This window comes from Sorex fumeus, unplaced genomic scaffold, assembly GCF_029834395.1.
Source record: "Sorex fumeus unplaced genomic scaffold, SorFum_2.1 ptg000072l, whole genome shotgun sequence".
Lineage (NCBI taxonomy): Eukaryota > Metazoa > Chordata > Mammalia > Eulipotyphla > Soricidae > Sorex > Sorex fumeus.
The window spans coordinates 39,914,170-40,202,527 of record NW_026606129.1 but is presented as its reverse complement, the minus strand read 5'-3'; the positions used below and the strand labels follow the sequence as shown (position 1 = coordinate 40,202,527).

At 45.2% G+C, this 288,358-nt stretch overlaps 3 protein-coding genes across 6 annotated transcripts in view; 1 reads left to right on the top strand and 2 right to left on the bottom strand.

Annotated features, from left to right (window-relative positions):
- Nucleotides 1–123,120, bottom strand: part of ITGA9 (integrin subunit alpha 9) — a 329,418-nt gene extending 206,298 nt beyond the window's left edge. Inside the window, exons 1-15 of the mRNA XM_056129639.1 lie at nt 122,839–123,120; nt 103,814–103,941; nt 100,918–101,024; nt 92,267–92,390; nt 76,080–76,147; nt 70,356–70,485; nt 67,163–67,248; nt 64,590–64,658; nt 58,967–59,104; nt 57,735–57,840; nt 56,010–56,104; nt 52,059–52,149; nt 49,218–49,263; nt 44,746–44,900; nt 36,349–36,509 (exon numbers count right to left, since the gene is read on the bottom strand). Coding sequence (XP_055985614.1) covers nt 36,349–36,509; nt 44,746–44,900; nt 49,218–49,263; nt 52,059–52,149; nt 56,010–56,104; nt 57,735–57,840; nt 58,967–59,104; nt 64,590–64,658; nt 67,163–67,248; nt 70,356–70,485; nt 76,080–76,147; nt 92,267–92,390; nt 100,918–101,024; nt 103,814–103,941; nt 122,839–123,023 — 1,689 coding nt within the window. The 5' untranslated portion in view covers nt 123,024–123,120. The remainder of the gene's footprint in view (nt 1–36,348; nt 36,510–44,745; nt 44,901–49,217; nt 49,264–52,058; nt 52,150–56,009; nt 56,105–57,734; nt 57,841–58,966; nt 59,105–64,589; nt 64,659–67,162; nt 67,249–70,355; nt 70,486–76,079; nt 76,148–92,266; nt 92,391–100,917; nt 101,025–103,813; nt 103,942–122,838) is intronic.
- A 21,509-nt stretch (nt 123,121–144,629) lies between these two features.
- GOLGA4 (golgin A4) lies at nt 144,630–263,966 on the bottom strand. 4 transcript variants are annotated; one of them, XM_056129093.1, is made up of 26 exons: nt 263,572–263,966; nt 249,153–249,242; nt 238,976–239,074; nt 232,501–232,557; nt 229,589–229,906; nt 225,521–225,568; nt 221,326–221,382; nt 216,225–216,323; nt 215,793–215,925; nt 213,384–213,571; nt 213,023–213,106; nt 209,558–209,705; nt 196,397–196,575; nt 195,715–195,843; nt 193,624–193,779; nt 188,060–192,291; nt 186,859–186,980; nt 186,362–186,492; nt 181,226–181,342; nt 180,375–180,395; nt 180,142–180,210; nt 168,493–168,565; nt 160,103–160,206; nt 154,619–154,705; nt 148,785–148,847; nt 144,630–145,318 (listed from the first exon to the last, which is right to left on the bottom strand). In XM_056129093.1, the coding sequence occupies exons 1-25, from the start codon at nt 263,641–263,643 to the stop codon at nt 148,818–148,820; spliced, it is 6,843 nt and encodes a 2,280-aa protein (XP_055985068.1). In that variant the 5' UTR covers nt 263,644–263,966; the 3' UTR covers nt 144,630–145,318; nt 148,785–148,817. The 4 variants fall into 4 exon arrangements, with proteins under 4 accessions (XP_055985068.1, XP_055985072.1, XP_055985070.1 ...); XM_056129097.1 differs by lacking the exon at nt 238,976–239,074; XM_056129095.1 differs by lacking the exon at nt 148,785–148,847 and having other exon boundaries at nt 263,572–263,960.
- LOC130037400 (U11/U12 small nuclear ribonucleoprotein 25 kDa protein-like) lies at nt 243,271–243,862 on the top strand. Its single transcript, XM_056129248.1, is given in 2 exon segments — nt 243,271–243,665; nt 243,667–243,862. Coding segments are annotated over 2 exon segments (591 nt in total).
- Nucleotides 263,967–288,358: the final 24,392 nt, after the last annotated feature.

Sequence of the window (288,358 nt, the reverse complement as noted above, 5' to 3'; positions counted from 1 at the left end):
ACTCCACAAAAAGAAAACATTCAACCCCATCAAAAAATGGGGAGATGAAATGAATAGAAACTTTCACAAAGAAGAAATACAAATGGCTAAAAGGCACATGAGAAAATGCTCCACATCATTAATCAACAGGGAGATGCAGATCAAAACCACAATGAGATATCACTTTACACCACAGAGACTGGCCCATATCCACAAGAACAAAAGCAACCGGTGCTGGCGCAGATGTGGTGAGAAAGGGACACTGGGACACTCCTTCACTGTTGGTGGAAATGCCAACTGGTTCAGCCCTTTTGGAAAACAATATGGACGATTCTCAAAAAACTAGAAATTGAGCTCCCATTTGATCCAGCAATACCACTCCTGGGAATATATCCCAGAGAGGCAAAAAAGTATAGTCGAAGTGACATCTACAATTGTCTGTTTATTGCAGCACTCTTTACAATAGCCAGAATCTGGAAAAAACCTGAGTGCCCGAGAACAGATGACTGGTTAAAGAAACTTTGGCATATTTACACAATGGAGTACTATGTAGCTGTTAGAAAAGACAAAGTCACGAAATTTACATACAAGTGGTACTACATGGAAAGTATCATGTTAAGCGAAATGACTCAGAAAGAAAGGGATAGATATAGAAAGATTGCATTCATCTGGGGAACATAAAGTTAACAAAATAGGAGACAAACACCCAAGAATGGCTGATATTAGTACCAGGAATTTTACTCCATGGCTTGGAGGCCAACCACACATACTAGGGGAAAAGGGAGCTCAGATAAAGAGTGGAACACCAAATAAAGGTGTTGGGAGGATCCTCCCAGGATGGGAGACTATATGCAGAAAGTAGACTATAGACTAAACATGATTGTCACCCATTCCCTCTTTTGCAAACCACAACACCCAATAAGAGAGAGAGATAACAAAAGGGAATGCCCTGCCACAGAGGCAGGGTGGGATGGGGGGGATGGGGGGTGGGAGGGATACTGGGATCCATGGTGGCGGGAAATGGGCACTGGTGGAGGGATGGGTATTTGATCATTGTATAATTGAAACCCAAGCACAAAAATGTGTAAGCCTGCAACTGTACCTCATGATGTCTCACTATTAAAATTTTTTTAATAAAAAAATACTTTATCCCATAAAAAAAAAAAGAATTCCTAATTGTCACAAGGGACATGCTAGAAACCTCAGAGCAGAGGCAGTAACAGTGTATATACCCGATTCCACTCTGGTGAAAGAAACCTGCCGCGTTCCAGGGCAGAGTGGAGATGGTGGACGTCTAAGAAAGAGGGGGCAAGGGCCTGGCTTGCTGGGGGTTTCAGGTACAAGAGACAGGATGCTGGTGGAGAAGACAGAGGGGAAGGTGAGCATCTCTATTACCACGAAGATCACTGTCCCGTGCATTCAGTGAGGCCCCAAGTTACCTTGAGGCCCTGGTCAGGATAGACAGCTCACAAGAACAGAAAGAATGACACATTCTCTGACTGAACTGTTTGTAAGGTAGGAGTGGATGCAGGAACCTTGTCTTCCAGGTTTGGCAAAGCCCCAAATTCCCAGGTCATCGGAACTTGTGCATGCTGGGGCTCTGGCCTTCTGTAGGTTTGGGTCACCACAATCTGTAGTAGGCGTCCCTTCTTTGGTGCTCCCCTCTGAGTGAACTTAGATGAGAATCGGGGTGGAGAATCAGCTTCCTTGGTCCTGGGGCATGGCACAGGGGGAGCATGGTGGAGAAGTGTCCAGAGGGGAGGGGGGGGAGGAATGGAAACTGCCCACCAAGAGCCAGACTCTATGCCCTCGTTCCTGTTGACCTCCGCCACCCCCCGCCCCCCTGCGACCTCCCGTCAGGTTCGAGCTCCTTACTCGGAGCTTGCTAATCACAGATCGTTGAGGATACCACCTGGCTGCTGAGACAATAAATGTCCAGGGGAGGTGGGGGGATATCCAAGGCCAGAGAGAGGGAACAAAGAGCTCTGCATATGGGGGACTCCGTTCAATCACAGACATCATACCGGTCCCCGACCACAGAGTCAGGAGTAGTCACTGGGCACCACTGGGTTTGCATCCCCATTCCCAACCCCTGCCAAAAAAATAAAAAGATCAGTCATGTCCAGCAGGAAAAGAACCCATGTGAATTCTTCAAGGCCTTTCCGCCAGAAGCAACCATTTAGAATGATGCTATAAACTATCTCACAGAGGAACCGAGACTTCATTGTTTCCTAAGCTGTGCACAGAGCCTTGTTCTAAACAGGATCTGCAGAGGAGCACCAAGACGCCAAACAGAAAGTCAGTGAGTAGAGTTGCAGGGGTGCGCGATGCCAAGTCCCCTGGTCCACGCCCCATGAAGCCTGTCCCCCCCTGCTGGGCAGGAGTGGCCAAGTCTCTCTGAGCTTCCCAGCTGCCTGAGCAGAGGCAAAAAGGATAGTCATAGCAGGAGCATGGTGTAGACAGCCAGTAACAGGAGGAGAGATTGGCTACCCCACAGACCCCAGGGCCAACAACCCCAGGGCCCAACAACTGTGCCCTCAGGCAAACTCTGCAGACCACACCAATGCTGGTACCAACAGCTGCTCCTGCTTCCAGAGCGACTCCCCTAGGCACCCTCCAGGCATGCAGGATATGAAGGATTTAGCCCCTCTATGCCCCAAGATACAGCCCCACATGGTGCCTCTCCCCAGGACCTGGCTCCTGCCACAAAAGCTATCTTTGGGGACATGGGAATCTATGAACTCAGAGGAAGACATCAAAACCCAGGAGAGATACAAGTGCCTTCCACAAAGTCCAGAATTCAGCCTCTCCAAGCACAAGGTGCCACTCGGAGGGGACAGCCAGTGTGAAGGTCCATACCAGGCAGAGCCAGCAAGGCCAGTCTGCAAGCAAGCAGCTTCTGACCTCAGTACAGAAAGCTTGGTTGGCCATACAGCCTGTCCTTTGATGGCAGCCCAGGACAACTCCATGTGGAAGTGCGTGGAGGACTGGGGAGAAACCTTCTCCAGCATGACTAGGGTTCAGCACTAGAGCCCAAGGATCACCTCTGGGGATGGGGATGGGACAGGCACCTCTTTCTCTGCAGTACAGGGCATGAGGAAGATACCCTCCCTGCCAGAGAAGGGCTGAGGGTGACATGGCAAGCCAGCCTCCTATCCTGAAGCAGGACCACCCACAGGGTTCTTCTCTGCCTCTCAGAGGACTGGAATGGAGCCATGACACAGACCACTGGCCCCATGCCGCAGACTGACTGCTGCCAAGTGTGTCAGCATCAGTCAGTGCCATGCACATGTACACACACACGGAGCACCATATAAATGCATATACACATACATACCTATGCATATACATATACACACATTCATACACATTCATACACACACACCTATGCATATACATATACACACATAAATACACATTCACGCACAAATGCATACACATAGGTACATATACCACATGCATACAGACACATGCATATACACATACACATGTAAATACACATGCATACACACAGAAACATACACCACAGGCATATAGACACATGCATATATACATACACACATAAATACACATACATACACACATGCATACACATAGATACATGCATACACATAGCACATGCATACATACACATGCATACACACAGACACACATATGCGTATAAATACATATGTGTATACACATACACACACACACAGGACCAGGGTTCTGCCACTCAGGATGAGGCAGCTCACCCTACAGGCTCCCTCGGGTGCCTGTCCACCCTGTGCCTTCTCACCACGAGGTGGGGACAGGGAACAAGTCAGGGGGAAAAAAATAACCCTTATAGATTCAGCTGTCTCCCTCCCCTTCAGAATCACTCCCTATATGGAAATGTTTGCTGCCCCTTCTTAAACAAGACAAGGGACTTCGGGGCCAGAGAAATAAAATCCTCTGCCTGCCTGCACTGAACAGGTTTCCTGACAGGCTAAACACAGCTGGACTGCAGATGCTATTTTTAGAGTGTGTCCCCTCCCCTGCCAACATTCCCCCCCCCCCCATAAATTCTCTTCTCTCTTTCTCCTTCCAGAATATTCTTCCCTCCGTGGCCAAAGTCTTCTCCCTCTCGGTTCCAAGTCTCTGACGTTAGTTCCCTGAGTTCAGAGACCTTGCAGGGTGTTGGCCTCCAGCGAGTGTCACTGTTTTACGGAGAACACAGCTGAATCATGGTGCAGGGGAGGGCCTGTCTGCCCCGTGAGGACCCCGAGTCTGGATTATAAGAAGGAGGCGGAAATGCTGTCACCAAACCAATTTCCTTTTCCCCAGGCTCAGCCATGGACACTCCCCGCAGGGCGGGGCCACCGTGTCTACAGGGGTTCAGAATCCAGATCTGTGGGTGAGCGCTCCTGACACATGTACCCTTTAACGGTCTGTCTGGGGGTCCTGCCCTGCCTGTATGGGCCGTGTCCACTGCAGTACCCAGGTGTGGCTCAAGTTTCAAAGCCAGGGTCCAACCCAAGGCCGGGCTGTGTTTCACACCTTGTTCTGACATCAGGGCAGACAGGCAGCAGGGACCAGTGTCCCCCAAAGTGGAATCAAGGTAAATAGCGGGTTGCAAGGGTTCTCAGAAGAGGGAACTGCTTTTACCAGCCTTGCTCAGTGTGGCCTTGCTAGATTTAGAAACCGCCATCTCAATGGGTGGGTGGTGAGACCACAACAATTTCAAAGTGGAGCGGGGGCACAGTCTGTCCCACTGCTTTTAGCACCCAGAGGGCCATGGCAATGAGCTCCTGACTTCCTAGAGGACTCAGAGCACATCCCATCTAGCCTACACCATATGCATGCTGTCAGGGGCACAACATCCCAGGCCGGTACTGCTGGTTCTCCTCACCTCCCTTTCCCCATCCAAGACTTCAGCCATTCCTACTGTTAGGACTCAAAAGGTCTCGGGCCACCTGCTCCGCTCAGACCCGGCCGGGTGATGAGATCCAAGATGCCTCACCAGCGCTCCCCATACAGGGTAGCGCCTCCAGAAAAGCCTCCCCTGGGCCTGGCTGTCACAGCCCCACCCCAGAGGGTCAGTCTTCCTGTCAGCCTCCTGACTCTCTTCTATGTAGCCCTCAACCTCAACTTCCAGAGGAGATGTGGGGGTGGGGAGAATTCAGGGACATGAAACCCCAAGTCATAACTGGTGAGGAACCTGGGTCTTCCAGACCTGGAGTCTCTAGTCCCAGTTGACCCCGAGAGGGCAGGAACCAGAGTCCCAACTGTGATGCAGGTGGTGCTCACGTTCCCAGAGAGCAGGTTCAAGCAAGAGCACTTTTATTCTGGAAGGAGGAGGAAAGGGGGTAAGAAAGTACGAGAAGGACCAGGTAAAGAGAGGAGAAGGTGATGGGGCCAGAGAGATAGCACAACATGTAGGGCATTTGCAGACCCAGGTTCGATCCCCAGAATCCCTTATGGTCCCCCAAGCACTGCCAGGAGTAATTTCTGAGTGCAGAGCTATGAGCAACCCCTGAATATAGCTTGGTGTGACAGCAAAAGCAAAAGAGAGAGACCGATAGAGGGGAGAAAGGGGAGAGGAGGAGGAGGAGGAGGAGAAGGAGGAGGAGGAGGAGGAGGAGGAAGAGGAGGAGGAGGAGGAGGAGGAGGAGGAGGAGGAAGAAGAAGAAGAAGAAGAAGAAGAAGAAGAAGAAGAAGAAGAAGAAGAAGAAGAAGAAGAAGAAGAAGAAGAAGAAGAAGAAGAAGAAGAAGAAGCAGCAGCAGCAGCAGCAAAGGAAACAGGAGATGTGACCAGAAGTATTTACAACCAGGTGAGGAAACTCCATCTGCCGGGGGACACCAGCTCTGAAGCCCCAGCCAGGGCTGAGGAGGGCCCGGCTAGCACAAATTCTCCCCCTCTCCCTGGAAATGGTGGTGGTGTTACCTCACTTCTCCTGGGGCTTTGTGTGCAGAGTGAATCAGCCAGTCTCATGGTTGGGCTCCCCAAAGACTCTCTGCCCCGGAGTCCCACACTCAGCGTCTCCCCTAGTCCAGCTGCAGAGAAACCTTCTCAGGGCTTTTCAGCCACGTGAGAGCAACACACAAGAGATGCTGAGATGGAATCCAGGGTCCTGATGGCCATCCTGAGCTTCTCCTTCCACCCTTCCACCTGCTTAATGCTGCCTATGTGGTAGGTGATAACTTCCTATAACAGGATTTTCTAGAAGGATACCCAGCCCTTTGACAAACTTGACATATCCAGACCAGTTTCCACAGACTTGTCCTATATTCCAACACTCCAACAAAACAAACAAACAAACAAAAAAACAGTCAACGAAAGCTGCCTACTGGTGAAATCCTTATCTCTCGCTCCCCTGACATCTGGAATCAGATTATGTCAATGGTTATCATGGTTGTTTTATTTTCCCAACACACTGCCATAGATTTTTCTCCCCACCCCCTATTTTTATCTGCCTGTCTTAATTAGCATCTTTTGTCATCATAACGTGTAAAACTAGTAATAACAAAAATCAGCCTGGAAGTAAGTTATTTTTTAAATGCTTAATTTAAAAAAATTAACTAGATACTTGGGGATGGGGGACAGGGTGGGGGATGCTCAGTGTAGGGGCAGGGGGAGGAATATGATTCACTGACACAGACGACTCAACAACGATGATGGGCCTTGAACCTGGCCACAGAGCATGTGGTTATGAAGCTCAGAGTTCCAGACATCAGGGGGTCTGCTAGGAGGGTCCTCTGCAATGTGAGTGGATAGAAAGATTGTCAGAGTCCACAAAGCCTCCATAGTTGCAAGACGAGGGCAGCAACAGCCAAATGACTATTTGGCAAATGATTATTTGCCCAGCCAATAGTCATTCTCCTCTGCTCCCTTTTAGCTACATTTCAGTTTCACTCCAGCCTGCCACGTGCCTAGCTAATGGGCAACATTTCCCAGTCATTCCTGGGCAACAAGGCAGTCGCCAGGAGGTAAGCAGGGTTTCTGAAAAAGTTCCATAAGGGAAGATGCAGAGAGATGTGCTGTTCTCTACTCTTCTCCCTTCCTCCCGCTCCTCTCTGGAGCTTGGAGTAGGTAAGAAGTGGGAGAGGTGGGTAAGAGGTCAGAGCCATGTTCTGGGATGTGAGTCAGAGAGCAGGAGATTGGGGGTGGGGGGGCGCGATCTTGGATCTCGACTGACCATGCAGTGACCATGAACTTCTGCCACGTGAGAGCAATACACCTGAACCTTAGCATCTTACTGGAATTTTCTGCTGCATGCAGTCTGTCTTGGCTTAAAAAGGTGGGTGACACTGAGAAGACATCAAAAGGGGAACTGGGAGGTTAATGAGTCCTTCTCTGGTGCCTTGGGGGCTGCTGGGAAGACCACTGCCCAGACACTATGAGAATAGACTCTCAGACCTTCTCTTGGGAAGGATAGGGTACTGAAGGAGGTGGAAGAGGACCACTGATGGGGACGGGCCCCCACCTTTAGCAGGATCTGACATCTCTCCATCAGTCACAACTAATGGAGTGGGCCTTCCTCCTCTACTCTCTGTCTGCTCCTTCCCCTTTTTCAGCCAGGTAACTCTACATGCTGCATGTGGTTTAACCTCAGAAACAATGAGCAAGAAACAATATTCCTTCTTACCCTCCGTCGTTTCTCAGACCAGAAGGAGGCTTTTTCTCCCCACTCTCCTACGGACCCAGACATAAAGTGGGGAGACTGAGCACATGTTTTGCATGCAGGAGCCCTGGATTCCATCTCAGCACCTCTGAGCACTGCCAGGATCACCCCCCACACACGCACAAACTGAAAGAATGAAATAAGTGGGAACGTGCCATGAAGTTTGAGAGCACAGCTTGAGGTTTGCTGGGGCTACATATAATAGACTTGTTGGAATTACAGATTATGGACTGAGTTTGTTGAGCTGTAAATTACCGGAAGCTGGTTCCCCTGACTCCTTTTTATGAAAATTAAATATAAAAGCATGCCAACCAGCATTCCTGATGCCATAATAACCAGAGTGGTGAGCAGAAGAATATGGGGATATGGGTCTCTGTGGTTTGAATGGCAGACTCAGATGAAGAGGCCTGAGGCTGAGGGACCAGTCTAGCTGCAGACAGGAGTGAAAGAGGCTCTCTCTGGCGGAGTGTGCCAAGTTGGGGTTGAAAACGTGCTTTTGTATCTTCCCTGAACATCTCTCCCAAAGAAGACTGGCTATCGGTGACGGAGCAATAGTATGGAAAGTAGGGTGCTTGCCTTGCACGTGGCTGACCCAGGTTTCATCACTGGCATCCCAGATGGTCTCCCAAGTCTGCCAGGATCCCTGAGCCCAGAGCCAAGAGTAAGCCCTCAGCACTGCTGGGTGTGGCCCACATACAGACAAACAAACAAACAAACAAACAAAAAAACCCACCAAAGTAGACAGGCTTCAAGGGTCTTCACCAAATTGCAGCAGTACCCCATGTCCTTGGAAGCAGGAATCTCTCCAAGATTTCCCCACCCCGACCCCCCACTGGCTCCGAAGACCCATAAATCCTTACAGAATGAGCTCATCTAAAACTTCCCAGTGAGGAATCAAAATTTAGCAACACCAGGCAGCCCACATCAGCAGTTCCAACATCAAACTTTTCTCTCTTTTTTTTTTTCCATGGGAAACACAAGTTTTTAAAGGGCAAATAGCACAGGAGTTGGAGCATCTGCTCCCACTGAACACTTCTCCCATCTTCAAGACGCACCCCATCCCCAACTACCCCCATTCTTTCTGAAACTAAAAATACCACCCTGTATTAAACAGCTTTTCCTCACCAGAAACCATGTTTGGACTTGAGATTAAACAGCAAGAATGCTTTAAAAACGACATTATTTTGAAAAAGTAAATAATGAGCAAGGGGAAAAGAATCCAGATTTTTTCCAATACAACATAAAGATGACAGCGCAAGATAATTTGGGGGCGCTCTGGGAGGGGAGGCCAGACCACGCGCCAGGCCGGGCCGTATTTCTGTGCCAAGTGACACTCACGACTAAATAAAAATGTGTTTGTGTCTCCATGCGTCTACTTAGATTTCATGGGCTCTACTCGCTTCACCACTGCCACACAGGAAGAAGTGACAAAAAGCTGTGGCACCGGTGGAGACATGGGAGGCTTCATAATTGTTCTCCTTGCTCTATGACCGAATTCAAAGCAGAAACTGCAGAGGAAAATTCAGGAGAAGCTTGGAAGGAACACGTCGGAAGTTCTGAGTGGAGAACAGCTGGTTATTTCAAAATTAAAAAAAAAAAACAAAACCTCAAAACAGCAAAAGGGACATCCCCATGTGGCCATGGTCCCAGCCCATGTCTTTCTACCTGAGAAGGAACAGCAGGAAGGAGAGAAAAGGACGGCAGGATAGCCACATCTGGATGAGGAACTTGAGGCAGAAAGTGTTGGTCCCATTGTGCCATGTGGAGTTACATTTTATGGGTCTCTAGGACCCTACTTCACCCTTGGCCTCTGATAGGTCCAGGAGGGTCTTTCTGCTCTCCAGGTGAGCATTGCCCTTGGCTCAAGGAAGACCACTGTAGGGTCACTCTCAAGGTCTGAGTCACTCCATGTCCAGCCAGGATTCTTGGGTTCGCTCGTGTATCCTGAAACAACCCAAAGTGATGCCACGCAATCCTGCCAAAGGAAGACACGGGAGCAAAGGCAGTGACGTTGAGGGGGCTGAGCCATGGGCAGCTACTAGACTCAGAAGGTTCATCTTAGTTGGGAGGCAGAGTAAGGGATTAGAGAACAGAAGGGGGTAACCTCTGAGGAGACAGAGCCTCACCTCTCTGCTCTTCCTACCTACCCATCCCAGTGGCCATTGTGTCAGAGGAACATAGTCCAGGGGCCCCACAGACAGGGTTCCAAGGGTTAGGCATGAGCCTATGGGCACGTTCCTGTCCTACATGTGGCCCCAAGGTGAGCTACCAGCACCACAAGGTCTACTGAGCACCAGTGATAGTAGCCCTGGAGGTCTCCCACACCACAGGGCCTAGAAAATATATCCGGAGCCTGAGTATACTGAACCACCCCACTCCATTGGCCAAGTACCATCAAGAGTGGGCCCTGGACTTCCTGAGCTGTGCTTGGTGGCCCCCATGAGAACCGTGGCATGCATGGCCTTCCTGCATCCCCCTTTACTCTCTGCCCATCTGAGAGTCTCCAACAAGACTGTTGTGGATAGACAATAGTCCTGGGTGAGGGGGTGGGGGGACTGACTGCACCACACCGCTCTTGTGGCTGAAATCGCAGCCCCTAAATGGCAACCTCAACACTCGGGTGTAACTTCCTCATCCAAGACTTGGCTTTCTCCCAGGAGAGGAAAAATATCATCAGGCAACTCCACTCACAGGAAGTGCATCCGTGGCAGGTCAGGAGTATTTCCATAAAGAACATAAATTGGTGCCTGGGCCAAGGTCACACTCTGTCTTTTCTCCTGCTTCCTCAGTCACGAGTGCACTCTAGAGAAGGGCTCTGTTACATCACGTCCTCCCTGGATGATGAAGTTCTTAAGGACAAGGTCAGATGCACCTTGTTTACCTCTGTGTCTCCGGAGACCACACTTAAGGAAAGCACCCACAGGAAGCAGCAGAATTACAGTGACTGAATGCCCTGGACCCTCAGCTGGCTGGTAGGAGCCTCCACAGGGCAACTGCCAGCCCTTTCATTGTTTCATCTGAGAAATGCAGATTCTAAGAGTCTTTTTAATGGGTTTGGGAGGTGGGACACTGGTAGAGCACTTGCCCTGCATAAGTGAAGCCCTGGGTTCTGTCTGAGCACATACACACACACATACACACACACACACACACACACACACACAAACACACGAGTCTTCTCAGTACTTCTAGTTGGGGTCAGAGTGGGGAGAGGTGTTGGGTCACACTCAGTTGTGCTTAGGACTTACTCTTTCATTCCTGACCATAATCAGGGGACCATTTGTGGCATCAGAAATAGAACCAGGGTCTGCCATATTGGAATCCAAGCACTTTAAGCCTTGTATTAGCTCTCCATTCCCTCTATTCAGGGGGCCAGTCTTATCCATACATGACCCCTTTTCTTTCTATAGTTCAGTGTTTGTGGGCCACCAAGGACACAGCATCTGGTGCTGGGGAGTTATCTTAGGGTGGCACAATTGCTAGGTACATGCTCTTACCACTTGAACTATCTCCCAAGCACCCAGGTTTTATTTATTTGTTTACTTAATTATGTTTTGGGGCCCATACCTAGCAGTGCTCAGGGATTACTTCCGGTGGGGCTTGGGGACATGGTATGCTGGGGATCAAACTCAGGTCAGCTACCTGGAAGGTGAATGTCCAACTTGCTGTACTATCACTCTAGCCCCAGGTTTTAATTTCTTGAGACACATTTCCCAACAGTCTAAGATCACCACCTACACCACCACCCCTCCACCCCAGGTACGTAGGATGTCATATAACCTGATGTTTCCCCAGGGTGAGAAATCCTTTGAGATTTTGAGACTTTCTTGTGTCTTGTTTGGGGCACCCTACACTTTGCCAAGTAACCCAGAGCCTATCCCTGGCCCAGGACTCACTTTCCTAACTGCAATGAAGCAAAACATGAGCTGGGCCACTGCGGTCTTGGGATCATTCTGTTAAGCACCTGCTCAAAGCCTCCCTTAGAGAGGAGGGAGTGACCTCAGTGTCAGCCATTAGGGCAGGGTAGACTTTGTGTCTGCAATACTTAATGCAGCAGGGAGGCTAAGTGGTTACAGAGGCAGGGATTATGAGCATCTTGGGGCAACACCAGGGTAGGGTTGCACCAACTCCTTCCCAGTGAGCACCACTTTATTGCCAAACATCCAGATGCCATGGTGTCCACTTACTCCCACCCACTCTCTGAGCTTGGACTCAGGGGTCCTTTCTGGGGAGCTGTAGAACAGGAAGTATCTTCCATGCACAGATCAGAAATAGAATTCCAAGGTGAGCACCAAGGAAAGATTGGAACCCTTCAGTGCTCCAGTTCCAGAAGGATCTTTACCAGTGTAGACCAAGTGCTTGGATCCTGCGACAGCCTCAAAGGGACTAATAGGGTCCCTCAGAGTGCCCACAGGCAGGGATTAATGGGATGAGTTCCCCCTCTCTTCAGTGAGAGCCATTGGGGTGGGGTCCCAGAGTTATCAGAGGGCTGGGAAACGGAGGGAGCTTTCCATGGCTCAATGAGAACTCAGCTCTGGGGCTGAGAAGAGAGGAAAGCACGTCCCAAGAGAGTTCAGCGGCTTTAGAACTGACTGGCTACAACCCTGAGCATTCATTTCATATTGAATCTTCTTTACCTAACAATCCTTGGCTGCTAGCACTGGATGAATATAGAATTGCAGGGAAGAATCACAGGGGAAAAAATCTGCAATGGCGATTCCAGGGACTGATACTTTATTTTCCCATGTTTGATCCCAACCTAGAGGACTGAACACAACAGGAACTTTGTCATCCCATGCTTGATCTCCAACCAGAGGGCCAACATAATAGGATCTCACTCACTCTGCACTTAACAGCTGCCTGGGCCATCAGGTTCGATGCCCTGACAAGAAGATGAGTGAGTGTGAGCATGAGGGAAGAAATACCTGCCCATGCATAGATCAAAAAGAAATTTGACACATGGGGCCCAAGAGATAGCACAGTGGGTAGGGTGCTTGCCTTGTACCCGGCCAATCTAAATTTAATCTCCGGCACCCCAAGCTTCACCAAGAGTGATCCCTAAGCACAGAACCAGGAGGAAGTAAGCCTCTGGGTGTGGCCCAAAAATCAAAAAGAGAAGGAAAAAGAAAACAAAGGGATGTCACACCAGTGCAAAAAGAACTGCTATAACTGCTATAACCCAGCTTCTGCTGCCAACTTTGGTCTTCATGTCTGACTTACAGAGAAATACGGATACTTAATGCAAAGGCTGATTTAACTTTTGAGGTTATGAGCAGAGCCCTGTGGTTTCTGCACTAACCAAAGGCCTCTCCAAAGGCTCTTTCAACAGGATGAGTCCTGTTTTCCCCAAGTAGGGTGGCCCAGACATCCTGCCCACTTCAGCAACGGACTGAACATAGGTTTGTGAGGTGAGTGAGCATCCAGCAGCCCTGTCCTCACCCACTCTCCACCATGTCCAAACCGACCCGATTCTCCCCAACCCCCTTGCAATAGCTCCCAATTCATGCCTGGGACCTTCCCTTTGCTTTGTTTGTATGAACTCTGTGCATTTGTTTCATGTGACTCATTGCTGCTCTGATAACCAGGGTCAACACAAGCTAGGCTGAGCTCGTCCATGATGGCACGCCTTTCCTTGTGTGCTCCTTGGGGTCACTCCCCTGGCCACAGGGGCCTGCATCTCTTTAGCAGCAATCTTGCACAGACCCGGGGAGTGTCATACAGGAGAACTGTGGGGGACCATGCCTGGTGTTTGTGGGTGACACCAAAGTCCCATGCTGGCAAGGCAGGGATTTAATGCTGTTGAGTCGTCCACAGCCCCCAAATTATGATTATTAAGTGCTGGGGATCCAACCCAGGGCCTCACACATGTGGGGCACGTGCTCTCCCACAAAACCACACAACTGGCCCGGTTTGCTTTTCTTTTGGGGTGGGGGTTGGGGCAGTGGTGGGAGGGCGGAGGATACACCAGGCAATGCTCAGGGTTTTCTCTAGGTTTTGAGCTCAGGGATCATTTCTGGAGGTTCTGGGGGAGAGGGGGCGTACATGGTGGTGCAGATTGAAGAGATTGAAGTTGGGTCTGCTGTGCAAGGCAAGTATATTCCCTCATTCTACCTCTCCGCACCCCCCCTCCATTTGCTTTTCTATAATGCAAAATTGACCCACCACCTGAGTAGTAAGATCTATGTACCTTCTCTTTAAACTTGAGCAGCCTGTCATGACCTGGAAGATCAGAAAGGATCTCTCTGTAACTCTGAGGCCAACTCATGAAAGTGCCGTGAACTTTAATCCTGTTCTCTTACAGGTCTCAGTTAAAGTGTTGCCTCCAGGGGACGGGCATCCCAGTTCCACCCCCTCAGAGAGCCCCTGCTGAGAGGCTAATGCAGATACTCTGGCTGAGAGCCCATCTGAGATTCTTGCCCCAACCAGAGATGAGGATACGGCTGGTAACACCTGTCCAGTACATGCATCATCTTAGCTTACATGGCACCACCCTCCCTCCCCACTCTGCAGCCCAATCTAAATGCCCCCCAGATCCATGAGCAAAGCAAAGGGTCGTTTCACATCCCTGGGCCCCAAAGTACTTTACTGTACTACAGAGCAAAAGAGGGACGTGGATGCTGTCCCTCAATGAACAAATGTGGATGAGAGCTTCAAGTGGGGGGCACGAGGCAGTGCTCCTCACAGTGGACAGAGTGGCCCCTGAGCTGATGAGAGTACAATGGCCACTCTAGGCAGCCTAGTCCGGGCTTTCTCCAAAGCCCCAATGTATAAACGATGAAACTCATTTGATAAGACCCCTATAAGGACTAAATGAGCCACAGCATGCGAAGACCCTTTCAAAGGTGTTCCATCCTCACACCCATGGGGTCTTCTAAAGAGAGCATACACATCTTCATTTTAGATACGTGGGTCTTAGGACTCCAAGATGCCTCTTAAGGGGGCGAGGATGGAGAAGGGTGAGAAGGCATCACCTAAGTAGAAGAAGTGAAAAACTCATGCAATTCTTAAAGAATTCTCTCCTCATTCCATTTTCCCTTGCTCTAGCTACTTTTCTCTGGAATGCTGTTGGTAGCATCTAAAATCCATAATCGTGGGTACATTGGAAAACTAAGGATTTTATGCCTAAGTGTGCACAAATATATTTCACAGGTCTTCAGTAACTCAAGGTTTGCACTATAACAATTAAACGCATCATTTCTTTCTATAGGTGGGCAATGAACTATAACAGTGTGACCTGTGTTCCCTCACATTAGTCCCCTTCAACCTTAATCCATAGGCATTACATTGATTTTCATTACCTTGGGTTTCATGCAGAAATCCAATCCCAAAGGTCATATCAGAACAGAAATTCAAACACCGGGTGTTCAGAACTGAACGAGTCTTCTGACCATGCTACTGAATCTCTCACATGGCTTATAGCATCTTTTAGAGAGTAAAGTGTGAACCTACATTCAGTCTTTTTCAGTCTAATCTTTGTGGACTTAAAAAGTGTTCTCAATAATAGCTTGCCTCTCTGATTGTCCCAAAGAAATACAAGGGAATCAGTTAAAAGAGGGGAAAAAATAGGACTTTCTTTTGCACCTCCAACAGGCTCAGTTCCTGCATCCCAGGCTCACCTTCCCAGAGCCCCTGGCCACGTTATAGAGCAGCAGGACCTGCAGGCTCCCACTGACTGCTCAGGGGCTAAATCCCGTGACTCTAATCCTGGTAAAATCCTAAGACAGAACTCAACTACATACCCAAACAATTTCTAGAACCTCACGAGTCCCTCCCACCCCCACCCCACAGGGCAAACAACAGTGATGCCACTGTCCAAAGATGCAGCATTGTGAGCACTGTGTCTGAATTCCTGACACTGAAGGACAGCATGAAATAAATGAGTCATGGCTGGAAGGTGACACATGACTGAGCCTTTACCTCAGGGAGATAACCTTCCCTGCTATCTGCCAGGTCCAGGTGTCCACTGGGTTCCATGTGTCCTGGTGATTGGAGACAGAACCCAGGATACAGACACGCCTGGAGTCCATATGATGCTCTCAGGGGGTGGCCGAGGACCAACCCCATGAGCAGCTCCTGAGTATGGTCAGAAATGCAGGTGCTAGCCCCAGCCCGAGCCCACTGAGCTACAAAGGCTGAGGCAGACCCAGCGGCAGCAGTCTGAGCTAGAGCCAGCCCTCCCCGTGCTTCTGCTTCCCACTAGTATTTGCGGACTTGTGGTCTCCATAGAGAGCCCCAGAACTGGAGTCCGGGACCACAAGAGGGCTCCAGCTGCTCTCGCCTGAGTCCCGGCCACGCCGCTCGCTGGTCAGCTCTCCCAGGCCCCGGACTCACATCACAGTGAATTCTCACTACTGTCAGGTGGGCTGGAGGGATTAACTGAGCCTTTTTATCCTGTTACTTTAATTTGGTCTAATACCCGACCCTCATTCCACTCACTGAGGAGACATTGCCACGGGCAATGCTTGCACGGGCTTTTGAGGTCCCTTACTCTCATATGCCAACTCAGATCCCATGGGTGTTCTCCCCTTCAAATCCCCTGTGTTGACTTCCCCTGTCTTGGGCTGTTATCTGGGCTCAAGTGTCCAGCTGTGTCTGCCTTCTGTCCAAGCATGTCCCTAAGAGGAGATGCCTCCCATCAAGTCATCTATTGGCCTGCTTCTGTTTAACACTTTCACCTCTGAAGTCTACATTTCCTTCTCAGAAAAAGAGGGTCATATGTTTCCAGACTTTTTGTTTGTTTGTTTGTCTTTGCCTTAGGATTTCTCATCTCTCTACTCCCTGCAGCTATGCAGTTCATTCTTATTTCCTTCTGAATTTTTGTTGTTGTTTTTGTTTAAGGGCCACACCGACAGTGCTCAGGGCTTACTTACTCTTCACTCTGTGCTCAGGGATCACTCCCGGAAGACTCAGGGGATCATATGGGGAGCCAGGATCGAACCCAGGACAGCTGGATGCAAGGCAAGTATCTTCTTCACTGTACTCTCTCTCCAGCCCCTGAATTGGTTGGGTTTTGTTTTCTTTTTTAATAGGGAGTGGAGATAGTTAGATGTATATCAGAAGCTGGAGACAGCTCTCACATCATTGTCTGCCTTGGAGAACAGGTGCACAGGTTCACGGTGGTCCTCACCCAGATCAGCCACAAGGCAATCTCCTCCACTGGGGCAGCAGCAAGGCTGACAGATCAGTAAAGAGCCCACAGGCGCTGCTGCCACCACAACCTACCTGCCGTGTATGTTCCACACCTACTCACTTCCAGAAGCACAAAGCCTGTGTACCCAGAAGCAAGACATGACACAACCTGGTTCCCAGGCTGCCTTCACTGCTCACAGCTGCATCGCCCCCAATCCCTGCCCAAAGGGCCCCACCCAACTAAGGTCCAGCTGGTGAATTTTTGAGACACTTGATGTGTAAGAATAGGGATGGCCAGAATAGCCCACAGGACTCTCTGGCCATCCAGAAAAAGCTGCCAAGCACTTGAGAGGTGCATCTTGCTGACTTTTTGTTTATCCTCAAGAAAGGGGGCAATCAAGGCCAGAGGCGACCCGGCCCAAGGAAGAAATGTTGGGACTCTAAGTGACCGAGCCAGCTGCCATAGGACGAGCCTAAATTGTTTGACCCACCCCAACTTGAGGAGAGTTGTTCTCTGAAAAACACAGTTGAAACACACTCACTGCAAGTTTCAATAACAAGCCGTCCCAGAGCAGCTCTCAACAGTACCAACCTCCAGTGCTCAATGAAAACTGGACACTGAGTCTAAACTTGCGCCATTCTCAGTCAGTTTTTTGCTTCCTGTACCCTCTGATATATTATACCAAAGTTTCCCCCAATAACTCTCATGCACACAAAGACCCTGCTACAGGACCTATTGTATAGGACTATTTCCTCTCCCTGGAATGTCTTCCCTACCCTGGAACTCAACTTTCCTCAACTCATCAATCACCTAAGCTCCAACCCATCATTCATGTGCCAACACCTCTCTCAAACTTCCCTCCTGGTGCTGTAAATATGAACAAAGCCAACAGCTTCCCTCTGGGTCCCTCAGCACATCATGCCAGCAATCTGTATTATGGTCCCTATTTCTATTAAAGCAGAGGGTTTGAATCCACCTCACCCTAGATGCTGCCTTACTGGAAATACATTACTCACCTCATCCCTTGAGGCAGAGAGTAGTGCCTGTTTCACAGGGGACCAGGGTTTCATTCACGCGAACAGATCACAGCCCTGGAAGAAAACCCTGTTGGCAACTACATCCACGTGGAATGTGAGTCCATAGCCTGGTTAAGGTTCACAGTAAACACTGCCAAAGCAACAGAGGGATTCACACTTCTCACAGAGTAAGACACTCAGGAAGCATCTGATCCAAGCTCTTTCAGATTGCTGGGAGAGATATGCCGGACTTCTGCTTGAGTAACTGTGGGGATGAGAAACTCTCTATACCTCATGCAACAGCTCCAAAGAGCAAGAATACGGGCCATAAGCCACAACTGTTGAATACACAAAACTACGCGACTCTAACTCATCTGTGATCAATCTTTTCTAAGTAGTGTGGTCCCCTCCACCTTGGGATTCCCACCACTTACAAGGAGTGGAGCCAGAGTAGATGACCCAAACAATTGTGCTCAAAGCAGATTATGGAGTTGGACTGCATACTCTTTCAAAAATGTATGGTATGACAACACAGTCATACCTAGTTTCAGGAAGGCTCCATGGGTATGTACAATATCACCATTGGATGAAGGGTACATGAGATAGTTCTACACTATTCATGCAACTTCTTTGGTGTTGCAAAACTATCCCCAAGTCAAATTATTTTAGATAGATTGGGAGGGGGAAAGAGAGGAGGAGAGTAAGATAGTAGAAGAGAGGGTAAGGGAGAAGAGACAAGAAAGAGATAAAGAAAGAAGAGAGGAAGAAGAGAATGAGAAGATGGAAGACAGGATGAGGAGAGGTAAGGAGAGGGGAAGGGACAAGAGGGGAAGGTAGAGGTGAGGCAAGGTGAAACGAGATAGAAATAGGGGGCATTGTCCTTGTAATATGTGCCCATAATGGATGTTTTGGGCATGAGCACGGTGAAATTTTTCTGTGGCTCTTATCCTCTGTGAGAACTACTCAAAGATAAGGAAAATTCCATCACCACTCAAGGGTCTCTCTTTTTTTTTTCTGCTAAACAATTGCCACGGTTATTTTCTACCGAATCATAGCATGAAGGGGTGTGGTGTGTGGATTTAGTGGCACCTAGCTAGACACTTGACATTAGCAACACCTTGGATTTGTTAAAAATCTCAGGTCCCCCACATCAGACCTATAGAATCCTAATCACTGAGAACTGGGCAATCTGTTTTAATTTCACTATTTTGCTTGTGGTTTTACACACTTACACACACACACACACACACACACACACACACACATAGTGAAGCCCACCCTTTCAACCTTCTTTTGGAGGGCACAGCATTGGCAGTAACAAGGATGCAATCTGGGGTTCCTGCAGGCAAAGCGTGTGCTCCAGCCTTCTATGCTCTTTCCCCAGACCCTAAAAACCATCTGAAGTGCTCAGTACTTTGGCACATTTAGGGGTCACATTGTTGAACAGCTGTCATCACATTATCTACAGATCTCCATCATTCCCTCAGCTCAGATCTGAACTTGTTGGAGCAGAGGAAATCTGTTTTTAAGAGTCCTCCAGGTGATTCTGTGGCTGCTCAGTGCTATCCCCGCTCCAATCACCACCCCATGAAAAACTGTGGGCTTCATAATTAACATATATGACAATGAGTTGCCTATGTTTTTCAACTCTGACAACAAAGTTCCTCTCATCCAGGATCTGAAATGTCTTGAGAACATAGAAGTGATCAGTTTTCCTGCTAGTCCTCTCCCACCCAGCCCAAGGCCACCCACATAAAATATGTCCTTGCATACATGCAACAACCTAACCTCTTCCCAGTGCCCAGACCCCCCTGAAAGCAAACTGGGGAGAGTTGCAAGGGCTAACTTAAACAGATTTGTCAGATGTTCTGGTAAGGACCCACAAGGATCACCAAGCATGTACTAAGTAGCCATGCCCTGCATGAGTTAATTCTCCCTTTCCATCCTTACACATGCCCAGGCTGTCTCCATTCCACAGAAGAGGAACCAAGGCAGGAAGGGTGGAGGCAAGAAAGGGAGCTCACCAGCCAGCACTTCTGGAGTCCAAGTCTGACTCCAATCTGGTGCCAACCTCCCTACTGAGCCTCAGGTAGGAGAACTGGGTCCTCAGGTCAGCAGTTGAGTCACTTGCATCTTAGAGGCCCAAGATCCAGCCTGCTCAACTTCAGCTAGTTTCATTCAAGCCCAAGCTCCATCCCGATTTTTCTCCAGGGCGACTTTTGGAATGTCTGTTAATCCCCAGAGCTTCTTTTAGCCCCTTTCTGCTCATCAAGCCTGGGTGGGGATGGGTGTGGGGAGAAGCAGGCTCGAGGAACTTTGTTGGGGGCTCTCGGTCCCAGCCCTTGCCCGCTTCCCCACCATTCTTACACCAGGGGACATTCAACAGATGCCTGTGGCAGCGGTGGGTGGATTCTCTATGGTGATGGGCTGCAATTGTTAAGAAGAACTTAGCCAGTGGCTACTGCTTCTGGTCATAAACCAGTAATAACTTAATGATAGGGAGGAGAGGAGGGGATCACATATTCTTCCATTAAGAGCAGCAATCAATCAAGCCTGTTCAAAGTCCAACTAAATTTAGCATAAGAGCTGGCCTTTCAGAAAGTTCCCCCTCTGCTACCTTGGAGGCCACTGAAAACATAACAAAACAATTAAGTCACCATGGGGTTGAGGGTGGCCTAAAAATGGTGGAGGCCTTGCAGACTGGCACTGGGACTTGCCATTCCTTTAAATGGTTCCTCTCTCGAGAAGAAGGAGCCAGAGAGAAAACTCTGTGAGAAGTTGTGTGGTCTTTTCAGTATTCAAAGATGAAGGCACAAGAGATGGTCTGTGTGAATTGGGGCCAGGGGACAGGAAGGTTACAAACCAAACTATTTGGAGATTAACCTGCCTCATAGCACAACCTCCTAAAGTTCAGGAGGAAAGAGGAGTCTGGGTACGAAAGTCAATGTTGGATGGAAAGTAGAAGCCTCCTACTCTCCCAAGAGCATGGACTTCTCCACCGCCCCCGCCCCCGCCCAACTTCTCCCTGAAAACTCCTCCACTGAAGAGATCTGACCTGGGCAAGCGCAGCAGCCCCTCTCCCCAATTTCATCTGCATACGGGTCATTGTTTCCTTTTTGATCTAATACCCATTACCATTCTATTCCTCCCCAACTCCCAGAAAGTGCTTTGGGAAAGCTGGTGAAATGGATAATATTCTTTACATGGTCAGTGTGATTTAAACAGGAACATTAATGTCATCAAACGCTATTCTGTAAAAATGGCTGTCCAGTCCCTTGCAGGATGAGAAACACTGGGGGTTGGGGGTGGGGAATGGGTGAGAAACTAGGCAAAGACAGGGGAGGGCCAACTCTGAAATGGGGTCAGGTACCACCACTATCCCACCCCACATGTTCACTGAAATAGGAAAGTAGTGGGGGAGACAAGGAAGAAACAAAACTCTTGATGCAGGGGGGTGGGAAGAAAAAATGGTGGAGCTTCATGAATGGGGAAATGGAATTGTCTACCCACCAAGCCTTGGCTCCTAGATAAGACAAGTTGGGGCTGAGACTGTCTGAACACAATCTCCTAAAAGCACTTATAGGAAATGCCCGCAGTAAACCAAGATTTAGTTCTAATAATCACATGTTCAGTGGGAGTAGGGAGCTCCTGGCTACCTCTGAAATAAAAATATGAAAGCTCTTATACAACAGCTGGAGGACTATGTGGTTCTGAAGATCCAAACCAGAGTTCTCTTATGTACAACATGCACCCCAGCACTGGAAGCCATCTCCCTGCCCCCCGCCCCCCCCCCACACACACACACGTGACCATTTTTCAAGCTGACTATCAGATCTGGCAGGTAGTCATCTACTTAGAATTACCACAACACTGGAATATTTTTATTCACATCTGGTCTAGAATATCTTGGACAAAACGTAGACATTAACTCAAAAGGGATCACAGACCTAAACGTAAAAGCCGACATTGTAAACTTCTAGTTGAATACTTCAGGCGTTGTTCATCTTGGACTTGGTCCAGCTTCTTTTAACATTCGGTGAACATTTATTGAGCAATTAGTCAATGTCAATGACGCCACTTGTGGCCGGGATATGGAGAGCAAAAGAGACAATCCCTGATGCCAAGTGTTTTATAATAACTTGGTAGTACTTGATGATTTTGTCGTGAATAAAGTGATCCAAACTCTTTTTAAACCCATGTGGCACTTCTTGCCGGTACCATCCCAGTTGCAATCTTAGCTGCTGGAACTCCTTGGCTCATTCCTTGATCAGGTAAGGGTCCCACCTTACCTGTCCTCTCATATCTATGACCAAGGTGAGGAGAGGAGAAGGACACGAGGGACAGGGAAGTACAGGATGAAAGTGTAACAAATGCCAGAGATTCGGTGGACAAGAGTCAGTTTAATGTGAACCAACTAACAACTTCCAATGTAGTAGAAGAAGCCAGAGAACCTTAGTTCCAGGTGTGAGGGTGGTGGTAGGCAGTCTGAGGCGAAGCATTCACCCTGTCACTCACCCTCTTTCCTGCAAGATCATCTTCCTAGACTTTGTTTGATAAAAAGTGACATGGGCAGGTTTGAGCAACTTTTCTTTTATTTTCACTGAGCTGGCTATGTGCTTTCAATGTTGAAGTTGGAATAGTTTGTCAGTCAAAGTTTGTGTGACAGGAGGAGAAAAATAATGGCCAAATGGTCAAATTACAAATGGAGAAAGGACCCAAAAACACTGGGTATGGATAATTCGCTAATGAAATAATAAACTGGAGACACAGGAAGTGGGAAGGCTGAGCCCCACAAGAGCCAAGAAGCAGGGGCTTAGGAAACACCCAGCTGCCTGTGGCTGCAAGAAGAGGGTGTGGACCCCAAAATGGACTCCCATTCAACATAAGGAAGAATTTCGGCTCGTCCGCAATGTTCAACTCTGGTCACACCACTAAGGACTCTGGAAGTCCTCCCAGAACCAGTGGCTGGAGCTAAGAGTCACAGGTCATGGGCATTCCCCGCCTCTCTGCTGAGAACTGGAGGCATTCTACCAGCAGAGCAGCTATCTGCAGAGGTGAAGGCAGGTGAAGGCGTCCCATATAGGTGAAAAGCACTATCTGTGGCCCACGGAAAACACTGAAACCCCAATGCCAACACCAGAATCACTTAGTCTGCATGCTCACTTACTTCATCCACCATGTGTGCACTGAGTGTCTGAATAGTAACAGGCCAGCCACAGACATTCCTGGAAGGTCTGTGCTTGTTCCCGTGGGGAACGAACACAGATAATTACTCTATGTGGGCCTCATCATGAGTGGACTTCTTTGCCCACTCATTTGACCCGTTCTTCTTTAGCATGAATCAGCCCTCCCCCCTCCCCCCCCCCCAGCAGGGCCCTCCTAAGCTAAGCTTAACTGAACATTTGCCTAGTATGCAGACTGTAGGGACTCATCCACCACCTGAAGATGCTAATTGAGTCACAGCGTTAGTAACCTCAGGGCTCCCTCAAGGCTTCTAAAATATGAAAGGGATTTCAGAATCTCATGGCCACACGGGGATCTTCTGGCCCCAGAATCTCCAAGAATTTCTGAAGCCTGCAGCCTAATACGATGAGGAAGACTTCTGTTACAGCATCACAATGATTCTCAGAGCCTGGGGTGACAGAAACTATTCTTTACTCTCTGCTACTTCTTCAAAAGAGGATTAAAAGGCAGTTATACTTTTACTGGTTGAGGGCAGGGAAGATCCTTTATCAAAGATTGCTGAACATATAGCTGAGGGTCTGTCTCTAGGTTTTCTATTTTACTCCATTGATCTTCAGGTCTGTCTTTATCATGCTGTTTTAATTACTACCACTTTACAGTACAGTTTGAAATTGGGGAAAATGATGCCTTCCATCTTTTTCCTGAGGATTGCATTAGTTATTCAAAGTGAGAAGGTATTATCTCATATAAATTTCAGGAGTGTTTGTCCTGGGTATCTGTATAGGGACTGCAATGAACCTGTATGATGCTTTGGGGAGCATTGCCATTTTTGACAGTGTTAATTCTCCCAATCCGTGAGCAGGATATGTGTTTCCATTTCCTTATCATCTTTCATTTATTGAAGTAGTGTTTTGTAGTTTCCTTTGTACTGGTCTTTCACCTCCTTAGTTAAGCAATTCTGAGGTACTTGATTTTCTAAGGCACAATTGTGTATGGGATTTAAAAAAAACTCTATCTCTTTTATTTCATTATTTATGTACAGGAAATCCGTGGACCTTTTTGCTAGTGAATCTTGTAGCATGCCACTTTAAGGTACAAATATATTGTTTCTAAGAGCTTTTTTGAATTCCTTAGGGTTTTCTAGATATAGTATAGTCATCTGAAAATATTATTAGTTTGACCTCTTCCTTTCCTATCTGGATGCCCTGAATATCTTTTTTTTGCCTAATTTCTATGGCAAGTACTTCTAATATTATATTGAATAGAAGTGGTGATGGTGACAAGGGCAACCTTTGCCTTGTGTCTAATCTTAAAGGGAAGGATTTTAGTTTTCTCCACTGAATTTAACGTTTATTGTGGGCTTGTGATAAATGGCTTTGACTTGATCTCTCTCAAATGTGGGATATAAAGAAATTTCTTGAGGAATATCAAATGCACAATGGAAATATAATCAAGAGCATGAAAACTGGTCACCAGTAGAAAGCATGCCACTGGCATGAGGGTTGGGGACAGGGGGATGTGGGGCAGGCGGGGATAAGTTAAGGAATGGAACACTAGGACAATGGGGGAGGGGAAAGTGCCTGCCACAGAGGCAGACTGGAGGCAGGGTAGAAACTGGAGATACTAGTGGAGGATAGTGGGCACTGGGGAAAACACTGATGTTAGGATAATATATGCCTGAAACTCAATCATAAATATCCTTATAACATTGTGATCATGGTGATTCGATTAAGACAACAATAACAACACAGTTAACAGATACAAGGTGGGGGGGAAAGACAGGAAAGATCAAAGAGATGAAGGGGGAACCTCCATCCCCCCCTGGCCTATCCCTTGCTCTGAGCCCAATAAAACACATTTGAATGTTTCTCTAGCACAGAATTCATTAGATGTACACATGCACACACACAGAGACACACATGCACATACATGCACACATGCATGTGGACACAGTTGCACATAGGTACTCACAGTGAAACACATGCACACACGTCCACACTCATGGACACAGCTGCATACATGCATTAACAGAAGAGCATATGCATGCATATATACACAAATACACACAAACTTACATGTGCACACATCATGTACACACACACAAGTGGCTAAGAGTCTAGTTCCACTATTAACAAGATAAACTAAACAGTAATTTACCCAGAAGCATTCCTCCCAGAACCAGGACTTTCTCTTGCACAGATAAAATAGATCAACTTGCTTATAATTATAGTCACCATTTCTTGTGAGCCACGGTGTTGAGTTTATATAATTTGGTCACAGACTGATTTAGTTGCCAAAGGGAATTCAAATCCAAGAGTTTGCTGCTAATGAGTCATGCGATCATGAGTAAATGAAATGTTTTGTCTTAGATTCTAAAAATGGAGTTTTATTTTAATTTATAATATCAATTATATCTGGAGATCTTACAAACTAACTATAAAGGGTCAGAGACATAGTGTAATGGGTATGGTATCTGCCTTGCATGCGGCCAGCCCAGATTTGATCCTCAGCACCCTGATAGAGTCCCCTGAGCCCTACCAGGCATGAGCCCTGAGCATAGAGCCAAAAGTAAGCTCTGACCACAGACAGGTAGACCCCCAAGCCAAGTAAAGTATAAAAACTTTACCACATAGTGGGCATTCTATCACACATAGCCATGGTCACTATTATTGTGACTTTTCTTCTTAATAGTATGAATATATTTAGGGAGAAAAAGAAAACCCATTTTGGTTCCCCTCCGTGACAAAGGAAGGAAAAGAGGAAGGGAAATCTTTTAAATTATTTGGCTTAATCAGAGCTTTACATCAGGAGGTTCTTGGTTTTTAGGGGGCCGGGGAAGGGGACAGATTTCTGACATGGTTAAATCCAAACCACTCCATTGAAGTTCCACAAAAAGTGTGGAGAATGTCATGCTCAGTTAGTGGACTGCTGACCACACTGTCCTTTCAGCAACCAGCAGCAAGGGAGTATAGAAGTCTCAGCCCATATCAACCCTTTTGTACAGGCACACCCTCCAAGAGGCAAGCATCAGCAAGAGACGGCAGGTCACTCAAGGTTATCCCTCCGACAGAGTGTTACTGCTAAAACCATAACTCCCAGTCACTAGAGGGCATCTCACTCTCTGAGCAAGAGCAGAGGCTTTGGCGCCCTTCAGGACCCACTCCTCCTGAATGGATGCCAGATGACAACCTTCACCTCTGACTCCTTCCTGTCTCTCGGCACCTCTCCTAGGACCTTGCTTCACAGAGTATGGTCCACAGGCCAGCAGTGTTGGCATTGGGGAGCATGTTAATAATCTGTGCCCAATCTGCTGTACCAGGATGTACTTTAAACAAGGTCCTCAGTGGAAGATGCAAACACTGAAACTGGGGATCCTGGAGCCAGGAGCAATAACACAGTGTGGAGGGCACTTGCCTCGCATGTGGTCAACCTGGGTTTGTTTTCTGGCATTCCATATGGTCCCCTAAGCACTGCCAGGAGTAATTCCTGAGTGCAGAGCAAGTAATAACCCCTGAGCATAACTGGGTGTGCCCCAATAGCAAAACAAAATAAAACAAAACAAAAAACACCTGAGGATCTTTAATAAACTTGTTCATGGAAATAGCTAGGGAAAGACTTCCGACTGAAGGGAGAAAAGGTCAGTTGAGAAAATTCTTTTACCATGTGCCTACTTCCCTTTCTACTTATATTTCTCCATATTTTGTATTTTCTGATTCATTCTTATTATTTTCTCTTCATCATCTGCTTCTAATCACTAGGGGGAAAAAAAGAAAGAAAAATAATAGCCCCAGACACCTCTGAACCGAATCCTGACCCATTGTAGAAACAGAGGCAGCTAGGTAGAAAGACAGATTTATGAGGGAGAAGGAGAGAGAAAGGAAACCAGTGTTTACCAGGTCGCTATGAAGTTGGTTTTCTTCCCATTTTCATGAGAGGAAAGTGAAGCTCAGCAATAAAAGTGAAGCAATTTGTCCAAGACCATGTGGCTGACCACAGGGAAGCCTGCCCAACCCAGCCCATGCCATGCTAAGTGGGAAAATTGCTTCAATCCCTGTGCTTCACAAATGCCAAGTTGAAGACGAATCTCTCCACCCAGAACCTTCAAAGCTATTGGGAATGCAGGTTTCTATATACCAACAGCATCTTTCTAATCTTACAGTACAGTTGTCCCTTTCTACCAAGCAATATGGTCCCCCCATGCTGGGTGTGGCCCCTGAGCACAGAACCAAAAATAGCAGGGTGTGTCCTGAAAAAAATCTTGGCATTAAAAAAACGAATACAAATTAAAGTAAAAAATGGGTTCTTCAATGGTACTAACCACATTTCAAGTATTCTACTGTCACACAAACAGCGTCATGCGTATCAGATATAGTATGTTTCCATCATCACAGAAAGTCCAAAGGGACACAAAGCTCTATGCTTTAGGATCTGGAAGTCCAACTAGCACTGACATTTCCCTATGTCTCCTAAGATACAGGAAATTAATCTCTTAAGATATGGTCATAAGCTGTTATTGAAATCCTGGAGGTTCTTTCAAGGGAATTCAGATCCAAGGTGAAGCATTTCTTTGCCTTCCTGCTTCTTCATTCACCAACACAGAGGTCAAACCTCAATTATCATCCTGGGGCCATGGTGAGAAGGTACTTCTAGAAACGGATTTTCTGAGGCTTAATCCTCTTCCCTACCTCACTCCCTGAGTGAGCTCACCAGCTCTGATTTTTAAATAGCATCTCTCTGCTGATGACCAGGTTTATGGCTCCAAACCGGACCACTATTCAAACTGCAGGATCACATATGCACACCTCCATGTCAATCTCCAATAGGCACTTAAACTAGGTGCCTCTAACAACAAAATCCAGATGTTCCTCCCTCCCGTCCCTACCACACACCCCACCACTGCCTGAAAGCTGGTCCACTGGAAATATCTCCTGCTCCAGCTGAAGATACCAGTGACAATTCCATCTTTCCCGGTACTCAGGCTGCAAGTCCTGAGGTCACCTATGATATTTTTGAAGCATATGCAGAATTCAAACTTTCTCTCTACCTTTCCTGCCAGCACCCCACCATCTCCTTATCTCAAATGTTCCAGCATCTCCCAGCCATACTACGCTGAACCACCCCACACACAGCCATAGAAGTTCTTAAATACAGGACAGACCATGCTGCTGCTCTTGTCCAACTGCCACCTCACCCCAGCAAAGACTGACCTTCCCTTGACCTCTGAGGACTGGTAAGTACCCCACACCTACCACTGCCCTTTGGGCATCCTCATCTCTCACCTGCACCACTATTGCTCCCTCCCCTCTGCTGAAACATGTCAAACACTTCAGGACCCTCTCAAAATACTTCCTCTGGAATCTACTGTGCTATTTCTCTCCATCTTCATAGACACCTTCATTCAACTCTCACCCTCTCCCTGAGGTCACCCTGCCCACTCTAGCTCTACCTTGGAATTCCAACCATCCCCTAAGTCTCTTCCATAGCCCTCTCTACCATCTTCTAACTTGCTGTACTTCTTGGTGACAGCCATTGTCCATCTCCTTCTACTAGAGCATGCGCTCTGGTGCTGAGGGCTCACATAGTCAGCACATAGTAGGTACCCAGCACCTCATTTCCCAAATAAGTGCATGGTTAGGAGAACTGCAGCCTTGGGCTACTGGAATAACATCAACAACTTCTTTCCCAAAAAATTTTTGCTAGGAAATGTCACCTTGATAGACTTCAGCCCCCATAGACAGATCCTGGCTTTTGGCATTGCATGGAATTCCTGCAGGAGTTAACCCAGAACAGTCACCACCCTCCAACGGATGCTGTGACAGGCGCCCAATCTTAGCATGCTGCTTAGCTCAATGGGGGCCTCACCTCCCCCTACCTCCCTTATGGTCATTCCCAAACATTCATTATTCATTAGAATTTGAGCCACTTCCTTAGCCTCCAGCAGCCAGCCTGAGAGTCAGGCCCAGATGTCTAGAAGTGACCATATGGGCCTCTGTCTTCATGGGGAAAGGTTCTAGGTAAGTTGGCCCCACTCCCACCTCCACTGGCCATGCCAGGGCCTTGCCCTAGGAGGCAGCAGTGTCTCAGCTGCTCTTGGTTTTATTATACTGGACAACCATCAATGTTCATGATGGTAGAGACCTTACTGTCCTTCCCCGACATATCTATGGTGGAAACGCAGTCAGTTATGGGCTGTTCACATTTTCCCCAGCTCCATACTCAGTGGAGCTGAGTACAGTACTGGGAAAAACATGTTGGTTGCTTGATTTCAGTCATCGTGGAAATATTCATGCCAAAGGAATAAGCAAACTGATTGCATGAAGTCAGGTTTGCTCTGCGGAGAACTAGCTGGGCTACATATCCCGCAGTTGTTATACCACTGCTTCAAAATACACTCACCAAAAGTTGTCAGTCCCAGAGGCCATGTGCTACTGGTCCCTGGACACTATTCATCTACCTCCTGTTTCTTTGGGCTTTTTCCATATTGCTCTGTAAATGGACACATGCTAACAGAGCACAAAGGTCTGATTTCTTCACTTTGCCTAATGCGTTATGACATCTTATTATCTCATTCCTACTTTGGACAAACTTGCAGGCTATCAAATGTAGCCTGCCCACAGGGCAGAGTCTGGCAAACTCCCCGTGGCGTACCAATATGCCAAATACCAGTAACAATGATGGGTCTCATTCTCCTAAAGAGCCTTGAATATAATCTCAGGGCTAGGATGAAAGAGACGTTACTGGGGCCTGCTCGAGGCAATCGACGAATAACAGGATGAATGAATGAATGAATGAATGCGTTAGCCATCCAGCCACGCAAATGTGCCTCTTCATGCACATTCTCCATGATGGCTGAGTAGCCCATCGTACAGACTTGCCAAATCTGCTTGTTCATTCTGCTGCTGGACACTTGAAAAAAGAAAAGAAAGTGGCACCATAAGTTGCTGCAGTGTGCGGCCACTTGGGTGAAAGCAAAGGGGGTGTGTGTTTTGTCTGTTTGTGGACATGCTCTTTAAATACATGAAACAAGAACCAGAAGGACTTTGGGGAAAAAACAGTGGCTTAGAGCCACCTTTTCTTTGGATTTGTTGGGATGATTCAAACATTTTTCCCCTCTCTATGTGTGTACACACCCAATTCAAAGAGGGAAGTTTTGGAACAATCTCTGTATGAGGTCTGCATGCCCTTTCCCCAAACTTTGCCACCTTTCAAGTCATTTTTCTGACTTATCAAGCAAGAGCTTTAACATGCTCTCTTCCAGATAAGAAAGGAAACTGCACTTTTCCTTCCTCCTCCTCCTTACAGAGTTCTTAGTGATTTCAACTTAATCTCCCTTCCTTAATTACCTGTTCCTTAAACCAGAAAATAAAGGCCTCCAATGTCTCTGAAAACTGCATTAAAGGATTCAAATGCTCCGCCAACTCAGCTCACATAACGCCTGGAGCTTACTGCTGAGGCGTTCCCCAGGATGTGAGCTGGAGACAAAGCAGAACAACTGAACAGGCCACAGGAGACCTCTGAGAAGGGCTGGGAGGCTCATGAGTGTCCTGTGCAGGGCTAGGCAGAGCACTGTCTCTCTTGCTGATTTCTCTAGCAATACTAAAGAGGGATCCTGTGGACATCTGCAGCTACTCAGAAAAGCCAATATGCTTTCCCATTCTCTTGGCCCATGTAAAGCGGATGTTCTTCCTCTCCACGTTGAGTCCTGTTGTTGGCTCTTTTGACTTACCCGACATGTGGTTTTGCTCACCAAATGATACCTAAGGTTCGTGGAGGATGTCACTGGTAGGTCTGGGCTTCCTTATCTCCCACTAGACCCAGAACTGCCAGGCCGGTTTCCCAGCTTCTAAAGCAGCTATTCATGTGCTTGTCACCCAGAAGCATCTGGTTTCACAAGGACTGGCTGCCACACGGTGCAGGACCTGGTAGGCACAGTCACCATCCAGGTGAATGTGCATGGACCCCAAAACTGTGGAGGCCCAACAGAGAACACATGTCAGGGGTCAAGCACTCCAAGCTCCTTTCCTCGCCACTTCATGGAAGCCCTTCTAGAGGAAGTTCAGAGAAACGTGAATCAACCCCAAAGCTAGCCAGACCCTTCCTTGGATCCCACCCTCCAGCTGACCCAATCAATCATTTCATCAACTTCGTTTTGACACATTCACTTTGTGTTCATGTGTACTGGGGTCCTGTGCCCAACTTCCAATGGGGGTTCTTTGGAGTAGCTGATCATGCAACAATAAAGTCTCCTGGAGACCCCACAGGACTCCGTGAATCCAGCTCTCTCTGCTCAGATCTGCCCATCTCCCCAGAGTACTCCCAACTCCCAACACTTTCAAATGCCACTTCAAGCGCTAGGTGGTGACCTCTGCTTCTAACCGACCAGCTCCCCATCTCAGGAGGCCAGGATCTTACCAGAATCCAGGAACCCAGGCTTCTTGCTAGACAGCAATTCTTACAAGGCTAAAACTCAGGAACAGCCAGAGGGAAGAGAAACACAGAACAAGGATGGGGACAGCAGCATCCGGCCCCTCCCAGGCACTCTGTTCTCCCCAAGTCTCCATTCATTCACCAACTCAGATATCCAAGCTCCTTCTTCTTGGTTTCTCATGGCCCAGAACATTCAATCAATGACCATTAGCCACTGAACCTGACCTCCACCCCGTATCCTCCTCAAAGGTCACAGGTTAGCCTCAATTTAGGTGTTTTTCTGACAGTTCCATTCATTAACAGGAGACACCTGCCCCATCACTACTTTTAGAAAATGTTGAGGATCTGGGGGAACTTTGAGTCAGAATACGAATAACAAGCCATGAGGGCCAGAGTGCACACTTTGTTGGGGAGCCCTGGATTAGAATCCCAGTACTATCTGCTTCCCTGATCAACACCAGGTTTGGCCCCCAAACAACAGCAGCAACAATAACGCCCCGCAAAAACATTATTCGTACACATATGTATGTATACATAATATATATCAATTTTGTTATTCAAATGACGTGCATATCCAATAAATCACAGCCATAGCCCATCATTCCCAAAGCAGGAGCCAGGCAGCACGGGCATTCTGAGGAGGCAGAAAGTCAGAGTGGCTAGCCAGGGCTAGGATAACTGTGGACCCCTGGGCCTTGAAGAGTGACAGCCCTCAGTAGGCAAGAAGGAAGAGGCCTGCCCAGTGGGGACTCAAAGCTGCCCATGGCACAGGGATCTGGCTCTGTGTCCAGAAAGTTCTTCTTGGGTCATGACCCCTTTGGTGCTTGCCCCTGCATCAGGGAGCAAACTCAGGCAGTGCCGCCGGGTCTGGACCACTTCCCCAGTTGCCCTTTCCACCTCAGGAAGAGCCAGCCACATCCTAGGGGACTTTGGCGAAGGAAATCCAGTTAAAAATTAGTGACATGGTTGTGTCTTCAGTTTTTTTACTTTTACAAATAGTCATTTCCTATTTTGGCATGCCATGATTAACATTTGGCTTACAGAGTGGTATATCATTTCTTTTAAAATTACTTAAGGCCCTACCTCACATGCTGGGGGATTAGGCAGCTTGGGATGGGAGATGTGTGCTGAAAGTAGACTGTAAACCGAACACGATGGCCACTTAATACCTCTATTGCAAACCACAATACCCAAAAGGAGAGAGAGAGCAAAAGGGAATGCCCTGCCACAGAGGCAGGGTAGGGTTGGGGGGGGGGGGTACTGGGACCATTGGTGGTGGAGAATGGGCACTGGTGGAGAGATGATCATTGTATGACTGAAACGCAAGCATGAAAGTTTGTAAGTTTGTAACTGTACCTCACAGTGATTCACTAATAAAAATTTCAAAAAAAATTACTTAAGGCCCTAAATGAGCTGACTTATTGGAGGACAGACAAGGGGGACATGGCCAGAAGAAGAGGTTTAAGAACCCCCAAGAAAAAATGAAGACCAGGCCGGTGTCACTCAATGTCTGAGGAAAGTCCCCATGCTGACCTCTGAGGGCAGTAGTTCCCAAGATGCTAGGGTGAGTATCAGACCAGAGAGAAAGAGTAGTAGTTCACTTTGACAAGAACCTGAGCTTCGTAAGAGTGTAATGAAGAAGATGGGGCTAAAAGATAAACTGAGGCAAGTGGTGGGAGCCCCGATGCCGAGGGGAGGGGTGTGGTCTTTCTCCCCTCTGTGGCTGGTGGGAGCTACACAGTTGTCTCTGGCTTACCTCACCAGCAGCTGGGAGCCCATCACCCAGACTCGGCTGGTCTGGGAGTGGAGAGAAGACAAGGCTTGGCACGGGGACACAGAGGCCAAGAAGGCAAGAGGGGCCTGTCATCACAGAAGGAGTCTCTGCAGACCCTGGCAGGCATGGACAGGAGCCAGCCTGGAACTGCACCTGCCTGCGAGGCCTCCCTCCAGTGACAGAGCTGTTTCTCGCATCTCTGGAAGGAAAGCTTCTGGGGAGAAGCAGCGGGCGGGGTAGTTTGGAATAGACTTAAAGACGAAAAAGACACAAACACCTACAGACAGCCTAAACACTGCACACCCCGCCCGCCCCAGGCTCTGCTGCCCAGATGGTGTGTGATAAGCCTGGAGCCTTCTTTCCTTTATCCTCCTTCCACCCTCTGTAAAGTGGAGAGCCTTCTCTCTGCCCTCCAGAGAAACTCTGCCCCACAGGAACCTGCCATGAGCACCCTTCTCACCCTCCACCCAGACTCCAGAGGGCTCAGGGGGTCCCATTGCTCTCTCATATTGCCCTTGCCTAGGTCACCACCAGACCCATTGCTTCCGCTGCTGTTAGCCCTCAGCAGGGGGACACCCAGCCTCAGTCCCAGCCCCCTCCACTGCAGGGCCACCCCAGCCTACACCTCAAAGCTCCTTCTCTATCATCTCTAGCCCAGATGGAGATGGGAAGGGGAGAAATCTTTCTCGTGGCTATAAACTACCAGCTGCCTGGAGAAGTTTGTCTTGGGGGCCCTCCAGGACTCAGAGGCATGTACCATACCCTGGAATCCCACTACTGGGGCCTCCTTACAGGAGAAAACAGCCTCCACGTCTGGTGGCAAGGGAGGCCTGCAGATGTGTCCTTCTCTAAAATGGACCTATATCATCATGAGAGGGTGTGTGCTCACCCCACCCCTGGCTGCTGTCCCATCTCTCTCCACATTGGTAGAGTGTGGACCAATCATGGTGTGCCATTGGTGGGATGGGTAGATAGAACCTGGACTCCCGCCATGCCAGCAAAAAGCCCCGGTAAACCTGAGCTTCTTATGAGCCGGGTTTCCTGTAAACACAGCCCACACAGGCTCAGGGAACACTCGTAGCACAAAGAGATGAGCCACTGCTTCTCTGAGAGTCAGGTCAAACTTAAGCCCCTCTCCCCCCTCCTTCTTTTCCCCTCTGCTGACTCATGGCTGGAATCAGAAAGTAAAAGGACTCGCACAACTCTGGGGAGCATCAATCCAAAGCAGCCTCCAGCAACAGCAGCCATTCCTCTGCTTCCAGCACAGCCCGGCATCTTCTGAGCATGTCTCCTGAGCCCAGAATCCCTACACGCAAAGGGTACCTCTTAGCCAGAGCCAGAGTCACAGCAAACCCTGGAGAGAAGCATGTATATGTGGAAGACTGTAGTCATCAGGCATGGGGATCCCACGAGATGACAAACGTCCCCGGACAGTGGTAGCAAGCACAGTCCTGCCATGTCTGAACAGAGCCTGTCCCCAGAGGCCACACACCCATGGGCTCACCCCCGGGATTTGAGGTCAGCGAAGACCTAAAGGGGCAGCTGGCTGGTTGGCATAAGAGGCGCATGAATTACTTTATTCATGGCCTTCTCGGGGGGCCTCAGAGCAGCTGGTCTGGGCAGGCCCAGCACGAGTCCTGGCTGAGGACAGAGCCAGCCCCAGTGAAAGCATCTCAGGGCCATGGACTCACTGGCTCTGGGCCAGGCCACGAGCTGTGGTTGTGTGAGGCATTTCTCCACACACGACCCAGAAACATGGAGAAGCGGCTGCTAGCCTCCTGCTCCGGCTCCAACAACACATCCCACAACAACGCCACGTCTCCAATCTGCAGGCTATATTTTGCTACCACCATTCAGACACCAACAGCTAATAATACTCTGTTGAACCCAGTGAAGTGGGTATTTTTTATAAGTGAAATCTGTCAGGCCATTGACGATTATTCAGCACAACCAAATAATAATGCTACGCTTCAGACTTTCTGCTTGGTTGGGTCCACTGAGCACATCTGTCATGTAATGTTTCATTTTGGTTGGTAGGTATGCCGGATACACTGAACACAGGGTTTCCGAGATGCTAGGGTTGATTTATGTAACCACCTGTCAAGGTGATCAGCACCATTTCCGTTCATTCCACCTGCAGGTGTGCTGGGTTTGTGGGGGTTTCCATGCCCTCTCCCACAGTTTAGGGGCTGACCAATCTTGAACCATCTGGCACTGCCAGAACTCCTTGCCAGCACCTGCCTGAGCTGAGGCTAACTCGCAGCTAATCAAAGCCTGCCCTCCCAAATTAGCAGCCAAGTGTATTTGACAAACAATTTCTGAAGTTTATTTAGAGTGTGAGGGAAAAGAGCCAAAAATGCACTGCTAAAAATAAATAGAAAGTAATCAAGAGATGAAAATCTAGCCCTGCCAGTTTTAAGAACGCCTTAACCATGACTATACAAGAATTGAGTAGGGGCCTACTGAGAAAGGCATCAGGTATGGTGTGATCTAGCGTTACTGCAGGTGGGGCTAGCCAGTGGGGGGGGGGGGGGGCTACTTATGTGGCTCTCCTATAAGAAATCTAGGGGGCCTCAGAGGGGAGATGAAAAGCCACAGAGACCACTGGTCTTCTGATTAGCATTGCCTCCCTAAGAGGCTGAGACCAGGAGAGTAAGAAAAAAAAATAAGACGAGGGGCTGGAGCGATAGTACAGTGGGGAGGGCATTTACCTTGCACACGGCTGACCCAGGTTTGATCCCCGACTTCCCATATGGTCCCCCAAGCACCACTAGGAGAAATTCCTGAGTGCAGAACCAGGAGTAACCTCTGAGCAATGCTGGTTGTGGCCCAAAAAGAAAAAAAAAAATAAGACGTGACTTTGAAAGAGAAGTGAAGAGCAGGAGAGATAGTGGAGAGCTGGAGAGATAGTACAGGAGCCAACCTGCCTTGCATGCAGCCAACCCAGGTTCTGTACCCAGCATCCCATATGGTCCCCTGAGCACCACCAAGAGTGATTTCTGAGTGCAGAGCCAGGTGTAGCCCCTGAGCATTACCAGTTGTGTCCCCAAAACTTTTAAATAAATAAACAAATAAATAAAAGAGAAGCAGGTATCATCCTCTTTGTGAAAAAAGGAAATTCGAGCATTAGGTGACGCAAAAGAAAAGCAGTTCCCCAGGCTCCAAAATGGACCCCTGAGGACCATGGGGACTGACCTTCACGTGAGCTATATAGTGACGGCAGGTCTCCTCCCTGGCAACCAGCTGCAGGGTCTCGGCGACCTGGCCCACGGACTCTCCCAGCAGCACCAGGTAGACCCTGGGAACCTGGCCCTTCTCCTTTTTGGCCACATCTGCAGTCAGGATGTAATTCAGGCCTGTCGAGAAAAACAGGGTGGAAGCATTCATGAAGATGGAGGCAGGGACCAGGCTCCCACACGCCCCAATCCCTTCCTGCTCAAAAGGCCCTGGGCACGCCTCCCACAAGGGACAGCCTCTACCCTCACGCAGGAGTGCTCCCTGGCACCCTCAAAGAACGGGGAGGTGAGCAAGAAGTCCCCCATCTTCCTGGTGGGGCTGCGTGTATGTCATTCTTCCAGGCACCCAGCACCACCACTTACACCCCATGAAGCACCACAGGATCACCAGCAGGCAACACATCCACCATCAGCAGGATCCAATGTGATCAGGGAGTGGATGAGATGACACCAGCGCAGACCTCAAGACCCTGATCTGACTCCATTTCAGTGGTGTGAGAGGCGCCCCCTCATGGGTGGGGGGCGCAAACCCAGAATAAACAATACTGACTTACCTCACATCAAGCTCTGTAACAGCCCAGCACCAGCCACAGGAGACAACAGTTCTGCCCTCTGGGAGTCAGGTGCCCAGAGCCCTGGGAGCTGGACACAGTTCCCGAGGATTCAATCATGAACACATAAAAGCCCTGCCCTTGGGGGACCTTACTTGTGCAGAGACTTAGGGATAGGCTGGAGCTGGCAGCGTTTCCACATGGCCACAAGGGAATCAAGTGTGCTTTGGTGCCTCATATCGCAACAAAAGACCACTGTGGGGTCTGTTCAGAGCTGCACTCCCAGTTTAAAAAAAAAAACCCTCAGCCCCTAGACCTCCAGGTATTACGCCAGGGCTCACGGTGCCATTATCTGAAGCTTGTCACCACATAAAATGTGCATTGCACAAACCCAAGAAGGGTCACCTCCACTACTCCAAGGTGAGTAAATACATAACAAAGTTTGATCTGCTTAAGTGGGTATTTAGGGTCAACAAACCTATGCCACCACTTTTATGTACACATGACCATGTCACAGGTTGGCCACTCCACAAGGCTTCATTTTTCAACTTTTTAAACTGTTTTGTAGCTTTTTGTAGACTCGGGAGAACGTGGCATTTTCAGTGAGGGGGATGGCAACTTTTTGCCCCTGACCCCACCAGGTGCGGCTGCAGATGGCACAGCCCACAGCCCCTCAAGGCCCCACTCTTCCAAGGATGAAAACTAGCCACAGTCAAGGCCATGGAAGTGTGAGAAGCTGGACAGCAGAGGAGAGGGGAGTGACCTGGACAGGCACTCCTGCAGCTGCCTCATGGCATATTTTTGGTGTTTTTAATGGTTTCCCTGGGCCACTGCCATCTTCAGGATCTCACTATGCTCAGTGGGGGATTCCTGCAGGGCAAACCTGTCCCAGCTTGTTTATTCCAGCAAAGGGCCAATCTCTGAGGCAAGGGAGGGTCAGCAGAGGGCTCCTGGGTAGCCCTCAGTGATGGTAAGAACAGAAAGAAAGCCTGTGGGGAAGTGATGGAAGAGAAAACCCCAGAGCCTCTGCATGGTATAACACCCCCACCCCCACCCTCAGTGGACCATGGTGGGAGATGGGGCCCACTCAGGACTGGTAAAAGGTAAAAGGTAAAGGCCCTCCCGTTGTTCGTCAATTTGCTCGAGAGGGCCCAGTAACGTCTCCATTGGAGACTTTGTTGTTACTGTGTCTGGCATATCGAATACGTCACGGGGAGCTTGCCAGGCTCTGCAGGACTGGCAATTATTTAAGAAATCTTAGAGTCCATCTAGCTCCAAACCCTCATTTTCCTGATGAAGAAGAAACTACTAAAGGGAACAGACTTGTTCCAGGGTGCAGAACCCTCCACTGCAGAATGGAACCCAGGACTCTCCTGATCTTAGTTACCAAGCTCTTCAAACCACACTGGCTCTTGGTATGTTTTTTTTTTTAGATTGCCTAGGTTAAAAAAAAATCCACTTTTTTTTTATGGAAGTGCTTTCAAATAGTAGCCGGAGCACCCGGTAATACTTAACTCAGTAATACTTAACTCACCAAGCAAAGTGGTCATATGCTAAGTCCTGAGGATGCTGAGAACCATGAAGGGGTACTCAAGAGTGCTGGGGTGCTTCCAGGGCTACTTTGGCAGTGCTGGGGCTCTGGGGAGCTGGTCAAGGAATGCATGTCCCACACATATAAAATAAGGACCCTGACACCTGTGCTATCTCCTCAGTCCCTAAAGACATTTTCTGTTGTTTTTTGAAGTCACACCCTGTGATGCTCGGGGGTCACTCCTCACTGTACTTAGGGACAATGTATAATGCTAAGGGTTGAACCAGGATTGGCTTGTATTATCTCTTTGGTCCCCGCATTTTTAAAGGTTTTGTGTGTGTGTGTGAGTTTATTGGGGGGTTACATTTTGAGTTACTGAGGACTTATTCCTGTCTCATTGCTTGGTGGTCACTTCCAGCAGTGCTCAGGTGACCATGAGGTGCCAGGGATCTAACCCAGACCTTTTCTATGCAAAGCATAAGCTCAGTCCACTGAGCCATCTACCCCAGTCAAAACACAATTTTTTTTTAAATTGTGATGTACTACTTCAGCGAGCAGAACCATCCAAGTACAGGGATCTCGTACTGAATGCTGACCAACTTTCATTCTCCTGAACAACAGCCAGCAGAAAGAAAGCATACGTATAATTGATGGGCATAAATGAGCATCTGCACGGTGCTCAGCAAGATCAAGGCTAGAGCTGGCACTAGTGGAAGAAAGCAGAAGTCATGGGTGAATAGCCCCAACAAGGCACTGGCCGCTGCAAAGCGAACTCTCCTCTGTGGGCCCCTCCTGCCTTCCCTCTGCAAGCACTAGCCTTGCCCTCCCAGGGGAAGGGTGGTCATGGAAAGAACAGCATGTTTGAGCATCTTGCCAGCTGTGTGCTGCGAGCCTGCCTGGGAGGAAAGGAACACAGGAAGATGGAGCAGATAGCATCAGCACCCCTCCCAGGGCCTTGGCTCTGACCAGTTCTCTACTGCCCAGCCCAGCTTGTGTCTGCCCCCACCTGCATTCCCCTTCTCAGGGGCTGTCTGGGGTGGCTCTGTCTACTCACATGCAGGGCAGGTGAGACCTGTGAGAGAACTGAAGGCCCCAGCTGATGGCATCCTTGGAGGACCCCCTCCTGGGAGCAAGGCAATTCAGAGGCTCCCGAAGTGTGTCCACACACGGTCACTCCCAGGGCTGCCCAGCAGGAGTCCACTCCAGCTGCCCACACTGGTAATTTGCTTGGTCACACCCCCTCTAGCTGGCTGCTGTGATGATGGTTTATTTCTCTTATTCTGGAGAGGGGAAACACCCAAGCAATGCTCAAGGGCCTGGGGCCACTCCCAGTGATTCTAGCCCACCGGGGTCAGTTAGTGTTCAGTGATGAGGCCCTTCTGGGGACTACCTGGGTCACACCTGGTTCTCAGATGCCTTCCAGGCTGTCCTTGGCAATGCTTGAGAGCCCTTGTGGTGCCGGGGATTGAACAAGCACTGGGCCACATGGATAGCACGTGTCTTAATCCCTGTACTATCTCCTCAGCCCCGTGGTGGCTTATGTGTCTGCTTAAGTAGGCCCTGATATCCCATGCCAACCTGGGTGAAGATAATTTCCAGAGGAGATTGATCTTTTAATCAGTATACCTTAAATAAAGCAGAGAGCCCTTCCTAAAGTGGGCTCATCAATCAGGTAAAGACATTCAAAAGCTGAGGTCCTCCCACAGAAGGAATTCTGCTTGCACACTGTCTTAGAGAGGGGAGCTCAGACACATACAGACACATACTCTATATAGCCATATTCTCTACAAACACATTCTCTAGACACATTTTCTCTATAGACACCTATTCTTTACAGCCACATATTCTCTAGATACATATTCTCTCTATAGACGCATATTTTCTAGAGACACATACTCTCAAGACACATATTCTCTCCATAGACACATATTCCCTCCATAGACACATACTCTATAGGTACATATTTCTCTACATAGATATATTCTCCACAGACAAGTATCTTTCTATAGACATGTATTCTCTATATAGATACATATTCTCTCTGCAGACACATACTCTTTACATAGACATATTCTTTATAGACATATTTATTCTCTCCAGACACATATTCTCTGGAGAACCACACCCTGGTCCTCTGGAGAACATGGGCTAGTGCACTGTACTTCCCTTCCTGACTCACCATCCCCTTTCCCTTCAGGTGCCCTCAGGGACCAGCTACTGAATCAACAAAAGACCCCTGACACACGCCCCTTGGAGACTCTGAAATGAATGGGGGCAAGTCAGGGACATGAATGAGTTCATGATGCTTTACATCCTTTGTTGGATCCTTCACAAACATCAACCGATTCCCCCAAGGCCCCACTCACTGCAGAACTGTCACACCTAGTATGTTCCTCCTGTGACTCAAGGGAAGGGATACCCAACTCAGTGAGAGCTGAGCAAGGGGCTCTGGGTCAGACTCCACATCCACCTATGAGATTTCCAGAGTGTCTTCCCTTGCACTCACAGACAGCTGAGCTGCCCCGTCTGCCAAGTGCACACATCTCAGAGGCATTTCATCCTCAGGACTGCCAACCTGGTGTATCTCCTTGATGTAAAAAGTATGTTGACATTTTTTAATGATACCTGGAACCAGCTCCATAACAAACTCTTCTAGGAAGAAAGCCCCAACAGAAGGGGAGCCCTGTCTCTGGGAAGGGTCTCAGAAGCTTCAAGTGTGGCTGGGAGGCTGGAAGTGTCCAGAGCACAGATTCAGCAGGCAGCTTCATTTACTTTCATGAGGACCACGCCCAGAGGTGTCTGGCCTTCCCTGGACCACCAACCAGGGATGCTCAGGGATGGAGCTCAGGGCTATGCATGTGCCCTAGCAAGGTTATGCATGTGTCTGCATGTGCTCCATCACTTGGAGCACCCCACCCCTCAGTGTGTCCAAAAGGGAGTCCCTAAGGGGTGGTGGAGAGGCTGAAAGAGCTGCCAGTTGGGCTCAGCACCTGGGGGTTCCATGGAAGGGTGGGTGCCTGGGGCTGGCAGAAGCTGGGCCAGGGGCCACATCTAATATAAGCCATCAGCCCTGCAGGGCGAGGATGCTGGTCTCGATTAGACTGCCCCCACGCATGCTGGCTTTCCTGCAGGTCCTCCTGGGCAGCTGGAGTCCATGTCACGCCTAATGATGTCATGGAGAAGGAAAAGCTGATCCGCCCCAAGCCATGCTTTCAGTTGGCTCCTGCCCCTGCCCCCAGCGGGTTCCTGGGGCCAGGAGGAAGCCAGCTGTCTCACATCAACCCCCGCTCTGTCACTCTCTGTGCCTTTCCTCTGGAAAGACTGCCTCTCCAGTCTTTCCTGCTTTCCCTCAGAACAAGAGTTCAGCTGTGAAATTCTACCAGCAAATTCTCTTCCTTTCAGTTTCCCAGGAGGGATTGTGGTGGGGGCAGGGGGTGGGGGTGAGGGTGGAGGCAGAGGGTAGGCAGCTATTTCCACGTTCCTAGCATTTCTGAGTGGTCTCCCTTTCCCGGGAAGGATGTAGTAACACTTCCCCTGAGGACCCCCATGGACCTGCCTAATGCTTCTTTGGACACAGAAGGAGCGCAGAGAATGTTCTCTGAGTACAAATACTCTCAGGAGCAGAAAGAAAGGTAGCCCTAAGTTAGAGCCAGGGGAGGGACCAAGGAACCTGGTTCTGATCCTATTTCTGCTATGGGCTATGGCTCTGAATCCTAGGACAGGGCTGAATTGTGTGAGTCTAGCCGCAGTGGGCGCCCCTCACACAGATATGAGGGGCGTGGTGAGGAGGGGAGTCAGAGACCAGGGCATGCAGGAGCAAAGCGTGTAATGTTCTCTTGAGAGTCCACTCCGGATTCTCCACTCCAGAGAGACCAACACGCTCACCGCCACCTATCCTGGCCAGCAAGCAGGTACCTGTGGGCAGGGGCTCCCATGCTGACTTACACCAGTCAGGGGGCTCCAGGGAGCCCCAGGCCATTCTCCAAGTCTAGAAGATGACTGGGGCTGAGCAGAACTCTCGTTCTCAACTGCTGGATGAAATGTGACGTGTTGACGTCAATGTTCTGAGAGTGGGGACTGTGTCTACCCACAACATGAGCCAACGCTCCACACAGTCGGGCTTAGCCGCCTCCAGAACAGGGACTGCTGCAGTCCAGACATGGCCTCCCTCCCCAGTGGACAGCAAACTCCAAGCTCAGGGAAGGCATGGCGCCGTGCTGGGGGCTGCGCACAGGGGTTGACAGTCACTTTGTTTTTTTCTTTTTGGGTCACACCTGGCGATGCTCAGGGGTTACTCCTGGCTCTGCACTCAGGAATTACTCCTGACAGAGCTTGGGGGACCCTATGGGATACAGGGGATAGAACCCAGGTCAGCCACGTGCAAGAAAAATGCCCTACCCACTGTTCTATCACTCCAGCCCATGATAGTCACTTTCTTAAGAGCAAAATAACTAGTGTTGGTGGAAGGACTCAGCAGGCAGGGGCGGGCCTAGACATTGGCTCTCTGGTTTGGGGAGTTGTGTCTGCACTCCACAAACCCTGTTGGGTCTGTACTGGCGGCTCTTCTTCGGCACTGCTGAGAGGGAGCTGGAGGAAGGCTGCAGGGCTGGCCCTTCTCGCCTGCTGCTGTCAGATCACCCAGCTGAGGCCACATGCTGCCTCTGCCCCTGCAGTCAGTTCTCACCTTTGATCCTGGCTCCCAGAACTAGCTCCCCACACCTCCTTTGAGGTTTAGCTCCAAGCTTATGGGGACTGTAACAGCAAGGAGATCACTTACCCCAAGTATTGATTTGTGTATCGGTGGGGGGGGGGGAGAATAGAGGACACACTAGGCTGTGCTCAGGGTTTACTCCTGCCTCTGCAATCAGGGGTCATTCCTGACAGGCTTGGGGGCTATATGTGGTGCCGGGGATTGAATCCTGCTCAGCCTCATGCATGTATTATCACTTTAGCCCAAAGAACCATCTTTGTGTAGGTTTTCTCCACTATGTGAAAGTAGAACATTCCTAGTTGGCATAATTTGCTAAACTATTTATTTTTTAAAACGCTTAGCATGCTCAACATCTTTTTTCCATATACACTAATGTAATGGCATTGAATGGCATTGCTAAACTCCAAAAATAACCTACCAAACCATACCAAGCAGAAATGCTTGACTCTGGGATGATGGGAGAAGCTGGTATAGTTCCAGGTCTAACTGCTGAGTATATTCTGTCCACCTGTAGATGGAGACTATGCACCAGTGAGATAGGCAAGGGGACCTGGTAATGCTGTTAACAACAGAAGTGCAGAGTGCAGCTAAGGAGGGAGCCTGCAAGCGAATGTCTGCATGCCTGGGGGGTGCACATGCATGTGCCCCAGGACACTTCTCAGAGCATTCTTTGTGTGCACACACGTGGCTCAAATGCAGAGTGAGAGGTAGGGGGTTTAAGGTGCTAATGTCCACGCAAGGACTGCAAATACCGTTGCTAGGGTCATACTCGAAGAGGTCAGGGGCCCCAATGCACAGGTCACTAAGTAGGTGCTTTGTCACCACCCTTTCCCCAGAGCTGTTTTCTCTTTCTGTTACCCTCCCAGTCAAGAGCAAAGCATCTGCAGCATTTCTGGATTCACTCCCTGCAGCTTCTCACACTCTCTGAATTCTACTTGACTCTGAGGCTGTCTTATGCCAGGGCCGAACCAAGTCTCAGAGAACCCAATACAGAGAACTACCCTGGGCAGACCAAAGGCTGGGATGGTTGTCACTGGCCAGGGCAATGCCTGAGTCTTGTCAATCAGACTAAGCGCTGCCTCTTTTGGAGGCTGGAGTCTTTGTCAAAGTCAGCAGCCCAAGCCCACCATCGATCCTTGGCCTACAATTCCACGATAAAGAAAACTCCACTCCCCAACATCTGTCAGGTGCTACTGCTCAATGCGCGGGGGGGGGGGGGGGGGGGGGTGCGAATGCCAGCATTCTCCCCCCCTTCCCCACAAATATACGGAACATGAGGTGGGGCAAGCTTCAGTCTGTACTCTCCCACTGCTCTGCAGTAAGCTTCCAGTCTGAGCCACCTTCCTCGAGGGATAGGAGATCTGGGGTCAAAGACTATTTTTCACCCAAGGACTAGAAACTGTGTTAAATGAGGGAAACAATGGTAAGACGAAAGAGGAGAAGGATACCCGGAAGCAAAGAGGATTTGGGGCACCAGGAGAGTGAACTCCAGAGACATCTCTCTGCCCTGACCACAACCTCACAAGGTCCCTCAGTGCAGAGGGCCCAGCCCTGGCTCCTCACCGATCTCTCCAGGAACGTGCTTGCCACGGAAGCTGAAGCAGACGGTGACATTCAGGCAGGTCACGGGCTGTAGCCCGTCATGGCACTGGGGGGCGGTGATATTGACAGAGGCGGGGAGAAAGACAGAGACGTCCACGGTGATCACGGGCCTCGCCCTGCACATGGGGAGAAGAAGGAGATGTAGTTTGAGATCCACATGCAACAGAATCAAGGCTGAGTCTGCAGCCCGGCGCTTTGTGGAGAGGAGGGGGACAGAACTCGGCAGAGTTCTGCCTCAAATAGTGGCCAGTTTCCTCATAAATTCATGGTTAATGGTCAGTTTCCCAATAATAAAGGCGAACTGGCTAATAAAGTGCCATCTGGTTGAAGCCATCATTGAACCACCAGATGTTGGCATGATTGCCTAGGATTCCAGGAACCAGATTCCTATTTCCGCTGTCAGACAAGAATTGGTTTCCGAGTTCCCACAGTGGGTGCATGACCAGACAAACAGATGCACAATGGGGATTCCCCGATCCACCTCCACCCTGCCCCATGAACCACAAAGTTCCAGTCCCATCTGGAGGGTCAAACCGCCCCCTTCATTTACTGCCATTAATTTATTCAGTATTTTTATCAACGAACTTGATTAATGGAGTCCCAGCTGCTCACAGCCAGCTGCTGATATTCCAAGCTGAGATTGACCGCCTGATCTCAAAATGCAGCACCAACCCACCCATTTCCTTGGAGACGGCCACCACCACCCCAAGGCAGGGACAGATGAACTGATTGTCCTGCCTCCTGTGGACCCCTGCCCTCTCCAGCTAATCCAAAAGAACAAACTTCCCGAAGGCAGGGCCAAACCAGCCCACACTCTAGCGGAAAGGGGATGGGAAATAGGGTGTCACATACCCAATTGCCTAAGGCTGGGAGGAAAAGGTGATACTGTGCCCTCTGCAAACCATTGAGGGGGTGCTCAGCATCTTCTTCACCCACCCTGCCTTATAGGGAGCCTCCATTCAATCCCCAGGAAAAGGCACCCACCTCCAGGGCACTGGGTGAGCTGAGGGGTCAGGGGGCAGGCAACCCCAGCCTATACTGCGCGCAAGCATCCTATAGCAAGAACAGCCAGGACATGCGACAGACAGGAAGGAGAAGCAAGAGCAGCTCTTCGAGAGGACGGCAGGCAGGAAGAGCACAGGGGGAATCAGAGAGCGGGCTGGGATTCCGGGGACATGGCTGCCCCCTTCTCCCCCTTTGGTCCTCACAACCAGGGTGCCAGGACAATCTGTCTCCCTCCTGAGTGCTCCTCTGACCCTCACGTCATTTGCAGGTGCCTGAAGCCCTCCTCCACCATCCGCATTAGAGCTGGGGAAAGGGCAGCCACACACAGAGCAGATGGCAGCACCCAGGGCTGCCAAAAGGCATCCTGGGAAATGAAAGGCATGCCTGTCACCCCCTCCACAGTACCCCACACCCCAACTGGGCACCTCAGTTTCCTTGCACCTTTTTTGTTTCATCTCCAAGTATTGTTTGGGGACCAGGAAAAGCCCTGAAATCTTTCATGAGCTTCTCTGATCATTTCCTTTGCCCTTCCCTGGCAGGGCACCAGGCGCCTCTCCTGCTGACCCCAGACCTGCCCCTTCCAGCTAATCGAACAGAACAAACTTCCCGAGGGCAGGGCCAGGCCAGCCCGCACTCCAGCGGAAAGGGGGGGGGCAGTGGGAAATGGGGTGTCACAGACCCACCTGCCAACATGCCAGTCTCTGGGATCAAAGCAGAGGGTCCCCGAGGACAGCACTATGTGGCCTTGAAGCGATGTCTCTTCCCATCAGGGAAACAATGGAATGGCAGGCACCTCAGGGCAGGGGAGAGCCAATCCCACTGATTTTTTGACAGGGGTCGGTACTGCTTGAGGGGCAGACAGGGTGCAGGGAGGAATGGACCCGAGAAGAGACAGCTAGCCTCAGCCCTGAGACTCTCCTCACCCACCTCCTTGCACGCTCCGGGACCCAGAGCGTAGAGGGGTTTGCAGGTGCACTCAAAGGCCTCGGTTCTGGGTCTCACACTGGCCCCACCCAAACAAGGGTAACCCCAAGTCCAGCAAGGGTCTGTCAGCCCTGTCATGACCAGTTCCACGGTCCCCACGGCCACTTACTGCCGCCATCCCGGCACCTGCGCCAGGGGTGCAGCTCCAGATCAACCTACCCACCCCAACCCCCAAGGGTGCCCCCACATTCCCTTTCTGATGGGCCCCCACTCATCTTTCAAGTCTTCCCAACCATTCTTGGAAGAGACCAGAATGTCACCCTCAGCTTCACCCTCAGCATTGTTCCAAACTGCATTTGGTCCCAAACCTGATCCCAACTGGTGGTGCTGGCTCAAGAGAGGAGACACTTTCCCACCCCAGACTCTCATCTCTCACCCCACTTCAACAGCACCCTTCTCCCTCTTGTTTTTATTTGGGGGGGTGAAGGTCGTCACACCTGGTGATGCTCAGGGGTTACTCCTGACTCTGCACTCAGGAATTACTCCTGGCATTGCTGGGAGGCCATATGGGATGCCAAGGATCGAACTCAAGTCGACCACATGCAAGGCAAAAGCCCTACCCGCTGTACTATCACTCCGGCCCACTTCCTCTTATTTTCTGGGGCTACATACGTCAGTGCTCAGGGTTTATTCCAGGCTCTGTGCCCAGGCATCACTCCTGGCAGGGTTCAGGAGACCATATGTGGTGCTGGGAATTGAACCTGCGTCAGAAACAAACAAGGTAAGTCCCTTAATCCCTGTGCATCTCTCTGGCCATGGCAGAAGCAGCCAGGGGGTGCTCTCTGTCCTGAGATGGCCTTCCTGATGTCTTATCATTTCAAGAAGCCCCGAAACAGGGCCTGAATGATAGTACAGTGGGTAGCGTGCTTGCTTTGCACACAGCCGACCCAGGTTTGATCCCTGACATCCCATATGGTTCCCTGAGCACCAGCAGGAGTAGTTTCTGAGTGCAGAGCCAGGAGTAAACTCTGAGCATCGCCAGGTGTGGCCCACAAATCCAAAACAAATTTTAAAGGAAAAAAAAAGAGGCAGAAGCCCGGGAAAGTGTCTGACGCAAGGGAATCCTGTTGAGCCAGAGCGAGCATCCCAGGATACTGAAGAGAGTGGAACCAATGTCACAAAGCCTCTGGATTAAGCTACACACACACACACACACACACACACACACACACACACACACACACACACACACCTGCAGTCTCAGAAGCTCTTCTCCCCTAACATGGAAGGAAAATTCTCAGCCCCAGCCCAGAAGAAGGGTTGATCCAGAGAGGAGAATTCAGCCCCGTGGGGCTGATCGGGGAACCAGGCAGGTTCTGTCTCTGCAGAGCTGCACCTGCTAAAGAAGGAAGGTGCCTCCTTCACTCTGCAGGGGACAGGTCTCACTCTTTCCGTCAAAGTCACCCCCACTAGCGGCTGTCCCAAGGCCCTGTGCTAAGTGCAGCTCTTCCTCCCCTCTTTCACAGGCAGGAGTCCCCAGAGAGAACTCACTCATCTCCCTCAGGAACTGACCGCCCAAGACAGAGCCGCACACACACATCACACTCCTGGTCGCGGAGCCACCCTGCCTGTTTGCCAAGGCAACATTTCGAGTAACTCGTTCCTTTCCCTCTGACACGAGTCAGCGCTTTTCCCCCCTCTCCCTCCTCCCAAGAGGACACCCGTTTCTAGAAGAGGCTGTGTCACGCCGTGGTGGGGACGCAGGAGGCATCGCTGAGGGAAAGGCATGGAGGGTTTGGAATGTGTGGCCTCTGGGACCCCGTCCAGCTCCACCGAGATGCTCCTTGCCTATTTTAGAAAGTTCTGCCATCAGGTCATTCCCCAAAACTAAGAGCCTAAGAGCTGGCTCCCACCCCGAGTGTAATCCGGTCTCCTCTGACTCATGCAGCCAGAAATACCGGGAGATGGTTTGGAGGTAGCGGGGTGTGCTGGGGAGGGAGGCAACCATGGATCTTTACAGGAGAGAGCCAGACTGTACTGGTCCCGAACTCCTGCCCCCATGGTTCTGGTGCCACGGGGAAAAAAGTGCTCCCCCATAGGATGTGAGGACTCCAGGTCCCTAGGAGGTGAGGGCCATAGAGGTGTGGGGCAGGAAGAAACAGGATACAACAACGAGGTCCAGCCTGGGAGTGTCCTGGCTTCCAGGCAAAGGAAGATGTGTGGACCATCAAGAAGCAAGAAGTCAAGGGGTGTAGGCATCCCCAAACTCTGCCTCAAAACCTATCACCCTACACAAATAAGCTATTTAAGATGGGCAGCTTAAGGAGAGGGAGGATAAGGAGAACATGGAAACAAAGGCTCTTGTCCATTCCTTCGGTCCCTCCACCTGCAAGCAGTGGGTTGGAGGGAATTGCTGAGGAACAGAAAATAGCTCCCCCATGTCCCACCTACCCACCCCATTCCCTCCCCTGTGGAGGACAGATTCCAGGGGAAGAGCAGCTCACCTCAGAAGAACCACGCTGTCTGACATGAAGGCTCCGACCGTGACATCTGTGGACCAGAAAATTTACAGGTTCAGAGTCATGTGGAAGTTCATCCCCATCCTTACAAGGGTCCCCAGGATGGAGGTACCCCTTAGGCCAGGTCAGAAGGCCCTCACAGCTGCCCTCTAGACTGTGTCATGAATTGGGGAGACTCAGAGCTACACTGTTCCATAGCCAGTCACCAGATGAACTGCTGAGGCATGGAGAGACAGCAGGAAGCGAGATGGCCCACCAGTGGTATAAAGTACAAACTGGGTTTCAAATATCTCATACAAAAAAAATGGATCACCTTTTAATATTTTTATATTGACTACATGTTAGAAATATGCAACTTATATTGAGCCAAATAAGGCATTAAATTTAATTGTATATTTTATTATCTTTTTTTATGTGACTCCTAGAATATTTCCCATCACATAAATGGCTCACATTGTATTCCTTCTGAATGAGACAGAACATGTGAATGCTCTCTTCTCCGTCCCTCTATGACCTCAGAGTTTGAAGAGTATCCCTGTCTAAACAATGAAGAAAATGTTCCCCATCTTCTTCAAAAGCTAACATTTCATATTTAACTCAGAAAATATTTATTTATTATATATTAATCACTTATTAACCAATATTTATATTATTTGTGATAGTAATTAAACACTTGTTAGACACTATTGTTTTTATTGGCTTAAATATGCATTTGATACATTAAAACACACATTTAAATTTGAAAATTCATGAAAGGACCTAAACTATAAAACAATACAGAAGTGGGAGCTGGTCATCTTCCCTCCTAAATAACTCAGCCTAGCAAATGTGCACTCGCCCACTGGTTCTCTGCCTTTCTCCCTCATTTAGCCCTGGAGTTTGCATTAGAGCTGCTCAGCCCAAACATCTGAATTACAGAGAGGGTGAGCTGCTTCATCTCTGGGACTCCTTCATTACGGAGAAGTAAGTCTCGAATACATGAATGGCAGGTGCTGCTAAAAAGTCTGCACTTGTACTTGAGCACGGCTGTGAATTTCATTGTTTTCTGATACTTTTTTTTACATGTTTGGGTATTTAAAACAGAACAACAACAACAACAACAAAACCTTGAAAATTTTGCCATTTCCTCCAAGAAACACACAACTAAATTCAGAGATATCAGAAAGTGTGACTCGGGAGCTCTTGGTATGATTATCTGGGTCCCCGTCTACCATGCTGTGGTCTCTGGCCAGCCCATTGGGTTCTCTGAGGCTCAGTTTCCTTGTCTGTGAAGCCAGGGGCACCTCATCTCTACCTACCGACCAGGTATGAGACAGACATCGTATGTGGAAATTAGCATCTAGTCAAGTGAAAAGCCAACGTAAGGTATTGTTTAAAGATGACCATAAATTGCCCTGAATAGAAAAAATGCTTTCTCAAACTTAAAAAGACCCATGCGGGTCTGTCTTGGACAAAACCTTCAACACCGGCCTCTTAGGTTCCTACTTCTCTATCAGATCTGACAGTTTACAAAGAAAGACCCAAAGCCCCCTGAGAAATTGCAAGGCAGAGTAATTCCTGCAGTCTTGCACTCACCTGCACAGATCCTGCAGAGACAATTTAAATGAGAAAATGTTTTTTCTCAAAAGCAAGTTGATCTATAATTTCAGGGACATTTCTTTTCTGCGGGCTGGAGCGATAGCACAGCAGGTAGGGCATTCGCCTTACAAGCGGCCAACATGGCCGACCCGAGTTTGATTCCTCCGCCCCTCTCGGAGAGCCCGGCAACTGTGTCTGGCATATCGAGAGTATTCGATATGCCAGACACAGTAACAACAAGGTTTCCAATGGAGACGTTACTGGGCCCGCTCGAGCAATCTTAAAAAGAATGAGTAGCTTATAGGGCTGGAGCGATAGCACAGCGGTAGGGCATTTGCCTTGCACGCAGCCAACATGGCCAACCCGAGTTCGATTCCTCCGCCCCTCTCGGAGAGCCCGGCAAGCTACCGAGAGTATCTCGCCCGCACGGCAGAGCCTGGCAAGCTCCCCGTGACATATTCGATATGCCAGACACAGTAACAACAAAGTCTCCAATGGAGACGTTACTGGGCCCGCTCGAGCAAATCGATGATCAACGGGAGGGCCTTTACCTTTTCTTTTCTGCATGCCATGATGATTTGGGATTGTTTTCCCTGCAGTATTATCAGTTTCTCACCTCTCCTCACTCAGATGCCAAAACAGTACTATCCTACTGCCCCAAACCAGTTATAGCTTAGGGTTATGGTGGCAATTGTTCATTTTATTTAATTATCTTCAACTACTACCAGGCATTTATTAGCCCTAGAGACAAGTCAGTTAGCCTCGAATGGAGGTCTATTTTTGCTAGTTTGAGAGAGCATATGGTTTTCTTTATGCTCTAAGTCTTTCTCTCAATAATCTTGTGGTGACTGGGGGCGAGGGTGGTGCTGTTTGGCTGCCTTTTTTTCACTCTCAAGAGTAAGAGCCCTCTGAACATGATTTATATAAAAAAATATCCAAAATATGAAGTTTCGTGATATATCATTCTAAATTCAGACAGTGCCCTTCATTTAAAAGATTCACCCCCACAGAAATCACTGCAGAGACACATCCTCCCAGTGAGCAAACCCTTCAGAGTTGATCATTTTACATGCCCAAAATAAACATCAATACTTTCACCCTCAAAGCAAACACCAGGCAAAACACCCCCATTCTATTGTGTGAATTCCTAATCCCAAACAGGGGTAATCACAGCTTACCAGGCTGGCAAGCAGTCTACCTCCGGCTTTTATCTTTATCTCTTGTGCCTGTAGAAGAAAAATAGCTTACCAGGATAGCCGTTTCCATCCATATCAATGCCTCCTGATATGGACTGGCCAAACATCCGCAGCACCGGGTTTATCTTCCGCCCCAACAGTTTCTGAAACAGATCATAGGGAATCGAGTCACCGGAAGCGCACACCATCCCAAATACTCTGATTTCTTATTGCTAGCCTTCAACAAATCTCACTTCAGGTTGTTGAGTTCAGTGCTAACAAGAAAATCCACCTAGATTAGTGTGTTAAGGTTCTGGCACAGTGAAATCGACATCTGAAATCGTCCCTCCCTGAAAGAGATCCGGTTTTGTTTTCACACAGAGACAGCTGGCAAAAACAAAACAAAACAAAACAAAAAACTCGTTTTCATTATCTCTTTCTACCCAGGCATCGACTAAGGGTGTAGCACTCCTCCCTGACACGGTCCACACAGACAAGCAGACGGCAGGACAAGCTGGGACCAATGGTCACTTGGAAACTATCTCTCCATCAAGCCAAACAGAAGAGACATGGACTCAGCTCAGAGCCATGAGGAAGCAGCTCTACTCAGTAACTCTCCAATTCCATGGTCTTGCGCCTTCTATAAACTAGTGGGGGATCCCCAAACTCTGCTCATCTCTTCAGTTTACAGCTCTACTGCCATCATACCAGCAGCTGTACTCACATTTTATCCATCATTAAGTTCAACATATGTGACTGCATGGCTCACTGGCTCAAGAATACTTGTTGCCTGACCAGCTGACACTACACAGCACTATCTGTGGTGGTTCCTCACCAAGATATAAAGTCCCTGAACCACCGTAGCCCCCACTCTCTGGGATCTGACCTGTTCCTCTTCCCCTTTATCTACCCAGGCTCCCTGGGGAACCTTGTTCCAGTGCCTTCATGGTGGATCAGAATTTGGTTTCCATGCCATGAGCCAAAACCCACGTTAGAACCAGGTTTCTAAGTCTCCAGGAGCTCACTTTGAATTTCCCCTTATCCTTTCCCATACTGGAATCATTCATTATGCAGAGAAATCAGGAAGTGGGGGAGGTGCTTCATAGGGTCTACAGAGGGAGACAGCAGGGTTGTGGCCCCCTCCCCTCCCCCCTCCCCAGCATCGAGTAACTGCAACCCTCCCCTCCCCTCAGCCCCCCCCCCCCCCCCGCCTGCCATCTTTAGTTAAGTTGGCCGACAGGAAACATGCAAGCATCAAAGTACAAACTCGGACACTGGAGGAAACCCTCAAGAAATGTCCCTTGCTAACAGGCAGACCCCATGCCCTCCCACCCGCCCCTCCCACCCCACCCCACCCCACCGCCCCCCCCCCCCCCGCACTGGCTAAACAAACATTTCTGTGCGTCTTCGTATTTCTCAAAAGCCACATCTTAAAGCAAAGGGGCTCAGCTCTCGGATTCAGCCGCAGCAGCAGCAGCTGGGTTTGCATTTCCAGAATCTGCTGTGGCTGGAATGGGGGTGTAGGGGGCAGGAGTGAAGGGGTGGTCCATCTGGGGGTGGCAAGGCGAGCTTAAGTTATCCCGCAGACATCTGCAGACCATTATGCCATAAAGCCAGGAAGATAAGTCTGCTCAGTGCTAATAACCGTAAATGAAAACCAGGAGCCCAAAAAAACCCTCTGCTTGACCAGTTTCCTAGGCAGGGTCCCGAGGGGAGCAGAAAGATCACAGGCTGTCGTGACGGCCCGGGGGGCTCCCCCAATCTCGAAAGCCACACTAGGATCTTAAAAAAATCAACACTTCATGGGGAACTGGAGGAAGAGGAAGGAGTTAACTAGTAATGTGGAAGAATATTGGGCCCTGATCTCACAATTTATCCAGCAGAAATAACACCAGTCTGGGCCAAAGAAAAGCCAGTCCCTCACCCAAAGTTTTTTTCTGGATCTGTCCTTCTCACTCCCCTTACAATACAGCTCTGTCTCACCCGAGGCCCTGGTGAATCTGTCGTTAAAATTGGGGGATAGGATGGAGGTGGGGGGAGATGTTTTTTCTTACCTGTTAAGTCACAGACCTTATCAAGTACATATTAGCAGCTTGGAAAAATATGGATCATCCTTTTTTTTTCCTTTTAAATTTGCAGAGCTCCAAACCACTTCTCTTTGTCAAAGCTAACGAGCTTGTCCGCCTGCTGACAAAGGCAGGACCCGTCCAGATGCTGATTTCTGTTTCCTACTAAGGACACTCCACACTGACCACAAAATTTATCCTTCAGTTGGCTGCGGGGATCCCACCCAGCAACAAAACAAAACACTGGAGGGCCAGGAAGATGGGAAACGGGGTCTCTCGCAGTGGCCCGTGTGTGATTAGCTTCCGAGGTCCAGGAACAAGCTTCCAGGAGGATGCATGGAGAGTGACCCCAAGGGCCACCTCAGGACAGGGCAGCTGAAATGACTTGCAGCCTGCCATACAGGGAGCAGCATCCTTGTAACACATTGCAGGGTCCTGGTGAGACACATGTAGCCCCCTTCCTTATGACACCCCTGAGTTTGTTGCTGCCACCATTCCTCATTTCTGACGAAAAGAAGGCAGTCCACAGACATAGTTGCCCTCAGAGTAAGGGGGCTTCCTGGCAAAGCAAGTCTCCAAAACTTTGACATCCCTAAGTGCCATTTCTCCCAAGGAGATGAGCACAGCATTACAATAAAACGTTAGGGAGTCCCACTCACAAAATTTCAAGAGCCAATGGCCACTTACTAGCTGCTAACCTTCAGCATTTAAATAACCCCCCTGGGGCTGCAGCTCCCCGGTGAGTCAAAGTTGTATGAGAGAGGCACCATCTCCCATGGCAAGGGTAGAGGTGAAATGAAAGAAGAGAGAGGGACCAGCATTCAATCATGGGGAACTGGGAACGTGGCTCTGTGGCAGGGTAAATGCCTCACATGAGTGAAGCCCAGGGTTTGCCTCCCAGTGCCATCAAACAGGAAGCAGCAGCCCCTTGTGCGGGAAGCCCAGCACAGAGGGACCCTGAAGCTCTATGGGCCACAGGCCAACCCTCACCCCTAAATTGACGTATCTGCTACAGAAACAGCTGTGAATGTATGTGCTGAACGAACGTGCTTTTCCAGGGAGGTCAGGTCAATCTGTAGAAACCTTTTCCTCACCCAGAGACATTTTCATACATGAACAACATTGGAGACTTTCCTATTTTGCTTTGTTTTATAGCTAAGCACAAAACACAGTTCAGAGTTAGCAGCAGTGTCGACCCAAGGCCCACGGTCTTTGGGGTGAGGTAAGCAGCTAAGTGCTCATTAAATCAATGAGGATTGATAGGAAATTTCTCAATGTGCTCAGTTCTTTTCTGCCACTGGCCCACAGGGAGAAAAGCCCAGGGCTATGCCACTCTCTGCTCAGACATTCATAATATCCTATTGATACTCTGTCAAGAGAGGGACTTCCTTTTTCCCATGGGCTGGGCTCACACCATCAGCAAGTCTGAACACCATGCTGATACGCAGAAAACAGAAGTGGTTACTTCCATGTTCCCAAGTCTAGGGCACAAGGCCAACCTATGACCAGCTCTTTGATTCAAAGCCAGTTTCGGCAGCAGCCCTGTGACCATTTTCAGGCCCAGCTCTCTCCACCCCTTCTCTCTTCCTCGACAAGATTCTACTTTACAACACTAGCCTTTGGCTTAGCACTGACAAAGGAGTAAGAAGGGGGGGAAAAAAAGCGGCGGGGAGAAAAGGAAGAGCGGTGCTTCTTAAATCAACAGCCGAACGGCTGGTCACACAGACAGATGTTATCTTCTGTAGGCAGGATACATGCCTGGGCGTGCGCTAACCCAGGACTGTGTGAACTGACTTTGGAGCCGATGCACAATATCAATGGTCTCCAACTCAGGTGGGGATGGCTGAGGGCAGGAGCGGCAGTGTTGAGTTTCCTCTGCACCCTCAAGTTTGGGGCACAGGAAAGACGGACTCCCCCAGTGCTGCGTGAAAGCCCCCATGTTCCTCTCCCACTGTTACCATTGAGTACTGAGGCACGATCCCAGCAGCATCCCCGTGGTAGATATACACAGCGCCCGAGAAGTCGTCCTCCTTGGGGGCACCAATGGCCACATCTGCAGGGGAGAAACAGCTCTGATTAGAAAGGTGCATGAGGCCATCTGAGCTTGCTTTTCCTAATTCCTGACATCCTGGGCCCCTTGGTGCAGAAACAACTTCGTTGGTGATTTCTCAAGTCTTGAATTAGACATAAAATCTCTTAGTATGGATGGGGGGGGGGCGGGTCGCGGGGGGAAGAAGTCAAAAGAAAATTACAGAAACTGAAAAAGACCTAGTTCAAGATATGTTTCTACCTCATTGTCACAGGAGAAATCATGGCTCCATCAAACAAAAGAAAGACAAACATCAACCACTCTCGTTTCTATCTGAACTGGAAATCTGGGAATATGATTTTGTATTTGATGAACAGCAAGTGTTTGGGGCAGGGAGATAGCTTGGGGTGAAGGGTTCCCATACACCTTACATATGCAAGGGGCCAAGTTTTCACCCTGGCAAATTTGCACACAGGCTCCAGGCAGCAATAAGGCCGGCTCTCATCTTTCCTGGCACCTGGTGACCCAAGCATTGAACCGTGCAGCCTATTAGCCAAGTTTCACCAGGAATACTCTCTCGACTCCAGAATACTGCTTGGAAGACTCCACCCCCCCAAAAAAAGTCAAACGTCTGTATCTTTCTCTAGAGGATGGGAAAGCCAAGAATGCCCCCCTAACCATGGCCTGTCTGGGCAGGAAACTCGATGACAATGGTCATTGCAAAACTGAGAAAGCTGACTCCATTCTGAGATAAAGGGATTATAGAAATTGGCATTCGCCATCTCCTAACACTCCCTGCCACATACACACATACACACACACATGCAAATATACATGCACGCACACTGCACACTCACAAACTGAAGACGCCTGGAGCCAGCACACAACTTTCTTTCTCCCACTGCTACCATAAGTCACGTGTCTGCAGAGCACTGTGAGGCAGAGGTGCACGCACCTGTGGGTCCTCGCGCATGGGTCCCGCCCCTCTGCTGGGGGTTCACTCTGAGTGGAGATGTGCATGGTCTGCATTGTATGCCCTGCCCGGCAGCAACAGTGGCCAAAGCTCGTCTCCCATAACTACCACCCCTGGGCTCATGGCTGCCAAGGTCCTGGTACGGTGCACACAGTGAGGGTAGAAGCTACCCAGCAGAGACAGGAGCAAGACAGATGCCCAGAACTGACAGGTCACCCCTGTCCAGACAGGGCCTCAAGTCCAGTTAGCCCAACACCCACACATTCCAAAGCCCCTCCACTGGCAGGAGCCATCACTAAGCCAACAAAATCCTCCCCAGGGGCCGTGATCAGGAGATAATGAAACCTCCAACTTTGTCCTTTGGCTTGCCACTCACTCTGTGGAGGGGCACCGGGCCTCAGAAACAAGGCGGCTCGTGGCCGGGGGGGGGGGGGGGGCAGGGGGGACTCTAGTTCTAACTTCTCTACCATACCTGGCCCCACCGTGCAGAGTCACCTGACCCACCAACACACACCAAAGAACATTGAGGCTAGAAGAAGTGATGAGGCAGTGGCTCAGAGCTGGGACCAAGTGTCTGCATTGAGAACAGGGAGTCCTCTCTGGGCTCCCAGGCAGGCAGGTGCAGGGGCGACTTAAGCCAGGGTACATCACCACAGGGCCCGGGCCAGTCAGCCTACTGACCTGGGAACCCGTCATCATCCAGGTCGTCCAGGCTGGCGATGCTCTCCCCGAAATGAGCATTGTAAGCGCTGTCTCCGGCCAGCACCAGCTGCTCCTCTAGGGCTCCCTGGGAAACAGGACGGAGGAAACAGGGAAAAGAAAACACAAACAGAGAGAATCAACCAGAAAAACAATCAAATGCCAGAGCTGAGAAGGACACCCGCCCCCAGAGCACAGTCGCCAACAGGAAACACCTGGGAAGGGCCCCCCGGCACCCACCTCTGCCTCTGGGGTGCAGTGAGTGACTCTCATCTGTGCAGCCTGAGGGGCCCCACAGAGGCTTTCAGAGGGGAGGTAAGTCTTGGATTGGCTAATGCCCAACCTCTCGCTTCTCCTAACAGTCCTCCACAAACCCAGGTGACCCCCAGTCCTGCGGTCTCCTCTCCTCAGCATGGCAAACACCCCCCACAAGTTGTTCTAAAGTGGCAACCACATTTCTACCTGTTCTGGTCTGTGCCTTCCAGAACACGGTTAGAAAGTGGTTCTGCAAGGTGCGTGGGCTACCACATGGCACAGGATCGTGATTCAGAAACATCAAATAGCCTTTAGCTCCTGGCCCTACACAGCCACACACTCTGTCCATGAGCTTGTGTGACTCAGATTTGGCCCTTCTGAGTAATTACTGACCCAGGGAAGAGCTCAGTTGACTCTAACACGGCCCTGCGGCCTCCCACCTCATCCCACTGAGCCTCACGTGGACGCTGAGTTCAACTCCTCCCTCACTCCTCCCAGCCCCTGTGTGTCTCAGTCAGCCCCCCGTCTGCCTGGACCTATGGACACATGTTCCCAGGAAGGCAGCACAGCCCCGAGGCAAAGTACAGTGGCTCCAAAGTCTACAGGCTTGGGTCCAGATAGATGCCAGATCTGCCACTTCTTTGCTGTGCAAACTGGGGCCGGTGACTTCACCTCTCTGAACCGTACGATTCCTGGCTGAGAAACAGGTAGCCCTGAGCAATTATTCTGCCTTGGACTGAAATCATTTCCTGAAAGCAGGAGCCACAGTCCCCATGCACAGCGAGCATGCAGATGAGGGCATGAGGGTTGTCCTTGAGCAACTTGGGTGTGTGTGGGGACACATGGAGCTGTGGGGAGGTGGCTAAGAAGCTGGTTCTTCTCCCTGGGCTGAGCAGCACCTGGAGCCTTCCCAGCAGGTCGATCCTGGCAGGATGGCACCCACCCCACCCTATACTCACGTTTCCTCTGTTGATGTAGACGGTGACCTGCCCCTCGTCTCTGATCTCAGAAAACATGGGGGCCCCCACCAACAGGTCAGAGAGGCCGTCCGCGTTCAGGTCAACTGCGCACAAGGAGGAGCCGAAGTAAGAGCCCATCTGCAACCAAGCCGAGTCGCAACAAAGCGTTCAGTGTCCGCCCTCTGCAAAACCCGCATCTCCTCCGGCCCCCGCGGCTTTGCAAACTTGGCTCCCCGACCCCTTCGAGGTAACAGAGGCTGAGCAAGGAGGCCTAGACCCGCAGCAAAGTCCCCCCCACCCAACTGCCATGGGCCTTCTATGGCAAAGTGATGCAACCTTCAGTCAACCCAGGACTGAAGCTCCCTGGGGCAGAGACCCTCTGAGAAAGGCCCCAGAGCCCATCTGAGGGGAAAACACACACAGAGGGAGCCCCAGGAGAGCGGAGAGCTAATTAGAAATACAAGCCGCGGTCTGTAGACACTGGTCACCGCTGTGACCAGTGCCCCATAGATTCTGACAGGCAAGAACAAGTGAAGAGGACCTTGCAGGCGGGCTGGAGACAGATGGTACCTGGGAAAACCAGCGCCTCCCTCTTCCAGCCCCATGCACAAAGGTGGGTGAGCAAGCTCTGAGAAGAAGTGACAGAGAAAGGGACAACTCAGAGGGCTAATGAACTGGTGAGAGAATACAGCCAGGTTAGACTGGATCTTTTTTTCATAGCTTAACCAAGTACCTATTATTTAAATTGAGAATCTCAAACTCAAATGCCAAGTGATAACACAGGCAGGAGAAAAAACAGGTCCCAGCTCAAGTGTGCTTATTGAAGGCAAAATACACGGGATTTTAGAATCAAAGAGAGGAAAGTGAAAACTGTGGCAAACTGAAATGCTAAGGCAACCTTCCCGTGTGTGTCTATGTGTGTGTGTGTGTGTGTGTGTGTGTGTGTGTGTGTGTGTCAGAGAGAGAGAGAGACAGCGAAAGAAAGAGGGAGAGAGAGAGAGGGAGGAAGAGAGAGAGAAAGGAGACCAGAGGTTGAACCCAGAGCCTCCAGCATTTAAGGGGTGAGTTCTACCACTGAGCCACATCCTCAGTTCTAGCCTTGCCAATTTTCAAGAGAAATCCACAACTCTCCACTCCTATTTGCAGTCCTCTTTCTATCTTTCTTTTTTAAAAATGCTGGCAACTAGTTCTTAGAAATAGAAATATAATAAATGTATTCCATAAGCGACAAAATCTTTTGTGGGCTACATCGTTTCCAAAGACTGCGAGTTTGCAACTTCTACTACTTTTTGAGTGTCCTTTAAAAAAAGAAAGAAAGAAATGCTTTCAAATAAAAGTACTGCCATTGTAAAGTAACCAAAAGAGTATTTTCTTCAGCTGTTCAGGTTTGTTGGCAGCAGATTCAGGGGAGTTTGAGGGAGGTGGCAGCCATGCTGGTTTGTTTCCTGCAACTAACCCTGGGTCAGGAAGATGTGAAAGTCCCTCCCTGTCACATGTCAAGGCCACTTTCACTCACTCCCCAACTCCTCAGGGCCACCCATTCCCAAAGGAAAGAAGAGGAAGCCAACTTACCAGTCAGTCACTAATTTGAGGGCCTTAGTCAGCATTAAGGCTCAAGCAAAGCCCTGGGGACCAAACCCCCTGGCTGAGCCCCAGGGAAGCTGTTTCTTCCCAATGGGCCATTTAACTTAGCTTTTTATCAGTGTTAAATCATCCATACACCAAGTTTCCATGCATCTAAGTACTGACACACAAACTCTTCACCGACTCACTTCCTAACAATACAGGAGCTGGCACTGAGCTGCTTCAGGTTCATGGTCACTGGTTCTTGACCAGTGATTCCCCCATCGCCCTGGAAATGCAGGGACATAGATCTGTCTCAGCTTTTGAACCGCTCACGCAGTGGTGATTTCTACCAACAACATCAACCAATCAAGACCAGAACCATTTTTTCACTTCCTTGTGGTGAAGCCAGGAAGCAGGACTGTCTAACCAAATTCGGCCAAACCAAAGCAGAAGCGGGTGGGAGATTTACTGAGTCAGAACTGTCCTGAGTGTGGAGGAAGATGCTTCTGGAAAGCCAGGGGCTGCCTCTGAGAACCCTGGGTCTGGTCCTTCCCCGAAGAGAGAAAGTCGTCAGAGATAAAGCCTTCTCCTTTCCTCTTGCAAAGAAAGCAGGATGGGATGTAGAAAGAGAGTAACAGTCCACTGCAGAATCAGGGAAGTAGGGCTGGGGAGAGAGTGCAAAGTAGAGGAGCACATGATTCACACACACACAAGGCCCTGAACTGGATCCCCAGTGCCACATTCCCCCCAACATAACCAGCCCCCAGAATCACTGAGCCAAAGAGGAGCTCTTCTGCTCCCAGTTCTGCTAGAAACCCCTCTCCCCTGGGGTTCTTGGTGGTGAAAAATAAGTACTGGTGAAGAGAAATGTGTTTGATCATTGCATGACCAAGATTTAAACCTGAAAGCTTTGTAACTTTTCCCACAGTGATTCAATAAATAAATATAAAAAAATCAGGAAGAATATGATAAGGAGGGCAGTGAGAAGACAGTGAAACACTGGAGAATATCATGCTGAGTGAAGTTAGTCAGAAGGACTAACTAGTCAGACCAACACACACAGAAGATCTCTCACACTGGGACATCAGGAAACATAATGGGAGAGTAACAAATGCCCCAAAATAATGGAAACATAGAACGTGAGAACTGGTCTGCTGTAGGAAATATGCTACTTGAGGGGGTTGGGCAGAGAACAGGGAGAAGGAAAGGTCCATAGTGGAGAGAGGCATTCAACCAGGAGGGGGAGGAGGTGGTGATGAAAGGGTGTAAGATGCGTATGGAGCCCCATCAGCAACAGTACCAGGAAACCACAGCGCCAAAATTTACAAAGAAATAAAAGGAACCTCTCTTAGAAGCAGACTGGTGGGTGGGAGGCAATTGGGGGAGTGGAGGCATTGGGGGAGGGAAGTAAGTGGACACTGGTGAAGTGATCCATGTGGAAACGTTGCATGCCTGAAACCCAATCATGAATAACTTTATTATTTCATCACGAGTAAATAAAAGAAAATAATATGTATTTGTTTCAAAGAAGACAGTGAAACAGGAGAGCAGGAGGCCTGGGAGGGCTGGCTGAAGGAGAGACTGGGCACACTGTCAGGGCCCAGAGGAAGAGTACAGCACAGCTGTGCAGCAAGGGGCGAAGTCCTGGGGTCCCTCAGTCATTCACTGGAGAGCCCAACATGTCATCATGTAAGCTCAGTCTGTCCTTGAACTTGGTGTCAAGAGGTCCTCAAAGTGTAGATAATTGGGTTCTCCATGGTGCTCTGTGCCCCCCCCACGCACACCCCCATGCTCCCATTTACGGCGGCCACTGCTCAGTGAGAGGAGGGCAACTCTATGTAATCCCGTCCAAACCAGGAGGATCCAAAGATGGTGAACAGGCCCAGCTACAGGCATTGACTCAAACAATGACAGATTTAAACTGGGGAAACTGAGGCATGGGCAGCGGGGGTGGGGGGTGGGGGGTGGGGGAGAAGTATTGGCATTGCCAACGGCAAACCCAAAAATACTCAGAGTCACAGGTGTGTTCAAGTGCCACAATTTTACTTTCAAGAACCATTAAATAGCCAAGTCAGGTGATCCTGAAGATTCATATTATGGTACCATTTTTCAATACAGAGATGCATCAAATCATCACATATGATTTGATCACACTTGCACTTAGGAAACCCTATCTCCCTCAAGCTAGGGGGCAGGGGACTCAAAAAAAAGAGCTCTCAAATGCTTGCTTTCCATTGAAAGGGTGAAGTAGAGGTCTGGAGGAGAAACACAGGTCAGTTTGTGGAGAAAGGTCTCAAATGCTGAACTCAAGAGATTCTGCACCCCACTTCTCTTTGGGACTCTGGATTATAAGTGGCACAGAGGTGTTTCTTTTCTCACCTGGGGTCATTTATAAAACTTTTTTGCTCTGTATGGGACAGGAGATGTTAATATAACATTGGCTGGCACCTTTCTCAAGGAACAGAGAGCAGACCTGGGGAAAGGGCACAAAGCTGCATTTAAGAGGCTTTGTCTTTAGGTTGTTGTTTGTTTGCATTTTGACTTTCGGGTCAACCCAGCAATGGTCAGGGCTCACTCCTGGCTCTGCACTCAGGAATTATTCTTGGCAATGCTTGGGGGACCATATGGTATGCCTGGGATCGAATCTGGGTCAGTCATGTGCAAGGCAAACACCCTACCCGCTGTATTATCACTCTGGCTCCAAGGAAAATTTGTTTTTTAATTGAAAAAAAAAAAGTTACTATATTTAAAGCATATACATTAAGGTGGCTAATTCTGTTCTTGGTACTGGTGAGAAGATTTGAGGGAACTTAGAATGATTCTCCCTCAGAACAAAGCACAGTAGTGCAGCAGCTGCCTACTGGGCTTACAACCCGCCCAGAGAGAAGCGTGTGTTCCCCTTCCTCTCTGCATTGGTTCACCTCCGTGCACTCTCTGACTCTCCCTCCCAAGACCCAGCCCCCTGTGCTCCTGCCCTGAGCTCACCAAGGCCTCCCTTCACCTCCCACACTGCATGTGTATTCCCTGAGACCTGCTAAAAAGATCGTCTGATCTTACCTTGATCTTTTTTTTTTAAAACTGGTTTTGAGTCTATGAAGTTCCTGAGCTGTTGTTTATCCATGAGTTTGTGTAAAATTCCTTCAAATCTGAATGAGAGTCTAGCTGGGTAAAGTATTCTTGGTGAAGCCTCCATTTCATCAAGTTTTTTTTTAACTACATCCCACCACTGGTGGTGGGAACTGTGCATTGGTGAAGGTATGGGTATTGGAACATTATATAACTGAAACCCAATCATGAACAACCTTGTAATTGTGTGACTCAATTAAAAAAATTTAAATTTAAAAAAATTTAAGTCATCTGATTTTTAAAAGTGCAGTTGATAAAATCACGCTCAATAATCTACAGAATCATCAAAGGGGTTGCAAGTAAAGTCAGGCTGAGACCAGTAGGATGGGCAGCTGGCATAGGGCGAGGCCCACAAACAGACACGGGCAGATAGATACACCTTGCCCAGGATGAATTTCAGGGCATCTTGCCTGCTTTGACTCAATCATGATTGTAAGAGGCACAGGCTGATGTTCCTGGGGCTTTTCTTTTATGCCAGCAAGGCCCCCCTGGAAGTGGTGGAGAAGGGTTCAGGGTGTGCAAAGAGCTGGTGATAGCAGGAGAAGGAGAATCCTTTGGGGGTAACCAGAGCGTGGGCTTGCTCAACTGTGCCTGCTCCCTGGTGAGTAGATGTGCATATCAGAGAGAAAGATAAACACAGAACAAGGCAAAGAAAGGCAGAGAGACACCTCAGAGAGCCACGCTGATGAAGATTTGAACTACAGGCAACCTCCTAAAAGGGTGCTGCCACTCAGCTGTGCACAACCCATCATAACCCCCTGTCTCCCACCTCCAGCGGGAATCCCTCCAACCTGAAGGTCATGCCCATACTGAGCAGAAATACCGAATAAATGGGGGACATAGATAAGGGCCTCTGCACCAATTTTCTGGAAAGATCTGGCTCCTACAGGATGATAGCTCTCAAACAAACAAAACACACTGCAGATTTTACCTTTTTGCCGGAGGCCTGGAAAATTTTAACTAAAGTTCCTGATCTTCGGTCAGCTCTAAAGATATAAACCTATTGAATGAAAAGAAAAAAATCTGGTTAAGATGGAGAAACAATGGCCAAAGTTATTTCTTGGCTACATCCTGGAAATCCTATGTGAATTCTGGATGAAGTTCAGGGTGGGTGAGCTGACACTTTTCAAACATGTTCTTGTTTTCCCAAGGCTGCTAAGAAAGTCTCCTTCACTCCCAAGGCAGAAATTGCCTCCCCATGAAACCCACACCCAGGAAGACCCATGAACTTCCATATTCCTAGCAAATGCATCACCTCTTAGATCAATGGCTTTCACTCTTCCCACTAATTAGGGTTTAGAACATGTTGCCACATCTAAGGTGGAGGGATGGAGGAGACTGCTTGAGAATTTCCCTGGATGATTCAATCGGTGCCAGGAGAACCATATGGATATCTCTGACTTTAGTTTGGGAAATGCCAGCTTTAAAAATGAAGTAAATTCCTTTACTGCAGGACTTTTCAGAGCCTTTCATATGTGTGTTCACTGTATAACTCTCCACCACAGAGAGGATCACTAATGTCATGCTTCTTAAGTGGTATGATCACAGAAGTTCTTTCCCATTTAACACTGTCTGAAGATCCAGGCTCCAACCCCTTTCCCAGGAAGGGAGGAAACCACCAGGTTGGTAGGAATGATTTCCTGCCCTGACACCAGCAGCAAATACCCAGAGGTTTCTCATGGGTGTCCTGGAATCAAGTCTTCACCAGCCCCCCATGCTTAAACATCTGGAATAACAGCCACTTTGCTGACTGCCAACAATCACTCCAGAGCCTGTCCAGATAAAAACAGAATGTTCACTTCCTTCTTAAGAACCTGATCTAGGATCCCCTCTGCCTGGCTCTATCAACTACACACACTTTATCCTTCTTATCTCAAGCCTTGACAGGGGCTACACAGTTATCATGACCATAAGAAGAGAGAGCAATAAAATCAGATTAAAATTTCTGCAGCTGAGGAGCACAAGAAGCTGCTGCCACTGGCCTGAGGCATCAGTGACATGGGAGTGAGGAGTCTGACCACAGCGGGGATGCCCTAGAACCATTATCACTTGGCCACAGCTCTGTGTGCCTCTGCCCTCCACTAGACCCTGGAATCATGTGACCCATCTGTTTTTTGAAGTTCTCAGAATCCATCTGCATGCCTCCCCTGACACCCCAGCCCAATTCCTGCTATCCTGTGCCCGTGGCGGGGCGGGGCGGGGGGGGGGTTATTTGTTTGTTTGTAGTGTGGGGCAGTCAAAATCAGAGTCTCACATATGCAACCTCTAAGCTATGGTCGCAGCCCTGGCTGATGTTTCAGGGCACTTCCTCACCAGCCCTCATGTTTGGAGGGAGGCACCTGATCCTAAAGGAGAACAGCACCTCATACCTCCTACCAAGAAGCTGCAAGAGCCCAGCCCAGAACTGCATGCAGAGAGGCCGCCTCAGTTGATTCACCTCAGCCTAGATACAGGCTCCAATGGCCTTACATTGATTGTCTCCCTCATCAAGTTCATTCCAGAATCCAGATCCCACTTTTCAAACCCCCCCCGAGACATGACCAGACATTAACCATGGGGCTTCATCACACCCCATACTCATTCCCATGTTCTCTCTTCTATCGAACAACTATGGAGCATGTCAAGAATGAACATTCCTCCCTCATCTGGACCTACTCCCGCTGTACTGCCTGTACCCTGGCATTAAAGAACCAACCAGACAGGTCAAAGCAATACAACAGCAGGTAAGGCGGTTGCCTTGCACATGACCAACCCAAATTCAATCCCCAGTACCCCATAAGGTCCTGACACCCACCAGGAGTGATCTCTGAGCACAGAGCTAGAAGTAAGCCCTGTGTACAGCCAAGTATGCCCATCCCGCCTGACCCTCCCCCCCAACCCCAACACACACACACACACACACACACACACACACACACACACACACACACACACTGAGGGAAAAAAAAGAACCAACTAGCATAGTTCTTCATACTGGATGCCTGCCAGGGTATGGAACCTCACCTGGGATGGGCATTTTAGGAAATGCCACCATGTATATACCCACTCCAGCCTTCAGGATGAACTGAGTTTTGGAGTTCTAAATACCGGGGCAATAAATCTGAGAAGCTAGGTCCCAAGATAAGGCCCGAGATGAAACTAGTGGCAGTGGTGATCCGTTTGGGAGAGCAGTGGATCTAAGGTTAGGCAACACAAGACACCTTTCCCTTTGGGGGTGCCACACAGTCTTCAGTGTCACCCACTCAGAGAGTCATCTGTGAGAAACTTTTCTCAGGAGAGACTGTATGGAGAAGGGAGGGATCTTGGACGAGTCTTCACACATGAAGGTTTCCACAGAAAGTCTCAAAAGTGGCTAGAAGGTGGCAAACATGAGGCGCTTCATATTTCATCACTCACTCAAAAGGAGGCACCAAAAAACGTACCAAACTTCTCTATCTGGGGCATCCATCCCTCAACCCCCACCATCCAACCTGGCCCTGGATAGTTCAGGATACCCCTCCTCACCTTCCCAATGCCTTCATCTTGAGGAGCACCTCCGACCACATCAGTGGTGGATGGGTGAGAGAAGTGTCCAGCAGTAACTGCATAGCCTACAAAGAATTGGGCAGAGACAAAGGCACAGGGTTAAGGAAGAACAAGGAGAAAACTACCCATGAGAGGAAAATGCTGCTGGCACATCCCCTTCTCTGGACACCTCTGATCTGTTTGTGCTTGGAACACCTACTGCATGGGACTGCTGGTCTTCTTATGCTGAAAGGTAAAAAAAGGTAAAGGCCCTCCCGTTGTTCATCGATTTGCTCAAGCGGGCCCAGTAACGTCTCCATTGGAGACTTTGTTGTTACTGTGTTTGGCATATCGAATACGTCACTGGGAGCTTGCCAGGCTCTGCTGTGCAGGCGAGATACTCTCGGTAGCTTGCCAGGCTCTCCGAGAGGGGCAGAGGAATCGAACTCGGGTCAGCCATGTTGGCTGCGTGCAAGGAAACGCCCTACCGCTGCGCTATCGCTCCAGCCCTTTACCTTTACCTTATGCTGAAAAGGCTCATAAATCACAAAAGGGTATCAGGGGACAGTGGGGCAGGTAAGAGTGCTCTCTTTGAAACAGGCACTCTTTTCAATACTCTTTCCTTTGGCATCCTGAGATACAATTGCCACAGTATTTACATGTGTATGTAACTGTCCACCACCAGCAACAGTCATACCCCCAAAAGGTGCCTACATGCTGTTTCTCAATTGAAGCTCCCTACCAATGGCCATTGTGCTGATATCTGCCACTATATATTAGACTTGTCGGTTCCAGACTTTTATCTAACACACCATCTGTGGTGTGCATGTTGCTGAGGGTAGTGACTTGTTTCCTTTCATTGTCAATTAATTTCCATTGTATACATACACTATAATACCTTTATTTTTCTCCAGTTGCAGGCATTTTAATTGTCTACAGTTTGGGTTATTGTGAATGAAATGATTAGCAACATTCTAATACAAGTCATTGGATGCCATCATTTCAATTTCACAACTCGGTGGGAAAAATAGGAAGACTTCTTCCATTTGATTATACATGTGAAAATTGCAGTGAAGTGGACCCAGACGATATGCCTTGGATCACAAAGCAAGATTCAAACCCAACTTGTGTGTCTCCAAAGCCCCTACTGCTGTTAATCATTACACCACACCTCTTCCTAAGAGAAACTAAAAAGAAGCTGACAGTGGACAAATGAACAGGAAGATGGATGACAGATGGATGGAAGGATGGACTGACAAATGGACAAAGAACCTAGATGCAAAAGGAATCTAGAAACAATTAGAAATAAGGTGCCTAAGATTAGCTGAAATATTGCTGATTTCTGGAAGTCATACCGGAAGCTGAAAGCTCTTCATTCACCAGTAGGAACCCTGTACAGGTGGCCATTACACCCCAAACCTTGTCTCCACCCTCAGCCCCTAATATTTGGGTTTTATGATGGCCCTGAATTGTGACCATTCTCACCACAAGGTGTGGATTTCCTTTCCATGACTTAGGTCTGATATGAGGCCACATGTGATCCCTGAAATCCCTCAAGCAAACAAGGGCCTACTGTCTTTGTTCTTTTTTTCTTTCTTTTTTTCCCTTGAAGTGCCAGGGACTGAACTGAGGTCTCATATATGCAAGGAATGTACATTGCTGCTGAGATGTAACCCTGGCCCTTCAGGCCTTTGAACAGAGGAGCAAGGAGCCCTGAGTATCAAAGGGGCCTCTGCTAGAGCCCAGAACCCCAGCCACAATGAGCCTGCATTGCCTTCTCATCAGTCTCTGATATATTAAACAAGGTTGAGTCTCTATTATACACCAGGCAAGCCACAGGATTTGAGATTAAACTCTCCAATTCTAAGGAGCTCCGGGCCATGAGCTGAATCTGACACAACCGTTTAAACCTCCACTCATCTACTTATCAGCCATAGGACCTTGGAAAGTGATAGAATATCTTTGCACCTCAGTTTTCTTTACCTATGAAACAATAATAATGGCTACCTCTAAACACTGTTTAAGGAATTAAAAGAATTAACAGGCCAAATCCAGCATGGAATGAGTGTGCAGTAGATAAACTGGGAATGAGTATAGAGCTGGGAATTCAGAGTAAAGCTCAACCCCCAGACACAGAGTAACAATGATATGATCTGTGCATTGGGGCAAAGTATTTACAATTATAAGGGGAAAGGAAATCAATGAGAACCTCCAGTCTCTATTTGGATTTCCCTGAATTTATGTGTAATGAATAGGAAAAAGCAATGTTTTCTCATCAGTAGGTCCTCCTAAAATTAACTTTCTTTTGAGTCCAGAAGGATGGTGTTTAGAGCAGGAATTTAAGAAGAAGGGCATGTAAAATTGCCACGTGCATGAGCAAAAACAACCTATTTCTGTGCTTAAATGGGCATGATCTTGACCGGCATCATTCTTGCCTGGCAGCTGCCAACTTAAATAATGTCTATCTTCTTTTGAGAAGATGAAAAGGGCTGACAAAATAAGAGAAAAATTTTCTGAGCCTTTAATTAAACCTCAGCACTGGGTTTCCATACATCACAATAATTTCTGGTTCTGATTATTTCTGCTCACAACCAGTTTTGCATACCAGGAAGCACAGACCTCATCCAGGCAAACGAGGATTCTATTGTGCTATTTTGCATTCAATCATTTGAATTTGAGCAATTGCTAAGAAAAAAATTAAACTATTTGCTTCCATGGAGGTTCAATTGTCAGCTTTCAGGATGCTCCCAAGCAGTGCTCAGAAGGTTTTTGGATCAAGGATGGGATCAGGGACCACCAGGGTCATAGCTTGTGATGCTTGGGGGTCATCTGGTACCTAGGATCGAAACGGAATTCTAGCATCACCCTTGACCCATGTTCTAGCTCCCTGTTCATTCAACTGACTTTAATGAAGTCCCAGAGTTTTAATTCTGTTCCCTCCTTTGTTCTCCTCTCTTCTCTTTCTCTCTCTCTCTCTCTCTCTCTCTCTCTCTCTCTCTCTCTCTCTCTCTCTCTCTCTCCCTCTCTCTCTCTCTCTCTGTGTGTGTGTAAGGGAGGCTTGATGTTAGGTGGTCTAGATGTAACAATAGATGTAAAACCCAACTGTTCCTTCCCCCAGTGACACAATCATGTATAAGCATGGTGGCCCTCACTTTCACCTCCCCTGTCCCTGTTACCTCCCCGGGCTACTTACCCAGGTAAGTGTACCGCCGGCTCATGATGGCCTCATCATTCAGTTTGAAGTAGGTGTTGTCTGTTAGGTTCAGCACTTTGACAGTCCCAGCCCAATAAAAGGACCCAGGGGCGCCCATCACTACCAGCTCCTGGGTGAGAGAAAGCTCAGGTGAGTGGGGAGCGATGCCAAGAGGAGAGTGGTATGTGGGCCGAGAACCACGTCTCACCCAAGAACCCAGAAGGGAACACACACTCCCTCGCCCAGCACTTTCTTCAGTGAAGATGTAAAACACTATTTCTTCAGACTCCCTGGAATGACAGGATCAGGATACAGATGGAGTAACAGGAGAAAAGATAAAGATAACTGAGAGAGAAAAGGGACCAGATAAAACACCAAGTCCCTCTATGTAGGAGGCAACACTTTTCTCCTCACCTGGACACCAGAATCAAGTAAGGGAATGGCAGAAATATGACATCTGAAATCACAGAATTCCAGCAAATGATGCTCATGCATAAACATCATCAGCTCAAACAGCCCGGCCTCTGACACAGTATGCAGCAACCCCACCCACCAGATGGAGAGCAAGAGGAAGCAAGCACTGATATTGCTCCAGGAAAAAGCCCTCTGATCCCCACTCAGGGCTCTCTCTGCAGGATGTTTCTGAAACTTGGTTTTTGGGCCACTATGATCCACTGCCAACCTAGCAGAAAGAGACTGAGAGAGAGAGAGAAAGAGAAAGAGAAAATGAATCATAGAGCCATGAAGGGAAGCATACACATAGCCACAAGAGAGAAGAGAGAACGATGCATAAAACCAGGCCAGGAGAGATCAGAGAGATGGCTCAGTGGGTTGGAACACGCAGGAGGCTTGGGTTCAATCCCTAGTACCACTTGGGGCCCTGAGCGTGCACCCAAGGAAGTAGACACCAAGCCAGGGGTAGCCCTCTCTGCCAAGCATTGCCTAAAATCAGACAAAAAACCATGCCAAGACAAAAACCAAGCCAAGAAAAAAAGTTATCCTCAGCATTTAGATTAGGGGGCGAATAACTCACATATCTTGAACAAGTCTAATAGGTGGGTGCCACAATGAATGATTGGCATAATTATTCTAGTGCTCCAAAAATGCTCTCTAACCTAAGTAAGTCAGCACAAATAGCAGAAGACATATCCACCTGTGTTGATGAACGTTGGAGCAGAACTTCTTTTGTGCAGTGTATGTATGTGTGTGTGCATTCTATGATCTCTTCTCTTCTCTTCTCTTCTCTTCTCTTCTCTTCTCTTCTCTTCTCTTCTCTTCTCTTATTCCTAATTGCTAATCCTCCAAGTCTTGACTTTGTGCTCTACATTCCAATCCTCTAGCCTGGAGCAGAACTTCTAATAAGAACAATTCTATCTAAATTGTGGAACACACATCCAATAGACTTGTACAAATTCTAGTGACAAACAAACAAGATCTAGTTTGAGATTGTCATAAAGCCCTGTTGAGTTTACACACAAACATAACACCCCCCACACACACACACATGCTTTTCATCATCATGCTATCATGCTTTGTTAAATTTGTTTTTAATGTATCCATAGCAACAAATGGAAGGGCAGAAGGAAAAGCCCCCCCCCCCAACATGTATGGGGTTCTCCACTAGGCCTACAGGAAAAGAATTACAGGAATCTTCTCTTTGGTGCTTTTTCATGCCTAAAGTTTATTTTCTTTGTGCTTCTCGGAATTCTAGAATGATTAAACACTGACAAGAAAGTCATCTCAGAGAACAAGAACTTTGTTCCTGTGAGGAGCTGCCAAAGCCTTGTGGGGCAGGGGGGGGGGGCACTGTTTTTGGAGGCGGGGGTGGATGGGGGTGGGGACAGGCAGGTCTCCTGTTCATTACATGTCCCTAGCTAAGACTTCCTTCCTTCCTTCTTTCCTTTCCTAAGAGGGAATTCCTTTGTCTATTTTTCCTTTCTGCTTATTGTCAGAAGCTGCACATTCCCACAAAAGTCCCTGAGGCCAGGTTCTATCACAGACACTGTTTTTTTTTTTTTTTTCAGACGAGCATTCATACAGCCATGCTGAAATCTCAGGGAGCAAAAGTCTGAAAAGTCAACACTCCCTAAAGAGAACATGGAAGAGAACAGAACATGAGGCTCCTGAGTTCCATGATACGTGTTCTGAGTTGCACAGGAGTGGCGGATCCTAAATCAAGAGCAAGGTATGCCACAAGCTCAAGCGCCACCAGAGACCCAAATGGTGGCCTGGATCCTTCTGGCAGACGTAGCCATAAGCTGTCCAAGAAACACTTCGTTAGAAGAAGGTTCTGGTCCTCGGCCCTGAAGGCAGCTGTGGGTGAGAAGCAGATGCTGTCCGAGTCTCTGGGACTCTGTACTCAGGAACTGTTGATGGGAAACGTCCGGGCCAGGCTCATTCATCTATTCGTGGGCCGGCCCCAAAGGTGCAGGCCCTCAGGCTGCAGAGGGCAAGAGTTGACCCAGATCCAAGGGCATAAGAGCTCTCAGGAGTCCCAGAGGTCTTACGGCTTCCACGGGGGTCCACCAGGCTCCTGTGTGGCCCAGTTGGTCCAGGTTCTTCTTGGCTGGCTGCTTGGAATTGTCCATCTATCACTTCCATTACCCTGGGCTATAAAATTAAGTACAATTCCTGGGAAAGTCTTGCTTTTCCTCAACAATAGGCTAAAGTTCATGGGGTATTCATAAGTCAAACAGCTTTGATAACCCCAGGATCATGGACCCATAGGCCAAGCCAGCACCCTGGCCAGAGCAGCTCAGGACACTGCAGCCATGTCCGGAAGGCCAGGGAAACACAGCCAACCTGGGCGGCAGCTCCCAGCCAAAGCCGGCCCAGGAGGGCAGGGCAGGGAGCTGAGCGGCTTGACCCCCTTCAGCCACATTTCCTGCTCAGCCTCCACTAGATGAAGTTCCAGAAACAAGGAGGGGGACAGCGAGTTCAAAGACCTCCCGTTTAGGGAGGCCAAGTGCCTGGGAACTAAGGCAGAGGCAGCCTCAGCCCAGAGAGGCCAGGAGACAATGGCTGGGTGGGGGTAGGCCTTCCAGTACCATAGCCCGACTGCTGGAAGTCTGAGTTCAGGGGTACACACAAAGGCAGCAGGATCCTTTCAGCTATGCATCCAGAGAGGTAAGTCTCGGATATACCTTCTAGGCCACCTGGTTACCCCAAGATGGCACAGTCACCCAGCCTTCCCCATCCACAGGCCCCCTTCCTGCTCCTTAGACCAAGCTGGCCCCCACCCAGCCCTCTCCACATCTTCCCGTCTTCCCTGACATCTCCACTCACAGCTCTGCACTCTCCTTTCTCCGAGCAGCCTCTGTTCTCCCACCAACTAAAGAAGGCGCCACCCAGCCTCGGGCAGGCACAGCCAAGGCTGGGTCCCTGGCTGGGTCTAGCTCAGGCTGGGCTCCTGTCTCTCCACCCAAACATCCTCCGAAAGTGTGGAAGGGGAGTGGGGACCCACCTGCCACCTCGCCCTGCACATGTCTAAAGTGGACCCATCACCTCACCTCTTCAGAATTCTTCCTTGGCTCCGCGTCCACCAGCTTTTGAGAAATCTAACTCCATCCCACAGCCCTGCAGCCACAGGCCCCACGGACACTGCTTTGCTGTCCACCCCCCACCATCTAAGCTCAGAAGGTGCTGCCCCAGCCTGCCCTGTTGCTCTGTGGCAGGACCACCTCCAACCTCCTGCCCAGCCTCCTTCGCCCTCCTCACTCCCAGCTCCTGCCATAGCATCCCAACAGCCTGACTTCTAGCTTCACAATTTTTTCCTGGGCATGGTCTGTCTGCAGACTCCCGGTGAGGGCTGGTGGGGAGGGGGATCCCTGTTGCCCACTGAGCCAAGCCCTACTTGATTAAACCTAATGGGAAGGGCCGCCAGTCTGAGGTTCCGCAGTCTGAGTCTTGTTGAGAAAGAAGAGGAGAGTGCGGGAGGGTGCTTCAGAGCAACAGGGAGAGGAATGCCACCTAGCAGGCCAGCAGCAAGTCAGCCAGACTGATAAAGCTTTATTTCTACCACCTAATGTTAGCAGAGAGTGAATGCAAGCCAGAGGGTGGGGTGGTGGAGGCAAGAGCTCAGGGGCACAGAGCTCGCCTTGCATGTGTGATGCTGTGGGCTTGATCCTCAGCACCACCAAAATATATCAAAATAAATGTGAGCTGGATTAAGATAATTTTTTTATGTAAGAGAATGGGGGCGGGGCAGTTGAAATGGGGGTTAGAGTTCATGCCATGCACACAGCTCACCCTGGACTGACCCCCTGACGACATGCTCTGAGCACTGCCAAGTGCATCCATGGAGGCCCCCAATTTCCAGAAATTCCCAGTACCTTGGGGTCCAAGAATTACAGGGGTGCCCAGGAGGGGGTCTAAGCATCCCCCGAGAGGCGTCCTTGAAACACTAATACCTCCCTGACATCAAATTTACATTTTAGCCTACCACATGAGGGAGGTCCTAGAGCCAGGTGGTAGGACTTGACTTAGAAAGGTGCCGGGGGCGGAGTGCAGACCCCACACAGGGGGGATGGAGAACAGATGCAAACTGAGGTGAGGACCATACTCTAAAACAAGCTATGTCACACAATGAGTACACTCAGGCCACCAACATGTTTGCTTTAAAATGATGAGCCAGGGGGCTGGAGCACAAGTACAGCAGGTAGGAAGCTTGCCGTACAAGCAGCCAGCCTGGTTTGATCTCTGGCATTCCATATGGTCCCTCAAGCATTGCTAGGAGTGATTCCTGAGTGTAGAGCCAGAAGTAAGCCCTGAGTATCACCAGGTGTGGCCTCAAAAACCGAAAAGCCAAAAAATGGTGAGCTTTATGCTTTGCACATTTCATCACTGGGAGAAACAGAACTGATGCAGAGAGGTGAGTACATCATCCAGTGCACATCCAGGCACTGGCTGTGGCTTTTCTAGAAGGGTGGGGGTGACCCTGGAGGTGACAATGACGGTCATTAGAGCAGTCCTCTGTGGGGTGTGTGTAGGAACTTCGAACAGCAGAATTTCAGGGCTTGAGCAACAGTTAGGGCATTTACCTTACACTGGGCCAACCCAGGTTTGATCTTCAGCACTGCCAAGAGTGATCACTAAGCTCAGAGCCAGGTGTAAGCCCTGTATACTGCCAGATGTGGTCCAAAAACCAAAAGACAAAGGTGGGAGAAAGTATAATGATTTATTTGTTGGCATGGATATTGGTGTCACTTGCAGAGACTGGCGTAGAAATTGGTACATGGCAGCGGGTCAGAAAATGCTGGAGCTGTTGACATGAAGAGTGAAAACCACCACAAAGGGCACAGTGCTCCCCTCAAAGTCACCACTGCCTTCAGAATGCGGGAGCGGGAATGGTGGGAATTTTGCTCATCTCCCCACTGTGAAGAGGGAAACCAGGCTTCACACAGCTCCGCAAGGCAAGCCGGGTCTCACAGAGCCCAGCCCCCCAACCCACTCCTTCCTGGGGTCACAGAGCCCAGCCCACTCTGAGGGAAATGGTCTAAGGAGGGGTCTCCTCCAGATGAGCCAACCTACCCCACCCACCTTGTCTCCGGCCAGTGCCCCCACATCCTTCCCACCTGAGCATCCTTCCCTGAATGTGAAGACAGCAATCTACTCATTCTCAAATGCAATGGGGTGCTGAAAGCTCCATCTCGGGGGGCTACCGAGATCAATCAGCGAGGAACACCTCCACCCCACAAGATGAGAAATGTCCCCTCTGATACCCACCTCGGTGAAGAAGCCTGCTATGCCTGCCTGGCATGAGCCGTGTTCTTCTCCGTACTTCTTCTTGTACTCTGGAGGGGACGAGAGAAGCAGACCACAGCCGCGTCAGTGCACACCCCTTTTTCCTGCAGGCCTGCCAGGTGCACTGGCCACTTTCCTGGAGCTGCTGCGGGCAGGGCCCAGCGACACCATCCAGCCTGGGGAAACGGGAGGGCACACTCGGGGAATTCCACCAGACCTCCAACACGTAGGCCTCAGAACCATTGGGGAGGGTGGCCGCCAGCAGCCCCAGTGGACGCATCCTGCACACATGTGGGTGAGGGGCAGAGCTGCCTTCGTCGTTAATGGGGAGGCTGGTGGCAATTACTTCATCTGCTCGGGAGAGGCCAGAATGCCCGCCGAGGAGGAATGGGTAGAAAACATGAGCCGCACCGGAAGGAGGCGGCATCCCAGGGTGAATTCCCTGGGACACCTCCCCACAGACTCCAGATGGCCAGCGGCCATGTGCTGCCTGCTCTCCAAACAGAAACCAGTGCCAGGGTTCGGGGTTGAGGGAAGAAGCATGGGCCCACTAGACAACCGCACCCAGCTACACCATCACTGATGCCCCACGGTGACCGCTGACACCTCTAGCCTCCCAAGGCAGATGGGTCCTGGTGGAAAGTGGACCTGCTCTTGCCCACCGCCACTCCGCTAGGCACCAACACTCCCGGCCAACAAGGGAGGCGTTCTCTCGCCGTTTTATTTCTAAGTTGTCAAGGAAGAGAGTTCAGCTTGTGCTGAGCTTCATGTCAGTTCTCTCCACTCCTGCTCCTTTCTCCCTGGGTACCTGTTGTTGCCAAGTAAAATCTTGAAGCCCAGAGAGGGTCACACAGCTTACAAATAACGGCAAGCCTGGGAGCCTATCTTAGTCCAAACTGGGAAGCTCACACCTTCTTTTGCCTCTATGACCCAGCAAAGGTTTTGCGTGAGCCATGACACCAAGCCCAGGAAGTGGCCAGCTGTTTGGAATAATTTCCCAGGCAAGGACACTGAGCCGGAGGGATGTGCCACTCAACTGACTACATATAGAGTAGATATTGCCAGGCACTGGACCACATCTGGTCCCCAGGAGCTTCAGATGGGGCCGTCCAGTAAGTCTCCCAGCCGCCCCCTGTCACTTACTCCTGGGCCTCTTGGCAAGTCCCTGGTACCATTAAAAGCAGTATACTGGATTTGAAGATGCAAAATAAACACAAAGAAATAAGGAAACTATGAAACTACGATTGCAACACAATGCCACTTCCTGCAGTTCGGAGTGTCTCCTCGGGAGCAGGGGGAAAGGGCCCTAGGGAAATATACAGAGTAATTCAGTTTCTAAAAACACTCACCGCAGAGCCTGGTAACATTTTCCAGTAAGTGGCCATTAACCCGCTGCTAAATTACAAAGGAATGTCAATTGAGTCGCTCCTCTTCCATGGAGGGTGAAATCAGCTCCTCCCGTCTGGTGCTGTTCTTACAGAGACAAGTCCAGGGCCTGCCAGCCAGCAACCCGGGGACAAACGGAACTCACTTATTTTCTGCAAGATCTTGCACTCCGACAGGCAGTGCAGCTTGTGCAGAATTGTAAAAAAGTATTGTGGTTGGTCAGAAAGAATTAATCCTGTGCCAAACAGCACAGTAGCAAGAAGGCGCTGATGTCCCAACCTGAACCAACAGTTGCATGAAGCCTGGAAGGTCTGGCAAACAGACCTTTCTGATGCACAATCTGCTGGTTCAGCCTCAATTTCATAGCATGACAAAGACAATGGAAAAGAGAGACATGAGAACCGGTCTTCTGTGGGAAGCCTGCTGCCGCTTGGTCGGGCCTGGAGAGAGGACAGGAAAGGGGCTACAACTATGGTGGAGGGAAATGTTCAGCCGGGAGGAGGAGAGGTGCTGAAAGGTGGTAGCGAGATCTGCATGAAAACCTATCAGCAACAGGACTGGAAACCACAGGGCAAAAATTTATTTTACAAATGCTAGAGGCAGACTGGTGGGTGGGAGGCAGAGGATGGTGCCACTGACTTAAAAAAAAAAAAATCTGAGCGATAGCACAGCGGGTAGGGCATTTGCCTTGCACACAGCCAACCTGGTCGGCCCAGGTTCGATTCCTCCACCCCTCTCAGAGAGCCCAGTAAGCTACCAAGAGTATCTCGCCCGCACGGAAAAGCTTGGCAAGCTACCCGTGACGTATTCTATATGCTAAACACAGTAACAACAAGTCTCACAATGGAGACGTTACTGGGTCAGCTCGAACAAATCAATAAGCAACAAGAGGACAGTGACAGTGACAGTGCCCTGAGCACAGCCAGGTGTGGCCCCAAACTCCAATGTTTAAATATTTTATTTTATTTTTTATTCAATCACTGTGTCATACAGTTATAATGCTTTCATGATTTTAAACTATGGCATGAACAGGTATAAAGTGGCAGTCTCAAAAACAAAAAAACAAAGCAAGGTTTTGTGGCAGGAACCCTAAAAATAGTAGCTAGGAAACCTGTCCACCTCCTCTCACTGGAGGTGCACTAGCATGCCCAGAGCAGGACCCAGGGTTTCTGAGGTGACCAGAAGCATCCTGGGAGCTGGGAGTCTCCCACTACTGACCCAGGCTAGACCCTGCAAGGGACAGGCCTGTTATAGACCCCAAACCTCCACCATCAGCAGTGGGGCACTGCTCAGAGGCCAAGCACCCTCTCCTGAGCTGAGGTCAGAGGTCTGTGGGCCAGGAATGCACAGAAAATGGGCTCCATGCCACAGCTTTTCCGCTTCTGAGACCCCAGGGGAACCACCCTTGCAGGATACTCTTTCCGAACTTGTCACACCTACAGTGGCTGAAATCCACGGTCCGTTAAACTTCCATTAACTTTCCCCAGATTGTCAGGAGTGCCCTGAAACCACCGCTCTATAGCAGAGAATGACAGCCGGAGCTCCTGACTGCTACCGGCAACCTGGAACTTCTGATGCAATGCCAGGCCCGCTTCAATCTCTCAGATACACCCGACCCCTTTAGCCGTGGAATAGGATCTGGTTCCAAGGCTTCTGCCTAGTCCAGCCCACACTCCAAGCTCCAGGGACAGTTGTGGCAACTCTAGCGTGGGAAGATTCAACCTGGGGGTTTGGATTGGAGAGTTTCCCATTCCAAGCTTCCCAAAGCAGTCCACAGTCCCTCCTCATCCCTGTATAGATGGCCTTGCGGGTAAACCCTCTTCCATCACAAAATACTGTTCTTCACACTGTTTATTCAACACAAAGGTGAGTTCATTCATCTCAGTGCCCCAACACATGTCCAGTGCCAGCATGCACCTGTACTAATGAGGATGAGCCCAGGCATGTGTGTGACCATATGCCAACAGTGGTATTGGGGCACGGGAGAGCATGGGAAAACAATGGAAACAATGTGCACACATGTGCTAGCCATGGCCCATGGCATGTGTGAGAGCATTTACCAATAATGATACTGAGACAGGTGTGCCAGTATGTGCCAACAATGGTACCCAGAGCAGGTGTGCATGCAAACACCAAGAGTGGTACCCAGAGCAAGTGTGTGTACAAATGCCAACAATGATTACTGGGGCAGGTGCATGTGCACACATCAACACTGGTACTGGGACAGATGTACAAGTTTGTGCCAACAATGGTACCCAGAGCCAGTGTGCATGTACATGCCAACCATAATTATTGGGACAGGTATGCATGCACACACCAACAATGGCACTGGGGCAGGTGTCCACACATGTGCCAGTGTTGGTCTAGGGCCTGCATGCCCACATGTTGCTCCCTCACAGACCTGGGGCCCTGGCAGAGACCTAAGGGCACCAGACACATTCCTCCTCTCATCTTCCCTCTCCCAACCTAGACTTCCTCACCTCCACTCCAGTCCTGCTGGAGACCAAGAGTCCCAGGTTCTTGACCCCTGTGCCACCACTCAGTCCAGAGGCCTGAGGATGGGGTGGGTGTGAGTGGATCAGGGTGGGTTTTCCTGGACTTCCCCAACCAAAGACTAGCGAGCTGTACCTGAGGCAACTCCATTCCTCTAGAGATGGGGAGTACTCAGATACAGTTCTCTAGTCTCTGCCCAGCCCCTAGCATGACCCTTCACCATCCCCCAAAATCTAAAAGGTGACTCTGAGTCATGGGACGGGGAGTTCATACTAGGAGACACAGCCCAGTGCTAAGGCACACTGGGTACAAGTCTCGTCCTCTTATGCCAAGCTGCTCCTCCTCCAGTGGCCTCCAGGGAAGGGCTACGCCCAGCCCCCCAGAGCACCTCCAAGCTATCCCTGACGTAGCCTGACATGCAGCAGTGTCATATGGGCTCGGTCCCCACAGTGTCAAGCACTGCACCCAGCCCAGCCTGTGTCATCTCAGTAAGAAGGCATGGCCATACGTGTTGCTATCCGACTGATGTTCCACAGTCCCCAAGAGGAAAGAACGGGTCTCAGAGAACTCTGTGAAGGGAACCAGACACCCTGTGCCACCGAAACCAGAGTTGGGGACATGGGGGACATTCTCAGGGACCACTGAGGGACCAACATGGGACTACAGCACACTGCAGCACTCTCTTCCCTATGTGGTTCCCATGGGTCAAGGACAAATCTGTTTCTTCTTAACCTTCTTTTAAAAATGGGGGCTAAAGGTGATAGTACAGTGGGTAAAGTGTTTGCCTTATATACAACTGATCCCCTAGTACCCCATATGGTTCCCTGAGGTCGCCAGGAGTGATCCCTGAGCACAGAGCCAGGAGTACCATCGAGTTTGTCCCAAACAAACTAACAAAACTATAAAAATAGAAAAATGTATAATGGGCTTCCAGGGAGAGGGTTCAAAGGGCTGGAACACATGTTTTATACGTGTAAGCCCAGAATTCAGTCCCTGGAACCATTTAGAGCCCCAAGCACTGCCAGGAGTACCCCATGGCCAGGAGAAAAAGGAAGGTTGGGGTTTTCTCCTAGCCGACTTTTCTCCAAGAGTTCATCACAAGAACTTATTCCCTCTGGGATATACCTAAGTAAAAGCACTTCACATCATTCATGTTCGGAGCTTGATAGCATGTTCGGAGCTTGATCAACCGAGCAGGTAGCAAAGCCCCCAGAGAACTCCGAAGAAGGGTGTGTGTGTGTGATAAGGGGCTGTGTGCCACAGCACCCCAAGGAACCCTGGCTCCCACATGCTCACTACATGGAGAAATGCAGGTGTCTGGGAGGGAGGGCTGGGGGCCAGTATGCTGGTGCCAGGAAGAACAAAGAGGCCGTGGGCTGCATGGGACTTCAGCTCTCAGCGCTGCTTCCCAGTCCCAAATTCCCCAAGACACGCCCTGCCTAGAGGACTTCAGTCACCCGCACTGTGAGGAACAAACAGGGGGAGCAGGGTGCCCAGAGGCAGGACAAACCCTCTGCTGTTCATTTGAGGGGGCTGATTCTGGGAAGCAGAGACGGGGCTGCAGCTGAGCGAGGGGGGCCGGCAATCCCATGGCAGCACCGGGAAGGGTCCAAGAGCTCTTTCTGCTACTGAGGGCTTTGATTACTTGGCCAGTGTCACACTCTTAGATTCAGTAAATCCAAGGTCCCTCCATTCTAAAAATGGCGCTCTTTGCCTGGGTCCAGCTGCTGGTTTTACGAAACCCTGTCTAAACAGAAGGGGCGATTCAGAGCGGGTGGAAAGTCCATAACTCAGCGGGTGGGGCTTACAGGGATGAAGCTTAATGCTTTTAGAAACGAACTTGGGTGGGGTCCCTTCCTGCATGCCTCCTAAAAAAAATACACAGCAGGGGGGCAAAGCCTTCCCTCGGAAAGATTAAGATTTACAACATACAGCATACATGTAGTCTTCCTAATCTTCCTCCCTAGAACTTCAGAGAACTTCATCTTCCAAAACGCATCTTTGGATACATGGGTGGTTTTTATTTAACTGAATTACAATGGCTAGTCCCATCATGACTGATCCCTGAGTGCAGAACCAGGAGTAAACCCTGAGCACATCTGGGTGTGGCAAAAAAAAAAAGAAAGAAATAAGTTTGTTCTCATGTTTTGTCTTTCCACCCAGAACCTAGTGAACACAACAGTGTTCGTGTTTATGCTTTTGGTCTATGCGTTTATGCACTTCCATCACCACCACAGTGTCCCCAAATACGCCACACTGTCCCCATGTCACTTTTAGTCTGCCCTGGCAAGCCCTCTTGGCTGCTGTTTCTGTTATCGGAGCCCGAGGGTTTGTTTTCATTGGCCACTGCCCATTCACTTTCTTTGTTTCTTTATATGCCACACTGGAGTGAGTGAGATCATCTGGCATCTGTCCTTCTCCCTCATATTTCACTTCACATGACACCGTCTGGTTCTACTCAACCTGGAGCAAAAGCAAGGTGTGTAGCTGCATAGTATTCTCTGTAGCTACATAATATTCCATGACATATACAGACCACAACTTCTTCCTCTATGCATTTGTCCCAGGGCACTTGAGTTGTTTCCAGATCTTGGCTATCATTAACAGACCACCAACGGACATAAATGTATGTACTGTCCTTTCAAATTAATGTTTTCATGTTTTGTTTTGTTTTTAAATAGGGGCCATGCCAAGTGGTGCTCAAGGGCCACCAGAATTACTGGTGACATTACTCGGGGGATGGGGGATGCAGATCATCAAGAGGATCCAATTCAGGGCCTTTCACATGCAAGGGACATGCTCTATAGAGCTGTCTTCCCAACATCCAACAACAGATCAATTTTAAATCTCTTCCATAGCTCCTTAGCTTAATCATGAAATAAAATAGAGGGGAAAAAAATAACTTTCCAGTGTCAAATTATTTCTTAATTTTTACTCAGTTTTTCTGAGTGAACAGTCAACAATTAATAATTGAGCAATCAATTAGAAGACAATGGATTTAGACAGATATTTAATAATAAAAAGAGCATTTCCACATACAAAAATGAAAAGAGGACCAAGCTCCATAGACAAGGGAGGGACCTCCTGGTGAGGGGCATAGTCTAAATGGAAAAAAGTAAACAGTCAAATAACCAGGTTGGAGAGGAAGGGAGACCATTTATCAAAATAATTGACATTAGCTGTGGTGAACATTAAAGGCAATTGCATAAGGCCAGAAACTGACAATTAAGTGAGAGAAAGGGGCTTTGAAGAGGAATGCACTTTAGGGGATGTCCAATATGGCTAGCCCTCCCCATGACTCTGAAGATGAAGACACAATTGTTCAGAGATGGTGAGTGACTCCCTGAACGTCACCCAGCTTGGCAGATTGAGTGGACACCAGAATTTCCATCTGTGGCTAAGAGCAGCATATGACACACACCCCTGACCACATCCCCAGGAATCACCTTCTGTGTTTGAAAAAAAAAAAGTTTTGGAGCTAGAGAGCAATAGTATAGCAGGTAGGGCACTTGCCTTACATGTGGCCAACCCAGGCTCAAGCCCCAGCATCCCATACGGTCCCCTGAGATCCACCAGAGTCAGCCCTAAACACCGCCAGGTATGACCCCAAAATCAAGATAATAGTAATATTTTAATCTTACTTTTATTTATAAATATTTATATTTTAACTATAAAATACTTTATTTATAAATGTAATGTTTATGTTTTTATTTTAACAATAAATTATATAATAAAATGGTTCAAATGGAGCCATGGATGAAACAACTTACAGGCGTGGCCCTCAGTTCCATCCTAGCACAAGTCAAGATAAAGGAAAGTACAAAGTTTAGGTCCTGTAATTTCCACCATCTCTTTGTTCTTGGAGAACCAGAGACATAGAACATCAGGCCAGGTGCCTGCTGTCAACATGACTGATCCAGTTTTGATCCTTGGTACCCCATAGGGTCCACCAAGACCCATCATGAGTGATCCCCTAGTGCAGAACTAGGAGTAAACCCTGAGCACAATTGAGTGTGGCAAAAAAAGAAATAAATTTGTTCTCATGTTTTGTCTTTCCACCTAGAATCCAGTAAGCTGTGTTGCCAACTCTTGACTTCGGAAGCAAACACAACTTTACAGGTAATCAAAATGACATCCCTACATTCAACCTCCTGCATGCTGTGGGCTGAATGTCTGCATCTCTCCAAAGGGCACATGTCGGTCGAAGCCACGTTGCCCAGCTGCAGGGGAGGAGGACGTGGGACCTCGGAAGGTGGTGGAAAGAGATTCTGAGGGCGAAGTCCCCCGCGGGGACTTTTCTGAATTCGGTCCCTTTTCCGAATCCCGAGTCTCCAGAGAAGAGATGCCATCTAAGCCACCCACATTCTAGGGCATCTTTGTCCAGAAATCTGCAGTGAGCAAGACAGAGCAAAAAAAAAAGTGCTGTTTCCTCCCTCCACTAAAGGGACCAAGCCCTGACAGTCACATGTGGGTGAGCACCCCTGCTGAGATAAGTCTCATTCCCTCTGCAGCCAAAGTTTCAAGATCTAAGAAACCATAAACACATGGGCAAAAAAAAATTACATTTGGATGAAATGCTGAAAGGAAAGCTCCAAGACCCGGGACCTGGAGTCACATTCTATCAGGATGAGAGGCCACACCTGTTCCTGCAAGGATTGGCCATTAAGGTTGTAGCCCATTAATACCACACTGCTATGAACCCAGAAGTGCAGGAAATCTATAGATTAGTGTCCTCAGCATTCCAAAACATAAAATAGAGAGAGGCCAGGGACATGGCTCAGTGGTAGGGTAAGAAGCATCTGTCTTTCATAGCTGAGGCCTTGGGTCATCCCCACCATCAAAAAAAAAAATGGTAAAGGTAAAGGTAAAGGCCCTCCCGTTGATCATCGATTTGCTCGAGCGGGCCCAGTAACGTCTCCATTGGAGACTTTATTGTTACTGTGTCTGGCATATCAAATACTCTCGGTAGCTTGCCGGGCTCTCCGAGAGGGGCGGAGGAATCGAACTCGGGTCGGCCATGTTGGCCGCTTGTAAGGCGAACGCCCTACCCGCTGTGCTATCGCTCCGGTAGAAATAAAGGCCCAAAAGTTGGAGGGGAAATGCACAAAGAACAATGCTGTTCATCTAATAGACAAAATTCTGCAGTTTGCTGCAACTTGGATGGAATTGGAATGGAACTGTGCTGAGCAAAGTGAGTCAAAGGAGAGGACAAATACCTAATGATGTCACTCACATGTGGAGTAGAAAGAAACATGGTAATGGAATAAACAAAGGCCAACGATAACAAATCAGCAGATCTTTTCTATAGAACTCAGTTCAGTAAGTGAATGAGCCAGAGACGGTGGTAGAGGGGCGCTGACACTCTGGGTGCTGGTGGTGGGTGTGACATGACACAGCAGCACTGTGGTCCTGAAACATTGACAGTGTCATACATCACAGGGTCTAATCAGAAACAAATGCAATTTTAAAAGGGAGCCATAGCAAAAAAAAGCGAGGGGGGGAGGCGGAGCAATAGCACAGCGGGTAGGGCATCTGCCTTGCGTGCGGCCGACCTGGGTTCGATCCCCGGCATCCCATATGGTCCCCCAAGGACCGCCAAGAGTAATTCCTGAGTGCAGAGCCAGGAGTAACCCCTGAGGGAGGAAAAAAAACAAAAAGCAAAAAAAAAAAAAAAAGCCATGTCAGGGCTGGAGAGATAGTACGATGGGTAGGGCACTTGCTTTACAAGTGGTTCCTGAGTCCAGAGCCACGAGTCCTGAACATTGCCGGGTATGGCCCTAAAACCCAAACTAAACAAATGAATGGAAAAGGGAGCCCAGGAGCTAGTGCAGAGGGTCAGTACTTGGTTTTGATCCTCAGTAGTATTTCATGGCCTCCTGAGCCCCGTGTCAGTTCTGGAGACACCGAGAGTGATCAGGATAGCTCAGGTGGTCAACAGAATCATATCCTCAGCACTCAAGCTCTGCCAGCTGACCTAGTATCTTACATCTCCTGAGCACTGACTGAAAGACCCCCCAAAAATTTTATTTTAAAAGATGCTTTTATTTTTGCTAGGCCAGAGCATCCTCAGGAATACCAGCAAACAAGTGAAACAAAGACTCAGACTTTGAACTTGAACACCAGCTACTCTCCCTCTGCTTAACAAGTCTGAGACCTTCCACCAACCTCCCAGGGTTTCAACTTTCACCTCTGTGCAAGGAATCTAATAATACTTACCCCCAAGTGATTCGGTCTCTGAGTAAGACCATAAAGATGGTTCCTAGCACCAGACCAGGCACCCTTGCTCAAAAAGACTCAGTAAACTGAGACATGAGTGTGTTCGTGTCTTTGAGAAGAACAAAACCCAACGCAGCAATCCCCCAAAGGTGCGATTTTATTTCAGTTTGGGGGCCACACTCATCAATGTTCAGGGCTTACTCCTAGCTCTGTGTTCAGGGATCACTCCTGGTGGTGCTCAGGGGACCATATGTGGAGCCGGACTGACCCCAGATGAGCCATATGCAAGCACCCTATCTCTCCAGCCTCACAAAAGTATGATTCCTATAATGTGGCCATGTGTAGAGTATCAGAGCTGTGGTTTAAGCCAGCAAGGTCTGGGAACATGCTAGAAATATCGAATGTGTATGTGCCCAATATAAAGTTTCCTGGCATGGAAACAAATGCTGAATGAGGCTCCCTGAGCCCTGGAGAGCCACTGCAGTGCTGTCTTGCCCCGGCTTTCATCCTGCTGGCCCTGCCACCACCCTCCCTGTCATCCCCCAGGGCCCCCTTCCACCTCAACTGGCCATGGTACAGAAGGACATCCGCTTTAAGTTTGCTCTATTTACTCAAATGAGATCATGTTTACAAAAGCTCTTTGGAAACCATAAAGCCCTATGTAAATGTGGAGTTCTTTATTTAATAAAAATTTATGGGGCTTGTTCTTGAAATTTTTTAATGGACCAACTGAGCCTTTTATGGATCTCTCCAAAACAAAACGAATACACAACATAGCAAAACAAAATCTCAATTGCTTTTCATTTGTAAATGGGTCTCAATTGATTTTTATCCCCTGGAGAACCCAGGCCTTTCGCATTAGAAGTGGGGGAAGAAATCTTCACATTGAAATGGCCTTCACATTGGAATGATCTACTTCCTTCTCTAGAAAGGAACAAAGTCCTGAGAGATACAAAAGCAATTAGGAGTAAAAAGCAACCACCTCCTGATAATAAAGAATGTGAGCCAGTAATCTTTGGATCGGATGGGACGATTTTAAAATCCAATAAAATTTGATCAACCTAGACCCCAACAATGCCAAACTAAACCATTTAAACATAAGTTCAACTTTAGATCATCTACAGAAAGAAGGGAAGAGAATTTACCAAGTAAATAAATCAGGGGAAATAGTACCATCACAGTATTTAAATTATTATCTTTCCAAGGGCTCTTAAAACCATTTTATTCGCACTCAGTTTGGAAAGGGCGAACACATACCTCGCACATGGCAGACCTGGGTTTTCTCCCTAGCATCTCATGGTCCCCTGAGCACCACTGGGAGCTACCACCATGCTTTGCTGGTGTGGCCAAACACCCCCACCTCCAAGAATACAGTTATCTTCTTCCCAATTTTATTCACTTAAGCAAGATATAATAGACAGCTTCCAAAAATATTTAAGAATCCTGTTATAAAAAGGAGAGAAATGGGGTCAGAGTGATAGTACAGAAGGTAAGGCACTCGCCTTGCATGCAGCCGACTCGGGTTCAGTCCTGGGCATCCTATATGGTCCCCTGAGCACTTCCAGGAGTAATAACTGAGTGTAAAGCCAGGAGTAATTCCTGAGCATTGCTCGAGTGTGACCCAAAAACAAAAACAAAAAAAAAGAAGAAAGAAAATAAAAGAAAAGAAACCGAGAATGATGTATATGTGGTATATAAAGAAGCACAGTTACAGAAACAACAAATACCCAATGGCTGCAGAACCTCAGAATTGATCTTTATTAGGAAGCATATCCCTGGGGGATAAAAGAGTAGGAGACTAGCGGGGGAACTGGGACAACTGTGGAGGGAAGCAGACACTTTAGTGGAGGGTGTGGTATTGGAGGGTTGGAGCGATAGCACAACAGGTAGGGCATTTGCCTTCCTTGCACGCGGCCAACCTGGCCGACCCAGGTTCAATTCCTCCACCCCTCTCGGAGAGCCCGGCAAGCTACCAAGAGTATCTCGCCCTCACGGCAAAGCCTGGCAAGCTACCTGTGACATACTCGATATGCCAAACATGTACCACACTGGAGACGTTACTGGACCCATTTGAGCAAATCAATGAACAACGGGAGGACAGTAACAGTGGCGTTGGAATGGTCTCTGCATGAACTCCTGCCATTATCAATACTGTAAATCATGGGACCTAAAACTTTAAAAAATAATAATTTTAAAGAATCCTATTATATACAGAATATCTTTATATTAAAATTATGGCATTCAAAGTTCATTTTAAAAGTCATATGTGTTGAGGGTTTTCTCTGAGCTAAGAATGGTGTTAGGCTTATCAGATACCTCAACTATCTCTCATGCAGGGATCAATCTTCTGGTTTTTGCCGACAAAGGCACTGAAGCTCAGGAGGTGACTGGAGACTGCTCAGGAACTGGGTGCCTGTTTGACCCGAGGGTGAAGTGAGCAGAAAGCCTTATTCTGAAGTGAGGACTGAAATATGATGTACCCCAACTGCCTCTCGTGGCCGTTCCTTATCAGGGTTTTATCTCAAACACGTTTTTGGATGGTTCACCCGGTTGCTCACCAACTACTCTGTAGTAGAGGTGATTTTCCAACCCAATAAAAAGATGACTTATTCACACACTCCCTCTTGCCAACCTCCGGCTTCTTGTTTCAGCAGACTCAAGCGCCAAGGATGAAAGAGATCTCTGTTCTGGGTTTTATCACAGCCACTGACTTAACTTTTGAGAGTCCTGCTTCCTAGAGCGGTCCACAGGTCCCTTCCCCGGGTGCCCTACCGCTCTCCTCTCACCATCGGACGAAGTCAAAGAACCTATGGTGGGATGGACGCCCTCCCCTGTCCAACATAGAGGTCTGCCAGGGTGGGAAGCGCTCCTCTCCTTTCTCTGCATCCCAAATGCCTCTCGTTTCCCATTCCCTCTGTGTGCTCCAGGCAGGAAACCGTGACAGCCTCCCCACCCACCCCGAAACAGGAAGCACCTGAACAGCCATCAGGGGGAGAAAAAAAATGTCATTGTGGTAAACCAAAGGCCCATGCTGTAAGAATTCCAAAGTCGAAGATGTTTTGGGACATCTGAGGAGTGCCCCATATGCTGAGGCTCTCCCCCGTGAATGCCCCCTGCCAACATCCTGTAGAAATCAGAGTCACAGAAACGGGGAAGCCTTCCCAGTGCTGACACCTGAGTTCTCACGTATTGCTCTCAATAACCCCCTGAGGTAAAAAAGGAGACTTCCTGCTCCCTTCCTCAGCTGGGACCCAGTGACAGGAGCAGATGCGATGACACTCCCCTCTCAGGTGATCTTCCCTTTGCTCCACAGGATGTGCAGAGACAGCTGCTCCCTGCCTTCCTCTTCAGCATCCACCACCACTCTCCATCCTCCCCACTTCCAGGTGCCCCCATGGACTGTGGCCTTTAAATGAATCTCTGGTTTCCTGCTGACAAGTGAAATAATGCTCACTTGTTGGATGCCAGCTTCCATGTGGAGGCCGCCTGAGCCAGGTGTCCACACATGCTGCTGCTCCCTTCTCTATTGTCCCCCGTGGACAAGGGAGCCTACTGATAGTTGGGACTGTGTCACTTGGGCTTTGGGACTGTGCCACTTGGGCTTTAGCTGTCAGGCGCTTAGCTCAGTCAGTCTCCAGCAAGTGCTTAAAAGGATTACGTGAACACTATTCCTGGCAAATTAGTAACCTCTGCTGATTAACAATCCCTGGCTTGCACATGTGCATGCCTAGCCTATAGTTTTATTAGCATGGATGTGCCAGGCACTGGCCTAAGAACTTGTAATTAATCAACTAAATCCTCTTCCTCTTCATAGCCCCTCAAGGTTGGTCAGACACACAGAGGTTAAGTGGCTCATGGGAGCTTGGGCCACAATCAGCAGGAGCAGAATCAGAGCTTGAACTTGAGCAGTGTCTGTCTAGAGTGTGCACTGGAATACCCACCAGCTGTGCTTGTAATGATGGAAACTAAGTGTGTCCGGGAGCAAGTCACACTACATCTTGTGGTTTTGAACACTGAGACCTCGTGTCTCATATTAGATAGGAGATTTGGCTCGAGGAGATGTTTGAAAAGTCAAACCCTAAGCTCCTGCTGTGTGCTGTGGCTCAGAACCATGATGTGATGCCCTACCTGGAACAAAATCTGCATCACTGTCTTGATTTTTGTCTTCTTTTTTTGTGCCACACCCAGCAGTGCTCAGGGCTCACTCCTGACTCTGCATTCAGGGATCAGTCCTGACAGGCTTGGGGGACCATATGGGGTGCTGGGGATCAAATCTGGGTTGGTCTTGTGCAAGGCAAGAGCCCTACCTACTGTACTATCACTCCAACCCCAGCATCACTGGCTCTTTCCAACTTGGAGAAAACAATAGTTATCTTAAGAGCCAAGGCAAGGTTCATTTAGACCCAAAACAGAGGTGGAGATCCCCAAAGTCACAGGGTGCCTGCAGGGAGAGTCCATTTCACTACATACACACTCCAGGGAGAAGCCAATGCCAGCCCCTTGCCTGATCAGTCTGGCTCACCAGTCACTGTTTCCATTGGCCCCTTATCCTCTCTCCCTTCCTGGCCAGGAGGGACAGGGGCTCACAAGTGATGCTGAGCATGTGACCCTGGGCTCTCTGGGCAACAGCTGGGGCAGTAAGAACCTCACCTCTTCTCTGTGCCTTTTATGCTTCCCAGCCATGCCCCCTTGGCTGAGATGAAGCATTACTGATGACCCCACAAAACCCAGCTGGAGCTAATCAAACGTCACCATTGGGGGGCTAGGAGGGGCTCCCTCTCCCAAAGCGGAAGCTAAGAAAAAGGTCTGTGCCTTCTGCAGGTGCCCGCCTGCTTCCCAGGGTGCGGGGGGGGGGGGGGGGGGGTTGCTTCACACATCACCCCGCCAGGGCAGCTGCCTGTCCCTATGGGTGCCTGCGGCTCTGGTAGGAAACACATTTCTCAGAACCCTCATTGGGGCCCACAAAATTCACAGCCAAGAAACCCCAGGGAGGCCCCAAGAAGCTGTGGACTGGGGCGACCAGAGGCTGAGCCTGAACAAATAAATGAGTGCTGGGGAGGAACGGGCAGGGGTGAAAACACAAACCACTCCGGCTCAGAGGGAAAAGGGGCCCCACTCACTCTGGCTGGGCAAGGACTTCCTGGCCTGGAAGCCACAACACCGGGGGGAAGGACACTGAGTCCTAAAGCACACCCCACCCCCATGCCCAGCCTCAGCACCCAGCTCTGTGAAGGTTTTAAGCAAGGAAGATGAGAAGCCACAGTTTCTATCTTAGACCACCCTCGGCTCCCCCTCAGAGTGACTGTTGGTGAGAAGGTCTTAGCACGGCGCCGAGGGGCACAGCCATCGGCGGGGTGACAGTCTGCTGTGCACTCTGTCAACCTGTGTTTGATCTCCCACACCCCGTACGGTTATCGAGCTCTGTTAGGAAGGATCCCTGAGCACAGAATCAAGAGATAAACCCTGAGCACCCCTAGATGTGGTCCAAAGACAAACAAACAAAAAATTTTAAATTTTAATTCAACTGAACTGCGCTGAGGTGTTCACCAACTGGGGAGAGGAAGGTCACATCAGGATGCCAGGAAAGGCCTAAATCCTGGCGCCTCTGCCCCTACCTCGGCGACTGCCTGAATGAAACCAGGAGCCCTCACGTGAACCTCGGGAGTACCTGGGAGTGACACAGGACAATGGAGGCCATCGGAGCTGAACTCTGGGTCATCAAGGAGGAAGCAGGTGCAGAGAAGGAAGACAAGTCACTCAGGGTTGCACGGCACAAGGCAGTGCCAGGATGCAGGGCTACTGCTTGGCCCCCTGGCTGGGGTCTACGACCTCAACATGCTTGTGAAGCAGCGTGGAGATGGGCAAGGCTGGGCAAGGCTGGCACTGCTAGCCCTTCGCACCCCACTCCTCATCTGGGGAACCAAGAAACCCAACATGCACACAGAGACGTCCCTGTTGGTTAGGGAAAGCTGAGGGCCCATGGTTGCATGAAATTCGGGGCCAAGGGGGGGACACTCTGGGCCTGGCACATGTAGGCAGGGGGACAAAAAAGAGACCCAACAGGGCGGACTGACCTTCGTAGCAAGGGATGAGTGTTCTGCCTTTGGCCTGCAGGTTGGACGGGATGATGTAACAGAAGCCGTGGGGTAGGATGTGGTCTGTCTCGTAGTAGATGTTCTTCCAGCGGTGGGCACAGGCCTGAAGAACAGAGAGAGGTTTCAGCGGGGGGGAAGCAACCAGGTAGGTGGACTCAGGAAAGCCTGAGAGTTCTGTAGGAGGGGAAGAGCGATGAAGCACAGCCCTGTCCTCCCTCCCACTCAGGACCGTTCCCAGCTCCAGAAAACACGAGAACAAATCTCCTGGAGGCTGCCTGGGAGGAGAGACAGTAAAAGGGACATCAACAAGGACAGGAGGAAGTGCCCAGCCATACGGTGAGAAGCACCAAATGAGGGCGCAGATCATGGAGAGTGAAGGAGGAGAGAGGCCCAGTTGCCCAGTGTGGACAGCAGGGAGCAGGTGCCTCCATGCCAGGGAAGCCAATGGGGAAGGCTTGAGAGGTTCGGGGTGGTGGGGACCTGGCGGGGAAGAGAACAGAGAGGCCTGCCCCAGGGATGGCTACTTGAGCAGATGCACCGGGAAGAGCCAGTGGCAGCCCACGTAGGCCAAGCGTGAGACCTGATCTGCAGCTGGGAAAGAGAACTTGGACCTGGCGTGAAGACAGGGAGCACCGGAGCCTGAGCCAGAGTACAGTGGGAAGGGCACTTGCCTGGCACATGGCCGACCCGAGTTCGATCCCCAGCACTCTAGATGGTTCCCCCAAACACCAATAGGAGTGATCCCTGTGTGCAGAGCCAGGAGTAACTCTTGAGCACCAAGGGGTGTGGACCAACAAACAAACCAACCAAAAGGACCAAGAGGCCCAGATGGGGGTAGCCAGGAAGTGATGGCAGCCTGGACCAGGGCTGGGGCTGGGCTGAAAAGGGGAAATGAAGGGAAGGTGTCGGGGTGCAGGTGGAGCTAACAGGCCCTAGGGAAGTCACCCCTGTGCGAGGGGCAGGAGGAGAAGAAAATAGGAACCGGGTAAAAGAAGACTGTGACAACCAGTCTGGGGTCCCCATGCCAAGCCCTCCCTGCCTACGGCAGCCTCTGCCAGAATCCCTCAGCCCCCCATCACTAGGCACCAAGTTACAACAGTGAACTGTCACAGCCCTTCTTTTGGATCAGTGGGGGTCAGGTTCACATTCTCAGGTAGAAAAGAAGCTAAGGAGACAGCCCCTCTGCCCATTCCCCAGCCCCCATGCCCTCAGCCAATATCAAACCTGATCCCCATCAACATTACCCAGAAGCCTCATTGACCCCGCAAGACGCTGGCTCTGAGGGACTGGGATGGGTCCCCCAAACCTGCCAAGGGCTGAGGATGCAGAGTGCTGAGGGGTGGGGGGTGTGCAAGGGTGGGGGCTCCTGTTTTGGTTCAAGGCAAGCTATAAGGCTGAATGGAGGAAACTGCTGAACTAGACTTCTCTTTTTTTATTTTTTCTTTTTGGGTCACACCCAGTAATGCACAGGGTTTACTCCGGCTCATGCACTCAGGAATTACTCCTGGCGGTGCTTGGGGGACCATATGGGATTCTGAGAATCAAACCTGGGTTGGCCACATGCAAGACAAATGCCCTAGCTGCTGTCCTATCACTCCAGCCCCTAGACTTCTCTTTTTAACCTACAAAAATACTTTATCCAGAAGTGCATGTTCATTGATAAGTCATTTTATTGTTGATGATTTTGTTTTTGTTTTTGTTGTGGGAGAGGTAACACCTGATGGTTCTCAGGGGTTAGTCCTGACTGGGCACTCAGGGATCACTCCTGGCAGGCTTGGCGGACCATAGGAGATGTCAGGGATTGAACCCTGGTTGCCCGAAAGCAAGGCAAGCACCCTACTCTCTGTTCTATCTCTCTAGCCCTGGTTTACTGATGGTTTTAACTATGTTTACAAACAGCAAAAGATGTACAGAGTCCCATTTCTGGAGTGTTAAACATATCTGCCTGTGTGGTCGCAATGTGACCCAGACACAGGACATTTCCATGGCCCCAGGAAGCCCCTCACACCAGAACATGGCTAGTCTCACAGGCGCTTGGAGGAGGGACTCCAAGAAAGAGGCCAAGCAGCAGGGAGAGGCCCAGAGGAAAGGTGCAGGGCAGGGTAGAGGAGGGTGTTGGGGCTTTGAGGAGAGGAGGCTTCGGGGACAGGCAGACGCCCCAATCACCTCTCAGACAGCCTCCAGAACTGGGATCAAACCTTGGGGATGGGAGGGGGGAAATTCAGTTTCAACAACAGACACTGGAACCAGATCCCACCACCTCCACCAGGCTCCCCCTTCTCACCACCCACTGCCCCGGGCTCTAATGCTTTCCTTCACACACATGTCCTCAAGGCCCCCATATTCCATACTTGTCACCTTAGACCTCTGCAGCCCAGCAAAGTGGCAGAGGAGGTATCTTTAAATTTCCCATTTCCCAGGCAGGGGAAGCCTTAGCCTAAACTGCAGAGCTAGTAAGAGCTGCAATCAGAACTGGAACTCTGAGGTCTGAGTCCCCCTTGCCTCACTAGAAAGCATTTTCCACCTTGGGACTCCAAGTTCCCACAGGACAAGCCAGTCAAGTGAACTTCCTAAGGTGGCTATCAATAATTACATCCTTCCAGCCTGACCCACAGGGCCTGGGGCTCCTGAAATCACCCCTCTGGGGTCACTGTGTGGGGATGGGATTGCTCTGGACCTGATTTTCTCTGAGGTCATCCATCAATCTTAGATAAGAGAATGGCTGACCAACTGTCCACCAGCCTCACTTTTTGATCTCTTTGAGCAAATAGGAGCCACTTACTGGCATGGACTTAGTGTGGGAAATTAGTTGCATTTCAGTTTATGGATTCAGCACAATCTCAGCTTCTAGGGCTCCCATGCTTTGCATTTTTGAGTTGGAGAAACCATAAAAAGAGATGAATATCTATCAGGCGCAAACTGATGCCGTGAAAGGAAGGACTTGATGTGTCTGAGGTCAACTTTATTGTCTCATTGGTTTTGTTTTGGTTTTTAAGTGCCATAACTTATTTAAGAGATCTCCTGGAGAATTTTTAGAAGATACAAACTTTGCATTTCATAGTAAGCTAAGCTACCATTAAAGTATTCTGTAAGGTCAAAGATCTAAGTGTCAAAGACAGTAGTATCCAGAGGAAAAGCGACTCTGAATATAAATTTTAGAAAGAAGAAACTGTTTAGCTCTGAATAACATTATACACAAATGTCAATCTGACCCCGACATCCAAAAACAAAAAAATGCTCGGACAGTCTCCAATGCATTAACAATCCCATCAATCTCTCCAAGGGAGTTCTTGGGAGGGGGCAGGAGGGCAAGGCGGGGGAGACAAGAGTCTGCTCGCCAAATCACCACACTTGATCAAGCTCGGAGCCCAAATCATAAGAATGGGGAGGAGAGTCTAGTGTCACCCCAAATCTTAGAATCTGACATATTTCAAGTTACAAGATTGTTTTCCCTCCCAAGAGAATAAAGAGAAAAATAAAATAAATAGCTTATCTCAAAGATGGAAACAGCATGTCTTTCTTAGGGGATGTTGGGTTGGTAGAATCCCGACATCTCAGGCTGGCTCTGGCTCATCCCAAAGGTTTGTGGGTCCCTATCCCCAGTCTCAATCACATGCCATCACCATGAACAGACCATCACAGCTCCAGCCACCGAGGGTGCACCCCACACAACCCAGTCCAAGCTCTGGGCCACTGGTAACAGAGTGCAGAGCAAGGGGAAACAGGCCCTTGATGGTCCACACCACAGCCCCATGAAGGGAGGAGGGGCTGGCCCAGGAGACAAGTAGGGGGAAGGGTCTTTTATGGTGCTGGATGAAGATCCATTTAATGACAATCCAACCAGACACAGACAGACCATCTGTGCACTTCTCCACAAGAATGTTATCAGATATTTGCCAAAAAGAAAAAGATCAGGGGACGGGGAGCCAGCTTAGAAAGGCAAAGGGCATGCCTTGTGCATGGAGCAATGATGATTCCCAGAATTTCCCATGGAGGGAAGAAAGGAAGGAAGGAAAGAAGGGAGGGAGGGAGGGAGGGAGGGAGGGAGAGAGGGAGGGAGGGAGGGAGGGTCAAACAAATGAATGAACAGACCATGCAGCTGACCATGCAGCACTCCCTTGTCCACACGGGTACCTACAGAGGGCTATTGATAGCATTTTGCCTCTGGCCTCCATCAACCACCTGGACTTGCCACCAAGAAGAGCTGACAACTGGTCTAGTGTCTAACTGCAATGAGGCTGGCACTCAGCAAACACCTCAGAGGCCATCTCCAGGTGCAGAGTGCACAAGGAGACATGGTCTCTGTTCCCCAGTGACCCCACACAAAGGAAGCGCATCCACACACCAAAGAAGTTTACCATGCAAGGCAACGGCATGACAGAGAGTCCGGATGGCACAACAGAGACTCAGCCTCTTCCAGACAGGTCTGCTGTCACCAGTGACACACTTCTCAAAGACAACATCTAACCCAGGAGGACAGAGGGGAATAAGCCACCCTCAGCAAGACGGCACATGGGCCAAGAGCCCCAACAGCTCGACCAACACCCATTGATCCCATTCAACAGCAGACAGAGTTTACACAGTTCTCCAAGAGACCTAGATGGCAACAAACATACAAAACTACGCTCGCCATCACCAATCAAATCCACAGTGGCTGAAAACAAGTGAAGGACAGAACCTGAGTGTTGGTGACACAGTGGAGAAACTGGAGCCCTGCCTTGGTCCTCTGTTGGTGGGCCTGTGAACAGGACAGCCACTCTGAAACACAGGATGGAGGTTCTGCACCGTGACCACACCAAGTACAGAGCCACTTAAGAATCCAGCCATCCCAGGGAGGCAGAGGTAGGGTGGGAAAGGGGGGGTTATACCGGGGATATTGGTGGTGGGGAATGTGCACTGGTGGAGAGATGGGTGTTTGATCATCGTGTGATTGTAACCCAAAAATAAAAGCTTATAACTATCTCATGGTGATTCAAAAAAAAATTAATAAGAAAAAAAATCCAGCATCCCCATCCTGAGTTCATCCGAAAGCGATCTGGAGACAGGAATTCAAGAAGACATTGGCATGGTCACAGTCACGCGTAGTATGGCTCACAGGAATAGAGCATCTCTGTGTCTTCCAATGGATGAAGGAAGAAAGGGGGTTTCTACCTGGCATAAAATGATACTGCTTCTTGGAAAAGGAAATCCTCTCATAGGTCCATGGTACAGATGAACCTTAAGGACACTGTGCTAAGTGAAAGAAGTCAGTCACAAAAACACAAATATTTGAATTAAAGAAGTCAAACCCCTTTAAAAAAAATCACTTGAGTGTTGGGAGATAGTATAGGGGTAGAGAGCACGCCTTGTATGCATCTCAACCAGGTTTGATCCCTGACACCACATGGCCCCCCAAGCATTATGGGGTGGCCCTGGTGGTCCCCAGCACTATGGCCTCCTCAGACTCTCACAGTGAACCACCCCGCACAGTGCATGGGGCATCACTAGGAATGGTCCATGGGTTCCTTGAGCACTGCTTAGGAGGTGCCCACCACCAAAAAAAAAAAAAAAAAAAAGATGAAGTTTTGAAGCCCAGGGCTGGGAGGTGGGGGAGGAGTAGGGGCAGAATGACTTGTTTTATTATTTTTTTTCGTTATTTTGCATGCTGCAAAAAGGTCTAGAAAGCATGCCACACACAGTTCACTTCTATAATGAACACTCTGCAATAAAGAAAATGTAAGTCAGATGCCCCCATGTTTCGGGCCACAAGGAACATGGGTGCCCACCCTTTTCCAACACCTCTTCCTCACCAGTGGCTTACTGAGCAGGGACTGAGGAGTCATGTCCAAGGAAGACTTTCTTGGACTTTCTTTCTTGAAACACTTTCCAACCAAAACTGACTCCTCGGGGCATAGGACAAATATAACTGCATGCAGCAAATCCCAGCAGGCGCTCACAGGGCCCTCCCCTCACAGAGTCCAGCCCCACCCCACCCCCATCCTCACTGCTGTTCCCGTCCCTGGGGGGTGCTTCCTCATGCTGACTGTCTGTCATGCAGAAACTTCTAGAAACAAGCTCGGCCACAGAGAGCAAAGGGCCCCACAGCAGACCCTCTGGCACCAGCCTTGACACACTCAGGAATTGGAGCAGCCTGCATGGTGTCACCAGCCTCCCCCTCCCTGTCCTGAAGCCCAGCCTCAGGCCACCCAGATTCACAGCAGACCAACTTCATCCCCCATCCCCCACATGCCCCAGCCCTGATCTCTGGGGGAGCAGACCCGGCTGGCCCTCCCAGGTCAAGGCGTCCGGTTAGGGTTAGGCCACTCGTCTGGAGGAATGTGGAGAGCCTTGGAAGGGGTCCAGGGCAGCCCCAAACAGCGATTAAATTACTGGAAACCCTGACTAACGGTGGGGTTCAAGGGCCCCCAACAGGACCTGCAATGGTTTCCAGAATGGAGGCCCCACAACTCTGGGGACAGCAACCAGCTGCTTCCTCCAACCCGACAAGGGGAAACAGCTTCTCCTGGGCCAGAAGGCAGCGGCGTGTGCAGTTGCGGGGCTCTTGCCAGGGAGGAAAGTGACCAAAACTGACTCCTTGGGGCGTGGGACAAACAGTTCACCAGCTCTGCTGGGAAAGGCTGCTTCAGGGTGAAACACAATGTGCCCCCTCAGTGTTACAGTGGGCCTCTAAAGGAGGCCCCATGAATCACAGTGAATCATGACTATACTCCCGACTTTCTTCTCCCTGGCAGTATCTAAGGGTGATTCAATGCCAGGGCTTGAAACCAATGCTCCTCAGAGGTGCTCCAGCCTCTCTAAGCCATCTCCCCAAGCCCCCATGCTCCCTTCCAGACACTATACTTTCATAGGAAAATCTCCTCACAGAACACTGGAAAAAGTCAAGGGCATGAACGGATCTATGAAGTCAGAGGGTCACTATCCCTACTGGGGCATTTCTGGGGCAGGAGCAATGGGGACGCATGTCGGTGTTAGGGAAAACCACCAGTAGTCACTCATGTAAACTCTGTGTGTCATATGCATTAGTGTGCATCTGCAATTGGAAAGCGTGAAAGAAGGAACAGGAACAGGGCAAAACCTCCTGTGGCATCAGGAATCCCTTGACTGTTGAGTGCCATGCGGCTCTCTGGAAGGATGAAGTATTTTCTCTACACGCTGTCCCAGACAGTCGCCAGGACCACTTGCGGCTGTCAAGAACTTTGAATGTGGTTAACGTGACGGAGGAGCTGAAGATTAAAATGTCATTTTGATAAATGTAAATACACACATGTGGCTAGTCCACTCAGCAAGCCCATTCTGGTCGCAAGGGCAAAGACTTCTCCCTCCAAGCACCAAATAGATAAATGAGAAAACATTAGTGCACCATGGGAGGCCAATGACCATTTAAAAGTAAGAAGCTTTCACTCACAAAACTCAACAAAATATCGAATATTACAGAGAGGAAATGAACATTTCCCCCCAAATGACACACATATGGCCAACAGGCATATAAGAAAGTGCTTGTATGTCACTCATGATTAGGGAAGTGCAAATCCAAACAACACTGAGATCCTCTCACATCACTGAGAACGGTACCAAGAAGTCTGGAAACAGTGTTGGTGGGGTTGTGATGAGAAAGGAACCCTCCTCCATTCTTTGGTGGGGATGTCGTCTAGTTCAGCCTTTATGGGAAGCAAGTTGGAGATCTCTCCAAAAATAGGAATAGAACTCCCATACGACCCAATGAGACCACTTCTTGGCATCTATGCTCCCAAACATAAAACATTAACTCAAAAGGATATATGCACACCTATATTTATCACAGCACTTAGTACACTAGATAAAATATGGAAACAACCCAAATGCCTAACTATGGATAAATGGATCGAGAAAGTATGGTATAGATACCAATCCAATAATACACAGCTCTAAGAAATAACAAACTCATGCAAGTTTCCTCAGTAGGGGTGGAACTAGAAGGCATCATGCTGAGAAAGGTCAGTGAGAAGGAAACGGACAGATGAAAATCTGCTCTGTCTTCATGGGCAGACGGTCATGCAGGTGTGTACAATTGCCCAAACCCAAACCATAACACTCAGATCTGTGATTCTTCTTTTGCAGTGCCAGGGAATACGCCCTTCACATGTCCAAGGCATACCCAGCCCCAAGGTCTATTTAGTATGAAATAATCCCAATCTAAAGAGACATGCACACCCCCAAATACTTAGGAATGAATGAAATTCAGAAAGCACTTTTCACATACACCTTGTCATTTTGCTGTTGTTGCTGTTGTTGTTCTTTTTTTCTTGGTTTGGGGATTTGGTGGGGAGGATGAGCAGCTCTCCCCCAACAGCAGTGCTGGGAGTTCCAGGAGGAGCTTGGAGGTCTGAACCTGGGGTTCTGTGCTTGCTGGACATGCTCTCCAGCCATTTGAGTTAGTTCCCTGGACCCTGTATCACTGTTTTATGATAGCCACCTCTGCACCCTGGCAGAGAAAATTCTGACAGGTGAAGAAAATAACAAGATCAACAGTGTGTCTAAACAGACACCCAGTAAACGCTGTGCCCTGATCAGCATGTCATGCTGCCCCCTAAGGGATCCAGGTCACCCTTGCTCATCATGCCCCCCCTCCCGGGGCACCTAAGGCTCCTTACCAGCACGCGGCCATCCGCCCTGGGCTGCCGGGCCAGGCTCACCCCCATCCACTCATCATCTCGGTCTTCCCGGCAGGTCTTCCCACAGGATGTACCCCGGCTCTTCCCTGGAGGGAGAGGGAGGGAGAGAGATTTTGAGAGGGGCAGGGGAGGAAGGCTTAGTTCAGGCCACGGATACGCTACCTGATTTTCAAAAGGGGTGAGGGTTGGATCTACAGCTTTGTCTGTGAGGGCAGGAGAGAAAAAGGAGAAACTTGCAGCAAATGGCAAATTAACCCCAACCAGGACTATGCAGCCAAGACTGTTCAGGACAGACATGCAGGGAGGGGATTCTGCATTGGAAACATCCCCAGCTTTGGGCAGTTTGCAAACCCTTCTGAATATATTGCAGAACAGGCTCTTGTCTGCTAAAACAAACTATGACTCTTTAGTTAAAATACATGACTAATGGGAAGGTCTGAATGAGAGAGGAAAGGTCTGAATGAAAGAGGGAAGATCTGAGTGAGAAAGGATCTGGGCAAAGTGAGAGTTAACACACACCACATCAAAATAGATCCTATTCAGTTACCTGCCAAGCACTCTCCTGCCTACCGGCCTCAGTGATCTCCATTATTCAGGCTCATCTCAGGGAGGCAGACTCCTTAATCCTGACCTTATAGATGGGCAAACCGGGGCAAAGAAGTTATGGAACATGCCCAGTAGGTGCCAAGTAATAATGGGCAGAGTTGGGCTTTACGTCTAAAGATGGTCTGTCTCCCATGAAGCCAGAGTTAGGGTTTCTCACAAGCTTTGACCATCTTTTCTATGCAAAACAGAAACCCTAAGACTGATTTGGGGGCTTCCACCTTCTCACTCAAAATAAACTCTCAACACTTTACCCTGACCTGTGGGTCCCATGTAATCTAGTCCAGCATCTCAACCAACCCCAGCTATATAACAACTCTTCCATGCCACTGTCCAGCTCCACACATGGGACACACCTTCCTCTGCTAGGGGCCTCACTTGTCCGCCCACCTAAGCAAGATGCATCCCCCTGGTCACCTGTGCAGACTTCTCCCACTCTAAGTGACTGAAACCCAGAATGACAAGTTCTTTGTTTTGTTCACCCAGTGCCTCCCAATGCTTAGTAATAGGTAACCAATATATAATGAATGGTGGAGGGAAGGAAAAAGGAGAAGAAAGGGAGGGAGGGAGGGAGGGAGGGAGGGAGGGAGGGAGGGAGGGAGGGATGAAGGGAGGGAGGGAGGGAGGGAGGGAGGGAAAGAGAAAAGGGGAATGGAGGGAGGGAGGGAGGAAGGAAGGGAGGGAGGGAGGGAGGGAGGAAGGAAGGAAGGAAGGAAGGAAGGAAGGAAGGAAGGAAGGAAGGAAGGAAGGAGGAGGGAGAGAGGAAGAGAAGGAAGGACAAAGGGAAGAAAGGAAGGTTGGAAGAAAAGAAGGGAGAAGGGAAGGAGGGAGGAAGGAAGAAAGGGAAGTAGGGATGAAGGGAGGGAGGAAGGAAGTGAAGAGTTGAGGGAGGGAGGGAGGCAGGAAGGAGGGAGGAAGAGAGGAGAAAGTAGCAGAGGGAGGAAGGGAGGAAGAAAAGAGGGAAGGAGGAAGGGAGGAGGGAGGAAGGAATAGAGGGAAAGAGTAATGGAGGGAAGGAGGAAGAAGGAAGGAGGAAGAAGAAAGAAGGAAGAAGGGAGGGAGGAAGAAGGAAGGAGGAAGAAGAAAGAAGGAAGGAGGGACCGACTGGTTCAGCCCTTCTGGAAAACAGTATGGACGATTCTCAAAAAATTAGAAATCGAGCTCCCATTTGACCCAGCAATATCACTCTTGGGAATATATCCCAGAGAGGCAAAAAAAGTATAGTCGAAGTGACATCTGCACTTGTTTGTTCATTGCAGCACTCTTTACAATAGCCAGAATCTGGAAAAACCTGAGTGCCAGAGAACAGATCACTGGTTAAAGAAACTTTGGTACATCTACACAATGGAGTACTATGTAGCTGTTAGAAAGATGAAGTCATGAAATTTACATACAGGTGGTACTACATGGAAAGTATCATGTTAAGCGAAATGAGTCAGAAAGAGAGGGATACACATAGAAAGATTGCATTCATCTGGTGAACAAAATAGGAGACTAACACCCAAGAGTGGCCAGGATTAGTACCAGGAGTTTTGCTCCATGGCTTGGAGGTCAGCCACACATTCTAGGGGAAAGGGGAGCTCAGATTGAGAAAGGAGCACCAAATAAAGGGTGTTGGGAGGATCCTCCCAGGATGGGAGAAGCATGCTGAAAGTAGACTATAGACCAAACATGATTGCCACTCAATGCCTCTTTTGCAAACCACAACACCCAAAAGGAAAGAGAGAACAAAAGGGAATACCCTGCCACAAAGGCAGGGTGGGATGAGGGAATGGGGGTGGGAGGGATACTGGGACCCATGGTGGTGGAAAATGGGTACTGGTGGAGGATGGGTGTTTGATCATTGTACAATTAAAACCAAGCACAAAAATTTGTAAATCTACAACTGTACCTCTGGGTGTTTCATTAACAAAATTTTTTTTTAATGTAAATGATGGAGAATGGGCACTGGTGGAGGGAAAAAAGAAGGAAGGAGGGGGGGAGAAAGAAGCAAGGAAGGATGGAGGGAAGAAAAAAGGGAGGGAGGAAGAAAAGAAGGGAGGGAGGGAGGAAGTAAGGAAGGAAGGGAGGGAGGAAGGAAGGAAGGGAGAAGGGGGGAGTAAGTAAGAAAGGGAGGGAGGGAGGGAGGAAGGAAGGAAGGAAGGAAGGAAGGAAGGAAGGAAGGAAGGAAGGAAGGAAAAAGGAAGAGAAGGAAAAGACAGGGAGGGACGAAATGAAAGAGAATCAAGGGCCAACCACAGTCCTTTCCCATCTGGCAGAGAGGGCCACCTACCTCGAGCCATGTCCAGTTCGGTGCATCTCCGTTCGGGGTTGGTGTGGACGCGGCACTTAAACACAGCTCCGGGGGACTTCACTGAAGTGCTGTACTTGGACTCCGCCTTTGGTGCACCCACGAGAACCCTGTATATCAGGGAAAAGGCCATCGTGTCAGAACCCACACCAGGCACAGGCCAGCCGAGCAGACTTTTTGCAGGTTCCTCGGGGACAGCGGGCGGGTGCTCAGGAGGGCTCCTCCAGTGAGACGCCCCCCAGACTCACCCCAGTCTCATTTAAAGCTTAAAAGGGGTTGAGAACACAGCCAACAATACGTTCCTCTATAAAGAATTATGAATCACAGAAAATCCAACCAACAGCATAAAGGGTCAAAGACTTAAGCAGATCCAGGCAGAAGAGGGTATCTTAAATGAATATTAAGCCCGTGAAAAGGTGCTCAACTATCTTCATCAGAAAAATCCAAATGAGATGCCACTTCACACCTACTAAAAGGCTAGAGCCAGAGCCAGAAGTTCCGGATGCTGGCAAGGACACGGAGCAGCTGGCCCTGCAATAATGGACAGTGTGACCGCATCACTCTAAAAGACTTTCTAATCACTTCCAATAGGGTGTGGAAATGCCTATCATGTGACCTGGCAGTACCTTTTCCAGAAAGAGAAACATTCAACAGAAGTGCAGTTAGTTAGGAGACATGTACAAAAGCGGTCACAGCTGGACAGTACAGTTAAAAACTAGAAGAGGGGCTGGAGCGATAGCACAGTGGGTAGGGCATTTGCCTTGCATGCGGCCGACCCGAGTTTGATTCCCAGCATCCCATATGATCCCCTGAGCACCAAATCACCAGAAGTAATTCCTGAATGCAGAGCCACGAGTAATCCCTGAGCATCACCAGGTGTGACCCCCCCCCCAAAAAAAAACTAGAAGAAATCTAAAGGTCCACCAGTACTAGAATGGGTATAAATTGTGGCAAAAAAACACAGGAGAGGTCTCTGCAGCATCAGAAACCAATCTTTGTAAAGATTCCACTGAAACCATGTGGATGAGTCTCACAGATACAACAGAGAGCCAAAGCCAGCAGAGAACAGCACACTGATTCACTGGAGAGTGAGAGCTGAAGAAATTTTACTGGTGTCAGAGGTCAGGACAGGGCGGCGCCTGGTGAGAGAGAGGCTTCTGATGATCTTCTATGCAGCCTGAACTGTGTTCACACACATGTAGAATTCATGAAACTGTATCTATCACTTATGTACATGTGCTATGCTTGAGTAAAAATGAAATGAGTTTTAAAAAATTAGAAATGTATGGGTCGGAGTTATAGCTCAAAAGGATGGAGGCGAGAGACCCAGGTTCCATCCCGGCATTATGTGGTCCCCAGAACAGTGCCAGAAGCACATCCCTGAGCATCAAAGGAGCCCCTGAGCCACTGCTGGATATGAACCACAACACAAAAAACTCAAATCAAACTAAAAACATAGAGATCCCACATCCTGCCACAGAGAGTACAGCAAGTAAAGCATGCTTGCTTGCCTTGCACACAGCCAACATGGGTTCGATCCCCAGCATCCCATCTGGTCCTCCAGCCACCACCAGAAGTAATTTCTTAGTGCAGAGCCAAGATTACCCCTGAGCATAGCTGAGTATGGTCCCAAACAAACAAAACCAAACAAACAAAAAAAAAAATCACCTAAAATCCCATATCCCTCTTCTTGTCCCCTTTCACAAATACACACACCTCCCAGCTTGGGGTGACGGAGGCAGGGGGTACAGGAAAGACAGAGCATCAGGGCTGGGTGGGGAGAGCTGTATCAATAGCACCTCCAGCCCGAAGCAAACCAGAGCAAACCATGTGTCTACACTCAGGCAAGAAAGCGGCTTTGCGTCCTTTGACTTGAATTGGGATGCTGCCTTGGGGATAGACCATCCCCAGCAGGCCCCAAAGAGCAAGACACAGCAGGAATGGGAGAGACATGTTTCTGAGGGTGTCCAGAAGGGCAGGGAGTCCCCCTCCTAAAGCTCTGTTGGCCAGAGAGGGAGAGCAAACCATCCGCCTGCCAGCAGGGGCCCGTTGTGGGGACAAGGACGCAAACACCGAGACCCGAATTGCAGGACTCATCAATGCTCAGGAAGCAGGACGTCCCCACACCTCCCCGGTCCTGTCAGCTCCCGCCTGTGTTGGGGGTGCCATCTGGGCGTGCAAGGACCCCGCACCCACAAACATAGCCCGCAGAGCATGAGCACACAGGAAGTAGAGTCAGGCCCTTTCCTCGGCCTGCAAGCCTCCTTCATCTTGGGATACTGGGCATCACCCACTAGTCCCCATTCCGCAGCAGACTGGCCCTGCACCCCACTGACAGATTCCGAAAGTGCCAGTGTCAGATAGAGGTGGGAAAGTTGGGACCCTGACCTCACTCACTCAGAGACCACAGCCAGATTCCCAAGAAGGCTCGTGAGCACCACCTTACCCTCTGTGCCCAGGCCACCTCTTCCACCCAGAACACAAGGGCGGGGAGAGAAAGAGAGACAGAGACAAAGAGAGAGAGAGAGAGAGAGAGAGAGAGAGAGAGCAAGTGCCCCTTCCAAGAGGGCTCTGTCCCCAACCCCATGAAGAGTCTTCGCACCCATAGCCAAGTGGGGCCTCCAGGCGCCGGGGTGGGAACACTCAGCACCTTTTCTGCATAGACCAGATCACCACCACCCCGGCCTCCTTCACCCACATGTGGGGGTAGCTGGTGGAGTAGGGCTGCCAGAACCCAAAACCATACACACACTCACACACACTCACACACACACACACACACACACACAGAGCGGGGTTGGGCTGGGTGGGTGGGGTCCCTGGAGGGCCCCTCGCCCCTCCCTAGATGCAGGTGGGACTTTGGAATGCTCACAGCTGAAATTCTGCAAAACCATTCACAGTAGCGCCCCCCCCCCCCAACTCAGACCCATGATTGCGCTGGGGGTCACTGATGCTGACTCTTCGATCAAACCCAGAGGGGTGTGGTCCCAAAGTTCCCAGTCCCTCTCAACTCACATAGGCCCAGACAGCACACTGCCACTTGCGACTCAAGTTCATAAAAATCACAAGACACTGGGCCCAGGAGATGGTGCAAATGGGCCAAAGTACCACATTCCATCCCGGCACTGCATACTCCCCCCAACACCATGATCCCCTTCCCCAGAACCACCCAGAATTATCCCCAGCATCAATCAGGAGTAGCCCCCAAGCTCAACCCTCCACCTCCCTACTCAAAAATCACAAGAAATAAAGCCAGGGTGGGGAATTCCCTGTGGACAAAGGAAGGGAAGTGGCTGTAATAAACACTCAGCTTCTCATCTGGGTGGTCCCTCAAATTGCCCTTCAAAGGCTGGACGATCCAGGCAGTGCCATAGCACCCAACTTTCAGACCCAGATTCCTGAGTTGACCAAGGAGGACCAGGCCTGGCAATTTCACTCCAGGGCTCTGTCCTCCCAGACCGAGAGAACTGACCGACGGGAAAAGTTCCTGCTCAGTCCTTTTCCCTTCCAAGCCTCAAGGACCCACTTGGTGGCTCTAATAGCGGCTGATGGGGCTGAGAACCACCCTCAGGTTCAAACTCTTCATCAGAGCCTCAGGTTCAATCTCTTTAGAAGAGATTCCCCCTATAAACACTGTGTTGTGGAAACGAAGTCGGAGAAAAGGGCGTGTGTGTGCTATAACCCGCGCAGGTGGGACATGGGACACCGGCCCGATGTGTCTGTGTTTGCGGAGCGTCGTGGCTTCCTCTGTGGCCTGGCACTGCTCTGGACCGAGGCTGCGAGCCAGCTGATGAGCTTGTCTCCTCTGAAGTTAATTCCGCTGGCCACTCGCCAGGCTGATCCCAGGAGACAGAGCACAGCAGCCCGGAGCTCAGAAGTCACTGGAAAGACGCTGTCTGCTTTTCCTCTTGTCCTCTGATCTCTAAGGAAACCCACATGTCCCCCCACCCTCTGTCTTCCCAGCCCACTCAGGTGCCCCTCCCCCCCCAAAAAAGACCCCTGATGCTCCTGACAAGACACTTAAATGTTCCTCTCCACACACATACCATGAAAACCTTCCCCATGGGCCCCACAAGAGTCCAAGAGGACCACAGTGAGAACTGAAGAAAGGAGGGAGCACAGCGTGAGACTGAGGGGGCCAACCAGTAGGTCTGGGGCCCACAGGAAGGAAATAAGACCCAATGGGGCCACAGTGGGCTGTGAAGGACCTGAGCACTGGCACCAGCAGGCTCCTGTCCACATTCAGGTCAACTCTTCCCTTTGCTTGTGCCGAGGATGATCCTCAGCTCGCAATGTGGAGAACATCTAAGATCAGAACTAACATACAGGTGCTTAGGCCCAGCCTGTTGAATCAGGATGTACTGGGGATAGTGGAGGGGGGAGGGTATATGAACACCTGGGGGTGCTGGGGGGACCATGCAGTGCTAGGGACTGAACCCAGGGTTCCCACATGTGCAGCGTGTGCTCCAGCCCTTTGAGCCATCTCTGGGTCCCAGAACATCTTTGGCAGATTTTTTTCCCCTAACATGACTGCCACCCCCCACCCTTGCCCCATCGGGGGTAATGATTACCCACTGGGTGGGGACATGGTCAGGGAAGCCACAGGTAGCAATTCTTGACTAGGTGGTATGGCCTGATGGCTCAACGCTGAAACCAGGTGCTCAGGCTCAAGGGTGCTGGGAGCCCAGGGTCGTGCCTGCTGGAACTGGGGGTGCTGAGGGGAGGCATGCAGTGCTCTGGACTGAACGGCAGGCCTCGACCATGCAAAGGGCTTGTGCTCTCTCCTTGCCCTGGCATACATAAGTGCTCCAGATGCCTCTGGTCTACGGAGCCCCTGAGGAGTACCTCCAAGGAGAGCAGAGAGAAATGTGCATGGGGGACTCATAGGAGCAGAGAGCCTGGACACTCTCCTCCAGGCCCTCCCCAGCCAAGGCTGCACCCGAGTTCATAGACAGCACCCCGTCCTGGGTTTCTGAGGCCACGAGCACACCGCAGGCCCTAGGAGATCCTCCAGGGGGCTGAGTCCTATTTAATCCTCACCACCCCCCACCCATGGAAAGCACTGACCCACTCCTACTTCTACAGACAGAGAAGCAGGTGCACAGAGAAAGTCCTAGACTCTTCTGAGCGTGCATAGCTGCACGCACCCCAGCAGTCACGGGCACTGCCCTACTCTGCCCACCCATACGGGCCAGAACAGGGAACATGTATCGGGGGCTCCTTCTCTTGCCTGCCACACCAGTGCATAACCTTAGGTGTGAAGGTTGTGGGCTCTCATGACTCCCAGTCAGAACTCAGATCTAGAAGCTCTGGCGTGCCAGAGGCAGGCAGAGTGCAAACAGCAGGAGCTTCTCCTCCCAGATAGATGTAGTTTCGCTCATAGTCCTGCTTATCTAGAACATCATGGCTGGCATGGCTCTGCCAGGGCTCCTGTACCCCTCGGGAAATGGGCCATCATCTGCCTCCACCAGCTATGCTCACGGGCTGGCTCATTTGTGGCTCAAGGCAAGCCCATCTGTAGCATCTGGATGCATCTTACCAGACAGTATGATCTGATTGGTTTATTTCTTTTCAGTGGCACGGGGAAGTCCCCCAGGTAATGCTCCAGGGTCTTTGAAGCCCCTTGGTTATATTCAGTCAATACTGAGGTCCACAAGAATCACACATACTCATTTTTAGGAGCTATACCTGCAGTGCCAGAGGGGGCAAGGGGTACCAGGAATCTAACTCAGCTCCCCACCATATAAGATATGGACCTCTGAGCTATTTCCCTGGCCAGCAGATGGTAGGATTTGAACCCAGGACATCTGCATCTAAGGGCATGTGCTTTCCAGTAGCCCCCTCTGAACCTCACCAATCCCAACAATTCCCTATTGTGACAGTTTAGCTGCCCCCATTCTTCCACACACTCACCTCCCTGGGTGATGATCACTGAGTACAAGGAAGGGCTGCATCAGGCCACAGTGGCTGCACCCACGCCTTCACATCCAAAGCAGGCATGCAGAGCAGCTCCCCGGAGTGCAGGTGGGAAGGAGGCTTAAGCGGCAGCTGCCTCCCAGGGGAAGCTGAGAGCTGACCCTGTCTGTAGGCTCGCTCCCTAACCACAAAGGCCACAGCAGAGATCCCACAGGGCGCAATTACAGGACAGCAACTGGGGATTTAAAACCTTAAACCCATTAGGGTTTTTTTCATGCATTTGATCCCCAAAGCCAAAGCTTCCCCTCAGGGACCCACGTTTCAGTTTCATGAGACGAATTCAATCACTGTGTGTCCACTACACCGCAGAGAAACCCAAGGAATTGCTCCACATCCTTTACTGAGAGGGGAAATATAGCCAAGACTTGAGCAGAGGGAGAGCTGGGGCACACGGGGCCCCTTGGTCCCACAGAAGAACAGTCTGGAGTCTCGGAGCCTGAATTCCTCTTTATATCCTTAAAGAGGCCTCTTTACTGAAGCTCCAGGTGCTTAAGATGTGGATACTGGCTCTTTGGTTTGTGTGTGATTTTTTTTTCTTTAATAGAGTTAACATTGAAAGTTCCAGCTGAATTCTAAGCCTTCAGGATAAGTCGGTCAGGGACCTGATGTGTCAGAAACACAGGGGCAACAAGTGATTAAAAGTCCTGCCTCCACCGTGATAGCCTGTGAGCCCACAGACCAGTTTCTCAAGCTTTCTGGCCTCAATTTTCCTCCCTTTTTTTTTTTTTTTTTTTTTTTGCTTTTTGGGTCACACCCGGCGATGCTCAGGGGTTACTCCTGGCTCATGCACTCAGGAATCACTCCTGGCAGTGCTCGGGGGACCATAAGGGATGCTGGGAATCGAACCTGTATCGGCCATGCTGGCTGCGTGCAAGGCAAACGCCCTACCCACTGTGCTATCGCTCCAGCCCCAATTTTCCTCCCTTTAAAATGGGAATTATTCCACCTCCTCACTGAGTGCTGCAGAGATGCCAATCTGCTGAAAATTCCAGGTACACTGGTCACCGAGCTGAAAATTCTGGGGTATCCTCGGAGTGGGAGTGGGTAATATCTCCTCACAGCCTGTACTTTCAGAAGCAGCCACACCCACACTGCACAACCACTGCCATGTAAGCTCATTGCCTAGTAAGATATTCTGTTGTTTCTGGAATGTGCAGCTACATTTGCATCCACATGATACCTCCAAACCCTGCAGTATTGACATCACAATAGGAACAAACCAAATTTGTGGAAAAGTAACATAGAAGCCGACTAAGTTCAATAAACAAAAACATTAACACAGAAGGCTCAACTAGCAACAATAGCTTAGTAAACCCTCACACACTGAGGGTTTAACATCCCTGTGGTGAGATATAAAAATTTTCACTAATTTCCTTTTATTAAAATATTTTTTGATAACTGCCTTAGCTATTTTATAGTCTCTGAGACTATAAAAAACCAGCTCCCGGAACCGCGCGGTCGCATTCGCGGCCGCGTGACATCTTATTATGACATCTTATTATTTCATTCCTACTTTGGACAAACTGGCAGGCTACCGAATGTAGCCTGCCCACACGACAGAGTCTGGCAAACTCCCCGTGGCATACCCAATGTGCCAAACACCAGTAACAATGATGGGTCTCATTCTCCTAAAGAGCCTTGAATATAATCTCAGGGCTAGAATGAAGGAGACGTTACTGGGGCCTGCTCGAGGCAATCGACAAATAACAGGATGATTTGTGATTTGTGATAGCTATTTACTTGTAACAAGCAATATAAAATAAATCATTTTTTTGCCTGCAAGGGGGAAGGTTTGGGGGTGGGGGTTAGGAAAATGGGGACAATGGTGGAGGGAAGGTGATGGGATTGTGTTGGGATAGTGAATGCCTGTAACAAATGTATCATGAACAACTATGATGTTTGTAAACCATGATGTATAAGGGGAAAATTTTTAAAAAATAAAGTGGGAGTCATAAAACATACCAAATTAGGGATCTGTCAGGCATAAGAATGATGATGTCTATAAAGCACCTTGATGGTACTTGGTACAGAGGAAGTTTTTCCAAGCAAATGCCCTACTTGCTGTACTATCTCTCCTGCCCTAAGCACCACAAACTTTTTTTTTTAATGAATCACCGTGAGATAGTTACAAGCTTTCATGTAGGGTTACAATCACACAATGATCAAACACTTATCTCTCCACCAGTGCACATTCCCACCACCAATATTCCCAGTATGCCCCCACCCCTGCTTTCCCACCCTCCCCCTGCCTCCATGGCAGACAATAGTCCCCATACTCTCTCTCTACTTTTGCACCACAAGCTTTTAACAGAGAGCCAAGCCAGAGAAGAGGAGATGAGCGTTGGGTGAAATAGCTTGGAAATTTGTGCCAGCCCCTCTCCAGTCAAGAGACCTTGGGTGTGTACCCCAACCCCTCAGGACCAGGTTTTCCTCATCAAAGTCAATGCTCCAAGCACTGCTTACACCACCCAGGATGATGGGGAGGCACCAAAAGAAACCTCAGACAGCAAAAGACACGGGGGGAGGGGAGCTGGGCAACCATGTCCCCAGGATGGTCTGACTAATGAGAGGGGGCTAGGGTCCTCCTTCCTCCACCAAGGCCAAGAGAAGACAGAAATGCTCCCCCAAAGTTTCAGGGGTCCTTTGACCTTGGAAACCTGATCCCTTAGGGACTGGCAGGGGGATCAGGGGATGAGCTTTGCTGCCCCTGAGAAAACCACCTGAGCTCTGGTCACCCTCTGCTACCTCTTTGGAGTGTAACATTGAGTTTGGCTTCTGTAACCATTGCTCCTATCACACATTGGGGTGACCCAGCATGGCACCTGGGCACTGGAAGGGTCAGTAAACACCAGCAGTTCCTGTCACTCTCTCCCGCTGTACTGCAGTAAACAGCTGTGCAAGCACTGTGTCACAGGGAAGCATAGGCATGGTTACACCCAGTCACAGGGAAGCATAAGCACAGGCACGGTCCCACCTGGGACGCCCCAGGCCCCCCCGGCCCCTGCGAGGTAGTGAAGGGTACACTGAGGCCGTGGTGCCAGCCAAGGCTTCGGACCTTAGCACATGCTCCAAGACACAAAAGCAATGGAGGCCTGGCCCGGCGCCTGCGCTGGCCTCTCCAGCCAAGAACACCGCGTGAGCCTTGAGTCTACAAGTCAAGGGATCTGGGGAGAGCCCACACGTCTCCCTGCTGGCTCCGAGTCGAGATCAATTTTTTTCTCTAAGAAGAGTTTCTTTTGGAGGACATCCTCACCACCCCCTCAGTAGGTGAGCCTGAATGCTCAGATTATCTGGAGTCTAGGGTATTCACCCCACCTGGCAGGGGTGGCCTCCCCCCTGCTGAGAGGGGGCTTCCCAACCCTGGGATCCACACCCTCATGGATAAAGCAGACAGGGCATAAATGTACGTGGCAAAATGCAGCTGCGTGTAATGCAACCACACTTCTCAAGGTCTTGTGTAAGAAGAGCTGGGTGATTTCTGTCTTGCACTAGCAATCTGATTCTCTTGGGGGTGTGTGGTGCCTCCCAAGTGGTGCTCAGAGGCACAGAGGTCACTCCCGGTGATATTTGGCCCATCAGACCGGTGGTCAGTCCTAAAGCCTGAGGATGTGGTGCTGCTCAGGCCCTGTGGTGCTGGAATCATCAGGGTCACGCCAGCAGTACTTGGGGGCCTACAAGACAGCACCTGGAGCAGGGAGTGGGAGTGGGGGAGGTTAAGGTGCAACTCTGAGATCAGGCCTAGGCAGGGCATGCACCTTACACTATCTCTGTTATAGCTCCTTGACCCCCGGAACTCTCATTTTGATCAACGAATGTACTGAAAGCAAAAATAGCATGTAGAGTCCAGAGGCTGGAGGGTGGGGAGGAGCCTAAGTTTCTAAAGCCAGCTCGAAGTCACAATGGAATTAATAAATGAGCAAGTCCCAAGGGGTGTCGCATCCGAGTTCTCGGCTATACAGGCGTCTCTTTTCATGCCTCCAACAACAGAAGGAGGAAGAAACCCAGAACTTTTACAGAAGCAAGAACCAACACTCAAACCACCTCTGAAAGCTATCAAGATCTCGGTGAGCGGACTCCACTCCTCACAGCATCCGAGCCCACCTTCTTGGTTGTCACGCCCTTGCATGGGTGGCCAAGTTCCCTTTGATGGCACAGGAATCAGCTGATGAACATTCTGTCCTCCCAAAACATTGCTGATGGCACAAGATGTGGTGGTTGTTGCAGAATCGGGGCTCAGTGAAGGTGCACAAGGAAAAACCACAAACAGTCTACAACTTCCACCCTGGGGGTTATATGGATGAGAAGAGGTGGTGCCATGAGCTTCTCCCCACCCTCTGCTGCCCAGTCTTCGTGTGTCCCCTGCACGCAGCCATGCTGGGGGTGCACAGGAAGCAGTGCTTTAATATGAGACAGTGAGGAAGTGGAGGAAGAAACTGCTGGACTTCTACACACACATACACAAACACACACACACACGCACACACACACCATAGGGTAAATGATGAAGAGAGGTCATTCAAGTCCTTTTAGGTTCAGGTCTGGGGAGACAGGAGTCACCCTCTCCTGCTTAGCATTAGCCCATGGGGCAAAAAGTCTGACTGGAGGAAGTTAAATGGAGTCGCAGCTGAGTCCTGAACACTAGCTGTCTTGAAAACTTCCTTAAACAGAGCTTCTTTTGCTTGTTTGGGGTCCACACGCAGTGGTACTCTGGACTTACCCCCAGCTCTGTGCTCGAGGATCACTTCTGGTGGTGCTCAGAATACATATGAGGTTCATGTGCATGTAGGATAGAATTCTGTCTGGCCAGTTCCAGCCAGGTCAGCAAGGAAAGTGCATTAACCCCTGTATTATCTCTCTGGCCCCCAAACAGAGCTTTAACTAAATGAGGAAATCCAGGACTTCTTGGCGGAGCTGGGGTTTGGAGAGATGGTGACAAAGGCCACCCAGGTAGGTAAGATGGAATCACAGAATATTCCAGAAGGCACCATCTTCCCTTGCACACCTCTGTGTCAGTCTCAGGCATACAGGGTGTTTGTAGAGAAAATTCTACAAATGTGCTCAGTAGAATCATGGGGTGCCGGACCACTCCATGATCAAATGCCTCTGAAAAGCAGTATTTCCCCTGAAGTGGTGCTTCCTCAAAGGGCACCGCACAGGGTGTAGCTGTTCTATCTTTCCAACAAGAAAAAGGCAGAATCTTCTAACAGGCGCCTCGGAAGCAGACTAGATTTCATGCCAGTCCACCACCATGAGCGGGTGACTGGGGGGAATAGCACCTGTGCCCTCCTCGGCAAGAGGCACTCCAGGATGCCAGCAGGAACTCTGCTGGGAGAGAAACACGCAGTAGGTAGACTGGGAGAGTGCAGCAGGGAGCACTCAAGTGGGAAGAGCCACCCGCTGTGGCTATTGTTGCTGCTGCAGGAATATCAGCTGTGTGTTCTCCCCAAGAGCAGAGATGGAGGGTCAAGTGGGTCTGGGGTACCAAAGGCTCAATTTCTTTCCCACTCTTGGATTTCACTTTCGCCTGCTGAGTTTCCCTTTGGCAAAAGGGAAGGTCATGATAAAACATTTTATTCTGCCTTGGTGGCTCGCCAAATCCACTTGGCTTAAAGGATTTGTGGTTCTCAAGGTATCAGGAGGAGGTCTCGCTGCTCCCTCTAGTCGAGAGTGCATCAACTGCTGGGGGGTGGCGACAGGCAGAGATGCCCCATGGTTGCAGGCTGCGGAAATGCTCCAGGTTCAGCCTCTGGCCCAGTTTCAAAGACCCAGATGCCTAATGCGACCTGCACGGCCGATCCCAGATGAAGAGATCTTCCTAAATGTCACTCCCAAACACAGCCACGCACGGCCACTGCCTTCAGCAGCCTAGCTGCATGAGGGCTGCAGGGAACAGCCAGGCTATAGCCCTGCTGAGGCCACCTCCAGCACAGACACAGACCCCAGCTCTGCAGAGGCTAATCCTAGAGGGATGACAACAGCCCCTCCTGCCCTGGCTGCCTACTGAACTCACTGAGGCAGTGCCTCATCCAGGCCAGTCTGCTTCCGGTAACCCCTGTTCCTCCGTAGTCTCCTCCCTTCTGACCCCCCTCCCCCCAGCAAGTGTCCTGCACACCCCCTGTGTCTTTGCTCCCTCGGGAACAGACATTCACGGGACCCAAGTGTATCACCAGTGTGCAGGGTGTCAGAAGTGAAGGCAGAACTCGGGCAAAGCCTGAGGTGGGACACCCCACCCCCCACCATGGGCCAGGGGGCTTTCACCCGCCAGGCTGCCCCAACTGAAGAGCACTCAGCCTAGGAAAGCACCCCCATTACGATCTCCTGGAATACCTGATTTTAATTCTGTTTCCGATGGTGCCACAGATGGAACCCGGACCTCACACATGTGAGCATTACTGCTGAGCCCCTGCAGTCTTGAATTTCTAGTACGTGTGTGTTTGTCTTTTGGGTGAAGGGGGCGTCTCTCAAGCAATGCTCAGAGAGCCCAGAGGTGCCTCCCCAGGATCCTCAGGCAACAGGGCCTGCGGAGTGTGTGTGTGTGTGTGTGTGTGTGTGTGTGTGTGTGTGTGTGTGTGTTGGTGGGGGAGGGGGTACTGTTCAAGTCCAGCAGTGCTCGGGGCCTCTGGGGCTGCCTCGGGTACTGCTCCGGGGACCATGTGGTGCCGGGGCCAAACCACAGTCAGCTGCATGCAAGGCAAGTGCCTTAACTCCTGCCCATTTCAATTTGTTAAAGTTGCATGTTACTCCCTGGAGAGCCGATGATTTCTAAGAGCAGGGCAGATGGCAGGAAGGGGTTATGAAGAGACAATTTCCTGGGTGTGTGTGTGTGTGGGGGGGGAGCCCTCCATTTGTCCATCCACTCCAAAAAGTCAGGGAGTGCCTGAGAAGAGTCAGGAATTTCTAGCTCTGGCAGCTTCTCCCTTGGGCAAGCCAGCTGCCTCTGCCCCAGCCGGCGTTCAGCACCAGCTCAGGAAACAGCACCCTCACCCAGTTTCTGACATCTCCAGGGAAACACCCCAGGAACCCCAAGAAAGGCTTTCTGGGCTCCCTGAGAGCTTGAAGGACGGCTCTGCAGGGCGAGCAAGAAGCAGAACCGTGGTCCGAAAGTGCAGAAAATTCTAAACAGGAAGCGGAGCTCCTAGTCACTGCCATGGAGCATGGCACAGAAAAAAGGCAGGTGGGGCGGGAGGGCAGCTGAAGCTGTGCCACCCTCACTGCTGTGTCCCCACATGAACCCTGGGGGATGGGCACACAGGGTCCACAACTTTAGGGTCCTGAATCCAAACACTTTCTACCTTCACAAGGGCCTCTGTCTCCCCATGAGGGAGCCCAGTTTTGCCTTAAACACAAGACCGCAGCCTCTCACCCATTGGCTGAGTGGATCCTTCTTTCTTTTCTTCTTTCTTTTCCTTCCTTCCTTCCTTCCTTCCTTCCTTCCTTCCTTCCCTCCTTCCTTCTTTCAAATCACCGTGAGATACAGTTACAGACTTACAAACTTTCCTAATGACATTTCAGTCATACAATGATTGAGTACCCATCCCTCCATCTGCTCATTTTCTACCACCAATATTCCCAGTATCCCTCCCAACACCCCCACCCCATCACCCAATCCCGTCTATGTGGCAGGCACATTCTCTCTCTCTCTCTCTCTCTCTCTCTCTCTCTCTCTCTCTCTCTCTCTCTCTCTCTCTCTCTGTGGATTTTTCAACCCGAATCCATCTCTGTTAAGTCAAAGCAGACTCTCCAAAGTGTGATGGATGGAAAGAAAGATCTGGCCTTGGTGGCTGCCCCCACTTCGCTTTCAGCTAGATTTAATAAGCATCCTCGTTTGACTGGTAAGTTGGCTGTAGGGTGGGGGTGGGTGATCCACACTCAGCGGTGCTCAGGGACTATACTCTGTGCTCGGCACTGACCCCTGGTAGTGCTGCGAGGAACCAGACATGGTGCTACAGAACAAACCAGAATAGGCAGCATGCAAGGCAAGTGCCTTAGCCTCTGTACAACCTCTCCACCCCTCACTCTGTTTTAATACTTAAATAGGCCAAGAATGGATTTTTTTTCCTTTTTGGGTCACACCCAGTAATGCACAGGAGTTACTCCTGCTCTGCACTCAGGAATTACTCCTGGCTGTGCTCAGGGGACCACATGGGATGCTGGGAATTGAACCCAGGTCGGCTGCATGCAAGGCAAATGCCCTCCCTGCTGTACTATCGCTCCAGCCCCAAGAATGGATTTTTTTAAAATTTCCTTCTATCACCTCTTGATCTCTGTATAGCCTTTTGTGGGGAGCTGGTTTTGGGGCCATACCCAGCTGTGCTCAGGGGTTACTCCTGGTTCTGCCTTCAGGGAGAAGGTGGGCTCTCCCTGAAGATGGTGGGCTCAGGGCACCATATGGGATGCCCGGGATCAAACCCAGGTCAGCTATGTGGAAGAGAAGTGCACTACCCACTGTACTATCTCTCCAGCCCCTATATAACATTATAATACTGATCTTTTCTCTAAACCAGCTCTGTCTAGAACTTTCTGTGATGAAAACATTGTATGTTGTCCACCACACAGTAGCAACTGGCCACATGTAGCCACTGAACACTAAAAACGTGGCAAAAGAGTACAGAATCTAATCTAGATATTTTTTTTTGGTTTCTATTTGGGGGGAGTGGGGAGGCCATATAGACCATACTCAATGGTCCCTGGGGATGGCGTGTTACTTCTAACACAGTGCTCAGGGGTCACTCCTGGTGGTACTGGGGAGGCATGCAGTGCCAGGAATCAAACCTTCCTCATGTGTAAAGCATGAGCTCCTGTCCTTTGAGCCAACTCCTCAGCCCTAGAGTTGAATTCTTAAAATGAATTACAGACAGATAAAACAAATTTTATTCATTGGCAATGCAGAACTGTCTAGCCTGAACTTCTAATTCACAACCTTAATGCAAATTGAGGAGGCTATGTTCTTGGCACTGAACCGCCTGTTATTTCTCACTGAATGATGCTCTTACAACCTTAACAAAGCAAAAAGCCAGCGTGTCTTGTATTTCCGGGAGCTCGCTCTCTGTCTGAGCCCAGAGGTCTGGATGTGTCCCGGGAGATGGGGCAGGAAGCTCATCATCAGAGAGGAAGTCAGTTCATCCACCAGCTCGGACTCGGGGGCGTCTGGGGCAGGGAGGAAGGAGGGTGGGAGGGTGTGAAAGGGACCACTCTGGGGGCTGGCCACTGGCTGTGCTGCATTTATTTATATAACAGGCTGCTACAGTGTGTGTGTGCTGTCGCTGAGGAACCCATCCAGGTCTAAGGGAAGGGGACAGACATCGTCTTTGTCCATGTCCCCTGGCATCTCGTACCACTGCTCAAAGGGTGCGCGAAGCCCCAAGGGTGGCAGAGCAGGAGAGGAGGACAGCTCTGGGCAGGCAGACAGTGGACAAGAGGAAGTTGAGTCACTTGCATGTTGGCAGCCCAACTGATACAAGTGACACTGGTAACAGTGTATCCCTGACTGGGACAACCTTCACTGCCCAGAACACAGTGACAGAGGGAGCTGTGGGACCACCACTGGCAGTGTGGAGAAGAGGCCGTGTGCCAAGTTCTGGTCTCGTATAATCAGAGCACAGATTCTGGCCTCTGTTTTCAGAGCTCAGCAAGCAAGATCTCCACATCCCTGCACAGAGCAATCATCCTGGAACCCGGTAGCCCAGTAGTATGCCTCCCCAGCTCCAGGTGGGAATGCTCAGTTACAGGACTGGCCATGTTCTAGTTCACCGCTGAGCCTCACATAAATGCCTGTGCTCTGCGCTCAGGGTGCCTCAACACCACGAACCTGGTCCTGCTTCTTGCAAATCCTCTGCTCACCTGGGAACTCCCCTGTCTCCAGCTCCTTCCCTTTATTGCTCCCTTCCATACAGTAACACCCTTCACTGCAAAATCTTAGCATGCAGCAAGTGTATCAGGCCACAAAAGAGTGAGCTACTCATTTCTTCCCAAGCAGCAAGATCCCAGAAGTCAGCTTAATTAACATTTCCCTTCTCCTTCCAGAGTTTTCTTTTTTTTAAAGATGTATTAAAGAACCATGATTTACCAGGGGCTGGAGAGATAGCACAGCAGGTAGGGTGTTTGCTTTGCATATGGCCCACCCGGGTTCAATTCCCAACATCCCATATGGTCCCCTGAGCACCGCCAGGAGTGATTCCTGAATGCAGAGCCAGGAGTAACCCCTGTGCATCACCGGGTATGACACAAAAAGCAAAAAAACAAAAACAAAAACATGATTTACAAAGTTCTTCGTAGTTAAGTTTTAGACATATAATGTTCTAGTATCAATCCCATAACCAATGTCAAGGTCCCTCACCAGTGTTCCCCAGTTCCTGCTGACTCTATGGTCTGAATATTCAGCTCTACTCTCCCCCATGTTACTGATGTACCAGAGGCCCTGGACCCCTGCTCCCCCCGCCCCTTACTTTTGTGGTTCCCCATTTGTAAAAATTTCACCCGTGGCCCAGGAGGACTATTCCCACTCTTGCACACACCTTCACCTTCACTGGCACTTTGGCACTGGCACAGAAAATGCCTTTAGCCCTCCCTCTGCTCTGACCCAGCAATTCTAAGTCCAGGAATGTACTTAAAGGAAATAATTAAGGATGTCCGCAAGGCTTTCCTTCCAAGGATGTTTACCCCCACTGTTGTTTATAATTGTGAGTAATTGGAAACAACCTTCATGCCCTCAAGGAGAGCCCAGGGACTGAGTTAAGAGACCAGCCACCAGTCACTAAGTCAGTCAACCGACGCCAGAGCCAAATGTGAAGAGAGAGTCAGGGTAGCTGCAGAGTCCCCAGGGCCAGATGTGATCAACTGAGGAAGGCAATGCTGGGGGTGGAGCTCAGCGGAGAGCACCTGCGTGGCCTGTGTGCGCATCTGTGTTCAAACCAGTGCACCACACACACACACACACACACACACACACACACACACACACAACACACACACACACGAAATAAAAACAAAACTGCAGGGCTGGAGCAATAATACAGCAGGTAGGGCAATTGCCTTGCAAGTGCTGACCTAGATCGGATTCCTGGCAACCCGTATAGTCCCCCAAGCAGCACCAGGAATAATTCCTGAGGGTAGAGCCAGGAATATCCTGAATACTTTGGTTTTGGTGTGGCCTAAAAACAAACAAACAAAAAAAAACAAAAAAAAATACCAACCAGGAGGTGACTATCTTTAATATTTAAGACAAAGGTGTTGACTATAGAATTACGTCAAGACGATGAGTGCAAGTGGCAGGCCCCGGGCTGAGGTTCAGTAGCTTTACAGGAAGTCTCAACCCTAGAGAAATAGACTCGGAGGAGAGGCTGGAAGGTCTTTTGCTCCAGGAGGCACAGGGACCGGGACTAGCAGTTGAATCTGCTGCAGATAACATTCGAGCTCTAGAGATGATGGCAAAAGGGAGAGGAGAGGAAAAGTATAGGAAATCGATGGAAACCAGCACAAGGACAGAAAACACGGAGCTCAGCAACAACTAAGCCAAACTTAGAGCAGTGTGGCAGAGAAAAGGGAAGACGACGTGCTTCATACACAGAGGGCAGGAGACAGTGCAAATGGCCAAGGTGATGTTCAATCCCAGCACCACATGGTCCCCTGAGCAATGTCCAAGGGAACCTAAAATTTTTCTTAAAATGTTTAAGAGATGGGTCGAGGCAGCTAACGCTTGGGCACAGGTAACGCTTGTGGTTCCATACCAGCACCGCATGGTCCCCCAAGCAGCCCTAAGTGTGACTCTGAAATGCCTAGTATCGCTGATGGTAGTCTCTGGTATCTCAGCCTTAGACTGAACTGCCAGCCCAGCTGGTCAGCAGAGGCCCAGGGACCCTAAGCACTGTTCCCCAAAGAAGATGGGTCAGCACAGTAGCTTGCTCAGGATGGAGGGGGACGAGGCACTCGGAACTTGCAGCCTGGAGGCCCCGACCACCAACCAAGGTGTCTCCATTCTCCTGGGAAGGGAGTGACACCCTCCTTCCTTGCACAGGCCCTGCTCAGACAGACAGGTAGGGGTACCTTCCTTGCCAGCTCTGCTCTTGACTTCCCTGGGTATGGGTCACCCACGTGAGCCCATCCAACACCCTGGGGACAGGACCAAGCACCTGTCCTTCCCGTTCACAGAGCTTCTGAGGCCGTCCCCAGGGAGTTCCAGTCCCCAGCCCAGAGTGGCCCTTCTAACCACCCTCCACTCCATCTGGTGGTTGTTCAGTGCTGGAAGTTGGGGTGGGTGACAGGGAAGTGGCCTTGAGACCCAGGGGGTCTTTCAGAACTGGGTGTCTTGGTGGCAACACTCCTGACTTAACCATCCCGAGTGAATGGTAAGGGGCTGTCTGGTCTCAGAACCCCCTCCCTGCCCCTAATGACGGAGGCCTTGGGTTTACGCACCCCAGCTTGAGGGAGGGGCGGGAGCTGGGGTTAGTTAATTCAAGCAGGGATGCTCTGGCAGGCGACTACAGCTTCAAACCCACCAGGGCGGACTGACTCTGGCCGCTGGGGCACGACCTCATCTGGGAGACGCTCTCCCAGGAGGGAGCCGGTGGCTGTTCGGTCTCTCTTATGCTAGAAGACAGAGAAGGGACACGCGCCGGTCTCCCCCTGCGCCTCCCACCGGGATGCCCCGCTCAGCTGCAGCGCCGGAGTGAGAACGACAGTCCCGGGACGTTTGGCCCGCAAGGGTCTCCAGGGAACTGCATCCCGTTCCCCCAAAAAAGGACTTTGGCAGGGAGAAGGGGGGGGTGCGCCCCCGAACGTACACCCTTCTTCCCCCCTTCAGCTCCTGGCTGCCGGGGTTTCCCTCAAAGTTCCCGCAGACCGGGGGTGGAGTGAGGAGGGTGGCTCCCCGTCAAAGTGCGTCCAGGGCGCCCTGGGGTAGCTAGGGGGCGACTCGGGCGGGCGGGCCGCGCGCACCGGGCTGAGCGCAGCGGAGGCGTCCGAGGGGCCCCCCGCGGGCCGCCGGCGTGGACGCGGCCGGAAAGGCGGCGGCGGGTCGGGGCGCGGGCACTCACCAGCGCGTGTTGTCGTGGACGTGCTCCAGCACCGCGTAGCCGAAGAAGGACGCGGCGGGCCCCTGGAAGCGCACGGGCCGCGCGGGGTCCAGGTTGTAGGCGCCCGCGGGGGCGACCGCGGCCACGAGCGCCAGCAGCAGCGCGCGGAGTCCCCCGGCGCCCCTCGGAGCCGCGGGGCCGCCCATGCCCGCCGACCGCCGCCCTCCTCCTCCTCGCTGCCGCGCGGCGATCGCCGGGCCCGAGAGCGCTGGGGGCCGCGGAGACGCGGAGCGCGGGCGAGCCCCGGGGTGGCGGCCGGGACGACTGCGCGCTCCGAGCCGGCGGCTCCCGGGCCGGGAGGCTCTGGGCGGCGAGAGGCGCGTCCGCGGGGTGGGCGGCCGGGGCCGCGGGGGCGGTGCGCGGCGCGGGAGCGCCCCCTGCCGGTCCCGGCCGGCCTCGGATCCCCAGGGTGCACTCTGCACGTCTGGCAACTCTTCTCAGTCTCCTGCCGAGGACCGAAGGCGCGGGGTGAGCGTCCGACCTGCCCACCTGCGGCTCCTGCATCTAGAGAAACCGCGGACGCAGCAGCGCCGCCTGGACCACAGCCAGAGGGCGCGCGGAGCATCCCTTCAGCGAGTCACTCACACGGCCCCCCGCACCTGAGCCCCCTAGGTGTGGTCTCCGCCAGAGCAGCTTGGGCATCACAGGGGGGCGGCTTAGACATGCAGGCACGCACTCGAGACCCCCGAGTCTGCGGTTCTGTAGGTGCATTTAACTTGTGGCCCCTATCTCAGGTAAAGTTTCCCTTGGCAGTCGCGGCTCCCAGCCCTAAAGGACATCGTGTACACATGTTCACACACACACACACACACACACACACACACACACACACACACAGTGGCGGAGCCACCACAGCTGACACAGCCCTGCAAAACTAAAGCGCCAGGGCCCCGGGAGATCGCTGAAAGAGCCCAGCGTGAGCCTTGCACACCCCCCAACACCATCCAGGCACCGGAGGCTGGAGCCCTGGAGCCCCACCCCCACCCCGCAAACACCGCTGGTGGTCCCCAGCTCTGCTGGGTGGTAGTATCCCATCCCAGAGCCCAGGCACCGAGCCAGGAGTCATCCAGCCGGGTTGGATGTTTGTCACCAGGAGTGAAGCCCCTGAACATTGCTTGGAAGCCCCAAAACGCCCTCCAACTATCCATGAAATAATAGCTCCTCAGTCCCTCTCTTCCCAGACCCATTGGCAGCCACCACTTTTGTCATATGAGGGAAATCACAGTGTTTGCCGTTTTGTGACTGACTTATTCCACTTAGCAGTATCCTCCGAGGTGGCACTGTTCTAGCATGTGTGTCCATTGATTACTGTCTCCAAGTGAGTGTACCATGCTCTTTATCTTTTCATCCTCCAGGGCCCTGGGTTGATTCCACCTTCTGACTACTGTGAATAATAGATGAATTTTCTGTGCCTTGAACTTAGGTGTACAGATATGCATCCAGGCCTCTACCTTCCATTTTTAAGATAGATGCCAGAGCAGGATTGTTGGATCATGTAGTTTCCTTCACAGTCTCAGGGATCCTGAGAATCACTCTCCATGATACTCTGCCAGTTCTGTGGACAGTTTCATTCTGATGCTCCGTCATTTTATTTTCCACAGTCCTGTACCATTATTGCATTCCCGCTAACTTTATAAAATTCAAATTTTCCTACATGTTCACATCACATATGTGTGTGTGGTATGGTGCATGTGAGGTGTCTGTGTGTGGTGTGTCTCTGTATGTGCTTCTGTCTGTGGTATGTGGTATGTGTGTGGTATGTGGTGTGTATGTGCCCATGTGGTGTCTGAATATGTGTTTCTGTGTGTTGTGTGTCTATGTGTGTCTCTCTACTTGGTGTATACAAATGTGTGTGCCTGTATGTGTGGTATGTGCTTATACGTGTGTGCCTGTATATGTCTCTATGTGGTGAGTGTATGTGTGTGTGCCTCTGCAGCATGTTTGTCTATATGTGCGTCTCTGTGTGTAGTGCGTGTCCATGGTGTTTATATGTGTAGTGTGTGTCAGAGAGCAGTGGGGCACCCCACCATTAGGAAGATGGTATCTAATTGTGGCTTGATTTCCACTTCCCTAATGATCAGGGATGTTTGACATCTTCCCATGAGCATGTTGAACCATTTTTATCCATCTCAGGATAGGAGAAATACCAACTCAGCACCCTTGGCCATTTAGCAATCTGCGTTCCTCTCTCTGATTCTACCACATGGTATGGTGTGAGAATAAGCTTTCTTCAGCATATGATACAAGCAGCTTACATGCGTAGCATCTTACATCATCTTTGTGGCATCTCTTGAAAATAATATAGATTTTACAAAAGCAGAAACTAAGGCAGGATACCCTTAAAGTGATCAACATGAAAATGTACAATTACTGAATAATAGTATTGCAAGTGGAAGCTCAACTTTTTCTGGGAGGATATAAAATCACTTGCTTCCAGGGGCTCTGTTTTACTCTATTCCAATTGTAAGGTACTTTCTTCATAAGCTAACGATTTGTCCCTGATAAATTCAGCAGGGAACCCTACATATGAATGAATGATTTTTATCAAATACATTGTGCTTTGGAAGCTGGGGAGATAGCTCTACATGCTTTGCATGCAGAAGTCCCAGTCTGATTCCCAGCTTAGTGCAGTTCCCTGCATACCATGAGTGTAAGGGGAGACCCCTAAAACTGCTGGATGTGGTACCAGCCCCCCTAAAAAACACAAAATATATTGCACGTTATACATTATGCTTCTTATTGAACAGAGCAATGTCTCTTTATAGAAGTATGGATAGAATTAGCATCTAAATCATGTATGCAATTAAAGTTTTATTTCTAACTCACTTTCCCATTTTGAAAATGCCTTCACTACCTCTCAGGCTAGTAGTAAAATCAAAAATGGATCATTCCACTTTAAGTTCATGTATTTCTTCTTCTCCCACTCCTTCTCTCTCCACGACAAGCTGGACCTCAAAGATTTCTCAGTCTGATGACAGTTTAAAGCCCTGTCTTCCCTATTACTAATCTCTGAGGTATTTATCATAATAAAATAAACACGAGATTTTAAAATGTTACCAAAATTATTTCATGGTGGTCTTACAATTCATAAAGAATTGTAAGCAATGGTATTTGTGGGCAGTTAAACATTATCAATTTATTAAATGACTAAATGATTGTAGGAAAGATTTATGTATACGATATGAGTAATTAATGATGCAATAATTAAACTATGCAATCATCAAAAAGTATGAATGTCTATTGAACTGATCTCAGCAGGCTAGGAAACATGAATAACTTTAGTTTTCCCTGTAATTACCACCTACTATCACCTGGTCCACACATGGATAGCCTGTATGCAGACCTACCTCTGCAAACGAAGGCACATCACCCTCCCGGCTCTCAGGGTACAGAATTCCTCCTTCTAACAGTTAAGTTTTCTTTGGAATTAGCCCTCCTGAAGCTAACGGACTAGCTCTTAACAGCACAGCACTTAGGAGACACTCTTTCCACTTTTTAGTGGAATCAACACTGATACAGTGACCACAGGAGAGCAGCCAATTTTAGCAAAGAACGTCACCACTGTATCGGGGAGGAAAAATCCAGGCTCCACATGAGTATGCCTACGATGGCATATGTACCTTTTCATGCACTATCAATATATAAGTACAGGAAAAAGAGCACCAGAAGTTTCCATTGTGAATGATAGTTTAAGCTGAGATTATAGACTCGCCTTGCCTATCAAACAAACTAGCTAGCTATACTTCTGTATTGTTTGAACTACCCACAAAGCCAGCAATGTGGCATCTCTTACTTCCTGGACACCAAAGCATAAACCAAAGGGTAGCCTTAATCAGGGTGGGGAGTCAGGAGCCTGTGCATGAAGTGGCCTCTCCTCCAAATGACAAGATAACAGGATCTTCACCCAACAGGAAAAGAAAAGTGGAGAGAGAGAGTGCAATGGGTAGGGCGCTCACCTTGCATGTAGCTGACTTGGGTTCAATCCCCAGCAGCCCGTATTGTTCCCCCCAAGCCCTACCAGGAGTGATCCAGTCAGAAATATGCCCCAAATATAACCAGGTATGGCCCAAAGAACAAACCCCCCCCCCAAAAAAAAGGAGTTTAAGGCATCACAGTGACCCTTTTGGCCAAGCCCCTGCGCACAGCCCTGTCCAGTGGAAAGGCTGGCATCACCTCCAGTGAAGGGCTATGCCAGCAGCGGTGAGGAGACCAGCCAATAAGCACACAGGTGAAGGCGGTCCCTGGCCAGATGGCACCATGACCAGGAGGTCGAGAAAAATAAAGTCTATCTCGATCACTCACACACCTGGCTCTCCTCCTCTTGCTGTCTAGCTAAAAGCACTTCTTGATGACACTGCTTCAAGCATTTGCTCACTTTACCTATTATACAAGACAAACTTGCACATGGTTTTGAAATCCAGAAAGTTCAGGGGAAGGACAAAGACTACCACCAAACCTTTAACTGCTATAGCAGACAGCGACTGAAGTAAACGCTTTCCCACTGCAGAATTTCATAAGCCAAAGTCCAACTTTTGTTATTATGGGGTGCAGCTGGCGAGGGAGGACAGGAGCACATGCCTGGCAGGCACAGGACCCAGAGCCGTGGTATCCCCTGGCACGACTGGAGAGGCCTCAACACAAAATAACCATCAATGCTAGGAAGGACTTAAGTGCCACAGGGGCAAAAAAAATTTTAAAGCATTTCTTACCTCAATTGAAGTATTCAAACTATTATGTATTTGTCAAAGCATAAAGAATTGTAAGCAATGGTATTTGTGGGCAGTGGTCTAACGAGCATGGGCTTCAGCACACTCACATCCCTGGAGTATTCAGCCATCAGGTATCTTAATCAGCTGGGACCACATGGAATACCATGGGCAGGGAGTCCTGAAATAACAGAGCAGCATTTTCTGGCAATTTTCAGACTGCAAGTTGAAGAGCAAGATGCCAGCATGGCTGATGCCAGGTGAGTCCTGAGCTACAGATAGCCGCCTTCTCACTCCTCTTCCCTTGACCTCTTACTCTCCTTCACGTGCATACATATCTCTTCATTCCTCTTAGAACTCACCTCTAGTGAGAGAGAGTATGTGGGTTGAGACACTTGTGTTGCATGTGGCCAACTCAGGTTCAATCGAGACACCACCTAGTCCCCTGAGCCCAGCCGGAAGTGACCTCTGAACACAGAGCCTGGAGCAGTCCCTGACCTCTGCCAGGTGTGACCTCAAAACCAAAAGCCATGTTCAATGCCTCTTTTGCAAACCACAACACCCAAAAGGAGAGAGAGAACAAAAGGGAATGCCCTGCCACAGACGCAGTGTGGGATGGGGAGGATGGGGGGTGGGAGGGATACGGGGATTCGTGGTGGTGGGAAATGGGCACTGGTAGAGGGATGGGTATTTGATCATTGTATAATTGAAACCCAAGCACAAAAATTGGTAAGTCTACAACTGTACCTCATGGTGTCTCACTAATAAAAATTAAATAAAAATAAAAATAAAAAGGCAGAAACAGTTAAAAAAAATACAAAAAAAACAAAAGCCAACAAATAAACAGAAAAACCTGTTTTTAAAATTGATATTTAGCCACTATGTTTTATGATAACTTGTTACCCAACTATTTATTGATCACAGATCACAGATCATTCTGTTATTCGTCGATTGCCTCGAGCAGGCCCCAGTAACGTCTCCTTCATCCTAGCCCTGAGATTATATTCAAGGCTCTTTAGGAGAATGAGACCCATCATTGTTACTGGTATTTGGCATATTGGGTGCGCCACGGGGAGTTTGCCAGACTCTGCCGTGGGGGCAGGCTACATTCGGTAGCCTGCCAGTTTGTCAAAGTAGGAATGAGATGTCATAATAAGATGTCACGCGGCTGCAAATGCGGCTGCGCGGTTCTGGGAGCTGGTTTTTATAGTCTCAGAGTCTTGGCCGCTGATGGGATTACACGGCGCCAGGGGGCCAGTTGGTGGGTGTGACCCCTGCCTACTGGAATTTGGAGGATCTGGGTGGAGGATGCTCGACTCCAATCTGAGTAGGCTTGGAGATCTCGGCCCCGGAACCCACGTGGCTTTGTCCCTCTGCCGGTACCTTCAAGTGTGCGGAGAGTGGTCTCAGCATGGTGGTGGCTGGTCCTGGAGGTCTTCGGCTGCTGGGGCCCTGGCCAGGACAGGGAGGAAAGCTCAACCCGCTCCCCTCCAAGGGGCTCCGGCGAGGAATATCCAGGTGCGGGGGCAGGAGACTGCACTCTTCTCCTCCGGGAGCTGGTTTTTATAGTCTCAGAGTCTTGGCCGCTGATGGGATTACACGGCGCCAGGAGGCCAGTTGGTGGGTGTGACCCCCGCTTACTGGAATTTGGAGGATCTGTCTGGAGGATGCTCGACTCCAATCCGAGTAGGCTTGGAGATCTCGGCCCCGGAACCCATGTGGCTTTGTCCCTCTGCCGGTACCTTCAAGTGTGCGGAGAGTGGTCTCAGCATGGTGGTGGCTGGTCCTGGAGGTCTTCGGCTGCCGGGGCCCTGACAAGGGCGGGGAGGAAAGCTCAACCCGCTCCCCATCAGCGGCCAAGACTCTGAGACTTGATAACTAATAAATAACCCCCCTTTGCGTTGTGGTGAGATGGCAGGGTTGATGGTTAGAGACACGGTCTAGGCTTGCATTGCCACCGCTGGCTCTCTGCATCAGGCCAAAGGAAGCTGAGGGGACTGTCCCCATCTTTCTTGCCACAGAATTTCCACATGACCTGGTGATTCCACTTCTGAGTATCTACTTCCCCACCCAAAACAAAAACATTAATTTTAAAAGATAACTGCGCATCTGCATTGGTGGTAGCATTAAGTACTGTGGTCAGGATAAGGAAAGAGCCCAAGCGTCCAATAACAGGTGAATGAATAAAGAAGTTGTGTCTATATACAGGATAGAATATTATGCAGCTATAAGTAAAGATAGCATCCTGCAATTTGGTGCAACATGGATGGGACTTGAGGGTATTATGTTAAGTGAAATAAATCAGAGGGAGAAAGACAAGCACAAAATGATCTCACTTATCTATGATATATCGAGGAACAAAACAATATTGAATGATAATAAATCTTTGACTTTTGAATACAAAACTGAAATTCCAGTAGAAATGGGAGGGAGGGAAGGAAAATGTATAGTAGAAGTGACATAAAGACAATGGTGGAGGGTCTTGGGCATGTTGGTGGTGGTGACAATATGTAAACTTATACAATAAAACCTTAGAAGTTATCACTATTGTAATCATGTTTCCAAAATAAAATTTTTTAAAATGGCAATTGAAAAATACAAATGTAAAAAGCACAGCATATAAACTAAGTAGTAGTAGAGGTTTCCAAAAAGCAAATCTGTGACTTGTAAAATCAAGCCAAAGAAACTTCCAGAAGGTAACTCAGATTTCAAAAATATAAAATAGAAGTTAAGAGATGTGGAATATAAATCAGACTTCAGCAGAATTTAAAAGTTACATTCTTTTAAAAAATACTGTTAGAAGAATGAAAATATAAACCTAGTATCAAAATATTTGCAAAGCATATTTCTGTTAAAGTCTTTTATCAACATTTATTTTTAAAATACACTCAAAATTCAAATTTATGAAAAACATTTGAACACTTAACTAAAGATGTATGTATGTGGTAAACAAGTCCATGAAAACATATTCAATATTATTATTCATTATGGAAATGCAAATTAAAACCATATGAAAATTTATAACATTTTATACATATTAGGGTGGCAAAAATTTAAAAGATTGACCATACCAACTGCTAAGATGCAGTAGAACTCTCATTCTCTACTGGTGAGAGTGTAAAATGGTGCAGCTACTTTGAAAAACAGCTTAATAATTTCAAAAAATACAGCTATGATCTGATCTAGACATTCTGCTCATTGGGTACTTATCTGAAAAAAGAAAGATGATGTCATGAAAAGAGTTGGCCACAGATGTACATGGTAACTTAACTGCCAGAACTGGGAACAGCCCAAATGTCCATCTACACATGATCAGATAAACCATTGTGGCATATTCACACAAAGGAACACTTACGCAGTAACATTAAAAAATAAGCATGAAAAAACAAGATTCAACCTCAAAATAACTATGCTTATGTGAAAGAAGATAGGCTGAAAAAAGTACAGATTGTATAATTCCATTTACATAAAAATCCCCAAAAGTGCAACCAACCAAGAGTGACAGAACGCAGATGAGTTGGTGTCTGTGATCAAGCACAGAATTACAAAGGGCTGGAAGATATTTGGGGAAGCGATGGATATGGTTGACTATCTTGATTATGGCAATGCAGTCTGAGTCTCGACATATGGCAAAACTTATCAAGTTGTATGCTTTTAATAAGTACAGTCCACCGTCTAACAGTGATGCCTCCATGAGGCTGTTACTATGTAAATTTTTAATTATTTTCTTCTTGAATATATCTTATTCTATTATGTAGCAGTGTTGCTCAGATTTATCTGACCACGACCCTTTCCACCTGTTCATCTGATCCCCCGCTCTGCCAGGGTTGGCATCTGCCACAGGAAGCCCAGAAAATGACCCTGGCCACATCCCCATAATGGTTCTGTGCCCTTCAGGGTGATCTACAACTCTCAGAGTCTCCATTTTCTCATCTGTAAAATGGTACTGTGGGCAGGATTCAATTAGCCAATGTCAAATGCCTGCCAGCTCCTAGGCTCTGGAAAACTTCAATCCACCAACCTCCCCAGAAATGAAACTAACCATGTTTCTGGTTCCCCCAATTGCATTGACTTTATTTTTAACTAAAAAAACCCAGCATTCAGTCATCTTGAGTCCAAAGGCCCAAGGGGAAGCTGTTGAAATGCTTAGCTCTGCCCTCTGCAAGCCCATCTGCTCTGCATTAGCTAGTCTTCCTCTGTTTATTATTCCTGGTGTTAAATCTCCTCCAATTCTTGTGTGAAAAGTTCAGACACACAATAACCTCTTTATCACATTTTCAGAATCAGGGCCTGCTCTGGAAAGTTTACACCTTTTTCTTGTTGCCGTTGTTTTCTTGTGGATTCAGATTTCTGGAAAAGGCATTTGGAGCACTTTCCTGGAAACATTTATGTGTAAACTGAATGCAGACAAATATTAAAGGATGAAAATGAGCTGTCAGAAGAATTCCAACTGCACCCAATGGGTGGGTGCTGCTCCTTCACCAGGATGGATGTCTGTGGAGACAGGACTTGGGATTCCCCTCCTTTACCCCTATCCTTTAAGGGTAGAAGTAAAATACTAGTAAAGGCAGAAATAGAAGCATGCTGGCATTTTTAGGTTATAAAAATGGGGCTGGAGAGATATAACAATGGGTAGGGCACTTGCTTTGTGTGGCAGCTGGTCCAAGTTTAATCTCTGGCACCCCATTTGGTCCCCAGACCTGCCAGGAGTGATCCCTGAGCACAGATACAGGAGTAAGTCCTGAGCATAGCTGGGTCTGCCCCCCAAAATTGCCCCGTACTTTAATGCATCATGGGGCCACAGAGATGGCTCAAGCGATAGAGCCTGACATGAGATCACATCCTGAGTGTGATACCAACATTGCTGATTCCCCCATTTACTGGAGTAGCACTGGATCTAGCTCTGGTGGTCCCTGAGCACCTACTAGATACATAGATAGACAGACAATAGGAGCAATTTTGGTTCATTCACTGAGTATTCATCTTTGAGAGTGTGTGTGTCACCTTTTGCCATGTGCTATTTTACTTAAACTTTGCAGCAGACTTGTGAAAATTCTTCCCATCACAGTAAATACAAAGAACTCAAATTTATACAGAAGGTCCAGGAAGGCCTTGAGGAAAAAGTTGATATGTACATCAAAACCCCGCAAAAGGGGACCAGAGCAATAGTACAGCAGCTAGCACATTTGCCTTGCAATTGGCTGACCAGGTTCAATCCCTGGCATCCCATATGACCCCCCCATGCACCTCCAGGAGTAATTCCTGAGTGCAGAACCAGGACTAACCCCTGAGCATTGTCAGTGTGACCCAAAAAGTAAAAAAAAAAAAAAGGCCTTAAAAGATCATTAGTCAGTTCATGCAGTGCTATGCTAAGCTAACAAGTAACCCCAGACAGCAGTGGCTTCAAGGTTTACTTCTCACTGAGACAGCAGGTCCTTCGCAGATTGGCTGAGGACTTACTACCATCCCTCTTGGTTAGCTGGGAAGCACTGCTGGTGGCCATGAAGGGCAGTGTAAGAGTTATGGAAGATCTCATACGATTGAATGTAAGTTTAGCTTTGGACTTTCCATTCCTCATCACTCATGTCCAGACAGGCCAGATGGCCTTGACACCTGTGGGAGATGAGAGAAGCACCCTTTCCCAGGTGTCTGCAGGAAACACTGAAAAAATGGTGGTCAGACTAACAGCACCTGATACAGATGTTGGGACCCTTGCCTAGGCACAAAGCAACTCCGTGTTCTCCACAATCTTCCTTGGTGGTGTCTAGACTGGTGCTAGGGAACACAATGCACTGGGTTACAGCCCCCATGGGACTTCTTGGACTCAACATCTTCCTGCAGCCCCAGTTCCCAGAGCATGTCCCCCCCCAGAGAGTCTTCCAGAGCACAGAACAGTGTCAGCCCCGTATTGGGAGCCCCTCCTGGGTCTGGCAACGTGGTTCAGAGGAAAAGCAGGCATGTCTGGTATGCATGAAACCTAGGGCCCATCCAAGGCATCACCAAAAGGATAAAAGATTTTCAGAGAAGGCCACCTTTATTTGTAACAGCAACAGACCGGAAGCAACTTAGGTGTTCATAAGCAAGGGGTCTGGATAAGCAAGTTACAACCACAGGATGAAATATTGATAGCAGGAGTGAGGAAAGTGTGCGGTGGAGTGAATTCCAGAACATATATAAAAGTGGTAGAAGCAATACATAGAACAATGCACACTGTATGCCAGTTTCATGGAGGAAAGGAGAAAATAAATATTAGTCTATCATGGAGAGTATCATGCTAAGTGAAAAGAGTCAGAAAGAGAGGGACAGACATAGAAGGACTGTACTCATTTGTGGAATATAAAACAACATAACATGATCTGACTCCTAAGGATAGTAGATACACGGGGCAGGAAGATTGCTCCATAGCTGGAAAACTGCCTCATGAGCAAAGGGGAGAAGGCAGCTGGAATAGAGAAGGGATCACTAAGAAAATGGTGGCTTCAGCTCACACATCGGGATGGGAGATGTGTGCTGAAAGTAAATAAAGGACCAAAAATGATAACCTCTCCATGTCTGTATTGCAAACCATAATCCCCAAAATTAGAGAGAGAGAGAGTATGGGGAAGATTGTCTGCAACAGAGGCAGGGGGAGGGTGGGAAAGGGGGGGGGGCACGGGAGGTATACTGGGGATATTGGTGGCGGGGAATGTGCACTGGTGGAAGGATGGGTGTTTGATCATTGTGTGATTGTAACCCAAACATAAAAGCTTGTAACTCTCTCATGGTGATTCAATAAAATTAATATATATATATAAATATATATATGTCTATCTTTCCTGGGGGGTGGTGGGGGGACATGGGAAAATGGGAGAGAAGACTTCTTTCAGGAAACACTTTCATTTAGTTTTCACTTTGAACCACACAAATGTTACATAATGGGGGAAGTCCAATCAAAGAGAGAAAACACAAACCCCCAAACGAAAGGCAGAGCTATGAGGATTTGGTGGCCATCCAACACTGCATGAGAGGGAGAGGGTAACAGAGAAAGATGGCATTGCCTTCAACCCTCGCGGGGTGGCAGGGGAGAGGTGGACACGGGGGACAATCTGGATCCCTTTGACAGGCCAAGAAGTCTGAGTGGAGGTTGGGCTGGCTGCCGGGTGAGTCTTTGAGCAAGGGCAGCTGTCCTGTTGAGGGTCAATGGTGCCCATGACCTGTGGTTGGTGTCTGAGCAGGAACAGGGGGCACTGACAGAGAGAAGTCCTGGAGCCCCAACCCCAGGGCCTTCCCTCATCAGAGGCAGGGAAATGCAGATACACCAGCAGATGGGATGTACAGAAAGCAGGAGAGGATCCCTAGAAGCCAAGTGAGAGAAGGAAGGGACCCACGGGACAGTAGGATAGAAAGTGAATAGGACCTGGCTTGGCAACTAATCTGGCCCAGAGCAGTTTCAGAGCAGCAGAAAGGGATCCTGCACAGAGGGGCTTTAGGGACCAAGAGTACAGTTGTCTCTTTTAAAGGAATGTTTAAATCCTATCACAAACACCTATCACAAACATACTTGGGACCAAGAGTACAGTTGTCTCTTTTAAAGGAATGTTTCATTGCAGTGACCGTGCATTATAACATCCTATGTTTCAGGTGTGTGTCGTTAACAACTCAATATCCGTCTGTGCTGCCGTAAACTCCCACGACTAGCCTCATCCTGTTCTTCACTGAACTGAGCTTCATTTAACTTCTGCCCCCACCCCTTGCATCAGCCCCACCGTGGTGGGGCAACGGGACCCTGAGAGCTTTGGGACTCTGCCAGGAGCAGTGCGGAGTGTCTGCATGCTGATGGCTGTGATCCAGAAGAAAAAAGGATGATGTGAGGGCAAGCAAGATGAATCCGTGTATGTTTCTAGGATGAGAGGCAGGATGCAATGGGGAGGCCGTCAGCGGAGGCTGGACGAAGAATGCCGGCCGCGACCTGCACCTCCGACCCCACTGCTCACACCAGCACCACGCACGAGGCTCTGGCTTTGCCCGTACATGGCCATAGACCTGTGGGCGGCTTCTGCCCCAGCTCCGGGGCAGCCAGGCTGCCTCAGGGGGACAACAAAGCGAGACCGACTGCATTAATCAGCACGGGGATTAGATATGAATGGCTGAAGCGCTGCCAACAGCTCCAGCTCTGACAGCTCACCAGGAAGATCAGGAGACTGGAGTACAAGCACGCCCCTAAGAGCTTCCCCGAAGCCTATCTGAGAGCAGCCGCATTGCTCACATCCTTGCGGTCCAGCCTGAGGTCAGTCTCGGGAAGGAAAGAACGTCCCGCTGATTGCTCATTGTGTGGGAGCTGGACAGTGGCCTGCAGAGGTAGAGCGTGCATGTATGTATAAAATGGCCATTGGCTTGTTTTCTGCCTCCACACCTATGCCTTTATAATAGGATATTGTGATTCCTTCCGCTAAGAGGCAAAGTCAGGAAACTGGAGAGAAGCATCCTATGTTTCGGGTTTAAGGCACCTGCCTTATTACCTGCAGCTGACCCCTGTTGATCCCCGGCATCAAATATGATCCTTGGAGCACTACCTGAGTGACCCTCCCCAAGGACAGAGCCAGGAATAGTCCCTGAGTAGTGCTAGGGGTGGTGCCCCTCAAAGAAACAAACAAAAGAAGCCTAGGACCAAGGGACAGCTCGTGGCAATCGGTGCCTGCTTTGCCAGTGTGGGGCTGGGAGCTGAATGCCTGGTTCTGCCCACCATGTGCTAAACCAGTCAGCTGGGGTATAAGTAAAGCACCACACCCAGCAAGCATGGGAGCACTGTGGCCAGGTGTGCAGCTCCCAGAGTGCACCACGGGAGCACCACAATGAGACCTCTCTCACAGGAGCACCAGAACATGAGCACCACAGGTGAGTCATGTGCAGGCACCGCAACTGAAGTGTGCCTGTCTGTGTCAATCAGTGCCAGCTTGTGCCAGTGCATATCTAACTTGCCAATCTGTTTCTGTTGTGCCAGAACATGGCAACTGGTGCCAGACTGTGCTGCTCTGTGCTAACCTGTGCTAGTCTGTGTCACCCAGTGCCAAGTTGTTCAAGGCCATGCCAGTCTGTGCCAGGTGGTGACAACTGTTTCCAGTCTTGCCAAGTGAGGTCAGGTAGTGCCAACTGATGCCACTCCATGCCAGTCTGTGCCAAATGGTGCCAACCAGCATCAAGCTGGCCAACAGATGCCAGCTTTGTGAACCTGTGCTGGATAGTGCCTACCGATGCCAGTTCATGTTGATGCTGCCAACCTGTACCAGTCCATGCCAACCTGTGCAAGATGCTACTAATTCATACCAACTGGTTCCAGGTGGTGCCTGTCCATACTAACTTGTGCCAGACAGTGCCAATTAGTGTCAGGGTGCCAATTAGTGCTGAGCAATGCCAGTCTGTATCAATCTGTGCCAAATGATGCCAGTCTGTGTCAACCTATAACAGTCTACTCCAAGTGGTGCTGTTTTGTGCCAATCAGTGCCATCTTGCACCTGTCTTGCCAAGTGGTGCCAACCCATGCCAAGTGGTGCCAGCTGGCACTAGTCCATTTCTGTTTGTGTTAGCAGTGCCAGCTGGTGCTAGCCTATACTAGCTGGTGCCAACCAGTGTCAGTCTGTGCCAATGTGTGCCAAATGGTGCTGTCTAGTGCCAGGTCATACCAAGTGGTACCAAGTGGTGCCAGTCTATTTCAACCTGTGCAAGCTGATGCCAGTTCATGCCAACCTATGCCTGGTGGTGTCAACCAGTGAAGCCTGTCAGGTAGTACCAACTTGTGTCAGGCTGTGCCAACCAGTGCCAACAGCAGTCTCTGTATCCATGGACTATATATGGGTTTCTCACCTATCACCAAAACAGCAGAAGTGACCAGACCAAAACACCACAGGCCAGCACCAACATTTTAAAGGTGTACATCACAAAGAACACTAGCAAAGAAATAAAATGGAAATCATGCATGTGATAAGGGCTCTTGTTTCCTATCACTGATGTAACATGAGACCAAAAATTCCGTGGCCAGAGATGTGAATCCACAGACCATATGCCAGTCTGATGTAGCTCATGGAAGAACACTGTTGTAACTCTGACTTTTAATTCTGACTCTATTTATTCACCTTCCCCACCCATTAGACTTCATACACTTCTGTGTCCTTTGCTTCCTCACAATTCTTAACCTAGAAATACAGACTGATCTTTGAACCAAGAAAGCACCACCTGGAGATCAGCACCAGGCTCTGGTTGGCTTACTGGGGGCTGGAGAGTCAGTCTGAATGTGAATGCAAGTTCATAGGAGCTTCCCAGGCTCCATCAAACCTCTCAGGCCCCACCAAACTCCATCAAACTGCAGATGTGGGTGTTTGTCAAACCCACTGCCATCACCTAAAACAGAGGGGGGATCATCCACTTGGTTTTGAAATGAAGCAATGCTGAGCACACAAGAAGACCCTCAACATCCGGGGAGATGTCACCAGTGTGGGGACCTCAGACCATTGGGGTCCCTTTTTCTCCTCCATGAGTCCAGCTTTCACCCTCAAAAGGGCCAAAACTGATGCTGCACCCAGGAATCTAGGGCCTACACACCTACCAACCCGGGGGGCCTCACACACACAAGGTATGTGCTCAATTGCTGAACCAGAGTCTGGTTCTAGATTTTAGGTATTTTTGTTTGTTTGTTATTAAATAAAAGACATGCATCCATAGGAGTACTAAAAATAAGGGTGAGGTGTAATAATATTAATAGAATATGAACATATAAAAATGTGTCTAAGAAAGCAACTGTCCTACATTTCTGGAAGATGAAGGTCAAGTGGATGGACATTAAGTAACAGATGGGGAAATGAGAGGTGGATAGGGGGTGTTTTCTAGCACCAGGAGGAGTTGCAGTGCATTAGGGAGAAGGCACTGGCCATGGAGAGTGAGGCGCCTGTTCCCCCCAGGACTCCCAGAACCTTAGCTGAACTGCTGAGGGCTGCCCCTAGAGCAGGGAGACTGGCTGGGGAGGAAGGGTTCTCAGCAGTAGGCAGAGGGTGGTGCTAGCCTGAGGGAGCCCCCAATCAGGGCACACATGGGAGGTCAGAGGGAAAATCACAGATTAACTGTCAACAGCCTCTCCCCTGCCCACTTCTCAGGACACAAACATGGCCCTCCCACCTTCCTGCACCAGCACACACCTCACAGCAAACAAATCCAGACAGAGGCAAAGGGAAACACGTTCCAGCCTCCAACATCGTATTTGTCCTTCAGAGGTCAGCCAAGGCTACTAGACATCCCAGAACATCACTCACCTAAAATACAGCACCAGAGGGGGTGTGGCTCAGTGGTAGGGCATGAGTTTCAGGTAGGTGGAGACCTGGGTCCCATGCTGGCACCATAAAAAAACACAGAAATAATAACACTCAGAACAACTCACCCAGGCTCCTGATTGAGTTGCTGAATGGCCATGATCCCAGAGACTCAGAAACAAATCTCACAATCCAGCGGCTCTTGGCAGAAATGCGTCTGAACTCTGAATTAGGTTTTCAGACCCAGACCACCCCAGGTGGGAAAAGGTGCTGATCCATTGCCTTTTCCCCCTGGCAGTTCGGGGACCGCCATCTTCCAGAGGTCAATGGACCAGACAGGTTTGGGCCCACAGTGAGGAGCTGTGCGGGGCCTCACGGGATGGGGTGGGGCAGCCCCCCCACCCCCCGCCCAAACAAGACCCTGAATCACCACCCACAAATGGCCTCTCTGGCTTCTGATGGAGTTGCTGAATGGCCATGATCCCAGAGACTCAGAAACAAATCTCGCAATCCAGTGGCTTTTGGCAGAAATCCCTCCAGATTTAATTAAAATTCCAGAATTTCAAAATCGTATGCTATTCATAATCAGCAACAGAAAACAAAGTGTCTAATGTTGCCTTTTCAGTAGTGTTAGGGGAAATATCTCAAATAACAATGGTGGGGCTGGTGTCGAAATATAGAATGTAATCAAGATAGAGAGAGAGTAACGCGGACATCATCTGCCCCACAGGCAGGGGGAGGGTGTGGGATGGAGGTATATTGGGGTTGTTGGTGGTGAAGGGACAGATGTTTCATTATTGTATGACCAAGCCTTAAACCTGAAAGCTTTGTAACTGCTCTCATGGTGATTCAATAAATAAATTAAAAAACAAAAAATAAAAAATAAATAAAAGAACAACTTGCCTAAGGAAAAACAAGGCTTTGAGATAAAGAAGAAAAATTTCTTTTGTTATTAATATCTGCAGAGAGATTTGAGAAAGTTTCTTTAGAGGACTAATTTTTAAAGATTTATTAATGCCACAATGTACGAGCCTTTTAAAACTAAGTTCAGCTTAGAAATCTAATTATTGTTAACTATAAATCTATCAAACTTCAAGCAATTGTTTGAGGGAGGTTTTAAAATTGCATTAAATTCCTTTTAACGTTTGAAATTCCCTTCAAAAGTTTTAAAGAGTTCATCATACTTTATTATCTTTATTTCACCTATTTACCTGATTCAAAAAGCCTTTCATGTAAATAACTACTTATTTACCCAAGATGATAAATCTGAGTAAACTTATAACAGGGGTTTATTAAGATATCATAAATATTCCAATGTTGCTCTACATTCCTATGATAAAGATTCAGCTTAAAATCACAAATCTAAACTAATCCTTTGACCATAAATTTAAAAACAAATCCCCCGGGGGCCAGAAGGGATGGAGGGCTCGGTAGATTGGAGCTCAGGCTTTGCATGTGAAAGGCCTGGGTCCTGTTCTTGGCACCGCCAGGAATGACCGACCCCAAACAAGCATCACGTCACCCCAAAACAAAACAAAAATCAATCCCTGGGATAACTTATTTGCTAATTTAATATGTCAAATAATCTTACAAACACAAGTAACCCCGTAAGATTAGAACTATGACCTAATTTCACTGTAACATTCATATTTAATTCAAAATTCAAAATTATGCTGGTAACTGTGTAAACAGAGGCTCAAGGTGCAGTGCTCATAGTCCGAGAGGAAATTATGCTCACATTTTCCCAAGTACCTGGCTATAAAAGCAATTTCTTACAAGTAGGCGACTTGTAAGGCAGTTGTAAGGGATCATGGGTTCCTCGAAGCTCCTTCTCTGAAGAAAGCCTAAGGCACAGATGAGCCTAGCATGGAGGCTGTGCAGGGCTGGGGATACCCGTCCCTTCTCCCGGTGGAGTGAGTCTGTTCAAGGAGAGAATGTTTTGTAGAGCTTTTTGGTGGCAAAATCCTTTTGCAAACAAAATTAAAAAAAAAAAAAGTATTTAGTCCCTTTTCCTGGTAATTTGAGTCTATTCAGGAAGAGAATGTTTTATAGAGCTTTTTTGGTGGCAAAATACTTTTGCAAACAAAATTTTTTTTCCTTAAATTTTTATTAGTGAAACACCATGAGGTACAGTTGTAGACTTAAAAATTTTTTGCTTGGGTTTCAGTTATACAATGATTGAATACCCATCCCTCCACCAGTGCTCATTCTCCACCACCACCAGTCCCAGTATCTCTCCCACCCCCCATTCCCCCATCCCACCCTACCTCTGTGGCAGGGTATTCCCTTTACAAACAAATTTTTTTAAAAAAGAAATTATTTTAGACATTGTGGTTTAAAATCTTGTGTATCACCTCAAAATATGAAACAAAAAGAAGTGGGCCAGAGCACACGGGAAGGCAGGTGCTCCAGAGTGCAGCCTTAGTCCTCCCCAGGCAACGCAAGGGCTTCATGAAGCCTAATTTGAAGACACCATTTACCATGTGATGACAAAGTTTTGCTGTCATGTATGAACTTGGTTGACTGGTGGTGGACTACTGAAGAGGCCCCTCCAACCCCCAAACTTCACCGTCTCCCTGCACAAGCCCCTCTTACCACGTGACGTGTGGGTAGTGTGGATTTCCCACATCTCCATCCTGAGTCTGGTGCCAGTTGCGATGGTCGCGATGGAAGCGGAAGCTGCAGTGTGGCTGTGTGGATCCCCGCCCTCTGCGGTGGTACACCACACCGCAGCCCAGCAGGCAGAGGCTCACAGACCCACAGCAGCAGGTCCCGCCTCCCTCAGCCTCAGTCCCCGCCCCCCAGCATGTGACCAAGCCCCGCCAGGTCAGCAATGTGCAGCCTGAGTCGGGGACCAGCCCATGCTCTGGAGCTGAACCCCGGGGCTTATTTTAAGTTGCTGAACTCAGTGGTTCACTCTATGCCCCGCTGGCATGAGACAAGAGACCAGGGTTGAGAAAAAGCTGCCACAGGTGCCCTAAGAGGCTCAGTTCATCATCCATTCCAAGGGGATTTCCCAGCAGCTCACAGCTCCTATCAAGCCTGCTTCTCCCACACCTGGGGCTTGTGAGACTGGGGGGCAAAGGGTAGGTGGGGCAGAGTCTGTGTGGGGAACTGCTCCACACTCATTCCCCAGTCAATCCTGGGGAGAGGAGGGAGATGCTCGACAGCTCCGACAGTGCCCTCCCTCCCACTCACTGTTCTTGGTCATTTTCTTTCTTATTAAAAGGGCCTCCCAATGGTACTCAGGTGGTCTAGGGCTCCCACTAGTGATTCTCAGACAACTGGGACAGTGGGTCAGTGCAAAAGTCTAAGGATGCGGTGACACCCAGGTCCTGTGGTGCTGGGGATACCAGGGGTTCCACCCAGAGTCCCACCCACCTCTGGGTGTTCAGGGGTCTCCAGTCTCCTGACACCCAGTAATGCCAGAGAAGCATGCACTCTGGGGAATCGAACCCGGGTCAAGAGCATGTGAGGTAAGTGCTCTAACCTCTGTACATCTTCCTCCACAATTAAGTTCAAAGTTAGCCCTCATGGTGATGCTAGGAGAGAGGAATCTTTGGGAAGGGATTAGGTCAAGAGGACTGAACCCTCATGATGCAGTAAATAGATGCACAGGCAATCCATGAGAGCTCTTCTCTCTTGTGAATCTACATGCGGAGCTAGGCGCAGAGAGACAGGTCCTCACAAACTCAGAGCTGGCCCATCCCAGGCTGGCGGACACCAATCTCCAGAACTATGAGAAATAACTGCCTGTTTAAACAACCACCCTCTTTCAGTATTTGTCACAGCACCCCAACAGACTAAAATTCAAGTCAACAAGACTCATCAGATCTGAAGTGACTCTTAAAATTAATTCCAATGTAAATGACAGTCCTAAATTAAAAATAAATACCATAGATCCGGGCTGGAGTGATAGCACAGCAGGTAGGGTGTTTGCCTTGCACACGGTCGATCCAGATTCGATTCCTCTGTCCCTCTCAGAGAGCCCAGCAAGCTACCAAGAGTATCCCGCCCACACGGCAAAAGCCTGGCAAACTACCCACGATGTATTCGATATGCCAAAAACAGTAACAAGTCTCACAATGGAGATGTTACTGGTTACTCGTTAGACATTACTCCAGCAAATCAATGAACAGGAGGACAGTGCTACCATAAAAGGTAAAAGGTAAAGGCCCTCCCGTTGATCGTCGATTTGCTCGAGCGGGCCCAGTAACGTCTCCATTGGAGACTTTGTTGTTACTGTGTCTGGCATATCCAATACTCTCGGTAGCTTGCCGGGCTCTCCGAGAGGGGCGGAGGAATCGAACTCCGGTCGGCCATGTTGGCCGCATGTAAGGCGAACGCCCTACCCGCTGTGCTATCATAGATACGAGCAAAATTTTTGCTCTAAGGATGTTCAAAAGTACCATCCTGCCAACATCTATTACCTTTCAGAGTGCATTGTTTTATTTCTTGGCTATAATTTTACTGCATCAACTGTTTTGTGTGCTGCAGGCATGAGGTTTTGGAAAGAGTCTTGGATTCAGTGTTGAGCATCTGGACCGAAGCCTGGGATGGCAGTTCACTCACTCTGTGGCCCTGCACTGACCCTTAACTGGTACCCATCTGTTTCTTAGTCTGCAGTATTTACCAGAGAATGACAGTCAAGGTCCAAAGACATCCACACATCCCTCCACTTTACTGGAAAAGCTGCCTTTTCCTAGGCATCAATCAGGGTCGTGGTAACAAGGGACTTTCAAGACGGGGTCAAGACTGACCTGAAGCGCTGAGCACAATGTGAGGCTTTCTCTTTCTCACTGGAACAAGTTACTTGGAATGTATTGAACTCCCTGAATTTGCTGCACCTTTTTCAAAAAGAGGAATTGCAGGCTGCAGTGAAGAAAGATGAGCTACTCTTATGTAGTCACAGATGACCATGTCTTCTCCTTGACTCCACACTTCAAATCCAGCTTGCTGGTTTTCTTGGCAGCTAGCAAACTCTGACCCGCAAGCCTAATCCAACGCACTACCTGTACTTAGGAAAGACAATCTGACTAGAACATAGCTTTGTGCATTCATATATGTATTGTCTCTGCTTTCATACCATAGATGCAGAGCTAAGATGCTGTGACACAGACTCTATAGCTTACAAAATGCAAATAGTTCCTCTATAGCCCTGTGCAGAGAAAGTTTGCTGACCTCTATACTCTTTTTGATACACTTGTCCCCCTAAATTGACAGAATTCTAAATTACATACTATGAAGTGTTCCCTTTTTGTCCATACTTCTAATTTGGTCACAGCAAAGCCTGGCAAGCTACCCGTGACGTATTCGATATGCCAAACACAGTAACAAGTCTCATGATGGAGATGTTACTGGGCCCGCTCGAGCAAATCGATGAACAACGGGAGGACAGTGCTACAGTGCAGTGCTACTTCTAATATGGAGTAATGCTAATTTTGAATGTGATAAAAAAAAAAACTTTCGAGGGTCTGAAGGGATAGTACAGGGGATATGGCACATTCTCTGCAAGTGGCTGATCCTACCCAGAATACCTCTGGGACAGCCCAGGTAACCCCTCAGCTGACCAAGAATCATTGGCGGGACCCTTTATTCCCTTGAACACCTCATAGGAGCCCTCAAAAAATTAATTTTTAAAATAGTTAGAAATGTTCTGCATTTAGTCACCCTGACAAATAGTTCCTCCTTATGTTACCTACCTAGAACCTAAAGTTTTTACTTTGAAATTGATTTCAATTCAAGAAGGAGAACAGTCAAAAAATTTTATATAGTAAATAAACTTTATTTATCTGTTTTTCCAAGATGACATTGCCAAGTCACAAATTTGCATACAATACAGTTTATGTATTGACTATTTACAATTTACAGTAGTATTTTTCTCCTCTGAAAAATATAAGTACAAAAGCTAGGTAAACAATGAGGTACTGCTGTTTGGATTTATCATATGTCAAAGCTTAAAGAACTAGTCTTTAGCAAGTATTCAACAAATCAATCAGGATAAAGTAGTCAATTAAATGCTCTAACTCATCAGGGAAAAAATCCACTAAGTTTCACCTCAAAATGTATTGCACAAGTTTTTTTTAAAAATCATTCTAAAAATAAATAGGAAAGGCAAGCAGCTCTTTAAAAAGAGGGACAAGAAGAATGAAAAAAGGAACATTAAGTGAGCCCATAAACCAGGTTAAGTTATTCAAAATCTTTTAAACAACATAAAACTCTTACCAACCGAAGCAAAAAAAATCTGAAACAATGACTGTTACCAAGTCTGCACTGAGTTAGTCTATTTTAAAGGCAGGCTGCACATCTGTGCGGACCCATGTCCGAGTGTCCCTGGTCTCCTGGCTTCCCAAGGGGCCCTGAATGCCAGCTTCATTCTTGGAGAACAGCAAAGTGCAGATTTCCACTCTTGCCCACTGTCACTTTCCCAGCTCATCAAGTTGAAGGTCGGAGCCAGGACTGGAAAAGAAAAGAGGATAAGAAGAAAAAACATTAAGAAACAACTTTGGAGGCCAATTTGTTTCTTTCCTTTAAAATAGAATTGTATTCTATGGTTTAGGAATAAAGGAGAAGTACACCAAACACTAAAGGAATCCTCTAAAACTTAATTTTTTTTGTCTGATTTAACCTGTAGTCATCAAGGAGTCAGCAATCAGGAAAATCGTGTGTGTGTGTGTGCGCGTGTGTGTTCACAGTGGAGTCAGGCACTGCATCGTTGTGTGAAGGCTTATTCAGCCATACCGAGAGAACCATCAGAGTAACATGATGACCTGCAGTCATCAAAGGGTCAGCAATCAGGAAAATCATGCGTGTGTGCACATGTGTGTGCGTGTGTGTTCACAGTGGAGTCAGGCACTGCATCGTTGTGTGAAGGCTTATTCAGCCATACCGAGAGAACCATCAGAGTAACATGATGACCTATAGTCATCAAAGAGTCAGCAATCAGGAAAATCATGTGTGTGTGCACGCATGTGCATGCATGTGTGTGTGTGTGTGTTTGTTCACAGTGGAGTCAGGCACTGCATCATTGGCTGAAGAATTATTCAGCCATACCGAGAGAACCATCAGAGTAACATAATGACCTCGAGCCTCTCACAGGGCTGCAGCTCCTCAGTCTGGAGCTAAGAGGAAAGAATTCTTCCCTTGTCCCCAAAGTGCTGATTTTCATATGGAGTATGGTGTATGGAAATGCCTGGAAGGGTGGCAGCAAAAAACAGCATTTTGATAAGAAAAGCTTTCTTCTAAAATAAAAAGACTTAATTTAAAAACAAAACACCTTGAAATACAATGAGAAAGGATGCTAAACCTTCAGATTGCAGTTTGAAGGCTTAAAAAAAAAAATCCAGGCAAGCTGAGTGAGAAGACAGAGTGAAGAGTGGGAGCACACTCTCGCCTGCACAGGGCGCTGACACCAGGGCAGGGTGTGGCCACAGCAACAAGCAGAAGGCAGTGCCAGACACACCCACTGGGGCCGCACAGCCCAACCAAGCATCTCCAGGGGTAGCCTCTGGGCCCCATGCTCTTCTAGAAAGGTGCCCCCTCCCAAATTAAAAAAGTTCCTTAAAAACTCATAAAAATAAATGAACTGAAAACATAAAGCAAAAAGAGAAACTTTCCATAGTATTTCAGTGGAAAGTTTTAAATTCTCAATTTATAAGCAAACCACTATTGATAATATACCCTCAGTACCATATTTATAAAACTGACTACAATCATGTTGACCCTCAAAACCTAGAGAAGATAAGAAAAGTTTCTGCTATATTTCAACTTCTTTGTCACAACTCTGGAACTTTAGCCTCCCAATTCACCCAGAGGCCACTAGCTTCCTCCCTGAACTGTTCCAGCAACCTGTACAAGGCAAAACTTTTGCTAGAGCAGGAAAAAAAATCATGCAGGATTCAATCCTGTTGAACAATATCAAGGTCATGAAAGACAGTATGGCTAGTGAGAACCTTTCTAGTTTGAAATAAACTAGGAAAAAAAACATGACAATGAAACACAAGGACCTGGAATCTAAAAAAATATGAAAGAAATTATGGGAAAACGTGAATTATTTACTACATCCATACTAGAAAATGGCAACTTCTGTTATTGTATAGTTATGTAGAAAAGTATTCTTGTTTTAGACATGAGATAAAAAGGATCTAGTTTGTACTTGCAATTAATTGTCAAATACTTGTAAATGTAATGTTAGTGAATACCTGTCAAATGTTACAGAGAGAATAGACAGACAGACAGACAGACAGACAGACAGATAGAAAAAGCAAGAGGGTATCCATTGTGCTATCTGTAATCTTTTGGGTGTGGGTGGGGCGGAGGTGGCTGGGGGCGGGGAGAGCACATCAAGCTATCCTCAGTGCTTACTCCTGTTCTGGGTCCTAGCAAAAGCCTTACTCCGCACTGTGCTATCTTTCTGGCCCATATGTTTGCAATCCTAAATTTGAAATTCTCCAAACTAAAAGAGGAGAAGGTAGACAATCAGTAGAAATGCTGCAAGGTATCTATTCTCAGTGGCAAATGACAGCATTGAAATGCAGTGATTTATCAACAAACATAAATGTAGTAGCTATGGGAGTATCAAAAAAAAAAAAGAAAGAAAGAAAATCCCAGGAATTATTTGGTTTAATATGGGACTTACATGGCAAATGATAGCTCTAAATCAAAGATTCCCAAATTTACTTGGCCTCCCAATTCACCCAGAGGCCACTAGCTTCCTCCCTGAACTGTTCCAGCAACCTGTACAAGGCAATACTGCCCACTTCAGGAAACACTGTTACAGACACATCATTAGAACAAGTTAATTGACACAAACATTAAAAGCAAAGTGAAATTCAAATGTAGGCATAAAGAATATTTTGTTTAGGGACGACACCTGGAGGTGCTCAGGAATCTCTCCTGATGCGGCTCAGAGGACCACATGTGGTGTGAGGGTTGGTCACATGCAAGGCAAGTGCCTTACCTGTTGTACTATTGCTCCAGCCCCTGCACAATGGATTTTTAGAGCTAAAAAGCTGAAAAGAGAAATGCTGCATACTGGCATTTTAAACTCTGATACTGCTAGCTGAGTATTTGCTGAATTAATGGCCACAGAGAATCTTTAATTATAAGACTATAATTATAGAATTATAGTCATAATTATACATTTTAATTATAAGATTATAATCTATCTTATTTGTGACATGTGAAAATTCTAGGAATGTTTGTGGTTAAAATGTACCCTCAATTTTGGGGGTGCTAAAAGAAGCTATTATAAACATGTGGAAGTTACTGAAGGGGTGTCTAAATGGTGAAGACAGCCAACCACAATATAGAACACTTCAGCTGCCTTCATTTCGCTGCAATAATGTTAATTATAAACAATCACATTCAGAGAAATCAGGGTACCTAAGGTTCTCATCAGGACAAACATGGTCAATGTGTGATCCTAAGACAATAACACACATATTACAAGCAATAATACTAGTTTTTGTTATTTCTGACTCATCTATATGGTAAAGAGATTTTAACTTCTGGATTCATGAAATATATCCTTCCACTTTATCTAAAACATTTTTTATTTCCCTCTTTCACAATCTTTAGCTTTGAATACCATTCTTGGGAAATTAATAAAGAAAAGAATAGAAAATACATAGATTCCTTTTGGTATTCCTTGACAAAATTTTCAAGTACAATTCTGGAAATTTCAACTACAATTTAGAGAAATAAAATTTCCTAGAATTTTAAGACTCCTTACTAATGATACTGATTATTCATTCATTAGTATTAATCATTAAGAATGAATAGAAAATACCCATATTAACCCAAAGCATAATCAAACATATAATTACTAAAAGAAAGAACAAAAGAAATCCAGGGAGATGGTTAGTAGCATGCAATACATTTGATTTTTGCACAAAAGACACAGGACATGTTATTCTTCACTCACCACATGCTAACTAAGCACAGACTGATGGTTTACTCAGAAGATACCACTGCGAGGTGAAGTATACTACAAAGCCAGGAAGAAAAAAAGCTTATTGGGTTAGTTTTACGACTTAATATTACAAACAAATTATAGGTGTATATAAACTTCATAGGATAAAATAGGCTGTTTGTCTCAAACCTTCCCAAAATCAAGGGAGGAGAAGAAAGCAAATCTTTTTTTAAAAAATATTTTAATTAGTGAAACACCATGAAGTACAGTTGTAGACTTACAAATTTTTGTGCTTGGGTTTCGGTAATACAATGATCAAATACCCATCCCTCCACCAGTGCCCATTTTCTACCACCATGGATCCCAGTATCCTCCCACTCCCATCCCCCCCCCCCATCCCACCCCGCCTCTGTGGCAGGGCATTCCCTTTTGTTTTCTCTCTCCTTTTGGGTGTTGTGGTTTGCAAGAGAGGCATTGAGTGGCAATCATGTTTGGTCTATAGTCTTCTTTCAACATGCGTCTCCCATCCTGGGAGGATCCTCCCAACACCCTTTATTTGGTGCTCCCTTCTCTATCTAAGCTGCCCTTTCCCCTAGAATGCCCAGCTGGCCTCTAAGCCATGGAGTAATCCTCCTGGTACTGATCTCGTATATTCTTGGGAATTAATCTCTTATTTTGTTACTCTATGTCCCCCAGATGAATGCAATCATTTTATGTCTATCCCTCTCTTTCTGACTCATTTCACTTAGCATGATACTTTCCAAGTAGTACCACTTGCATTGAAAGTTCATGACTTCATCTTTTCTAACAGCTACATAGTACTCCATTGTGTAGATGTACCAAAGTTTCTTTAACCAGTCATCTGTTCTTGGGCACTCAGTTTTTTTCCAGATTCTGGCTATTGTAAAGAGTGCTGCAATGAACAACAAGTGCAGATGTCACTTGGACTATACATTTTTGCCTCTCTGGGATAAATTCCCAGGAGTGGTATTGCTGGGTCAAATGGGAGCTCAATTTCTAATTTTTTGAGAATCGTCCATACTGTTTTCCAGAAGGGTTGAACCAGTCGGCATTCCCACCAACAGTGAAGGAGTGTCCCTTTCTTGCCACATCCGCGCCAGCATTGGTTGCTTTTGTTCTTTTGAATGTGGGCCAGTCTCTGAGGTGTGAGATGGTATCTCATTGTGGTTTTGATCTGCATCTCCCTGATGATTAATGATGTGGAGCATTTTCTCATGTGAGAAAGCAAATCTTAAATACTCCCATCTCATCTGAAGTTAATAGAGCTGAGATTTTACTTGTAACTTTGAAACTTTTAAACAGTATAAAGATCTACTTAACACTTTAAGTGCATAGTTTTATATCAGATTAATTAGTGTAACTACTTACTTTATAAAAGGATTTACTTAATTTGATTAAAATACACATTAGGGGCTGAGTAGGGTGTTTGCCTTACACTAGGCTGACCTGGATTTGATCCCCAGTATCCCTTATGGTCCCCCAAGTCAACCATGAATAATTCCTGAGTTAAGAATCAGGAGTGACCCTTAAACATCACCTGTGTAACCCAGACCCCCTACCCCCCAAAAAAATACACATTAAATTTTTTATACATAATTAAAAATTACCATCAAAAGTTTTGGGGGAAATGCTGACGAATGTGAACACCATATGTCTAAAATCTTGACTGTCAATCCTAAAATATGTCAGTTTTATTACTGAATAATTCTTGTTATTTATCAGTTTACCCAGGGTGCTTTCAAGGATAATGAACCAAACCAAAATTTCAGTTCCAAGGGACTCAATATTAAATATAATTTTTACCTTAGCAACTCCTTAAATTACTATTTCTCTCTGGGACTTAAAGGCAGACAGCCAGACAGCAACAAGAGTCCAAAAGCAATATTATGGGAGAATTGATCCATATAACTGAGTTGGTGGAGGAGAACTTGGAAGAGAGGGACCTTAGATCCTCAGGAGCAGGAAGGTGTAAACTGGGAATGAGTACTGTGTTGGAATTTTGTGCATGAGAAACCATTACTAATAGCACTGTAAATCACAATCTCAATTTAAAAAATTAATAAATAATAAAATAGCATAAATAAATTCTCGATTACTTCATGTTTTACTCTAAAATAGCAGCAGCAAATGAGGAGAACACTGACTGTATTCTTGGATGGGTAGCAAAACTTAGAAGCATCATTTTACTTATTCTGGTGAGTAAAATGCAACAAAAGCCATAAAAAATCTAACTAGAAAAATAGCATTACAACTCACGCATCACACGGTTAATATCCTATCGGAATATTTGTAAAAATATGTAAAATATATGTATATAGACATTCCTTGAATCTATATTTGCTAAGTATAAAAAAAAAACCAGAAACTACCTAGGTTTAAAAAAATGGTGAAGTGAATTACAGGGCATCTAATCAACCATCTTTTTAAATGAGGTAAATCTATCTGTCATGAATTAAAATTGTATAAAAATATATTAAGTGAAAAAAGAATATTGTTGCATACTATCATTTTTAAAATATGAAAAGGAATGATAGAGAAGTAATTACAGAAATGGGGCACCTCAACATACTGTGACTAGATGGTCTGCCCTGACATGAGAGCCTGCATTTTTCTATAAACTGCTGAACTACTTGCTCTAGAGGAAACTGAAGCCTATGCATCTGCTATTTGCACATCTTTCTTTTTTTCTTGAGAGGTGGGGGGAGGGGGCAGCACATTCCAGTGGTATTCAGGAGCTACTTCTAGCTCAGGACGTGGGGGGCCATGCAGGGTGTGCTGGGGGTAGACAGTGTGGTGCCAGGGAGCAACCCCAGAGCTCCTGCATGCAAAGCCTAAATTCCAGCCTTTAGAGCCATCTCCCTGGTCTACATTTTCTTTTATTTTTGTCTGCTACAGGTACTTTTTTTTTTCACTGAAACAAACCAAAACCTTTAAATTCTACAAATAACCAAGTATCTTAGAGGGACCTTTGGAGTGTTGATATCGGAGTGGGGGGTGGAGGGTTGGGGGAGAATAAGGTGCTTTACCAAACACTATCAATGCCATCATCCCAGAATGATTTTAGGTCAAGGGCCCTGAATACCAGGATGACTCTAGGAAAAGTCAGGAAAAGGAGACCAGAATGTCCCTGAGGCACGGCAATTCCTTCAAGGACTGATCTTATGCAGTGGGTCACAGGAAAGGAATTTCATAAATGCTGTATGAGCTTGGGTCTGGAGAGGGAAAGCTTCCAGGTAGGCCCTCCCAGATCTCAGGTGATTTTATAAGGTTTAGAGCCAGAACAACCCGGCAACCTCCGTAAACACATACACAGGCTGGGGCTCAAGCAGGCTGTCAAGATAAGAGGGGTGCTTTACAAGGAGGCAATTACTTATTGACTTAGTCCGTATTATAGATACTCAAATAAAGGCCCGGAATTCATTTAAGGTGATCTTTGCTTGCTTTACTAAAGAGAAGAAAAGAGCAATACCAGGATGGTGAAATAAGTATAGAAATTGGGGAGAGGGGTGTGCGGAAGGTACTGCAAGCTATTCACACAAAATAAAGAAGCAAAGAGAGGACCAAGGCAAAGACATGCATTATGCATAAAACGTGCTTTGTACTGGGGCAAGGAGATAGTAGGAACCCAACTCAGACTTGACTCCCGGTGCCACATGACCCCCGAGCACTGCTGGGGTGGCCCTGGAGGCCCCTGAACACCACCAGGGTATCCTCAGTACCCCCAACATCACATGACCCGAGCAGCACAGCATCCTCAGACACTCGCCTCGTTGACTGAGAATCAACCTATTGAGCTCTGCTTGGGAAATACTCCCTGCGATTTCCCCAAATGTGCTTCTTACTGAATTGCTACAGGCCTAGAACACGGGGAAATGTGCGAAATTCATGAATTATGTTTTAAGCATAGCTGACTTCAAGTAATAATGATCCAGTTACTCACATTTCCTTTATAGACTATGTCAAATCTCAAAACTGGTCATATTAATTTCACTTGAAATTACTGCAATTAAAAATGAGGGGCTGCTTTTGGAAAACAGTATGGACGATTCTCAAAAAATTAGAAATTGAGCTCCCATTTGATCCAGCAATACCACTCCTGGGAATATATTCCGGAGAGGCAAAAAGGTATAGTAGAAATGACATCTGCACTTGTATGTTCATTGCTGCACTGTTTACAATAGCCAAAATCTAGAAAAAACCCGAGTGCCCAAGAACAGATGACTAGTTAAAGAAACTTTGGTACATTTACACAATGGAATACTATGCAGCTGTTAGAAAAGATGAAGTCATGAAATTTGCATACAAGTGGATCTACATGAAAAGTATCATGTTAAGTGAAACAGATCAGAAAGAGAGGTATAGGCATAGAAAGATTGCACTCATCTGTGGAATATAAAGTAACAGAACGGGAGATTAACTCCCAGAGGTAGCAGACATAAGGACAAGGATGTCTGCTCCACAGCTTGGAAACCATCCTCACATGCTGGGGGAAACGACAGCTCAGATAGAGAAGGGAACACCAAGTAAAGGATGTTGGGAGGACCCATTCTGGTTGAAAGATGCATGCCGAAAGTCGACTACAGACCGAACACGATGGCCACTCAATACCTCTATTGCAAACTACAACACCCAAAAGGAGAGAGAACAAAAGAGAATGCCCTGCCATGGGTGGGGAGGGGGGGTGGTGGGAGGATATTGGAAACATCGGTGGAGGAGAATGGGCACTGGTGGAGGGATGGGTAAACAATTATTGTATGACTGAAATACGAAAGTTCTTAAGTTTGCAACTGTACCTCATGGTGATTCACTAATAAATTTTTTAAAAAAAATTATAAATTAAAAATAATTGAATATAAATTTTTCCTCACCTAAAAAAATTTTTTAAAAACACTGAGGGGATGGAGCAATAGCATAGGAAGTAGGGCACTTGCCTTGCATGTGGCCAGCTTGGGTTTGATCCCCAGCACCACACATGATTCCCTGAATCCTGCCCATCAGGAGTGATCCCTGAGGAGAGGAGTAAAGCCTGAACTCCCCAGTGTGACTCAACAAAATAATCAGCTGAAATAGAATAAGAAACTGTATTCTTCAAAAGACATCTAACCTGTTATAATTTGGCTTAAAAATCATTACTTCTATGGAGGCCAGAGAGGTAGTACATGGATAAGGCACTTGTTTTGGAAAAAAAAATAAATAAATCAAGCTTTGATCCCTCATGCCAGGCACCATATAAAGTCCCATGAACAATGCCTGGTGTGATACCTAAGCAGAGAGCCAGGAGTAAACCCAAACACCAACAAATATGCCTCCCTGTTCCCACCCCCACCACCCCAAATTATATGGGTGTATGTATCAATACTGTTTGGAATCAATTAAAAAGTAAACTAAAAAATTTATCACTGGTGAGCCAGATGTAGCTCATCAGTAGATCATATATGTATTTCAAATGTACAGGGCCCTTGGTTCACTCCCTAGCACCATGCCACACACATGAATGAACACACAGACACACAGACACACAGACACACACACACACACACACCCTACTTGTGGAATACGCTAGCGCAAATGCCTTTTCTGTCCTTTGCAAATTCTGAAAAATATCAGATAGCACATATGAGTGTCAACTGCATATATGCAATTAAAAAAGTTATTCTTTACTTAAGAACACTATAAACATATCCTATTTGCCTTTGCCAACTAGAGATTCAATGTCACTTTCAGGCTACACTACAATTAAAATGTAACCATTAAAAGGCTTTGTACATAAAACAGTGAAAGAGGAGAGATAAAGCTGTCTACATAGGCCTACTTTGAAAGCTTACCATTAGCCGAGCATCTTCTCTTTCCAAAATTTTCTGAGTCTGATCATCAGGAAACTTTAGCACAGTGGTTATAACCTTTGCCATGGTCTGCAAGAGAAAATAGAAATGGTCACTAATATACAGTGAAACAGATGAAATTTCAACCCATTCTGACATGTTCTGCTGGTGGTATTCTTTAGTGCTCTCAATGGAAGCCACGACCAAAGAAGTATGATGTGAAGGTCTTAGTCAAGGAAATAACAGTCAATACTAGAATTTCAATTTTAAAGTCTTGCTCATAATGTCTGGGTTGATCATATTAAAGAAGACCCATTTAAAATAGCATGAAGCTATATAAATTCTAATGCTCTTGGCCCTTTATCTTATGATGATGAAGCTCTTTGTTACTCATTCGTTTTATAAGGTTTTTTATTTATAGAAATCTATCTAGTAAGTGCTATGTTGCCAAAAGGTAAAAGTCTAAATAATCAGAATTCATTAGCATCCAGTTCAACTTTAACTAAATCACATCATATATCTCATAAACACGGGCCACTGCATGAACATGAACATGCTTCATAGGTATTTTTTAAGACATGCAGCACATCAGTCTAATAGAAATACATATTACATTTTAAATAAACACAAGATGTTTTTTTTGGTAGAAAACATGATGAATCAAAACATTACACATGGTAGCTTGCAAAACAAGATTATAAATTGTGCAGATCTAAATAAATATACCGTAAATCAGATTGTCACCCATAAGCTGGTAGAAAATTCTCCTCAAAGGCTGAAAGTCCCTATTTTGTATCAAGATGACATGTTTTGAGGGAGACAGAGAGGAAAGAAGATACCACTTGTAAAATAAGTAGCATAACAAGTTCAGTGCTTACATACAAATTCAGGTGCTAGAGCTCGCCTGGGGACTCCTAGGGAGGATGAGGCTCACCCAGAGAATGGACTTGAACACTGTTCACTGTGACACAGACCATGTGCAAGTGTACGGGGAAAAGTGGGGAAGGAGACTGAAGAAGGTCATTAGGGAAAAGACGGCATAATAAAATTAGCCAAAAAATTTGGAAACTCACATCATTAGGGGAAAAGAGTATAATTACTGATAGGAAGGGGGAAAAATATAAGGTATATTAAATTCCTATTATGGGGGCCAGAGAGACATTGCAGGGTGCTTCCCTTTCATGCAGTTGACCCCGGTTTTATTTCTGGCACCAAATATGATTCCCTGCGCATTGCCTATAAGCCCCTGAGCACTGCAAGGCACGATCCTTGAGCAGAGCGAGGAGGAGCCCCAGAGCATCACCTAATTCCACCCCCATTCCTATTTCAAGCTAAGCCTAAGCATACTTCACATATTTTAATACTCATTTCAACTAACAGATCAATGCTGTACAAAATTTTAATTTTAGTCTCCTCACTTTTATCTTTGCTGCTTACAGTTTGTTGAATAATAATAAAAAGAATTAACACCTTAGTCCTTAGAAATTTCCAAAAACATTTTCTAAAACCCCTCATTCTTTAAATTGTATTGTCTGGATAGGAAAGAATATGTGTTAAACCAAAGTCTCATAAATCAAACACATAAGTAGCATAAAACAGTAAGAGAAATGTCAAGTGGTAACATTTTCAATATTACTTCTAATAGGATTCTAAAGCAATATTAGTGGTTTCTAATTAGTGGATATATAATCTATGAAGGTTGTCTTTAGGAAGTACCAAAAATGTTAAAATTCAGAAATACACAATTATAGGGAGCATTTCCTTAACTAAAAGAGCTTATACCAATTTAAAATGTCCACACTTCCATGTATAGTCACTCTAAAATTACAAATACATGCATAAGCATGCATGAACAAGCATGTCTGTCAACAACAGAACAAAAATTGTATCTAGTCATACATTCCCATTTCTAAACAAGGTGAAATGGGAAACCCACCTCTAAATTTACCAGAAAACACTTTCCTGGATAAGGCCAGGCTCTTTGCAATACACTGAGAAAGCCATCAGACTAGACTGTCTGCTCTATACACAGCATTCTCAGGCCCTGGGAAATAAACAAAGTTCAAATGAACCACCTGGCCTAGAAGCAGCCTTTTCTGCCAGGTTTCTTTTAGGGAAAGGTGTCTTCAAGAATGCTTAGGATGAAAAAAATTGTCTCTTTCATGAAATGTATTTACTAAGGTCTCATGATTTACAGTGAATGAAGAATTAATGTTTTAGCCTTACAATGCTACCATGCCCCACCTACTATGAGAGGAACATGTTCTACTAAGAAGGAGAACAGGCTGAGTTTCAGTGTCAATAACAGCACAGAAGATTAAACCTCAAGAAAAACAGTGCAAGGACAGAAATAAAAAATACATATACTCATTCTATACATATATAACTTACACACAGGCCTTAAATAAAATCACCTGCCTCAAAAAATAAGAAACATCCTGGAAGAAGAAATGAATAAACACAGATGGCATGGTACACAGATTCTGAACATGATACAATCACAAAAGCCACGGTGCACTCTAAAACCATAACCTGGTGTCCGTTTCAAAGTTTTTGCTAATGTGTAGAAATTTGGACAAACCAGAAAATGATTTGCTGAATCTGTGATCTTGTCGACTTACACTCCCAGACTCAGCGCTTAATATGGGAAGAACTGACTGCCCACTCCAAACACACTCCATTTCCTGCCTTGTTTGGGTCTAGGCTTTTCCTCCCGGCAGAGTTCATCTATCGAAATCTAAAGCCCTCTTTACGCCCACCTTTCCCATGATATTCTTTCATGAGTAATGATGAGAACTCCGTGCCACTCTTAAAAGCCTGTACCATGTTCTACCACATTTTCGCTTAACTGAGAACAGGCCCGCCGTTCAACTGAGTGGCAAAGTTACGGGAAGTGTTCAATAAAGATGCAGTGCATTAAGCCAACTATCTGCTTTCAAGATACACCAATAAAATGTGAGACTAGAATGTAACTACTCATCCTTTGTAGAAAGCAGGTAAGCGCACCGAATGATGAAGTTGGTAAAGACACCAGAGAGAGCACTCAGCAATAGAATTTCCAGGTATTAAAGAGACTGCAAGAGGCAGAGGACATCCCTTTCCCTGTCTCCCAAGCCACAAGAAAACTCCAACAGAGTTCTCAAAACAAGCGTAGGTGTGGTTGCACTAGCACTGCCAGGGGACACATACCTCAAACCACACATGGATGTGGGCTGTCTCACAGCCACCAGAGGAAATGGAAGAAGCAGCCCATCTCTTCAAGAAAAAGTTACATGATTTATTTAGGAACAACTCCGGAATCATCATGGCATTAGATTCACCAAAAAAGCAGCTAAAGAAGTTCTGAGAGGCTGTTCTAATTTTTTTTTTAATATGTACATTAAAAAAATGGGGCCCAGCCAAGGCCATGCTGGGACCACTCTCCACACACTTGGATGAGCCTCACGCATAAAAGAACTGGCAGAGGAACCCAGGTGTGTGGGACCCGGGGCTGAGATCTCCAAGCCTGCACGGTTTGGGACTGGACCTGCCAGTAACTAGACAGTTACACCCACCAACTGCCGTGTCACTCCAACAACGGCCAGGATCCAGAGATTATCACACTCAGCTCCTGGAAGAGAACAAGGCAGAGTCTCCTACCCTATGCCTGACTGTCTCCACCAGGGCCCAACAGCTGAAGACCACCGGGGCCCAGCCAAGGCCATGCTGGGACCACTCTCCACACACTTGGATGAGCCTCACGCATAAAAGAACTGGCAGAGGAACCCAGGTGTGTGGGACCCGGGGCTGAGATCTCCAAGCCTGCACGGTTTGGGACTGGACCTGCCAGTAACTAGACAGTTACACCCACCAACTGCCATGTAACTCCAACAACGGCCAGGATCCAGAGATTATCACACTCAGCTCCTGGAAGCGCACGGCCGCATTCGCGGCCGCATGACATCTTATCATCTCATTCCTAATTTGGTCAAACTGGCAGGCTACCAAATATACCCTGCCCACACAGCAGAGTCTGGCAAACTCCCCGTGGTATACCCAATATGCCAAATACCAGTAACAAAGATGGGTCTCATTCTCCTAACCCTGAAAAAGCCTTGAATATGGCACTTTAAAAAAAAAAAAATCTCAGGGCTAGGACGAAGAAGACGTTACTGGCACCTGCTCGAGGCAATCAACGAACAACAGGGTGGTCGTGATCGTGATCGTGATCTTACATGTGTGTGTATTTGTGTGTACCTTTCCCCTTTCTCTACAATAATAAGGTAACTATAAGTGATCTATCTCACTTTAAACTCATGCTGCTAATCCAACAGAGATGGAATATAGAAAGTGATATTTCATTATCTTTGTTTTAAAAACAAGAAAATGATTTTTGGGTTCCCTTTGAATTAAAATTTTAAAGGTCTTTAAGCAAGAAAGACAATGAATTGTTCACTATATAATCTCTAGATATATGTTCACATTAGAGGTGCTTTAACGCCCCAAATACTTTTTTTTATACTTTCCAAATCAATGCTTTGAACTGGCTTAGCACCCTGACTCAACGACCTCCAAAGAACAAACAGTTAAATCACTGGTTGCTTCTAAGAATAGAAAACACATTCTCTCCCTCTCGGACAAGATATATGGCCAACATAAAAGTTCATAAAGAAAAAAAGACTTGAAATAATATTAAAAAAATAATTGCCTTAAAGTAAAAATCTCAACTAAGGAAAGAGTTGTGTATTTTCCTAAATGCATTGAAGATTTACCAAATATACAATTTAATGCACATTGAAAAATATTGAAGGGACAAAGACACAAAACTCTACACTCAATGACCTAGCAAAAATAACTTTGTAGAAAACAAAGTAGCCAAGCACTAATACTTACAAGGTAAGGTAATGTTGTAATGATCATTATTCAATATGTATAGAAATGATTTTCTTACAGTAACTATTTCTAAATATTTCAGCATTATCATTCTTACTTATGACTTTTCAATACTAACCACACTATCCTAAAACTCTGTGAGAATAAAATGTATTCCCCTCTAAGACTGGAAATCAAAAATAAAAAGTCACATGCTTCAAAAAGTATTCAAGGGCTGGGAGGAGGTTCAACGGTCTGGAGTGCAGGCTTTGCATGCAAGGGGCCTGGTCTGAATCTCTGGCATCACATGGTCCCCTAGCAACCTCCAACCCGAGTGACCCCCAAGCCTGGAGTAGTCCCTGAGAACTTCCAAGTGTTACCCAAATCCCCTCCAAAGGACTAAATTTTATTTTCAGTATTCAGCATCATCCAGCAGTAGTTTTAAGTAATATTTTATAAATGCAACAAATACAAGATCTGACAATTCACTTTTTATAAATTAAAAGCAATAGCACAATTACCTGTTGCTTACTATTAGCACTTATTGTCAGCAAATAGCAAACACATGGCACTAACATTAAAAGGGCACATTTCCTTTTAAACTAAGCTGCACGCCAAATCACCAGACAGACATACCTTAGTCTCACGACCCATCATATACTCAAAAAGCACTTTTCGCAAATACTCAAACTCAGTAGATTCTCCGAAGAGTGAGACATCAGTATGGTAAAAACTGCCACCTGTTGAATAAAAATAGACCAAGTTATAGACAAAACCAGGTAAACTACTTAACTGTCTAGAAAACAAACTAAAAAACAAGGGGGAGAAGACAGGTATCCCTTCCATATCACATGTATTGAACTGTGTTGTGTAAACACTAAAAAAATTTTACTGGCATTTTTCATTTGTAAGACATAACAAGAACTATTAAAACAATTTCCTTCTCACATATTTTTTCCTCTTAATCCCCTTCTGACTCTTCTTTCTTCTCGTTGACAATTTTAAAAAACTATACTTCAAGAATCCCTCTCAGAGAGCACGGCAAGCTACCGAAAGTATTTCACCCGCACGGCAAAGCCTGGCAAGCTACCCGTGACATATCTGATATGCCAGACATAGTAACAATAAGTCTCATATTGGAGACATAACTGGGCCCACTTGAACCAATCGATGAATGGAGGACAGTGCTACAGACAGTGCTATACTTCAAGAATACAAAGTTTCCTTAAGATTGATATTCCTCCCCCATATTTATGTGCTTAGCTTTAGACAATTTGTATTTTGTTATGACACAATATCTGAAAAGTACCATTCTTATATTTCTAGCATTTAAACCCTCAAAGCACTTAAGTCAAAACACAAAATAACTTGAAATGGCATGAAATATTACTAATGACATTTTAGTATGTTTAAAATATGTTGACTCAGTATCTTAAAGACTCTCATACAGGCCAGGGGATGGCCCAGAGGTCTAGAGTGCATGCTTTGCATGCAGGAATACCGGGTTCGGTCCCCAGAAATGACTCCCAGGCACCAAGCGGGGAGGAGTCCCAGAGTTCTCATACAGTTAGCTATCTACTGAGCTCCAATTCAAACTTAGAGTAAAGAAAAAATATAATTCAGGCATATAAAGTCACATTACAACAAATTATAATCTGAATAAATTCTCATTTATGCATTTAAGAGTCTATATTTACATCCACTTCCAGGAATAATGGCTATACCTGAGCCTTTTTGAAAAACCTAAAATTAGGGCCGGAGTACAGTAGGTAGGTCATTTGCATTACACACAGCCTACCCAGGTCCATTCCCTGGCTTCTGATATGATCCCCTGCACACTGCCAAGAGTGATCCCTGAGTATAGAACCAGAGGTAAGTCCTGAGTACAATCAAGTGAGACTAAGTCCCCAACCCCCAACCCCAATTAAAAAAAAAATTCTAAGATCACAGAAATCCTTAAAAAGATTTTTTTAAAAAGGCCTTAAAAATCAGAAAGAAATACAGATTACTTATTTAGAAATGATGATCAGAATGATGCCTCAACAACACAATTCAGAAGACAATGTGGTGATAACTTTCAAATGCTAAACAACTACAACAACAAAGAAAAACACTCTCTACCTAGATTTTTCCGGCTAAGGATATTAACTTCTAAGAATCCTAGACTTCCACTTCCATGCTGCAATGTTTAGACATAATATTCCCACAAGAACTATGCACAAGCCCCAAACTGCGGCTCGGTGCAGAGCCTTCTGTCCAAGGGCCAGCAGCACCCCACATGCTGGGTGTAACCCTAGCAGCACTACTTTTGGGATCCCAGGCAACACCACAAGTACGTGGTCTCTGGAGCACTACAGTCAAGCGTATGTGAGCCCCACAAGCAGGTGTGATCCCGAGTCACTGAAACAAAGGGAAGAGTTGGAAATTTAAAAACAAGATATATAGAAGATAGAAATTCCAGGGAGATCAAACACTTGGTATGTATAAGCAAAACTTGGAATTTTGAGAGGAGAATATAGGAGCCTGGGTATATGATCAGGGAGTAAGTGAAACTCTCTTCAGAAAAATAATAATGGATTTTCTGCATGGTTAAAATTCTACAACATTAATACTGTTTAAATATTATAAATGCCTGCTGATTCATCCACTGACTTGCACTTATTGATACAACTCAATATTTTCTCTCCAATTTACTTAAGAGAAAAACAATTATTTACATAAAGACTTTTCTCATCAATTTTCATAGTTGTAGTCAATAGAAAGTCAATAGTCAATAGAAATAGGCTAGCCAAACAGAAATAGAAACTGCCAAATAGAAACAGGATAAATGGCAATTCACTGTGACAACATAAGCAATTTTTGGTTGATTCCTATGATTAAATACTAGGTAGCAACCCAAAGGAATAAAATACAGATGACATCACAACACAGACCTATCTTTAAAAAACTATATTGTGGGAAAAATAGAAAAGATACAGACACAATTGATTGCACTGAGTAAATTTTAGAAAAACTACATGGAAGGAAAAATTAGCTAAAAACACTGCAGAAAATAAGGTGCTTTGCCTTGCAGGTAGAGAACCCCTACATACCTCCAGGAGTCATTCCTGAGCATAGAGCTAATAATAGCCACTGAGTACCCCTACGTATGGCCCAACGCACATCCTTAGACCCACAAATAAAACAAAACTAGATTAGTAATTGCCAAGGACTTAAGAAATGATGACAACAGAACACAAGATTACTCTTGGCAGTAATGGAAATATTCTCTAATTTTGTTAAGTAAAATTGTTTCACATCATTGTATAATTTGTCAAATCTCTTTGAAATGAGTTTTACTATCTGTAAATCATACTGGTGGTTTTCAACCACCACTACTCAGAACAGTACAGGTACCCAGGTGAAAAGCCACTGAACTTTGCCTTGATAACCCTGATTTTAAAAAAAAAACAAAAAAACCCCATAATACAGAAAATTACATTGCGCAGCAAGATTACACAATTCAAATATAATAAATAACCAAGTTGAAAATGGTCTTTTATTGTAACACTACATTTCTTTTGGTTTATAATTCAAATCACAATTTTCTCAGTAAATACAAATAAAACCTTAGGAGGTGTCATTTACACATATGAGACTGGCAAAATCTTTAAAGTTGGGCAATAACCTTAAGTTTGAATCACATATAGTCTCTTAAGCATGGTCAGGGGTCACTTCTGAGCTCAAAGTCAGGAATGTCACATGGGGACTCTGGGTGCTGTTCAAAGGACAACCACCACTTACCCCAACACACCACATACATACATACATACATACACACACACACACACACACACACAATGTATACTTTTTATACAATGTAATGTTTTACTCAAAGCATACTTTACAAACACATTAACAAGAAACAATGGTAATACACTATTTCTGCTTTAAAAAAATAGTATAAACCAGAGTGATATTATAGTAGATAGGGAGCTGCCTTGCACGTGGTCAACAATGGATTGATCCCCAGCATCCCACACGGTTCCCTAAGCTCCATCAAAAGTAATTCCTGAGTGCAGAGCCAGAAATAGCCACTGAGCATTGCCAGGTGTTATTCAAAAACAACTGAACTAGATAGATAGACAAGATAGACAGACAGATTGGCCTCAAGTGATAGGGGTTGGTTTGGTCTCTCTCATCACCCCCTTCCCTCCCCATGGGGCTCTGGAGGTCACACGCACAAAATGCCTCTGACTGTTGCTTAAGCTCCTTAACAGCCATTATCCAGAGACATACAAAAGAATCTCAACTGAGCAGCTCACTGCAGAGATTTCTCCAGATCCTAATTATCTAAAATTTTAGAATTCCTGGAGCAGGCGGCCACAACAGTGACTGCACAACATCTTATGCAATTCATAACAAACAATACAAAAGAGAGTATGGGGGAAATTGTCTGCCATAAAGACAGGCAGATAGGGGGAGAATACTGAGGTCCTTGGTGATGGAAGATGTGCACTGGTGGAGGGTTGGGTGATCGATCATTGTATGACTAAAACTCAAACAGGAATGCTTTGTAACTGTATCTCAAGGTGATTTTAAAAAAATAATAAAAAATAGAAAAAAAAGGCAAGATAGTCTCTTCTAGAACAACTCTAAATGCAAGAGTTTACAATGTTTTACACTAGAAAACAAATTATTTTATTAAACCTGGAGGCTATTTATAGTTACTTTTTATGGAAAAGCACTTAATACAATTTTTCAGTGTATGTACCCATCTTCACATTCTCCCAAGTGGAAGCATATGAAAGAAATTTCTTTTCTTATAATTCTTATTCTGGGTTTTAAGCAATTGAGAGTGGAAATTAGTTATTGTGCAAATAAAGATTTTTGCCAAATTGTCTACCCATTGCTTCTTATGAAGTCTTTTCAATTAACTTTATTTGGGTACTGTTCAACATTTTTAATGCCAAACTTCATCTGGGTCCAATTTCAAAATGTTTAACTGAAAAATCCATTTAACTACACTTTACACAATCTTAATCAACTAAGTATGTTAGAGATAATTATCTAGTTAAAACAGGATTTCTTCAAAAATGCATTAGAATGCCTTTTGAAAATGCAATAATTTAATTAGAAAATAAAAATAAGAAATAAATTTCACATTTGTTTCTACAGGGAAAAGTAAATGTAATAAAAGAGGTATAAGATTACTACACAGGACAGTAAATTTGCCTGACAGAAATTAAATGAAACCAAAGTGAATGTTAAGATGCCTTATAATTATGAATTAGAGACTCAATGCATGCCAATTCTCTTTAATTTTCTATAAAATCCATCTCTTTAATTTTCTATAAAATCCATCTTAATCATAATTCTCCTATTTTGCATGTTAGTAACTTGAAAATCTGATTGTAAATTTTATATGGACTTTTTTTTTTTGCTTTTTGGGTCACACCTAGCGATGCTCAGGGGTCACACCTGGCTCTGCACTCAGGAATTACATCTGGTGGTGTTTGGGGGACCATATGGGATGCTGGGGATTGAACCCGAGTCAGATGCATGCAAGGCAAATGCCCTACCCACTGTACTATTGCTCCAGCCCTTATATGAACTTTCAAAAAAAACTAAGATTAGCTAAGATATTTTTGAAGAAAATAGAGATGGTTATCTCTAACCCAATAATAAGGCTAAATAAGATCATAATATCATGATAATTAAGAGTGAGGTAATAAAGCAGACAAATATGAGTAGATGGAACAGACCACAGATACCAGAAACAGGCCTGCAAAATATGGACAAAATGGCCATTGCTGTCCCCCCAATTCAATCCCCCATATGGCAAAAACACAAAGCAATATATAAATTTATTCCGAATTTCCAGAGATAGATATCAAGGTAACCATGTAGACAATGTGGAAAACATTCTACTTACAGAAGTAATCTCAGTAAATACATGCTCAAGAAATGACAGGAGTGAGAGTAGAAATTAGTTATTGTACAAATAAAGATGTTTGCCAAAAATCATTGTATAATGGTGAACTATCACCACTACACAAGGAGTAAAGAAAGAACAAATTTAGAAAGTCACCCATCAATGGTTGCTAAACATGGATCAGACAGGCAACACCTGACACTGTAGGAAAAAAATGTTAAATGACAAAGTACAATGTGTCTTTTGATGGGCAGTAACATGTACTGCATTGGTCTCTTTATGGGTATGAATGCCAGCAATGCAGACTGGAATCTCATCGAGATCCTAATCTAACTACAATGGGATGGAGAACCAAGAATTCAGAATGTGTTACACTCAAGTACAAGTAAGTTGACAACAAAGGGGGAAAACAGAGAGAAAAGAAATTTTAAGTTTTGAAAAGGTTCAAATGAGTTCTCAATAAAATGTTTTAACATTGTAGCACTGTCCTCCCTCATCGATTTGCTCGAGCAGGCACCAGTAACTTCTCCATTGTGAGACTTGTTACTGTTTTTGGCATATGGACTACACCACAGGGAGCTTGCCAGGCTCTGCTTGTGCGGGCAGGATACTCTTGGTAGCTTGCCGGGCTCTCCGAGAGGGACGGAAGAATCGAATCCAGGTCGGCCCACTGACCGATAGCACAGCAGGTAGGGTGTTTGCCTTGCACGTGGCCAACCCGGATTCGATTCCCAGAATCCCATATGATCCCCCAAGCACCGCCAGGAGTAATTACTGAGTGCAGAGCCAGGAGTAACCCCTGAGCATTGCCGGGTGTAACCCAAAAACCTAGTAATAATAATAATAATTTCACACCTGTTTTAACATTAGCTACTTAAAATTTCCAAACAAGCAAAATCTAAGTAAAATTTTGCTCAGAAGGATATGGAAAAGTGGCAAATGATAAGATGTACAAGAAAATTAGGAAAATCAGAAAAACAATAAGTATGAAGGGTATTCAAATAAAGACAGTATAAAGAGACAACAACAAAGAACTACAAAACATTTTATTTCTTCCTGCACACCAGGTGGTCATTTCACCCTCACCTTTTTTTTTTTATTTGGGTGCCAAACCCCAACTCCCACCCCAGCAACCTCCTCTGTGCTCAGGGCTTACTCCTGGCTCAGTGCTTAGAGATCATTTATGGTTGTACTCAGGGAACCATATGCAGTGCCAGAGATAGAACGGGAGTTGGCTGAGTGCAAGGTAAGCAATTTACCTGCTGTACTCTCTCGCCCCTCATTCTTACTTTATAACAAAGCAGAATGCAATGAAATTAATGTTTATATTTAATCAGAAGGCTCAGGTGTTGAAAGGATTCAACAAGTCGGGACAAAATGTATGTCTAACAGTGCTTAGCATTTAGTATTTTGTATGTTATCTATTAAGTAAAACTGCACATATGAATCCATTTTACAATTTAAAACTGAAAAAAAGAAAATTGTTGTGGAATTCTGAAGCTGAAACAAACCTAAAGAATCAATACTGTTTTCCACACACTGCTGGGCACTGATTCAACCCAGTTCTCTGCTAAGAGTCACATATGTTGACTCAGCCATGGCAAACAATCTCTGTAGCATGAATCTTCCCAGCAATGAACTGCAGGAAACTTCCAAGTTGGTTTTCTCTTCTTTCTGAAGAGCGTTTTGGAAAGAATCCAACGCAAATCCTTTAATTTAATTAAAAACTGCATATTTTATGTTATTTCATAGCAAGTTTTCAAAAACACAAAAGAATGCAAAATGGCTTCATGCCCTACCACCTCCTATGAAAGAGCTTTACAAAATATTTAGCAAAATAAAACTATTTTTAATGTAGCATGGCAATGAAACAGAATGAATAATGAGATTATTCAAAAATCATGATTATCTCAAGGTGACAACTACCTAAACACTGAAGTTCATGGCTAAAATTCTTTGAATGTGGCATACATTATTTAAATCAAGAGAACAGTATATCCACATCATTCTATCTCACATTGTTATATTGAATATAGGAGTTTGGGGGCTGGAAAGATAGCTCAAAGGGCTGAATGCATGCTTTGCATGCAGGAGGCCTGGGTACAATACCCAGCACAACTGAGTGTGACCCCAAAACAAACAAATTACAACAACAACAACAAGAATGTCTATAAAATTATTCTCTTTAAGTTCTGATTTAAAAATAGTGGTCAGGACTGGAAAGACAGGACAGCAGGGAGGGAATCTGCTTGCACGCAGTTGACCCCGGTTCAATCCCCAGAATACCCTATGGTCCCCTGAGCACCAGTAGGAATAATTTTCAAGTACAGAGTCAGGAGTAACCCCTGGGCACCGCTAGGTGTGACCCAAAAAGCAAAAAAATAAAATAAAAATAAAGTAAAAGTAGTGGTCACAAATTGAGGGATCAAGGTTCAAGTCTTCCAAGTAGCCAACTGTAGTTCAACCCCAGGCATCACATCAGCCCCTAAGCATCACCAGGTACAGTCCTGAAACAACCCCAGGAGCAGCGTTGCAGGTCCCAGCACCGCTAGTGTGGCCTGGGGTCTGCCTGGCAAGGCAGGGCCTGAACAACAGTTAATTCTCAGGACCTTGAATTGAACTGCCAACCAGGATGGCTGAGAAATTGCTAAAAGGGGCTCCTTGGAGCCCCTGAGCACTGCTTGGGAGGCCCCCAAATAAGTAAATAAAATAAAAACAGTAACTACAGCATGACTGTTAACAGAAAAAAAAACAACAACAACAACAACCAAAAAAGATCTAAAATACATAACCCTGTGTGTATATGAATGCATGTAGCAGATTATGTAAATATTTGCATACATAAAGAATAATCTGGAAAAATACAAATTGCCAACCACATTCATCTGCAAAGTGGGGAATAACAGGAATTTGTGGTTACATTTTAAAAGTGCAGCTCTTCTTTTTAACAGTAAACATGCCTTTATTAGTTTTAGATTACTACCATTTCTTCCTTTAAAACCAGCTGTTAATGGAAAATTAAAAACATAAAATATAAGGAATTAGATTAGCATAGACAAAAATAAAAATCATCCATAAAGCCATTAAGAAATAGCCATGAGCTCACTCTTACCTTTAGATGTCTCTGCATTTGCTCCATATACATTCTTTTCGTATTTCTTCAAACGGTCTTCTAGATTATGAATCTAAAACAGCAAATATACAAATCAAAGGAGTCATATGGAAACCACATGTAAAAATAAATGACTGTTTTATCTACTGGATTTTTAATGCCAATATGTAAATAAAATTAATACAACTATAATTCATACAATGTCTCCTTAAATATGACAACATAAGCACAGACAACAGAAAAAACATTTGAACTGTACCTAAAGTAAAACTTTTATACTTTAAAGGATGTTATTAAGAAAGTGACAAGGTAACCCACAGAAAAGGAGAAAATAGTTGCAAGTTATATAGCACTGTAGCATTATCCCATTGTTCACAGATTTGCTCGAGTGGGCACCAGTAACATCTCCATTGTGAGACTTGTTACTGTTTTTGGCATGTCAGATATGCCACAGGGAGCTTGCCAGGCTCTGCCATGTGTGTGGGATACTCTCAGTAGCTTGCTGGGCTCTCTGAGAGGGACGGAGGAATCAAACCCGGGTCGGCCACCGTGCAAGGCAAACGCCCTACCCGCTGTGCTATCGCTCCAGCTGCAAGTTATATATCTGATAAGATATATTCCAGGAGGCCTCTCAGAATAGCTTAGTGGCAAAAGTACCTGTTTTATGAGTCTGAGAGGGCTGTAAAGCCAAGTTCAAGTACAGAGCTTGTGAGTTCACACCACAAGCTCTGCCCTTAGGGATTCCTGTCACCTCAAGAAAGTGCCTGATCTCTCTGGTGTCTGCAATCAAGTGTGTATGCAAATACCACAACTTAAGTTGTGTAGAGCCTGGCAAGGAGCACAAGAGAAGTGTGCAAGCACACAAACCAGTCATTAGGGTAACAACAAAAGGGATGGGAAGGGGAATAAATAACATAAGAATAAACTTAGAATTACAAACAAAAACTTGTTGGCGGAGAACTGGAGAAATCGGAATCCTTATGCTTTGTTATTCAGAATGTAAAATGGTGCCACAAAAAGTCAAACATATAATAATTACCATATGACCTAGTAATTATACTCTTGGTTATATACCCCAAAGAACTGGAAATAAGCATTCAAAGAAAAAATTGTACACAAATGTTCCTAGCAATACTATTTACAATAGTCAAAATGTTAAGCAATCAAATGTCCATCCACAAATGAAAAAATAAAATATGGTAAATTTAAACAATGGAACTGGTACAGCCATAGAAAAAATGGCATACTGATAGATGCTAAAAAATAAATGAAGTTTAAAAATATCAGGCTAAGTAAAAAAAAAAAACATAAAAGAGCAAACATTATTCTATTTATATAAAATGATCTAGACAGAAAAATCCGTACACATAGAAATCATTATATAGTTTCCGTGGATAGGGGATTGGTAATCCAGAACAACTATTTAATGTGTACACAGGTCTCCTCTTCGAGGCTATAAAATATTTTGGAAGTAAATGACCGTGATGAGTTCAAACATTATGAATGAGGAGCTGGAGTGATAGTATGGCAAGTAGAGAGCTTGCCTTGTACATGGCTGACTCATTGACCCAGGTTCATCCCCAGCATCCCATATCGTTACCAACCCTTGCCAGGAGTGATCCTGAATGCAGAGCCAGAACTGGTCCCAAAACAAAACAAAAAACCATTGTGAATGAATTGTTAATGAACTGCACTTTTTAAAATGATTAGCATGATTGACATGTTTGAGGAGTATTTTGCCAAAATAAAATAACACAAGGACAGCAGGTAGGGCACATGTCTTACATGTGGCTGATCCAGGTTCAATCCCAGGCACCACATATAACAAGTCTCTCGAACCCCACCAAAAGTGATTCCTAAGCACAGAGCCCTAAACAGCAAACTGTGCCCAAAAACCAAATACAAAAATTGTTATGCTTGAAGAATTAAAATATTTGATATTCAAAAAAAAGAGTTTTTTGAAAAAGAAGTCACATCTGGTGGTTCTTGGGGGGCTACTCCCTGGATGTGCTCAAGGGCCATGCAGTGCCAGAGATTAAAGCTAGGACTTACACTCATGTGTTCCAGTCCTTTAAAACCATCTCCCCAACAGTAAAGAGCACCATGAGGAGTGATCCCCGAGCACAGAGCAGGGAGTAGCTCCTAAGCACTGCTGGGTGTGGTCCAAACCCCCCATCCCCACACCAAAAAAGAAAATCTTGAAGCAGAAAGCCTGAGAATCGAAAAGCTAAATCACTGGGAAATAGAAAGCATTATCTACTTTATGGGATCCTGTAAGATTCACATCTTGGTCTCTTATACAGAACTTTCACCAGTGCAGCCTGGTTATCTCAACTACATTAGGCCAATAGTCTATTAGCCCTTACTCCAATCAACATTCCCCCCAAAACTCATAAAAGTTAAGAAAAAATACAACACAAATCAAAGACTAGCATTAAGTTCAGGCCCAAAACCACAGTCCCTGAATCACTGCAAGAAGCTCCACATGATTACAAAGGAACACCAATTGGAAGGGAGTATCTCTGATGGGGAAAGAAGAGACCAGCACCCACTGAGTTCCCCCAGTGTCCTCTGTGGCACTGAGGCGGGGACAGCAATAGTGAATTAAAAAGGATCACCTCGATACAGCCGAAGAGAAGGGCCACATGGAGGGTGGGATCCACAGCTCCCGGAGGAAAAAAAAAAAACAGGTTCCAAAAAGAGCCGAGATCATCGGGAAGTCCCAGATGGGGTAGGTACCACATCCCGCTTCCCCCAGATGGAACCCCGGTGACCAGAAGCCTCTACAAGCACAGCTCGAGTATGCGGGAACTAGGGCTTTTCCTCAAAACTGCGCGGCCGACATCTCTCTATATACAAAGTGATCAATGGGAAGTAAACCACCCAACGTTTCTCCCTGAAAATCAGAGTTAAGTTTGGAGCACAGCCACAGCCCCAGAAACACAAGGACTTAATGCAGAACTCAGCAGCTTGGAGCAGAAAAGTGAACGGACTATGCGTTAATCCAGGCCATCAAGTCTGCCGGAGGGGAAAGGGTGTTGCCCCATTCGCCCTCTCTTCTCTGGAAAGAAGGATGGTGGCCGCATGGGAGCCTTGTGGACAGCAGGTATGAACCGGGGGTGTGGGGGCAACTAAAACCTCATGGGAAGGGGGGCGTTCCGGTCTGTCCTTCACGCCCTACCGAGATCACCAGTTGCCCCCCACGAGCAGCTCTCCAGCACAGCCACGGCCCCAGAAGCACAAGGACTTAATGCAGAACCCGGCAGCTTGGAGCAGAAAAGTGAACGAACTATGCGTTAATCCAGGTCATCATGTCTGTCCGGAGGGGAAAGGGTGTTGCCCCAGTCGCCTTCTCCTCTCTGGAAAGAAAGATGGCGGCCGCATGGGAGCCTTGTGGACAGCAGGTATGAGCCGGGGGTGTGGGGGCGACTAAAACCTCATGGGAAGGGGGGCGTTTCGGTCCGCCCTTCACGCCCTACCGAGGCCACCAGTTGCCCCCCACGAGTGGCTCTCCAGCACGGCCACGACTCCAGAGCACAGAGACCAATTTCTTAACTATCTGACTTTCAGTAGAAATACTTCCAGGGTCAATAAGTAAAATAGCAGAAATCCAAAACCAACATTTAATTCTTGAACCCAGCTGTAGAAAGCAAATCACTTCACAATGCTTTTTCAGCATGTCTGATTTCGGCGGGGGTAAACTCTAAATAATAGTGGTGAATCTTTTATTGAAACAATGAATCTAATCAAAGCAGATAGAGTGTTAACTAGAATTCATCTGCCTCACAGGGACTGGGAGGGGTGGGGGTGGGGTTTTATTGGGTATTTTATTCATGGTAAAAAATAAGTATTGGTAAAGGGAAATGTGTTTGATATTTGCATGACTGAGACCTAAACCTGAAAGCTTTGTAACCTTTCCCACAGTGATTCAATAAATAAATAAATAAATAAATAAATAAAAGGATCACCTCTAGATTCCCTCAAGCACCACGGAAAAAAACTGCAGAAGTCCATCATGGGAATGGATGAAGATAGGGGCCCTGAAGCCTCAATAAAGAATATCCATTTACATAATCTCTGATAAAAAATTAGAGACAAAATAGTAAGGATATTTAATGAGTTCAAAGAAACAGCAGAACAGCCATCCAATAAAACACAGGAGAATATGAGAGAAACAGTGGATGGACATTCAGTAAATCACAGGATAGGACAGCAGAAATAAGAGAACTACAAGCAGAAGTGCCATTATTTTAAAAATTCAGTCGATAAAATGAAAACTCAATGGATGCCCTCAATAGTACAATAACAGCAGCTGCAGACAAAAATCAGTGAATTTGAAGATCAGATGCAAAAAACCTCCAGGCAACAGCAGAAGATAGAAAAACAACCACAAAGTAAATCGGTGGCAAACAAGAGAAATTTAGGATAACTCAAAAAGAACAGCACAAGAATCCTTGAAGTTGCAGAGGCAGGGAAGCAACCCCAATGAGGAAGTACAGTCAAAGGCATCATTGCTGAAAAGTTTCCAGAGCTGGGAGAATGCAGGCATCCAGATCCAAGAAGCCCAAAGGGTACCAGCTAAAAGACCCCTAATAAAAAGACTCCAAGACATATCCTAATCAGAATGATGAAAACCACTGATACAATACCAAAAGCAGCAGATCAAAGAAGGAAATTACATACAAACGAGCATCCCTACAATTTACAGCAGACCTACTAAATGAGACCCTCCAGGTCTGAGGTCAATGGTGGGATTATAATAAAAACAAACAAACAAACAAAAATTTAATGAAATGAAGGCCTCACCAGGAGTCCTTTACCCAGCCAGACTCACAATCAGATCTGAAAGAATAATACACAACTTCACAGATTAAAAAAATAGCTCAGGAATTTCATAGACTCAAACCAACTTTGAGAGAAAAACTGAAGGGGTTACCTTAAGGCAAGACAAACCACACAAAGACACCAAACTTCTATAGAAAGATGGCACAAAAATCCCATGACAACAATCTCTCTCAATGACAATGATCTAAATACACCAATTAAGAGACCCAGAGGACTGGAGCAATAGCACAGAAGGTAGGGCGTTTGCCTTGCACACGGCTGACCCAGGTTCTATTCCCAGCATCCCATAGGTCCCCCAAGCACCGCCAGGAGTAATTCCTGAGTGCATGAGCCAGGAGTAACCCCTGTGCATCGCTGGGTATGACCCAAAAAGCAAAAAAATAAAGAGACCCAGAGAGAGTGGGAAAATGGGTTTAAAAATTGAATCCAACATTCTGCTGTCTACAATAAACAAGGCAAGACAAACCACACAAAGACACCAAACTTCTATAGAAAGATGGCACAAAAATCCCATGACAACAATCTCTCTCAATGACAATGATCTAAACACACCAATTAAGAGACCCAGAGGGCTGGAGCGATAGCACAACGGGTAGGGCATTCGCCTTACAAGCGGCCAACATGGCCGACCCGAGTTCGATTCCTCCGCCCCTCTCGGAGAGCCCGGCAAGCTACCGAGATTATTCGGTATGCCAGACACAGTAACAACAAAGTCTCCAATGGAGACGTTACTGGGCCCGCTCAAGCAAATCGACGATCAACGGGAGGGCCTTTACTTTACTTTTACTTACAATAAACACATTTGAATAGTCAGAGCAAACACAAGACTCAAAGTAGAGGCTGGAAAACAATTTGTCAAGCAAACAACTTCAAAAAGGTCAGGGTGGCCATACTAGTATCCAACAACACAGATTTCAGGCTGAAAAAGGTTTGACAGCAAGGAGACAGTAAAGGTCATTTCTTAATAATCAGGACAAAATTATAATCCTAAACATAAAGAGGGACCAGAAAAATACTTAAAACAACTGTGCTGGTAGACTTCAATAAGACGCTGACAGCAACACAACAGTAGCTGGAGACTTCAACACTGCTTTGTCATCTCTTGATATATCAAGACTAAAACTCAGCAAGAAAGTACTGGCTTTGAAGGAAGAAATGGAAGGAGTCTAATATATATATATAGATAAATAGACAGACAGATAGATAGATAGATATTATGTTTTCTGTCCCCCGACAGACAGACAGACAGATAGATAGATAGATAGATAGATATTATGTTTTCTGTCCCCCGAAAGCCAAATACACATTCTTCTCCAGTGCATATGGGACATTCTTCAAGACAGACCAGATGGTGGGCCACAAAACATATTTCCATAAAATCAAGAGGATAGAAATTGTATCAACTATCTTCTCAGACTATGATGCATTGAAACAAAGAATAGAATCAAACACCTAGAAATTAAACAGCTAACTACTGAATAACCAGTGGGTCAGAGAGGAAATCAAAAGATTCCTGCAAACAAATGAGAATGAGGACACGAGCCACTAGAACCTGTGGGACACAGCAAAAGTAGTGCTAAGAGAAAGTTTTATAGCTCTGCAGGCTTTCATCAGGAAGGAAGAAAAGACCCACATAATAACTTGACTTCACAGCTTAAGATCTTGGAAAGTGACCACCAAAAGGAGCCTAAACCAGGCAGGAGGAAGGAAATAAACCTTAGAGCAGAAGTTAACGAGCTGGAATCCCAAAAATCAACCCAAAAGATCAATGAAATCAAGAACAGATTTTCTGAAAAAAATAAACAAGATTGATAAACCACTAGCAAAACTCAAAAAGAGAAAACCCTAGTAAAACTAAATCAGAAATAAAAGGCAGAATGTAGCAACAAGATACCATAGAAATTCAAAGAATCAATCAGAGATTACTTTGAGAATATTTATTCCACAAAACAAGAGAACCTAGAAGAAATGGATAAATCCCTGGGTTCCTATAACTTTCCAAGACTGAATCAAAAACATTTTGAATACTTAAATAGACCTATCACTATGAAGGAAACTGAAATGGTAATCAAAAGTCTTCCCAAAAACATACTGGTGGAGGGAGGGTCACACTGGTAATGTTGGAACACTAAATGCTTGAAAGAACCGTATAATGAACAACTCTTTAAGTCACACTGTTAATAAAAATTATTTTAATTTTTTAATTTAAAAAAGTAACTTAAAAATAATTTAAAATCATAAAATAAAAACCACTAATTATTAAAAGAAAAAAAGTCCCCCCCCAAAACAGAAGCCCAGGTCCAGATGGATTCACTAGTGAATTCTTTCAAACCTTTAGAGGGCCTACTGCCAATCCTTTTAAAATTTCTCTAGGAAATTGAAGAAAGAGAAACACTCCCAGTTTCTATGAAGCAAACATCACCCTGATAGCAAAAGCAGAGACCGCACACACACACATACACATACACAGAGAAAGAGAGAGAGGAATTACAGGTTGTGCAAAGATCCTTAACAAAATATTAGCAAACAGAATCCAATAACTCATCAAAAAGATCATACATCATGACCAAGTAGGGCTCATCCCAGGGATGCAAGGATGGTTTAACATTCTTAAGCCAATCAACTTTATACATTATATCAATAAGAGAAAAAATTAAAACCATATGACCATTTTGATAGATGAAGAGAAAGCATTTGACAAGATTCAGCACCCATTCATGATAAAAACTCTCCACAAAACGAGAGTTGAAGGAACTGAACTTTCCTCAATATAGACACGAACCCAGAGCAAGCATTATTTTCAATGGGGAAAAAAATAAAAGCCTTCTCACTAAGATCAAGAACAAAACAAGGCTGCCCACTCTTGCCTCTCCTATTCAATATAATACTGGAAATACTTGCCAAAGCAATTAGGCAAGAAAAAAGTGTCAAGGTATCCATATAGGAAAGAAAGAAGTCAAGCTTTCACTATTTGCAGATGACTTGATACTAAATTTAGAAAACCCTAAAGACTCAATTAAAAAAAGCTCCTAGAAACAATATATATGTACAATAAAGTGGCAAGCTACAAAACCAATATATAGAAGTCTATGAACTCCTTATACACACACACCAAAAAAAAGATTTTAAGATTAAAGATATTTTTTAAACCTTGTACACAATTGTACCAAATACCAAAAACAGAGACACTACACACACATACACACACACACACACACACACACACACACACACACACACACTAAACTACCTTGAAAACAGCTTAGCTACATAGGTGAAGGACCTATACCAAAAAAAGCTACAAAACACTACCTCAAGGGAAAAAAATGAGGTAACAAGGAAATGGAAACATATCCCCTGCTCAAGATCTGGGAAGATTAATATCACCAAAATAGCAATACTCCCTAAATCATTATACAGATTTAATGTAGTGCCAATAAAGATACCGATGACATTTTTCAAAGACATAGATCAAACACTCCTGAAATTCATATGGAACAATAAACCTCCCAAAATAGCTAAGGCAATCCTTAGGGAAAAGTAGATGGTAGGTAGAGCACCTTTACTAACTTCAAACTGTACTACAAAGTAGCAGTAATTAAAATAGTGTGATACAGAAATAAAGACAGACTCTCAGATCAATGGAATATGTCCTGACACAGAGCCTCAAATAGTGAATCATTTAATCTTTGATAAAGAAGCAAAAATTATGAAGTTGACCGAGAAAACACTCTTTAACAAGTGGTACTTAGGGGGCTGGAATGATAGTACAGTGGGTAGGGCGTTTGCCTTGCACCCAATCAACCCGGGTTCAATTCCCAGCATCCCATAGGTTCCCTTGAGCACCACCAGGAGTGATTCCTGACTGCAAAGCCAGGAGTAACCCCTGTGCATCACCAGGTGTGACCAAAAAGCAAAAAAATAAAATAAATAAGCAAGTGGTACTTGGGAAAACTGGGCAGCTAGATGCAAAACATATGAACTCAGACCTCTAATGCCAGGCACTAAAGTTAGATCAAAATTGATTTAAGGCCTCAATATCAGACATGAAACCATAAAGTACAGAGAAAAAAATGTAGGAAGAACTCTCCATGACGTAGAAGCTAAAGACATCTTCAAGGATGAAACACCACTGACCAAGCAAGTGGTAGCAAAAATAAACAAACTGGATTACATTGAAAGCTTCTGTACCCCAAAGGACTAGGATACACAGACAGTCCACGGAATGGGGAAAATTATTTATCCAATACCCATCTCATAAGGAATTAATATCAAACATATCATTAATCACTTCATAAAAGCTCTTAAGATTTTTTTTAAACACATATTTCCCTTGCTATTTTCAATAGATTTTTCTATTTGATATTCTTCTTAATTTGTAGCAAACAAATCTGGCAGGGCTGGAGCGACAGCACAGTGGGTAAGGTGTTTGCCTTGCATGTGGCCAACCCGGGTTCAATTCCTCCACCCTTCTCGGAGAGTCTAGCAAGCTACCAAGAGTATCTCGCGCGTACAGCAAAGCCTGGCAAGCTCCCTGTGACGTACTGGATATGCCAAAAATAGTAACAACAAATCTCACAATTTGTTTTTAGATCTTACTGGTGCCTGCTTGAGCAAATCGATGAACAACAGGAGGACAGTGCTACAGTGCATATAGGCACTGGTAGAATTTTACAAGAAAAAAAAATCCCAGTCCATCAAAAAATTGGGGGAGAAGAAATGAACAGAAAGTTCCTCAAAAAAAATATATATATATAAATGGCCAAAAGGCAAGTGCAAAAATGTTCTACATCACTAATCATCATGGAGAGGCAAATCAAAACAATAATATGGAGATATCACCTCACACCAGAGACTGGCACACATCCAAATGAACAAGAACAATCAGTACTAGTCCAGTTGTGGGGAGAAAGGGACTTTTATTCATTGCTGGTGGGAATGCCGAATGGTCCGGCCTTTTTGGAAAACAATATGGGCATTCCTTAAAAAACTAGAAACTGAGCTTCCATATGACCCAGAACACCACTTCTAGGAATATACACTAGGGGCCCAAAATCACAATGCTGAAAAACCATCTGCACTCTTTATGTTCAGTGTGGCACTATTCACAATAGCCAGAATCTGGAAACAACCCTAGTGCCTGGGAATAGATGACTGAATAAAGAAATTATGGTACATCTATACAATTAGAATACTATGCAGCTGCCTGGAAAAATAAAGTCATGAAATTTGCTTATATATGGGTGGACCTGGAGAGTATCATGCTGAATAAAATGAATCAGAGGGAGAAGAATATACACAGAATGATTGCCCTCATTTACAGGATATAAAAAAAAAACATAGTATAAGAAAGATAGTAGAAATGAGGGCCAGGAGGACTGGTCCATGTTGGTAGCTTGCCACAACTGTGGGGGGTGAGGAGACTGTTAGGACAGAGAAAGGACCGCTACGAAAATGGACTGCTTTGAGAATGATAGTTGTAAATGGTCACTCTGGAAGAACTGAGTACTGAAAGGAGGTAAAAGGATATACATGATAACCTTTCAGTGCCTGTATTTCAGGAGAGAGGAGAGAAGAGTGAGAGAGGAGAGAGGAAGAGGGGAGGGGAGGGGAGTGGAGTGGAAGGGAGGGGAGGGGAGGAGAGGGGAGGGGAGGAGAGGGGAAAGGAGAATCTGACATAGAGGCAGGCTGCCGGTGGGGGATGAAAGAGGGGAAACTGGGAATATTTGTGGTGGAAAATGTACACTGGTAAAGGGACTGGTGTTGTAACATTGTATGACTGAAATCCAATCATGAACAGCTTTGTGACTGTGTATCTCTAAGTGATTCAATTAAAAAATAAGAAGAAAAAGAAACTTTCTTTTACAAAGTTATTACAAATTAAACAAACACAATTTGTTATACGAAATGTTAAGAATTAGAATAACAGAATGCAAATGTTCTTATTTAGATATTCCCTAATACATCTGCTTACGTAAAGAAAACTGCAATGCCTGCAGCACTCTTTACAATAGCCAGAAACTGGAAGAAACCTGAATGCCCAAGAACAGATGACTGGTTAAAGAAACTTTGGTACATCTACACAATGGAGTACTATGTAGCTCTTAGAAAAGATGAAGTCATGAAATTTACATACAAGTGGTACAATATGGAAAGTATCATGCTAAGCGAAATGAGTCAGAAAGAGAGGGATAGACATAGAAAGATTGCATTCATCTGGGGGATATAAAGTAACAAAGTATGAGATTAATACCCAAGAATAGCTGAGATCAGCACCAGGAGGATTACTCCATAACTTAGAGGCCAGCCGGGTATCCTAGAGGAAAGGGCTGTTCAGATAGAGAAGGGAGCACCAAATAAAGGATGTTTGGAGGATCCTCCCAGGAGGGGAGATGCATGTCGAAAGTAGACTATGGACTGAACATGTTTGCCACTCAATGCCTCTTTTGCAGACCACAACACCCAAAAGGAGAGAGAGAACACAGGGGATTGCCCTGCCACAGAGACAGGGGGGATGGGGGGATGGGGGTGGGAGGGATATTATCCATGGTGGTGGAAAATGGGCACTGGTGGAGGGATGGGTATCTGATCATTGTATAATTGAAACCAAAGCACAAAAAATTGTAAATCTACAACTTTAAAAAAAATAAAATAAAATAAAGGGAAAAAAAAAAGAAAAAAAAAAAGAAAACTACAATGCCAACTACTAAAACAGTTTTTCCTAAAGACCCAAATGAGGGTCAATACACACTAACATAGTACAGGAGGTCAAGTCAAAATTAAAAGACACAATCCAATCCATACCTGTTCTTTGAACTCTTGCTCTTTTAACTTTGAATCACTGACTAGAGTGGTCTTCTGTGCTAGTTGTGTCTGAAAGAAAAAAAAGTCAGATCTGAAATGTTCCATTGCCTGCCTTTTCATATATCCGAAATGCTTGATTTTCCTGGTTAAAATCTTATGTTTTAACTTAAAATACAAATTGCTCCTGAACATAACACCACCTTCATTCAAATTTGATGAAGAATTAGACTTACCTGGAGCTCCATAATTGTTACCTACAAATGGAAAAAGGGAAGTATGAGTATATGTAATACACAACAAAATGGAATCATCTGAAATTATAGTTGTCTCTTGAGAAGCAACAACTCTAAATAATTTTCTTTTAAACTTGGTCTATTTTGCTTTACAAACTATTATTGTAAATATGTGCGAGCGTAGGTAAACATGAAGCACACCATCTGGCTTCTCAAATGGGGATGCTGTTGGCATGGCCCAAGGAGAAAGGAAGGAAGCCACAGGGTAGATGGCCTATCTTACACAGGAGGAATTTTACTTAAACACTGGCATTATAAAATGTTTAGATATCCATGAATCCAAAGTCTCCAAAATGATCCCACTCTCTCTGCATCTAATCCGTTAACCAAGGAGAAAAACAGAAACTTTTTCTTGATGTTACCTAACTAAAAAATATTTTATGACTGTTCATAAGAATACTTGCTATAGAGCAAAGTACAATATTTAAATTTTTTTTCATGAAACATAAAATATAAAATGACTGCACTTTCTATGGACCATTTTCGATTCTGTCCCAGAGCTAAGAGATTCATTTTCCTTTGCTATGCTGTCCAAGGAAAAGACTGGGAAGCATGGGTATAACAGAAATGCCTAACCTCTGAAGATTGGCAGGCTGGGTTTAAACTCCCCATACATTTATTGGGTGAGCATCACCATTTCACCTCTTTCAACCTTTGTGTCACTGTCTATGACATGGAAGGAAAACTATCCTTTGTGAAATGTTCTATAAGAATCACAGGAAGTAAGGATGTAAGACAAACAATGGAAATAACACTATCTTAAGGTAATGATAAAGCACAGTTCCTCTCACTTTGTCATTGTCAGGATCTGCCTCTTCTTGCTGGAGCTTCTGCTGGTATTTCTCCTGCAGCTCCTCAAGCTGAGTCTGCAAGTCCAGCACTTTAGCAGTCATTTCTTCTTCACGAGCCTTTAGGATAAAGCAAATGTGTCAACAAATACTGCAGAAAAAAATGAATCAAAACATGGCATAGAGAAAATTACCTTTGAGGGAAAGCAAATGCATAAACATGCTTTAAGATACGAATCACATTTTTACTGTAATTCGTAACTATGCTCAAAACCCCTTCTTTCAGGCATAGCTTTTAACTCCAGGTTCTCTTAAATGCTGTCACCAGTCTGAGGAATATTATAGTCACCTTTATTCACTCTGTCCCACCCCATAGAGTTCCTCAACTCAGTTCTTTCCTTATGTAGGATCCTGAAGTATTAGCAACAGATTTAATGTGTAACAGTGCTACAGTTAACCTATAATACAGAACTTGTGTTTAAGATGTGAGAATTTTTTTCTTCATCTATATTAGGGTGTGATCTATAGGAAATAGTCATTCATCAAAAGTAGTATATATTTCTTTTTCTTTTCTTTTTTTTTTTTTTTGGCTTTGGAGCCAACCAGGAGTTGCTCAAGAGCTATTCCTAAATTGGTGCCCTGGAGGGTCACTCCTGACAATTCTGGAGACCATATGATGGCAGGAATTGAACCTGGGCGTCCCACCTGCAAGGCTATGCTCCAGTCTTTGAGATATTCTTATGCACAATGTTGTTCAACTGGCTGGCAATTTACTGATCCCAGTAGCTGTGGAGGATTTTTCTCAGCCTATCTATATGAGATGAGATTAGATTAGAATGGTAACTGTATAGATATCAAGAGATGGTTCTTTGTCCTAATCTATCAAACAAGCAATTCTCTAACATATCTGCCCCTAGACTATATCAGCATTTTCTTGGAGTGAAATATTCAACTAAATTCTGTTTCTGAAAAAAAGAAATTTAGCTACTGTCCAATGTATTGGGGGGAAAAGTCTCTATTTGCCCACAAGTTTATAGGAAATAAACAAGACTACAAAAGCAACATGTGACTCACTGGTTCAAAAGTCCTACTTAGAAAATTTAGCAAAGAATGGTTCAGATTTTCCATTAAATTTTTAATTATACTCTCATTTACTAAATTGCATACTTGTATGATTTATGTCAAGTTAATTTTAAAATGTGTTAGTATAAAATTCCTCGTAATACTAATTTTTAATATATATACCTAAAAAAGAAAAATACAATTTTTGAAAAAAATTCATCAACTTATCACTGATTTACAATTTTGTAGACATTCAGTTTAGCTTCTATTTATCTATATGTGTGTAGATGTCACTATCTCCACCAAAAAAAAATTCTTTTATATGTGGGATATAAAGAAACATAGTAAGGAAACAACAAATGGCTAAAGTCATGAGAACTCAGAATTTTTTTTTTATAGAACTGAGTTCACATGGAGGTAAGAAGTGGCTAGAAGGCAGCCTTGGGAAAATGGTGGGGAGAAGCAGACACTATGGTGTCTGAAGAGTGTGGTGCTGGGTTTATATATGGAAGAAAACCTTTAACAGTACTGTAAATCCTGGTGCTCCAAAACAGAGGTTAAAAAATTAAATAGGAAAATTGGCAAACAAAAGGCCCTCCCGTTGATCGTCGATTTGCTCGAGCGGGCCCAGTAACGTCTCCATTGGAGACTTTGTTGTTACTGTGTCTGGCATATCGAATACTCTCGGTAGCTTGCCGGGCTCTCCGAGAGGGGCGGAGGAATCGAACTCGGGTCGGCCATGTTGGCCGCTTGTAAGGCCAACGCCCTACCCGCGCGATAGCACAGCGGTAGGGCGTTTGCCTTGCACGCAGCCAACATGGCAAACAAAGCTTCAGTCTATTTGCTAAATAGAATAGCTTTATTCTACCTCCTAAAAGGCTGCTACCCACCCTTACTTTACACATTTGTCTTGGTAACTAGCAGGACTATTGTATAGAGCAGCCGAGCTCTCTCCTGGCTCTTACAAATACTGGAAAACCTTCCTCCGAAAAGAACACTTAGGGTTGGAATATTGATCAGATTTGAGTAGTGAAGAAAGGACAAATGCTTGCTGACTAAACCTCAAACAAGTATGTGATTTAACAGATGCTGACTTCCCAGAAGAAAGAAAATCTTTCAAAAACAAGGTAAGGCATAAACTAGAGGATGCTTAAACCAGGAAACACATAGAAAAATCTAACTTAAGTAGCTCTTGTCACAAAACTTCTCATCTTAGTCAAGGTATAAACATCTAGTAACTAAGCCTCCTCTGACATCTCCTGACACTTTAGCTTCCATCCCTAAAACAGCATTGATAAGAAACTAGTCTATGCATTACTGCCCGGGCTCCATTTACCGCTTTCGCTTTGCCCTTTCACATCAGGTGCAGATGCCTATGTCAAAGCGGTCTAGCGTTGCTTGACATAATCACTTGGATAACTATACGCAGCTATAGAGCTGTAGGTAAGAAATGTATTATAAGCTAAATAAGGCAGGAATATAAAAGTGTGCCCAGGCTTCATTCAGCAATTTAAAAAATAACAATGGGGGCTGGAGAGATAGCACAGTGGGTAAGGCGCTTGCCTTGCATTCAGTTGATCCGGGGTTTGATCCCCATCTGTCCTCTGAGCAATGGCAGGAGTGATTCCTGAGTCATAGATCCTGGAGTAAGCTCTGAGTTTAGTCCCAAAACAAACAACAAGTCACTGAATCATTTGAATGGATAAATGTAAATACAGCTATCCACGTCAACAAAATGAACCATAAACATAGTAGCTTTTCAAAGAGATTGACAAAAAAAATGAAATCCTATATAAACCTCCAATTTTGTCAATTTTCAAATGAGAGACTGGTATAAAATATATCTCTGAATCAAAAGAATATGGGGTTTGCTAAGAATAAACATATCCTTATAGCAATATTTGCATTTAAAATCTGTTTAAGACAGAGTCTGCATTTGTGGTGTTTACATGGGCTCTTCCTACGAAAATCACAAAGTCAGTCCCACACTTAAGTGGAAAGCATAAGGATGTCTGTCACATACTGCCCAATACAGCAGGCACTAGTCTTCCTGGCTATGAACTAGCTATGAACAATTGAAAAGTGGCTGGCCCAAAGAACAAATAGATAATTTTTATACTGACTACCCGATCAAAAGGGGTATAAAGGATTAGTTAATATATTATTTTTCAAATTAAGCCCACCTACTTCATTTCATTTTTCAAAAATGTGACTACTGGGAAAATGCATTTCATATTTGAGGCTGCATTCTATTTCTAAAGGTAGTGCTGGTCTAAAACACAGGAAGGGGCTTGAAAGAGAGTCTACCCAGTGCAGCTTGCCCACACTCTGCTTCCTGCTCACTTGGTTCACTAGCCTAAGCCTGAAGCATGGAGGGCCATTCCCTTCGTCTCCCTCCTCTATCCACACAGTAGATTTGTAAAGGAACCACAACACAGGTTAAGTGACTGCTCCCTTCCCCCCTCTCTAACTACAGAGGTCTGACACGGCCCTTGGCTGGCCAACCACAGGTACTCTATACTTTACCCATTCCTACAGAAAGGAAGTTCACAAAAGGGAACTCTATAGCTGTGGCACAATTTTACTCCTATAAAGTCCCTAACTTATTCATCCATGATAAATAGCAGTTTCTTTGCAAAGTTCCTTAAATAAATAAAACGTATGACATTTAGAAAGAACCTGCCACAATTCTACCAATAGTTTTAGGAAATAATTTACCTATGCAAAACTTCCTTTTCCTTGCACAAAACAAAACCCAGAAAATGAAACCAAATCAACTTTAATGGATTTTCTAATTCCAATATTTGCATTCAAGAAACAATAGTACTGTGGGCAGGAGCGGGGCGGTCTCTTAAAAGGTATGAAAGGGCCCCATTAACCAGACAGTTCACTGCTGGGTCCCTCAATACTAGGGACCATCAGTGCCACCCCAGCAATGCTTGAGGGTCTCCGGGGCTACACCAGGGAGACAGATGTTCAGGGGACCAGTAGGAAACAAACCAGGGCTAAACCCTAAGAAGATATGCACCCTAACCCCTATACTATCTCCTTGGCCGAAAATCACTAGGATGTATTAAAACTTCTCATTATGTATTTCATGGAAGTATAAGAAAATGTGAAAAATTCAACTCTTCTTTTTATACTGAGGTTTAAAGCTCTATAAATATATAAAGGAAATATTTATACTTAAGTGTCATATCCTGAAATTTCAGTATTTTCAATTACATTTAAAATAATTATTCAACTATTTCTTGGCTAAGACTTCTAGTCTGAATGACTACTCAGTTGAAGCATGATTCTCTGATTTATGTAATCTGAGCATGTAATGAAGTAAGGCTTGCAGTAACTAAAGAATCTGCAACCCAACCAAAAAAATATGTACAATATTTTATACTTGAAATGTTCTGAAGACCAAAATACTCACTAGCATTTATGGCATATATTCACACACACAAGTGACAATGCTAATCCACCACTAGTAGAGTAAGTAAAGAACTAATCCTTCCCTAAATATCAAAGATTTGGCTGATACTATACATTCTCCCTCCCCTTTTTTTCTCCTTTAGAAATAATGCAAAGTGGAGTAGAAACAGAGTAGTTAAGCGGGCCTCCAGGAAATGTTCCAGCTAAGTAACCGCATTCATACAAACACTGTCCCATTAGTAAGAACCCATCCAAGCTCTCAATTCTTAGTCCTATTCTCTCACAATTAAGTCCGACTCTGAGAAAGAGAGAGAAGACAACCTATTACTCCCCTAGGTAACTAGCTGCTGCTATAATAACCAACTGCCTGGTTAACAGAATCTGATTAGGAAATTATAATTTTTGGAGAAATCAATTAGACTCCATATAAATCTACATGCAGTATAGAAACAACAATTTGGGTAATGTTGAACCAAAATGAAAACCTTTCTACATTAGAAAAACAAAACCTGACAAAATAATTTTCTTTCAAATATTTCAAACTATTTATAAAGTCTAATACAGCTAAATACTGAGAGGGAGGAAGTGGTGGGGGAGAGAGAGAAAGAGAGAGAGAGGAGGAGGGAAGAAAAGGAGAAGGGAAAAATACGGTACATCAAGGATTTCTTCATATCTTCTGACTGTTCTTTGTAGATCGTCTTCTTTCTCTGCAATTTTTTTATGTAACTGATTTGTCTCTTCTTGATGGGTCTCCATAAGTTCAGCTTCCACTTCCTGGGCTTTATCTAATAAGTGAAAAATGGACACAAATAAGAAAGCACATTAGGTAAGAGTATCCATATCCCAATTTCAATAAAAATCCTTACTCAATTAAATTTAATTTAAAAACTTAAGTGACCCAATATAAGCTGACAGAAAGGAGTTTTATAAGGTAATTAATTAGTGCTTTCAGGTCTCTCACCTGTTCCTTCTCTTGCTAGGGCAAACCAGGTCATGTAGATTTCCATTAACAACTTTTATTGGGCAAGAATCATTTTTTCCCCTCCACTATAATTAAAGAACTCAACACAATGTGGAAAAAAAAAGTCTGAGTTATAGAGTCTCTGCTGATGATTCTGATGGGTTCTTCAATGCATTTAAATTTTACTTACCGATGGTTTCTTTTATGGTCATCTCCAGCTCATGTTCCTTTTGTGCCAGTTGTGTGTTAAACTCTCTCATTAGTTGTTTTAGTGTGGAATTGTGCTTCAACTCCAGATCTTCCTGCTCCTGTCTAAGTAACCAATACAACGGGTGTGAATCAGAAAGAAAAAAAAAAAAGGAATTAGCTGCTCTTGGACATGAAACACGAAGGTCTTTAAAACAATTTGTACCGTATAACCACTGATCAAAGAACAGTTTAAGAGTGTCTGTGAATGTATTTGGGTGCAGAAACCCCCTGAAAAGACAACCTATGATTCTCTCTGGGAGACTGTCCTCTGGGAGGGGACTGAGAATCCCTTCTCCCCCCACCCCACTTTTAAGTTTTCCGCCATATGCCTCTCTGATATGTAATAACAATGCAATATTAAATATATGTGTGTATGTATGTATTGTTTTATATCCATGGGTTGCTGGGGAATCAAACCCGTGTACAAGGCAAGCACCCTACCTACAATACTCTAACTCTGGTCCTAATAACCAAAGTTTTATTTTACTCTACTGAAATTCAATTTATATTCCAGATCTCTTAACTTTCATTTCATATTTCTGAAATCTGAGCTGCCTTCTGCACAGCGGTAGGGCATTTGCCTTGCATGAGCCAACATGGCTGACCCGTGTTCGATTCCTCCACCCCTCTCGGAGAGCCTAGCAAGCTACCGAGAGTATCTCACCCACACAGCAAAGCCTGGCAAACTACCCGTGATGTATTCGATATGCCAAACACAGTAACAACAAAGTCTCACAATGGAGATGTTACTGGGCCCGCTGGAGTAAATCAATAAACAATGGGAGGACAGTGACAGTGACAGTGAGCTGCCTTCTACAACCTTTACAGTAGTTTGGTTTGATTTTACAAGTCAAAGACTTGCTCTTCGGCAGCCCATTTTGCAAAGCAAGCACCCTGCCTGCTGTACGATCTCTCCAGTCCTGAAAAATAATATTTTAAAAACTCAAATAATTACTTGATTGTGAACCTAACAACCATAATCTTTCTACAAGAAAAGGTTTAACCTTTAATACTACTATATATGAAATACTACTTTAACCTTACACCATCTATTTCTCAATATTTAGCTCACTATATTTAATAGTTCATGTAAGAGAAAATTATATTAGGCACACAAAATGAATGCTTTAAAAAGTACTCACTTGATTCTCTCTTCCATTTCTTGTTCATGTTCTTTCTTTATTATATCCAATTCTTGCTGATGCTCCTTCCGCAACACTCGAAGATCTTTCTGCAATTTAACAATCTCCTTACCCAGTTTCTGCTTCTCTCGTTCTGCCCCTTCTAATTTAAACTCCAGGTCATTGTGCTCAGACTCTGTGTTACTGAGCAATCTGGGTTGGACCCCATGTGATTTGGACTTTTCATCAGCATTCGTTTCCAAGGTATTTGTGAATTTACTTGTTTCATCTATCTGCTGCTGTGTAGCCTGTAATTTTTCATATTTTGAGATCAGTTCTTCCACTTCAACTCTATGTGCTTCCTTCTCTCTTACTAAGCTTGAATCCAGCTCTTTAATCTTTTGCTCCAACATCTGACAGGTTAGTTCCTTCTCCTGGAGGATTTTCTGGACATCGTCATCCACATTTTCCAAGTTTTGCTTTGCTGTGTTATTTTTACCTCCCTCTTCTACTTGTTGAGATGCTTCCAAGGGATATGTGTTTTTTCCTTTAAGTTCTTCTTGAAGATGACTGATCATAACTTGATCCTCACGTTGCTTTGCTTCACTGTATTCGATCTTTTGTAAGAGCTCTTGGTATTTGCATTGCATTTCAGAATGAGAAGAAGTCATCTCTTCTCTTTCTTGCTCCAGTTTCTGCAATAGCTTTTCTTTTGCCATTAAATCTCTTTGTAAAACACTGACTTTTTCTTCACATGCCTTCTGCACACAGTCTTGGGAAGCTACCTCTTCCTGCTCAGCACATGCCAAATTATTTGCTGATCTGGGTACAACTGATGCTTCTGGCAGGGGTGAACTTTCTGTGGACTTGAGTTTTTCTTCCAAGATATGAATCTCATTCTCCCTTTCCTTCAGTTTTATGTGCAGCTCACTCAAACGGCTTTCTGCATCTTGTTTATACTGCTGTTCTTTCTCTTCCATCTGAGACAGTAACTGTTTCTTGATGGCAGCAATTTTCTGTTCAGCTTTTTTCTTCAGTTCTGCTAGTTTTGTAGCACTTTCTTGCTCAAGTCTATCTTCCAGTGCTTTTAATGCCTGTTCTTTACTCTTCATACTTGAATCCATACATTCTAATTCTTTCTTTGTAGTCTCCAGTTCAGCTTTCACAAAAGACACTTGCTTTTCCAGTCCTAAAACTTTTTCTTCAGCTTCTTTAACCCTGTTGTCCTTCTCTTCCCCTAACTCTTGCATGTGCTGAAGTTTCTGAGCCAGTTCATTCCGTTCAATGTCCTTTTGTTGGTTGTAATTCCTAAGAACTTCACTTAAGGACTCGATTTCACTTGTTTTCTGAGCAACATGTTCCTCTAATTCTGCAATTCTTGCTGTTTGAGTTTTTAACTCATTCTCTAAATTACTCTCCTTTTTTTCCAACTGGCTCTTCTTGTCTTCCATTTCACCCTTTAAACCTTCAAATGTCTTACTTTGCTGATCAAGGTCTGCCTTCAATGAAGTTATCTTCTCCTCCTTTTCACTGCCTTCCTTTGTTTTTAACTCAAGCTGCGTCTGCAATTCTTTAATAGTACTTTGATACTGTGTAAATTTTGACTGAGCTTTCTTCTTCCATTCTGAGAATTTGTTGGACAAATGATCCTCCCTTTCAAGAGCAGACATTTTCTCCTTACTCAAAGTTTCAGCTTTCAAAGATAAATCTTGCACCTGAACTTGTAATTCATGTTGTTCTTCATCGTATTGCTTTCTGAGAGATGAAATGGCCGCTTCTTTTTCAGTCAGGCTGATGCTATTCTCAAGCTGAGCATTCAAATCAGTTAACTGTTTACTCAGACTACTGATCTCCAACTTTTTCTCTGTAAGCTCTTCTTTCATCAAAGTGAGAGCATTGATGTTTTCAGCTAACTCTTTCTTCAGCTGCGTGATACAAGACTCCTTTTCTGAGGCGGCCTGCTGCTGATGGCCTCCTTCCATCTGTAGGGCTTCCTTTTCTGTGACAAGGCCTTCAATATCAGCCTTCAAGCTCCTAATTTGATTTTCTTTTTCTTCTAACTGACAGGAAGCCTGTTGAAAAGAACTATGGAGTGTACTCTGCTCTTCAGTTAGCCGGCTAAGCTGTGTTTCTAGTTCAGCAACTTTGCAAGTTTTCAATACTAGTACCTCCTTAACTTTAGCTGTGTGGTGCTGACAATGAGAAATTCTAGAGAGAAGAGCATTAATTTTACTGCTACTACTATTGATGAGTTCGTTTGTTTTGGTTTGTAAGAAGGCCTCGGATTTCTTAGCGTAAAGATCCAGCTGAATAGCGAGTTCCTCAGAAAGTTTTGCGAATTCCGAACTTTTCTCTTCCAGGCTTTTCTTACATCTTTCATGTGAAGATTTTAAACTCTGGAATTCTTCATCTGTAGTTTTCAACTTGTCAGTCAGCTCAGAAACCTTAAGTTTATCTTTTTCTGCTAGCATCTTTAGCTCAACTATACATTCCTGATGACAAGTATTCTCCTTCAGAGAATGATCCAAGTCAACTTCCAGCTTTTGAAGCTGTGCCTTCAGTTTAGTTTCATTTTCTGAGAGAGAATTCATATGAGCAGACTTCTGGTTTAACTGTTCTTGCAATTCCTTTACCTTTGTATCCTGTTTAATCCCTTCTTCCTTCAGCCATGCTATTTCCTTGTTCATCTCTTCTTTCTCACACCCAAACAGAAGTATCTTTTGCTTCAATTCGGCTACCTCTTGCTCTTTTTCCTGTAACTGAGTTTCATGGTTTTCCTGAAGTTCTTCAGCTTGCTGATTAAGTTTCTTTTCCCAGACTGATATGACATCATTGAGTTCTCGCCTATGCACCTCAGTAAGACTTTCTATTTGTTCCTTCTGGTTCGTTTCCAACTTTGACACAGCATCATTGATTCCAGCTGAGTTAGCCTGTGCCATTTCCAAAATTTTGGCATTGAACTGTTTTTCTTTCTGACTAAGCTCTAGAACGGTATTTTCAAGCTCCTTTTTAAGTTTTGCCTCCTGATCCAACAGTTTTTTCTTTAATGATTCTTGCATTTCTTTAGCTTTTTGCTTAATTTTTTCCATCTTTTTTTCTTGATTTTTCAATTTGGTTTCATATTCTTCATGCAAAACACTAATACTATCCTCCTTTGCTGACAGTTTCTGTTTGAGTATTTCAGTTTCTTTGCTTTGTCCTTCCTTCATTTGTAAAATTATATTTTCTTTTTCCATCAAGATTTGTTTTGTCTGTTGCTGTTCCACATTGTGATCTTTAAGCTGGGACTCATAGAGTTGGGTTAAAGATTTTACTTTTTCTTCCATTTCACTATTCTTCTTCTCAAGTTGCTGCATTAAGTCCTGTACCTGGATTTTGTGTGTGTCTAACTCAGTACAGACAACTTTTTTCTGTGTTTCAACCTCAGCTACCTGTTTGGTAAGAAGAGATTTTTCTGTTTCAAAGTCTAACAACTTCTGCTGCAACTGGGCTAACTGCTCCTCATATGTTTTTGCCTGCTCATGTGCAGTACTCTGGTGTGACTGACAAAGATCAAGCTTAGCAGATGCCTTTTGGAGTTCCCCTTCAGACCTTCTAATATCTGCCTCCAAGTTTTCCACATGAGCCTGATGCTCTTTTAGATGCTTGTCCTTTTCCTTCAGAAGAAGCCCAAGATGATTAATTTCATCTTTTAGTGCCTTCTCAGTTCTCTGGAAAGACATCTCTTGTTCTTTAATGATACTGTCAACTTGTTGCTGGTGGTGATTTTTCTGTTCATCTAATTTGGCTTCTAAGTCCTGCTTCACTTTATCTGCTTGGTCCTTTAGAACAGAAAGTTCCTCTTGTAGTTTATCACGAACTTTTAATACTTCTGAAAGTTCAGAAGACAACGATTCTAGTTCTGTTTGCTTCACATCAAGCTTTTCTAAAGTCTTTTCGTTCATCTCTGATATGTGGGCCTGGAAGAGAATCTCTTTGTCTTTCAACAATGTCTCTTTCTCTTGTTCATGCTTTTCCCTAAGCTTTTCCATTTCACTCTGATGCTGTTGCTCCATCTTTTGAAATTTTTCAGTCCACAGGTTATCCTGCTGGTGCTGTAGGCTTTCCAATTCTGTCTTGTGTTTTTCAATCATGATTGTGATTTCTTTATTGTGCTTATTTTTTTCAGCTTCCAAATGAACAGTCAAATCATCTGATTGATTTTTGCTCTCTTGCAGGCTTTTTTCCAAAGAACTTTCTAATTCAAGAATTCTCTGTTAATGAAAACAGATGTATTTTTGTTAAAAAACACATTTGTTTACTAGCAGTGATAGACATGGCATAATGTCTATACATACTGTAAAATTAAAATTTGAATAAATAAGTATGATATCATACCAAATATTAAACAGGACAAAGAATCTGTGCTTAGTTCCTAAAGGAATCATATAATAAAAAAAGAATCTATTCTTAACACAAATCATAATTCCAGAATTTTTTTCTATATATTTCAATGACATATTTTCAAAAATATTTTAAATGGTGAGCAAAATTAAAATAAAACATAAATAGATAATAGAAAGATGGGTATTTTTTCTATTCAGATTATAATAGCATTCTGTTATTTTAATAATTTTGAAAGAAAATGTGTCCGGTTTTTCTACACCAAAAATATTCAAGATTTTGTAAAAATGAAGGAATTTCTAGAAGAAGGAATGTAGCTCAGTCATGGAGCATATACATTGCATGTTTGGGGCCCTAGGGTCCAGGATCCCTCCATAAACATCACTCCCCCAAAAGAAGAAACTTTCTGTTTTTCCAAAGATTACCACTGTCTCATAAACATAACAATTCTGACTGAAATGAAAAAGGCAAAGACTAAGAATGTCGAATGTCAACTGGAAAGAACTTAATGTATCGCCAAATCCAATCTCATCATGTTATTGGTGAAGCAATGAAGCTGATTCCTTTGCCCCTTACTTACAAAGCTAGCAAGTGGAAGATCTAGACCTCCTGAGAACCAATTCCCTACCACCACGCCACTTAATGTGTAAGTGGGACACCAGACAATAAAACACAGTTTGGAATGGGTAAGAACTATGACTAGTTCATTATCTACGTGAGCTTAAAGGTAAAAATATAAACAGTAACCATTTATTCAAAACCGATGATTCATACAGTTCATATGCTGCTTCAAAGGGCCTTAAAAATGAAAACGTTTATGTAAAAGCAGGGCATCTGACTAACTTAAGTGTGATACAAAAAAAAATGATTATTTCCAGAACATGGTATGAGATGAAGCTGACAGCCAGGAAGGTGCCAGAGCAGGTTTTGCTTTCAAAATGAGGCCCCTTACTACACAGGGATGAATGAGTAACACAGTAGAATTGCACAGTCCAAGTACAAAGACAGAAACAGCCCGCTGTAGGCAGGTCTGGGGAAAATGAAGTACGTCTCAAAACCACTCTCCCGTCAATAGCTCTTACAACCTGAAAAGGAAGCGCGAATCTATCTCAAGCTATCCCATTCAAGCCATAGCTTCTGTACGACGTTACAGAGACACACCAGTAATTCCACAGATCTGGGACACAAATATTTAAACTTACAGTTCTGTAGGTTTCGGCTTCATGTTGAAGGTCCTGAAGTTTCTTTTCGCTCTCTGTGAGGATCGCTTTTTTCTGCAACTCTAACTCTTCCAGAGCCAGGGATTCTTGCTGTTCTTTCTCTTGGGTGATCTTCAAATACTCCGATCGACTTTTTTCCTGAGTGGCAAATCAATAATAGCATCTCAGACCCACTGACCTCTTCATGGGAGTGGTCTGCCCCTGAGTTAGAGGGAGGTGGTATCATCACTGCTCTGGTGCTCGCTCCACGTGAACAAGGCGCACCCTGTGCACTCTGGCCCACCTTTGCCACAAATACTACTGAGCTGCAAAATTTGGTTTCAGTAATCCCCACTGCAACTGCTGCTTTTCACCATTACAAATGTTTTGCAAAATAACACAGAAAATGAAGGATGACACAACAACTGCTCTCTTCTCTACACCAGAATCTTCAAGAAACTAGACTGCAAGGGTATAGGTCTTCTGATGCTTTATTTTAATCTAAATCAGCAGGCTACATGTCAATATATGGATTAGATCAAAGAATTATTTATTAAAGTGTGCATCACTCTTCAAATGACAGGCTCTGTTACCGCTCCATCAGTCCTGAAAAGCTTATCTGCTGTTATTATGTATCAACATTCATACTGAAATTTTTGAAGAGAATCTCCAGAGAGCACATTAAACACTTAGTAACTTTGTAGTCCAACTAAAATTAATTATCTAAATCTACTCCTTAGTATTACCATTGCCAACAGCAATATTTTCAAGTGAATATCTGCTTGAAGGGAAGATCTGTATAATTTATAATTGCTTATAATATATAGTTAAATATATGTATTAAAATCTACTTAAATATTATAAGCAGATTTATAAAAAAATTCATTTATATACCATCAATGTTAAAGCATCATTTTAAACACAATGTACTATAGACTATATTTAAAGATATCTCTATATGCTCATAAAAAATAAATGATGAAATTTCAATAATCTGCTGAATTGTGATGATCAATTCAAAATTAGCTTCTTTGTGAGATGAGTAAAGAGGGGAACAAAAGGGGTCAAACGCTTGTGTACACATGTCCATGGCCTGCCTGTGTTCATGTCCTGCGCTGAGTCTGTCAGCAATCCCTCAAACATGGTTTTAACAAAGCTACTGTTCACATCTCAGTTCTCCAAAGGCCAGTAACTCCAACATGAAAATCATCCACAGCCGGTCAACAGAAAATTCCCTGATTCAGCTGAAGAACCAGGGATATGACTCCAGTCAGAGCTCATGAACCTGTGCGCATCTGAACCTGGGTTCAAACCCTGTAGCTCTGAGTTTCCCTGTCTCCCCTACTATACATGGCCCTCAAGACACAATAGCAAGTAAAACCAAAGCCAAAAATCACTGCTGGGCCCAGAAACAGCTCCAAGGCAGAGTGCCTGCTTTGCACACTAACTGCGATCCCTGGCATTATCAAGTGTGTAAGCGCCACAACCAAGCGTGCAACCCCTAGAGCACTGCAACAATGACAGCAAAGCTCTTTGTTTAGTATTTATGCAGAATATTTAGAGATTATAAAAATATTCACAAGTAAACTTAATATAGTTTGAAATATTTTGACTATTCATACATCAATATATTTTGTCAGTTTGTTTTTGTTTTGGGGACACACCTAGTGGTGCTCAGGGCTTATTCTTGGCTCTGAGCTCAGTGATCACTTGTGGCCGACTTGGGATCATATGGGATGCCAAGGATAAAAGCCGGGTTGGCTGCATGCAAGGCAAGGGCCTTACCTACTATACTATCTCTCTGGCTCCCATAAATACATTTTTAACTAAACGTAAATATAAACTCTCCAGAGTTTAGCGAGAAAAGTATCTGCAAGCCTGAGGGACTCGATTTCCCAACACATCAATCCTGTGCCATTCAGGACTCTTGGCACAACAAAAAATCAATGCAATCTCCAGCACACTTCCAAGTGTGTGCAAACATCATAAAGAGTATATCTGAGCACCACAACGAAGTGTGCAACCCACAGTAAGTATGGCACCCAACATGCGGTACCCAACATCAACCTGGAGCAAAAACAAAATAGTACTCACAAGAGCTACTTTCATTTGCTCCTGAAGTTCCCTCTCTTGGGCCTGAAAGCTCTTGGTCAGTTCCTGTTCTTTGCTAACCAGCTCCTCTTCATGAAGCTTCCGTAGTTTTGCCACTTGTTCTGAGGATTTCTGAAAATCAAATAATTAAAATGAAACATCTAAAATAAACTATGTAACTTTACAAATAATAATAATGTATTAGTTGAATTACTGACCTAATAGTTTCTTTAGCAGAAAAATCAAAACACAACTCTCACACAAATCAAAAGTCACTGTCTTGGGGTCTGAGAATACAGGGCGTAATGCAAGCTGGTGGTGCATTCCACTGACCCTATTCAAATCCCCAGCACCACATGGGGGTCCCCAGGTTACCAACAGAGTCAGAAATAGCCCTTGAACACCTCAGGTTGTAGCCTAAAACTGAAAATCTAATCACAATTCTTGAAAGTCAAAAGAAAATCCATAAAGCATTGTTCCTCATGTAAGACAAGGAACACCACTTTTACAGGATTAATGCTTTGTTTTATGTGTCAAAGCATTTTTCCCCTATATCATGAACAACACGAAATAAGCCATGGTCTAAAATGCAAGTAAACTCTTTTATATATAAAGACAGCTAAAAAATCATTAACAATGAATTTCAAGATTGTTAAAGCTTACTTCAATCTAGAATAATCCTTACTTTTGTTACATTCACGACCTCCTGTTTCACCCGACTTAATTCCTGTTGAAGACTGAAACGTTCTTCCTCATTTGCTTTTTCAATAGCTTTTATCTGTTCATCCATTTCTGCCTTCATTTTCCTCCGTGCTTCTTCTGATTTTTGGGCTGTACTTAAGGCTTTTTCAAGTTCTTCAAAAGCTATAATGAAAACAGCACAAAACAAGTATCTCAAGAAATACTATCATTGAGCTAACGGATCGATTGTTCATACAGTTTACGAGAAACTAAGAGCAGCAGCAGCAAGACAGGTTAAAAAAAAAAAACTTATCATTGTTTTAAGCTAAGAGGTATTTCCAAGTAGCTCAACAAAGCCTAAGAAATGTCCAGTCACTACAGCCGATTTGTCTTTGAGTTCAGGATTAGAATCTTTAGAATGCTTACACAAACTGAAGCTTTGAAGTTTGAAATAAAAAAATCAAATCACTAACAGCTCCTCACACTACCCACAATATTCTTATGAGCAAAAAAAATCTTTCTTAAAATGAATATACTTGCTTCTGTACTATGTAACTCCAACTGCCTTTTTGCTTACTATGCAGTTCGTGAATACTATCAATAATGGGCATTATCAGTTACAAGGGCATTTAAGAAAATAAAAAATTCTTTGACTAATCTTGTTTTTTTTATTTCAACTACATAATAAAAGAGAAGATCTTTTTATTAATACTTACTAGCTAAGTCACAGTTTTAAACAATGTAATTTGAAAGAAAACCTGCTCTTAGGTAAGTGAAAATCTTTAACTGATTCAAGAATATATATAGAAAAGGCAATAGCAGCAAGAACTTATCAATCAAATGAAATACAAAATCAAGCCCTGCAGACAACTCACCTAGTCTATAGTAGAAAAACTTTTAAGAATCACTTGCCAGGCACCAACCAAAATCCATATAGAAAGGGTGCAACAAGTGGGTAACTGGGCACCAAAACAGGTATTGGTATATATTTGTATGCTTGTACATATGTGTATGCATGTGTAGGTATGGATTTGTACATGTGTGTATTATATATATGTATATATATATATATATGCTTGTTTGCATACACATATTCTCTTGCTGACACAATGATACCCTGTGAAAATCCTATTGCTCTTTGCATCCTGGATTCTCCACTTTAGTCCTCAGACTAAAAGCCACCAGACATCCCTTTTATCAGAGATGAAGTATTTTATCAAAACACCAGAGGTTTGGAGGCGGGTTGGGTTTTTTTGGTTTCTGTTGTTTTCCTTGTCTGTTTGGGGTTTGTATGGTTTGTTTTAGGGTGCACACCAGGTGGTGCTGAGGGCTTATTCCTGGCTCTGCACTAAGAGATCACTCCTGGCGGTGTACAGGGGACCATATGGGGTGTCGAGGATTGAATCCAGGCCAGTTGCGTGCTATTCAGACAGGGTTAAATGCCCTATCTGCTATACTATTGCTCTGGCCCCTGAGGATGGGTTTTTAATACTTACAAGAAGCATGCTGATGGATGCTTCTACCACTGTCATCTGTTCAGTTCTACCACTGTCATCAATATTATACAAATAGTACTTCCACTATCAGTGGCATAAAAAATATGGGTTCACCTGCAGCTTCCGGGAAAGAGAAAAAGGGAGAGGAAGTCCTCTTATTAACCACAATCTGATTACCAGATAAGGACTGGGCACAGAAATTAGACACTTGAAGAAAAAATCTGTTCTAAAGCATTTTCTTAATGACAAGATACGTTAGGTTATAGAACAAAGTCAAAAGAATGGCTGACTTATTTTGTTACTTTGTTCAATTTTGTTTTTGTTTTTGGGCCACACCCAGCAGAGCTCAGGACTTACTCCTGGCTCTGTGATCAGTGATCATTCCTGGTTGGGGTTCAGGGGACCATATGTGGTGCTGGGGATCAAATCCAGTCAGGAGCCTGCAAGGGAAGCACCTTACCCACTGTAACTAGTTGACCAGGCCCTGACTTTGCCCAATATTTTTAAAAAATAACCTCTGGAAACTTTATCTTTGATTTTTAAAAGATCTACCCAATTTATTCTTTTCATAAACCCAAAGAATAAGACACATATTCAAATAAGATTTAAATATCAAAGGAATGTAAATTAGCTGATGATATTTACCTATAAATATCAATTCTTAGACATAATTATATAGAGAGATCATTCAGTGGGTTAAGCACATGCTTATATGTGAGAGACCTGGGTGCCCAGTACCACATAATCACCCAAACACTGCTGGAGCAATCCCCAAGCAGCCAGCCAGGAGTGGCTTCTGAGCAGAGGCAGGTATGGACCCCAAACAATGTGTGTGTGTGTGCGCGCGCGCGCGTGTGTGTGTATGTGTGTATGTGTAAATGAAGTATTTAAAAAGAAATGTCTTTGTGTTATTCTTTTGCTATAAATTCCAGGGTAGAGCATTTAAAAAATCAGCTCTTGTATTAATAAATCAGTTCCCTAACTTCCTAAAAATAGGTAAAGTGATTCATTATGGAAAAGATATTCTATAATAGAACACATACCTCATATTTTATGTTCAAGATTTAAATATAGGGAAACTTTTTAAAAGACTGGTAACATTGTATAGTGCTAAGATGTCACCAACATCTGTTCTTCAGTATGTTAAATTGCATCTTAGCAGTTCTATTTTATACAACTATGTTAAATCAGATTCAAGAAAAACTAAACAGTTTTGATGATTTTCCAGAAAAGGTTTCTAATGAAAACCTTGTCAATTAAACAACACAAAATTGTTTATAGTGAAAATCAAGTGAGTTTCCTTCTCTTTATTTTTTTTAGTTCTAGTATTCGGTGAGATATAAAAATAAGAGGGCTAGAGAGATATAATACAGTGTTAAAGTGCTTGCCTTGCATCTGGCCAACTTGATTCAATCCCCAACACATGTAGTTTCTTTCCAAACAAACAGCAACAAAGTAGTTCTAATTGAAATATAATTTTCTAATAGTTTTCTAACTAAATCTTAGAGTACTAACCTATAGTTTAATTTTAGTGTTTATTGTACTGAAATCATTTTAAGTCACTTAATTATCCATGATGGAATAATTAAATCAGAATAGTGTCCCACAAGGTTTTTTTTTGTTTGTTTTTTATTTGGGGGCCACATTTGACAGTGCAAGGGTGACAGGGTTTTCACCTGGTGGTGCTTGGGGGGTGGAGTGGTGACGTAGGTGCCATGGATTGGCTTCTATATGCAAGGTTCTTAAGCGCCCTGGCCCTTTATCAGTTTTAACCTAAATATAATCCCCTCCTTCACTTCAGCCACTAACTCAGAGAATAACACTATTTTATACCTAAGGAAAAAACCCTTCAACCCTTTTAACTCAGCATCTTCATTCAAATGTGATAACTGAAATATCCAACTTTAGCCTTAGATGATAAATCATCTAAGATTATACAGGGCTAGTTATAGAAATTTATCATTGATTTAAAAATTCCTTACTTTGCCTTATCTTTTTTAAAAAAAAATGATGTTACTTAAGTTCAAGTAAGCAATAATAAATTTGGGGGCTGGAGAGAAGGTATAGTACTTTATACAGCTGGCCTGGGTTTAAACTTCAGCACCTCTAGGGTCGCTGGAGTCTGCCAGTAGCAATCCCCATACACACAGAGCCAGGAGTAAGCCCTGAGCACAATCAGTAAGGCTCAAAAGCCAAACAAACAAAAAAGTAATAATGTACCTTTCTAACCCCCAGTATCTGAGCCTGACAACTACTGATGATGAAATGCAACCAAACAAAAAACCTATCCCTGGCCATCCTGTTTCCTTAATGTTAAGTTTCGACCCCTCCCCCCACCATGCCCCGCCCCATAAAGGACATATCTACTGACATGTCCACAGAGACAAGCGCTTTTTCAAAACCAGTTTGAGTCCTACACTGCAGCCACAAACGACACCACTTCCTTTACTGAAGACTGTCCCATCAATGGTGCAGGAATATACAGTGAGAGTTTACTTACTGACTAGAAACGTCCTCCCTTCTGATCTTGCAACCACCAGACTCTGGAAGCTCCATCTACTAAGTGATGTGATTGTCCCAAGAGTAAATTCCCCAAGCTTTCTAAATGAAATGCCGTTACAACTGAACAATGATACTACACAGGAGTAAGTATGCTCTGAATGCCTAATTTATCTTGCAATTACTGACAAAGAGTATGTGAGTGGGGAGGAATAAAGCTGGGCCAGTCACAGCTGACAAGTCTTCTGCCAACATGCAGGGTGCATGGGGAACTACAGTCACAGCACACACCGAGACGCTAAGCACAAACTGCCGCCAAGTGTTGCAAGAACACATCCTGTGTTCTTCCAAAGCGAAATTCAATGTATCTCAGGCAACTCTTGTTTTAAAAAGAACACAGTGAAAAGATTTCTAGGAAAGTTTTATGAAAGCTAAAGCATGGTTCTGTCAGCTATGGTTAAAACAAGGAGGGGCTTTTATTAGCTCGTCACTTTCCAGTTCAAGACGACGTTCACTCATATCCTTGGGAATTTGGAAAATGGACAAAACACTTACTCTGAGGGTAAAATGAGAAAGGATGAAAAGCAGTAACTCAACAATCGCAACTCAACAATCTAACCTTCGGGGCAAAAGAGATGGTAGTGGAGGAGACAGTAAGAGGAGAGATGGTGATAGTGGAGAGATAGTGCACTTGCCTGGCACATGGCACACCCAGGTTTGACCCACAGCAACCCATATGGTCCCAAAGCCCAATGGGAATAATCTCTGAGCACCAAGTCAGGACTAAGCCCTGAGCACAGCTGTATGTGGCCCAAAAAGAAACACATTTTTTAAAAAATCTAATTATTCCTTCAGTAAAGATGTATATAGATTGTCTGCATTCCATTAGTAGATGTTAAAAAAAATGTATTTTTAAAAAAGATAGTAGGAAGGGCTGGAAAGGCAGAACAGCAGGAAGGGTGTTTGCCTTACAGAAGGCTGACCCTGTGTTTGCTCCCTGGCACCCCATATGGTTTCCAGGAGTGATCCTGAGTGCAGAGCCAAGAAGAAGCCTACAACACTGCAAGGTGTGACCAAAAAAATAATAAAAATAAGAATAATGAATAAATCACCATTGAAGTAACACTAGAAATACAAGATGGGAAAAGAAATAAGTAAACTAATCCTTGCATCAAGGTAAGAAGAATGTGGCATTAGTTTCTGCCACTTCATTACCATTCTCCCTGCTTATCCTCAATATCTTTACCAATCATAGAGCAAATGCCACAGGCCAATTCCTGGTGTCACTACAGTTCTGATGAACTGTCCGAGGAACACTCCCCAAAAGGGTGGCAAATCTTACCTTCTGTTCCTAGTGAAAGGAATACCCCAAGAGGCAGGTGTTTGGAAAAGGTACCAACCTCTAGATTAACTATTGATCTGCTGTTTTAACCTTAAGAATGGAAAAGTAAATCAGTGCTGTGTATTTGGAGAGGAGGGGGAGAACATTGCATGTTGGATTAAAGTAAAACTTTTTTTAAATGCAGGTAGTATTACAAAATGAATAAAAATGAAAATTACCCCCCCCCCAAAAGAAAAGGAACAAAACAAAAGGAATTCTATCAGAATTTCTAGAAATTACTCTTCAGTGAACTTTAGCAAAAGTCTGAAGTGTCAGTTTGATGTGTGGCAAAAAAAATTTTAGGGTCCTAAGTCCTGTTCAGGTTTCCCAAATATGGGTAGGTTTTCTTCATTTAAACCAAAATACCTCATTACAGCAGATCATTTGCAGAAGCAGGCATGAGAAGTCAATAATCTTCTATTAAACCAATAAACAGATGAACAAAAAATGTAAAAAAAAAAAGAAAGAAAAAGAAGCCCACTCAGTATTTCTATTAATTTGCAGTATTTTATAATTATTTGCCAGTGAAATTCCTAAAACCAAACAAAAAATTAGAAATTACTCATCTAGTTTATAGAAATAAAAACAATAATACTACCCATAACATAAAACAAAAAGTACAATTCATACATATATAGATAGACAGATATAGATAGCTGGGACATTTACTATCACATTTGTGATAGAAATCTACTTTTTAAGTCACTGTCCAAAATACATAACAAGATTTAGTTTAGATTGACTATGCTTTTGACCTTTTAAAATTTTATAGTTCTATCCAAATTTTTGTGTACTCTTTCTTACACTACCCATAAAGTTTAATAGAAACCTTGAAAATATTCGGATGGAGGCCAGAGCGATAGTACAGCAGATAGGGCATTTGCCTTGCACATGGCATACCCAGGTTCTATCCCCAGCATCCCATATGGTCCCCCAAACACTGCCAGGAGTAATTACTGAGTGCAGAGCCAGGAGCAGCCTCTAAGCGTTGCTGGGTATGACCCAAAAAGCAAAATAAATAAATAAATAGATGTTCACTTGTAGGAATCTTTAAAAAAAAAAATCGGGCTAATCTTAAAACACTACTAGGCTAAAGACAATTTAATTAGGGACCAAAAAGACAGCACAAGGTGTTACCCTGAATGAAGCCAACTCTGGATTCAATTCCTGGCACTGCATATGGTCCCCCAAGCATCACAGGGAGTGATCCCAGAGCACAGAGTCAAAGGTACACCCTGAGCACTGTTGGGATACCCCACCCACCCAAAATAATTTAAAGTGATTCTGAGATTCAGTAGCACAAAAATAGATTGAGTTGCTGATGTTTTCCTGTCTCAGTGGCAGGGACATAAGGTTAACATTGACTGATTAAGTATACTGATGCATAGTCACTACTGTTGAAATGTATCAGGCACCTACAAACATGATTACTAGGTAAACAAAATATATTGGCAAAAAATCTAATTTCAATAAATGTCTCCATTTAGTGCCAAAATATGAACGCAGTATTTATCTAATATGGTATATTTAAATTTTTTTAAGTTCAGTTTTGGGGTTTGTTTTTGCCTGAGAAACATGGAATTTCTTTGTAAAGCTTATTCTAAGTACCCATGATAATAAAAATAAAAAATTAAAAAAATAGGCCTTACCCCAGTCCTGTTCATACAAGGCTTGGGAAAGGCACCATGATTCACTTATTGGCATGTGTGGATACACAAAAATAAAATGTTTTGTGAGACTTAAGACTCCAATAAAATTATTTTACATAAAGTATCAGCAACTAACAAAGCACTTAAATACATAGGTGATATTTTATTACACAGATATGCATAAATCTTATACACTGCTTAAATACATAAACTATTTCAAAGGGCTCTTCAAATATCCAGTAAATATGTTTACTTAATGTCTTAGGTATATCAGATCAGATCTACTGCATACAAGTGAATTAAAAACCTATTTCCTGCATAAACATAACATGACAATAAAAAAAAAGCAAAAAATGTTATGAAGTCATCTATGTTTTTAGATGCCAGCAATCGTATCAAACACACAACTTCAGCAGGGCTTACATGAGACAGGGCACATGAAAGGGAAACAGGTTAGTTAGTGCACTCTGAAAACGTTCCTAATTCAAGCAGAATATTTTAGCAACTTTATATAACTGTAGGCAAGAACATTTTAATGGGGGCAGAGTATTACTAATAATGTAGTATGGGGCTGGAGCAGATAATACAGTGAGTAGGATGCTTGCCTTGAATGCAGCTGACCTAGATTTGATACCCAGCATCCCATATGGTCCCCTGAGCCCTGTCAGGAGTGATTCCTGAGTACAGAGCAAGGAGTAAGCCCTGAGCAGCGCCAGATGTGGCCCAAAGACAAAACAAAACAAAACGAAAAAAGTAGTGTGGATTATACCCAAAAGGAGAGAGAGAACACAAGGGATTGCCCTGCCACAGAGGCGGGGGGGGATGGGGGGATGGGGGTGGGGGGGATATTATCCATGGTGGTGGAAAATGGGCACTGGTGAAGGGATGGGTATCTGATCATTGTATAATCGAAACCCAAGCACAAAAAATTGTAAATCTACAACTGTACCTCATGGTGTTTCACTAATAAAAAAAAAAAGTAGTGTGGATTATCGTGTATTTTGTAATGTCTATATTTAAATCATGTAAAGGTAACTAACAAAAACCTAAAAGTCTACAGATTAATTTACCCTGAGAAAAATTTAAAGATGGAATAAGCTGTATGATAGTTATTAAAGTATTATATAAGAAAAGCTGTATGACAAGTTATTAAAGTATTATTTAAAGCAAAAACAGAACCTAGATATTGATCAATAAAGAAACAATTAAGTGAGATACATGCATTCTAGCACAGCCATTAAAATGTTAGTGTTTTAGCCATATGTAAAAGTTCTCATAGAAAGCTAAGTGGGAACCAAAGAGAGCATACAAAATTCTATGTGTAATGCAATTACAGTCATATAAAAGTAACAACTCGATAAGAGGTTCAATAAAGTGTCCTGAAACAACAGTGATGTGCTTTCATTTCCTCCATCCTCCAATTTTCTGGATTATTTTCTGCATTAATGGTAATAGCTACCCCATACCTCTTAGCCTAGTAAAATACAAATACACTGAAAAAGAATAGTCAAAACTTAAGAGTGCACTTTAGCAGCACAGACATTCTGTACTGGTGAGAATTAAAGAGATAATATTCTAGACAGAAATACCAAGCACCTAAAACATACGTCATTCCACACTTAAAATGAATCGCCAGAGTTTTTTCAAATGTGGCTACTTGAAGGTAGCTGAGTACCACCAACAGTGGTAGTAAAATGCTTTTAACAACTATATAGTTAGCTTTATCTACCAAAATAAGTCTAATGAGCCGCTATCATGTCATACTTCAAAGGACACACTGAACACTTCTACTTTAGAGCAGCATAAGCTCCATGGGTTGATACAACACCTAAAGTATTTCCTAAGAGAATTATTCTTTTTAAGAATACTCAGATTTCCTTTGACCTCCAACATATGGGAGGTATCACTGTTCATCTAAAGAAATCATGGGCAACAGTGCAACAGAATATTTTCCAAGAAAAGAAGTTCAGTTCTTGAACTGATTTTGACCTCCAAAATAAGTGAGTCAAAGAAATTAGTTATTTGTCTACATAACGCCACATGACAAGAAACACTAAGTTTATCAGGTTTGTTTTTCTCCAGCTGAAAATACATTTGGAGCTCAATTTGTCATAATTATTTTATGTAGATATAATCGATTCTAAATATCTTAAGAACTGCAAACTTTACTGATGCTAATTTCCTTCACATGATCTGCCTCATGTGTTTGGTCTTTGAATTTTAAATCTAAGAAAAGAAGACAAATATTTAAAAGCAGCTGAATTTTCCAAAAGCCATACATTAGTCACTATTTATGGAAACTTCACTTTCTGTACAAAGAACTTTTTCGGTTTGCTTACTGGGAGGTGAGGGTCACAGGGGAACAACAGGCAATGCCCTGATGCTATTCCCAGCACATTACCAAGGAGCCAATGGGGGAACCGAGTGGCACCAGGGTCACACTGCATACACAGCATGTCCCAGCTCTTTAGTTATCTCCCTAGCCCATTCTTTTTTAAAAAATATATATATATTTTTAAATTGTTCACAATAATTTATTACATTTAATATTCCAACACCAATCCCACCACCACTACACCTTCCCACCACCGTTATCTCAAATTTTTCCACTACCCAAGCCTGTCCCAAAGGCAGATCCTAAGTAATTTATTTTATATTGCTTGTAATGAATAATCTGCTAAAAATGATCCAAAAAGGTTTCCTTAGAGGAAAGTGTGTGGAAATTGTTGTATCTCATTTTGGAGCCATTAGGCCCTTGTACAAGAGATTTTAACATGTTTGTTACAGTTTGAGCCTTGTGAGCTATATATAGATATCTAGATATATCTATATATATATATATAGATATTTTTTTTAATCAAGATCAGTTGCCTTCTATTTAACACCCCATCAAATGTGGTGCTCTACTCTTGGTAGTAGCATAAAGTATGAGATGTTGTGTGGCCACAAATGCTGCCACATGCTCTAGAAATTCTAAGTCTCCAACCCCTTCTTATACTAACTGGAATTCTTCCATCAACTGGCACTTACATTGTATACTAAAAATTGACTAAGAATAAACTTTAATAATGTTTATCAACTTTGGAGCTATCATATTTACAAATATACAAATTTTGTGTATTTTATAAAATTATATGTAAAGACAAAATACATGTTGCGGAGAAAGAAAATGAACAGTAGTAACCTGGGAAAGTTTTGTTCTATGTATGAAGTAACTATATATTTTGTCTACCTTCTTTTTATCAGTCACCTCTTTCAACTTGGTATCATGAATTTCTACCTCCACCCAATTTTATAAGGAAAGTTAATTTTATAGCCAGCATTACTTTCTCTTGGCTATCTGTAATAGTCAACAAAAAGTTCTGAAAATGCAAATGCCTGATCGAGAAGCAGAGATGAGGCATTAGGTTGTCTTTTTCCACTGAAATCAAATCTGCTTAAAATGTCTCACACTGGGGCTGGAACAACAGTACAGTGGGTAGGGGATTTGCCTTGCATGTAGCTGACCCAGGTTCAATTCCCAGAATCCCATATGGTCCTCTGAGCACTGCCAGGAGTAATTCCTGAGTGCATGAGCCAAGAGTAAGCCCTGTGCATCGCCGGGTGTGACCTCCCCCCAAAAAAATCTCACACATCTCTATTTCAAGCAAGTCTTTAAAGATTCTATTCTGAACTGCTAACAAATAGCACTCTCTGAAGGGAAACTGTCTTGGTTATACTGGGAGAAATTTATTAACTAAATTCCCCATCCACTTACCAAATTTACCAATAATACAATAACTGCAGGGAAAACATTTGCTATCAATCAACTACATTTCTCATCCAGACCTACTTCTATCCTTAAATATTACAATCTGATTTCTAAATTAATTTCTGAAACTGCAACCTGGGACTCATATCGTCAAATTCAAAGATCTTTTTCTTTTTCTGGGGTTTGGGGGTACCTTTGCCCAGCAGTGCTCGGGGACTGCTCCTGGTTGTGCTCAGGAGCTGCCCGTGGCAGTTCTCAGGAGACCACGCAGCATCAGCTACAAGCAAGGCAGGTAAGTGCCTTAATCCTTGTATTATCCATACAACCCCCAAAACTTTTTAAAGTCTTCATTCTACCTCTCCCACTTTTGGAAATACCTTTTCTTTTTCCCCAAAGGAGCTTAGTGCTGCACACTCTCCATGACTCTGGGTGCAACTTTTATTTTAGAGGGCTCCTCAGCACTGCTAGGAGCTGGGCCTGACAGTTCAGTGCCTGTGCCTAGCATATGGTCTGCTTAGCCTGGCCGTGCTGGAGCCTCCTAGGGCCTATCTTGTGATCCTTAGGGGACCAGGCAACATGGGAGACTGAAGGCAGAACCTCATGTGACAGGCATGTGCTCCAACTCAAAATCTGTTGTGGGAAACTCTCTTCCTCATTCGTTTCTTTGTCAAACTTGGTTTCTATGGTTAACAACACAGTCTCTAAACTCATAATTCAAATTCTAACCCTTACTCTCTGTGTGAATATAGGAAATTTACTGAACAGCTATGTCCTTAAGTTGTGTGTGCATGTGTTCCTGCATGTGTGTGTGTGTGTGTGTGTGAAAGAGAGAGAGAGAGAGAGAGAGAGAGAGAGAGAGAGGAGAATGGAAGAATGGAAGTAGTGCCTAACTCACAGGTACTATGAGGAGGAAATAGAAGTACATATGTGTTAGATACAAGAATGCATCTACAACAGAGCATTGAATAAACTAAGTACTGGCTATCAGTGGCCTGCATGCCACAAAAGGATGAGCAGGCCCAGTGGCTGATACCATCATTACTACTACTTCAAAACTTACTCTTTCAAAGAAATCAGCTTCTACAGATTTAACCACAGACATTTAAGCTAATGATGCCTGAAACATGCTCTGGTTTCCTATTTCCAAATTCCTATAAGCTCATTTCATTTGGAAAGCTCATGACTGGCTCAAACTCAAAGGCTTTCAATAAACTCCTCATTACACTCTAGTCTTCAAGGTCTCTGTTTCGATTTCCTATTCTGACTTCACATTTTTTCGTCTAGTCTCCCAAAGTTTAAAACCCTGGAGTCCTCTTTGAGTATTCCTTTTCGACTGCCCCTGGAAAGAGGCTAGCAGATATCCAAAGTGCAGACCCCACACTTCCTCTCCTTCCCACATCTGCCATCCAAGTAAAAGTTTTCAGTCCACAAGTCTTGCCCATGTTTTTAAGGCTGACTTCGCCTACATTTCTTTTTTCACATAAAACTACTTTTCTAATCTGCCTTCCTGTCTACCGCCTCATACAATAAAGTCTGAACCCAGCAACATACCTTTTAAGATTTAGTGGTCAAGGTCCTTCACAGTCCAATCTCATTTCCCACTTCAGCAGGAGGGGTTTTCAGTGGCTTCACATGGTCAGTGTGCCTACGTGAAGTCTGGGGCACTGAGCACGCTCCATGCCTACTTCTGTGGTCAGGCCCATTGTGGTCACATTCGAGATCCAACTCAAAACTCACAACCCTAGCTAGCCTTAAGGCACTGTTCAGTTTTCTTTCTTCACTTTCTAAAGTCTCTCCATTCTCTCCAGGAATTTCTCAAAGCTCTATCTGGCTGAACACCATATTGCTTTCAAATTGTATAGCCTAGCATTTAGTGTGTGAAAACAATGTGCAATGTATAAAAAAGCTATACGTCATTCACACCAGGAGAACACTATATCTTATGTGTTTTGTTTACCCCACAGCACCTACAAGGGAGTAGTTATTGAACATGCACTGTACAGTGAAGACGTAGGGAGTTCCAAAATTTTAAAGCCTTAATTTGGACACCGTCAGATACAGCATCTTCTCTGAAGGACCAGGTCTCAGACTTCGTGGGCCACCTAGAGTCTCTGACATGTGTTTTGTTTTGTTTTTTTTAACTTTTTAAACCATAAAATTTCCTCTTTGTGAGCCCTACATCAATTGTTTATAGGCTAGATGTCACCGCTAGACCTTAGTTCACCCCCCACTGCCTCCTCAAAAGAACACTTAGTTCACTGTGTACATGAAGGGTGCCTCTAGTTTAATGTTTTTATTAATACTTAACTAATTTTCTAAATGTGGTCAAACATCCAACAGGACTCCAGAGCTCTGACATGAACAAAACAAGTAACCCCTGGGTTCTTACCAGCTCTTTCAGACTTTTCCTTCTGTTCCCGCAATTCCTCTCCCTGAGTTGTCATCTGCTTGATGCGACTTCGAAGCTGAGCAATTTCTTCTTCTTTCATTTCCAGGGTCTCATGCATCTGACGCTTTGTCTCTGCTATCACCATTCCCTAAACAGAAGTGTAGACTCTAGAGTGTTTGCATAACAAAGTTGCACGATCAACCACACTTATCAAACTCACATTAAAAGGCAGAAAACTTCCTACTTCTTAAAGACAGCATAGGGACTCTTCCAGAATATCATAAACCGAAGCCTGCTCTGTACTTTGTACTAGACTCTAGATGACAATAATCTTGGTTAACTGGCATGATATCAAGTATTTCTGATAAGAGAAAATTACTTTCATGGCAAGTTTTATCTCTGAAGCATTACAAACATTTTAGTTAAAAGGCTTATTTCATAGTCTTTCTATAAATACTTGCCATAATTTTCCTTATCTCAGCTTACAGTAACAAGACACAGCCTTTTGTACTGGCCCAGAGCCCAAGGCTGAGCCACAAGCACTGATTTATGCTGTCACGAAGGAAGGCCTCGAAGGTGTTGGGAGCCTCAGGCTGCTGCTGCCTCCTCAACAGTGGCTCAGAACTGTGCACCAATGTATCTGAGTTTCCTCTCTCTGCTGCTGGTAGCTCTCACCTCATCCATTACTCCACTTGCTCTTGGTGAAGTACTACTACTATCTTTCCATTCACTGGATTATCTACTCAAGAAATGAAGATCACTGAGATCATAAAATATTATATCTAAAATCAGTCGTATATGATAAATACACATTTGCAACTAACCAAGCAATGGAATGAATTTTTTTTTTTTTGCTTTTTGGGTCACACCCAGCAATGCTCAGGGGTTACTCCTGGCTTGGCACTCAGAAATTACTTCTGGTGGTGCTTGGGGGACCATATGGGATGCTGGGAATCGAACCCGGGTTGGCCGCGTGCATGGCAAACGCCCTACCCACTGTGCTATCGCTCCAACCCCAAGAAATGGAATGAAATTTCTAATTCCCTGACAAATTATCTCTTAAAAGATCTTATGACAGGGTCAGGGATATAATCAATGATAGATCAGTTACCCTGCTTTAATGTAAACCTTTAGCTCTAATTACCAGCACCTTCAAAAAAAAAATTAAAAACACTTGGGCCCAGAAAGATGGCTCAATCTGCAGAAATGCGTGCTTTGCATGCGGAAGGCCTGGGTTCAATCTATAGCAATACATGATCCTTGAGCACTAATTGGCGTAGGCCCTGAGCATCACCAAATCTGGCCTCTTTCAACCCTACACCCAACAAGGATCTTATAACAGATGTTCTTTGTCTTAAAACTACTCCCTTATTTCCAAGGTTCATCAAATCATGACTTTAGGATGACTCTACCAAATGCTTAACATTATCAATGGAAAGGTAATATATCAATGGGTCAAGTAAGTGGGGCATACTTACATAAAATTTCAAAAAATTGTTCTGATCCTTTAGTTTCATCAAAACCAAATTCAACAAAAAGGAAAAAGGGAAAAGACAAAGAGGGTAATGGAACTATATATATAGATTATGAGAAATTATAACAGTCACATCAATTACAACAAAAGAAACTTATTAGGACTGCAACTCCTTGAAATAGGGAAAGAATATATGTGATGACAGTAGGGGAAATCTGAACTAGATCAGTGGTCTTCAACAGCCAGTCCACAGACCAGTGCTGTTCCACCAGCATGGTGAGGTTGAAAACCACTGACCTCCAAAACAAAAAAAAAGAAAACAGAATAGACAGTTGAGAAAATTGAGAAATTATTGGGGCCAGAGAGATATTACAGTGGGTAAGGTGCTTGACTTGCATGCAACCGACCCTGTTTCAATCCCCGGCATCCCATATCGTCTCCCAAACCTGTCAGGAGTAATTTCTGAGTACAGCCAGGAGTAACCCTTGAACATTGCCAGTATGACCCAAAAATTTGACAAATAAACAAAAATTTAAAAATTACTAAAGTTTCAAATGTGACCCCATTGTCACTGTCAATGTCCTCCTGTTGTTCATCAATTTGCTCGAGCAGGCCCAGTAACGTCTCCATTTTGAGACTTGCTGTTACTGTGTTTGGCATATTGAATACGTCATGGGTAGCTTGCCAGGATTTGCCATGCGCGCGAAATACTCTTGGTAGCTTGCCGGGCTCTCCGAGAGGGGCGGAGGAATCGAACCCAGCTCGGTCAGGCTGGCTGCGTGCAAGGCAAACGCCCTACCACTGGGCTATTGCTCCAGCCTGTGACCCCACTCATGTAGCTAAAATTTCAGAATAAAGAGCCTTGCATTTTAAAAGTATATTAAAATACTATGGGCTAGACATTCTTCAGGACCTTCAATTCATTGAGGATATTGGGGGATGGGAATCTATAAGTGAAGCAAAATTAGCCATGATATATCAACTGTTGAAGCTGGGTAATGGGTACACAGGAATTAATTTTCCTTATTCTTTCTGCTTGCATATAAGTTTTTCCTAAGAAGTTTTTGTTTTTTATGTGGGTCCATATGAAGTTTACAGAGAGAATCTAGCAAAGACAGTATCAAATTAAAAAAAAAATTATTGATATCTTTTTTTTTTTGAGTGGGGGGTGGGGATACACCTGACTGTGCTCAGGGCCTACTCCTGGCTCTGTGCTCAGAGATCACTTCTGGCAGTACTAATATGCAATGCTAGGTCGGCGACATGCAAGGCAAGCATCTTAACCATTGTACTATCTCTTCTGCCCCTTACCAATACATTTTAATAGCAGAATAGCTCTGACATGTTCTTAATCACATGGCCTCTTAAAATACTCTATCTCCAAAGTTGCCTATTAAAAAAAGAAAATGTTAGATGGTCCATTTACTAACTGACATCTGGAGTTTTAAAAAAGGGCCCTAGGATTTGGGGAAGCAAGACTTGGTTCTAAATCATGTGCCAGTGCACTTGCCAGTTGTTTTTGCTTCTATAGTTAGAGATGCTGCTTCAATTCTGACTGCCAATCTCACCAATTCATTCTAAATTTTAGCTGCAGAAATTTATTTATACTAATAACAATTCTTTACTTTTAGGCATTATCTCTGAAAGACTGATCAATTTCTGCTATATCTGAAAAACATGTCTTCTATCACTCACATTTAGTAAGGCCTTAATTCTGAATAACATCTCTAAAAAGTATCGTTCCTTGCAATAGTTACTCTAATATATAAATCAGAATGCTGACTGAATTCAAGAAATCATAGAAAATCAGCTTCACATGACACACAATGAAAGCTAATAGTAATGTAAATCTAGAAATCAAAACAAAAGTAGTATCATGGAAGCAGCTGCTTTTTGAAATTCAGAAATCTAGATGCTTCCAACTGCTTCCAAATGTGAATTTTTGATCCCCTAACAAATCTTAGTATCATAAGTTTTGTTTTTTTTTTTACCTTATCTTGTTCAAGCTGTTCAATTAAGTTCTTTGCATCTCGCAACTGAGTGATAAGTTTAGTCTTCTCAGCCATATGAAGCTCCTAAAAAAATTTTAAAAATTCATTGCCATCTCTAATAATGCTTCTCCTCATTATGAGAACTCTAAGCATTCCATCTAATTTGGATATTCCTCAGAGGGAGAAAAGTACACATGGCATCTCAAAAGTGTAGGAACACCTATGGAGTCAGGGCATCTGGGGGCCCTCTCCATTCTACCTAGGGAGGAAGGGGAAGTTCTTCCAGGAGGAGAAGGCCAAGGGGGCCTATGAATCTAGCTTTATAGGGCAACATTGAACTCAAACCCATCTGATCTTTTACCTTCATCTTTTCTAGTTCTTGAAGCCGTTCATCTAGTTGCTCCTGCAGTGCTTCCTTCTCACTGGTTAACAGTGCACACTGCTCCTTATGAGACTGGATTGTTTTCTTACACCGCTGCAACAGATTCTCTTGGCGCTTGACTCTCTGTTGAAGTATTTCCAATGTTTTAGCAGAAGTTCCATCGTCCACTATTAGTGACAAAACAGGACAAGGAGGTACAGTCAGTAAGAAATAGAAGGGCTCCCTGGCAACGTTAATTTTTGAGAACACAAGAGAATATTCTTCCTTTTGTTGGAGGGTGCTGTGTCACACCTGAAGATGCTAAGGGGATACTCCCAGCTCTGTGTTCAGGAGTGATCTCTGGTGGTGCTCTAGGGACCATATGTGGTGCAGGGGACTTGAACCAGGGTCAACTGCAATGCAAGAGTCTTATCTCTGTGCTATCTCTCCAACCCAATATTATACGCGTACTTATAGTAAGTGCATCTCTTCATTTTCGTTCTCCCTATTTGCTCTTAAGTCACTGCAGTGATGCTCTGAGTTTTGCACCTGGTGAGATATTCAAGGGATCATATACATTACCCAGGATCAAACCCAAGTTGACTGCATACAAGGTAAGCTCCTGAAACCCCTGTACTACCTCTCCGGTCCAAGTGAGTATTCTTTTCTTTTTTTCCTTTTTCTTTTTGGGTCACACCCAGCAATGCACAGGGGTTATTCCTGGCTCTGCACTCAGGCATTACTCCTGGCGGTCCTCAGGGGACCATATATGATGCTGGGAATTGAACCCGAGGTCGGCCTAGTGCAAGGCAAATGTCCTACCTGCTATGCTATTGCTCCAGTCCCTCAAGTGAGCATTTTTATCTCAGTTCTCCACTTCTCTCTGAGCCAGATCAACTAGACAAGGAACCTTCCAACCTAGGTTCTTTCACAATCTGTTTGATCTTTATCTAAAGAGGTGTAGTATTCTATTCACTTTTTCTGTGATTCAATCCCACTGCACAGACACAAAACACTCACTAGTCAACTAACATTAATTCAATCCATCCTCTCTGAAAGATAGCTGAGGATCATCTCTTGAATTCAAACTGTACCAGAGTTTCAGCATCTGTCTCAGAAAACTTAATGAAGTATAGTCATGTGCCACTTAAAAACAGCAATGCTCTGAGAAATGTCACTGTGTGAATGTCAAAGGGTATAATCACACAAACACAGATGGCCCACAACCCCAGTCGTATATAATGGTTCCTACCACCATGATAATCTATCATCGACTAGAACATCATTATGTGTTTGGAACAAGGCTATATTCATCCCATTCTTTTTTTTTCTTTAGAGAGGGGGTGGGGGTTTTGCGATCCACACTCAAAGGTGCTCATGGCTTACTCCTGGCTCTGTACTCAGGGACCACTCCTGGAGGATTTAGGAAAACATATAAAATGCCAAGGGTCCAACCCAGGTCGGCTACTGGCATCCTACTCACTGTACTATCACTCTGGTCCCAACCACATTCTGATCCCTTCCTATGACGTTTTCTCCATCTCCTTATACTGAGGGGCAATGTCTACTAACCCTGACAAGGAAATTTCAGGGCTGAGAGGTAGTCTCTCTGATGGAAGCTGCCCAGCACCTTACTCTGGATGGACCATCGTTTATCATAACCTTCTCTGAAAGAGCAAATTAGAAGTAGGAATCTTAATATGTATCACAAAGTTTAAAAAAAATAAGCAAGACTATAACTAACTTCTTTTTGTTTTTGTTTGGGGGCCACACCTGGTGGTGCTCAGGGGTTACTTCTGGTTCTGCACTCAGGAATTACTCCTGGCAGGCTCAGGGAACCATATGGGATGCCGGGGTTTGAACCCAGGTCAGTCAGGTGCAAGGCAAGTGCCCTATGTACTGTACTAACATTCCAGCCCCAGACTAACCTAAAATTTAAGATACAACCTAGCTGTTCTTTCATTTCCAGTTAGATATCCAATAATATGTTAAATATAGTACTTTGGTATATAGAAATACATCATGAAACTTACTTAAAACTCTAAAATAACTTAACAATTGCAAATAGTTTTTATAGCTAATCTATAGCTCATATATTCTTCTTTAGTCCTGAGTGGAACTGACCCAGCAATATGAAATCAAGCCACTGCAATCAATAAGGTAGTGTACAGAAATTTCATTACAATAAAACATTCACAGCACTGTTCACAGGCTTTAAAGTTTTACAATAACTTATTAGTGGCTTTCTCCTGAATAACAATAAGAAAGAACCAAAACAAAACAAAAACTCTTGCCCATTTCTGGAAATACTGGGATCAAGGATACTTTACTTTTATTCTCACTCCATGCCCCAAAACCTCCCAACATCCTCCTCGGTGTTTTCATAAATCTCTGACAAGAGCGACTCACCCACTGGCTGCTCTCCATCACTCTCGGGGCTCTCTTTAGGAGAGTCTTCAGCTTGAGGCTCTTCCTGGGGGAGTGGTGTCAACAAAGCCACACTCATAGGACCATTTCGCAACCTTTGTTTCAGCAGAGAAACCTAAAAATAATTTACTTCATTGGGGGAAAAATGGCTAGAAAGGAATGTTGGCAATCGTAATTTACTTTAAAACATGATAAAATGTCCAATTTTCTAAACTGGTGGAAAAATGTAAAATACAAAGTTTATTCCCACTACAAATTCTTTTCTGTTTTCAATACTGCCAACCAAAAGAGTTAATCTAATATTGATCCTAGAACTGAAGAAAAGCAAAAAATTTGAGAAATTCATTTTTCTTAACATGTGGAACCAACTAAAAACTCCAATGACCCCCCTTTATTTTTCTTTCCATCTTTTACCTGAGTCTGGAGAACACTAATATACTGATCTTTTTCCTCTAACGATGCATCAAACTCCTCTTGGAGATGTTTCTTTGCTTGCTGGTCCATTTGGAGCTCCTAAAACAAAAAATTATGAACAGAGAATATTCAATATAAAATTAAAATACAAACATGAAGCTTTCAAAGTTTAGAACAAAAGTGATAAATTTAGATTTGCCTTCCTCTTAAAGCATTAGCAACAACAAAGAATGCTCAGCTTTTAAAATTAACTTTTGTGGTGGTGGCTTTTTCCCCCCTCTGAAGAGTCAGTCTCTCTCTCTCTCTTTCCTTCTCTCTCTCTCCTCTCTCCTTTCTCTATCCCTCTCCCTTCCTTTCTCCCTCTCCTTCTCCCCCCCACTCACAATTCTCTAAATACATTTCCTTAAATAAAACTATTTTACTTCATTTTAAAACAATATATTTATAACAACAATTTTGTTCCCCAAAGAACCTGAAAGTAAAGTTTACTTTTATAGCTGTGATGACTGTTGAGCTGGCATGAATATTTAAAAAACTACTTAGGGGGAAAGTAAAATTTCATTCTAGTTTTCTACTTTAAGACATCTTATTATTTGTGCTCTACACTTGATCTGAAACTAACCTGCCATTATATAACAAATTAATAACCAAGAGAGTCTTCCTGTACCCAATTTATGAACGTGTTAAGACCACAATCAGAGACTGAAAATGAAGGGGCTGAACTAGCTAGAAGAGTAAAACAGTTTCTGAACCAATATAAATGCTGCATCTTGGGTGACGAATGAGGCTTTCGAGGTAAATCCAATCATCTTTATCTCTCCACTATACCAGTCACCGGGAAGTCCCTCCTCAGTTGAGGCTACTGCCCCATGTGTTTCCAGACTTCTGTCTATACTCCCATCTCTTTCAGCTTCTTCTAGATTCTACCGGCATTATCCCTCAGGGATCATGACTTTACACTACCTCCACTAGAATGCTAAAGAGTAGCACTCCATATCTCAGACGAAGCCCTGGATTTTACTGGGATTCATTCATATTCCTCTAATTCCCTAAACTCAAATTATTCAGTCACGTTTTACTTGCTGCATATAGCCAAATTCCTTTATGATTTTCTCTAAAACATTTAGGTCCTTCTCTCTCCACATTCACAATCATAGTCTAGATGAGTGTTTCTCAATCAGGGCTATCTGGCCTCCTGTGGGCCCTAGCCATAGTCCCACAGGTGACAGTCACATCATGGGGAGCCATGATACACAAGCTAGGGGGTCAACCAAGAGAACAAAGGGGCCACGGGAAGGAAACAAGGTCAGAAGGGGGCCAGTATTGGGAAAGGGCTGAGAAACACTGGCCTAGATCTCTGGAACTTCCTAAAATTTCATCTCCGTGATCATCTACAGAGAACTCTTACCTGATTTCATTCCTTCCTCTGATTTTAATCCATTCCTCCCACTCGACAGGAACTTTTGGGCAAGTAATATTTTCAAGAACTTATGAGCAACGCCTTCATTTTGAACTCTATCAAAGTTACTATTTCTCAGTACACTGAGGCCCTGATCCAGAACTAGCTGTCCTCTCGGCCCAAGACCTCAAAGAGCACAAGATTTAAAGTTCCTCTCACAAAAGAAGGGCGTGACACCCTCCCTTAGCAGCAGTCTCTAAATAAGGGTCTTCACAATATATCCCAAGTGAAGCTTCCAGCAGCCACGGCAAAATAGGGTCAATGCAGAGAGAGTTGATCTTAGACTGGTACTTCTTTCATTTAAGTAACTACTTTATTCTCAGAATGTTGTTCCTGATAATTTTGTTAAAAACTTTCAAAGAAACACCACAAAAAGAAATCTGATTCCTTATTCTCAAAATTCTTACTTGAAAAAACTAGTCAGACAAGCTATGGCAATTCTTTTACCCATTTCTGGAAGGAGCTAGAAGGCCCTGAAATCCGGAGGTTACTATGCCCTGCTCTCCATAGCATAGTACCGGCCAACTCTCTAGTCTGAAACAGATGCCTGTTTCCTTAACAGCACTGTGTCCATAGATACGTACATCTATGCCATATGGGGAAAAATAAAATACTAAAAGAATACTTGTTAGATGCCTAAGATAGCAATATGAAAACAGTACACACAGGAGCCGGAGAGACAGTACAGTGGGTAGAGCACCTGCCCTGCACACAACTGACCTGGGTTTGATTCCCAGCATCCCACATGATCCCTGCCAGTAGTAATTTCTGAGTTTTCTGCATGCAGAATCAGGAGTAACCCCTGAGCACAGCTGGATGTGCCCGCCCACCACCAAAAAAAAAAAAAGAATGCCCCCCAATCCCCCCCAAAAAAATTACACACAACTTTGTTCTGTCTAAATGAGTCAAGTTCTGATGAAACAATGTTCATCTTCTATTCAGACTTTAATCCCAAACAAAACACTTATGAGATATGATTCTGAATGATTAAATCTAACTATGATTTTATAGGTTATAGTTTAGTTGAAAGCTACAGTTCAGACATATACCTTATCTAACAGAAAATAGTTTAAATGCATGCCAAATAGGTTTTTACTACTGGCTAACCCCTTGCTTCTCGTCCTTTCTCTTTTTCTTTCCTTCTTTTTTTTTTTGAGAGGGAGAAGGGTGGGGCCTGGGGAAGGGTTGGCAGCACAACCAGCTCTACTCGGAAGCTACTCCCAGCTTGGTGCTCAGAGTCATTCCTGGCGGTGCTCTGGGGAACCTATTCAGTGCTGGAAACCAAACCCAGAGCCTCACATATTGAAGGCAAGTGCTCTACCACTGAGCCACAGCCCTGGCCCAAAATTTTACCTACTTATTTTTTGGTTTGTTCTGTTTTGTCCTACACTGTTCTGATTTTAGAGGCAATACCCAGCAGTGTTCAGGGGCTACTCCCAGCTCCTGTCATTGCTGGAGAGGGATGGTGGAGATAATTGAGGAGAGGTCAATGACGTGCAGGGGACTGACCCCAGGCCTCGAGCAAACAAAGCCTGTGCTAAGGCAACTGAGCTCTCGCTCAGGCCCCTTCCCCTGTACCTAAGGAGCTGTTTCTGGGCCAATTCATTATATATAGTCTTCACAACTGGCAGCGGGAGAGACAGAATAAACCCCCTCCCCGAGAAAAAAATAATATATTTTATAGATATTAGTTTGGAGGTTCTAGCAGGGGAGCGCAGCTACTCGTATACCCTCGACCGAAGACCGGTCCGTCTCTATCGGGGAAGGCCGTCCTCTTCGACCGAGCGCGCAGCTTCGGGAGGGACGCACATGGAGCGGTGAGGGAGGAAGGGGACACCCGCCTAGCCAGCCAGATCAGCCGAATCAAGCCTGGCGATCAATGGGGTGACAGATGTCGCAGCCAGATCGCCCTCACATCCTGCTGGAGCGATAGCACAGCGGGTAGGGCGTTCGCCTTACAAGCGGCCAACATGGCCGACCCGAGTTCGATTCCTCCGCCCCTCTCGGAGAGCCCGGCAAGCTACTCAGAGTATTGGATATGCCAGACACAGTAACAACAAAGTCTCCAATGGAGACGTTACTGGGCCCGCTCGAGCAAATCGACGATCAACGGGAGGGCCTTTTATAGATATTAGTATAACCAAAAGATGAACAATATTTCAAAAAACTGCAAAAGTAATTAAATTAGGAACCTTGGGGTGGGAAGAATATCCTGGATTATGTGAGTGGGCCAATCTACTCACATGAGTCCTTAAAACCAGAAAACTTTTAGCACTGGAGAACTATAAGAAAAAGCTCAGAGATGCAACAGTGCAAGTTCTGAAGACAGAGGAAGGGGACCATGAGTCAAAGGAGGGAAGAAGCATCCTCAAGAAGGAGGACAAGACACGGAAACAGGGCCTCGGAAAGAGAACATAGTCCTAAACCTTGATTTTAGGACAGTGAGATCTTATCAAACTTCTGAGTGAATACAGTTGTGTTGCTTTAAAAGTCACTCAACTGTAGTAGTTTTGTAGCAGCAGCAATAAAAATTAATGCAGGTGGGAAAATAATAATAATTAAAAAAAAAACTCATCCATTTCTGGCTCTGATAAGTATGTCCTAAGAAAGGAAGAAAAAGTTACTGAATCAAATCATGGATTTGAACATGTAAAAAAAATGCAGTAAGTATTTCTATATAATCTTACCCCTGCAGTCCTCTCATGCCCTCACCAGGAAGGAGGAGAAGAGCTGCAAATCCAATTGGCAGCATCTCTATTGCTCAGAGTCCTGCCTTCTTAAAGGATCGGCAGGTCTGCCTCTAGCAGAGACACTGGCCAAGATGCTTCCTGCCAGGTCTCTCAGTTTGGCCACTGCAATAAGTTAGGCTGGGGCATACCAAGTTGGTAGGCCCTTCCTCTTTTCCCACTCATCTGCCTGTTTCTTAACTTAGATAAAAGGTACTATTTACAAAGAGAAGTTCATATTTACTACAAGCCATCCATGAGGATTCCCATGAATGCACATTTATTTTTTTATAGAGAAGTCTCTGGTCTATACATCCATACCTTGTTTTTTAATATTTTACTTTATATTTTTGTTTTTTGGGGTCACACCCAGCAATACTCAGGGACTACTCCTGGCTCTGCACTAAGGAATTACCCCTGGCGGTGCTTGGGGATCCATATGGGATGCTGGGAATTGAACCTGGGTCGGCCGCGTGCAAGGCAAATGTCCTCCCCACTAGACTATCGCTCTAGCCCCATACTTTCTTAAGCATGGATTCCTCACTGCATGAATCTTAGAAAGAAGAGTGAACAGCAGGAGAAAAAAAAAGCAGGCACAGTCTTCAAAGCTTCCACTGTGTTCATGTAGTCAAGCGATATTCTATTGATATAGAAGACATTCTTATTTCATTGATTCTAACACATTTATCTTAAGAAAACCCTTGAAAAAAAAAACCCTAAGAATTAATCCTTGATTCTAACACCTCTATCTTAAGAAAACCACTTGAAAAAAAAGACCTCAAGAATTAATCCTTGATCTTGTAGACTCAGTATTATAATTAATGAAAAAGAGTATATGAAACTCTCAAACCACATAAAGTAGATCTAATAAGTGAAAGATTTAATTACAATTCTCAAAATACTAATCACAACTTACCTCTCTTAATTCTGCAACTCTCCGAAGTGCTTTATCCTGACTCTGACTTAATATACCCTTTAAAAACAAAACAAAAAATCTGGTTCAAACAACTGCATGACATAGAAATACAAATCAAGTAAAAAAATAACTACTTTCTACAATAGATATTAATCCAAAAATAACCTGAAGATGAAGGATGAAACTGAAATATTAAAGATATGTGCCTATGATGAAATTTTGTTAAAAGTTAAATTGTGGGGGCTGGAGTGATAGCACAGCGGATAGGGCATTTGCCTTGCACGTGGCCAACCCATGGTCGATTCCCAGCATCCCAGGTCCCCTGAGCACCGTCAGGAGTAATACCTGAGTGAATGAACCAGGAGTAACCCCTGTGCATCGCTGGGTGTGAACCAAAAAGCAAAAAATTTTTTAAAAAGTTACATTGTGATGCTACAGAACTGCTTCATGTCTGAACTACCAAAGTGCTTACACAAATCACATTTAAAGCAAACTGAAGTTAATTCTACTATATAGTAATTTAAAAACTGGGTTTCTTAAAGTTAAATTATATTTCAAATGCAATTTATTTCACAGTCCCTAATGTCAATTTTCAGCCTATTCTCCAGGTTGTAGTTAAGAAAGTCCTTTTTTCCATATTTAAGACAAAATGGGGTTTGGGAGAGAGCTAAAGGAATAATATTAATATTGAGAAATGAAATGATTTTGGGGAAGAAATCTAAACTTAGAAGCAGAGTTAACTATAATCCTGGACAATATAAATACATAAAGGCAAAGACATGGGAATAATCTGGAACGCCACTGATGTGTGGAATAAAAACAAATGAAAACAAAAAAAGTTACGCAAAGGTTTGGCTTAGGACCCAGAGTGGGGGCCATACAGGTGAATGAAACAAAAACCAAAGGCTGCTTTTCTCCCTAAAGCCATGACCTCAGGTTGTGTAAGGTTTCAAAGATAAAGTTTTAAAGGCAGTAAGATGAGGCATTTGAAAATGAAATCAGATTTTCTTAGTTACAAGCACCCATTCTTCAATTGGAGTGCCTGAAAGTGGATACGGGCCCTCCTCTGCCCCCTTACAGGGTGAACAAGAATGAAAAAGTCATTCTTACTCAGTTTCCTCCCAGAGGGGTTCATGGACTAAAAACAACATAATAAAAATTATTTAGGGGGTACACACAGCACGACTAAGAGTATCAGCAACTGGGTCCGCTCCACCATAACACAAAAACACAAACACAAAAAAAGTATTGGTGGTACTATTTTATTTTCATTAAATCTACTGAAAGAATATCTGCCTATTTAAGAAAGAACTTTTTGGCCATGCCACACTGTCTACATATTCAGAAAAGAGTACAAATCATTAGAATTTGGTCTCTTAGATCCTTTTATTCTGGGACTGTATGACCACAATTCTCTAGCGCCACCTAGTGGTAAGATTTCATACTACTAGAAATAACTTCATACACAATTCAGACAGAAAAGCATTGGTGCCAGAGAGCTTAGGAACAAAATGACTTTTTGAGATTAAATTTATGGAATGGTAACAAGGAAATAGAATAAATTGGAGTTCATTCCCCTTCAACAGGACTCACACTTAAGAAAATATTACCAAGCACTACAAATTATTTGTAAACATCTAATTTTCACATTATTAGATCCCTAAACCAACAAGAAAAAAATAGGGTTACTATTCTAAAATGATTATATACCAAACCAAAACTAAAAAATTAAAAATATTCATTAAGATTAAAATGTATAGCATATTAAATTTGGAGAGTTTGGGCCCACACCTGGTGGTATTCAGGGCTTACTCTTGGCTCTGCACTCAGGAATCACTCCAGGAAAGCTTATATCAGATGCTGGGGGCCAAACCCAAGTCAGCCACATGCAAGACAAGTTTCCTACCTGCTTATATATTATAATTCTGGCCACAGTATATTAAATATTTTTAAATAACGTGCAAGTAAAATGAATTTTACCAAACTAATTCATAAAATTCATCTTATAAATAACTTTTCATTATGCAGTATCCTTAAATGTGGCAAGTTGAACTGTTTTTAAATAACTAATTTAAAAGTAAGACTATTTTGTAGGGGGCTGGAGGGACAGCACAGCGGGTAGGGCGTTAGCCTTGCACGCAGCCAACATGGCCAACCCGGGTTCAATTCCCAGTATCCCACATGGTCCCCCGAGCACCACCAGGAGTAATTCCTGAGTGCATGAGCCAGGAGTAACCCCTGAGCATGGCCAGGTATGACCCAAAAAGCGGGGAAAAAAAAAAAAAAGACTATTTTGTAAGGAATACAGTAAAGCTCAGGTAGCACCTGAATGGGGGTGGGATTTCCCCTTAGTTCTGAGATCATCTGGGAAACCTGGCATGGAACTTCTGGCCAAAAATGGAATCACAGAGTGGAGCTACCAAGGTAACTCAAAAAGTTACTGTATCTTCTTCTTTCCATATACTTAATCAAGAATTTTTAAGTAGCAGCCAAGAGAAAGAAAAACTTATGATGAGAAGACTCTGTAGGTATTAAAAGAGAATGGAAACCATAAGTGGTTGTTTATATTTTTATCACTAGAACAACATGTAGTTTTAAACACGAAGAATTCCATATACTTGAAGAGGCAAACAAATCTTAAATTTTTTTTTTTTGCTTTGCATTTTTGTTTTTGTGCCATCACTGGATCACTTGATACCCTGTTATTCATCAATTTACTCGAGCAGGTGCCAGTAACGTCTCCATTCATCCCTGTTGCGTGCTAACGTAGCCCAATGGCATCTGCTCGTTCTAGGAACATGCAGAGCCTCAAACCAATCATTCAGGGTCTTGACGAAGAAGTCTGACCATCTTGTAGGTGGGTGTGCACACGATCTTTTGACATCCCGTGGAATCCAGTCAGTAATGGCTCTAGTCCAGTGGTCATCTGTAAACCTCATTATGTGTCCAGCCCATCTGATTTTTGATGCCTTGGCAAATGAGACGGCATCCCTGATTCTTGAGTGTTGACGGAGATCGGAACTCCGGATTCTATCTCTCATTTGAGTGAAGCGTGATACTCCAAGCATAGCTCTTTCGATTCCTCTTTGAGAGACCCGAATAGCGTTCTCATCCTGTTTTTGTAGGGCCCAGGTCTCTGAGGCATGTGTTAATGCAGGAAGAACAGTGGAATCGAAGAGATGTGCTCGGAGCTGGAGGTTCTTTGTCCTCTTAGTTACTTCTTCAACGCTCTTGAAGGCATTCCATGCCGCTCTCTTCCCCCTGCATAACTCAGGTGCCAGGTCATTCATCATGTTGATATCTCGGCCTAGGTATATATAACTGTTGCATTCGGAGATGGTGGTTCCGTTGAGAGTGAATGGAGCATCAGGAACAAGACTGTTTATCATGAACATTGTCTTTTTGAGATTCAGTTGTAACCTGACCTTTCCACACTCACGGTTGAAGTCGGTCAGCATTTGTGCTGCTTGGCTGATGTTTGGTGTTATTAGAACGATGTCATCAGCAAAGCGGAGGTGGTGTAGTTGCCGACCATCTATCTTCATTCCCATTCCTTCCCATTCCAGTCATCGCATGATGTTCTCAAGGGTGGCACTGAAGAGTTTTAGTGAAATGATACCAACCTGCTGAACCCCTCTCTTGACACGGATGATTACTTCTTTGTAGAATACTGAGATCCTGGTAGTGAATCCGTAATAGAGCTCATGGAGGATCCTGATGTATTGAGTTCGTACGCCCTGACTGGCTAGGGCTTTGATGACCGCTTCCATCTCAACAGAATCAAAGGCCTTCTTTAAATCAATGAATGTTAGACAGAGCGGCCATATCCTGCAGTATTCAGGGCTTACTCCTGGCTCTGCACACAGGGATCACTTTTGGCAAGGCTCAAGGAACCATGGGGTGCCTGGGATAAAACCAGATTGGCTGCATGCAAGGCAAGCTCCCTACCTGATGTACTATAGCCCTAACATGTCTTAAATTTGAACTTATTAAGAGACTGCAGGGATTCAAAGCTTAAGGAAGTCAATTTCTACCAAAGAACAAACCTCAGGGATTTCTAACTCTCTTTTCAAAATTCCAGCAATGATAAAAACAGGTTAAATATTTATCACTTGGAGAATTAAAAGAGAAGGAGTTCTATTTCATTATAAAATCCTACTTTAAAAATTATATGACTTGGTATCATATCACTTACATGTAACTTTTTCTTCTCCCTCTGCAAAGTTTGGTAAGCTGTAAAAAGCTAAAATAAAGAAAAAATTGTAAGTAACATTATTCATTCCTAATTAAGTATAATTATTCCTAATTAAGTATAATTATTCTAAATTCTACTAAAACATTTTACTAGGGAAATTAAAAAGAAATAAATAAGAATCCTTTTATAGAGAATTAAATATAATTAGAAGCAAAGGGAGTTGAAACAAAATAACAGCCATACATCCACCAAAACTAAAATATAAGGACAAACAACAAAAAAATGAAACAAAAAAGTTAAAATAATATAAACAAGGATAGTAGATCTCTATTTGTCTTCACCTTAGATATGCATCTCTTTACATTTCAATATTTAAGTTACAAGTGGAATTAGAACGACTTTGCCTAAATTAGGAGGCTAGTCAAAATTATTGGGACAGACCAGTACCATCAGCAACATGACACAGAAGTTTATTATAAATAGAAATTCTTTGGTCTAACCCAAAATTAACAAATAAAAATGAAAAACAGGATAGGATAAACTTAGAAATATGTGTTTTTACAAGCTTTTCGTGGTGACTTTTTTACTTTGGGTTATAACTGACCATATAATTAATGTCTGAAAATTCCTTTCAACTCTAATAGGGACTATGGGCCTGGATCTAAATATAGGAAGGAACTCATAATCAATGAATGAATCAATGAATCTGGCAATTCAGATCCTAAAGAAACAAAATCATTTAACCTGAATAAAATATTTAAACATTTCCAGCACAGTCTGCTAGAATGTAATTAAAAATTAACAACAACAAAACTGGGGGGGTATGCAGTTTGGAGCCACACCTGGTGATACTCAGGACTTGCTCCTGGCTCTGTGCTCAGAGATCACTTTTGCTGGGGCTCAAGGGACCATATGTGGTGTCAGGGATCGAACCAGGTGAGCTACATGAGCCTTCACCCCTATACTTGCTCTCCAGCCACTGACAAATACCTTTAAATCTATAAATTTTATAGCATTACTCATATGAAGGCTAAGCATGCGGCTCAAGTGAATTATTTGGAGCCTCCTTTAGACATCCTAGTGTTTTCAAAAGAGGCCACTTGAGAAAGCTCTTGGGGAAAGGAGAAAACACCCCTACCCCCAATTCTGAGTCAGGCCGTTTTCCTTGGGAGATGGCTGTATTCAACTGTCTCCTTTGATGCCTTGAGTCAGGGCAAACAGCAGTAGAAAATAAATACAGAAACAAGAATACAAAAATTAAAGAAGCCTGGGGCTGGAGTGATAGCACAGTGGGTAGGGCGTTTGCCTTGCACACACTCAACGTGGCCGACCCAGGTTCGATTCCCAGCATCCCATATGGTCCCCCAGCACCGCCAGGAGTAATTCCTGAGTGCATGAGCCAGGAGTAACCCCTGAGCATCAACGGGTGTGACCCAAAAAGCAAAAAAAAAAAAAAAATTAAAGAAGCCTGCCTGAAACTAAATTCCTCCCCCTATTACTTAAGAGCAGAGAGGGAAATAGTACCCAAAGGAAAAAGTAGTGGAAACATAATCATCCACAAAGATCACTTATAGCACTGTTTCATACTAAACATGTAAAGTGATAAGAAAATGGATGTTTTTGTTTCATCCCTGATAATCTATGTGACTCTACCTGAGGAAAAGCTGCAGACCAACCTGAGTCAAAGACCTGGAATCAGACCCAGACTGCAAATTGCTGCCTCTACGACTTGAAGCAAGTTACCAAATATAATTCTGTCGGCTCCAATTCCCAGTCTACCAAACAGACCTAAATATCAACTTGAGAGGATACAAAATTAAATGATGCTATATATAAAATGCATGGCATTATGCACTCTTAAATGCCAAGTTTCCCAGCTTCAAAGATGCATGGGCAAGTTAGTGAAAATGATATAAATCTAAAAAAACCAAAAACTTCAAGACCATTTATTACCTTTCAAATAAAGTCTAAACAAAGAATAAAAAATTGCAAGGAAAAAAAAAACTGCCTGATTCCTACAGTGCCTCTCCAGATACATCGTTTTTACCAGTCGGCCAGTAGATATCAGCCAGATAATCCACTTCTTCCTATTTTGTCAGCACTTTCTAGTTTTAGAAAGTTATTTTATATATTCATATAAAAGTGTTTCTCAACTGGTTTAGACCATGTCTCCTCTCTGGGGGAAAATGGGGGGCATCCCAGCAGTGCTCAGGGTTTACTTTCGGCTCTGTCCTCAAGGATCACTCCTGAGGGTGCTCAGGGTACTGAACTCGAGTGAGCCACATGTACAAGGCACATGCTTACCCATTACACCATCGCTCCAGCCCCAACCATGGACCCTTCTGATCTTCTTTCCTTCTTGCCCACCTTCCACACTAATTGGCATCTAATCTCCTGCTGTGCCCTTCCATCTCCCCCTTGCATTTACACGATATTCTTCACCTGTGCCCTCTTAAAATATCCTGGGGCCTACACTTGGCCCCTATTGAGAAACACAGTTTAGAGTAATTTTGTTCTTCTTGTTTCTGATTGCAGGATAAACGACCCACATTTCAAAACTGCCATAACTGAAATAGAAGTTTAGATGTTAGGGTTAACAGTACATTCGTTCATTTAAACTATGATGCAGATTTACTGTTAAGAAAAGAGTGTTAAGCGCCATTAAAAAATAAATAGCAATATAGGGAATGGCTCAAAGGACTGGAGTGCAAGTTTTGCATGCATGCAGAAGAGTCCCAATTTCAATCCCTAGCACTACATGGGCCGTAGTACTACATGGGCCCTTGGCACCATGAGGAGAGACCCTGCAAGCACCAAAAACCAAAACTCAGAAGCAAGCATGGGCAACATGCTCCAGAAAAACTTTCCTGAGGAAGAATCATTTTACCTCCAGAGGACAGGGAAGGTGGCCCATCCAAGATACAAGATAGGGATAAAGGCGTCTGGGGAGCTAGTAAAGTAGGGAGGGTACTTGCCTACTTGGGTGTGACACCTGGCACCCATTATGCTTAAGCCATACCAGGAGTGAGCCCTGAGTAATGCCAGGTATGGTAAAAACCAGGCAGGGAGAGAAAGGGAGAGAGGGAAAAAGAAGGAGAGAGGGGGACAGAGGAAGGGAGAGAGAGATAGAGAGACAGAGAGAGACAGAAACAGAGACAGAAAAGAAAGACATGGAGGAAGGGAGGGGAGAAGCACTACTTCCTTTTCCCTTTGATCCCTGGCACCCCCATATGATCCCCTAAGCCATACCAGGAATAAGCCTTGAACACAGACCCAGAATTAAGCTCTGAGTACTGCCAGGTGTGGTTAAAAACTAGGGAGCGAGAGAAAGGGGTGGGGCGGGGAGGAAGAAGCACTACTAGCACTACTTCTTTTGACCATACAGGAAGTGTCATTCTCAAAGGAGTTACCAGTTAAAAGGGTAATTTTGAGATGACTAAAGGAAAATGATAGTGAATCAACTGTGCCAGAAAAATCAGACTACTTAGAACAACTGGTGTCAGTACCAACAGGAACATGACTGAAAGAAGAGCTTATTTTGGAGCTACTGCATGAAATAAATAATAAAATAAAGGCCCTCCCGTTGATCGTCGATTTGCTCGAGCGGGCCCAGTAACGTCTCCATTGGAGACTTTGTTGTTACTGTGTCTGGCATATCGAATACTCTCGGTAGCTTGCCGGGCTCTCCGAGAGGGGTGGAGGAATCGAACTCGGGTCGGCCGTGTTGGCCGCTTGTAAGGCGAATGCCCTACCCGCTGTGCTATCGCTCCAAAGGGGGAGCAAAAGCATCATGAGGCGGAGAGTCGATGAACTCCAGAGAGGGTCCATGAGACCTGAAAAAGGGATGGGCGAGGAAAGGAGCACAGGATATGAAAACCGAGAGGCTACAGACAAGGACATCCAAAACTCCACTAAGGATCTTGCCAGTATCATAGCCATTGCCATAGACGTTCTACATATGTAGAGGACCAATAGCTTAACATCAACAAGAGTAACCTCCACATAGTAACAAGAGTTCGAGATCAAGAAGAAGAAATGTTTGTACAGGCCAAAAATCCATGCACCTACCTCAGAATACTTTCCTTTGTAGTTACTGAGTCTTCGTTCTGTTCTTTGCAAAGACTGAATCAGGTGTTCTTTGCTGAGATGGTCCAAATTCCCTAGTGAGTCTTCGGCTTCACTCTCCATATCAGAGGGTGGATCAAAGGCCACAGCAGCAGAAGAGTCTAGGTCAAATCGGTTCAGTGACTCTCTGGAAGATGTTCGGACCAAAGACTCTTTAGAAGGAGATCGGAATAGAGATTCCTTTATCGGACTTCGGAACAAAGACTCCATGGAAGGCACCCGGAGCTGGAGCTTCTGTGCGAAAGACTGCGTGTCACCTGACTGCAACCAAACCCAACAGAGCAGTGGGTTAGAAGCCACATTCTCAACTCCTCATCTATCCCTATGATGACAGCACTGTGACAAATTCTGACGACTTCAATTTACACTCCTGGAATTTTACATGATAATACGTTATTCCCGGAAAAAAAAAAAAGTGCTGGACCTGGAGTCAGGGGAGTGGGTGTGCAGGCCCTAGTCTGTCACCAAGCAGAGAAATGTCCTTTTCTAAAACATTTCCCTTTAGTTTGCTCATCTGTAAGAAAGGGGGAGTCCCCAAAGCTTCCCAGCTGTCTTCGCAGGCATGAGGCAGTCCCTAAACTGTCAGATCTTTGGAGGCAGTAAACACCTATATTGTGATCTTTGATCACTGGTCCATGGACTTGTGTTGGTCTCAGGGATAGGAAGGCTAAAAACCACTAGTCTGATGCCTTGGTTCTAATGGTCAGTGGACCAGAAGTAGGACAGGGGCCAGCCTGCAGGGGTAGAGAGGTTGAAGACCGCTGCTCTGTAGAACTGGAACACAGTTTTATAGATCAGCTATGTACCATGAGCATAGAGAGTGTGGCTGGAATCACAAGGCCTTTCCGGGGTCTGCAGAACAGTGATTCTGCTTCTTTTCAGATCACTCTTCTCAAAAATGAAGACTAGGGTGGATAAATAACTTGTAGGGAGTCCACCCAGCCTGGATTCGATCCCCAACATACCATATGGTCACCCGAGCACCGCCAAGAGTAATTCCTGAGTGCAGAGACAGGAGTAAATCCCTGTGCGTCACCAGGTGTGACCCAAAAAGCAAAAAAAAAAACCAATATCCAGCATCCAATAGGGGCCCCTGAGTCTGCCAAGAGTGATCCCTAAATGCAGAGCCAGGAATAATTCCTGAGCACCATGAGGTGTCGCACAAACACCAACACACACACATAAAAAATATCTCAGTGGACAGTTGAAAGATCTCAGTCATTCTGCACAGTTCTGCAAGTTCATGGCTAGCTAGAAAGTAATAAAATAATAAGCTGGGTCAAATAATGGCTCAGTGATAGAACATTACACTTTGCATGTGTGAGGGCTGGGCTTAATATCCAGCACAGAAAAAAAAGAAAAAAAACGTAAAGAAAGTACCAAAAAGAAAGTTTAAGAAATACTCTTCTGGGGCTGAAGAGATAAGTAAAGTAGATAAGGCACTTGCCTTACATGTGGCCAACCTGGGTTGGATCCCTGGCATCCCATATAGTCCTCTGAGCACTGCTAGAAATGATTCCTGGGTGCAGAGCCAGGAGTAATCCCTGAGCACCACCCAAAAACAAAATTTAATGAATAACAGTACATTCACTTGAAAAGTAACAAGAAAAACAGTGGAATTCAACAAGCTTTACTAAGCAACATCACTTTGTCCTGACAGGGGTCCACAGGTGTTTCTTTAGAACCTTGTTCTCCTGAGTGTCACAGAGTCACCTGCAAGATCTCCAAGCTGCATGGAGTGAAAAATGCTCAGGGGAGACAGAGGTCAAGTGCAGGCAAAGATCACAAAAAAATAAAAAGTCTTCTTCCTAAATGGTTTTAATGAACCCGGGACTACTTTAATCCATGTCATAGCAGTATCCAACCAGGTAGGAGTTAGCAGAAAAGGGAACATACCTCATTCCCTGCATACGGACAACTTTCTCACAGGGTGTTTATAAAGCAAAATTGGAAACACACCAATGTTTACCTCTAGGGGATACATTAAATTACAACAAATGGAAGGAGGTGTGAGGAATATTACTAATGGGGAAAATCAGCGTTTAAAATAGCATGTGTTCTGAAACCATTCTGACTAGAAGTAATCACATACACTGTTTATCGTACATAATGTTTACATTATGGCAAAAACATCCTTAGAACCAAGTTAATACAAATACCAGCAGTTGTGAGAGGTTCTGGGTGTGATAGCTCAGATGATTCTGAGAGCTGTTTTTATATTTTTCTGCACTTTCTAGATTTATTTTTAACAAAGTCTGTTTCCTATAAAGCTAAATGTAAAAGTTGTGCAGTGGCAGGGCTGAAATGCTTCCAGTCAGGCTCGCTGAGCACTGTAGGAGACACCCCCTGCGCCCTCAGCTCTGCCTGGGGGTTTCCCCCACAAAGAAGAAAACTAAGACCTAAGACAGTAGGGCAGGTGCTCTGCCACTGGCAAACCCTGGGCCCCGATTTTTTTTTTTTTTTGCTTTTTGGGTCACACCCGGCAATGCACAGGGGTTACTCCTGGCTCTGCACTCAGGAGTTACTCCTGATGGTGCTCCGGGGATTATATGGGATGCTGGAAATCGAACCCAGGTCGGCCACGTGCAAGGCAAACACCGTACCCGCTGTGCTATTTCTCCAGTCCCTCCCCCTGATTTTTTTAACTAGTAAAAAAATAATCATAAGTGAGCGATACACCTACATGAACTACTTTCATTTAAGGCTTTAAAAAAAAAGTCAACAAACCTACTTCACTGTACATAATTACAACAAAAGTTTGGGCATCACTGTTTTCATGTAAAGCCAAATGCTAATAATTAAGATTGACGACACAATAAGGTTGCTTAACTTTTAATTAACATTTATAAACAGACCTGAGGAGTCACTGGTTCACTTCCATTAACACTGTCGGGAGATTTTGTAGATGCATTCTAAAAAAGTAAAAGAAGGTAATGTAAAGAAAAGGAACAGAAAACTAGTTTTAAAATGTTAAAAATAAAGGCAACATATCAAGAGCCATTAGATGTGTTTATTAAATAAAATTAGTATCTCTTCACTTATTAGAACGTTTTCATGCAAGGCAAAACTAGTATGATAAGTATTTTAGGAAATTCATTTTGCTGTAATATATGGAAAACTAAATAGCAGAGATTAGTATGTAGCAAATGTAATTCAATCAAATCACATACCTCTCCCCATGACTTTTTTTCTCCCTAGTTTATTTTTCCACAAGGCAAAATATCAGAAACTTATTAGAAAAATTCATCAAAATAGAAAACTTTCCAGGAAAAAAAACAAGTAGTGTTATTTGTTCACTACAATAGTCTCAAAGTAGAACTATTTGGACTAAGTTCTGAAAAGCAATTTGATCATAAGAAAGAAATGACTCATTCATAGAGTCATTGGTCTAAATTAAATTCTGACAATTTTCAGAAAAACAATTCAGAAAAGCTTCCACGCCACACATGAAAGCTTTTTGTTTTGTTCTGTTGATATGGCAAAGGTTCCAACTTAAACAACATTCTACTGATTATGTCAAACTAACCTAGGTTCCATTACGATGTATAAGATTCTTTGAGATTCAAAACTCTGTACTGTATCCTGTCTAACTAAAATAAAAACCATATAAATAAGTCGTTTTTGTTTTTGTTTTCTTTTTGGGTCATACCTGGAGATGCTCAGGGGTTACTCCTGGCTCTGCACTCAGGAATTACTCCTGGTGGTGCTCAGGGGACCATATGGGATGCTGGGAATCAAACCCAGTCGGCTGAGTGCAAGGCAAACACCTACCCACTGTGCTATTGCTCCAGCCCCCAGGTCGTTTTTATAAGTAAATCATTTTTATCACTGTCACTGTCCTCCCACTGTTCATCGATTTGCTCAAGCGGGTCCAGTAACATTGTGAGACTTGTTACTGTGTTTGGCATATCGAATACGTCACGGGGAGTTTGCCAGGCTTTGCCGTGCAGGCAAGATACTCTGAGTAGCTTGCCAGGTTCTCAGAGAGGGGAAGAGGAATCAAACTCAGGTCGGCCACTCCTGCAAGGCAAACGGCCTACCCGCTCTAAAAAAAAAAAAAAAAAAAAAACTCCAAACAAAAGCATCTGACCAGGAGTTTAAAAAATAATAAAAACATTTCCCTAAAGATGACCAAGAAAAGGTGACATATGTAAATCTTAATCTTAAACATAAGTGCCAAAGACTTTCCAAAGAATGTTTCTGCATTGTGAATCACAAAATATCAGATACTAAGAAACTAATTTGAGATATGATAAACGTATTGTGGTTATAAATTTTTAGTCTTTTTCTTTTTAAATACACACTAGAATATTTAGAAATGAATTTAAACTTCTGAGAATAATTGCTACAAATAATCTAGTGGAGAAGCTGAGTGTGGGAGGGTGATAGGGTTGTTTGTAGATAAGAATGGGTTGGAGTGGAAATGAAAAAAAAAAATGGCCAAAAGTTATTCACTGTAATCCTGGCAATGGGTGCAGGGAGAAGGAAGGGTACTTCTCAGACCAGTACTTTCTACTAGTTCCATTTTTGTAATAAGTTTGAATTTTTCCCAAGAAAGTACTGAGATATCACAGTAAAGGGTGTGGCTCAGTAGTAGAACACAATGCCTCCAAGCATGAAGCACTTGGTTTGATCAGCAGCCCGCAAAAACTGAAAGACTGCAAATTTTATCAATTCATTTCCTTAATGTTATAAAGGGAGGTAGGGTAATAGGACATAAGAATTTAGGTTTATCTTCCTGTTCTGTCACTTTAAAGAATCAGAAGTTACATATACAACATAAATATGTGGTTTCGGGGCTGGAGAGATAGCACAGCGGGTAGGGCGTTTGCCTTGCACGCGGCCGACCTGAGTTCAATTCCCAGCATCCCATATGGGGTCCCCTGAGTACCGCCAGGAGTAACTCCTGAGTGCAGAGCCAGGAGTAATCCCTGTGCATCACCAAGTGTGACCCAAAAAGCAAAAAAGAAAAAAAAATGTGGTATCATAATGAATCACATGGCAGAGTCTGGCAAGCTTCCCGTGGCATATTCAATATGCCAAAAACAGTAACAATAACAGATCTCATTCCCCTGACCCTGAAAGAGCCTCCAGTATGGCACCATTGGGAAGGACAAGGAGAGGCTGCTAAAATCCCAGGGCTGGGACGAATGGGGACGATACTGGCGCCCGCTCGAGCAAATTGATGAACAACAGGATGACAGTGATACAGTGATCATAATGAATGCTTTCCAGTCCAGAACATTGTTAAAGATGATACTATAAAGACATACATATAAGATCCATAAATTTCTTAGTTAATCAATATATTGAAAGGACTCTGTAAAGTATTTAAGGAGGAAGCACGGCAAGAGTCCTTATTTTAACTAGTTAAGGGATGACTGTGGTATGTATTTTTTTTTAAGTTTCTCTGCTATTAACTGAGTTATCTCCTATCAAACAAACAGCACATTTAAGACTTTTTCCTCTCCTGCATCTACTATTCCACTTATGTGCTACATCAGACACCTAAATAAATGCAGAATGGGACTGCTAAGGAAGAAAGCATTGGTCTACATTAGTAGGGGAATAAGGAATCTCCAGAAGCAAAATCAGACATTTTATCATCTATCATGATGGCTTCTCAATTTCTACCCAGCAAAGTTTGTCCAATAATTCTTCTTTTCTGAAACTTCACGTGACTTGTCTATAGATCAAACATATTTCCTATGCCTGTACTTTCCTCTATGAACTTACAATCCTTGGGATCCTAAGTCCTTGGAATAATAAATCCTTGGGTTTGGAAGTTTATGATGACAACTCTTTCTTGCAGATACTCTCAAGAGAGCAGGATTCGTAAGCTTTCTCTTCATCTTCAGGACTTAATATTTTGCCTGACTGGCAAAATTCAATAAAATGCTGTTCACCCCCTAGGCATTCCCTTTAGTATAAGAAGATCTGTGAGGGTCTCTCCCAAAGAGAAGCCTGAAGAACTACCTCATGTCAATACCTGAGAGTCCCACTGCTTTCTGCTTAAAACAATTTTCAGGTGAAAGAAAAACTTTTTCAAACTGCACTTAATAGCACACACAGAGAGATTCCTTACAGCTCTATCTTTGTTTATATTTTTTCCAGTGCTTCAATAATTATTTACAGGACACTAAGGATGCAGTGGTGCTTAGAATTTGGGGCAGAAAAATTCATTTTACAAAATGCTGAATTAAGAAAACACTGGTGATTGGTGAACTGAATTTATGTCACGAATTAGAGCCTCACCAAATTTTTATTCTTTTAAAGGTTTCCCTTTGTTGTCTGGGGAGAAATACTTTTCTGTCTAAGCCAACCAAAATTTAAAAATAAGGGAAGCTGCTCAGTGATGGAGCATTTGCCTGGCATGTGTGAGGTTCCTGAGGACACTTTAAAAAAAAGGAAGAGGGGCTGGAGCTATAGCACAGCGGGTAGGACGTTTGCCTTGCACGTGGCCGACTCAGGTTCAATTCTCAGCATCCCATATGGTCCCCTGAGCACTGACAGGAGTAATTCTTGAGTGCAGAGCCAGGAGTAACCCCTATGCATTGCCGGGTGTGACCCAAAAAATAATAATAATAATAATAATTTGCCCGAGCTGGTCCAGTAACGTCTTCATTATGGGACTTCTTGTTACTGTGTTTGGCATATTGAATACTCTCGGTAGCTTGCCAGGCTCTCTGAGAGGGGCGGAGGAATCGAACCTGGCTCGGCCGGGCTGGCTGCGCGCAAGGCAAATGCCCTATCGCAATAATAATAATAAATAAGTAAATAAAAGGAAGAAAAGAAACAAATTTCTTATAAACCTTAAGATTATGTAACACTTTTACTCTGGTTAGGTTGTTTTTATAGTTTTATTTTCTTTTGGTTTTCTCCTTGAGCCATATCTGGCAGTCCTCAGAGGCTACTCTTGACTAGGTACTCAGGGGACCAAACCTGGGGCTCCCACATGCGAACCAAGCACTCTAGCTGTTCGAGCTGTGTCCCCAGCTCCTTAACTAGCATCTTGAGGGCCCAAAGAAGAAGGGGCATTCATTTCATGCAGTGAACCACAGTCTGATTCCCAGTACCACATGATCCCTCACATCACACCCCATCACGGGACGCAGCCCTGGAGGCCTCCCAGCACTACCAGATGTGGCCCGGGTCCCTCTGGCACTACAGGGTCCCAGCAGCACTGCATGCTCGGGCCTGTGCACTGACCTGCCTGCCCAGTTATCCATGAATTGTGGGAAGGAGCTCACAGGACTCCTGAAAACCACTGAGGAGGCCAAAAAGATAAGTATTTTAAAATGAATTTCAAATTCCTTTTATATACTTAAGTGGATGAAGCTTTTTTTTAAAAAAGTATCAATTATTTAACATGAACTTTATATAAAGCATTATCATTTTACAATTGAAAAATACATTGCCAAGTTCACAGAAACTGGGAATCCTGAAACTCGTGATTTGTTTGTTATGTGTGGACTGAGATCCAAGCATCACTAGCAATCCCATTTTTACTCTGGGCTGCTTTTTCTACTTTAAAAAAAAAAAAAAAGCAGGGGTGGAACTGAGTGAGGAAAGGGATATTCCCAGCTCCTAGCATCACTCAGACCAGAGGTGTGGGCCATGCATCCATACCATGTTCCATCCACCCTCGATCAGAGGCCTGTGGAACTCAGAGGCCACCAGTGCTAGACTCTGCTTTGCTTAAGACTATGTAGAGCAAGGTACTGAACCCTGGGTCTCAAATAACCAAGATCCGAGGCTCCACCATGTAGCTACCTACTCTTTTCTTTTTCAGTCCTTACTGTTTTTGTGCTATTCCTGGTGGTGCTCCAATGCTAGTTACTCTTGGGACAGTGCTCAGTATTCAGGGGCTGCTCTAGAGTTTAGAAGACCATGAAGTGAGTGCCAAGGATTGGAATGTGGGGTTCCCACATGGAAAGCAGGTGCGCCAACATTTTGAGCCATCTCCCAAGCCCTGCTTTCTTTGCAGATTCTAAGCTACAGAAATGCTCTAATTTCATTACCAATTTCCAAAACGAGACCTCCACGCCAGAGAGTGTACAGCGAGGAAGGCACTTGCCTTGCTCATGGCTGACCCAGGTTCAATCCCCAGCACTCCATATGGTCCCCTGAGCCTGCCAGGAGTAAAGCTAGGAGTAAATCCTGAGCACAGTTTTGCTGTGGCCCCAAACCCAAAAGGATAAAATACAAAAGTTTTAAGAGTTAATAAAATATCTCAACCCCAGTTTATTCAATATCTCATCTAACTCCAAAAGTCATCCTTAGTGAGCAACTAAACACATTTGTTTTAATTTGCTAAAATTAGAGCCTGAGTACTTAAACCAATGCTACTTCAATAAAAGCAAAAAATAACAAAAAGGGTTTTTTTGGGGTTTTTTTGTTTGTTTTTTTAAAGAATTTGGACATGTAAAGTGGCCAAAGGGATAGTACAGGGTTTAGGGAATTTGTCTTGCATGCAACTAACCCCAGTTCAATCTCCAGTTTACCACAAATGGTCCCTGAGCACCTCCAGGAGCAACCTATGAGCACAGAACAGGCTCCACCAGGTGTGATCCAAACACACCTCTCACCCCAATAAAAAGAACTTAGATACTCTAAGTAGGAACAAGTCACTTTCTTACAGTGTATACAAAATTCAAAACAAAGTCACTTTCCTAAAGTATGTACAAAATTCAAAACTGCATGGAGTCAGTTGGAAAAAACTGAAATAATTCTTTCAGATGTTTAGTATGTAGAAATGCGATCCTTTCTTTTTTTTTTCTTCCAATATTAGGATTGAAACCCAGGACCTCACGCATGCAAGGCAAGTGTTCTAGAGCTACATTCCCCAGGCTGTATGTGGCAATTATTTTTTACAACTGAATTCACTGTCTGCCTATTCAATATCGTTTAATTGTGAATTTACAAACAAAGTAATTTTTTCCTAAAATGATGAGTCATATCTCAAAATAGTCTTGGCCCCATCAATGGCAGACCAAAGAGTTCTAGCAGTGCATAGTTTTTCCCTGAGAGGGCAAACATTCCCTAGGGGAGTAAATGTTAAAGAGTAAATGTTTAGACCAAGACAAGGCAGTCTTAGCTCCATTAATGGAAGCTGTTACTTGGTTGCTGTTAAGAAGCTGCCACAAAGCACACACCAGCCATCAAAATTCAACAATATACTCTCTGATTGTTTTAGAACGGGGTTAGCAACAGGCAGTGAAGGTGCTTTGAGAGATGGTAAGTGACAAGCAACAGGAGAACTGTTTCTAGAATTACCAAATTGCTTTGCTTCCCTACAAAGGGAATGCAGAAAGCGGTGGAAGGACTCACCACACTGTCAGTCTGTGTTTTAGGATGTTTGGAGGGATCCAAAGCAAAGATAGTATACTCAGAGAGAAAAGCAGGCTCTGCTATCATCCCGGCTAGTAGCTGTCTCATTCAGTGTAATAAGCAGAGGTATGAAAATAAAACAAATGATGAAAACAAATCATAAGGGTAAGTTGCAAAGTGTTCTCACCACACAACGTGCACAACACAACAGTAGCCAGTATCACCACCACCACCACCACTCCACCCTTACACACAACAGAAGCTCAGGGACACCTTTCATCTGTCAGGGTCTCAGAGCCCCCACTTACAATTTGTTTCCTGGTGTCACAAATGATATATGCAATAGGCACCGCATGTGCCTACCACCCTGGTATAGGAATCTACACCAGAGAACAATGCATGGTAATGAACACGAATCCTCAGTGTAACCAAGGGAAAGCCATTCATTTCTTACACGTTCACAGACAGCATGGCGCTTTGGGAGAAATGGCACATGTAAAGCTTTCAACACTTGTTTGTACTTACATACAAAACTAGTTTCCTTCAAATCACAACAAGAAAAAAAATGTTAATACTGAAATTTCTAAAAATTTTTAGGGATAAGCTCCATTATAAGAAATAAGCTGCTTGAGCTTTCTTTCAGAAACTAGACACTACCCAAAAGACTAACAATAATCATGAGAAAATGTATGAGAAATCATAATCAAAATAAACATTCTGATATGAAGTTACACCAATCTACACATGATAAAGTGACACAGAACTACTCCCACACGTGATAAGTACAGGCAATACAGGTGACCCTGCTCTCACAGTTCACCAATGTCACATTCTTGCTGTGACAGAACTAGAGTTAGGTAAGTGGTGCCTTGAGAAAAGCTACACCAAGGGACACAGGATCTCGCTGAAAAAAAATAAATTTTCAGAAACACCAACTTAATACTGCATAGTATATACAAGTCAGATGTTCTATAAAGACACACATCAACATAGGCTCAAGAACTTGCACTTCGCAGGGCAGGAGCGACAGCACCGCGGGCAGGGTGTTCATTTTGTACTTAGTCAACCTGGGTTCAATTCCCAGCATACCATAAAGTACCCCAAGCACTGTCAGGAGTAATTCCTGAGTACAGAAGCCAGGAGTAACCCCCCTGCATCGCCAGGTGTGACCCAAAAAGAAAAAAAAAGTTGCACTTTGCTCTCAGTCCTGTAGTGCTGAGTATTATACGGAGCCTTCACTATGACTTTGCTGGCTGTACATTACAGACTGATTTACTGAGAGAGAGGACCAGCACATCTAAGTCTTTTTATACTTGGTAGCTAATAACTGGCACTCCTTGGTTAAGAATTGACTTTATGAGGCCAGATAGCACATCGGATAAGGTGTCTGCCTTGCACATACTGACCTGGGTTCAATCCCAGAACCCCAGAAGGTCCTCCGAGGACCACCAAGAGTTAGCACTGAGCACAGAGCCATGAGTAAGCCCTGAGCTCCCCGAGTGTGACCCTGAAACAAAAACAACAACAAAAAACTGACTTATGGGAATGAAGAAACAGTACAGTGGGTAGGGCACTTGTCTGCACATGGCTGACCAGGGTTCAATCTCCAGCCCTCTATATGGTCCTCTGAGTCCAGCAAGAAGTGACCTCTGAGTGCAGAGCCAGAAGTAAACCCTGAGCACAGCCAGGGTATGGCCCCAAACCCCCAAAATAATAATAGTAATAAAAAAATTTTACAATTAAGAACGCATTTGAAATTTTAGGGGGAAAACATAAAAGCTGGTGCCCAGTATTAAAAAGAACACACTGACCAGACATTTCAAAAGATGCTGCCAAACAAAACTTCATACAGCAGTCCATCTCCAAGTAAAAGCAAAGTCATTCAAAGTCAGCCATTGCCAGCAACTACCCAAGGCTGAAGGAACCTTTCCTTAATGGTTGTCCTTGGCATGTGCCACTTTTGTCTATGCTAGCCTTACCAGCATCGGTTCTCAAAACGCTTTCAAGAGAACTGGCTCTTCACTCGACCTCCTAAACTTTGTTCTAGTTCTTATCCCAGTATGCTAAGAATCCCATTCCCCCAGCTGTGTGGTCACTGACGAAAGCCATCAGTGGAGCTGACACAAATTCAGGGCTTCTGATCAGCTGGTCTCATGGTGCCTGAGACGGAGCCCAGAGCCTCGTTCACAGCCAGTGCACACTGACAGTTCACAGTACAAAAATCTAAAGATCTATGAAGACAACTAATCAGATGCTTGCTGGGAGCAATCTAATCTTCCCTCCCGCCTCTTACTCTCACAGGAATTTTTCCTTCCAACCTCTGTGGTTCTGGCGGAGGTAGTATTCTTTTTAAAAATCCCTAAGTCTCTATTGAACTGGAACCAGGGGCCAGTCTGAGTTTTACTGTGATTTATATTTTTACGTCAGTTTTTTTTCCATTTTCAGGATTTCTAATTGGTTCCTTTTCATACCCATGAGGTCTAATTTTATTCTGACCTATTTTCCTCCACAATTTTATAGCCTTTTAAAGAAAATTGTTACTTATCTTACTAAACATACTGTTTTAAAGTCTTTCCAGACTGAGACTGTCCTATTATTTTAATTTCATCAGCAGTAAATTTCTATTCAACTCCTAGTTTTATTGAAACACTGGTTTTAGAATTTTCACTTGCAGGCTCATTTGGAGAAAGGTATTATCTTTCTCCTTCCCTCTAGACCCAGTAATCCTTATCCAGTCAATCTATTCCCAGGGCCCCAGTGTGGGTTTGGAGGGTTATCATCAGACTCGAGTCACTGAGCCAACATGAGGTTTGGTTCAGTTCTTGGCCAGGAAGCCTCTCCAGGGACAGCAGCTTCTCATAAAGGCCCTCAAAGAACTGGAGGCCACAAGCTAGCAAAAGCTTTTTTCAAAACCTCCCTTCAGCATCACCAAGAGACCCACTTTAGTACTGAGTTGAAGCACTAAATCAAAAGGAACTTTACCAGATCTTTTCGACTAAGGTTCAAAGAGAAAATTAAGCCCTAAAATTATATGTAAGTGAATTGAAATTTTTTTTAAAAATTTAATAAAAGTAAGGGCTAGAGCGATAGTACAGCGGGTAGGATGCTTGCCCTGCACGTGGCTTGACCCAGGCTCTATTCCCAGCATACCAAATGTTCCCCCAAGCCCCACTCGGAGAAATCTTTGAGTACAGCGCCAGAAGTAAGCTCCAAGTACTGCCAAGTGTGGCCCAAAAACCAAAATATAAAAAATTAAAAAAGGCCCTCCCATTGTTCGTCGATTTGCTCGAGCAGGCCCAGTAACGTCTCCATTGGAGACTTTGTTGTTACTGTGTTTGGCATATCGAATACATCACGGGGAGCTTGCCAGGCTCTGCCGTGCGGGCGAGATACTCTCGGTAGCTTGCCGGGCTCTCCGAGAGGGGCGGAGGAATCGAACTCGGGTCGGCCATGTTGGCTGCGTGCAAGGCAAATGCCCTACCGCTGTGCTATCGCTCCAGGCCCAAACTAAACCCTACTGCCTGCCTAAGGAATTTTCTAGCCCCCAAGATAATGAATTAATGTCTCTAATATTGGGGGAGGGACAAAATACAGTGTACGCAAGAGTTAGACTCTTAGACTCTTCTAAGCAAGTATCTGAATTCTCTGACTTAGAGAAGGAACTGTTTCTAGCTTGCCAGGCAGAGTAATATACAATGATTAAGAGTACCACAAGATTAAGTCTACCAAGTCCAGTCTACTCTTTACTTGCAACAATGTATTCAAGAAGTACTTAGCAAAAGAAACAAAATAAAAGTCAGCAGATGCAGAAATTCAAAGCACAGAATAAATCGTTTTAATCCAAGACCAGGAACTATTTGGTCTATACAAAGTCAAAAGCTCAGTAAAATTTGTAGACAGCTCAAACAAACCAAGGTGGGTCCAGAGATGTGCCTATGTGATATGCAGCTGCCTTGAATAGATCAAAGTCTTGAGTTGGATCCCCAGCACCACCGGTAAGACCAATTACCATCATTGGCATTATGATCCTTTGGGCCACAACTCCCTAGGCACCACACCAAAGTGCGCAATCCCTGGAGACGACTGATACAACAACAAAGAGGCAGAGGAGAGGAGAGAAGGAAAGGGGAGAAGGGACAAGCCCCAATCACCAACTGAAACCCCAAGATTCAGAAAGATGCAGGGAAAGATACTAGGTCAAGAAATCAGGAAAGGAGCAACAGATCCAAGGAATTTTTGATAAACCCCAGAGCACATGAGACTAAAAAAAAATGTGATCGAATAGATCAACTCGGATGGGAGCCCTGGGCTGCAGTGTGGGGTTCGGCTTCAAAGGCGCCCTGGAGGAGAGGCAGGCTGCAGCCCGCTCTAAGGTACCCCAGGAGGAACAGGGCAAAGAGGAGACTGCCTCACTCAGAGGTGGCTGTCTGTTCCAGGAGGGGTTCACCACAGTGGTGCAGGACCCACTGCTCTGCGACCTCCCTGTCCAGGTCACTTTGGAAGAGATAGACTCCCAAACAGCACTAGGATATGGCCAGGCCATGACAGTCCAAGTGTGCAAGATGGATGGAGAAGTCGCAGTCCTGAACCAGAGGAAGGCCACCCAAACGCATGTGCACCTCAGGCAGGAGCTCGAAAGGGGCATTCAGCACATCAGCTGGCCTATGAGTGGAGGAACGTACCATCTGACTTGCTGGGGAGAGGCTCAAGGAGGACAGGAAGAAGTTCCGGGACTATCGGATCCACAATCGAGACGAGGCACCCTTCATCAAGAAGCCACAGCAGAGTGAACTCAAGCCAGGGCTGTGCTCTGGTGGCCAAGCTGTGCTCCCCCACCCCAACCACCCACCAAGAAGCCGCAGGCCACTGACTTCTCTGAAAGTGTAGAGGTAACACAGTCACCTCACAGCTCCCTCTGGATAGACTACCTGTGTGGGCCCACAGCACCTGGACTGAGAGAGCTGGTACTTGTTTCTCTCCCACGTGCCTTGCCTGACCTTGATCCCTAACTGGATCCAACTATAATCACATGACAGATCCCATGGAGCTGTGGGCCCAACCCTGTAAATAAAATTAAAAAAAAAAAAAAAACTCGCCACATCAACTCTAAGGAAATGGCCTAATAACTCTACAATAAGGTGGAATAAAAGGCTGGTTCTTCAAAAAGATCAATAAATCTCATACCTCAACTGGCTGGAGCAATAGCACAGTGGGTAGGTCGTTTTTCTTGCACGTGGCCAATCTGGGTTTGATTCTTCCATCCCTCTCAGAGAGCCTGGCAAGCTATTGAGAGTGATCCCGCCTGCCCAGCAGAGCCTGACAAGCTCCCCATGGCGTATTCGATATGCCAAAAACAGTAACAACAAGTCTGACAGTAGAGACGTTACTGGTGCCCGTTCGAGCAAATCGATGAACAACAGGAGGACAGTGCTACAGAGAATGCTGGCAGAGAATGCTATGAACAACTGTATGCCCACTAACTAGAAAACTTGGATAACCTACAAATTCCTAGAAAAACACGTTACCAAAATTGACTCAGGAGAACTAGAGAATTTCAACAGAACTATAAAAATAAAAAGACTGAGTTAATAATAAAATACTTCTCACCCAAAACACAAAACAAAACAAAACAAAACAAAAAACCTAGGGGGCCAGAGCGATAGCACAGCGGGTAGGGCGTTTGCCTTGCACGCGACCGAACCAATCCTGGGTTTGATCCCCGGCATCCCATATGGTCCCCCAAGCACTGCCAGGAGTAATTCCTGAGTGCAGAGCCAGGAATAACCCCTGAGCATCGCTTGGTGTGACCCAAAAAGCAAAAAAAAAACCCTAGGCTCTATGGGGGCTGGAGCAATAGCACAAACGGTAGGGCGTTTGCCTTGCACACAGCCTACCCAGGTTCAATCCCCAGTTCCCCGTATGGTCCCCTGAGCACCGCCAGGAGTAATTCCTGAGTGCAGAACCAGGAGTAACCCCTGTGCATCGCCAGGGTGTGACCCAAAAGGCAAAAACAAAAACAAACAAACAACAACAACAGAAAAAAAAAAAACTAGTCTCAGAGGAGGCTGGAGAGATAGCACAGTGGGTAGGGCATTTGTCTTGCACTTGGCCGACCCAGTCGACCCGAGTTCGATTCCTACACCCCTCTCGGAAAGCCCAGTAAGCTACTGAGAGTATCTTGCCCGCACGGCAAAGCCTGGCAAGCTACCCGTGACGTATTTGATATGCCAAACACAGTAACAAGTCTCACAATGTTACTGGGCCCGCTCGAGCAAATCGATGAACAACAGGAGGACAGTGACAGTGACAGTGATAGGTTCAGAGAGCTTCAGTGTTAAATTATAGTAAAGACTGAAATACCACTGGGGCTCAGTAGTGGAAAGCAGGCCCAGCACCTGTGAAATGTATGAGTCTCTAAATCCAAGTTAATTCAGAGATCCCTCAGTCAGAAGTGACTGAGCCAGCATAGAAAACCCCACTGATTCAGCTGATTCCAAACACTGGGTATTGCATCATGCAAAGTGGGGATGATGCCTTGGCCCCCAGCACCATAGGGCCTGGGAGAGCCAAACAGAGAGACAAGAGTCCTTTATACACTCTCTCTTCTCTCTCTCTCTCTCTCTCTCTCTCTCTCTCTCTCTCTCTCTCTGTCTCCCTCTCTCACTCTCTCTCTTTAGTCTTATGCCCAATCTTCAAAAACAAAACTACTTGAAAAGGCATTGAAATTGAAACACAAATGAAACACAAATTGAAACACAAATGAAACACAAATTGAAACACAAATAAAACACAAATGAAGCACTGAAGCGTACTATACAAGGGTAGGCCTCAAAGGAATTATACCAAGAGATAGTATGTTCATTCCTTGGACCTCATAGACCCGGGTTTTCTGAGCATAACGTGGCCTGAGCAGCCAGCACCACATGACCAGCCCAGGTCTAAGCATCAAACCATATTGCTAAAAGTGACCCTGGACCCTCTGAGTACTACTACATGAAGGTCCAAATAAGTAAATAAAATGCAACTACCAATAAGGTCAAAGAAAATAAGACTGCAAAGAAAGTATACATGTATTTTAAACTTTTATACAACTCTGTCGAATTATGCACTAATAATAACAGTATTATTATTACATAATAATGTAATTATTATTACATTAATAATAAGATGTCATAATAGGATGTCCTCGCATAATAGGATGATGCGCCTGACTGTCCTCACTGCCAGGGCCCCTTGGAGGGGTGCGGGTTGAGCTTTCCTCCCTGCCCCGACCAGGGCTCCGGCAGTCAAAGACCTCCAGGACCAGCCACCACCATGCTGAGACCACTCTCTGCACACATGAAGGTACTGGCAGAGGGACAAAGTCACGCGGGTTCCGGGGCCAAGATCTCCAAGCCTACTCGGATTTGGGCCGAGCATCCTCCACCCAGATCCTCCAAATTCCAGTAGGCGGGGGTCACACCCACCAACTGGCCCCCTGGCGCCGTGTAATCCCATCAACGGCCAAGACTCAGAGACTATGAAAACCAGCTCCCGGAACCGAGTGGCCGCAACATCCTATTATGACATCTTATTATCTCATTCCTACTTTGGACAAACTGGCAGGCTACCGAATGTAGCCTGCCCACACAGCAGAGTCTGGCAAACTCCCCATGGCGTACCCAATATGCCAAATACCAGTAACAATGATGGGTCTCATTCTCCTAAAGAGCCTTGAATATAATCTCAGGGCTAGGATGAAGGAGACGTTACTGGGGCCTGCTCGAGGCAATCAACGATTTGTGATTGTGAATAATAGTATGCGCTAAAGACATGGCGGATACGTCACTAATTTTGAATGTAAAAACTATACTCTGAAATGCTTACAATAATTTATTGTGCTATCTACGAGGGATTTAATTTGTTTTGTTTTAAAGTGATTTATTCATGATAACCTTTCAGTATCTGTATTACAAACCATAATTCCCAAAAAGAGAAAGAAAAAGAGAGAGAGAGCGAGAGAGTGAGAGAAAGAAGAAAAGTGCCTGCCAGAGGCTGGAGTGATAGCACAGCAGGTAGGGCGTTTGCCTTGCATGCAGCCAACCTGGATTCGATTCCCAGCACCCCATTTGGTCCCCCAAGCACTGCCAGGAGTAATTCCTGAGTGCAGAGCCAGGAGTAACCCCTGAGCATTGCTGGGTGTGACCCAAAAAGCAAAAGAAAGAAAAAGAAAAAAGAAGAAAACTGCCTGCCAGAGAGGCAGGGGGCAGGGAAGGAGGTGGGGAGGGAAACTGAGTACTCTGGTGGAAATGTATACTGGTGAAGAGAAGAGTGTTGACACATTACAAGAACAAAATCCAAACCTGAACAACTTTGTAACTGTGTATCTTGCTGTGATTCAATTTAAGAAACTAATTGAAAATTTTTAAGTTATTTTATTCTATTAGCTCTGTTGTCCTTGTGTTTTTTCTTGTTTGTTTTGAATTTGCTCTTATGAGATCTGAAAATCTTGGAAGGAAAAAGAATAGGAGCCAGAGAGGAAGTACAGGGCATTAAGGTACTTGAAATGCATCCCACCAAACCCAGTCCAAATTCCCAGGACCATATACGGTCCCCTGAGCACCACCAGGGGTGCAGAGAACCAGGAATAGCCCCTGAGCACTTCCAGGAGTGGCCCAAACCCCACCCCCCCAGCCCCACACACACACACCCAAAAAATCAGAAGAAAAAAGAAAAATAATAGTAAGAATAACCAAGCATTCCAGAATAACTAAGCACTTGTGTTCTCAAATTTTAGTATGTGATGCCCTAATCCCTGATTTGATATTTCAGGGTGAAACCTTCAGAAGGAACTGAGAGATGTGATCACAAGGAAATCACATATAAAGGGAAAGAAACTCTGCCCCTCCCACCACCATCTTTCCCTAGGTTCTAGAACCAAGGAGAAGCTGTGCCAGGACATGAGACAACAGCTGCACAAACCAGCCTTTACCAGAAACCTGCTGGCACTTTGATCACAGACCACCCTGCATCGAGAACTGTAAGAAATGAAATTCTGTTGCCTAGAAGTTTCCATGAACTGGCAAGAAGGTAAATTTCTACAGTCACTCTTAAACATGCTAGGGATTACTGGATCATATGTCACCATCAGCCCTATGATTCTACTTCTAAACACATACCAAAATAAATGCAGCACACAGTAACCTAATTTAACAACAGCCCCAAACTGAAAACAAACCAAAAGCTTAATGCATAGGATTTACATCTCAAATACTTATTTAAGTGGTAAACTCAAGGAAAAGGAAGGAAGCAAATACCAAAAAGTCAGGACAGTGTTAATCTTGTGGCAATAGGAAGAGAGCACTAAGGTGCTAGCATTAATCCTTCTCTCTGCCTGGTGGTGGCAATAAGCAGCTCTGTTTTATGCATTTGTTTTATTCTCTTTTCTGTAACTGCACCATACTTCAGAGAAAGTGGAAAGAGTGGGGGGAAAACATCTCATCTGAATGATAGGGCCATCTGCAAGTTACATAGAATCAACTGACTTCACAGTTTCCAGTCACTAGTCTAAAAATATTGAACCTTTTCCCATACAAAGTCATGCTCAACAAACTTCTATTCTGAAAACTTGAAATATTCACAACATAGCAGATTATTCTCTCAAGTAAAAACTCACAAAGAAAACACATTACTAGAGCATGACTACTCTGCAAACCAAGAATAATGAGTATGTGGTGTCTGAGAGAAAGCCCAGAGGCTAAGACACAGGCCTCTTTGTCCCCTTTGTCATCCCCCCCACCACCCCACCACCACCACCACCACCACCACATGGCCCCTGGGCATCATCAGGTGCAGTGCTGCAGGGCCTCCAGCACCGCTGGATGACTGCAGAGGTCCTTGGCACTGCAGAACCTAAGCAGCACCACGTCCTCAGGCCCTCATACTGAACCACCCCAGACTGGTAGAGAATCACCAGGAGTGAACCTTGGGCCACCTAAGCACTTGAAGGTCCAAAAAAAAGCATGTAACTACTGAAAAAAAAAAAAGACTAGAAATTATTAGCAACATACTTATTCTTTGATTACAAACACATGTGACTTATCAGAATAACTTGTTTTGCTTTCAATAGTAGTATTATGTGATAGTTCGCAATAAGAAGCTTAAGATAGTTTATGAAAGAAAAAAATTCCAAACTTACCTCTCTATTGGGTGTACCTTCATCACCTTGCTCTGTAAATGAAGATGTTCTGCTTCTATCTCTTGTTGGTGTTGAAGAATTAGAGGAAGCCTGGATGTAAAAATGAAATGATTATACATATAACAAATTACATTGACCAATGTCGAGATTCTTAAACTTTAGGTCACCATCCCATATCTGGGGGTGCATAATGGAGTGCGGGAGCTGCAAAACAGAAAAATGACCACACTGAAGGTTTCTGAACATGCACCACCAAAAAAAATAATTCAAAATCAACCAGATAATAAATTCGGAGCATTGCCACCCATGTTGCTTTCCTTGGGCAATAAGGAGTCACAAGTGGGAGAAATTTAAGAAGTCTGGGTGACGCACTATCTACAGGGCTGCCTCTTTCCTTCTCCGAAGAATGCCGGAGAAGGAAAGAGAAGACCAACACAGGAAAAATGGAAAAGGCAGCAAAACTTCATCAACTAGAAGGACCATGCTGTCCCCTGGCACAGTTGTTCTCTACCAATCACCCAAAGAGAGCACAGTTCATGTTTTGAGGACTATGTATCCTCAGATGAAAACTAAGGCTGTGTCCCCCGACCCCTCTTCCATCTTCATAGCAGGCCACCTCCACATCTCCTGAGCAAAGAGCTACGTGGCTAACATGGCAGCACATATACAGGAACGATAACCACAAAGTTCACCTCCACACAGCAAGAAAACAGCAAACAACAGTGGGGAGGACGTAGAGAAGCCCACACGCTCAATGAGCTCAAATAATAACACAGAAGGTTCTACCAGTACCAACCAATTCTGTAAACTCTCAGCAAATGACTTTTGTGGCACCGTATTTAGGATGCTCGACAGCACTCTGAGCCAACAAAACACAATGAGGTACGAAGACAGAAGTGACAATCCTCCACACACCATAGCCATGCCACTGGACCCCGTGCATGAGTGTTAATACATTAATCACTAGGGAAACCCAGAAGGGGGCGATGAGGCCCTTCCCCACCCCAATGGAGCCAGACCCAGCAGCCAAAAATCTCCAGAACTTAAACCCGTCATGCTCACTGCTGCTCTCCATGAACCAATCTATCCCTGGACATCTCATACTTCATACCACAAATATACAAAGAGTAACACATCCATTTGATTGGGTTTAAAGGCAACCAATCTTAGGGGGAAATATATTTATACAGATATAGATATAAGCACATAAGGCTCAACCTTTAACAACATGTTACTAATCTCTTATAGAAGGACTTAATAGCTCCTGGTTGAAATTCAACAATCTTCACACACTTTCCTCTAAAAAACCTTTTGTTTCCTTTTTAGTGGATTATTCATAACAAGCAATACAAAATAAACAATTTCAGTTCTGCTTTGGGGACAGGGTCTGGGGTTAAGGATGAAAATATAGTGGTGGGAAGGTGTAATGGTGGTAGGATTGGTGTTTGAAAATTAAATGTAATTTAAAAAAAGAGAAATGACAATTGAGGCTGGAGAGATAGCACAGCGGGTAGGGTTTTTGCCTTGCACGCAGTCGACCCGGGTTTTATTCTCAGCATCCCATATGGTCCCCTGAGCACCACCAGGAGTAACTCCTGAGTGCAGAGCCAGGAGTAACCCCTGTGCATTGCCAAGTGTGACCCCCCCCCAAAAAAAAGAAATGAAATGACAATCCAGAAGGCTCGGTAATGGAAAATAATAGTGACATTAAAAAATTAAATTAAAAAATAGCACTGTAGCACTGTCCTCCCATTGTTTATCGATTTGCTCGAGCGGGCACCAGTAACATCTCCATTGTGAGACTTGTTGTTACTGTTATTTTTTGGCATATTGAATACGCCATGGAGAGCTTGCCAGGCTCTGCCGTATGGGTGGGATACTCAGTAGCTTGCCGGGCTCTCTGAGAGAGGCAGAGGAATCAAATCTGGGTTGGCAAATGCCCTACCCGCTGTGCTATCACTCCACCCCAAATTAAAAAATAATTTTTTAAATGCAATAGAGGGCCTGGGTATCAGAATGACAGCAGCTGACATGCTCCAAAATGAGATACAAGACACCTCTAGAAAAGAAAAGCAGAAGATAGAAAAAAAAAACTCTGAAAAGGATAGCTCACCAAAGAACTAGGGGATGAAGTCAGGAGGAACAATCTCGGAGTCCATGAAGAACAGGAAGGTAAATTCAATGAAGAACCACTAGTTAAATCATAGCTAAGAATCTCTGAATTGAAGAGTGCAGGAACAAAGATCTAAGAGGCCAGCAAAAGCAGACCCAAATAAAAAACCCCAAGACATATTAAAATCCCTATGACAAAAGTCAAAGTTAGAGACAAAATATGGAAAGCAGCAAATCAAAATAGAAACTTACATACAAAGGGAAGCACTTAGATCCACAGCAGATCTATCAAATGAGACTCTCTGAGCCCAAAGAGAATGATGGGATATAGTGAAAAAAAACTCAATGAAACAAATACCTCACCAAGGGTACTCTTCCTAACTAGATTATCACTCCAATTTGAAAAAATAATATAGAGCTTCAGGTACAGACAACAACTTAGGGAATTATTAGCCTTGAATCAATTTTGCAAAAAGCTTTAAAGAAGCTTCTTTAAAAGACAAGACTTCGGGGCTGGAGTGATAGTATAGCAGGTAGGGCATTTGCCTTGCATGCTGCAGACCCTGGTTCAATTCCCAGCATCCCATATGGTTCCCTGAGCACCGTCAGGAGTAATTTCTGAGTGCAAGCCAGGAGTAACCCCTGTGCATTGCTGGGTGTCACCCAAAAAAAATAAAAAAAGACTTCTGCATAACATTCACCCATGGTGCTTATGGTTACTCTTTCCCAGATTAAGAAAGGTCTGGTTAGGGCTGGAGCAATAGTACTGCCAGTAGGATGCTTGCCTTGCACACAACTGACCTGGGTTCAATTCCCAGCATCTCAGATGGTCCCCTGAGTCTACCAGGAGTGATCCCTGAATGCAGAGTCAGGAATAGTAAGACTTAGCATGGTCAGGTGTGACACCCCTACCAAAAAAGTCTTATTTATGGGCTGGAGCGATAACACAGAGGCAGAGTGTTTGCCTTGCAGGCGGCTGGCGTGGCTGACCCAGGTTCGATTCCTCCGCCCCTCTCGGAGAGCCCAGCAAGCTACCGAGAGTATCTCGCCCACACGGCAAAGCCTGGCAAGCTTCCCGTATGTATTCGATATGCCAAACACAGTAACAAGTCTCACAATGGAGACATTACTGAGCCTGCTCGAGCAAATCGATGAGCAACGGGAGGACAATGCTACAGTGCAGTGCTATTCCTAGACTGCAAAGGGGTTTTATACTTTTCAATAATGAACTAATATTTCATTTATATTGAATGTTTGATGCTCATTCAGGTGATTTTTTGGCACCTGTAGATTCGGGTAGGGCGTTCGCCTTACAAGCGGCCAACATGGCCGACCCGAGTTCGATTCCTCCGCCCCTCTCGGAGAGCCTGGCAAGCTACCGAGAGTATTCGATATGCCAGACACAGTAACAACAAAGTCTCCAATGGAGACGTTACTGGGCCCGCTCGAGCAAATCGACGATCAACAGGAGGGCCTTTACCTTTACCTTTACCTTTTACTTACTAATGCAGATATTTAAGCATATCTCTATATTTTCCAACATAAACCTGTATTTCCTTTTTAGGGTAAAACACACTTTTATAACTTTTATAAGCCTATTTATATTTTCCCTTAAATTTTTAATTCTAGGGGCTGGAGTAATAGAACAGCGGGTAAGGCATTTGCCTTGCAGGCGGCCGAGCTGAGTTCAATTCCCAGCATCCCACATAGTCCCCTGAGCACCGCCAAGAGTAATTCCTGAGTGCTTGAACCAGGAGTAACCCCTCAGCATTGCCAGGTGTGACCCAAACAGGAAAAAAAAATTCTCTCCTCATTCTTACTAAATTGTGGATTTGTAATTTTATCTATTTCATGTTGACTTTATTTTTGGGGAGATCCTGGGGTTGTACACAAATCAACCAATGCAAGGCAAATGTTTGACTCACTGTACTATCTCTTTATCCCTTATATCATGTTACCTTTAAAATGCATTAGCATAGAATTATTCACTCTATTTATGTATACCTACAGAAAGAGAAAGGTAGTTCTCATAAAAAATTGTTTTCAACTTAATTATTTACAATTTTGTGGAAATTCAGAATTTAGTGCCTTGCATACAACTGACCTGGGTTCAATTTAATCACCGTATATCGCCACCTCCACAACTGACTTTTTTTAATCTCTTTATATGTGATATAAAGAAACATAATAAGGGAACAACAAATGCCCAAAGTCATTGAAACATGAAATTCTGTCTACAGAACTGAACTTATGTGTGGGGGGGGGGGGGGGGGGGGAGAGGGAGGGGCATGGCTGGAAGGGGACATTGGGACACTGGTGGAGAGAGCTAGATGCTCTGGTGAGAGGTGTGTGCTGGAATGATGCATGCATGAAAAGTGTAATTAACAGAATTGTAAATCCTGGCACATCAACGAAAATGGGAAAGGTGAGAAAAGGCAGGCAGGCAGGCAGGCAGGAAGGAAGGAAGAAGGGAGGGGGAGCAAGAGACAAAGAGAGAAAGAGAAAAAGAAGCTGTGATGGTAACATGAGACTATCAGAGAAAATTTACATCCAAGTGAACAAAGTATGAAAATTCTGCACAATCCTTACAACTTTTCTGAGTCAAAAATTGCCCAAGATTATTCATACCAAGCAATACAAAATAAATTGTTTAGGTCCTGCTTTGGGGGCAGGCTTTGGAGGTCGTGAGAATATTCAAAATAATGGTGGTGGGAAGGTGTAATGGCGGTGGGACTGGTGTTGTAATATTGAATGTAATAAATTATCGTGAACAATGTTATAAAAAATTTAATTTAAAAAAATTGGCCCACATACAAAATTCATTAATAAAATTAAGGCTATCAAATTATCTCATTTTTAAGGTAATTCCAAGCTGTACTATTTACTGCTATAAACTGAACAGGTGAAGCATCCCTCTAGCCCAGGGCCTTGATATGAGTCTACCTTGCCCAAGCTAGATATTGAAATACCAGTCCTTTTCTATAAAGAACAGCCACATTCCTACAATCCTCAGTACAAAAACACACAGGAGAACAGTACCAAATTTAAACTAAAAATATGACATTATTTGAGGGGCTGCACTTAATTTTTTTATTAGTTTAGGTACTATGAGTACATATTTATGGTACTGATATACTGCATTTCCACCACCAAAGTGCCCAAGCCTCTCCACCACTATCCCTACGTCACCTCTAATTCACCTCTTCACACCCACACCCCCATCTTCATTTTCCCTCTGTTTGGCAATCTGAGTTTTATAATTCAAAGCCAGAGCAATATCATTGTTCAATACTGTCTATTGCCTTGTTTTGCCTTTCTACAAACCACAGGATTATATGACGTTATTTTTAAATGATGAAACAGTCATAAAGATAAAAATCCAGTTCAGCTATTTCATCATTTGTAACAAAGCATATCAGCATTCATCTATACATAAAAGTTTTGATGTTCATCCTTCTTTAGTCTGTATAACTCTACAGACATATGAGCCATTTAAAAAATATGCATTCAATGACGGAGTAAAGAAATTACTCTGATCTTCTAAATCATCATACATAATGCTGAGACAGAGGTTATAAGTAATGTGGACATACATATATTCACACAGATACACAAAGACATGTATTCAGTCTACGATAATCATAACATTTCATAGCAAGACATATGTCCAATAAACAATGTTGGGACAACTAATGAGCTAGCTGGCAGAAGAGATGCCAATCATGTCCTTACTTCATACTCAAGCTATATTACAAACTAAATTTTTTTTCAAGAGATGAAATGTAAAAGAAAACGTAAGAGTGCAGAGGAAGAGCCCAGTAGTTCAGAGCACCTGCCTTCAAGCCTTAGGTCAAGAGTTCGAATCCTAAGTGCCACAACTGTGCCAAGGACAGTCCAGGTGGCTCTACTGTTTGGGCCTGGCCGCTCTGTTGTCTGTGAACCCCAGTGCTCTAAGCAACATCCAGCTGCAGCCCAGTCGGGTGTGTGTGAGCACCACAAAAATTAATGCCACCTTTCGCAAGCACTGCAACTATACAGAAGTACAAGCACCAGGTCCAGGAAGTGAGGCCTCTTGTGGGCACCTGTTGGAGCTCTGCAACAACCCCTGGCAATCACCATAACCTCTCCTTGTGTGCCTCACATAAAAGCGTAGCCCCTAACCAGCATGTGTGCAAGCACCACAAAGACACCAGCCAGAGTGAGCCCAGGGAGAAGTATGCGGGCACTGCCACCCTGGATGTGACCCCTGGTGAGTATCACAGTCAGTTGTGTGCATGACCCCAGTAACAGCAGCAGCAGCAACAAAGCAGCAACAAAGGAAGGGAGGGGAGAGAGGAGAAAATAAATATACAGGTGAGAAGAACACACAAATAATGTTTTAGTGACTATTTTTATCATCTGAGTGGGAAAGTACTTTGATGCAAAAAAAAAAAAACCACTAACTGAATGGGGAGGAGAAAATCAACAAAAATGTGACAAAAGCTTAATAATATCTTTTTAAGAAAAAGGTACTAAAAGTCCATAAATTAGAAGTCAAAAAATTCACTAACACATCTCCTTTTTTACACACACACACATGACACTGAGTCATGAGAGACACTGAGTCATAAGAGATATGCAAAGCCAAAGTACTCTCTGATATGCAAGGAGAGAGCTGAGCCACGCAGAAGAAGACGCAATGCCAGGGTCACACTGAGACGCTGCCAGAGCACTTGGCAGAGCAATCAGCCCAGACTTTCAGGACATCCTGCAAACCCTGTAGCTAGCAAAGAGCCTTCACTGACTCCCTTTTCTGCTTAATTAGCCACACTGAACTCTGCTGCTCACAACTAAGAACCAACACACACACACCTTCTATGATGAACCAGAAACAGCAATACATGATAGAGGAACTGAGCTAGATGCAGAAGTCACCTTCAGGAACAGAAGATTTCTTCCCAATCAAGATCAACGTGAATGTAAGAACTTAGAAACAAGCAAATGGTTGAAAAGAAGACAATGGTACAGCAGGTAGAGAGCTCGTCTTGCATGTGGCTGATTCAGCTTCAATTCCTGGCATCCACATGGTCCTCTGAGCACCACCAGGCGTAATTTCTGAGTGCAAAGCCAGGAGGAGTTAGTCCTGAGCATCACCGGGTGTGGCCCAAAAATCCCCACCACCCGATATGTGGTGCTGGGAATCCAAACCAGTTAGGCTGCATGCAAGACAAACATCTTACCTGCTGTACTATCGCTCCGGCCCCGCCTGATCTGATCAATGTCTTAAATGTCTAGAAAATGTATATTCAGTACTGCTCTAGTAAATTGGCTAAATCAAATGGTGGGGTTTACTCCATTTGTAAATGGGAAGAATTTCCACTTTATTTACAAAATAAATAAAATAATAGCAGCTGCCAAGGCTGGGCCTACTGTCTGGTATATCTGCCTCTGGAATTGTAAGAGAAAAGATCACCCAAGGGAATGGATGTGACTGAAAAGTACAAAGCATGAGGCTAGAGTAACAGTACAGCAGGTAGGGCACTTACCTCGTATGCGGTTAGCCCAGATTTGATTCCCAGCACTCACTCTCCACAGTCCCTTGAACGCGACCAGGAACCATAGAGAGTGAGCCTTGGGCACAGAACCAGAAGTCCCAGACACAGCCAGGTGTGGCCCCCAAAAACACACCCAAAACATGCATTTTAAAAAATGGGACCAGAAATAGGACAGTGAGTAGGGTGCTTGCGTTGTACATGGCCAATCCATGTTCAATACTTGGCAACTCATAGGGTCCCTGAGCCTGAAAGTGGAGCCAAGAGTAAGCCAAGAGCATGGGAGAGGGGGAAAGGGGGAGTGGAGGGGGGGGAAGAGAGGGAGGGAGGGAGGGAGCCTTGAGCACCCCTGGGAGTGGTCAAAAACAGAGCAAACAAACAACAAATATATACAAGAAAACAAATATTCAAAACATGGAGAACAGCAGTGGAGGGTTGAAAAAGACAATATATTTTGTATAATAGCTGTTTAGTAATAGTATTTGACTTATTTAAGTGATGTATTACTTTGATAATTATGTAATAAATATAAATTTATTTTTAATCTTTAATTTAAAAATTATTAGTATTTAGTCTATATAGAACAAAAGATCCAGGAAGCCCAGATTCTATCCCTGGAACTTGGAGTAGCTTCCAAGCACAACTATGTAATGGCCCAAAAACCAGAAAAAAGAAAAAGATATATATATATATATAAACATATATATATGTATAATTTCTCACCTTTAATCTCACATAATAGTTGATAATCATAATCACTTCAGACACTAGGTATTGCTAACCATGAATCTGAAGACCAGTCACATCGTATACACGAACTTAACCAAATGACTCTACATTAAGATAAAAAGCTCAGATATCTTTACTAACCTAATGAATATGCATTTATTGTGAATTTATAATTAAGAGGTCAATGATATACCTTTAAAACTAGAATGGTGTGGGCTGGGGAAATATTAAGGGGGTTAAGACATGCCTTGCATTCACCAGACCCCAGTTCGATCCCCAGCATCTCTTGAACTCTTACATGTTGGCAGGTGTAGTCCTAGAAACCACATGGCTCAGGTACTGCTCTTTGAACCACCAAACCTCTGAACAGTGAACAGCTGGCGAGATAGGCCGAGAACAATTGGTTAGGTGATGCCTGGGGCCCCTGAGCACCACTTGGGAAGTCCCACAAAAACAAAAATGTTAAGTTTCCAGAACAGGTTTGTAAACCAAACACTACATTCCTCTCCCTCGACAAACTCCATTTGAAATGGGAGTTTAAAAAAGATAGAAACAGGGGCTGGAGCAATAGCACAGCGGGTAGGGCATTTGCCTTGCACGCAGCCGACCTAGGTTCAATTCCCAGCATCCCATATGGTCCCCTGAGCACCACCAGGAGTAATTCCTGAGTGCATGAACCAGGAGTAGCCAGGTGTGACCCAAAAAGAAAAAAAAAAAAGATAGAAACAGATGAAACTCTACAAGGACAGAAGATAGCTCTGAGGGCAAGAGTGTATGCCTTGGGAGCCCAAGTGCCCTAGCACCACATGGTATCCCAGCACTGCTATAAGTTGCAGCCTTGTACTGAAGAAGAAGCTCCAAGCACCTCTGGATACAGCTGAAAAGCCAAAAAAGAAACGAGCAAACAAAACTCTACAACAAGAGAGAACACTGGTGGCAAAAATATACAGCAGATAGGGCACTTGCTTTGTATGAGGTGGACCCTCCTTCAATCCCCAGCACCCTGTAAGGTTGCTAAGCACCATCAGAGTGACCCCTGAGCACAAAGCCAGGAAAAAGCCCTGAGAACTACCAGGTGTGAACCAAAAACAAACAACTTGATGAATCAAATACAAAAAGATTCAAATTGGTAGAAAAATCTGAACAAAGGAAGTCACAACTCCAAACATATACCTAAGAGTGAGGAGGAAGCAACAGCCACAGACTCCAACAAGGAAACAAGAAAAAAAGAAAATCACAGGTTTCGAGGACCAGAATAGGAGATTATTCTCTCAGGGATTAATGAAGGGTTTGTATAAACAGGTACTTGGGGTCAGACTCCTTCAAACCAAACCTACCTCCAGACAAAAGTAACAGCCTATGTAAAGAGCAACCTGCCTCAGAGAAGCAAGGCCAATAGCAATTGCTGGAGGTACAAAGTAGCAGGTTACCAGTTAATAGCCCTGCTTGCCTGCACCATTACTGACAGTGTCCCTGTTCATTGAAGGCTAGAAAGAGAGCACAATGCTTTGCATGCAAGGAGCCTGGGTTTGACCCCCGGCACCAGACAGTCCCTCAGCACTACTAGATGTGGCCCCAAACCAACCCAAAAAAAGAAAAGAGTGCTTGCTTAATTAAATTATATAGTCACCTTTCTAACTAGAACCCTCTGAGTTAGCAGAGGAAAAATTCTTGTTAAGATTGTTCTTTACCCAACCCCCACTCCTTACATCCAAATTCCACACAGGAGAGTAGCAGCAGCAGCAGAGAAAGAAGTCCATGTCCATTATCAAATTAGATCACCTTCTGGGAATGCTTAGGTAACAATGAGTAACCAACAACCACAAGACAATTTTCTTTAAAATAAATAAATAAATGGGAGAGGGGCACATGGGGACCCCAGAGTATAGGGAGAAGAACAGAAGGAAAGAAATGGAGGCATGAGTAAGAAGAGGTGTATGGGAAGTAATGGGGAGCAGGTCAAGGACTTCAGTTACACTGGTGGCATAGAGGAGTGGTACACCTATATATCCAAACCAGAGCCAGTTACACTGAAAGCAGGAAGGAGACAACACCAATTCTTAAATAGGCCTGTCAAGGAGACTGACTGGGGGGTAGGAGGGAACCTGGGGACACTGGGAGAGGGAAGTTGACACTGGTGGTGGAACTAGAGCTAGAACATAGTATGCCTAAAATTTAACTAAGAATAACTGTAAATGACAGAGTTTTAATAAAAAGATTTTTAAAAGGGGAAGTGGGGGTAAGCCAGAAAGGATAGTAGAGAGATTAAGGCAAACCACAGATGGTTGTCTCCCCACTCAATCCCACAATCCAAACCCTACCCCACACCACCAGGAGTGATCCCTGAGCACCGCTGGATGTGTCCCCACCACCCCCCCCAAAAAAAGAGGGGCAAGCGGGGGACTCACAGGGCTGGAGCACATGACTGGTATATGAAATGCCCCAAGTACAATCCCAGATACTACGTGGATTGTCTGGTCCGGCTGTAGCCTTATGGCTCCTCCGTACCGCCTAGAGTAAGTAGCTCTGCTTCCCCCTAGTTCTGCTGGGTGTGGCCCCTATTTTTAAAAGAAAGCAAAACAAGATGACCAGTATGAATAAATAAAGCAAGTGACCAGATAAAATTAATAAAGATATTTGAGACACAGAACTTAAATAATTATGTAATATATAATGCTTCCCCTCACAGAGTTTTGAAACTCAAATTCCAATAAACAACCTCAAGCTGCTACCAACATGTATAACAAAGCAGTAAGTACAGTGCAGTAATTAGGAGAAAGGACTTTAGGACCAAATGCCTAGATTCATACCTGAGCTTTACCTCTTACTGCTGTATAGACAATTTACCCTCCCACCACCTTAATCTCTTATCTGTAAAATGGGAGATAATTCAAATCCATATATACTACTGCAGATAATAATTTAGATGATACATGTAAAAACACACTGAGAAAAAAATACCTATATACTCAATAAATGTTGGTAACTATTATTACTATTTGTCCAAATTTTATATATATATGTATATACATATATTTACTAAGATACATTAATGGAAAATGCTGGATTAAACTTTCAAGAAATTTCTCAATAGAAAAAAAATATGCAAAAAGAAAGTTAAGACAAAGACCCAATCCAAGGAGGTTGGTAAAGGGATTAATAGGACTTAAAAAGATGGGGGGAAAGGAAGGCGTGAGTGGGAGAAATAATGAAAAGGGGAGGAGGGCATAAAAATGGGGGATGAAGAGAGTATAAAGGTTAAAGCCCTCCAATCTTGGTTCAAATCCTCAGCAGTAATATGGTCCCCCAGAATACCACCAAGAATGATCCATACACAGAGAGCCAAGAGTAAGCCTTGAGTACAGCTGTGTGTGGTCCGAAGAAGAACAAAAAGAAAGAATTATGAAAACTAAAAACAGTTTAATCAAAAAGTGTCAAAGGTCAGGCTAACTACCAATGAAAAGGAGGTTTTTCTCCACATCTAGCATGAAGCCCCTGGAAGGAAGTTCCATGAAAGATGGAGGGATGTTTTAGTTGGAACTCTCCATCCCTGACATGACTCATGAAACCAACATTAGTGCTGGCCAAATGGATTCACTTCTTCCCAAGGTGAGAAGAAACCAGAAACCAGAGAGCTCTTGGCTTTCTTAACTGGAACCATAACTGTTGCTGCTTTCTTTACAGGACCATTACAAAGAAAATGGAAGAAACCTACTCAAAAGATTTTATCATCATCATAGTAAACGAATATATATAAATCCACCAAAAGTCAAAGGAATGGATTTGAAATTGCACTCTCATCTGCAACATATGATACTAGAAGATAAAGGAGAAATACATTCAGTGTTCTGAAGAAAAAATTTCCTAGTCCTTCATACTTTCTAGACATCTATACAACATAGAATGTCATACTTTATCAAATATACATTTAAGTAAATGAGGACATTTGCTAATATTTTGTTATTTAGAAGAAAAAAAAAGCAAAGAAACCAAACTTAAAATTCTGTGCATCTAGAAGCCCTTCATTAGCTCATTAACTAATGTTCTATACCAAAGTTCCCAATCTTTCTTTCTCACCTTGCAAAGAAGGATGAGCCTGAATTTACCACTAGCCCCAACTGGAACACAGAGTTAATGTGCACAATTTGCAACCATATCTTAGTATATTTGAATCACAAAATTTAACAAATTCGTTTAATTCATCCTAAAAGCCAGTAAGGAAAAGATTTTCTAAAATACATTCCTCTGGTTTTAACAAACTTAAAAGCAAATGAAGAACTTTGTGCAGTCCTTACTCTAGTTTAGTTTCATGGGTCTTTTATTGTTGTTGTTTTGTTTGGGAGTCAGACCCTGGTGCTCAGGGCTTACTCCTGAGACCCTGATTTCAGCGTACCAGGCAAGCAACTTACCATCTCTCCAGTCTTAAGCTTTTTTCAAATATATAAAGATTGCTCTACTTCTTTTATTAGTTTGGGGATGTTTGTTGTGGAAAGGGGGGGGGACACACCTGGCAGTGTTCAGGAGTTACCCCCCACTCAGGGCTCAGGAATCACTCCCACCTAGTGACTATGCCGTGCCTCTCCTTGAACATAGGCTTCCCACACGCAAAGCAAGAGCTCCAAGAACTTTATGTGATCCCAGGTTAAAAAAAAAAAACAGCATGTAAACTAGTCCAGATATATTCTGATCCTTCTGATATAAATGTTCTGTCCAGCAGTTATGCCTATCCCTACTTCAAAATTCAGGCAATCGTTTAGTAAACTTGGAGTTGTTTTAAAATTCCTATTATGTTTACTTTTGAGCTTCACACTAAGAAGTACTGATTTCAGAGATTTGAGATTCTGCACTTCCTGTATTTTACTCTGTATGTAACATAAAAGCTACTGTCTCAACCACTTTCAGGCCGACAAGTAAGTTAGTGACAATAAGTCAACTTACAGAGCTGTGCAAAGTCCCCAGAACTTTCCATCTTTCCTAGCTGAACTTCTACCTCCCGGTTCACTCGCTCTCCAGTCCCGGGGGTTTGCTCTGTTCTTTGTGGATCTGACCAAGCAGAGGGGATCTGACACCAGCACCAAATCAAGGCACCATCCTTCCACTTTTGCCTTGGGGCCGAACATACACATAGTGGATCAAAGAGGGCTGTTTTCTCAATCTTTTGCACACCCAAGTGCCAGTATTTGATCTCAACACAGATTAAAAAAAAAAAAAAAATCTGACGGAGGCACCGAGCTGGAACCTCAAGTAGCCATAAAACTCAGATCCTGGAGGCAGCACCCTTTAAATGCAGGCCGAGAACTGGCCCCCTTCCGTGAAGTTCCCTGAAGGCTAGGAAGAGCTTGGTCGCCAAGCCTGACTCTCTCTGCAAAGACCCCCAGCAAATCCACCGGCCGACGCTCGGGCGCTGTTCCTGTCCTCTCGACTCCCACGCCCCCTTCTCCCTGCACCCAGCCGCACCCAGGAAGAGGAGCGCCCGAGTGGGAAGCGACCCGGCCGGGCCCCGGGAGTAGCAGCGGCCGCGCGCCCCGGTCCCAAGAGGTGCGCGGAGCGTCGGACCGCCCCCAGTCTACGGCTCCGGGTGCGTGCGCCCACCTGGTGGATGCCCTGAGCCCGGGGACCAGGGCTGGGAACCCGGGAGGGGAAGAAGGGGGGGACCCGAGCAGGTGTCCTGAGTCCTGCGGGCGACCGGGGGGAGGGGCTGCCCCGCGGATCCATCGCGGAGCGGGGACGGGCCACCTCAGAGGTCACACACAGGTTACGAGGGGCCCCGGGGGATCCCACCCCGCCCTCCAAAGGGTGCAAAAGCTGAAATCGGATCCTGCAAGACCCTAGTTTAATGCCACGGCCCGGATCGGGGCTGTCGGAGGCAAATTCTAACCGAGGTCACCAACACCCCACCCACCCGCCCACCCACCCACCTACGCCCAAGTCGGGTCAAGGACCGGTGGGCCAGGCGCCGATCTCTGAGCCTCGGCTCAGCCTCGGGTTCGAGGTCAAGAGCGGCGAGGACCCCTCCTCCCCTCTGCCCCGGCCGGCGGCCGCCGTACCTGAGTGGACGCCAGCGTCTGCTGGAGCTGCTGCTGCTCCTCGCTGATCTTCTGCTTCAGTTTCTTGAACATGGCGCTGCGCGGGGGTGGGCGGGGGGTCCTGAGTAGAAATGAGACCTGAGGGGCGGGTGCCCGGGGAGGGCCAGCGGCCGCGACACCGGCGGCTCCGTCACAGGAGAGACCACCGCGGGGGCCGGGGTTCGCGGCCGCCTCCTTCGTTCTGCGGGCGGATCAGGACGCGCGTCCAGCGGGTGTCGGCGTCGCCGCCGCCGCGTCTCTTGCTTTCGGGTGCCCCTGGCTGGCCTCGGCCCTCCATCCAGCCACGGCGGCGGCGACGGCGACAACGGCAGCAGGTGAGCGGGGCCGGGGGCGCCTGCGCGGCCGACGTGGAGCTCGGCCGCCCGCGGAGCGCTACGGAGCGCCGTGGGGGACACGCGCCTGGCCGGGCCCGCGCATGCGCGTCGGCAGCCGCGGCGCGCGCTGCCTCCGATGGGGCTGCGGCCGGGCGCCGGGTCACCGCCCGGCTCTTCTGCTTGCGTGCTGTCGGACCGCAGCCGGCTGCGGCCGTTGAGCGCGGCAAGACTCACCCGAGTCCCGCAAAGCCTCTCGTGTGCAAGTGCGTGCGTGACGGATGGGAGAGGGCACCAGGAACTTGTCTTGGGCTCTGAGCGCTGTGTCTGGTACCGCGGCTGGGTCTTGAGGCCGAAAACTCCTCCCGCTGCTCCCGGTAAGGGTACCGGTTCCTTGCACGCTGCAAAGGATGCGGAAACACCAGCTCTGCGGCTCCCAGGATCCACAGAATGGTTTTAGGCTTCCTTTGCAAGACCTTAGGCTTCCCGGAGTCTGTTTTCATTTGCTTCCCACAAAATGTGTGTATTTTCACGTACTCGTTTTCAGAACCTTGGTTTATCATTGCTAAGAGCCAGTAGCTTGGGTACGTTGAAAAAGCACACTACTTAGAAGTGGATAATACAGAGGTTGAGGTGCTTGCCTTGCTCGCAGCTGACCCGATTTCTATCCCAAGCACTACATTGGGTCTCCAGAGCCCCTTCCTCCTGGAGTGATCCCTGAGTGCAGGAGTAAGTCCTGAGCAGCTCCATGGGGTGTGATCTAATATGTTTGTTTTGTTTTTGTTTTGCTTTTGGGGGTCACACCTGGCGATGCGGCGATGTCCAGGTGTTACTCCTGGTTCTGCACTCAGGAATTACTCCTGGCGGTGCTCAGGGGATCATATGGGACGCTGAGAATCGAACCCAGGTGGGCTGCGTGCGAGGCAAATGTCCTAGCCACTGTACTATCACTCTATCCCCGATCAAATACTTTTCTAAAAAAAAATTAACGGGCTGGAGAGATAGCATAGCGGGTAGGGCGTTTGCCTTGCATGCGGCGGACCTGGGTTCGATTCCCAGCATCCCATATGGTCCCCCTGAGCACCGCCAGGAGTAATTCCTGGGTGCAGAACCAGAAGGAACCCCTGAGCATCGCCGGGTGTGACCCAAAAAGCAAAAAAAATAATTAAGGAACTCAAAATTTAGTATAAAACACAGATTCACAGAAGACCCAAATGTACCCTTAAAGTGTACAATTCTGAGATATTATGTGCCCAGTGCAGCCAGTGCCCAATGCAGTCAGTGTCTTGGCGTTTAGGTTCTCTGTGAGCATTCAGATTCATCTCTGCAAACTTTTTTTCTGCGTGCTCTGCCTCCCTGCTTCTCCACACGTGTGCCAGACCCTGGGAGAATGTGCCCGCACTATGCTAATTTACCAGCAATTATGAGAACAAAATTGCTTTCTCAGAGTCCATAGCCTGACTCCTGAATGGAGTAGAGCCAGAGCGTGGCAGGTCTGAACACTGCGCAGACACCCTGCCGGTGCCCTCCCTCTTCCAGCTGTGAGTGTTGTACTTACCAAGAGGTGGGTGTGGGTTTCTTAGCTCTCCCCTCCCTCCAAACTAAAACTCATAGGCTTCAGCTGCTGCCAGACACCAGATGCCCAGTATTTATCCTCACCCAAAAAACATCCACTTAGAAACAAAAGGTTGCCAGTTTTCTATTGAGCCATCGGAACATACATGTGTACATACATACTTATATGCGTATACACATAAGTAGGCGCCATCAGAGCAGCATAATTAAGTGAATAAGAGGTCAGAAGTGAGGCTCAGTGGTGTAGCTCAGTATACGCATCACATGTCCCTGCCCTGGGTTGGATCCCTGGCAGCAAAAAAAGAAGAAATCTGATATATATCTTAAAGAAAAGACCAGAGAGAACTAATTATATGGAAAAGGGATAATCTTAAAAAAAAAAAAAGGGAAGAGGGAACAGGCTTGAAAACATTTGTCATTTTGTTGAAACAAGTCTCTACTCTCTTGTCCTCCTATGACTTCAGGACTCTAAAATTAACATTCTCATTATCTGTTTCTAATCACACCATTAAGTTACTCTTTTTTTTTTTTTTTACTTTATTTGTGGGATTTTGAGTCACATCCAGTGATGCTCAGGAGTTACTCCTGGCTCTGCACTCAGGAATTACCCCTGGCGGTGCTTGGGGGAACATATGGGATGCTGGGAATTGAACCCGGGTCAATCACGAGCAAGGCAAATGCCCTACCCACTGTGCTATTGCCCCAGCCCCTAAGTTACTTCTCAGCCACCCCTGGATACCACGAATGTGTATACAAACCAGCTTCTTAAAGCCCGAAATAGCCCAGCTGGAGAATTCAGCCTTCCCTAGTTCCCATGTTCACTAGCAGGGCACTATTCTTACCAGATGCTTCCGGACTCACTCTCCACTACTGGACTATTGCAGTGAGTTTGTGACAAATCCTAACAATCTTAGGAATTTATTTCCCTAGTGGAATTAGTACCTATCTTTTCTACATAGAGAAAGTCTTCCCAATTATAAACCAAATCTATCACTCCTTCACCCTTTCCTATGGCAAATACTATCTCCACTTCCATGTTTCAGAAAATTTCAGAATAACTATCACTAGGGACTTTGATTAAAAAAACAATATTATGTATTATCCAATTTACTTCCCAAGCCTTAGGTAATATGATGGTGTGTCAAAAAGAAAAAAAAAAAAAAACCTCTAGTCAGAATAACCAATATCTGCCAGAACTTTGAACTCTAGCCTCCTACCCTCTGGCCTTACTTGTTAAGTACTTTCATATCACGACTCACTTCTTAACCCTTAATCCTGGTACCTGATATGAGGTATGGTAAACCTCATACAACAAAACCAGCTACCTAAAGATAGTAAGAATTTTTTTATCTTTCAAACATGAAAGAAAAGGGAAGGTAAAAGATAATGCAAACCCATCCTGAAACATTTTTAAGTCATTTTAAACCATTGTGTCATAATGGACTCAGCTGTATAAAAAGATGAAATCTTGGGAGGAAACTTTTGGTTTGGTTTGGCTTTGGTTCTTGGATCACACCCAGTGGTGCTCAGGGATTTCTCCTGGCTCCACACTCCTGGATCACTCATGGTGGTGCTAAAGGTAATAAGGTAAAGGCCCTCCCGTTGATCGTCGATTTGCTCGAGCGGGCCCAGTAACGTCTCCGTTGGAGACTTTGTTGTTACTGTGTCTGGCATATCAAATACTCTCGGTAGCTTGCCGGGCTCTCCGAGAGGGGCGGAGGAATCGAACTCGGGTTGGCCATGTTGGCCGCTTGTAAGGCGAACGCCCTACCCGCTGTGCTATCGCTCCAGCCCCCAATGGTGGTGCTAAATGGACTATATGGAATGCTGGGGATGAATCCAGATTGGCCACATGCAAGGTAAGTGTTCTACACACTGTTCCATCTCTCTGGTCGAAAGGAACTTGGGAACACTGGTGGAGGGAAGTTGACATTGTATTGGGATTGGAGCTATAACATTATGTATCTAAAACTAAACTATCAGTAACTTTGAAATAAAATTTTAAAAAATAAAAGATGGAATCTTTCAGTTGTCTGCAACTTCGATAGAAATGAAAGGTGTCATGTCGTAAGTCAGAGGGAGGAAATCTGTGATATATGGAGAAACAGAATAAAGGAATATACAATGCCAAATGATGACAGATCTTTGGCCTTGGATTATAAAAGAGGTCACTAAGCAGAAAGGGACAGGGCTAAGGAAGAGGCCAACAATAAGTGATGTAGGAGAGTGTGGTGGTGAAGGTAGAAGAACTTTATACATCAGAATCATAAAGTTTACATTGTAACTATGTTACCTAAACAATTTAGTTCTTGTTTGGGGGCCATGCCTGGGAATACTCAGGTCTTCCTCTACATTCAGGAATTACTCCTGGCAGTGCTCAGAGGATCATATGGGATGCCAGGGATTGATGCCAGGTCAGTCTCCTGCAAGGCGGGTGCCCTTCCCACTGTATCATCACCCCAGCCCCCAAAACTACAAATTAAAAATGAAACTTTAAAACAAAAGCTATTGTAACAAGAGCCAGAGAGATAATTCAGCCTGTCTGGCATGCTGCAGACCTGTGCAATTCCTAGCACCTCAAATGGTCCCCTCCACCAAGCACCACCAAAAACGATCTCTGCCCAGAGCCAGGACTAAGCCCTGAGCACAACCAGTGTGGACCAAATCCAGCCTCACTCCCCACCCTCAAAAGAAGCTAAATTAAAATACCAAGATCCAAAATTATGATTTTTTTAGAGATGAAATGTAAATAGTAGTACACAGTGGCCGAGAAATGTGGTTAAAAGGTAAACTATATGCCTTACATCTATGAGGCCCTGGGTTCTCTTTCTGGCACCATGCCAACAATGATAACCAAAAACAAAAAACCTGAAGTACATATGCTTAAAATTCAATGATTATAAAGACAGAAGCTAATAGAATGAAAAAAAGATGCATCACATCCTTATGTGTCTGATATGCCATGTGTCAGAAGTTCCCCTGGTAGCAGATTAAGATTTGCTTACAGGATTTTATTGGAATTTTGGGATACAGGTGACATTCTTATCTTGTGTAAAGCATCTACCCTCAACAGAAGGCAAAAGTAGTAGATGTGAGCCATCCCTGTCCAGACTACCAGCTACTGGGGGCATGAACATATCAATCTTGAAAATACTGAACAGTGCACTAGAGATTCCACTAAACTATGCAAACATGATTCATAAGAAAACAGGTAGGAATATAATTTAGGCTAAAGTAGACTTTAAGAAAGGATGATTGCAAAATTAGAGAACATTTTAAAATAACAAAAGGATAACTTATGAAGAAGAAACAACAATCCTAAACTGCATATACCTAATAACAGGTAGATCAAGCAAAAAACTTGACAAAACTAAACATGTAAAACTTACCCCTTATAATTGAAGATGTTATTCTTTAGGTAAAGGTAAAGGCCCTCCCGTTGATAATCGATTTGCTCAAGCGGGCCCAGTAACGTCTCCGTTGGAGACTTTGTTGTTACTGTGTCTGGCATATCGAATATGTCATGGGGAGCTTGCCAGGCTCTACCGTGCGGGCGAGATACTCTCGGTAGCTTGCCGGGCTCTCCGAGAGGGGCGGAGGAATCGAACTCGGGTCGGCCATGTTGGCTGCATGCAGGGCAAACGCCCTACCGCTGTGCTATCGCTCCAGCCCATCCACGCCTGACGTGCTGGGAACTATATGGTAATTTGCCCTAATTTGAGATGTAATCCAACTTTCTGAGTCCTTAATAGGACAAATAGATAAAATACTTATGGTCAGGGTCTTAGTTTAATGCAAGAGCATTTATTTTGCATATTTGAGACCCTAGGTTTAATGTCCAGCAACAACACATATGTTCAGTTCAATAGAGTATATTGGGGTAAATCAACTCTACCTCATTCATTTTCCAACCCTTAACAACTACTAACACTAAACAAAAATGGAAAGAATATGGCCAGAGTGACAATACAGGAGTCTTGCTTCAGCTGACTCTGGTTGAATCCCCAGACCAGCCAGGGGTGATCAATTCCCAAGCACCACCAGGGTGGCCCAAACCATCTACCCCCACCAAGAAAAAATAATTTTTTAAATAAATTCATCTGTAGGCATTGATGTTAATTGAAAAATATCTACTCTTAAGTGGATAAGATATAATTTAAATACATATTGTTCCATTAATAAATATTGTTCAAGCAAGGGTCAATTCAATACACAGAATTTTGCTATAGCGAGTAACAAATGTAGAGCTGGGATACTTGTTTCACTCTATGGATTTCATGAGAACACTTCTAAATATATCATGGTTGTGGTTTTCTTTGGGTTTGTTTGTTTGTTTTTTTGTTTTGTTTTGTTTTTTGCTTTTGCTTCTTTGGTGTGACGTTCGGGTCACAGGAGGCCTCATGTGAAGCAAGGACCCTGCCCAGTGTACCATCTCTCTGGTCTTCATAATGTGTTTTAATACTGACTGTTGAAAAATGTAAGGCAATGTAAATTAAATTCATAAAACAGCTGGAAAATCTCCCAAGAAAATAGGGCTGTGAATAGTCTAAACTTAGACCTCCCCATTCAGGACTTTTAGGAATGTAGCCTGCTTTTCAGCCTCAGGCCTTTCTTTCAGAGGAGGGAGGGTGTCTTTTTTTTTTTTTCCTTTAATTCTGTTTGTAGGCAGCAAGTAAGCAAACTAGGAGGAAGTGTGGAGCTACTTATTGTCTTCACCCCTGCCTGTTTGACAAATGGGCACAAGTCATAAAGTCACAAGAGCTCAGTGATTCAAGTGGAATGGGCCCTAGGCCTCCAATTGCATTCTGTCTAACTCCTCTGAGACGCACCCAGCTCATTGTTTTCAAGCAGTTCCATTTAATTTTTAACACTCTGTCACTGTTTACATGGCACATCCTGGGGATGTTTACACAGATGATGTCTCAAAAATCCAGTGAGAAGAATCATCTAGAGGGGAAATTCAACACTGGATGAAGGAAAGACTCAAGAATGAGGCTGTTAGGCAGACCTCCCCCGCCCCCCACCACACACACAACACACATTGTACTACCCCGCACCCCTCCTCTTCCCTCCCATAGTACAGTAAGATGCTTACCTTGAACTGGACTAATCTAGGTGAGATCCCCTGCACCCTGTATGGACCCCCGAACCCACCAGGAGTGCTCTCTGAGCCCAGAACCAGGAGTAAACCCTGAACTCAGACAGCCAGGCATGGCCCCCCAAACAAAAACAAACTCCCCCAAATTAGGCTCTTAGGTAACAAGGAGAAAGGTTGATGGAATGAAGATGAGCAGCTGTCACATTCTCTGTTCCTTATTAAGGGCTTGATCACAGACCCCTAAGAAAACTGATTCACTCTTGCATAGCTCCCAGTGGAGGTCCCTGGATAACTTATTGAAGTGGGAAAGAGAGAAGTCACAGCCTCAAGAAGGAAATCTGCCACTTTCTCTCCTACACAGCACAGACATCAACGCCCATCCTGCCAGTCCCACAAGGCAAGCATCATACTGTACCAGACGTTCACTTATTCTGGACGTTGATCCTGCCACCTGATTTCTCGGGGAACCATGGACTCAGATTGGAGAGCAATTACTCTGCAGGAAAAGGAAAGCTAGTCCTATGGCCTACCCAGGGCTTTTTGGTCTGTCACCTTTCCCTCACAGAAAGAATTTCAGAAGATAAAGTGTGAAGTATAACAAGTTTACTGAAAAATAAAAGGAGACAATGAAAAGGTAAGTTAAGATACGTGCTCAGGAGAGAACACAGTCTTCTCCAAAGTGGAGAGAGCCACTACACATTCTGGCATTAGAGGATTAAGCACGATAAGACACATTTCAAGAGGCAAGATGCGAGTGGCATATTCCGAGGCACCTGTATCAACTACTAAAAAGAAAAAAAAAATTAACTACTCAAATTTAACACATTAAAACATGGAAAAATTTTTTGCAGTTCCAGAGATTAAATCTAGGATCACAAACATGCAAGGCAAGTGCTGTACCACTAAGCTACATCCCTGGCCACATTCAAATTGTTTTCCACCTCAAATTCTTTTTTGAGAGCGATATATGCATAAGTACTTAGTAAATATCCTAAAGGGCATGTTGACAACTAAGAAGTCATTAGTTGTAGAAAGATCAACCCTGAATGGCATAATGAATCAAAACCAGAAAGAGTATAAATTTCACTTTTGCTTTGTGTGTTTCTGTGTGTTTTGAATATTTAAAATGCACATACAGGGGGCTGGAGCGATAGCACAGCGAGTAGGGCATTTGCCTTGCACGCGGCCGACCCAGGTTCGATTCCCAGCATCTCATATGGTCCCCCGAGCACCTCCAGGAGTAATGCCTGAGTCCATGAGCCAGGAGTAACCCCTGTGCATAGCTGGGTGTGACCCCAAAAAGCAAAAAAATAAATAAAATGCACATACAGGGGCTGGAGTGATAGCACAGCAGGTAGGGCGTTTGCCTTGTAGGTTCGATTCCCAGCATCCCATGTGGTCCCCCGAGCACAGCCAGGAGTAATTCCTAAGTGCACTGAACCAGGAGTAACCCCTGTGCATCACTGGGTGTGACCCAAAAAAGCAAAAAATAAAGTTGTTTTAAAAAAATAAAATGCACATACAACGTGGACATGGTGTCAGTAGCACTGGTCTTATAATAATATTATTGGGCCAGAGAGTACAGAGGGTAAAATAGGTTAAGGTGTTCACCTCAAACAGGGCCAACTATGACTTGATGCCTGCCACAGAGCCAGAGGTAGCCTTTGTGACCCCACTTTGATCCAGAGCAATACCTGTGATTCTCTGAGCAACACCAAGAGTGAACTGGAAGCATGGAGCCAGGAGTAACCCAGAGCACCGCCGGGTGTGGCTTTCCCCCACCAAAAAAATAATAATAGTGATATTGGTTATATTATTAAAACAAATCAATTAAAATGTGTATATAATATTTTATAATACTTAGCTAGGGGTGGAAGGCCATCCCCTACACTGCCAATTGTTTTTCACCTACACCCCCTGCAAAAGATTATTTTATAGGAAAAATTTGAAATTTTCTGGAGTCCAGATTTTCAAGGTGAAACAAGGGTCACTGTTTCCCTTGTCTAGTGCAAAGTACTTCGCTCCAAATAATCCTGTTGAACATCCTTTCTCTGCAAACAACCCTCTCTCTCTCTGCTGCCTTCTGTGGTTGCACTGGTCATGTTTTTCCATGAGAACTTTAGCCTGGTTTGGTTCAACCTCCTCAGGCATTCCAAAAACTCAGATATCTCTGTCTCTCCTTGCCAGAGGCAGAGCCTCATGGATCCCGGTGAGACCCTCCATCTCCCCCACATCTTATCACTGCACCCCTGTCCTCTGGTGGTACCAGGGAGACCATTGTTACAGAAAAGCTAATTTTGTACTTAGCAAACACGAGAGCCTCTGCTTCTAAGGCACTTCCTCCGAAGGAGGGAAAGAGGGGCTGGTAAACAGGGTTTTGTCCCCTCATCAATAATTTATAAAGGACCACACATGTGGCTAGCCAAGCTGGTGTGGTGCTCGGGGTCACTCACAGCGTTGTTTGGGGATCATTCAGGCTCCCACATGCCAAGCAAGACCATTGTCCTTTTGAGTTATCTCCCTGGCCCACATGAGACATTCTTTGATGTGTTTATTTTCGTTTTATTTTCCAGTGCTGTGGTTGGAGGCTTGGTGCTTGGGAGTCTCACCAAGCAGTGCTAAGAACCTCCAGGTACCTCCTGGGAGCTAACCTGGATCCCCATGTGCAAAGCACATACCCAGTCTGTGGAGTTACCTCTCCTGTCCCCACAAGGCATTCTTTTTTTCATATATATATATTTTTTAATTGAATCACCATGAGCTACAGTTACAAAAATTTCATAGTTCAGTTTCAGTCATACAATTATTGAACACCCGTCCCTCCACCAATGTACATTTGCCACCACCAATGTCCCCAGTATTCACGCCCCCCCCACCACTAGTGTCATACCGCCCCCTGCCTCTATGGCAGACAATTTACCTCTTACTCTCTCTCCACTTACGGGTATTATGGCTTGCAATACAGATAATGAGAGGCCATCATGTTTGGTCCTTTATCTACTTTCAGCACACATCGCCCATCCCGAGCAATCCCTTTAACCATCATTGACCTAGTGATCCCTTCTCTATCCCAGCTGCCTTCTTCCCCAGCCCATGAGGCATTCTTCAAAGAATCAAGTTTGTGCAAGTGACCCCCAAATTTAAAAGATGTGAAAAAACAAAGCCTCAAGGGTATGGGGAGATAGCTCACAGGGCCACCCACCTCCCTAAGGAAGGCTACCACACATGTGTACACACACACACACAAAAGAATTATTTGGAAGCCAGAGAGATTGTGCAGGGGTTAAGGTGTTCACCTCAAGCAGGGCCAACTATGACTTGATGCCCAGCACAGAGCCAGAGGTAGCCTCTGAGCACTTCCCTTGTGACCCAATACTCTTAACACTTTCCCCTCCATCGCCCCCCCTTAAAAAAAATAAAAAGAATCAAGCTTGGCTGGGGGTGTAGCTTAATGGTAAAACATATGCCTTATGGAGTCAGGCCCTGGGTTCAATCCCCAGCATCAAAAACCAAACAAAAATAAAATCAGGTTTAGCCTTTAATGGCAAGGATGAAAGGACAAAGTTTAACCTTCCTCCACATTCGAGAGTGTCCAGCGTGTGGATGGCCTCCCCTGCCAGGACTTGGGAGGAAAGATTGTGTGTACCTGCCTTTACCCACCCACTGCCCCTGGGAGTCATGGCAACCAGGAGCACGTTGGGTCACCTTTGCTTCCCCTGGGGCCTCTCAGTGTGCCCCACCCAGCCAGCCAGGGGTCAAGCTGCCTCTTTGCTTGCAAAAGGCGGAGAGTGTTTCTCCTTCTAGAGAGCACTGACCCACCTCTCCTGCACCATTGTCAGGCAGCTCCGAGGACCGCACCCCAGGACTGGCAGATCCAGATTCTTATGGGACAGACACCTTGTGGACTAGAGTCTGTGTGTGTGTGTGGAATTTCCTACACTGAGCAATACTTTCAGCACCTGCATTGTCTGGGTGCAGACATCAAATCATTTCTCAGTGCCTGTCTTGGCCGTGGGCCACTTGAAGAGTGAAGGATTTTAGTATACATGTACAAATACTTTTGCAATGTTTTGAATACATACTTTTTACTGAGTTCAGACTTCTTGGGGATCGGGACACATCCAGCCATGCTCAGGGGCTACTCTCTGCTCAGGGCTCACTCCTGGCAGTGATTAGGGCACCATGACATGTCAATGACTCAGCCCTAGCCTCCTGTATGCCAAGCATTGATTTCAGACTTTGAGCTATGTGCTGACTTTCAGAGTCCTCCTGCAAAACTCATTCTCAGTAAGTAAAGTGCCATTGTGTACTGTCCCAGAAGTGTGTGGCTTCACAGTTCTCATTTTGAAAGAATAATATTCAAAAGTCACTGGCATGCTTCTTGGACAGCCTTTGTGAGGAAAATGCAATCTCTCTTGTCCCTTCTCCCATTGCGTATGAAAGACAAGCATCCTCTCCCAGAGCCGGGGCAGAGGGCAGCGGGCTGCTGCTCAGAGGGCTGAAATGACATAATGACATTTGACAATAGGTGCCAACCACCCACAGTGACAACAGCAACTGGCCCAACCCAGACTGGTTAGGGACACCCAAAAAAATTAGTCATCCCCAGATGTGGAGCAACTGCTGTGGGGCAACACCTCTAGCTGCCAGCTACTGTAGAAGATGCCCCCTTATTTGTGACTTATTTGTGACAACAATTAAAGGAGAGAATTGCTCATATACACATAGAGTTGTCATCTGCCCTTATCTCAGTTCATGAGATGTTTGGATCACCCCTAAATGGCACGCACTGGCTTTGGCAGAAAGCCACATTAGAGTGAGGGGAGGTCAGAACCAGGACAGTGGGGGGTGGGATGTAGCTCAGAGTTAAAATTTTAAATAAGGTGATACATCTGGAGTTAAATTTTTAACTGCAATGTGACTTTAGGGTCTGGTGGCCACCTAGGTATTTGACAAACCAAAAACAAAAAACAAACAAACAGGATCTATGAGGTCACCAGAGATTACCATAAGCAGGAACTTCTACCGTCTCAGTAGGAAGTAGTAGCAGAGACCAGGGGCAGGCCAGTGCTAAAGTGGTGCTGCCTCAGTGACACCCCTCTACTTCCTTATTCTTCTACGAACTGTCCCTCCATAGCCCATGTTTGCAAGGGAGCCTTGGACATGTTAGTTGAAGGCTCCACCTTCCTGATGCTTGGTTCTCTCATGATACCAGGAGTAGAGAGCAGAGTTGAATATAAACTGACAAAGGACCAATACACTCTGAAAATGTCATGTCTTTTGGGGGGTGGGAGTTGGGGTTATTTAGACCACAGTGTTGTACTCAGGACGTACTCTTGATCTGGTGGTGGTTGGGAACCTGGGTTGGCTGCATGCAAAGCACACACTTACCACTGTATTATAATACCTATGCCTGCCCCCCCAAAGCCATTTCTACATGAAAGAATTGCTCAACACTCCTCACACACAGATTCTGCCCTATGACCTGACTACCCCCATCTTGGATGTCAGGAGTGGTCACAGAGCTATGACCAAAGATTCAGTATTGCTCAGAGTCAGCCCTTGGAAAACAAGTTTTGGAAAATGTGGACAGATATGGAAGGAATGGGGGGAAAGAATCTGGAAGATCCGGTATTTTTTTTAGCAGATATTGGATAAGAACTGATTTGCCTTTCTACCAGAGGAAACCGGCTAAAGTTTAGAGATGGTAGGGATGATTCTCAGACTTGAATATGCATATAGTCCCTTTGAGAACTTGTCCAACTGTGGGAATTATATAGGTATGAGCCCGCATGTCCTGCAGGCTTCTAGCTAATACCAAGGCTCCTGGTTCCCTAACTACACTGAAAAAGTTTTGAGACTCCTGAATAATGATGGAAAAAATACAAGAGGGAGAAGTTGGTAATCCAGAAAGAGAAAAGAGAAGATAAGAGAGGGCTGGAGGGGGAGAACAGTGGGTTAAGGTGCCTGCCTTGTATGTGTTCAACTCAGGTTTGACGTGGATTCAATCCTTGGCACCCCCAATGTGGTCCCCCAATCTGCCAGGAGTGATTCCTCAGTGCAGATCCAGGAGTAAGACCTGAGCACTCCCAAGTGTGTGACCCTCTACCTTCCGCAACAACTCCCGCCCCCCCCCCCAAAAAAAAAGAAAATAAGCACACATATCTGGAGCAGGTGTGCCTACTAGAATTGATTGATTGATTGATTTGCTTGTTGGATCACACCCAGAGATGCACAGTGGTTACTCTTGGCTTTTGCACTCAGGAATTACTCCTGGCACTGCTCGGAGGACCATATGGGATGTTGGGAATTGAACCCGGGTTGGCCACATGCAAGGCAAACACCCTACCTTCTCTACTATTGCTCCAGCCCCGCTTGCTAGAATTTCTTAGCTGAAACTTAAAAAAAAAAAAGTAAAGTAAAGGCCCTCCCGTTGATCATCGATTTGCTCGAGCGGGCCCAGTAACGTCTCCATTGGAGACTTTGTTGTTACTGTGTCTGGCATATCAAATACTCTCGGTAGCTTGCCGGGCTCTCCGAGAGGGGCGGAGGAATCGAACTCGGGTCGGCCATGTTGGCTGCGTGCAAGGCAGACGCCCTACCCGCTGTGCTATCGCTCCAGCAAAAAAAAAAAAAACTAGAATATTTTAGTTGAAAATGCCAAGGGCTCTATTTCTGTCTGTTCATTTCAATCAGGTTCCTTGTAATTGAATGGAGTCATTTAGAACAGCTGATGTTCCTTCGTGATTTTTAAACCTTGCTCAAAAAAATAAAAGATTCAAACTAGAAAAGTGTGCTTATAAGACTATGTCTGCTGAATCTGAGAAGAGTTAAAAAATGGTAATTTTTTCCCTCTCTGTGTTTTGACAATAGGGCTATCACTCCAACAAGAAGGAGAGAATTGAGCTAGTCTTTTAAATGTTTGTTTGCTGAGTAGGTCAGTACCAGCCTGTTTCTAGTCGTTGTGTTTTCTCCTCTGTGCTCCAGGCAGCCCAGCTTCCTGGTCCCAGGCGCACTTGCAGTCTGATACAAGAGGCCTCTGATTAGCTAAGATGCACTGATGTATCTATGGCGGATGGAGTTACTCTCTTCTGGTGGCAGTGACTCAGCTCTGATAAATGGGCTCTCGTGTCAACACGATCATTTCCCCAGCAGTCCCAAATGTTCAGCTATTTTGGTTTCTGTCTCTGTTTCTGACTTCTCTTTCTACATGCCACCTTGTGCCTTGTCTGCCTCCTCTTGGTAAACTATAGATTTGCTCCTCCTCCAATGCAGTGATTGTATCTGTAGGATAACATTGATTTTTCCTTTCCGCCTTACTGCAGGGAGCTTAGGTTTATTGAGTTACTCCCATCACAGTGCTCTCATTCCTCTGTGTTTACTTGTAACATCTTTCTTTGTGCTCTGTTGACTTGTAAATATTGTTTTTCTCTTCTGCTCAATCCCTTTGCATAATTAATTCAGAGCAATGTCCTTTTTGTATGGACATAAGGAGACAGTTAATGCTATGCTTTTGTAACTTGGGAGTTAATTGACTCTGAATGATTTTTTCCTCCTGGACATTTGTTTTCTCAACTTAAGCTTCAGTTCCCTTATTTCCTAGCACCCCAAAAGCCCCTGGTCCTGACGAGGGACTGAATGGCAAGCTGTGAGCTATATGCTACACTGGCATCGAAATGAGCCTGGCCAAAGTGCCATAATGCTTAACTATAAGGTAAGAGCATGGTCATGGACAAATTCTGTCATGATCCAAAAAGCAATAACTATATTCAGACCCTGCTAGGGTTAAGAATGATTAATCCAGCCTGAGCACTGTGGTCTGAGTCTGTGGCAACATGTCCCCAGGGAGTCACCCTACAAGCCTCAATGAATCTCTTACTCTGTCCATACAAAATAACTAATTTTAATAAGTAGAATTAAGATTTTAAGTAAGATGTTAGCTGAGTTATTAGAGTAAGGACAGGAGGAACACCTTTAAGTGGTATTTTGCCCATGAGCAAAGGAAGGGCTTTCTTATGTTGATTTTGCTGCAGGGGAGGGATGTGGTGACTACCCCCAATGTGAGGAATTGGGCAGAGATGAAAGAGAAAACAGGGCAGCAAGATAGAGCCTGGAGAGGCTAGCAAGGGGGACAGAGGAGAAGAATGCAGGGGAAGAATGCAGGAGCATGCCCCTAGAGAGACGAGAGACATGGCTTCGAGAGGGAGCACGGAGAGATGAGCAGGAGAGACAGGAGAAAACAGACAGGAATGAGGGGCAGGTGAGACTAGAATGAGGGGCCTAGTGAGACTGGAACAGGCATGTGGAGAGAATGGAATAAAGGGCAACTGATCACCAACCAGCTTGGCCCTCGTTTCTTCCTTCGTCCACCCTTGGCATTCACCATCCAGAGCAGGAGAGTGACCTGAATCCACCAAGCCCAGGTGGCTAGAGGGAGAGTCGCCTGGGCTTTCCCTAGCCACCCAGTGAGTACACATGTATCCAGCCCATCTCAACTCATTGCCCTCAGTTCTGTTTGTCCTGGATTTGTCCTTTCCTCTGTACTCTGCTTGGAGGGAGTTTCAGTGAATAATCTGCAGGCCTCTTTCAATTTCTGAGCCAATTGAGAATTAAACATAGGAGATGGACCAATGGAGAGCAAAGTATTGGCTTTATAACTGATTAGGTCAGTCGGAGCAAGTGGCCTATTGTATGACTCATATACTTAGAGAACGGTCACCGTTGAATTAAACTCACCATTGAGCAGAGGCAGAAATTTGGTGCGTTATTCTAGTCTCTGTGCCCTTAGTCTTGGGACTCAGATGGGGCAGCAGACTCCAAAAACTACGTTCACACCACCTAATCTCCAGGGAACTTCACCTAATATCTTCATTGATTTTCCCCCAAAAGCAGACACCAAGACAGTAACTCAAGAACTAGTCATTTCTAGGAGTGTATGGAGAAAAATGAGACTGCATAGTAAAGACAGGAAAATAAAGACTTGGGCATTTCCTAACCAACTATCATGGGAACAACTGGCACCCAATCATGTTGTAGAGCTCTGGGAGACAGTGTATATTCATACCAAAGAATCCTGCTCAAGGAGTTGGAGAGATAGTGCAGTGGGTCAGGCACTGGCCTTGCACTCGGCAGAATCAGGTTTGTTCTCAGGCATCCCATATGACCCCCTGATCCCCCTCCCCCCCCGGAGTGATTCCTGAGTGTAGAGCCAGGAGTAACCTCTGAGCATTGCCAGGTATGACTGCCACCATCCCCAAAAGAATCTCACTCAAGAGATAGAAAGGAGCTTTGGTAATTATATACTGAGTTCTATTAGTCATTGATTAAAGATTAATAGGGAGTAGCGGTAGGGTGAGTAAGAGGTAGGATGTCAGTAATTCCTGGACATCTGTAGCTTCCATCCATGTCAGCAAAATGATCATTAGAGGTCAGAGAATGGTCATTCGGATCTTGGATGCCTGCAGTTAGAAGCTGAATTAGTACACAGCAAGGGGGTGTGAACAGAACACTACATGTGTTGTCTAACCTGAGATTTGATCCTTGTCTCCCCAATGAAGAACCTGCCTTTTGCTCAAAGGTGTTTGTGACTCAGGCTCTTATCACCTTCTTTTGCACCACCTAGCCCTGAGGACCAGGCCAGTCATGGCGGAAGTCAGGGAGCCTCCAGCCTCAGCTGCACTAGCCAACTTGGCAGGTGCTATCTGAAAGTCCCAGAAGAGTGAGATTGCATGACTAAGAATGTTCCCCTAGGCAAGAAGTAACCCCTGATCAAGAAACTGAAGTGGAAGGTAGAGATGGGTCTGTCCCCACAACATACTGAGAGACAAAAAAGAAAAACTCCTAAAGTAGCAATAGAAAAAGTATAAATTTGAACAGGCAAGATTAAAGACCAGAAACTTTTTTTTATAAAATAATTTACAAGTTTATTATGATTAAAGTGGGCGGCATCCCAATAGGGTTTTTTTTGTTTTGTTTTGTTTTATTTTGTTTTTGCTTTTTGGGTCACACCTGGCGATGCTCAGGGATTACTCCTGGCTCTGCACTCAGGAATCACTCCTGGCAGTGCTCAAGGGGACCATATGGGATGCTGGGAATTGAACCTGGGTCAGCCACATGCAAGGTAAACGCCCTACCTGCTGTGCTATTGCTCCAGCCCCATCCCAATAGGTTTTTAAACAAAATTTTAGACATCATGATTTATAATACTATTAGTGGTAGCGTTTCATGCATGTAATGTTCCAACACCACACCCTTCACCGGAAGTGTTTCCATTCTCAACCTACGCCACCCATCCTCCACCGTGGTAAACTCAGTTCTGTGGACCAGTTCTCACGTTCTGCTGCCTTTGCGATCCAAGGTCAAAAACTCATCAAGATCAAAAATCGTGCAAGACTAAAGACCAAATTATTTTCTTTCTTTTTTTAAATTTTGAATCATATATTTTTTTATTATAAAATTTTTTAATAGTGAGACATCATGTGGTACAGTTGCAGACTTACACATTTTTGTGCTTGAGTTTCAATTATACAATGATCAAACACGCATCCCTCCACCGGTGCCCATTTCCCACCACCACGGATCCCAGTATCCCTCCCACCCCCCACTCCCCCCATACCACCCTGTCTCTGTGGCAGGCATTCCCCTCTGTTCTCTCTCTCCTTTTGGGTGTTGTGGTTTGCAAAAGAAACATTGAGTGGCAATCATGTTAAGACCAAGTTATTTTCTATTCCCTGTTATAAAAAATGGTATTACAAAGTGGTGGCAAACCAAAGATTCAACAAACAAAAGACAGGAAAATGTGTTATAGAAGCATTGTAGGATACAGAGGTCAGATAATACCATTCTGGCTCATGTTTTGTCTCGAATCAACACACTCTTTGGCATTCAGGCACTTTTGCTAAGTCTTATTCACTTGGAGTCTCCCTTGGAGTCTCCCTTTCTCCCTTGGAGTCTCCCTCTGTATCTTTATTGTCGTCTTCTGAAATCTGAGCCTCTCTGGAATGACCTGTCCAGCAGATATGTTTATACAGTTGGTACTTGCTTGAACCCTTAAAAATAAATGGGGATTGCTAGGAGCAACCCCAGGAGAGTCTACGTTCCCTTTGGGAATCACTGGCAGAGTGTTGCTTAATCATGCTACCAAAAGCTTTGTGTTCAAGCTTAAACTCACTTCCATACTATTTGGCACTCTAGAGCCCTGCTGGGTTTGCACCCAGATCTCTTTACCTGATGGTGAATTGAGGAATTGCTGTAGGTACTGAGACTCTCAGTTGTACCTATGGCTTTGGCAGGACGACTCTATACAATCTGTACTCCACAATGCAGAGGAGAACTTTCTGTGAGAATGAAAATTTCTATTGTGTTCATTATGAACAGAGCTAGTCACTAGCCACACATGACTCCTGAACACTTGCTGAGAGACTAAGAATTGAGTTTGATATTTTAATTCAGTTTAAAAAGCCACATGGTACCAGTCGCTTCCCATCTTTTGGCAGTTCCAATCCAGAACCTGCCATGAATCAAAGTCAAGGACAGACTGCCTGAAACATCATCTCTTAACCTTTTCCTTTCCTGTTTTACTCCCTCCTTTATTAGCATCTCTTGGAGGACAATCTGGGAATAAATCACATCCATTCAAATCTCATTTAGGTTCTGCTCTTAGGGAATACTCCTGAGACATTATATTACAATTATGTAATAGTGAGCTGGAGCAATAGTACAGCGGGTAGGGCGTTTGCCTTGCAAGCGGCCGACCTGGGCCAACTTCGGTTCGATTCCTCCGCTCCTCTCAGAGAGCCTGGCAAGCTACCAAGAGAATCGCACCCGCACGACAAAAGCCTGGTAAGCTACCCGTGACGTGTTTGATATGCCAAAAACAGTAACAAGTCTCACAATAGAGACATTACTGGTGCCCACTCGAGCAAATCGATGAATGGGAGTACAGTGCTACAGTGCAGTGCTATGTAATAGTGAGTTACAGAACACTTGAATGAGTTAAAGGGGCACACATGAACTTAGTCCTGATGAAAATGTTTTGGCAGAAAGTATTAAAGAGTCTAAACTCTTGACGTTCTGTCACCCTGATGGGGAGTCTTCGCTTTGGTGTTAAGTTCCCCCTCATTGTCACAAAGTGTCTACTCCAGTCTCACATCTACCTACAGCCTTAATAAAAAAAATATATTTCCTATGTCTCTTCTATTCGGAACAAGAAAAGTCTTTCCAGAAGCCTCCTGTAGACTTCCTGAGAGTTTCATTTCACGGAACTACTGGCTCACACATTCATGTCTTAAATCAGCCCCTGAAAAGCAGAATGGGGAACCCAAAAGCTCTGTAAATCATCAGGACCAGCCCCGTGGATCTGTCACCAGCCTCTTCTGACATACGTGATGAGCACAGGAGGTGAATGCCAAATATAGCATTTGTGTGTGCTGGGAGCTAGTTAAACAGATATCAGAAAGACAACCACAGTCTCAATAGCAGATTCCTTTAGGCTGCCTTCTCCCTGGAGGGGGCCTATTAAAATGTAGATTCTGTGGCTTGACCCATTATTGGATGCATGGCATGAGAGAGATTTGTGGGAAAGATGGAATGGCTGGAGATAAAGAGAGCAACTAAGTGAATTAGAACCACACTCAGATGAGATTTGTTCACCAGCACGGATGAATATTTAATTCACATTAAAAGCTGAAGAATCACCACCTCTTGTGCCTTCATTTCCAATATACTGGCAGAAGAAATGGGATTATGTGGACTTGTGGCCATATTATGCCTTTTCTCTAACACCCTCCTGATGTAACGATATCAGTTGCCTTATTAAAGCCCATGGTTAATATTCACTTACTGAATCCATACTTCCTGTTACAGAACTTTATGAAAAAGGAACGTGTGATAAAGTCTTTTGCTGTGTGGACCAATATATTGAAAATACATATAAAATGTGATAAGTATGATTGCTGTAAAAATCAGCCTCTGGGTCTGTTCTTCTAATGCAATGAGAAAACCTCAGCAGTGATTTTGGCAGGTAGAGAACAATTGCTGCTCACAATGAAGATTTACAGGTGCTCCTCGGGAAAACTAACTGGAGCCTGATACAAGTTCAGCCCCGAGTTAACTGCATGGATCCCCAGGAAAGGAGAGCCTGGGTAACTCTCTCCAACATTGTATTGGAGGAGTAATTTGTTGCAGAGAAATAAAACACCAATAGCTCTGTTTAATTGATGGTGAATCACTTGACACTTTGTCAACAGCTCATTTCAGTTGTATCTAGTCACAAGGATGTGCAGAAAAAGCAGACTGAGGACAATCCACAGCAGAGGGGACCCATGCAGTTCAAACCATATTGTCCAGTGATGACGGCACCTATGTGCCTCTCCAGCAGACTCTGAGAAGAGACCTCCGAGATAGGCACCCACTTTTCCTCTTTCTTTCTGTCTCTCTCTTTCTTTCTCTTTCTCTCTCTCTCCCTCCCTCCCCCCTCCCTCCCTCCCTCCCTTCCTTCCTTCCTTCCTTCCTTCGTTTTTTTCTTTCTTTTTTTTTCAGTTTTGGGCATACCCAGTGATGTTCAGGGCTTACTTCTGGCTCTTCACTCAGGAATTACTTTTGATGGGGTGCTTGGGGGACTATAAGGGATGCCAGGGATTGAACCCAGGTCAGCTGTATGCAAAGGCAATTGCCCTGCCCACTCCAGCCCCTGGGTACCCTCCTTTTACAGAAGGATAGTGAGGTCTACAAGTCCATGTAACTGACCCTTACTCCAAACTCAGTCTTCTGACCTGCACCTGTCTGTTCTAAAGCCACAGGGCACCATTCCTAACTCCAGTTCTTGTGACTGTCCCTAAGGCAGTGGTTTCAACTACAGCTGGTCTGCAGGTAGCTGTTAAAAGGTTGAACACCATTGATGTAAATTATTCAGTCACATGGATTGCCCTGAGATTTTGGACACAGTAAATATGATATTTTTAATATGTAAAATGGGGGCTGAAGCCATAGTTCACCAGGTGAAGCCTGCCTTGCACATGGCCAACCCAAGTTCTTTCTCCAGAACCCCATATGGTTTCTTAACCTCCCCCTCCACCAGGAGTGATCCCTGAGAGCAGAGCCAAGAGAAGTCTTGAGCACCATCAGGGATGGTCCCCTCCAAAGGAAAAAAAAATCTCTTAAAATGTGCTCTAGGAGAAGAGATTGGTGAGATTGGCCATGAGGGAGGCTCAATCATTTTCCTTCAGAAAGAATTTCAAATGAATCCCTGGATCACTCCTGGTCACTTTTTTTACTCGGTATGTTAATTTTATTATTTTATTATTATTATTTTTTGATCACCATGAGATACAGTTACAAAGCTTTCCTGTTTGAGTTTCAGTCATGCAATGACTGATCACCCAGCCCTCCACCAGTACACATCTTCCAACTCCTGGTCACTTTACATCTGACTTATTGGCTAGACCTGGTTGACAAGAGGTCCCAAACATGTATTAGAGTGGTCATTAGCACCAAACCATGAAGGATCCCTGTTGGCATCTCAAGCATAAATTCTCTGGCTACCTTACTTGGAAAAGCATGAAACTCTAATCCCAGATTGTGGCTTTCTTCCCTATGTTGGGTGAATCTTGTTTATAAGACCATGAAAGAGAGAAAGGAGAGGAATGGGGCAGAGACGGAGATGGGGAGAGTGGGCGAGAAAAGGAATTCTTATAATACGACATGTGGGGACTGAATTATGTTGCCTGGATTCTTGTCTGAACACTGACATCAACCTAATTTAGCATTAGATTTTGCTCTTAGATTTTGCAGGAATGCTTCTGTGGCCGCCTGACCCGGCAGTTTAGATGGTCAAGTGTGGGGCTCTGAACCCCATGATTGATGTTCACAGTGTTTGGTGAAGAAAATCTGACTTGGTTTGACGGGAAAACTTAGTTTGTTTGGCCCTGTTTGTGGGGGGAAGGTCTTATGGAAACAGTTCAACATGCACAGGAATGTTCTATGCTCCCTGCACCGCACACTCCCTTCCTAGCTCTGTGCTCCCCTGTATCTCCACCTGCATCGCTCAGAGTTTAGCTGTTGTTACTCTAAGTGACCACAAGATGACAGCAGCTGAGAATTGTCCCAGAGAGATTAGATAAAACGTTCTGTTCCCCTCTGTCTGCTTTGATTCGGAGCGTTATATATTTACAGGAGGTGCTACATCTGTCATTCCAAGATGTTATAGGTTTATGACACAAGAACTTGGAAAGTAAAAACATAGTCTGCAAATAATATATTTGACTCCAGTGAATGTGGATTCCCAGAGGCAGTAAAGGAACCATGAGCTAGTAAGGTTGTATGTAACACACAGTGAGTCCAAATATACCCAAATGAGCACAAGGGGCTTATCTGTCTCCTCACACGGGTTCCCAGGAACAGCCATGGTGATGCTGCCTAGGGAAGGGTCTGTCAAATCAGCCGGGGGTCGGGGGCCTGCTTATTAGGCCTGTGTCTATAGTGGGTGATGGTCCTCACAGAAAAGAATCTAGGCCTCTTCCTCTTCCAACTCCATAGGAAGTTGACTTTGGGGAACTGCCTCACAAGTCCAGTGGGTAACCCCAATATACCTGTGATTCCATGATTTATATAGCAGAATTCTGTTTGCAACCCTGAGCCCCATGCTCCTCTGGGCCTCACTCCCCGTCTGTGATAGTCAGATCCCCCACTATCCTCTTCTCTGGGAGTGGAAGCCCTTTCCCTGTGCCTATGACACTTTTTCATGCCTTGTCTGTGTGCCCACTTGGAGGCTGTGGCCTGTGTCTCCTGAGGCTCCCTCTTAAAGTACATCGCATTTCTGCCAGACCCTCTTGGATGGTCCACTCTGTGGGACCAGGGACCACCTGGATGAAATATTCAAGTAGCCTAAGACAGGTCCTGGCAGGCAAGAATTAAGGCTTCAGGCAATCACCAGTGCTAACTTGCTTACCTGAACCATCTTGGAAATGGTTCCTTAAACCTTCAAGCGACCAGTGCCCTGGAAATCATCATAACTTTGGAGAGATACTATGTGAGAGACTGAAAATCTGAACGAACTAGATGCTTCCATAATTCCTGACTCCCTGAAGCCATCATATTAGTGTTTATTGCTGTTACAGTCTTCTGTATTTTGGAGTCATTTGTTCTGTAGTGCATGCCCGTCTCCCTGGACGTACACACTGTCTTTGAAAACAGGTTTTCTGTTTTTCCTCACAGGTTTCTGTCCTTGCCATGTGGTTAGGTAAAATCATTCTAACACCTTTGAATCTGGCCAGCCTTTACCTTACAGACCATGTTCCTTCTTTCTTTTTGCTTTCTTTTATTTCTTTTTTGTTTGTTTGGTTTTTGCTCTTTGTGTTACACCCAGTGATGCACAAGGATTACTTGTGGGTCTGTACCCAGTAATTACTCTTGGCAGTGCTCAGAGGACTATACGGGATGCTGGAGATCAAACCAGGATGGGTAGTGTACAAGGCAAACACCCTACCCACTGTACTATTGCTTTATTCCCTCTCTCTGTTCTTGACAGTGGGGATTTTCTTGAGATTTCCAACTGCCATAAACCAGATCCTAGGACACTCTACCCACTGGGTACCTGTCTTGTGGCTTGTCTCTTCCTGCCTTTCTTTCAAAGACACTTCTCTTCGACATGTCTCCTTAATGATGGCACAGACTTAAACCCAATCTTTGACTTCAGTATTGATGCTGAAATAACTCCAAGAGTCCTCTTGGTGTGTCCTGCTTCCCATAGCCAGCACTCTGCAGATAGCCACCAAATCCATCCATCCAGCACATAGTTCTGAGATGTTTTGAAGCTTTTATTATTTTTTAGGTGGAGGGCCATATCTGGAAGTACTGTGAGGGAGGAAGTACTGTGAGGGAGGAAGGAGCATGCAGAGCAGTGGATCAAACCCCAAGTCCAGGGCCTTGAAGGCAGGGAGATCTTAGGGCCCTCTCCTGGGGTTTTTAACCATCCACCTGCCTATGGGCAGCAGGCTCACAGTGACTGGAGAGTCTCAGGGGGACACGTTTCTCCCACCCCTATATTTACTAATGCCACCTGGGCAGCTATGGGCCATGTGGGAGTGTTTGCACTATGGAATTCAACAAATGTTACTAAGCAGGGTTTTCCCAAGAGCAAGTTGATAAATATTTATCTGTACATCACTGTTCAATCAGCTGTTTCTGCCTTCTGTGTATCTGCCTTCAAATACCTCAATGCAATACAAATTTTCAGTCTTGAGTTCTTTCTTCCACCCTTCCTTCCTCCTTCCCTATCTCCCTTCCTCCTTCTCTCTTTCTCTTTCTTTCTTTTCCTCTTTCTTTCTTTCTTTCTTTCTTTCTTTCTTTCTTTCTTTCCTTCTTTCCTTCTTTCCTTTTTTCTGGGGTGGGCTGCAGCAAACGCTAGGCCACAGAGAGGGGTTCATGAAAGCCGGGGCCGGCCTTGAGAGTCTCCTTGGGTTTGAGCAAGTGGGTTGAGTCAAGTCTGAAGGAATGACTTGGTTTGCTTCTCTGACCCTGGCAGTCTGGGAAGACCTGGCTTCTCCTCTGGCTTTCTTCCTCAGCCATCAGAAGACACACTCTGGTTTGGCTCCCCTCTCTCTGGCTGCTTCCCTTTCATCACCTTTCCAGCTGCTTCAGGTTGGAGGGCCCAGAGGCGTCTGCCCTTTTCTCCTTCATGTCAGTAGCCAGACTCCTTCTCTTCAACAGGGCTTGGTAGTTCCTAAGCAGGAGTGTGGCAACCTAAGTGCCATTTCTCTCCTTTGCT

Excerpts from the sequence above, each read along its gene's own strand:
- GOLGA4 (XM_056129093.1), bottom strand. The coding sequence starts at position 263,643 with ATGTTCAAGAAACTGAAGCAGAAGATCAGCGAGGAGCAGCAGCAGCTC. Across the intron at positions 180,211-180,374 it reads TAACAATTATGGAGCTCCAG|ACACAACTAGCACAGAAGAC; the intron begins GTAAGTCTAATT and ends TTTTTCTTTCAG. Across the intron at positions 168,566-180,141 it reads AGCAAGAGTTCAAAGAACAG|ATTCATAATCTAGAAGACCG; the intron begins GTATGGATTGGA and ends TTGCTGTTTTAG.